This window comes from Pelodiscus sinensis, chromosome 4 (assembly GCF_049634645.1).
Source record: "Pelodiscus sinensis isolate JC-2024 chromosome 4, ASM4963464v1, whole genome shotgun sequence".
Lineage (NCBI taxonomy): Eukaryota > Metazoa > Chordata > Testudines > Trionychidae > Pelodiscus > Pelodiscus sinensis.
This window is the reverse complement of record NC_134714.1, coordinates 113,480,072-113,688,958: the sequence shown is the minus strand read 5'-3', so window position 1 is coordinate 113,688,958 and position 208,887 is coordinate 113,480,072. Positions and strand designations below refer to the sequence as shown.

Genomic DNA, 208,887 nt, shown 5'->3' with positions numbered 1-208,887 from the left:
TAAGTGGCCTTCACAAGCACATCTATACCAGAATGCGAGACATGTAGCACACTTGCAGCTGGTCCAGATCAGTGGACTCGGGCTTGGGTCATGGGGCTAATATTTGGTATGTAGACATTTTACAATTTTACAGCTCTGCAAATTAAGCGTTGCAAGCCAGCCACAGGTGTTTAAAAGCTATGTGGACATACCTATGAGGCCCAGAAAGGCTACTTTGCATTATGATCATTTTATTGATGGGGAAGCAGAGAGAAGCTAAGTGACTTACTCAGAGCTATGCATCAAGTTAGTTTCAGCACTGGCTGTATGGCTTGTGGGCAAATACTGGGCCCTGGGCTAGTTCTAATCCCCGAGTATTAACTCCTGATGGGCCCCCACTGCTATATTTACCTGCATGGCCACAGGTACTGGTGAAGCCCACTCCCGTTGTCCGTGGATTGCTGTTCCCAGATAATGAGAGTTGCAGGAAATGTGTCCCTGTCCACACTGCTTCCCACCACTCCCATTGGCCAGGAACAGCGATCCCCAGCCAACGGGAGCTGCAATCACCTGTACCTGTGGCTGTGCCGGTAAACATAGCAGCGGTAACTGCTGCCATATTATTGCCTACCCCTGGCATGTAGTATCCCAAAGAAAGCTCCTATGTCGATGGACTGCCATGCAAAGCCCCAGTATAGATAGAATACCAGTATCCTGACTTCAGTCTTTTGTTCTCTCACCAGACTATGTTGCTCAGGTCCTGCTTTTCTTTGTCTCATCTCTCTCAGGCTGCAAACAAAATGTTCATTGTCACCACTTTCTGGGAATCATTCCGGCCCGCTGTGTTGCCAGCCCACTTCCTATGTGATCAGCTTCCTCTGCTTCTCCTTTAACGTCAGCACTTCTTTGAGTCCATACACCCGAGAATTCCCATAGCAGCATGTGTCTTATTACAAAGATTTCTCCTTTGAGAAACTGTAATGCTTCCCTGAGTCAAAGTTTTATTATTACGTCTGACTTGCGTTCCTCCGGTCCCAGTGGCAGCTGCAAGTCTTCTGTTTTCTTCTTATAAGGCAAAGGCTTTTTGCAGCAGTACTTCTCTCTGGGGATCCAAAGGGAAGAATCCTGTATGGCCCCTCCTGCACTAATCCTTCTCCTTTGCACCTTTAAATGGTGTGCCTCTGAAATGTGTGCATACAAAAATCAGCTGTAAAGAATGAGAAAAGGCTCTGGCACATGGGTCCACTGAGCAAAGGAAAGTTAGCTTAGTGGGGTTCTTATGTTGGTCAGACCAGAAGGAGAAGAAAAGGGAATCTGTTACAGGAGTTAAAACAGAGGACTGAGAGTCAGGTGAGTGGGGTTCTATTCTAGATTATTCATAATACAGGCAGTCCCCGAGGAGCGGCCGCGCTACTGGACCAACCCAGCAGCACCCGAGCTGCTCTGCCCCAGGCGTCCCCAAGTCAGCCGCTGCTGAAACTGACCAGCGGCTGACTACAGGAAGCCCAAGGCAGAGCAGCTGACTTGGGGATGCCTGGGGTTCTTAAGTTGAATCTGTATGTAAGTCGGAACTGGTGTCCAGATTCAGCCGCTGTTGAAACTGATCAGTTTCAGCAGCGGCTGAATCTGGATGCCAGTTCCGACTTACATACAGATTCAACTTAAGAACAAACTTACAGTCCCTATCTTGTACGTAACCCGGAGACTGCCTGTATTCCAGATTTTCAAAGAGAGGTAATTAAATATGTCTTCAGGCATTTAAATGAGTAGCCTGATTTTTTAGGTATTGAGTGCCTATTACTCCCATTGGTTTAGTCTTTGCAGATTGGGGAAAATAATCCTTGCCCCGCTCATGGGTATGGTGAGGCGTAATTAATTAGATCTTTCAGTGAGCTTTGCTTTGTATTCGACATACAAAGGATTGCTGCTGGAGTGACTTAGTGGGGCCTGCAACTGTCATGAAAATAATTCAAGCAAAAAGCAGAGCATTGCAGGCACAGCTAAAATGCATGTAGAAAGGTCCCAAAGGGCTGGAGCATTTTACAGTTTAAAGTTTCATCGTGCCTTTCAAAATGGCCTGAAACTTAAAAAAAGACACATCTGCAATATTTTTTCAGACAAGTATCATCTGGGTGATTGGTTGGTTAGTTTGCTTCAGGGTGTGACTACAGATCAGGGGATGGATCCTCATTCCCCTGTCTTTGGATATTTCGCACTCAGACAGCCATAAACCTGTCCTAACAGGACAGCTGGGAATTCGCCTTGAGTCCCAGGAGTGGCAAAACTGGCTCTCCCCTCCCTGGCTGGTGATAGACTACTCTGAATTATGCCAAACTCCCCAGTGAGCACCAGAATTGGTAGAATGGAAAAGCAAAAAGTCAGGTTAGAAGCCTAAGTGGGAAAGACTTGGTATTTCAATAGGCTTGTGACACAAACTTGACATTTTTCTATAGAAAAATGAAAATATGGCTTGAAAATCTCTTCTGTCTATCTTGGTTGCTTGTTTTTGCTTTGGAATTTTGAAGGGGGAGAAAGTGAAAAGTCATGTCTTGAGGGATTTATTAGTAGCAAGCAACAAATACTACCACAGACATTTGAAACCAGGACCAATGGACTTTACGTGCTATTCCATTTTGATAAAGGCATCTGTGTTAGTGGGAGTACCAGGTTCCACAGGAGTGAGAGAAAATATACAGAGCTGATATTCTGTAATAATTGAATCCCATTTTTATACAGCAAACACTACCGTGGGTGTTAAATTATGCCCGGCATATGGCTCTTCTGTGGCCTGTGGGAAAATACACATTGTTTCGGTTTCTGTATATTTCTTTATGGCAGGTTTTTACCTTCTTGTTCTGCTAAGATATTAGAAATCATCATATGGTTGTATATTCCCAGGAGAAATTCCCATTTGAAAGGTTTTGCATGAAAGTAATTTCTCTCTGATGACCCTTGGAAACCAACTAGCAATGGAGATTTCTTTGTATTCAGTTCGTCATTTTGTTAGGCTCCTATTCTTCAAACATAACTGTAGGTTATTTCCCGGAGCCAACCTAGGCTAGACTCAGCTCTCATTGATGGAATCCATCAATGGAATCCAGGATAACCTACCTAACAGCACTTTGAAAGGACATGAAATAAATATAAACAAGTTATGATCGCTACTTCAGCCACAGAAGAAACAAAAGGTTTAGTTTGGATCTTTTGGAATTGAGTTACATAAAATTGAAGGTTTTGGTCATGTACAGGTTAAACCTCTCTAGTCCGGCACCTTCAGGACCTGACCGGTGCCAAACCATGGAAAGTCAATATTGTCTAGCAGCATTAGCAACATTCCCACTGCTTTACTGGGCTTGTAGAAAACATTTAGGGGTAAATTAGAGCTAACCAGCAGCACAAAACAGTGAGAGCCAGGACTGTTGGCTGTAAACAAACTTTATGGGACCACGGGAAACTTGGCCACACTCGTGACAAATGGACATCTGGCTAACTTAAATCATGCCAGCCCACAGACGTTGTTAGACCATATGGTGCAGGACTGGAGAGTTTCAACCTGAATTTGTTGTTTTAGCATTACTATTATTATGTCAAAGTGAAAGAGCAAAATGATCAGATTCTTCTATATTTACTCATATTTACAATTTATGGTCGCTACTTCAGCCACAGAAGAAACAAAAGGTCTAGTATAGATCTTTTGGAATTGAAAGAGTTATATAAATTGAAGGTTTTGGTCATGTACAGGTTAAACCTCTCTAGTACGGCACCTTCGGGACTGACCGGTGAAGTACCTGGTTCTGTGAGAACTCCCATTGATTTCAGCAGGATATTCCATCAGCAGAGTATGGCTGGGCGGCAGAATCTAGAGTTTAGTGCTGAATATAAAAGGGTAGATTTTCAAAACAGCTCAGTACCCATTTTCAAAAGAGCTCGGTTCCCAGTGGGGCACTTAAGTCAAGTGACCAGATTTGTGAACAATAGAAGCCGATGTAATAAAAAAATCTGTCCATTTGACTTAGGTTGTTCAATGAAGGCTGAGCTTTTTAGAAAATCAGGACTTTGGGGTGCTTTAGTAGAAGCACTTGGGTGCTGAGCTCTTTTGAAAACCTTACCCCAAATATTTTATATTTTAAAACACACAAATTAAAACAAAGGTAAGCTGAATATAAAAATGGCACCAGAGCTTGGTCAAGACCTTGGAATCCCACCCTGCCATATCTTGAGAAAAGCTTCAAGCAGCCATATCTTTGACCTTCAGAGGGGTTATTCTTATTATATAGTCATCATTGCCCTTCAGATTTTATCATCCCATTCCTCCAAGCACGTGAAACTGCTGAAGTCAGTGTAATGGATGTAACTACATAGCCCACAAGAGGCCAGTATGTATTTAAAGTTTGAACTACTTAGATCCATATTTGTCCTGTGCTGAGGGACCCAGCTGTCTTCCTGAGATTGCAACTCTGTGCAGTACTTCACATCAGCCAAAGAATACAGAAGGATCCACTCATGGTCTGAAAATTCATTGGAAGGCTCAACCAGGATCTTGAAGCTCGAAGAGAAGGTAAACTTTACATCAAGGAAGGGGAATCTTTTTTTGGGTTGGGGGCCACTGACCCACAGAAAAATCAGTCAGGGGCCCCACACGAGTGAAAAACCTTCACTGTGGCCCCTGACTGAGAAGGAGAAAGACACTCCCCATATTCCCTTCATACACCAGAGCCTAGGAGTCCCAGCCTAGTAGATTTTGTGTGCTCCAGCCCTACAAGGGGTAGCAGGGGTGCTGGACCACCAGCACGGGCTCCACAATGCTGGGGGGGGGGGGATTCTAAGCCTTGGGAGCCAGATCCAGGCAAACCGGGGGCCACATCCATCCCACAGGCCTGAGGTTCTCCACCCCTGCTTTACATGAACAAATATTGCCTGTCATGTTGATGTACTAGATATCCTGCAAATGTCTTAGCTATGAGTAGCTGGGTGGTGAAGAGTTGTCTGACATGCTTAGCTTTATTTTAATTTTTGTTTTGTTCATTGTTTTGAGGTGGGAAAATTGGCCATTAAAAATCAGAAGCCTCAGGAAATAACACCTTGAAGCACCATTGTTCGAGGCATTTTAAAACCAGGCTTTCAAAAGCTTTCGAAAGTTTACTGAAGGGAATAATCCTACACTAGCTAGAGGTTGAACTAGACAACTTTTCATCTTGATCTTCAGTGACTGTCACAAAATTACCATTCTTGACACCAAATCTCTGTCACATATACTTTGTGTTGAGCATCCATTTCTCAAGACCCAACTTTACTTGCAGATATTTAATACGATATCATCATCATAATTATGGTGTAGTAACTACATTAGAAAGAATGGGTAAAAATCAACTCTGTGTGATGTGGGTCATCCAATTTATTTATGTTCCCCATGATTTATTTCTGTCCCTAAATGATTTGTCTACACTGTCATTTTTAGTCTTCCTTGCTCAGAAACCTAGGTACAAATTGACCCCTGATGATAGGCAGCAATATATGATAGCAAATGACATATCTCTAAAGTCTGATATCTTGGGCCCTTGAAATTGGTCCTACTAGAAAGCAAGATGGTAAAAAGCTCTGTATAAAGTAGCAAATACTAAGCAGTGTCATTTTTATTTATAGAAAAGTCGTCACTTGCTTTTTTGGGTTAAACAAAGGGACTTTGGAGGGAGAAGCAATTCTACATTTGGGAGGAGAGAAGGGAGCAGTGACACGTTAATTTGAACTAAGTCCTCATTCCACGAGGAGTAACTTAATTGCTTAGTTTGAATTAGTTCGAATTAACAAGGACTTAGTTCGAATTAACGTGTCACTGTTGCGTGTAGCCGCACGGCAATGAGCTCGGGCTAGTGAAATTTCAAAATGGCGACATGATGGGAACATTTTCAATTCTTAGGCTTAGCCTTTGGGATGATACATGTTGAAATTGTTCTTCTGTGATAGTCCCCCACAGAAACTTACTGAAAAACACCCAACTGCAGAAATGGCACTGCAAAGCCTTAAGTCTGAGTGAATCAACCAGGGTTTTTTTTTTTTTCTGAATTCCATTCTGTCTTCCCTTTCCCCCTACCCAAGTTCTCACACATACTGAGAAGTGCAGAAGTCAAGATATTTTCATCATGGCGACCAGAATCATGAAAAGGGAAACTATGGTCCAGCAACATACCTCCATTAAAGTCTCTAGCTCTAGCTCCAGCTCTAGCTCCGAGATGCAGCATACATCCCAGACCACCAGGATTGTGGGAGGCAAGTACCATTTCAGTCTCTGGAAGTGAATGCCACCTCAAAGGGTGTTGTCATGGCTTTTAGATTATAAATCTGGCTAACATAAAGAGTCACTTTGCCTTGTAATGCTTGCATTTCTGAGTGTATGGAATAGGATGGTTGATCCAAATCAGTCCATGGTCCAGGCTAGATACCACAGGCAGAAAACAGGTCTTAGGAGGTTAAAACCCAATGCAAAATTCATGACAACTACAATTATTGAAACATTTGAAAAGCAGGTTTTCTAGTTAAGGTACTTAAATAGCCTTCATTCTCATAATACGGATTTGCCTCACAATCTGTCATATTTTTTTTATCTTCACAACAACCCCTGTGAGGTAGGGAATTGATAATATCCCCATTTTATAAATTGGGAGCTAAGTTTCAGAGAAACTATGCTACTTGTCCAATTGAACCTGGTCTCAAGTCCTCCAGGCTTGTGCCCTATGCACTGAGCCATTGAAGGATCTTTCCCCACAACAAACAAATACCTTGAAAGCCACATTTCTGTTCCTCCGGACTAACATTTTTCTTCTAACAGAGGAAATTAAGTCAAGGAAATCTTCTGTCACTGTGGAGTCCTTCAGCATGGTGACACGCTCTTTTGAGATCCCATTAGGAGAAAGCATTCCTGAATTTGTGGAGAAGCCTCATCCACTGACAGCAGCTGAGGGTAAGCAGAACTCCATGCCACTGAAAAATCATCTCATAACCAGGACAGGAAAGATATTGGGTTTCAAAACAGGTGCCTTAAAGGAGCATGTCAAACCTGCATGTGTGAGTGCAGAAAGGGCATTGCGTGTGGAAAACATGTAGTTGAACGCACAAAATGGGTAACTATGCATGCAAATGGCTGGTTTCATTTGCAAATGACTGTCATGTGTACTCATCTGTTTCATGAGGCATATATCAACTATTTATTTTTAGGGCCTTGCCCTGCACATATTGAAATTGATGGCAAAACTCCCATTGACTTCAAAGGTGTAGATGATTCTTTAGTGAGATCCAAATTATGCTCACCTTCCTTAGGCAACCCTCCCATCTGGGGATGTTCTGCCTAAGTAAAGCCAGAAGAACGTGCCTCTTGTAAATAAATGTGTAAATAAATAAGTTCTCCAGTCATCCATAAAGTCTTCCAGGAAAAGTGGAGTATACAAGATTTAACTATCTAATGTGTAACAGAAAGAAAGACTTTTTGAGTCTTCGGTGCTCATCTTGCACAAAAAGGGGACGGTCCCATTTTTACCTTTTCCTAAAAGTGCAGATCACTTTTAGTGAGCCCGTATAAGCCAAAATATAACTTCCCTGGAATCAATAGAGCTACATTCATCTGAGCTTTTCCAAAAAGGAGAAGAGATTATACAGTTAAGGTGGCCCCAAGTAATGAAAGCGAGTGTAGAGAAACTGTATAATGGACAAAAGTTGTTCCTTTTTTCATTCCTCACTGTAGTGTTTCTCCTCCTTTAATTTCAGGTGACAAAGCAATATTTCGAGCTAAAGTGAAAGGGACCCCCAAGCCCACTGTAACATGGAAAAGAGAAAGTGGAATACCAATAAAAGAAGGTTCAAAAGTGTTTTTTGATAGTATCAATAAGGAGTATGTGCTGAAGGTAATGCATGTCTTTCACTATTTTTGGCTCGTACTTGATTATATTATCATTGTCTCTATAAAAAAATACCACTGTGTTCTTCAGCAATGGCCTAAGAGATTGCAGGTTGCCATAGTCCTGCTGTAGTATCTGGGGGTATTGCGTGATGTACAGGTGATGGTATTCGGCCCCGTATGGAGCCCAGGGCCTCGATATAAGCCCAGACCATTTTCTACTTGTTTGTACAGTGCCTACCACAATGGGCCCTGATTTTTCATTGTGGTTTCCAAGCTCTACTGTGGTGGAAATGATGATGCTACGCTGATGGAGAACTGAAGTCCCATTTTAGCCCTATATCGAATTGAGGGTGATTAGCAGTAAAAGGTCTGCCCTTACGCCCACCTTCCTTCATCGCTCCCATCTGCTCTGTCCTTGACCTTATCCGAGCTCATGTCCTCTTTCAGGCAGTCCTTTATGCTCCCCAGCCTGCCTGCTGCATGCCACGTTCCTTCCCTGTCCTCCTCCAGAAAGCTCCCTCATGAAAACCCATCTGTTCCATGGGCCTCACACCCAGTGCCTGATAGCTGCCCTGTTCTTTGTTGAATGCTCTCTATCTAGTAATGCATGTTTTGGGTTATATTCACCTCCATGCAGAGGGCCAGCCTGAAGGACAGATCACGGAAAGAAACTCAACTATTTATGCTGAGAATATATCCCATTTCAGACCAAGAATCTCTAAATCTAGGGCTTGATCTAGAGCCTATTGAAATCAATGTAAGGACTCCCTAACCCAGATCCTCAAAGATCATTTGACACCCCCGCCCCACTGCCTTCAGTGGGTTTTGGATCAGCCCACTAAGTGCTTCATTTCCTTAACCCCTGGAGTAGGAGTTGCAGGATCGGGCTCCAAATTTCTCCCTCAAGTGTTTCTATTTTCAACAGATGATTCCATAAACTTCTGGAAACACAGCATTTAAAATAAATACATGGTGGATTTCCTGAGTCCACTTTAATACATTTGAGCCACTAACCCTTCTGGTAGCATTTGGAGCTGGTTGATGGGCCTCTGTGGCCATGTGTTTCTTCTTCCAGCTGGAGTCCCTCGCCTCAGATGATGCTGATAACTACAAGTGCATCGCATCCAATGATCATGCTGATATCATCTACACCGTGTCCTTGATTGTGACTGAAAGTAAGTGCCTGGGGTCCAGCTTGATTAATAATGAGGTGAATTAAGAATGAGATTTGGAAGGATCAAGTTAGCTCCTTTTAGGAATCTTGGTGAATGAGGCAAATGCTTAGTTCCAAGTAATTTTTCTCTACCAGGAGGGGGGAAAAGCTGCCCTAGCATGCTAATTTTTATTTACACAAGATGTAATGACTGTAGTAGTCAAGATGTAGTGATAAAATCAGGATATTTGACCATTTTAATATTTCTATCTGTAATACTTCCTCCCCCGCCATTATCATATTGTCTGCGTGCCTCACAATCTATGGTGCATTTATCCCTGCAGTATTCTCAAGAGGTAGGGAAATGCTATTACCCTCATTTCACAGATAGAAAACTGAGATATAAAGAGACTAAGTGTCCTGCCCGAGGTCACACAAGAAGTCCGTGGTGAAGCAGGAAACTGAAATTGGATTTCCTGAGCTTGCAGCTGGTCTTCTAACCACTGGACCATCCTCACTCTTGGAGCATGAGTGAGATTCACCCCACATACAGGGTACGTCTAAACTACATGCCTCTGTCGACGGAGGCATGTAGATTAGCCAGATCGGCAGAGGGAAATGAAGCCGCGATTAAAATAATCGCGGCTTCATTTAAATTTAAATGGCTGCCCCGCTCTGCCGATCAGCTGTTTGTCGGCAGATCAGGGCAGTCTAGATGCGACGCGCCGACAAAGAAGCCTTTCTTGATCGGCACAGGTAAACCTGGTTTCACGAGGCATACCTGTGCCGATCAAGAAAGGCTTCTTTGTCGGCGCGTCGCATCCAGACTGCCCCGATCTGCCGACAAACAGCTGATCGGCAGAGCGGGGCAGCCATTTAAATTTAAATGAAGCCGCGATTATTTTAATCGCGGCTTCATTTCCCTCTGCCGATCTGGCTAATCTACATGCCTTCGTCGACGGAGGCATGTAATTTAGACACACCCACAGGGTCCCACAAGGTCTAAGAAGGCTTGGGGTGGTGCGGAGGCCTTGTGCAGGTGCTCTGAACTAGAGGGAATTTCACCTCAAGCACTGTCCTCTTGGGCCACCAGGTGCACCTTTAAACCTCCTCCTCCTTCACCACCTCACCCTGACATGTTCCTGTGTGCTGCACTGGGACCTTTTTTACTTGTCACCATCTTCCTTTGTTCCTTTTGTTTACTAATGAGGATGATAATTTCTCCACCATGTTTGGGAAGTGGAAAAGTGATGATTACTGGCCATTACCTGTGAGAAGCCAGCGTTTCCATGGCGAACATCTCACACCGTCACGTGGGAGTTGTAGGTTTGAGATGGAGTTTGTCACTCATCTTGGCTCCTCCCTTCCCCAAGGGTCAGTGTGACACAGGATTGTTGGTTAATTCCATTTTATTCTCATGTTGGCTTGTCAAGATGCACAAAGGAGAGGTAGTAGCCCCAGAGCCCTGACAATAGCACACGCTGCCGGCACTAGTAAGAGCCAAGCATTTCCCACTCAGCTGTGATTTCCACAGGGCTTTTCACCTCAGGAAAGGCTGTACGGTCATGTCGTCAGAGGACCAACCGCATTTCCCCTCCAATACACAGTTTGATTAGAGGGTCCACCTAGTTCCATATTAACAGCCCATTTCATGCCTTATACTGCAGACTTGTAGACAGCTGCTGTCAATCTGGGTATGTCTACACTACAGCACTAATTCGAATTAGTTAATTTGAACTAAGCTAATTCGAATTAGTGCATCTAGGCCTAAAAACTAATTCGAATTAGCGTTTTGCTAATTCGAAATACCATGTCCACATTGAGTAGACCCTGAACCGAAGTTAAGGATGGCCGGAACCAGTGCCGGCAGGGCATCAGGTTAGGACTTAGACTGTGGGCCTGCTGCCTCAGGCTAGCTGAGGGCTGTGCTTAAAGGGACCCAACTCCCACCCCAGACAGACAGTTCTCAGGGTTCCCCGCTTGCTTGTCTACTTTGATGAGGAATGGCAAAGCAGTCCTGTCTTGGAGTGCCCTGAGTGCCCTCACTCGGCACATCACAGCACTCGGCCATCAGCCCGGCTGCACTTGCCACAGACTGCCATCCGGGAGGGTCAATCGGGGGGCTGTCAGGATCCAGGAGGCCCTGCAGGAGAGCTTCCACCCCGAGGAGCCCACAGAGCCACCCCAGTCCTCCCCATCGGGGGCTCGTACCCCATTCCTCCCTTACCTCCTTCCACTTACCCCTCCCTAGCCCCCCTTCCTGACGTAAAAAATAAAGGACACGTGTGTTCAAAAATAGAAAATCTCTTTATTTAACAAAACTGGGGGGGGGGGATGAACCTCTGGGGAGAGTGGGAAAAGGAAGTGGGAGAGGGGAAGAGAGAGGGTGGGAGAGGGGAGGGGGAAACTTGGGAGGATGGAGCTGGAAGGGGGAAGCCAGGAGAAGAAGGAGGAGGGGAAATATAAAACTATGGTATGCCGTATCTTCAGTACTGTGTACAGATGTGGTCTCCTCACTTCAAAAAAGATATTTTGGCCTTTGAAAGGGTTCCGAAAATGGCAACTAAAATGATTAGGGCTTTGGAACAGGTCCCATATGAAGAGAGGCTAAAGAGACTGGGACTTTTCAGTTTAGAAAAGAGGAGACTGAGGGGGGATATGATAGAGGTCTATAAAATCATGAGTGGTGTGAAGGGGGTGAATAAAGAAAAGTTCTTCATTAGTTCCCATAATATAAGGACTAGAGGACACCAAATGAAATTAATGGGCAGCAGATTTAAAACTAATAAGCGAAAGTTCTTCTTCACACAGCACATAGTCAACCTGTGGAACTCCTTGCCACAGAAGGCTGTGAAGGCTAGAACTATAACAGAGTTTAAAGAGAAGTTAGATAAAGTCATGGAGATTGGGTCCATGGAGTGCTATTAGCCAGGGGGTAGGAACGGTGTCCCTGGTCTCTGTTTGTGGAAGGCTGGAAATGGATGGCACGAGACAAATGGCTTGGTCATTGTCTTCGGTCCATCCCCTCCGGGGTACCTGGTGCTGGCCACTGTCAGCAGACAGGCTACTGGGCTAGATGGACCTTTGGTCTGACCCAGTACAGCCGTTCTTATGTTCTAAGCTCAGGGCTCGGGGTTGGGGGTCTCAATGGACCAACTTGATTTTCATGCAAACCTGCTCCTGGGTTCACATGTGGCCTTTGGTGGCCAGGCTGGCAGCAATCCTGCCCTAGACGGCCGTATTCCTGTGCCTAGTGCGGAGGTCGTGGATGTTGGAGGCCTCCCCCCAAACCTCGATGAGGTCCACGATCTCCACACTAGACCAGGCAAGCGCCTGCCTCTTGCGGCCCTGGGCAGGCTCCTGGGAGCCGCCAGCCTGGTCCTGGGAAGAGGCGGAGGGCTGGGTGGCAGCAGGTGGCTGGCTCATGCCGTGCCAGGTGCAGGGTCTGCTGGCTGGGTGCTGGCAGGCTTGCAACTGGCACAAGCACTGTAGCCAGACCGTGGCCCTTTAAGGGCTCCGGGGCCGGAAGGGGGGGCAGAAAAGTTTCCCTGGTTTGGCCCAGAGTGGCCACCAGGGCAACCTGGGAAGGGCTAGCCTCCAACTAGTTCGAATTAAGTGACTACACAGCCCATAATTCGAACTACTTAATTCGAACTAGGCGTTAGTCCTCGTAGAATGAGGTTTACCTAGTTCGAATTAAGCGCTCCGCTAGTTCGATTTCAATTCAAACTAGCAGTTTGTATATATAGCTGTTATTAAAGTTAATTCGAACTAACGACTGTTAGTTCAAATTAACTTTGTAGTGTAGACATACTCTCATTGCTTTGTAGCACAGGGTTAGGATGGTGCTCAAACCTCCCTGTGTGGTTTTTCATGTCTTGGTCTGTTCATCCGCTTTTGAGACCTGCTGCAGGACTGGTCCCTTAGCCTGCAGAGAGTCAAACCTAAGTAATCTCTCAAGGTGTCGCTGTGTATTATTGTGCTTCAGCTGAATCAATACAGTTGTTTGCTTTGGCATTTTTTTTCCAGGTCAAGAAAAATTGGATTTCAAAAAAATGCTTAAAAAGAGGTGAGAAGTTCTATCTCTGGTGGATTTATGTATTATGTGAATAAGATGAACAGGTGCATACTGAGGCTAAGTCTACACTGCAGTGCTATTTTGGGATACTGGAGATATCCTGAAATAGCTATTTAATTAATTATGGTACCTATGTCATAGAACTAGAAGGGACCTTGAGAGGTTATCAAGTCAAGTCCAGTCCCCTGCCCTCATAGCAGGACCAAGTACCATCCCTGACAGATTTGCTCCAGATCCCTAAATAGTCCCCTCAAGAATTGAACTCACAGCCCTGGGCTTAGCAGGCCAATGCTCAAACCACTGAGCTATCCCTCCCCCTTTTGAGCATGCTCATTATTTCAAAATATAACAGGCTTGCTATTCCAATGTCCCTCTAAACCTCATTCCACAAGTAGTAAGAGACATTTCGGAATAGCGATTTATTTAGAAATAAGAGCTGTGTAGACAGTGCCACATTTCGAAATAAGTTATTTAGAAATTGACTGGAAATAAGCTATTCAATTTTCGTAGCTTATATTGTGTTGCTTATTTCGAGCTATGGGTGCCGTGTAGACGCACCCTGAGAGGCACTAGGCCATTCCTACATAGCAGAACCCCACTTGAGGTACAAGCAGTGTAGTGCTCATGGCTCCCAGTTTTGACACTGTCATGTTGAGACTCAGTAACTCACAGGTCAGCCCACTCTCTGCCCCTCCCTATCCTCCCGCCTTCCCCCAGGCACCAGACTAGAGGAAAAGGCAACTCCCAGTAGATTCTCTGACAGTGATGCTGGTGATTGTACCGTCCCTCCATCCAGCAGTGGGGAAAATGAATATCACGTCCTCTTTTCCCACAAAGGGTGGGGGAGCCCCATTCTTGTTTGAAATCTTGCCAATGGGAAGTCTGGGCCTACAGCTTCCGGAGGCAGGGACCCCATTACATCCAGTGCTGGAGAGATGAGTGGAGCTTTTATTGCTATAAAATATGCCCTGAATTATATGGGGGTCTGTGCGCAGGGGCCCTCCTGCTCCAAAGAAGAAAATGAAGGTGGTTGATGAGAAGGAAATGCTTGAGATCCTCTCCAAGGTGCCGAAAAAGGACTTTGAGAAGGTCTGCATGGAATACGGTTTCACTGACTTCCGTGGGCTCCTCAAGAAGCTAAAGGAGATGAAGAAAAAAGTGGAGGTTGAGGTTAGTAATGCCGTCAGCTTTCAAAACACCTTGAACATACATTTCTATTTTTGTGTCTATAATGAACAACACGCCTACGCACAAAGTACACTACATAAAGTAATGGCCTTCAGAGGCAGCATCGCTAAACACTTTCCAGAGAGTCAGCTGTAAGCAGAGGAGAAAAGGATTTCATTAGACATGGGCCTGGAAGAAAATCAAGATCCAAACAAATTAGCAGGGGAAGCGGCAGTTCAAAATCCAGAACTTAATCCATATCCAAGTTTTGTGACTGGTCCTCTGGCTTGGATTTTCAAAGGAGCCTAAAGTTATTAGGTGTCCAAGTCCCATTGAAATTCAGCGAGGGGAATGTGCCTTCAACCCCTTAGAAAATAATGAGTGTTGTAAAAAGAATTCTCTTTGTAACAAAAGCCTCCACTTGTTCAGCCAGAAGTGCCAGGCAGAGCCTGCTTTACTGTACTGGTGTTTATTCTTTATATTATAACAGCACCTAAAGATTCCATCCACAATCAGATCCCTATTGTACGAGGTGCTGTAAAACATAGTCCATGCTCTAAAGAATTATCATCCAAATAGAGAAGGGAGACAGGGGGCATATTAATATCCCATTTGCAGACAGAGAACTGACACACATATGAAAATTAAGTGATGTGCCCAAGGTCATACAGGAAGTCTGTGGCCATAGCAGAATTGAACCTAGCCTTTCTGTGTTCATACTCAGATGCCTTAATCCAAGGTCATCCTTGCTGTCTACATGCACCAAAAACGCCAAACGTCCAGAACATGGAAACAGTGTTGCTTTTTGAATGTAACAAATTCCCAAGAACTAGTGCTCAATAAAAATAATAGTAAAAATATCTATTATTAGTGGGAGCAAAGATCCAGTCTACTTGGAGCTGTAGGAGGCAATACCGATTCCTGTTTTATTTCTTGTTCTTGCAGGCAGTCAAGGTTCTGAAACCACTTGAGGATGTCTCCGCTAAAGTGGATTCCACAGCTGTATTTGAAACCATTCTGGAACTGAAGGACCCCAATACTAAGATGACATGGTATAAGGTAACCTCCTGCATTCTGTTTGGCTTGACTAAAATAGGTGGAGGGACTGAGATTCAATAGGTCAGCATTACTTAACGGAGGGCTTAGCTGTTAAAGCTGCAAGTGCACTTGTGAGTTTTTAAGAGAGTCAAGAATGTCTGACAGGCTGTTTGAGGATGTCTGACTAGGCCTACTCCTTCCTTTTGCTTTAGGTAAAGACATTGGACTGTTCCACCTTTGGCAAAGAATCCCTCTAGCACAGATTCCCCTATTTGGTTTCTTTTTAAATTTTTTTTACTAATCTCTCCAACCAGGGCTGCAGGTGGGTGGGGAGGGGGCAGTTGCTCCAGGGCCCGGCACTTTAAAAGTGCCCAGGGCTCCGGGCCACCATTACCACTACCATGGCAACAGCAGTGGCAGGAGCAGTGGGCCCTTTAAATCAACACCAGAGCTCTGTGCAGTATGGTCCGGGCGGTGCTGAGGTCTGGTTATGGAAGGCTAGTCCCTAACCTCATCCTTTTTGCCCAAGGTCCTGTGGGTGCCTGGTGCCGAGCCATCCCCTCCTTCCCAGATTGCCGAGGGCCTGGCAAAGTCTAGCCCTGCCTCCACCTGCTGAATCTCTGTTTATTTTGCCTGCAATCACGATAGGCCAACTCCTGGGCTGTGTCTACACTGGGCCACTTATTCTGGAAAAGCAGCTGCTTTTCCAGAATAAGCTGCAAGCTGTCTACACTGGCCGCTTGCTTTTCCGGAAAAGCAATGACGATCTACTGTAAAATTGTCAGTGCTTTTCCGGAAAAACTATGCTGCTCCCATTCGGGCAAAAGTCCTTTTCCGGAAAAACTATTTCGGAAAAGGGCCAGTGTAGACAGCACAGTAGTCTTTTCTGCAAAAAAGCCCCGATCGCGAAAATGACGATCGGGGCTTTTTTCCGGAAAAGTGCGTCTACATTGGCCACAGACGCTTTTCCAGAAAAAGCGCTTTTCCGGAAAAGCATCCTGCCAATGTAGACGTGCTTTTTCCGGAAATACTTGTAATGGAAAACTTTTCCGTTTTAAGCATTTCTGGAAAAGGGTGCCAGTGTAGACGTAGCCCTGGTGTTTTACACAATCGGCATAAAACCACAGCAAAGTCAGGGCCAACTAAGGACTATGCAATAATGAAGGACCTCATTTTTGGCATCCTTTTTCACATTGAATCGTACTTGGCCAGTCACTACACTGATTTCAGTGAGACGGTTCACAAAGGAAGCTACAGTGGGAATAGAGAATCTGATTATAGCCCTGAGTAAGGACTGCAGGATTTGGGCCATTACATAGCCGTGTGATCAGGACAGCTTCTTCCATAGGAAAGCTCTCAATTTATCGGATGGGATAATTATTTTGGAGATTATCCCCCTATTTAGTTACAGTGCCATTTTCTTGGTCACAATAATTACCCCTCTCAGTGCTATGTGATGTATTTTTCTAAAAGCCTGTAACAGCCTCTGAAAGGCTGACCTGCCTGGGCAAAGCATCATTCCTGGTCACCGCTTTCTATCTGCAATTGGTCAGTGGGCACCTAGAACGAGGACGGTTATTGTCGGGTTTATAGTGCAGCCCCATTGCTGGCTAAGCTTTTGGATAAGCCCTTTGCACCTGGTATGGTACATATTCTGCATGCATCTGTGTATCTTGGAAGAGCCTTTCAAAGGTGCAATGTTGTCAAAAAAGTAAATGTTCTCCTTTCCAGGGTAACGAACCCTTGCGAATTCAGTACTGTCTAGGAAAATATGAGATTAAGCAGATGGGAACAAAGCATATGCTGTACATCTTAAATGTGAATGAAAAAGATCTGGACACCTACAGTCTCGTAGTAGCTGACAAGAAACTCTCAGCACAACTGAAAGTGATAGGTAATTTTTTTAATTTTTACATGCATAGTAAGTGCGTACACTATGACAAACCTGAAGAGTCATCCTTAAAAGGACATTGTCGAGGTTGGTGAGTCAAATTGGAATCTATCTATCTATCTATCTATCTAGCTATCTATCTATCTAGCTATCTATCTATCTAGCTATCTATCTAGCTATCTGTCTATCTACAACAACCATGACTCACTGGTCTTTCTATCCTGAAACAGAAAAGCACTACTGTGCATGTCATGATCAACCTCACAATAGCCACTGTGCACATATGAACAAGGGATGTACGTCAGAAATGGCAGATTTCAGCATGAAGCCTGATTATTATGCACAATAGGGCAAATTCCCCACCGACGCTAATAGGATTGACTGGGATATGAATCAGCAGAGTGTAGGGGGAAAGGTGTAAATGATGAAAAACGCCTTGGTCGTATCCTTTTAATGGAAGTGAACTAAGCTTACACAGTGTCACCAGGAATAGAGGGGGGTGTGCATGGCTAAAGAAGATGGGAGACCTTTCTCCACTGCTAGTCCTTACAGTTGCAGGACAAGTGGGTGGTTGCAATTTCTCAGGACATAATGGACCCCTGCTTTAAATTACAGCCCAAATCATCAGGTGTAGACAAAGGTGAGGCTGTCACCTCGCTTACACACAATTCTCTTTCTATTCCCCACTTCTGCCAACTATTTCTGTTGTAGCTGGCCCATCTCCTTGGGACATGTTCTGTCACTATTACTCATGTGGGGAAGGAGGGATCTGAACGTGTAACCATGTAAACAGTTAACGGATGTGCCTAGGGTCATCAGTCACTGTTCACAGTTACATGCAGGTTCCGGTACACGTGGGAAGCTGGCTTAAAAACTGGCTCCCCATGCGCTCCGGCTCCTGGGGAGCTGACTGACACCCCATGGAATGGCTGAAATTTTCAGCGGTTCCATGGTTACTTAATTTCACACATTTTAACATCCCTATTGGGACGCATCTTATTTTGCTATTTGTTTTCAATGGGACCACATGAAGAATAAGATCCTCCTGTTCTCATTCTTTATTCATGATGGTAAAATGGCCTGGCAAATGCAAGTAGATGGATTTGGCCGGGGGTATTCTGTGCAAATTTGCCACAGGTGACAGACTCCTCCTTTTAGACCATAGAGTGATCATGGAACTGCTCTGTATCTGATCTGGCAGCATCAGCGGTGTCCGACCTGACTGCTGTGTCTCTGCTTAGCAGCTGGCGACAGATGAAAAACAGACTCCAGGAAGGTTTCTGGATCTTGGCTACATGACTGGAGGCCATTTGTTTTATTGTGACTAGAATACGGGGTGGGGGTAGGGGGAAGAATAGGAGTAAGGCAGAAGAACTGGCCAGAGAAGCAGTGTGCGCACTGGTGCGAGCGTACTGGTGTGAGCGCACTGGTGCTCAGTTTTGTGGGAAAGCTTTCATAAGAACATAAGAATAGCCGTACTGGGTCAGACCAAAGGTCCATCTAGCCCAGTATCCTGTCTGACGGCCGCTTTTGCGCAAGATTGCACCAGTGTAGACACAGCCTTAATGTTAATGGATTCAGCTGAGGATCTGGCTTTGCATAATGTAGGAAAATTCTTTACCCTTAGGAACGAATTTAAACTTGTTAGCATGACTGTGTGTCTGTCAATATCTTCACAGATGAGCCCCTGAAGTTCCTGGCAGAACTGAAGCCAGTGAAAGTGACAGAAAGGCAGACAGCAGTGTTTGAAATCCGCCTCTCCAAAAAAGTGCCCAATTTCACCTGGAAGTTCAATGGGAAGGATCTGAAGCGGGACGACAAGTTTGAAATCATCACATCTGACGATGGATTGACCCACACGTTGAAAATTAAGGATGTTCGGCCCAGCGACATTGGAGAGTTTAGTGCCCAGGCTGGGGATCTGGTGCAGAAAGCACCACTCTTCATTGAGCGTAAGTGATGTAGGGACGCTTAAGAACATAGGAATGGCCATACTGGGTCAGACCAAAGGTCCATCCAGCCCAGTACCCTGTCTGCCGACAGTGGCCAATACCAGGTGCCCCAGAGGGAGTGAATTGAACAGGTAATGATCAAGCGATCTCTCTCCTGCCATCCATCTCCACCCTCTGACAAACTGGAGCTAGGGACACCATTCCTTACCCATACTGGCTAATAGCCATTTATGGACTTAACCTCCATGAATTTATCTAGTTCTCTTTTAAACCCGGTTATAATCCTAGCCTTTACAACCTCCTCAGGCAAGGAGTTCCACAGATTGACTACGCGCTATATGAAGAAGAACTTCCTTTTATTTGTTTTAAACCTGCTGCCCATTAGTTTCATTTGGTGGCTCCTAGTTCTTGTATTATGGGAACAAGTAATAACTTTTCCTTACAGGCAGTCCCCGAGTTACGCGGATCCGACTTATGTCGGATCCGCAGTTACGAACAGGGTTTGCTCCGTGTCTCCCTGGTCTGCTGGAGACCAACAGACCAGGGAGATGGGGCGCAAAGCCTCTGAGGACGCCGGCAGCGGGACAGCCACGGCGCGTCCGGGCTGTCCGCTGCCCACATGCTCCCCAGCTTTGCTCCCCATCTCCCTGGTCTGGGGAGACGTGGAGCAAAGCCGCGGAACACACGGGCAGCGGACAGCCCGGACGCGCCGCGGCTGTCCCGCTGCCGGCGTCCTCAGAGGCTTTGCTCCCCGTCTCCCTGGTCTGCTGGTCTCCAGCAGACCAGGGAGACGGGGAGCAAAGCCGCAGAGCACGCGGGCAGCAGGACAGCCGCGGCGTGTTTGGGCTGTCCCGCTGCCCCCGTGCTCCACGGCTTTGCTCCGGACGCCTGTGGTACAGCAGCTGGGGCACTGCCGATTGGTCCCGTCGTGCCGCTCTGGGCGCTACTGGACCAACCCGGCAGCACCCCAGCTGCTCTGCCCCAGGCGTCCTGATTCAGCCACTGCTGGTCAGTTTCAGCAGCGGCTGAATCAGAATGCCTGGGGCAGAGCAGCTTGGGTGCTGCTGGGTTGGTCCAGTAGCGCCGAGGAGCGGCGCTACTGGAGCAACCCAGCAGCACCCAAGCTGCTCTGCCCCAGGCGTCCCCAAGTCAGCCGCTGCTGAAACTGACCAGCGCTGACTACAGGAAGCCCGAGGCAGAGTTGCTCTGCCCCAGGCTTCCTGGAATCAGCCGCTGATCAGTTTCAGCAGCAGCTGACTTGGGGACGCCTGGGGTTCTTAAGTTGAATCTGTATGTAAGAACTGGCGTCCAGATTCAGCCTGTTGAAACTGATCAGCGGCTGATTCCAGGAAGCCCGGGGCAGAGCAACTCTGCCTCGAGCTTCCTGTAGTCAGCCGCTGGTCAGTTTCAGCAGCGGCTGAATCTGGATGCCAGTTCCGACTTACATACAGATTCAACATAAGAACAAACCTACAGTCCCTATCTTGTACGTAACCCAGGGACTGCCTGTATTCACTTTCTCCACACCACTCATGATTTTATAGACCTCTCTCATATCCCCCCTTAGTCTCCTCTTTTACAAGCTGAAAAGTCCCAGTCTCTTTAATCTCTTCTCATATGGGACCCGTTCCAAATCTCTAATCATTTTAGTTGCCTGAGCAGCATGTATATAATCAAACCCTTCACAGATCCATTTGAATGGGGACCTAATGAGCCAGAAGTCACCGTGAACTCCATTTGTGGAAAGTAGAAGCAGACTTATCAGTCGTTTTTGTGGGCCAGTGTGATGGGGCGTCTGCCCTGCACGGGCCCTTTAAAGGTAAAACCCAGCCCTGAGAGAAGGTTTGAGAGCAAAGCCCCACAGCTGTGGCAGGAATTAGCCAGTAAGGGCCCAGCTGGGGCTATATAAACCAGGCTACAGGATGAAGGAAGTCAGTCTTGCTCTAGCTAAAGGGAGGAGAGGAGAGGAGAGGAGAGGAGAGGAGAGGAGAGAAGAGAAGAGAGAGAGAGAGAGAGAGAGAGAGAGAGAGAGAGAGAGAGAACCAAGCTGCTAAGGAAGCTTGGAGGCTTCCTGAGACAGGGCAGTGTTGGGGAGCTCTGGCCTGACATTACTCCCAGGCTCCAGGGCCTGAGAATACTAGGGCTGAAGTTAGAGCAGGGCTGGGGAAAGGCAGGCAGAGCTAGGGGAGCTCTGGCCAGGCAAGATCCCAGGCTGCAGGGCCTGAAGCAAGGCCTGAGGGTACTAAGGCTGCAGCGAGGCAGCCAGAAGAGGCAGAGGCATCAGGTCCACACCCCCTTGCCATTGGTGAGTGGCCATTTCAGACTGCAGTTGCCCCTGAAGTAAGGGGCTAGATGATGACTGGCAGTGGGTCATTGAGGCCATGTGAGCATAGGGAGGTTGGGGATTCCTAGAAGGGAAGGATCCTGGAGTGAGGGCACTCTGGCAGTACCCAGAGGTGGAGCATGTAGGTAACTATGAGTGAGAGACTGGCTGAAAGGGGGCGCTCCAGGGCTGAAGGAGCAAATTCCTGGGTGACCTTCCTGGGTGACCAGTCAGAGGTGCCAAAGTGGTGAGTGCACACCCAGCCACAAGCAGTCACTGAAGGGGACAAAGACTATCCTCTTCTATTGTGGATTTCATAGACTGTAGGGAATTTTAAAAGAAATCTCTCATTAGTGTTACCATAAGTTAGAAGGCACGCTTCCTTAGTGCATGGATATTATCAGTGTCAAACTGATCTGATTTAAAACACAGAGGGCAAATGTGCAGGGAAATTTGATGGGAAAGGGAGGAGTTTATCATTGTCAAGAGCCTAATAAGACTTAATTTACCAGTTACACAAAAACAAAGACCAGTCAAAGTGGAGCAATTAAAACAAAAAAAAAAATATGATATTCAGAATCTGCTGCTGAGATGGTCTCTCAGTGCATGCTTTGCATCAGTTTAAGGCTGCAAAGCTCTTTGGAGATCCTGTGCAAATGTAAGATTAGTGCTATCACCAGTACTGCAGAAATTGTAACCAATGCCACAAAACACTCGGGAGTCCTTTCTAATGTCTGTGTGTCCATCGCCCTACTAGTGTGGCCCTGACACTTTACCCTCCCAATATATCTGTGATTCTTGTCCATGCAAGGCTTTGAGCAGACATTTTCAATCTACTCTTCTCAGATGCATCCCAGAATGCTTTGCAGTCTTTCCCAAGGGTCTTGAAATAGAATCAGCATTATTGTTTTAGAGGTATTTGAAGAGGACCAGTTTCTTTTTGGTGACACCAGAAAGTTAAGGAATGGGAGCAGGCCTTCACCCTCACGTTTCAGTCTCAGTCTCCACCCAGAGACTATTACACTAGGCTCCCAGGGTTACTCAGACAGCAGTGCAATTTGCATCATGCTCATGAAGGAAAATATGTCCTCTGCAGAAGCTTCAGCCTCTTTGCCAGTAAAGTGCCAAGTCTGGGATCTCTCTTCCCCATAGCAGCATACTCCTACCCTTCAGAGGCAATGCTAACAGATCCTCTCTAGTCTTGATGTCTAAGATTATTCCCTGAATATGAAATTTCATACTGCTGATCTCTTAACCCTCCCTGTTTCTCAAGGAATTCCAATTAAATTTGTCAGCAACCTGAAGAATGTGCGAGTCAAGGAGAAGGGGAAAGCTTGCCTGGAGTGCGAGCTGACCTCGAAAGATGTGACGCTGAAGTGGATGAAAGATGGGAAGGTGATTGAGAGGTCTAGCAAATACAACATGACGCATGAAGGGAAGAGGGCAGAGCTGATCATTGAAGATGCGGATCTGAGTGACTCAGGAGAGTACATGGTGGTTGCTATGCAAGACAATGACCCAATAGAGTACTACAGCACTGCCAATGTAACTGTGGAAGGTAAGGGCAACTGGGTCAAGAGAATGGTTTGAGATGAGAAAAGAAACAAACTTTAATTGTGTTGCGCTGTTCTACCTTCCAGACATGCTGTGTAGTCTAGTGCAGTGTTTCTCAACCAGTGATATGAGTACCCTTAGGGGTACCCAAGAGAAGTCTGTGGGGGGGGGAAGAGAAGTACGTGAACACAACTGAAATTTGGAGAAAATTGAATTTTTGTTTTCAGTTCTATAGCACTTTATTATTTTTGTACTTTTTACACCCAAAAATTTCATCGCCCGGCTATGATTAAGTTGTTTAAACAAACGTGTTGTAATGGTAGAAAAAAATTGTGTCTCTGAAAACTGTAGGTACTGGGGGTAATTAAGGAGTACTTTATAAAAAAAAGATTGAGAAACACAGGTCTAGTGGTTACAGCAGAGGACTTGGCATCAAGTCCCTTGAGTTCTAGTCTTTACTGGGAATTGTATTTGCTGTTTGACCTGAGGCAAATCATTCAACCTCCTTATGCACCTGTTTCCCTATTTGAGATTTTCAGAGCCACTTTCTGAGTTTTAATGGCCTTTATCCTATTCGGGTGATTAATGGTGGAGGCAGATTGGCTTTGATTTATACCCAGCTTACTACCATAAAAACTTTTGTCTCTTAGAAGCCTAGCTTAAAAGAACTGGCACAGAGAATGAATGGATAAAAACAACACCCTTTTCCCCCACCCACAGAGCCAGACAGTGTGGCAGGGAAGGGGCAGTGCACCAACCTGCTAATCAGGAAGAGCAGGCTAATTGGGAAGCTCAGTATTCACCCCAGGTTTAAACAAGGCCAGTCAAGGGTCTGGGTGCACTCTGGAGGCCTTGCTTCACCTCTACTATGACCCTGAACCAGTGGGGGAGGTACATGGGGTGGCAGGAGCAAGGAACCCCCACATGACAGCAGGCCTGGGCACTCCACCATTTCCTCAGACCGCTGCTCCTCATCCCCAGGTGATCTAGGTGATGTTCCATAAGAAGTTCTCTTCCTCCCACCCCCATGAGCAGAGGACTCAAGGGGGAGGGGACTCTGCCAGTACCACCACCTGCAGAGCCAGAGTGGAGTGGCAACGAAAATCCTTCGCAATGCTGTCTTCTATAAGAAGCTATGTCTAGACTACATAGAATTTTCGAAAGAGGATATGCAAATTCCCATGGGAATTTGAGAGAGATCCTTTCTCCCATTTCTCAGGAAGCTGAGCAGACACAGGCTTTATTGACACATCCATCCCTTCCAGTTGTCCCCATCTCACTGGTGTGATAGATCAACATATTCACCAGTACTCTATCGACAAATGTCTCTGACAGTGGGCTTCTCGGTCCCTTTTACCAAACCAGAGTAGTTAGGCGTGTGTTTCCCTCTCTCTCCCCCATATGCTCCCAGAGCATGATGTCTAAGACTTTTATAGCCCTTGAAATGAATGCAACAAGTCATGCTTTTACAGCTATTTCTTCAGGCTCCCTGCAGACTCAGTCAAAGGTCATGGCACACAGGTCATGTTTTCAGTGTATCTTTGTACAGCCATGAGGGCTCAGAAGAAAATTTTTAAAATTTAAAACTTAAATTTCTGTGCCATCATGTGCCTATAGAGACTGCGCCTTAACCTGACCCTGGGTTTGTGGAATGGGCCTGGTTGAATACGGCTTTAGGAGAAGGGAGGGAAGAGGCCAATGCAGACTTATATAAGAGCGCCATCTACAGGCCACTTGTTAGAATGACATAAACCGCAGCTGCTGGGCTGAATGCATTCCATGCTCGCAGCTGGGAGAAGGTCAGGAGTATATTTTAACTTCTTCTAATTCTTCAGACAGAAAATTGGGGATGAGGGTGCGGGGAGATTTCAGGTGAACAGGTTTCTTGATGAGTTCTCAGCTGCTTTCCTCTGGCTTTTTAAAAATTTGATTTGAAAAATGTCCCTTTCAAAAGACCTCCTCCTTCTACTTTCCAGAGACTGGCAGGTAAGAAGCAATGAATTAACACACAATGGCCTTTGTGCACTGAAAAGAGATTTCTTAGAGAGACATCCTTTCTCCCATTTCTCAGAAAGCTGAGCAGACGCAGGCTCTATTGACATATCCATCCCTTCCAGTTGTCCCCATCTCACTGGTGTGTTATATCAACATATTCACCAGTACTCTGTCAACAGATGCCTCTGACAGTGGGCTTCTCGGTCCCTTTTCCCATCACAAAACTGAACTTAACAATTAGAAACAGGAGCTAGTGTTTGGTTCTAGTTAGCATCTAGTTTCTTTATCCCACCTGACCCAAACTCCCTTGTGTTATGAGGTTTATTCCTTGCTAATTCTGTGCAGAAGCGCTCGGTGAATCCAAGTTATTTTTACTCATTGTCTTTATTCACTTATTCCTTACTCTCACTGGGCTTGGTTTTTTTTCCAGAGAGATTTGCTACCGTCAAGAGCGGCATGTCTGATGTACAGGCTCCAACTGGGAACCCTGCAGAGCTCTGTGTTGTCCTCAATGATGAGAAGGTAGACGGAGTTTGGCTGAAGGATGGCAAAGAGGTAAAGAGTTTATGTTGTAATTAGAAAAAATGAAGAGCTGGAAAAACGTAGTGGGAGTTTTGCCTGAGTAAGGACTGCAAGTATTGGCCCAGTGTAGATACCTTGGAAAGGAACCTAGAATAAGGAGGGGCAAGCTAGTTCAGATCAATGAGAACTGGTCTAAGTCTTCCTCACTCAGATGGAACCTCATTCTTCTTTATGTGTTGAATCACTTTGGCATGACATCCACACTGTGTTTGTCAGCTAACTTCCTCTCCCAAGTGCCCAACAAGTCATTGGATCCTTCCCTTCCATCACCTTCTGAACAACCTTCTCAGCTCCTCCCTCTCTCTCATGGACTCACATCCTTCCCAAAGGGGTCAGCAGGTCTCCTCTTCCCCTCATCCACTGGACACCAGAATATTGACCCAGTTAGATTTCATGTGCAGAGTGGCTCCCCCACTGAGAAGCACCAATTCATTCCCCTGATCCTCCCAAGGAATACGTAAAAACGGCACTTGTTTCTGCCAAGAATCACAGAGCATTTTGCAAGCATACAAGTCAGGAATCCTGACTCTTTCTACCTTGTTGTAATCACGCCCTTCTAGTCAAGCATCTCCTATGTCTTTTGTCACCTGCCTTAATCTTCTTTTCAGATTACAGACATGACAGGGATCCAGATAGTCAAGCAGGGCGCCGTTCACAAACTGATCATTGACAAAATGGGAGAGAAGCACGAAGGGAAGTACACATTCAGAGCCAAGGGGGCCGAAAGTGAGGCCACCGTTGCCATTGCAGGTACTAACTCTTTTCCTTAACACTATTCCCGTCACTCGTGTGCACTTAGGTAGGATCAAATTTCTAACTTGCCTCCTTCCTAGGGCCAGCCCCTTTTGCAGGCTCATCCATTCGTGTGTGCAAAACCCCATTCCTTCATACAAAAAAAGGTGTTTGTTCATGTGTTAGTGGGAGAACATCAGGAACTCATTAGAAGTGGCTAGATTTAGGTGCCTATCTTTATTCATCAAAATTTGAAAACTATTGAATGATTAATAATGATTGAAATAATTTGAACTATTTTTTGAGTATTCCTCTGGTAGGAACAAAATACAAAATCTTACAGTAGAAAAATATAACTCTTGGCAGGCAGATGGCGCTAACTGAATTCTTCAAACTCCCTTCACTTTTAGCATAGCAGTTAGCTTACCACTGTCCTTTGAGAGAGGGGCTCGTACTGGTGTTTGCTACTGAAATATCAGGCCGTGTTTAGCACAAACTAGTTCCTAACACAGAGATGGGCAATAATTTTTGATGGGGGCGCCACTCCAGGATTTTGGTAAGTTATCTAGTGCAGGATCTGGGATGGAGGTTGGGTGCAGATGGGAGCTCAGGGTGAGGAGTGTGGTGCAGGAAAGAGTGTGGGGTCTGAGGGAGTTAGGTGAGGGAATGTGTTGTGATCTGGGACAGGGACTTGGAGTGCAGGCTCTGGGAGGAGGTATAAGTGCAGAGAGGATTTTGGACTGTGGAAAGAGTGTAGAAGGGGGGTGCAGGGTCTGAGGGAGCTATGAACTATGGGAGGGTCAGTGCAGAGGGTTTGGATGGTGATCTGGAGCATGGGGGTAGGGGGAAGGGAGGTGTAGGAGGTGCCAGAGGGAGGCTGTGGTCAGGAAGTGCTTACCTGTGGCTCTCTGCTCTGGACAGGGGATGGGAGGCTTCACACACTCCCCCCATCCCCCAGCAAATCTTTGTGCTCCTATTGGCTGGAAAACAGCTACTGGGAATTGAGAGATTTTGCTGGGAGCGGGGGCAGTGCACGAAACTGCCACCCCCTGAAACGGGAAGCAGAGAGCCACAAGGAGCAACCAGCCACTTAAAGTGACATGGGACTGCTCTGAAGCTGTTGGCCACTCTGTGTCTGAGGGTTCCAGCAGAATGGCCCGCAGTCCACATCTTGCCCACTTCTGTCCTAACGCATGAACATTCCAGATGGGGTAGCTGCAATATTGAAAAGAAAAAAAACACTGATCTTTATTTAACCAAAAATCCACACTGAGCAATGGTGGGGGCTGGTGGTGATTTTTTTGTTCAAAAAAGGATTTTTTTTTTTTTTTTACAAAAAATGGCCTTTTAGCAATGAAATTTTTCATGGAAAAAATTATTTATAAAAGTTCTGATTGAGTGAACAAAAATGAAAGAGATCAGCTTTTCATTGACAAATGGGATAATTTCAGCAAAAAAAAGTGGTGTTTTTTTTTAATTACAAAATCTTTTTCATAAAAGAGGGGAGAAAATACTGTTTTCCAGCCCGCTCTCATAGATGCCCTATTCTGCAACACTTACTTACAGTGGACAATATTTTACTATTCACATTTTACCTTACTCTGCAATTTGTCTTGCTGCTTTCATAGAACCATAAGGTTAGAAGGGACTTCACAGATCATCTAGTTCTGCCCCCTGCCAAGATATAGGATCTTTATGGAACCTCATTTGAGATTTCCTTTCAATCTGACATCATTCCATTAATAATTACTCATTGTTTGCAGTTGCTTAAGCAATTATGTGTCCCCTTAATGGATACATTATTTCATAGTACTCACAGGAGCCTAGGTATCAGGACACCACAAAGGTTCGACCCTGTGGTTTGCAGAGCTTAGAATCACAACAGGATTTAATCTTCAGACTGCTGGAACCCACGGTCTTCTTGAAACTGATGCTCCCTGTCTGTCTGGTGAGCTGGACAATTTTGAGAAAGCCAGACAGGTCTTTGTGCAGTAATCTGGGAAACTGGAATAGCTAAATCCAAATGACAAAATTCTGAGTGCCCCTCAGGACTTGCATAGACTCAGGGATTCTACCATGAAAGAAATGTGGGGTGAAGGAACGTAGGCCCTGAACAATGCCAGCCTTGCGGGGGAACTCATTAATTAATATATTAAAAGTACCAAAGTACCGTTGGGCCTGCAGTTATTCATGTGTCTTTTCCATTGTATTCACAAGACGCTCCGGTGATTGACCCAAATGTTCTGGAGGCTCTGACTGCACACCCAGTGACAGTAAAGGCTGGGCATACAGCAAACATCAAGATCCCATTCAAGGGAAAGCCACTGCCAAAAATCACCTGGTTGAAGGATGGTATTGAGCTGACAGAGGAAGAGAAAGTTGTGATGGAAAAAGCCAGTGACTCTGCATCGCTCACAATAAAGAAGTGTGTGAGAGACGACAGTGGAAACATTACACTGAAGCTGAAAAATGACTGTGGTTCAGCTGTTGTCAATCTGTATCTCAATGTTATTGGTAGGTCCTGAACAAATCATGTATAGCAATTCCTTGGTTCTGTAGCCAGGTAGAGTTGTGAAAGTCCATTCTGAGGCAACTGTGGGTCCAAAGCTCAGAAATCCCTGCAGTGGGGACAGCATGTGAGTCAGAGAATTAGCTGATGTAAATCGGCGTAGTTCCAACCCCAAACGAGAAGCTCGACAGCTACATAATGGCCAGGCATGTCACTCTGTTTATCTCCCTGTGTTGCAGACAAACCAAAACCACCGCAGGGTAAAGTGGAATTTCTAGAGCGGACTGGGAAATGCATTAAAATGAAATGGAAAGCGCCCAAAGACAATGGAGGAAAGGAAGTGACCCACTTCATCATTGAAAAGAAGATGGCTGGGAAAAAGTCCTGGATCAAAGTTGGGGAAACTGACAGCAAAACCACCACATTTGCCACGGATAAGGTAGAGGAGGGTAAAGCCTATCAGTTCAGAATCATTGCTGTCAATTCAGAGGGTCTGAGTGATCCACTGGAGACAGAAGAAGTCTTTGCTGGAGAACCTATTGGTAAGCACCTGAGCATCCCAGAGTTGCTATTTTAAATATGGTTTTACTTGCATCCTCCTTCTTCCCCCACCCGCTGAGATCATTATCTCTTCTTTGACTGTCTGCACTTCTGAGCTGAAAGCTCCAAGAAGGGCAGGTCCTCTGTTAACCATCCCTTGCTTGCTTTGATAGCAAGGTTTGAACCAGAGACAATGTACATTGACTACAAGTAGTAGAGTATTCTAAAACTGTTCTTGAGGGCTAGCCACTGAAGGGAGCTAAGACCCCCACACATGCCTGATGTGGGTTACATAAACATAACAGAATACCTGCTTGATTTGTGTGGCCCTAGATCAACCTCTCAGAGCTAAGAGATACCCAAAACAAAAATAAAGCAGGGGAGATTTTGCAACATTTGCTATTCAGTGTTGTTATGGTTTGTTTTTTAAATATAGAGAAGGGCATAGTTATATATGGCAGGACTGCTTTATATTTTTTTCATCTAATCCATTTTTTGACAATAATGGGGGGGACAAAACTATTTTAAAGTGCCTAATTTCAATGCAACATTTACATTTAAAAACATTAATGCCCCAAAAAGAATTTTTTTAGCCAAAACCTAAAATATTTCAATTCTGAAATGCTTGTAGAGTGTCTCATGAGATTTGTAATATAGGCACCTTGTCCTCCTATTTTCTTCTGTGGGCCAGCATGCCCAGGGCCTACACCTCCCAGGTCGCACTACACCCATCTGTTATCACTCAGGGCTTCCCCTTACCAGGAAGGAAGATGTTGGTGCATCATGGGAGATGTAGTCCAGTCAGAGCTCAGCCAACACAAGAGAATGAGAGCATGAGATGCTAGCACTACAGCTTCCAACACACACTGTGGCAGAATTTCTTAATGCAAATATTTCATTTGTTGGGTGAAATTTTTTCCTTTTTTGATTTTTCTTTGGAAAATGTTAGTAAAAGTTATTATTTTCCATGTTAAAAAAATGTACGGACTAGTTCTCTGGTAGAGCTTCCAACAATGATTACTTATATGCCACCTCTTACATTCAACATATTTTACAAAACATCTAACTAATTTATACAGCCCCATATAAGATAGTTAGGTGTTCAGATCCTTGATTTATAGATGGAAGAAATGAGGCAGAAAGGATAAATAATTTGTTCAATGCTGAACTAAAAGTCAACATGAGACCTAGGATTAAAACCCAGGAATTTCTGGGTCCCAGTCGTAGAGTGTCCGTTAGACCACTAAGCCAATAGAGATGTACAGCATTATCTTAGGAACAAACATAAGATGATAGCATTTTCAAGTTTTTATTAATGAGAACTGCCCACGCTGAATCCCAAAAATGAGCAGGGAAATAGATAACAAAGAAAAAGCTTTAGAAAGGATTTTTGGCAGTGAATGACCCTAGACATCCAGATTGTTCCTCCTGGCTTCTTGCTATCTGTTCGTACCAGAAGAAGTTTTGCAGTGGAGCAGCAAATGATTGTGATTTTCCTGTTCTGAATCTAACTCTGTGTAGAGCCTCCTGGACTGGCATCTCAACCTCAAGTTACAGACGTTACTAAGGAAACTGTCACCATCACCTGGAACCCTCCAGCTCAGGATGGCGGCTCCCCAGTAAAAGGGTACATTGTAGAAAGAAGGAAGAAAGGCAGCAATCTTTGGATCCCAGTTACCAAAGACCTAGTCCAAGGTCAGATATCTATTCTCCTATACCATGCAAGGGCAAAATAAAAGCTAGAGAAGACATGAGATGAGAAACTGACATTCTGGCCACTCAAGTTAAGGGATGATGTTTTCTAGACATAGCGTATGGTTTTTGAAGACCAGCAACAAATATTAAACTCCAAATTTTAAAACATGCTTGCCTGAAATTTGGGACCTAAATCTACATTTAGTCACCTAAACAGCTATGGCCTAATTTTCAGAGGTGCTGAGTATCCAATGCTCCCATCTGATCTAGTGCTCAGCCCCTCTGAGAAACAGACTTTTTTAATTGATACGCCCAAATATGGATCTTGGCACCTAATTACAAGCCATGCACATTTGAAAATTTTTCTCTGCCTTCCTCTGTTTCTGACTATGTAACTGAGCTTGATATTCATATGTAATGGTGATCATTTATAATATATATAAATCACAGCTTATATTTTACATGGAAACATTTATGTCAACACCATCTGAATAACATAACTTTTGGTCTTAATCATCTTTTATTATAGTGATTCTTTCTTGGATTCTTCCGTCTCATTTTGAATTTTGGATTTCCTTATTAATTAAATGGCAGTCAGTTGAAGGACAAAAGTTAATTGCTGTCAGATACGGAAGCTGTGTTAATATTCATACAAAACATTTGGTTCCAGAGGTTTTGATCAAATTGAATGGAGGATCAAGCTGATGAGTTTTTGGTGGCCAGATTCTGATAGATTTATTCAAAAATATTATCCAACATGGGAAAAGGCATCAGTTCCTGGCCCTAAATTAAGTAGAAGGAACTGGCAAATCATACATTTTTCCTATGTTATCAATTTTAAGGCCAAATCGGTTCCTATGTTATACATTTAAGGCACATTTGTCTGTGCCACAGGGATCCCCGCTAGAATACCTGTGGTTCCATTGTGCAGATGCACAGGGACCATATTCATTCATAATGTTCTCCAAAAATGTTTTTTGAGATGAAATTTCCCATGCTTAGTCTCAGGCCAAAAGTTATTTTATGTATTTATTTTATTTGATGATCGCTTGGGAATTCTATAATGCATGAAGGGACTTACCCTAAAAATTATGAACCACCTACACACTTGTGACATTTGCCTCTTTAGATACCAAGTTCAAAGTGGATGGATTGATGGAGGATACAGAATACGAGTTCCGGGTCACAGCTGTGAACCGTGCAGGACCTGGAAATCCCAGCGCGGCCTCAAATTCTGTTGTTGCAAAGGACCCTATCAGTATGTTTCACTGATTACTTTTTTCCTAGTTTTCTTAAAGAGATTTCTCTGACAAGACCCATATTCTAGGCAGACAGCATGTACAGATCAACAGGATAAGTTACTGCCGAGCTTAGGTGCTTTCTGTACTGAGGAGGCTTTTATTCACTTCCTGCTATTTGTACTCTGCCAAAGTCATAACTCACTAGTTTCATAACAGTGTAAATCATTTCTGTTTAATGGACTTTAGTGTACCACAAAACTCTGCTCCACGGGCTGATTTCCTCTGCAGAATCAGTAAAAAATGATTGAACAAGTTTTCCAAGGCTTAGTTTACAAGTCTGTTTTTTCCTCTGGTGAAAATGTGAGCTAATCATGTACCAAGTGAAGTCACGGCAAAGCTCCCAGTAAACTCAGTGGCTGTGTCTAGACTGGCATGATTTTCTGGAAATGATTTAACGGAAAAGTTTTCCGTTAAAAGCATTTTCAGAAAAGAGCGTCTAGCTTGGCACGAATGCTTTTCCGCAAAAGCACTTTTTGCGGAAAAGCGTCCGTGCCAATCTAGACGCACTTTTCCACAAAAAAGCCCCAATTGCCATTTTCGTGATCAGGGCTTTTTTGCGGAAAACAAATCTGAGCTGTCTACACTGGCCCTTTTGCACAAAAGTTTTGCGCAAAAGGACTTTTGCCCGAACGGGAGCAGCATAGTATTTCCGCAAGAAGCACTGATTTCTTACGGTAGGAAGTCAGTGCTTTTGCGGAAATTCAAGCGGCCAGTGTAGACAGCTGGCAAGTTATTCCAGAAAAGCGGCTGATTTTCCGGAAAAACTGGCCAGTCTAGACACAGCCAGTGAGATCAGAAATGGGTTGTGTAACCTGTTACAATGGGCCAGTGGAATTAGAGGGAAGATCTTTCTTCCGCCTACCCAGAGCACTAGCTTAAATAGTTCACAGGTATTTTCGTATTAGAGGGCCATACTACAAAATGTCACCGCCAAGGTATTTAACTATTCAGATTATCTCAGACAGAAAGCTGAAGAATGCTTCTTGAACATTCCCATCTAATCTTTGTAGCCCTCCCTGAACATAATTGTTTATAGTGGCATGTTTGTCTGTGGTTAGCATTCACTGTGCCCAGCGCAATCACATTTTTTTTAATTGTAGCATTTAGGCTGAGATTTCCAAAACCACCTAAAAGAATTGGAGCATCCAATTCCCATTCATTGTAATCCAAAGGCTTCAGGTGATTTTTAATATCCTATCCTTAGTTCTACTGATGCCTCGTATGTACTGGAAAGTACTGCATCACAATGGATTTGGATAGACCTAAGAAGCAGAAACTGAGGGTTAGGTTTTCAATCCTGACTCACAATATTTTAGATACCTACCTGAACACACCTGAAAGGGGCCTGAGAGGTTGATGGCCGATTCATCTTTGGAGATAGTCCAAATACCACCTAAATACTTGAGTCACATTCCACATCCTTTTCCTCAGGGCAGGTTTTATTAAACAACAGACGAGGTAAAGCAGTGTTTCTTACACTATTCCACGGCGAACAGAGTTTAAAATGGCCACCCTTAAAGGGGCAGGCGACATTTTTTTTCTCAATAACTTTCCCCCCGACCCTTGGTGTTCCTCATTAAAAAAAATATTGTTTGGTGTTCCTCGGTCTTAAAAAGTTTAAGAAACCCTAATATAAAGACTCAAAGCAATACCAAATGCGTAGTAAGAAATACTTTCTGGCTTTTCAGCTAGCTGGGAAGGGAAGGGACACATCCTTTTCCTGACGGGTAGCCCTCCATGGCTACTATAAAAAGCCCTTCCCTGACTTTAGCCTCCCGCTGCTAAGACTAGATTGTCTCTGTTCAGAGAGGGCACTGCTTGTAACTGAAGCCACACATCATGTTATAATTTGCCCCTAAAACTCCTTCTTAAAGGAAACAGGGCACAGGAATATGCCCAGACACTGCTGGAGTAACACGTTGTGACAGTGCTGACCACTTACGGAAAATCAGGCTCTTTTCAGGTGTCTCAGGCGCCCCAGAAAAAGGATTTGCCTGAAATCACCACAGGAAATGTGGGATTGGTGCAGAGACAAGGGTGAGAATCCCTGTTTTCGGCGCACTGTGCTCATCACCAGTGCTCTTTTGCTGTTTCAGAGCCCCCGGGGCTGGTGAAGGGAATCCATGTGGCTGACTCTTCCAACTCCAGCATTTCCTTGGCGTGGGAACAGCCAGAGGAAGGAGACTTGCCCTCAGGATACATACTCGAGATGCGCCCTGAGAACTCCAAGGAATGGACAAAATGCTCTAAAATCCCCATCTCCGGTACCAGCTACACGGTGGGAGGCTTGCAGGAGAGGCAGAAGTATTTCTTCCGAATTCGAGCTGTGAATGAAGCGGGTGTGGGAGAACCAGCAGAGCTAAAGAATGGAGTTCTAGCTATGCCTCCTCCAGGTAATCTCCAGGATATCCTGTCTGACGGCAGGTCATTTCTGTTATTCATTCATGGGTCAGTGCATTTGTTAATACCCTGGTTTACAAAGCTTCACAGAGTGACTATTAATTAAGGTAATGCTCTTTGCAAGTAATAAACCAGTGACGGGCAACCTAGGCTAGTGAGTGAGTGACATGAGTGGCCATCCATCTCCGTGGGCCGAAATATTGTAAACAAAATGGTCTCCTGGGATAAGGCAGTTTTGTTAACTGCGCTTGTGTACCTAGAATTTGGAAGGTGGGCCAGTTGAATCATGGCAGCACTTGGATTGGATGCAGAGGGAGCGCATGGCTCTCATAATGCTGTATACAATCAGCATTCACCTCACTTCACGTATCCCTACTTTAAGTGCATGATACTTTTAGTAGGAAAAAAACTACGCGAACAAAAGCCAGCAGAATCTGGCAACCTTGCGCAGAGACAGTGGTAAACAAAATGTCTCATAGGCCACACCTAGACTCTCAGGACCAGCGGCAGATATATGGCAGGGCGAGTGGGGCGGCTGCTCTGGACCCCACGCTTCAATAGGCCCCGCACCAGCGCCGGTGTGAATACACAACGGGCATTGGTGCACGTCAGCGCACGCGCACGAAATTGTGCTGCCTTGGACCCCACAAAACTCTCATCTGCCCCTGCTCAGGACACAGGCGGCCCACCACTGTAGTAAAGCGAGGCGTACAGATAGTTCGGATTAGAAGCCTAATCCGAACTATCTAGTCCGTGCCGCGTGTAGCCGCGCGGCACGGGGTTCGCACTAGCCGTCTTTTAAAAATGGCGGCGCCAGCTTTATGCTAATGAAGCCCGGGAAATTCAAATCCCGGGCTTCATTAGCAAGTTCAGTATGCATACATTACCCCCCTAGTTCGAACTAGGGGGTAGTGTAGACATACCCCTAGGTAGTGAGTTTGGTTTTACTCTGTTAGTTAAGGAATTCAAACAGCCAGTCTCTGGGATGTTCCTGCCTGAAGAGGTAAAAAGACTAGAAAAGCAAGATACCGGACTTGTGAGTCATGCTACATTGCAGTGATTTCCATCAGGAATAAAAACATCTGGCACTGACCAGGGGAATGTGAGAAGACAATAGCACAGAATTAGAATGTATGTTAAACGCAGCTTTTCCTTTAGGTCTTTGCTTCAGAATGGCGCTAACAATCTTCATACTAATTACTCCCTCTCCTTCCAGAGAAACACCAGGCAAACCTGAGATTTATTGTATGACCAACATAAAACAAAGTGTGGTGGGAAATAGGAACAGGCAGTGCTGTAACAAAGAACATGTGTAGTTTGATGGGAAACAGAGCCGCTGTCCGTGTGGCTGGAGTAAGGGATGGATGGTTACGGTACTTTTGAGTCGATTGCAGTGGAGATTTCAAGCAACATAATTGTTTTGGCCTAGTCAGTTGTCCCACATTAATAATTGTAAAATGATAATACTTGCCCTCTCTTGCAACTTCGTTTAAAAGAACCTAATTGGCTCTTCTGGTTGAGACTGTGTGCGCCAAGGAATTCCTCACCATGCCACTAGAAGCTGTGAGGACAGGAGGTGGGGATGTTACAAGCACATGATGATGGACCCCTTATTCTTCAGGACAAACCCCGTGCTGTAACAAGGCTAGATTGTGCTATCCTTGCATTTCACACAGTTGTCCCATTAACCTCAGTAGGAGCATCTGTGACAAGGTTGCCCCATCTAGCTGTAACAATCATACCCTAACTTTTGTTCACCCAAGCTTTGGCTTCAATGTAATTACCTCCTTGATGGTTTGAAGAGGAGGTCAGCTATCATTAAAATGAATTACTTACTCCTATTTCTTAATTTCTTTGATAGCAAAGGCACAACCTTCCTTTAAAATTGCATGTTGAAGGTGTAGCCGCTAAAGAGGAGTGGCTACTAATTGGCAGCAGCCAATTGTATTAGGTTTCCTTTCCTGTACCTATGTATGCATGTTTCCTTCCAGTACTAAAGAGCCCATCACTTCAGTATCTATACATATTTTCACCATTAAAAGAACAGACTCTCAATACCTTTCCTGTCTTGTGCTGCAATTTGTAACTTAATTTCTTAGCTGTCTTCTGCAGAAGCTAATTTTAAGGACGGCTTTTCTTTCTCCCGTCATGTTGTTTTCACTGTGCAATGCTTAAAACAGCAGGCTGACAGAGAGAAAACGTCTTTATTCAGAGGCCTCTACGATTGTAATTACTCTCTCCTCCTCTCTCTCTCTCTCTCTCCTTCCCTCCCCTTGTTGTGGTGTTTTGTGTTTTAGCTCCTCCTAAGTTTGATCTAAGTGCCAAGCTGAAGAGTCATATGGTGGTTCGTGCTGGGACAGCCCTCTGCATTCACGCTGCTTTTACTGTGAGTGTCCTCCCCTGCGCTACCTTAGGGAAAATCTGCACTGAGAGGTTTTTTTTCTAGTCTAAATGTTCTCATACACATAATCCATCTTCCTCCTTTCACAGATGTGGGGGGGGGGGGGGGGACCTGGTCCCACACGCCATAAATGGTGGGAACATCCACTGAAATTTCCTGGAGCTTCCTCACATTTCCCTTATAGATGCAGTGGAGGAATCAGGAAATAAGTACCCAGTCTGTCTCCACACTGTGCAGGTGGGCAGGAGGCAAATGGTTAAATCCTTAGCTCCATCTATCAGTGTACTGACCCAGCATGGGAGTGTGTGATGCAACCTGCTGCTGGTGAAGACCAGTGACTGATTACTCGCTCCTGTGAGAATGAGGAAGCCTGGAAGGCATGAATTTCTGAGGCACAGTTCATTCCCCTGGACTTCTAAAGTAGCACACATGCCTTGGGGATAGATATAAAAGGATAATCTGGCCCTTTAAGGGCCAAATACTTCTGGTGGCCTTCCTCGCAAGCACAGCCACTCTGACTTCAGTGGGACCATTTGCCCCAGTAAGACAAGTCGGATTTGGCCCAATGGCCGTGCAGCACTTTGGATCTGTGAAGCACTGTGTAAATGCTGAGTGGGTTTAGGGCTGCATTTTAGAAGCCTTCCTCACACTGGTGAAGATGGAGGGGCAACTCCCAGAGTAAGTGCCCATCAGCATGAGGAAGAGTTGCACAATCTAGCCTTCAGGAATGGGGTGTTAATATTGACCCACCAAAATAAGCTCTAACACTTCCTGGGAGAGGCCCAGCATTAAAATGTGTGTGATTTCAGGGTAATGTAACGCTATCAGATTGAGATGCCAAACTCACCGGAGCTTTAAGAACCCTGTAATCTGTTCTGCTCAATTCCTGGCTAGAGAGCAAAGCTTTCCAAGCAGCATAATAAAGAAATGTTGTTAATAAGAGTGCACATGATTGTCACATGGGGCCAGAAAGGGTAGGGGGTTCTTTTTTTCAGTAATTGCACGAGATACCACTTGTGCTGATACACAGACAAGCCTTTCCCATTTGTTCCGATGGTTTCTTCACTGCAATGGTCTCCAGGCCTTTTATTGTAGTGTGTTACAGCCCTCCAGTGTTCTCTGTTAGGAGCTGAGAGGCACAGCAGGCTCTGTAGTAGCGGGAAATTCATGTGAGCTGCGTGTTTGTTAAGGAAATGATACTGTTTGTGGCTTTCAAGCATCTCTTAGGCTTTGAACACTCTCGATCACAACTGAGGGCAGTTAAATCAGTGGGAGCTGAGGGTGCTTGTACCTCAGAGGAGATACTTAGCACCTCACTGAATTGGGCCCTAAAACCAGAGTAACTTCACCGATGACACAGGCGCCACCCCCACACAAGTCAGTGGGAGAGTCGATTCCACAGGGACTAAGGGCTCAATCCTGTCCCTGCAGCTCTTGTGTCCGTTGTCTCTGGCACAAGTTTCAGTGGGAGTGAAGGGATGGAAGAGCAGGCCCGAAGGAAGGGCTGCAGGCTCATCTCTTCTATCCCAGCTTGAATTCGCTGCACTAGAAGAGCTGGAGTTTCCCCTGGGGGGACTCTCTTAGCGCTCTGTCTGGAGCCGAGGTGTTATCTCTATTGCACCAGCCCTCTTTCCTCTGCTGTGGAAAGGAGTTTGGAGAAGATTAAGCAGGGATAACCTCGAGGCTAAAGTTTATGTTGGAATCTCTCCGGCTGAGTCAGCAGAGACACTGCAGCTAGTGTAACTCGGGGGGAAGTCCAATTGTTTTAGCCTGTTGGAGAATCTTGACAACATCATCCTATTGAAACAAAACCGAGGGTCAGACCCTGAGTGGAGTAAACCACCATAGTTTCATTGGCTTGGGTAGAGATATGTCCATTTATATCCGCTGAGCATCTCACCTGATACTGGTAGAGGAGTGGTCACCAACCAATAGATCAGGATCTATTGGTAGATCTTGGAGCTTTTGACGGTGAACCTGAGAGGTTTGGCCGGGAGGCTGTCAAGTGCTGGCACTTCATCTGCCCCTCTCAGCACTACTGTGCTGCTCCTGCCCTCTGCCATAGAGCTGTCCCCCTCTCCCCCACCTGTGGGAGCCTCCTGCTTGCTGTGCAGGCCATGGGAAGAAGAGGAAGGGAGGGTACTGATTTCAGAGTGCCCCTCCCTCTACCCCATCTCCACACAGCAGAGTGGGGCAGGGATGGAGAGTTCACTGGCTGCTTTTGGGAGTGGTGCAGGGCTAGGGCAGAGGTGAGCCTGCCTTAACCCCCTGCACCACCACCCAGAAGCCACCTACGGTAAGTGGTGCCCAGCTGAAGCCTGCATTCTGAACTCTGGGCTCAGTCCTGAACCCCTCTTACACTCCAAATTCCTGTCTCCAGCCTGATAAAAGTAAGTGAGGATGGGGGAGGGAGGAAGGAGTGAGCAGGGGCGGGGCCTCGGAGGAGGGGCAGGGCAAGGGTATTTGGGTTTGAGGTAGATTCTGGATTGCAATTAAATTCAAAAAGTGATCTCCTGCTTAAAAAGGTTGGAGAAGACTATGGTAGTAGAGTATATTTTTCCCTAGTATTTCTACTGCCAAAATTCCCCATAAGTGCTCTCCTTGGAGTAGTTTTGTTAATATCCAGTTGACTGTATCCAAGATGCTGTTATGCTAGGTTCAGAGCTATGTGTATATACTAAAAGGTTAATTTTTACACATGTGTCTCGGTCAGGGTTCCCCTCCACCAACCGTGACCTGGCTAAAAGACGGAATTCCTACAAAAGGGAGAGAGATCATCACCAAAGGCAAGAACCACTCCCAGTTCCTCATCCACAGCACCAAGCGTTTTGATTCTGGTGTGTATGGGATCCTCCTTAAGAACGACTATGGTGAAGCCAAGTATGACATCCACGTACATGTTTCAGGTACAGTATAGCAAAAGTTCTAGATCCAGGCTACAACTGGGTTTAGACAGGGGCTGTTCTGCCATGGATTCCAGGTTCTGAGGTCTGGAAAAGGTCCAAGGACATGAAATTTAGGGGTGTATGTACAGTAGCAGAATTAACCAGACATACAACAATATACATGAGCAATTCACAAGGCAGGACCTTGGTTAAAAAGTGTTTGCTTTGAAGAAAAAAAATAGAGGGGTGCAAATGAGAGGAACAACTGCTAAAGGTGCATGCTCTTTGTTAGATTTCCCACGGCCACCCAAGAATCTGCAGCTGGTTGAGGAAGTGCCGAACACCGTGACTCTGAAATGGGATCACACCCCAGACATAATGGATGACGGGCATGCTCATTACATCATCATGAAACGTGATGCTAGTACTGCCACCTGGTTCACTGCAGCTGAGAAAGTCTATAGTAACAAGTACACCGTCACAGGCCTGTTCCCCGGGCGGAAATACTTCTTCCGAGTGATTGCCCGCAATGACATTGGCGACAGTGACCCTCTGGATTCCAAGGAGCCCTGGTACATCTCTAAAGACAAAGGTAAACTTGAGAATAGATGCATGTCCAGGTGGGAAAAGGGGTGTGCTTGTAGATAAGACACTAAACTGGACCCTGGAGATCTGGCTTCAATCCGCAGCTTTGCCACAGACTTCCTGTGTGACCTCAGGCAAGTCCCTTAATTGCTCTGTACTTCAGTTCCCCATCTGTAAAATGGAGACAACAATATTTCCTTTCTCCCACCCTTTATCTCATCTGTGAGCATGCAATTACATTAGGACCTCAAGGTATTACCTAGAATCATATATCTAATAGTGATAATCTCTCTGTATGTGTAAACAGAAGGTAGTTGTTCTTAACGTAAGAGAGTTCTCATTTTTTTTACTACTAAGTTGCCCTCCAATTCATCACTGGTTGATTCAGACAGTTCCCAAAATGAATAGAAAAAAAATCTGTGAGGGATAGCAGAATTTGTGTAAGGCTGTAGAGTGCAAAAACTCCTAAACCGTGAGATATCCACAAAATGTGGTGATTATTTAAAATCTAACTTTTCTTGCTCCCTTCCCCACATCCATTTGGTTCCCTCCACTCTTAATCAGGACTAATGGACAACGAGATAATGTTCTTATTAGAGAGGGTCCCCAAACAACCCGCCACTACCGGCCTAATTTGAATCTCATTATACTGCTGTAAATATGAACTAACAGCGCAGTCAGACAAATGTTAATCAGGGGTACATAAAAGAACCATTTGGATTTCTATGCCAGGAGCATGTGATAACTAGCATTTTTTATGCAGGGTAGCGGGACTTAGTTGCAGCAGTGAATTACTGTCTACCTCCCCCTGAAAATCACAGTCAGCTTTCAAGTTGCACATTTTTGAGAGAAAAGTAGAACTGAGAGCAGACTTTTGCCCTTTCATATTCCATTTTAGGATCAAGGAATTTTACCCACTTCCTCCAGATGGGAAAAGTAGATATATATTTTAAAAAACCAAAGGATTTTAAAAATGCTTTTTGGTAATGCCTGAAAAATATAGCGCATTCCTGGAGTGCACACTGCAGTTTGTAATACAGTCTCCTTGACTCTCTGCAGCATTCCGCATACTGCCAGTCCCTCAGTGCAAACTCTGTAGAGAGAGAATGTTTCCCCCCCCCGCCCCCCAAAAATGTTTACGTACTTCAGTTGTCAATCATTGGTAATAATTGTATAATGATTTGCATTTCTAACGGATCATGTCACCCAAAGATCCCACACCTTTTTTCTAAGTAATGACAATAACTAGAGAAATAAGGCATCACAACATCTACATAAAGCAGAAAAAATCTGACTGCTTTTTACAGACGGCGTACAAAGAATCATAGAAACATAGAACACTAGGACGGGAAGGGACCTCGAGAGGTCATCAAGTCCAGTCCCCTGCCCTCATGGCAGGACCCAGTACTGTCTAGACCATCCCTGATAGACATTTTTCTAACCTTCTCTTAAATATCTCCAACTGGAGATTCCACAATCTCCCTAGGCAATTTATTCCAGTGTTTAACCACCCTGACAGTTAGGAACTTTTTCCTAATGTCCAACCTAAACCTCCCTTGCTGCAGTTTAAGCCTTCTATCCTCAGAGGCCAGGAAGAACAATTTTTCTCCCTCCTCCTTGTGATGCCCTTTTAGATACCTGAAAACTGCTATCATGTCCCCACTCAATCTTCTCTTTTCCAAACTAAACAAGCCCAATTCTTTCAGTCTTTCTGCATAGGTCATGTTCTCTAGACCTTTAATCACTCTTGTTGCTCTTCTCTGGATCTTCTCCAGTTTCTCCACATCTTTCTTGAAATGTGGCACCTAGAACCAGACACAATACTCCAACTGAGGCCTAATCAGAGCAGAGTAGAGCGGAAGAATGACTTCTCATGACTTGCTCACAACACACCTGTTAATGCATCCTAGAATCATGTTTGCTTTTTTTGCAACAGCATCACACTATTGACTCATATTTAGCTTATGGTCCACTATAACCCTCGATCCCATTCTGCCGTACTCCTTTCTAGACAGTCGCTTCCCATTCTGTATGTATGAAACAGATTGTTCCTTCCTAAGTGGAGCACTTTGCATTTGTCCTCATTAAACTTCATCCTGTTTACCTGAGACCATTTCTCCAATTTGTCCAGATCATTTTGAATTATGACTCTATCCTCCAGAGCAGTTGGAACCCTCCTCCCCTTGGTATCATCTGCAAACTTAATAAGCGTACTCTCTATGCCGATATCTAAATCGTTGATGAAGATATTGAACAGAACTGGTCCCAAAACAGACCCCTGTGGTACTCCACTTGTTATACCTTTCCAGAAGGACTATAACCATTAATAACTACTCTCTGGGAACAGTTATCCAGCCAGTTATGCACCCACCTGATAGTAGCCCCATCTAATTTGTATTTACCTAGTTTATTGATAAGAATATCATGCGAGACTGTATCAATGCCTTACTAAAGTCTAGGTATACCACATCCACCACTTCTCCCTTATCCACAAGACTCGTTATCCTATTAAAGAAAGCTATCAGATTGGTTTGACATGATTTGTTCTTTACAAATCCATGCTGGCTGTTCCCTATCATCTTATTATCTTCCAGGTGTAGAAATTAAGTTATTTCCCTGCAGTTGCATGGAAAATATGAGAAGTTAGTGCTTAAAGTTGGAAATAGAACCCAGAGGTCCCAACTCCCAGCCACCTGCTCTCTCCACTAGACGTGCTGCTTCCTCATTTGTATTTGTAGAACATAAGAACGGCCATACTGGGTCAGTCCAAAGGTTCACCTAACCTATTATCCTGTCTTCTGACAGTGGACAATGAAAGGTGCCCAAGAGGGAATGAACAGAACAGATAATCATCAAGTAACTATCCCCTGTCATCCATTTCCATCTTCTAGCAAACAGAGGCTAGGGACATACCCTTGCCCATCCTGGCTAATAGCCGTTGATGGACCTATCCTCCATGAATGTATCTAGTTCTTTATTTGAACCATGTTATAGTCTTGGCCTTCATACAATCCTCTGGCAAGGAGTTCCACGGGTAAGTGAAAAGGGCTGGTGGAGTGGTAGGAATAATCATATTGACACATGCTACTCATTCCTGCTACTCTTCATCAAGTGTTCCCTAGCTAGGAAAAAAAACTTGGGGGTTGAGTTTTACACCAGTGTAACTGAGTTGATTGGAGTCACTACCTGTGATTCTACCAGTGTGGGAAGAGAACCCAGAGCCCAGTGGGATATGTCTATCTTCACTGCTGTTTTATACATTTGGAAGCAGGTGGTGGTGAGCCCTTTGTTTTTCTGTAGAGCGTTGCAGTGTCAAGCTGAAGGAGTATCAAGAGAAAGACTGGCGCCAGGCCCCCCACTTCATCGCTCCGCTGAAAAACCACGCGGTGCACCGGGGCCAGGACTGCACCATGAGTTGTGCATTCCTGGGCAACCCCCGCCCGGTGGTGACATTGTACAAGGGCAATGTGAACATCACGGCCAATTCTAAGTTCTGGTACAACTCTACAAGTGGTGTCTGCACGCTGATGATCCCTACCTGCACCTCCAAGGACAGCGGAGACTACACCGTGGCCATTGAGAATGAGCTAGGCCAGAAGAAATGCAGCTGCGTGTTGACGGTGTATGGTGAGTTGAGTTCTCAACCTCCCTTTTTCCTTGGCCATGACCCTCCTCCACCCATGAGGCTACTGATTTGAAATGTTGGATTACCACACACTCCTGTTCTCTCTCCACGAAGCCATGCTTACTGTGCTGGGCGGGACAATTTCACCTGGCCCCAATGAATTACACCCTCTGCACACACCCCACTTGGGAGCAGAAGCCATCTTCCTCTGGGGGACTTTCCTGCCCGGGCAGAACAGCTTTATATTATGTGGGGAGCTTCACCATCAGCATTTCTTGAGGAGCGCACTGCATGAGCACTGGCCGCACCATCCGTTTTTGAGCTTTGCTGTTCCTTGGCAATCCTCGCTTCAGCTTTCCCTCTGTGTTGATTTCATTGCCTGGGCTGAGTCGGACCCATTATGAACCCCAGCAGAGCAGGTGCAATTACCTAGAGATTTCTATGCAGCGTTCATGAAAGACCTGATCATGCTGCCCATTTCCATACAAAGACATTAAAACCATATTTACAGTAGGGGGACAACAGTGGCATAGCTATGGCACTGTAGATATCCTGGCCTAATGCTGCAGTGTTGATGCATCCTACACTAACAAAAGTGTTGTTTTCCATCGATGTACAAACACCATGACCCTGGGCAATGGTAGTTAGGTCAATGGAAGCATTCTTCTGCCAACCTAACTGTGTCTACACTGGGCTCATACAGGTACAGCTGCATTGCTCAGGGTGTAGGTTTTTCATCTCCCTGGGCAATGTAGCTCTGTCAAGCTACATTTTAAGTGTAGACCATGCCTTAATCACATGTTCGGGTGCACATGTCCTTCCTGCACCCATGTTCCTCTAGCCTAAGGCAGGGGCCGGCTGCTCAGGACAAAGTTTAGCACATGCAGTCTGGAGAGTTGCCCGGGAATGTCTCTGCTGGAGCCAAGAGCACAATCCAGCCCAAGATCTTTTATTTTCTGGATTGCAATTTACATGACTGGAAGGTCACTAGGACAGAGAAGAGGCCTGATTCCGCTATGCTTTGCACCCTGTGAGAGCATTCTCACTGTGCAGAGTATGTGTTAGACCAGGGCTACTCAATTTGGAAGCCCTGGGGGCCACAATGATACTCACAGCACATGCCAAGGGCTGCAACTTAAGTGTGATTGCACATACATGCAAATATATATGCAAATAGCTTATTTCACATGGGTTGGCATGAATACAAAGATTAAGGCAAGACTACACAACATGCAGGCCCCATTTAAGTCAGTTCTGCTGATATTAATAAAATGCAACACTTACCCGATTTCCACCCATCTGACAGCACTTTTAATGAGCAATGACAGTCCAGGAATTTAACTATTAAAACACATATCAACAGAAGACCATTATATAGACTCCTTTTTTGTTCTGGCTCCCACCCGCGGGCCGCAAACAAACAGGCTGCGGGCCGCATGCAGCCCACGGGCCATGTGTTGAGTAGCCCTATGTTAGACACTTCTGATGAAGAATGATAGTGTTTCACACCTACTTTCTACTTGCTTTGCCTTCCCAAGGTGCAAGGCACTGGAGAACTGGGCCAAATCTGTTGAAAGAACACATTTTCTTATCTAGGTCTCCTTCTACCTTAAGTTAAAACAGGTGCAGCTGCCATGGAAGTCAATAAAAATTGTGTTCTGCCAACTGAGGGCAGAATCAGCCCCTTTTAGGTACTGCAGCAGAGTGGTAGGAAATCCCATATTTTTGCTTGGTGAATAAAATCCTATTCTTTCAAGAATTCACACAGTGGATGAAGGGCAAAATATGGCCATTTCTGGGAGCATCACAGATTTGCACTGCATGCACGGCAATAGGGATGTAATAGTGCAGTCGATTAACTGATAATGCTACTGACTCCACACATTTCCCCACATACACACCGCTCTGCCACTAAATTTTTTAGATGGCTGGCCAGTAGTCTGTCTCAGTCCCAGGTCACACCGGGTTCCAGGAGCTACCCCCTCTCCCCCCACTGCGGTTCTGCAGTGAACGTCATTTAGGAGCTGGGCAGGCAGGCAGCCCTATTTCAGTCCTGGCTCATGCCAGGTTACCAGTAGCTACTCTTGCTGCGGCTCTGCAAGGAAAGTATTATTGCAGAGCTACAGCGGGGGAGGCGGGGTAGCTCCCGGGACCCAGAGCGAACTGGGACTGAACCAGGCTGCCTGACCGCTTGCTCCTAAATTACTTTTCCTGCAGAGGCACAGCGGGGTAGCTCCTGGGACCCAGCGTGAGCCGGGACTGAGTGCTTGCAGTGCTAACCCTTATCGATTACTCGTGTCGTCAACAACATTTTTGTCAACTTCACAATTAACAAATTACATGCTTCTTAATATCCCTACTTGGCAAACCTCCCACTTGCAGGAATTTGCTTTGTGCATCCTGCCATTTTTATAAGGTTCTGCCTTAATTTTCTGTTGTAGAGAAAAATGATTCCTTTTAGCACAATCCCCTGCCACCTCCTTGGTTATTGCTGTTTCCCTTGCGTGTGAGAATACTCTTCCCCTCAACAGGGCTTTTATCTTGGGTTGCAGCAGGATAGTTTGGTTGTGAAGAGGAAAGTTCCCAACTGACTTGTATTTATCCTCTGAGACCATCATGTGATGATGTTGTAGCACTATGCCCCAACACCATAGCCTGGAGATGCTGCACCATTGTGTCATGGCCCCCAAATCAAAGGACTCTCTATTTGCTCTGTGGGGTGATCTCACAGGACATATCAGATCCATGAAAATCAGCTGAGTCCCATTAATTTCAGCAGAGGAGGTAACTCCCCCGGAAGGGTACTCCACAGTGAGCTTAACACTTCTTTACTTCTCCCATGAATATTTATAGACGATTGCAGGGCTGTCCAAATGGGAAATATTGAAGATATTCGCCATCCCATGACCTTTGTCTCAGTGGTAGTTTGGCAACAAATGCCTTTATTTTAATATGGGAGGGAAGTGCATTTCTCTTGAGCACTGTTCTCCAAGCATAAGCCCTGATGCCTCATGGCATGTCATCACTCTCTTCAATGAGAGCTGAGGGACACATTAGAAACTGATACCACTCGAGTAAGGAGAGGCTATATTGGGATGGATCTTTCAGTGTTATTTTTGTAGGCGACCACTGCTTCAGCCCAGCTGGCTGACAAGTGCAAACGATATCACTCTGCGGTTTCTGTTCTTTCGCCTCTATGACTGATGAAGTATCTCAACTTGGAACAGCGGTGAAGAGTGATAGTCGCTCTCCATTTGCTAATCCAAATTAGAGTCTTTGTTTCAGTTGGATTTTTCATGTGTTTGTGGGTGCGCGTGTACACAATATACACACATGGAGCTCAGACCTCACAGCGAAAAGACTAGACACGCTTGCTCCGCTTAGGTGAAAAGGAGAAGCTGATTGCCGCTCGTGATTGGCTTTAGTAGTATTTTGGAGCCTGATATAATTCGGTGTAGAAGCCACCATCACTGTTAACATTAGCCACTCACTGAGGAGACAAAACAGAAAAGCGAATGTGCTGTGAGGGCCAAACTATCCCCCTCACCCACTACAGGTCAATGAGGAAGCACATTGGTGGGGAAACGTGAGTGTACCTAACACTGCTGTTTCCCGTGATGTATTTTTTTCTGCAAATATATTGGAGACCTGAGAACTGTCAGTTTAATCAAACACATAGCCTGCTACATAACTCTGTTCTCTCCTGTTGCGGGGGAGATCCAGGAGGCCTTCCACCTCATCCTCCTTCCTCTCATGAATGTTTTCTCCTGAGGTCAGGTGTTAAAGGGTTATTGAAACTCCTTAATAAGTTGGAAGGAAAGATCAGAAAGCACAGTCCAACCATAGGGTCAGTTTCTCCCTCTTGATGGTCCCTATGCAGGGTTAGGTGGAGTTTTCAGTGGAAATGGGAGAGGTCACAGTGTGTGCTCTGGCAGTAAGATTCCTTTTTGGGAGCATGTGGAAGGGGCTGGTAGCCAGAATTGCAGTTGTGTGTGTGTGTCCAGGATTATCAGTTTGCAGGTAGGGGTGTGTGTGTGTGTGTGTGTGTGTGTCCGTCCGTCCGTCCGTCCAGAATTATCAGTTTGTGTGTGTATTGTGCAGGTGTTCATGTAACTCAGGAGTGCACCTAACCTGAGAGTGTAAGAGAGCAGAGGGGCTGCCTTCCACTTGGCAGTTCGGTGTGGCTTGGGAGCTTGTCCTACTTTTCAGAGTTTACTCCAGCCCAAAGAGCTCACCACAGTTTCAACAGCTTAGTTTGAGTGATGAGTCGAGCTCAGACAAGATCTTGCGCTGGTAGGTTTCACTTGTGGAGTTCAGTTGCCTTTACCTGTGTGCTCCTAACAGTCCAGATCATTGTAGGATAAGGCTGGCACCCAAGAAGACTGGAAAATTTTCAAGTGCATGTGTGAACACACATCTTAAATAATGTATGTAGTAGACCCTCGGTGTATGATGCCTGTGCTGACGAGTGATGGGTCTGGCTCCCCACAACTACTAAGCTAACATCCTTAAGACATAAACGGTTTCTCTTTAATTGCTAAGTGTTAGAAAACCAGCAGAGTTTGAATTTACAGCTTAAGCCATTCCTGTGTTATGTTAATGCAAAATCTATTGGAGTCTATGGGCAAATCTTTCTAGTTTTCACAACACAGAAATGGCTGGACTCATTTTGTTCAAACTTTGTGGGGTGGGGAGATAGCTTTGGGTTGAGACAATGCTTAGAAAAGACTAATATGGGCAACGAGAAAAGAGAGGTTTGCATGCAAATTGGAACTCACCTTGCAGCCCACAAAACTCACAATAAAGTATTATTTTGCATTTATGTAGTGGGGTGTTTTTAACCAGGGAATCTATCCACGCTTTCCAAAAGCCCCATAGTAAGTAATACATGCTTAATGAGTTGTAGATGGTTATAATGATGTCCCCTCTCTCCTTTTATCTCTCTTTTCTTAAAGACAAAGATGATAAAAGCCTCCTGGACTCAGTGACTGAAAGTCTTCAAAAGTCAAAGCACATCATGTAATCAGCGGCCCCAGATCCAAATTCATCCAATCCAGCATGTGGAATAATTCACACATTTCTGTGTAGTTTGACTTAGATATGTGTGGCTCAAAACTGTAACTTCTATAACGACTAATGAAACCAAATGCTAAAAGGTGGGGCCTTTGGTGTAGAAGGGCAGTTCTGATGTTTAGATACTTTCTTCTGCATAGGCAGCTTCCAAATGCTAATGTGTGTGAATGGTAATATTTCCAGTAGTGGATGAAAATGTATCTTTAAAATTAAAAGGAGCCAAAAACTGCCTTTCACTTTCTGTTCTGTCTCATCTTTCTCTGTCTGATTCTGCACCATGAGAGTCAGTGAGAGTTCTGTTTTAACATCAGTGGGAGGAGAACTGAGTTATGTCCATATTCGTTATTGTTACTATTACTGCAGTATGTAAAGACCCCTTGTGCTAGATAGACACTGGACAGCCATAAAGTAGGAGAGAGCCCCCTTCCCTAAGTGAACTCTAGTAGCCAAAACAAAGAAAGGAAGAAATATTGTCCCCATGTTACAGATGGGGAACTTAAGGCCCAGGGAGGCTGTGATTCACCCAAGGTCACAGAGTCTGCAGTAGAATTAGAAATAGCACCCAGATCTTCTGAGGCCCAATCCAGAGGTTTAACCATAAAAAGAAAGGTTATTTATCTTGCATAGTGGCTGGTGTTCTTGAAGACATTTTGTCCCTCTGGGTGTAGCACATGAGGATATCACATACCCATGCACTCCTAAGTAGAGATCTATGTTTTATCTTTCTAAGGAGGGCTATAGAAAGGGGTTGAGCCCTAAGAACATAAGAACGGCCATACTGGGTCAGACCAAAGTTCCATCTAGCCAGTATCCTGTCATTTGAAAGTGGCCATTGCCGGGTGCTCCAGAGGGAATGAACAGAAGAGGTAATCCTTGAGCATGTGAAATAATGATCCACCCCCTATCACTCATTCCCAGCTTCTGACAAAGACAGGCTAGGGACACCGTTCTTACCTATCTTGACTAATAGTTATTATTGGACCTATCCTCCATGAATGTACGAAGCTCTGTTTTGAACCCTGGTAAAGTCCTGGTCTTCACAACTTCCTGTGGCACGTTTCACAGGTTGACTGTGTGTTGTGTGAAGAAATTCTTCCTTTTGTTTGTTTTAAATCTGCTAGCTACTCATTTCATTTAGTGACCCCTAGTCACTTGGAAGGCAGGGTAACAGACTCCTAGTTCTCATGTGATGGGACTAAGTAAAAAATGTTTCTTTATTTACGTTCTCCATACCAGCCATGATTTTATAGACGTCTATCCTATCAGTTGAATGTACAATAACTTTAGGAGGGAGGTGTATTCCAGAGGCCTCATAGCATGCAAAAATATACCTGAAACCTATCTATAGGTTTCATCTAGGTGGAAATAAAGTTGCCCCTCATCCTCTCCATGGAGGAATTAAAGTGCCTTGTGGAATTCCTGAAGGGTTTAGTCCTGTATAGGTAGAAAGTCAGAGATCTTCTTATATCTAGAGTATTGAGGATGGTGTCTTCTCTCAAAGAGTGAGGTTTGGGGTAAAAGACCAGTAGAAGGATGTCCTGAATGATGTGGACCTCTGATGAAACTTTAGGGAAGACACGAAGGTGGGACACAGGATAAGGCTTTGAAATTTGCGTGGATTGGCAGAAGGGGCATTGCTGACTCATCTGGGGATGTCTCCTCAAGTATTCTCAATACCTGTTCTTCCGGTGGGTCTACTTGAGGCGCATGAGGTGGGCCCTGAGGTGTTGGTGGCCCAGAATTTTAATGGGCACCCTTATGTGAGGGCAGTCTGTAGATCTGGCACCCCCTAGGAAACCCAAGAGAGCCAGAAAGCCCACTGGGAAGTAAAAGGAGTAGGGCTCCCAGGGTGTTCTTGCCATGGCTGATGGGCCACCCATTAGCTGATTCCTGGGTTCTTGTCTTCAGGGAACACATTGAGGGATGTAGAGAAGAATGGTAGGTGATGGAGCCTTGAATGGATACCTCTGAATAAGAAGTGTCCTCTACCATGTTCAGCAGTGGAGCTAAAGGAGTCAGTACCCGGGGCTCAGATTGGTAATAGGGGCCAATCCAGCAATCATGCTGGTACTGATGGAGCCTTTTTGAGGCTGCAGGAGGGCTAGTGGATGTTGGCACCAGTTGGTACACAGGTGCCGGTGGGAAAATACTACTCCCTGTACCCCTCAGTAGAGAAAAATCCAGTTCCTCCAGGACATGATGGTCCTCATGAAAGAGGAACCTGGAAGGCACCATGAGACTGGGGATTGCACCTTTGGGTGAAAGACCTCCAGTGGTATTGGAGATGGTACTGGTAATGAACTCTCTCACTCTGGAAAGACCTGGGTGAAGATAAATGGTATCCAGTGAGATGATTTCTTCTAACAATCCATGCTCTTTAAGGATTCCTTCAATTTTGAGTATTGTGTCCAGTTCTGGGCACCACATTTCAAGAAAGATGTGGAGAAATTGGAGAAGGTCCAGAGAAGAGCAACAAGAATGATTAAACATCTAGGCTGTGTCTACATTGGCACCCTTTTCCGGAAAAGAGATGCTAATGAGACAAGTCGGAATTGCAAATGGCACGGGGGATTTAAATATCCCCTGCGGCATTTGCATGAACATGGCTGCCGCTTTTTTCCGGCTCAGGGCTTTGCCGGAGAAAAGCGCCAGTCTAGACGGGATCTTTCGAAAAATAAAGCCTTTTCCGGAAGATCCCTTATTCCTGATTTTAAGAGTCAACCTCCCCATGCTGAACTGGTTCCTGATGGAGCGGTAGCTGTCCGGCATGGCGAGCTTCCACAGTGCAATGGTGACCCACTTCTGGAGTGGGATGGCAGGTCGCATGTGAGTGTCCTGTCATAGATGGTTGATGAAGGCAGGGCTGGGGGAGGCAAGCCCCTAACCCCACCTCCAGCCCTGCCCCTTCTGCTAGGCCCCGCCCTTTCCCCATCCCTGTGAGGCAGGGTGGTGTGCAATGCATGTGCTCCCCCCTTCCAACCACAGGCAGGAGAGCGGGTGCGTGCTTGCTGCAGCCTCTCCAGCCCCGATGGAAGGTGCCCAGCGTGACCCAGCCAAGCCCAGCCCACCCTCTTGAGCACCGGGGGAGAGAGGAGGCTGGGCTACGTGGGGTGGTGCAGCATGCCCTGCCTCCTCCCTCCCTCGATGCTCCAAGAAGGTGGCCTGCTGCATGCGGAAGTTCGGGAGCCACCGGGCCATGACAATCTGGTCCCACCAGTCAGAACTGGTATCCAGTCGCCAGAATTGGTGGCGTACAGTGTGCAGGGGCGGGCTGGAGGAACTGCTGCATGAGCAGCACCTGGGGAGAGGAAAGGAGGTGCCCTGCAGGGAGCTGCAGGTCCAGATTCTTCTGTGCCAGGAGAGCTCTGGCTCCATGGCAGACGTGCTGTGGTGTCTGCAAGGGCAACCAGAGCAGGCAGTGGAACAGCTTTGCTGTCCCTCAGGGAGGCAGGCAAAAGAGAGGCGCCCGACACGACTGTACAGGGGGGTCCCTTTATGCACACACATCAGATAGCCTCAGGCAGCTTGCTGTGTAGACGCTCACTACGTGATTTTGGAAATAATGCTGCTGTGTAGATCTAGCATATGAAATTGTTTGTTTATTACTATCTAACCTTTTTGTTAGGTAGCATTAAACAAACAATATTTATTGAGGCACAACACAAAGGTTTAAAGATTAACGCAGCCGTGAAGCTGACACACGATAGAAAATGGTGGAAAGGCTTCATTTCGCTCCATTATCACTCTTGAGCTGATAAATGGGACTCAATGAAAGATTATTATCTGAAGGCCTGTTTCTGTAACTAGCATAATCCATGTATAACTCTATTTGTGGGAAGAGCCCCACAGATTTCAATGAAACGATTCATGTGTAGGCTTCTGTGTGCGTGTGATCAAGCCCTAAAAATTAATAAACATGATGGGTTCAGTCACTGGCATGTTAATCTCATTATATGCAGCTACCTGCTGCTTCTGGTGGTATGGTTAAAGCCAGATTAAGAATTATATTACCTATACACTGCCTGAATTGATTTTGTGCCTATTCTTCCAGTTTAGCATTAATCTTTCCAGGAAACTGTTGCGAGATAATCACACTGCTGACTAGTCATGTGCTCCAACTTTCACTGCAGATGTAGAGTATTTTACATTCCATATGTCACCTGGAGTGTGCTAGTGAGGGAGAGGGGAACTTGGCTAAAATGGGACATACTATCCCAGCAAGGCAGGAAATATTTAAAACAAATAGTTTGCAAATGAAAAGTCCTGGTGCCTTCTCCTGATGCTAAAGGGTCTGACAGCTACTTTAGAAATAATGCAGCAATATTCCTGCGTGACAGTGGAGGGAAGATGTTGGGGGTACTAATAGGATTTCTTTTGCTTATAAAGAGATTTGAAGAAGAGCTTTGTGTTATTTTTCACAAACTGGCGGGACTTTTCACTTGGGTTATGTTGGGAGACTGTAGGGCCTTTATCCTGCAGCGTTCTATATGTGCTTAACTTTTAAAGCATCTGTGTAGTCCTCTGGAATTAAATGGGATCTGCATGCTTTAAGTCTACAAAAGATCACTGCAAATTGGGGCTGCATTGTACCAAAAAAAAAAAAAAAAAGTTGTCCCAGGGGTGATTAAAATAGGATGGTTGATATTAATGAAGCCAAGCTGGCTATTTTACTGCATCAAATGTGGCAAAGCTACGGGACCAAATCCTCAGCTGGACCTCCTCAGCTGGAGCTCAGTGGCGCAGCTCTGTTGGACAAAACTTCAACAATTTACACTAGCTGAAAATCTGGTCGACCAACAGATGTTACACTGGAGTTAAACTGAAGTAGCACAGTGTTGCTGTGGAACCTGTATTTCAAGATGAAACTTTCATGGGAAGAGAAAACAAGAAGAAAGTAGTTTAATCTATGCAGTAAAAATATCAAGTAAATTAATATTTTAATTATTACTACACATACAAGAAATTAGAGGAAAAATATATTACAGATACAGAATAATAGTTAAAATTAACATAAAAATGGATCAAAGATTGTATCAAGTGGCTGTACTGCATGTGGTGACCTTTAAATTGATGGCAAAATAGATTAAGTGCTAGTAACTTTAAAACATGGCTAAGTGCTGCGATTGAATGGAGGAGAGGAGCTCCTTGATTTATATATTAAATCTTTAAATATGCTTTGCCTTTAATGCACCAGAACTAAGGAAGCTCTGTTCATTGAGATTAACAGGGCAGGAGGACTTGTAGCCTGACACTGAAGTCCTTACCCAGACAAAACTACCACTTATCCCAAGGGGATTTTGTCCTGCAGGGAGAGATTCTGCCAAGCTTACTCACAGCAAATAGCATCATATTCCATGAACAGCCTTATCTGGGAAATGAGCCTATTCTTTCATCGGCCCCAAGTAAGGACTGCAGGTTGTGGCCCTGGATTTCTAATTTGTCCTGATTCAACAAAGAAATCAATATGGGAGGGTTTTTGTTTTTTAAATTAGATTGCCAGAATAGTGATTTCTTTATTGGTGCTAAATTTTCTGATGTTCTATTTTACTGCCAGTAGGAATATAACACAGGCCCTAATCCTGCTCCCAGCGATGTATCATTGGAGCAAAAGCAGGCCCTAAATCCCCTCTTTTACCGCTAGAGGCAAGACTTCTGAAGTAGCAAATTAACACTAGCCACAGTACATCAAACCTGTACTCCCTCCACCTTTTCTTTCAATGAGCTTGTTTCTACAACAATTTAGTGTCACCACAGAAATAATACAAGCCACTAAAAATGTTGGCATTTCAGCCAACTGGCCACTTCTTGTGTATTTTAGTCTATCGATAGGTATACAGACATATTTTTTACATTAAAAGGAAAAAAATGCATTGTCAACGAAACATCCTCCAAACTAAGAAAAGGAGCATCTATCCAACATTTAAAGAAACAATAAAAATTTGCATTGTATTTGCCTCTGAGTTCATAATAATGTATTTTTTACTGCTTGAGAATTATGGTCCATTTCACAGGTATATGCCCATTTGTAAAGTGTAAGTTCTTCATCTTTCCTTTGTGTTTGTACAGCACTTAGCACATTGTGGGTGCTATTGGAAAAATAATTTACCATTTGGGGACCAGATTTGAAATCAATAGAATTATGCCAATTTAACCATTGGAGAGAGCCGATAATATTTTAGAGTCATAATTCTGTTCAGAAGTTTGTTCGGAATCCAGTGTCTGTTCACACAAACACATTCTTATCTGGGAAATCATACACATCCTACACATAGTGGGACAGGAATTAATTTCAAAATGAACATCCCCTCTCCACTGGCTTTAAAGTCACTAATATTTGTGAGCAAAGAAAATTAAATAACCCTTTTGTAACTTGTGCCTTAAAAATCTAGTAAATCTGCATGAGAAAAAGTGACCAGAACCACAGCATTTTCAACTTCAATGAGTTCAGCAATAATCAAGCTAGAATTAGAACAGTGGTTCTCAAATATCTGTACTGGCAACCCATTTCCACAGCAAGCCTCTGACTGTGACAACTCACTTATCAATTAAAATAACTTTCTTATATTTAACACTATTATAAATGGTGGCAGTGAAGCAGACTTTGGGGTGGAGGCTGACAGCTTGTGATCCTCCCCCATGTAATAACCTCACAACCCCCTAAAGGTTAACCCCCAGTTTGAGAACCCCTGAATTAGAACGTTTTGTTTTGGCTGGATCAGGCTTATTCTAGATAGCTTATTGAGAGAGGAGCCTGAGTTGCAAAATTTGGATGCGGTGTTTTTGCATCTGACTTGTAGAAAAACTAAGAACCATTTTCAACTTTGGGGTCTGAGTTCAGACTTGTAAAAACCCCTTCCATTTAAGTTTGGATGTGTCTGGAGCCAGGGTTTTCGGTTAGGCTTATCCCTAATAGATTGTGCAAATGATTATTTTGCATTTGCTGCCCCTATGAGGCAGAAATCTAACTGAAAGGTTAAAAGGCATTTGTCATTTTTTTCAAGTGAATTTCTAAAGGTTTCTAAGTATTTTTATTCTGAATAATATAGTATAATAATACTTAGCACTTATCTAGCGCTGTACACCTTAGTGTGTGCAAATATGCGCTAATCCTCACACCACCTCTGCAAGGTAGGTAAGCATTTCACAAATGGGGGGAGGGGGCAAAAAAAAAAGACAGACACACAACGGGCATGTGTACACTAGGAAATTATTTCAAAATAATAACTCCCGAAATAACAATTTTGAAATAGCATGTCCACACTATGGGAAAGCCTCGAAATTAGTCAGAGGCAGGCTCCCATAATAGAATCATAGGACTGGAAGGGACCTCGAGAGGTCATCGAGTCCAGCCCCCTGCCCTCAAGGCAGGACCAAGCTCCGTCTACACCATCCCTGACAGATGTCTATCTAACCTGTTCTTAAATATCTCCAGAGAGGGAGATTCCACCACCTCCCTTGGCAATTTATTCCAATATTTGACCACCCTGACAGTTAGGAATTTTTTCCTGATATCCAATCTAAACCTCCCTTGCTGCACTTTAAGCCCATTACTCCTTGTCCTGTCCTCAGAAACCAAGAGGAACAAATTTTCTCCTTCCTCCTTGTGACACCCTTTTAGATATTTGAAAACTGCTATCATGTCCCCCCTTAATCTTCTTTTTTCCAAACTAAACAAGCCCAGTTCATGAAGCCTGGCTTCATAGGTCATATTCTCTAGACCTTTAATCATTCTTGTCACTCTTCTCTGTACCCTTTCCAATTCTTGTCGCTCTTCTCTGTACCCTTAATGTGGACATGCTACCTAGAGGCCCAAGTAGCACTGGGGAGTAATTACTTTGAATGACCCCAGGGAGTAGTTATTTCGAAATAGCAGCAATGAAAAGTCCACACACCCACTATTTCAAAAATAGCTATTTTGAAATAAGCTTTATTCCTCATGGAAAGCAGGAGTTATTATTTTGAAATAACCAGCCCCTTATTTCGAAATCATGGGCTTGGTAGTGTGGGCACTCTGCTTGTTATTTCAAAATAAGGGGAGTTATTTTGAAATAACTCCCTAGTGTAGACCAGGGCAGGATTAGATTCTCAGCTGCTGTAAACTAGCAAATCTCTACTGACTTTAATTCATACCAGCTTACTTACTAGGGCCACAAAACGAGTTGGTGTCAAAGCCAAGCTCAGAACTTAGAAGTTGTAGACATCTTGTCCTGGGCTCAGACCAGACTACTAAATGCTGCTGCCTCACCACATAAAAGAGCAGCTTTCTCTGCCAAACCCAAGCAATTTGCAATGCCCATGCACCCAAAATAGAGAAGAAGACATCTGCCACGGGACTTTATATCTGCTGTTTTGCCTACCTTCCCCTCTAAGGCCAATAAAGAACCAAGTTAGAAAGGGGCAGGGAGTGAAAGCCTTCAAGTCCTTCTAACTATATTTTAAATCCTAAGGGCTCATTTGACCCACTTCTCATCTCTCACTGGTGGAAATCCAGAGTGGTTCTGCTGAAGTGCCCTCAACACACCAGTTTATCATCAGTGTAATGCCACTGACTTCAGTGGAATTCGTATGGTCGAGCCTAGCTAATGGAGTTACAAGAGTGTAAAATGGTCAGAGGTGAAAATCAGGCCAACTGGCTTCAAGGGGGGGGGGGGGGGGGTATGGTAAAATATAGGCAGGTCAAGTATACTCAGCACATTCTTAGTCCCCCTGAATAAGGACCTAATGGATCTGCTGGCACCTAATGGTTAATACAGTATTGGATGACGTGGTTTGTAGTGAAACCTCAGTTAACAATACATAAGATTTCCAGAAGGGATTTTGAGTGTAATGTAGTCAACTTTTTTTTTTCAAGGACCAAATTTCTTAGCCAAGGTCCAGAATGTCAAGGTACAAATGCCAGAGTAAAAAAAAGATTTAGGGACTGTTCAAAAGTTTCTGGCACTGGATTTTGCCAGTAGGCCACTTAGCAACTACCCCGGTGCCCAGTGTGTAACTACAGATTGACTCTTTCTAGTCAAGCACTCGCTTCTCCAGCAACATCCATGGTTTGGCATGAATTTCATTATCACGGGTGTGGCCAAGTTTCCCATGACCCCATAATGTTTCTTTGCAGCCACCAGTCCTGGCTCTCCGTGTTCTGTGCTGTTATTTAGCTCTGATTTACCTCTAAGAGCCTAAGAAGCAGTGGAAGTGTTGATAATGCTGCTACACAACATTGACCTTCTGTGGTCCAGCAAATTCTCAGGTTTGGCGCTGGTCAGGTCCTAAGGGTGCCAGACTAGAGAGGTTCAACCTGTTCTGGGTATCTCTTGTACTTAGGAGTTAATATTGACTCCCAATGTGCTGTAAACTGCTTTTACTCCCCTTCCTGCAACATTCTCATGCCCAAAAACAGATGATGCTCCTTAAAGATTTTGCTTCTAATGGGAAAGTCTATGTATGGGTTTGGAGAGGAAGGCAGGGAAGTAGAACGATATCTTCACATTTAAAAGGCAAGAGAGAGAATGGGAAAGGAAGGAACTGGAAAAGAATCAGGTGGCTATTTATGTGCTCTCCCAATGCCTTTCAAATCCCAGATTGTTTTCATTGGTGGTACATCCACCCCCCATCAGCAACTGTTCATTGTTTCACAGGCTTAATCAGAAGAATTAGAGCTGGCTGTGTCAAATCTGTGTCCATAACACAGCCATAGACAATCCAGGCTAGTGAGTGGACCACATGAGAGGTCCTCTTCTCCGTGGGGGCCACCAGATTGTTATAACCAAGATGGTCTCCCGGCAGACGGTAGTTTTGCTAACTGTTTTGTGTACCTAGAATTTGTGTAGTGTGCCGGTCAAACGCTAGCAGAACTTTGACTGGATGCAGAGGGAGTGCACGGCTCTTTCAGGCAACATTGTGTGCAATCCGCATGCACCTCAGTCCCCATGCATATCACTTTAGTAATACAGGTAGGAAAACAAAATGTCTTGCGGGCTACAAATAGAAACCTGATGAGCCGCAGGTTGCCTACCTCCGCCATAGCAGCTGGCTTCGTCCCTGAGAGACTTTTGCTTGCTTGGAAAAGGGTTGTGTTCACGTGCTGTGGTTTAAAGAGATGTGGAGAGGAACACAGAAGGGAGAGCAAGGTGATGCTCTGTAACAGCCTGGGCCTGGGACACCCCAGGCATCCTTCAACTCCCTCAGAGTCCTCCAGCGCACAACAGGAGCAGTACCTTTTCGGTGTCTTGTCTCAGATGACCGTAACTCCTGACTGTCAAAGTGACTATTAAACCCCTACTGAACCCTTTGCTATCATCATCCGCATCACAGCCCTAAGAAAAGAAAATTACAAAAAAATAATTAAGATTTCTTCAGGAAACTGAAGAATACGCCTTTGTAGGGGTGAAGAAGCGGATACCCTACTAACTTAAAGGGGGAGATTATAATATTAAATGCCGGTTTCCATTAACTCCTTTACTTACCCTCTCAGTCTTTCTTACAAGAGGGAGAAAAAATCCTTGGAGAGGATAAGTGAGGAATCCATATGCCAAATTGACAGTCTGCGGGATATTTAAATAAGGCTTAAATTAGCCAATCACTCCTCTGCTGCTAGCACTGGCCCCAGCAGGCAGCTGCAGCACCGAACAGGCACATTTTCTCTAGCTGGCTGCATGACAGGAGAAGCTTTGCAAACAAGAGGCCTGTGTAACAGCAGGTGCATCTGCGAAGCCACACGGGGGGCCAAGCTGGGGGCCATGAGATGAGCAAAACTGATGACTGGAGATGGCCCATGCCTCCGAGAGCTGGTGACTCTGGCAGAGCAATCCCTTGAGTGGAGGATTACTGGCAAGAGCATTAGAGAGGATATTACCAGAGCTTGTGCTATCTACGATGCTTTCCCCTCTCCCCCCCGCCGAATGCAGCTAACCTTGCTGATATATGTTTGTGATGCAGCAGGTGCTTCTGGAGGGTCCCTATTGTTAACCCAGCCTTTTGTGATGGTACTTACATTTTCTAAAATATGTAGAGTCCTTGGAAAGAAGGTCCTCAGTCCTCAAAGGTATTTTGGTTCCCAATTCCCATTGAACTCAATGGAAGTTAGGAGCCCAAATGGTACTACTGAGGGCTGAAATGTCTGGTCAGCATACTGAATCCCATTATGTAGGGCTACAGAGGGGACTGAAAATGACATCAATAAAGAAAGCACGGTGCAATCTCACACTGCTACTAATACTGCTAGTTGCTCAAGTAGGGTATGTCTACATTGGTGGATTCTTGCACAAGAACGGCCGTCCTTGCGCAAGAATCTGCAGAGCGTCCACACTGCTCATCCGCTCTTGCGCAAGAAGATTTACAGTACGGAGCGGTAAGAGAGGGCTTCTTGCAAAAGAGCTACACCCTTTTCTAACAGGTGTAAGCTCTCTTGCGCACGAGGGCAGTGTGGACGCACAGCAGGTGTTTCTTGTGCAAGAAAGCCCGATGGCTAAAACAGCCATCAGTGCTTTCTTGTGCAAGAGAGTGTCCACACTGCCATGGATGCCCTTGTGCAAAAGCACAGCTCGCACATGGCAATATGGACGTGTTCTTGCACAAGAACCCTTGCGCAAGATATTCTTGTGTAAGAAGCCGCCAATGTAGACACAGCCATAGACCAGCGCTGGGCAAAATATGGCCCGGGGGGTGGATCTTGCCCACCAAGCCACCGGCTCCAGCCCACAGACCCCCTGCCCGGACCCTCAGGCGCACACACAGCTGTGCAGTCTGTGCGGCTCTCTCCTCTGCAGGGAAGGGGAGGCTTCCTGTGATCACCCAGCCCAATCCTTAGCTCCTATAGGCTGGAAACAGCTGGCCAATAGGAATTGATCCCAGCCAATCTCTCAGCTCCTATTGGAGCCAATAGGAGCTGAGAGATTGCCCTGGGGGCAGTACAAGCCTCTTCCCCTTCTTGGAGCTGAGAGCCACATGGAGGGAAGAAGCCTGCAGTTTCAAGTGACCTGGGGCTGCTGCAGGGATGGAGTCCAGCCTGCCAGCTTAGGTAAGCACCTCCCAGCCTGAGCCTACCTCTGGCACCCCTGCCCCCCAATTCCCTCCCCTAGGTCACCAGACAAACTCTCTTCCCCAGGTCACAACTCCCTCCGAGACTTTGCACCTCTTCTTAGAGCCCCTCCCCTAGGCCAGAATCCTCTCCTGCACCCACACCCCTTCCCTGACCCTGCACTCCAATCCCCAGACCCAGGTCACCACCCCCTCCTCCACCCAAACTCCCTCTAAGACCTCACACCCTCTCCTGCACCCAGTCTCTTACCCCATGTGCCCTTCTGCACCCAATCTCCATCCCAGACCCTGCATTCCCCTCCACAGAAAATTGCAGCCCTAGACCACTTTCCAAAATCTTGGAGTGGCCTCCCGATCAAATATTATTGCCCATGCCTGATGTAAACTAATGCCTTCCTCCTGTGGATTCAGGGCTACTCTGTGAGCTAGATTGTAACAAGGGGCAAGTTTCCTTATATCAGGGGAAACCTCAGGCCCGGGGGCTGGAATCCCAGATGCAAAAACTGAAACTCTCTGCCTAGGGCCTGTGCTGAGGTATACAGACTCCCTACACTAAGTCCTGAAATAGGCCAGGTGGGGCCAATCAGAAAATTAGGCTGCAAACAGGAGATTTAGACTGGAGGAAGCTAATTAGAAAGAAGCTCACCTCTGAAGGGATGACCAGAGCGTCTATGAAACCAGGAGGCTGGCGGGAGGGTAAGAAGGCAGCAGGGAGGAAGCTGCTGTCCCACTTCCCAATGCAGAGAAGGCTCACAGTAGGGAGGAGTCCGGGATACAAAGCCAAGCCTTAACAGTTCACTACAGAGCCCTGGCGTGGAACCCTGAGTAGAAGATGGGCCTGGGTTCCTCTCCAACCACTGCAGAGTGCTGTTGCAAAGGGCAGTGAACACAAAGACAACTGGAGAGGAGATGTCAGGGCAGTGAGGGGTAGGACTGCCTGATGCTGCCTGTGGAAGGCTCAGTGACCTGCCTGGAAGGCTGAATCACAAAAAGAAAGCAGCTGCTCCTGGAAATGGAAAGAGGCTGTCGCCAGAGAGGTGGTGAGCAACCGCAGAAAGCGCTGCTGGTCTGGTAGAACCACCAGGAGAAGGTGACATCCCCATGGTGAGTAGAACACCCTGTGACAGGACCCACTCGTCAACTCTTTGCTCACATTTAAGAACAGCTATTCACCTGCGTGGTCCCCTTCAAAGCAGAGGGAGGGCTCACATGAGTACTTGCCTGAGAAGTGGAAGGAAAAGCCACTCAATAAATATTAACAGGATACCATCCGATTTGAGAGAGGAGAGAAAAGCCCCATAGGTGCATTCTAAATGCATATCCACAAGAAATGCCTTAGTCCATTTGTCATGCTTCAAAGCAAAATAAGGAGCAGCAACAGTTCAGCACTTGTGAGCAACCCACAGTACATTTAAAAACAGTGTGAAGGTAATATTGGAAAGTAAAATTATATTAGTGAAATTAAAAATACCTCACTAGAATCCTTTAGACTGTAAGATATACTCTTGCTTTGGGAAAGGGAAGGACAAGCTGGCCAAACATTTTGGATTGATAGGGAATAAGTTCTCCCCATCTCTAATGGCTCTGATTTTATTATAGGCTGCAGGACGTTCAGAGAGATAAGGGCGAGCTGGTTTGCATGTACAGAATTGTTCTTTTCAGATAGTTTTGCCCCAAAGTGGCTTTGCAAAGGCAATAGGCATAAGCTTGGTTCGTTGCCACTGACTGACAAAAAACAGACACTTGTTCTACGTAGATGGCTTAGCATTTTCCCTTACCTGCAAACAGACGAAATCGGTACCCGGTGCAAGAGGTGTATTAAACATTATTGGAGTATTCTCCCTTATTTGCAGCTGAAAATGCTGAGCAATAAATGCTTAAAGTGTCAGATTCCAGTCTCCCACTTCCCAGAATGCGGACAGAATGTGAACCCAGAAAAATAAACTTCATTCCACTAAGGAATCATCTCTCCAAAGCAGTGGTGTAAAACACAGCATATCCTGGCTCAGGTTGCCTATGGTGGCTACAGATGACATACTACTGTACATGTATGTATAGAGTCAAGTATGTAGACATACGCCAATATAGAGAAGCTTACTGGCCTTACTGAATAAATAGGTTTCCCTGAAAATATGCCATGCTCACAGTAATAACAATTGCCTATTAACACTAATGAGTCATCTATGAACTTGGGTCTGGAGTAATTTCACAGTGGTCACAGAATGCCATATCCCAGTGTGCATTGCTATAGATGCTTTGTGTTTTAATACTTTGCTTTTGGTTTGGCATCCCTTGGGGTTGGCCCCAGCATTGTCACTGATTCAAGAGCTCTCAGCACCTACAGATAAAACACAGGAGGCTCATTAATTCAGCAGAGAAGCTACCGGTGACAAGGGGGTGAGGTCTGATGTTGAAAGACAGACCCATTGTTCCATCATCTGTCTTAGCACACCGCCACGTGAGTACCTTAGGCCAAGATAGCAAATGCTGAAAGTTGCATGCGAAAGCTGCTCATTAGCTTTAACTTACAGGCATATTTCTTTTCCTCATAAGCCATCCTGTGTAGAGAATGCCTTTCATTTTCCATTTTCTCGACTGTTTCAGAAGGTTATTACATTCTATTGTTGCTGCTGCAAGTGTGTCGCCTACTATTGTACCTACTTGGCAGCATTCACATGGGACATTTAAATAGGAAGTTGCATGAATTTTGGAATTCACAAAAAAAAGCCCTGGTTAGAAGAACCAGATACAGTACAAGTTTTTCATGCCACCAAATTCTTACTAATGTCCCTTAGCCCTCACCTGCATGACCTATCCTCTTGGCATGCTACTCATTGTCTTTCTTTGAGCAGAGGCTGTTGACTGCTTCGCCCTGTGTAGTGGCTTTGTAATGTCCGTAAATGGGGTCTAGTGTAATCACCACCTAAACTCACTGTCCCCTCCCTGTCAGCCTTAGCTGGGATGTGGACAGGGGTGTCCAGGGTAGAAGGCAAGCCTCTGAGCCTATTTAGTCTCTTTAAATTAGCCTTCTCCTTCCATAACATTCAGAGCCAGCTTCAGGATTAAAAAATACAATGTGGCATTAGAGAGGACTCCTGAAGCTTCCAAGAGGAAAAGGTCAAAGCTACTGTAGGTTCAGTCTAAATTTTCCAATGTGGTCTCCACACTGACGTAAACTACATTCAAGGAGAGTCAGATTTAAAAACAAAAACAAAGAATGCTTCAACGAAGCAAAATCTCTATCACCAATGCACCTTGAGAGACGGAGAATCCCCCTCAGCGACTAATGCTGCTACAGCACCCCAGTTATAATCCGCGCAGTTCACAAGGCTGCTGGCATTCCATCTAATTCCTCTTTCTGAAGTCGTCTTCATCCCTGCTCTCCACGGCAGAGAGTGCAATGAGCATCTGGGCTGCATAGTAAGTGGCCATGATAATGGCGCGTGAGTAGGGCACTGGAAAGCAGAACTTGTTAACTGCAATGGTCAGATCGGACACCATGAAAAGCACTGCGCCGATACAGGCCGAAAGCTTGGTCCAAGTCCAGAGGTCGTTGCACAGCTGTACGCCAGCAATGGCGCGCCACCCCATGAAGCCGATCAAAGCAATGTAGACAGCTACCAGGTAGGTGAATGGGCCTGAGAGGTAGGCGTACAGAAAGGTGTAGCAGAAGCTGGAGACAAGGGTCATCACCAAGCCGGCTTTCAGGTCCAAAGGCTTCATCCCAAATGCTGAGGAATACAGGATGTGTGTGATAGCAAACATCAGCAGACCTAGAAAGAGGCAGTGACATAGCAAGAATGAGCTTTAGTAGGAATAACTAACCCACATTAACCCACCGCAGTCAGGGACTTGTGGGCGGAGATTTATGAATACATCAGATTAAACGGTCACAGGGAAGGTGCTGTCTTAACTCTACTCCCTGTGATAAAATCCCTGTGTGAATTGAGTGGGAACAGAATTAGGCCAACGTTCAGTGCTCTTAAAATCCTATCCCTTTTTATGCAAAAAAGAAACTTTTAATATATGACCCAGGTGGCCATTCTGTAGATGTCATGTCTCAAAGTAACCAGAATCACACTAAAGATAATTCTGCTCTGCCTTTATTAGACGACCAACTCTGCAGATCAGTTAGGAAGAAATGAAACTCCAGTCTTTCAGATCTAACCCCTTTTGAATTTCAGGGTGGAGGAGAACAGATCTGAGACGACAAATATGCACAACTCTGTAGAGTTTTATTTCTAAGTGGTGCCAAAACTAGAAGGAAACTTTTCCCAGCCCAGCTGGAGTCCCAATGTTGTGAGAACAATTAGCAAAGACTTCAACACCTCTAAACTCCAGCCTTGTTTAGCCAGACTTAAACTCCAACCTGGGAATAAGATGGACCTGGGAATTTAAACATGAGCTCCACTTACTGCTAGCGGAATTATAACTGGAAGGAAGCAGATGGCATATTTCAGGGATTAAACCAGTATAACCTGCCAACGTTTTTTATGGCTGCTTGCAGAAACCAAATGAAGCCAGAATGGAATTGATATGAGAAAATAAAACAAGTTTCCCTTTGAAAAAAAACACCCTGGAAAAATCCCAGATATTGGTGTAGGAATGAATTGCCCATATGTTAATCACTCTGCACTAGTCCATCTGATGAGAAATGTCACCATGTGTTGCAGCAGGTGCTAATTACTAGTTGGTCTTGCCAGTCACACATGATGGGCTCCAAAATAATTTCAGCTCCCTTCTCTCACCCTCAGCCCACAGACCTACATACACTGAAAGTCTGTTCCATTCTGTTTTGTACAGATTTGTTAACTTCGCTAGAAGTTTTCATGCATAAATGAAACCAGTGACAATATGGAAATCGGAGTGCCCCAGCAGGCCAAAAGTGGCAAGGAGTCCTGTGGCACTTTATAGACTAACCAAAGTGTTGGAGCATAAGCTTTCGTGGGCAAAGACCCACTTTGTCAGATGCATGTCAGCAGGCCAGTGGCTGCAAATTATATTGTGATGGCCTGATACAAGGGGAATAGGAGCTCCTTAGCAATTAAATCCACCCACGAGAGGTATGTACTGCGTGTCTGCTTTAGCACACTGTAAGAACAACTCGAACAGGTGGAGCTGCTGCCTCTGCACTAGGGAGTGTCATCTTGTACTCTGCCCAGCCAATGATGTATAGCTCAGATAGCTGGTGCATCCCCAGAATGAAATTGGTAGACAGAGAGGAGCAGGAGAGCTCACAGCTAAATAGATGGGAGAAGGATGAAATGTGGGGAATGGAGGAGGAGAAAAGAACAGATGAGGGCATCAAGACTAATTCAAGGAACAAGAGGATGGCATTAGTGAGCTAAACATATTACGGGCATAGGGAAATTTAGCAAAGATCTAGTTCTCGCTTTTTATACTACAACCATCTCATGCACACTTTTAAAGGGATGTGAGGATACTTTAGAACAGGTGCCCGGAGTTGTTTCTTCTCCAAGAGGCTCAATGGCTTTATGTGGATAAGCCAGCAATAGAGAATCAAAGAATAATGTGTCAGGTTATTATATAGTCTGAGAGGTAGCCATGTTAGTCTGTAACTTTAAAAACAAGTAGTACTGTGGCACCTTGGAGACTAACAAAAAATATACACAGGAGGCCCCCAACTTGTAATGCGATCTGTTCCTGGGGAAGCGTTGCAAGTCAGGGTGTCATAATTCGAACCATCATTTACGACAGGTGCCATGCGCCTGTTGTAAATGCGGGCCAAGGACATAAGTCGGGGTTTTCGGCCCTTTCCGCACTTACAAAATGGTTGTAAGTGTGGGAGTCAGAAGTCGGGCGGTCACAGTCGGGGGCCTCCTGTATATAGTATCATGAGCTTTCATGGCAAAACTCAATTCATGGGCAAAACCCAATTCTTCAGATGAATGCGTCTGCTGGGAAGGTCTGGGGTTCAGGATTCTGTATGTCCATGGGATAGAGGCAGCAAATGCAGAAGAATAGAGATGAGAGAGACAACTGGGGTGGGGGAGCAAGAGTAAGGATAGAAAAGAAATACCCCGGTAAAAGAAAAGACAGATAGTGGATCACGTGGATTTGTAGCATGACTTCATTAACTCTGTCCTAGCCTTGTTAAGGAAAATGGTAGAAGAGAGGAGAAACAGACAAGAAAGAGACGGGTTTGTAATAAATTGTGAGATTGGTCACAGACGGAAGGTGGGCCGCTTCCAGACTAGCTCAATCAAGCATTTGGAAATGGCTCCACCTCACCTAACCAAAGACAGGAGAAGGGGAGGAGAACAAACATTCAACAGCCTTCCAGTGTTTATGGATTTTCCATTAAAAGGTGCTTGGATTACAAGTTGTGCTCAGACCAAGCACTGGGAGGTGCAAGAGTGTAATCTGAGGGAAATCCAAATTTCCAACTAATTCAGCCTTTTTCCTCTTCATCTTTTCTTACTGGACCAGCTGCAATGGAAGCAGCTGACTTTGGTTACCTTTGGGTCTCTTCCTCAGTGGAGAGAGTTGGCCATTTGCAACCCCCCACACCACCTCAAGCGAATGAGATTCTTGTATTACACCTTCCTTCCCTTCATCTGAAATGTGAGTCTCTAGCAACCAGTGCAAAGGGATAGTATCAACAGACTGGAAATGTCATACAGTTTTAAATGTCTCATCAAATGAGATGTATTTTCAATTACAAAATATCTGCTAGATGCAATAGGATGCTAGTCAGAAAACAGCCAACTATTAATTGGCTGTAATAATAAAAACAAAGTAACAAGACCCAGCATGGCAAGAATAGCTCATCATCCTATAAGTCACAAACGTCCTTTACCAAACTCCTCTAACCAACAGCTGTTCAAGGGAGACCAGCTCCAAAATGGTTTTCAGACTGACAGCCATATTAACAGAGCTAGAAATGAAATGTTTACTAAAAGTTGCATTTTTTTTCTGTGGATATTTTCACAAAGAATGCCGTCAACATTTTGAATTTAAAGGGCTTTTTTCAACAAGCACCAACCTATTAATTTTTACACGATGGCTGTGTCTACTTTGGCATCCCTTTCCGGAAAAGGGATGCTAATGAGACACTTCGGAATTGCAAATCCGCGGGAGATTTAAATTTCCCCCGCGGCATTTGCATTTACATGGCTGCAGCTTTTTTCCGGCTCGGGGTTTTTGCCGGAGAAAAGCGCCAGTCTAGAAGCGATTTTCCAGAAAATAAGCCCTTTTCCGGAAGATCCCTTATTCCTACTTGAAATCCCTTATTCCTACTTTCAAGTAGGAATAAGGGATCTTCCGGAAAAGGGCTTATTTTCCAGAAAATCGCGTCTAGACTGGCGCTTTTCTCCGGCAAAAACCCCGAGCCGGAAAAAGGCGGCAGCCATATAAATGCAAATGCTGCGGGGGAAATTTAAATCTCCCGCGGATTTGCAATTCCGAAGTGTCTCATTAGCATCCCTTTTCCGGAAAGGGATGCCGATGTAGACACAGCCAAGGAGAAATTACATTTTTTTTTCCCTCAGCATTGCTCAAAGATTAACTAATGTGGTGCATGACATTTTGTCTGAAAATGGCTGGCACTCAAATCTTCCAATATTAAAGTCTCCTGAGACAGCTCAATCGGCAAATGTTTGACATCAGCTTGTGAGGAAAAAGCACTATGTGAAGGCTGAGCTTTTTTTCCAAAGGTATCCAGGAGTGTTCGACACCTATTGAAATTTAATGGAGATGTGTCCAAATCCCCCAGCCCAACTGTTCTCAACCGGGGAATCAACTGCCCTTCCGATATTTGTTAAACGGGTGGGAGAGGGTCCCAGATCTAGTGCAGATATTTAGGAAGCTGGTTTTAAGGTGATCCCTGTATTATAGTCGTGCAGCAGTGCCATAATCATTAAGTAAACAACAATTTCTGTTTAATGGCCAACCTTTCTAAGTCCTCTTCAAAATCTGGTGTGCCACAGGAAGGGTTAGGGTAAGGTTAGTGACTCAACTCTGGAATCACTTGAGACAGGTTGCAAAGATACAAGTCCTGAAAAAAGCAGCCTCTTTTCAAAGGGGGTGTGTGTGTGTGAGAGAGAGAGAGATCAAGCCATTATTGAGATGCAGGTAAAAAGGTCTCGAGCTGGCCAGTTTCACCCAAAGTAGTGTGTGGCACCCACTACATCTTTGGAGGGCTGCATGGAGAACCATGTTTAAGAAAATGTACCTCTTTTTAGTGTGCATGTGCAAATGTAAAAATACACTTAAACCTCCATACTTGAGTGAGAGGCTTCTGGCTGGCTGCTAGGCTTGCCAGATGCTTTCACCAAAAATCCTGAACATAGCAGGAAAAAACTTAGTTGAGCCTGGATTCCAATTTAAAGCCCTAACTTTAATTAGCTGGTATTTCTCCTACAATGAGGTTTACCAGCTAATTTGATTTAGGGGCTTTAAATCGGAATCCCGTTTCACTGCTGCGTGTAGATGTGGGCAGTTACTTTGGGCTGGTCAGTTTCTAAAATGGCGACCGGTTGGGAACATGCAAATCAAGCGCAGGATATTTAAATCCCGGGCTTGATTTGCAATTTCAGTTGCCCTCATTAGCCTCCCTAGATCAATCTAGGGGGCTAGTGTAGACTTACCCACAGAGAGAGAGAGAGAGAGACTCCCCACATTCCCCTCACACACCAGAGCCTGGACTGCCAATGCAGGTTCCCCAATGCTGAGGGAGGAACTCCAAGTCTTGGGGGCCAATCCAGACAAGCCAGGAGCTGCATTCAGCCCCCAGGCCTTATGTTTCAAGTATAGATCCTTGGGAGACCCTGCTATTTACCTCTTTGCTGTGAAAACTGACCATTTATTCCTGCCCCTTGTTTCCTGTTAACCAGTTACTGAGCTTCCTTTTATCCCAAGAAAGCTTAATTTGATGAATAGCCTTGGGTCAGAGGGACCTGGTCAAAGCGTGCTAGAAGACCTGTGTTTTCAAGAGAGGTTGTGACTCTCAAGTCAGCACATCTCCATTTAGATCAAGGCCCAGCAGTTTCTAACATCCTCTTTTACCCCAGGGGCACAGAAGGATCATGGATCTCACATCACAGTCACCATCCAGCAGCTCACTTTAATGATTGGAAAAGGAGATTAGTGAAACTCTAGTAAGGGCCCTGCCACAAAAATCCTGATTGGGGGAGATATTTATGTCCAGCCCCACTTGTTGGCTCAGATGTGCTACTTAAGCCAGAAGGAGGCATAGAAAGTGGTCTGAGGTGCCTAGAGGAATTCCTGTTTGGCTGCTACTACACACGCTGCCTATGTCCCTGACTCCTGGTTCCTACCTTCCAGCCTGTTCTTGGTTCCTATTCTCCTTATTCCAGATGACCATCTGTTCCTGGTTCCTGCGCGGCTCCTGTACCCTACCCCTGACTCTAACTCCAGCTTCTCCTCCTGGTTCTGGTTCCACGCTAGTGACTCTAACCAGGGCCCATGCCTCGTTTCAATGCTCCCCTGGTAAAATTTCCCTTTCACTTGTTCTCTGCTTCACAGTTGGGCCTCAGGAGTGCACAGCCCAGGAGCTATCTTTGTATCAGATGACTGCACAGAGCCCGGCCGGCTGCTAACGGCTGACGATGGGAGGTATTTCCTTCTCTTCCAGCTGAGCATTCTGCCTATGCCACATTCCCAAGCCCTGCCAATCCAGGGATTGTGGACAGAAACTAAGAATCATTCCTGGGCCAGCCCCATGACATAGCGACCAGACAACCCCAAGGCTCCTGAAATGTGACTACAGAGGCGGTCATGGGTCATTTCCATCCCTGGTATGCCCCCTCTAACTTCACTGCACTGGATAATTTCTTCCCATTGCCATGAAAATGGGTTAAACATTAAATAAAACTGCGAGAATATATAAACCCTGTGAATAAGCAATTCAGCACCAAATCACGCACTAATGGGTAGCTATTGAATCCTTGCAGAACTGGTGCATCACTTACCATGAACAAAGTAGCCTTGCTCCTGCCAGATGAGGAAGGCATCCCCCACTGCGGAGAATATTAACCCTGCTAAGATCCTACTGGCGCTCCGATGTGCGACTAAGAAATTGATTCCATGAGCCAGCAGAAAAACCCATAAGCAGAAGATGGGCAGACACTTGATGAGGGCACTGAACCAGGAAGGGCTGGAAGTTGGCAGCCAGAGGACAAAATAGACACAAGTGGCTTTAAAAAAGGGCACCAGCTTGGGGCCTTCACTCTTCACCTAAAAGAAACAAATTGGTTTTTTTAAAAAAAAAATCAATAGACTCAGAAGAGGCTACAGTATAACAAAGCACATTGTAGAAGGGGCTCGTTGACTTTGAAAGGCTGTTTCCTTTCTAATTCAGCGATTCCCTCCGACTGGCAGCTTTGATGCAGCAGACAAAAGCTGTTTGAACTTTCACACACTTTTCACTCCCATTCTCCTGTGCCAAAAATAAAGTTCAGGATTTGTTTGGTTTTGAGTGGAAGCGGTGGGAGAGGAAGGAGTTTGCTTTTCTTTGCAAGATAATGTGGAATACGCTACTATTGCCTCTTCAAAACACTGAGGGCCTGAGCCAAAGCATGCTGAAATCCCCGTAAAAATCTTCTCATTTACTTACATAAGAACGGCCGTACTGGGTCAGACCAAAGGACCATCTAGCCCAGTAGCCTGTCTGCCGACAGTTGCCAGTGCTAGGTGCCCCAGAGGGGTTGGACCGAAGACAATGATCAAGCGATTTGTCTCGTGCCATCCCTCTCCAGCCTTTGACAAACAGAGGCCAGGGACACCATTCCTACCACCTGCCTAATAGCCTTTTATGGACCTAACCTCCATGAATTTATCTAGCTTCTCTTTAAACTCTGTTATAGTTCTAGCCTTCACAGCCTCCTCTGGCAAGGAGTTCCACAGGTTGACTATGTGCTGTGTGAAGAAGAACTTTTGCTTATTAGTTTTAAACCTGCTACCCATTAATTTCATTTGGTGTCCTCTAATACTTCAATTGGTTTTGGATCAGGCCCCCTTGAGCATCCCCTTCCCAAGTCTTGTGGCCTGGGAGACACAGCAACACTTATATCAGGGGTGAGGAACCTAAGGCCTGGCAGGCCCTAGCCTACTCCTGCACCCTAACATCCTCCCATACCCCAAAACCCCCAGCCAGCTCCTGCACTCCCTCCCACCCAGAACCCCCCAAACACCAGCATGCTCCTGTACCCCACCTCCTATCCGAACTGTGGAACCCCACTTTGCTCCTACACCCCCATCCGGCCCAGATACTCACCTCCAACCCCTTCCTGGCAGACCTTTGCCACACATTGAACCCCTAACTTTTGGTCCCACCCCTGGGAGAGCTCACAAAATTTACAAGCCTAGGCGCCACAGGTTCTAGTGCACAAAGGGAATAGGGAGGAGTAAGTTTCTGCTTCTCAGTCAGGGGCCTGACCAATTTTTTTGTGGGTCAGCGGCCCCTGACCCAAAAAAGGTGCCCCACCCCTGCCTTATAGCCTGGCCTCAAATAAATGCACCCTCTCCCCACACAGCAATTCTCTTTGAACAAATGACGATGGGCTGTTATTAGCATTGCAACAGCAGGTAGGGCCCATGAGAAGGTTAGGGTCCCTTTACGTAACCCCACGTGCAGCAGGTAAGCTATACGTGGTAAAAACAATTCCTATGGGACAGAGCTGCAGAATCCAGATCTGAGCTACCCCAATGTCATGAGTGTCTGAATTTGGGGTTCTGCCATAGAGAGAGCCCCAAGGGACAACGTTCTCAGTCCAGGTCCAAACTTATCCCGATTCTGAGAATGGGATCCCGTTTGGGGCCACCTCGAAACAGTACGAGGAGAAGCATGTTTTGTTATGCTGCCACAACTTATTATTCTTCTGTACTTCAGGCCAGGTAGGGAAAACCACAAGGAATTAATATGGGGTTTTTTTCTAACCATGTTGTACTCAAGAGCAAAAAGGATCTTAGATGCTATACACAGATGGGCATAGGGAAGTTACCTTGGACAGCTGTCTGGCATGAGTCCTGTAATAAGTTAACTGCTGCTGGAGTCTTGCAGGAGGACCAGCTCCTGCTGCAGAATCCATAGTAGCTGAACTTCCAGCAGAGCTATTGATGGAAGAGGTCACTGAGAGAGTTAAAACAAATGGAGCAAAGTATCCCGGGGTGTACCAACAACCAGCAGCTGGTATGTGATGTTTCTTGGAAAATCTCCAAATCATGTTTGATCTCAGTGCCTCTAATGGAATTATGATGTTGCTAAGACTAGATGGTGGTTCACACAGAAAACACACACATCATGCATTCTCAAGGGGCTGGAGTGATTGTGTGTCTCCAAGTAATGTTAATAATGAGGCTTTATTCAGCCTGGTGAGCATGTACCCTAACTGTCTCAGGCTACGTCTAGACTGCATCCCTCTGCCGACAGAGGAATGCAAATCAAGCACTTTGGAAGTGCAAATGAGCCCGGGATTTAAATATCTCAGGCTTCATTTGCAAACTCATATTCCAACACTGTGCCGATCAGGCTCAGTGTCGAAAGTGAAAGTAAAGTGTAGCCGCGGTTCTGCCAACAGCGGAGGCTTTTTGAGGATCATTTTTTGAGGAATACAGGATCTGTCAAAAAATACAGGATCTGATCAGCAGAGGGATGCAGTCTAGACACAGCCTCAGAGAACACTGACCATCATGTCCACAGCAGATGGATTTACAGCTCTCAATATTCCAATTTTTCTGGAAGCCCTACATGAAATATTTCTATTTACTGTCACTACAGCCCCTGCTGGATACATGTAATTCCCTAGTACTGATGGTTTATTTTGGGTGTGCACATCCTAAACTCAAAACTCCGGTCATCTGAAGATGGGAGCTGTGCCCACGAAAGCTCATGATACCATCTACATGTTTTGTTAGTCTATAAAGTGCTACCAGATTATTTGTTGTTTTTTAAGTTTATCCTGTACAGACTAACTCGGCTACCCCCGAAGCGGTTTGAGGATCGTTTGTCCAGAATATAGACCATCACTGATGCAACAGAACAGAATGTTCAGGTGAATGTGGGAGAAGAACAGTTTGGTTCCACCATGAACTTCAGCAAACCTGAAACTGCTCTGTCCCATGATGGTCTCTGGGTGGCAATGTTAGTGTTGAAAACCCAGTCAGAGAACCCCTGCTTCCGAAGTATGGAAGTAAGCACTCATTAGACCCCTTGCTGCTGGAAGGAGGATTGTAAGGTCTGATGCAAAACCCACTGAGGACAATGGCAGTCCTTCCATTGATTCAATGTGCTTTGGTTCTGGATCCTAGAAGACTGGTTCTTCTAGCATGTGGTTATCTCATCTTCCTATTGCAATGCCAAGCCACTGATGTGCAAGCTCCCCAAAATTCAGCGAGTTCAGGGAACAGAGTTGGAATATAGAAGTGGATACATGGTAAAATATGAAGTTGTAGGACCAGAGGAAATGAGCAACCCTTGAGTATGTCACTATAGATAGGGCTTTCAAAACAGTTGTGGCATTGAATGAAAAGTTCCTCCACACAGCAGCAGCTTCTTAGCAGCATTATTTATATTGCCTATACAAATTTTAAATGTTCTGAGAAGCAACCAGGCTGGATAACTCATTCTCACACAGCACATTAGCACGCAAGAGAGGGGGAGCTGGTAGTGACTCCTATATTTGGGCTGCCTAGCTCTTCCCAGTATAAAAGATTCTTGTGCAGTGTTTTAGAGAAGCTCTTACACCTTCATTGCTTGACACAAGCTTTTGAACTAAGGAAGAGAGATGTGCCTTTTCTTTATCCCATGATATTCATTCTATTTAGATCTAAACTGGAAAAGTCACTATTTTCCTTCTCTCACTTTTGTTTCTCAGGACACCTTTGTCATCAAAATACTAAGGCTAGATCTGTGCTATCACCAGAACAGAAGACATTGTGCTGGGATATATGGCACCTAGGAGGTACCAAACATATAGGCTACGTCCAGATTGCATCCCTTTTTCATAAAAGGGATGCAAATTAGACGTATCGCAATTGCTAATGAAGCGATTATTTAAATCTCCCCCGCTTCATTAGCATAAAAATGGCTGCCGCTTTTTTCCGGCACGGAGCTTTGCCGGAAAAAAGCACCAGTCTAGACGCAGATCTTTTGGGAAAAAAAAGCCTTTTCCGAAAGATCCTCATCTTAAAATGAGGGATAAGGGATCTTTCGGAAAAGGCTTTATTTTCCGAAAGATCCGCGTCTAGACTGGTGCTTTTTTCCGGCAAAGCTCCGTGCCGAAAAAAAGCGGCAGCCATTTTTATGCTAATGAAGCAGGGGAGATTTAAATCCCCGCTTCATTAGCAATTGCGATACGTCTAATTTGCATCCCTTTTTCATAAAAAGGATGCAATCTAGACGTAGCCATACACTGTAATTACACAATCATTTTCCCCGGGCCCGGGCCTTTAGTGCACAGGATAGATGCACAAAAGGGAACAATTAAGTTTGTAGTACAATCACAAAACTGGTATTTCCTAACTTTTGGGTGCTTGATTTTGCAAACTAAATAATCATTTAAAGAGTTTTTATTGTAATAGCTATATAAACCTGATCTTAACACTAGTTTTGGAATTTTTCAAATACTTTGGGGCAGATTCTGATCTCAGTTACTCTGGTGTGTATCTGGAATTAGTAATCATAATGCCTCCTACATGAGGATAACCTGCTAGCCATGGAGAGGCAGTTTGATGTCAGTGTTAATAGTTCATCCTTTGCATCTTCTAGAGCAGCATTATTCCAAATGGGTTCTGCATAGGGTGCCACTTTTAAGGTTCCAATAAAAAGGATAACTGAGATTATCCTGAGCCCACAAAATTGGACAACTGAGCACTCTTGCAGAGTCCCAGATCAGCTATCTTTAAAAAAAAGCGATAAATCCTTGGAAAAACTGGATGGGGGGGGGGGTTAACCCTAATTATGTAACAAATTATGAAGTGACCCTTTAAGGGCTTCTGCTGACTCACCACAACCCTGGTCCTGGTTCAGCCCCAAACAAGTGCAGTCTGGGAGAGAAGTTTGCAGGTACTAAGGGGGATACATAGTGATCAGGTGACTGTAAGGTGAGACAGCAAGGCATGCTGGGAAGGGACTGGCAAGGCATATAAGCAGCAGCCTTGCTGCAGACCAGAAGGCTAAGGATTAAGTAAGGAGGTGGTAGTCCCCCCCCCCCCGTCCCCCCCCCCCCCCCCGCTTCCTTATCAGCGCGGAGATGGGCTAAACATGGATAAGATATTGAAGGACCTTTGGGAAAAATGAAGCAAGTGCCTGGTGATAAAGGCATATAGAGGAACTGAGATATAAACTGAGACCTAGAATCCCATTTTGGACATGTGACTGAGATGATCAGTCTCCCTTCACTCATTGGCAACAGAGATCAATCTAGAGAAGACTGTTTTGCCAATGAAGGGGTCCAGTTCCTATTGGTATGAATCAACCCTATGTCCAGGCTCTGACCTGGGACTGACCAAGAATATGTCAGGTGTTTGGATTTATGTTCCTTTGAAAAGAAGAGATCTAATTGTTTGGCTGGAGGGAACCACATCAAATCATCCAGCTACCCAAGAGTGGAGGAAACTGAACCACCTGTGTTGTTTGTGTCCTGACATTGCTAAGGTAAGAACCTGCTACTGCTAACCATATACAGTACATTAATTAGATGTCTGTCTTAAGTTGAAATGAGCTTCTATTGTTTTCATCATTCTTACAAGCTCTGTTTTTCCAGGATTTATAAACTCAACTGCCAACTTCACTCTGCGCTGAAACTTGATCTATAAAACGCCTAAAAAATTGCAGAGGAATTGCATTTGGGTGTGCTGAGTTGCAGAACTATATCTGCTCTGGACATTTCCTGAGATCACATGACTTCCAAATAACTTTGATTTTAGAAGGATATGAAGGTCCCTCTCAATAGAGTAAGAACTCTGCTTTCCAAAAGCCTGCTTGTAAAAAATGAGTATCCCAAATATTCCAGTTAATATTTTAGTACAACATTCTGTACAAGCCAGTAAAAGAAGCACTTTTCCCACTCACCTTTTTGAGTGGCCTGGTTTAAATCAAATATCAATATACAGTAAAACTCCATTAGTCTGGCATCCAATGCTCCGGGACTCCTGATGGTCCGGCACCATCAGGAACCCGGAAGTGCTGGGGCAGCTGGACAGGCTTCCCCCATTCAGCTGCTGCTGAAACTGACCAGCAGCTGAATCGGGGAAGCCGGGAGCAGAGCAGCTGGGGTGCTGCCGGGTTGGTCTGATAGCGCTGCTCCTCGGGGCTGCGGGACCAACCCGGCAGCACCCCAGCTGCTCTTGGGGATGCCTGGGGCAGAGCAGCTGGAGTGCTGCCGGGTTGGTCCCGCAGCGCCAAAGGACAGCGATGCGGGACCAATCCGGCAGGACCCCAGCTGCTCTGCCCCAGCTGCTCTGCCCCAGGGGTCCCCGATTCAGCCGCTGCTGAAACAGATCAGCGGCTGATTCCAGGAAGCCCAGGGCAGAGCTGCTCTGCCCCAGGCTTCCTGGAATCAGCCGCTGATCTGTTTCAGCAGCGGCTGATTCGGGGCTGAATCCGGACACCTGGGGCAGAGCAGCTGGGGTGCTGCCGGGTTGGTCCCGCAGCCCCGAGGGGCAGCGCTACGGGACCAACCCGGCAGCACCCCCGCTGCTCTATTGCAGGCATCCCCGATTCAGCTGCTGCTGACACTGACCAGCAGCGGCTGAATCAGGGACTCCTGGGGCAGAGCCTGACTATCGTAATGGGGGGCTATGAGGGGTCTGGGGTTGCACCCCACTTCAGACCCCTCATAGTCCCCCCTTCTGATAGTCCAGCATATCTGATAATCCGGCACCCCCTGGGTCCTAAAGGTGCCGGATTATCGGAAGTTTACTGTACATTCTGTTGTTTTTACAAAGCTAACCTGTTTTTTCTGGCCCCTGGTCTCCCACAAGACAAATTCCAAACTGCGCTGCCCTCGTGGATTAATAGTTTTCATTTCTAGTCATATGTCTGTCATCTAAATGTTTAAATGGTTGGTAGCTTTATCATGGTGGATGATGTTGTCAGTCCAAGTCGATGTTGTCAGTCCAAGTCATGGCTTGTGCTTCTCATTCTGTGGTCTCCATAAGTTACTGTGACCGATGGAATGAATGTGGACCACTTGGTCTCAAGTTGGAATCCTGGGGGAAGGGAGTTGGCTTTGATTTGTAACGGCATGAAGAGGGGGGTCACAGCTGCATGTACAAGTGTCAGGCATTTATCACAGATAGAAAGGAGAAGATTATATTCTTAGGTTTTCTTGTAAAATCCACGTCTGAGAGCCATTGTTATACTCAATGGGCCAATCTTTCCTTCCTATTGTACCCCCTTTCAGGAGTCCGATTTGTCTTGCGAACCCCCAAGTTTCACCTTTGTACTTGCTTAGCAAACCAGACAAACATAGAAAAGTGTTCCAGCACATTATTACTGAAAAAAATGTTTACTTTTTCATTGTTACCATAGAATTATAAAATACATCAATGGGAATATAAATATAGTACTTATATTTCAGGATATAGAGTTCCATAAACAAGGCATTGTATGAAATTTTAGTTTGTATGGACGTTGCTAGTGTTTTTATGTAGCCTGTTGTAAAGCTAAGCAAATATCTAGGACAGTACAGGCAGTCCCCGGGTTACGTACAAGATAGGGACTGTAGGTTTGTTCTTAAGTTGAATCTGTATGTAAGTCGGAACTGGCGTCCAGATTCAGCCGCTGCTGAAACTGACCGCCAGTTCTGACTTACATACAGATTCAACTTAAGAACCCCAAGTCAGCTGCTGCTGAAACTGATCAGCAGCTGATTCCAGGAAGCCCGGGACAGAGCAACTGTACCTCGGGCTTCCTGTAGTCAGCCCTGGTCAGTTTCAGCAGCGGCTGACTTGGGGACGTCTGGGGCAGAGCAACTGGGGTGCTGCTGGGTTGCTCCAGTAGCACCGCTCCTCGGCGCTACTGGACCAACCCAGCAGCACCCCAGCTGCTCTGCCCCAGGAGTCCTGATTCAGCCACTGCTGAAACTGACCAGCAGCGGCTGAATCAGGACGCCTGGGGCAGAGCAGTTGGGGTGCTGCCGGGTTGGTCCAGTAGTAACCAGAGCGGCGCTGCGGGACCAACCGGCAGCGCCCCAGCTACTCTGCCCCAGGGTCCACAACAAAAGCCTGGTCTGCTGGGGGGGGCACACTAGCTGCGCCCCCCCCCCCCAGCAGACCAGGGACACAGGGAGCAAAGCGGCAGCGAGGGGGTGCCTCGCCTCTGAGGCTTTGCTCTGGCCGGACCGCTTTGCTCCTGGTGCCCCTGGTTTGCTGGAGACGGTCCCCAGCAGACCAGAGGCATCGCGAGCAAACCCGCAGCAGCGGCGGGTTCCCGCGCTTCTGAGACTTTGCTCTGGCAAAGCCTCAGAAGAGCGGGAACCCGCCACTGCTGCGGGTTTGCTCCCGATGCCCCTGGTCTGCTGGAGACGGTCCCCAGCAGACCAGGGGCACCAGGAGCAGCTTTTCTCGTCCCGGAGCTCCAGGTGGCTGACCGCTGCCTGTGAGCTCCGGGGCGAGAAAGCCCCGTTCGTAAGTGCGGATCCGACATAAGTCGGATCCGACATAAGTCGGATCCGACATAAGTCGGATCCGACATAAGTCGGATCCGACATAAGTGCGGATCCGACATAAGTCGGATCCGACATAAGTCGGATCCGACATAAGTCGGATCCGACATAAGTCGGATCCGACATAAGTCGGATCCGACATAAGTCGGATCCGACATAAGTCGGATCCGACATAAGTCGGATCCGACATAAGTCGGATCCGACATAAGTCGGATCCGACATAAGTCGGATCCGACATAAGTCGGATCCGACATAAGTCGGATCCGACATAAGTCGGGGACTGCCTGTATTTCTCAACCAGTGGTACAAGTACCCTTAGGGGTACTCGAGAGAAGTCTGGGGAATACATCAATACAACTGAAATTTGGAGAAAACTGAATTTAAGTTTTAGAGCGCTTTATTATTTTTATGCTTTTTACACCCAAAAATTTCATCGCCCGCCCAACTACAATTAAGTTGCTTAAACAAATGTGTTACAATGGTAGAAAAAATGTATGTGTCTGAAAACTGTAGGTACTGGGGGTACTTATAATATTTTTTTTAAAGGGGAGTACTTATATTTTTAAAGGGGTACTTTATAAAAAAAGGTTGAGAAATACTGATCTAGCTGACCTGATGTACCCCCAGAAGACCTCTGCTTACCCCCAGGGGTAAGTGTACCCCTGGCTGAGAACCACTGGCATACAGAACCTGCACACATCAATAGCCAACACTGGCTGCTTCAAAGAAGGGATCTATTCTAGACCAAGGAAGGTGGAAGGAGACTCTTTTCTGATTTCAGTAGTCAATTGTCTTTTCCCTGAAGCAGATTGATTAACCCAGTCTGCAACTGCTAATTATGTGTGGGTCTAAGTGTGCAAGGCCAAACACAAGAATAGGTCACATGTGCAGAAGCAGAGATCCATGCTCTGCAAGAAGCACCTTTCCTAGTTGCATGCCAAAGGTCTACCAGCTGACTGCTTACTCTGCCTCTGAAGAGCTTGGAAACTCAGTCCTTCCAGCTTCTCATTGACTGTCCCCTTCCTCACACAGCTACTCACCCGCTCATTTCTCTGTGGTGTAACAAACCTGTTGGATATGGGTATGAAGCATAAAAGATAAAACAAGGGAATTTAGGGTCATCTGGGGGATTAGATCCAGGGTTTTGGCTCAGTCAATTGAAGGATTCAGCTGCTAAATTTTGGGTCTGAGTATCTAAAATTCCACTCTTCTCTTCCAGAAAATGCCTCACGCTTTGCATTGATTGCTGTGTACCCCTGTAAATAAACATGGAGGTGCAGGAGGTATTTACACCCATATTATCCAAGGTTATTTAAATTGTAGAACAACAGACTGACACTGGGGGCAGAGGCCTTGCTTGCTCCCAAGTAGCAGGTTATTAGAGCATAGACCTTTCAAGATGTAGCAAGAAAGCCTAGAGACCAATCAGGCTCCTAAAGGGAATACAGGAAATTCTATAGGATAAATGCACCCCTGCATTGTGCTTGTTCTGCACTACTCTGGCTAAGAGCTCTGTGCTGCTGCTGTTGCAGAAGCCTCTCCTTGTCTAGCAGAGGGTGGCATTGAAAGATGGGCAGGTGCCAGGTTGGAGGAAGGCCAGAGGATGGAGAGGAGGTATCAGCCCTGCACTTTTGTGCCACTGCAAGAATGCAGAATTGCCATGCAGCCATTGCAACAGTGGCGCTAATAACCCATCCCCAGGCAGCCCCCAGTGAAGTGATGAGGTGCAAGTCACCTCCCCCCGTCCCTGCTCTTGCGAATGAACCTGCGCAAGAAGAACAGCTCCTGCCTTGTCAGGAGAGAAGGGCAAGTTCCACACCTGCGCTCAGAGGACCAGCTTGTCCCCCAAGTTGCCCTTTAACACAAGAACAAAACCTTGACCAAAAGCTCTCGCTGATTCAGGCCGATTCCTTTTGCTGCTGAACAGGCCAATTCATTCTTTCGTCGTACAAAGCCTCGCATGAAGTGCTGTGTTGGCGCTGTGTCTGAGCCGTTATGCCTTTGAAATGCTATTGGAAAACACTTGCTATGTAATCACATGTCCTGCCAGGGGAACAATGTGTAAGCCTGCACAATTCAGAACTAGCTTCGGGACAGACAAACAGACTCCTGCCCCTTGGTAGCATTCAGGGCAATGAATACAACCTCACACCACAGAGAGACAAGTAGCTGCGGCAAGAGCTAACCTCACTGTTCCACCCACGCTGTTCCTGCAAGGGGAGCTTGTGAAGTAACTAAGAAAACCCGGAGGGGAGCATGGCTACATGAGTTATACCTGGGGATGGATGATGAGATGATCCCCTCCATTACATCTGGTTGCTTCAATGCCAGAACTGGGGAGGGGGGGAAAGGGGAGAATGCCCCTCCCCCTGCTTTTTAATGTGGGTGTAGTTTTGGGAGGCAGGCGTTGTCCCTTCCCCCCTGCACTGCAAGACACAGGCAGACATGAAGCGGTGCCAATGGGAGCTGTGTTTCACAAGGGGGAGCTAATAATGGTGCCACAGGTGCCAGAGAGTGGCTGGTAGGAACGGCAGCAGGAAGGATGGGCTGTGTAGCTGGTTCCCAGCAAGGTACATGCAGCTGCTGGAGGCAGGAGATTGGCTGGACCAAGTACCTAAGAGAAGGTGCAGGGGGCCAGAGCCATGAGTGGAGTGCAGGGTTAGGGAAGAAGGGGCCACAGGAGGGGAATACAGGGGTTAGGGTAACAGGGATGCAGGAACGCACTTTGGCCTTGGCAGAGATGGTGTGTGCAGGGAGTGGGTCCAAATGCAGGATTACATGCCCTTCCTCCCCCAATTTCTCAGGCTGCCTCTAGCCAGGATGCCCAGCAGCGAAGAGGGAGCGTTTCCCCTGGCATCTGTGCAGCATGGGAGGCCAGAAACAGCAGGATGCCTGGCTGCTGGCTGACCTGCCTCCTACTTCCCCATGTGGCTGTCACTGCTTCCCGGCTGCTGGACTCCCCATGCTGCTGCCTGTTTTACAGACTTCCTGCTGAGGCGAGTCGGGGGTGAAGGCAGCAGCAACGTATGGAACAGTTACATGCCCCTCCCCCACCAGAACCTTTCATTCTTGCCCCCACACAAGCCACCACTGTGTTTTCTGCCCCACCCAACAGCCCCCTTGGCAATGGACCTGTAGAGAACTCCGGTGAAGTGGCTTGTGATGTCTAGCTGTGCTTGGTGCATGGGTCAGCGGTCACAAGTTTTGTTTATAGTGAGGAGAAAGAAACTGGTGATGTTTTGCAGGAAAGCACCACAAGGCTCCTTTTAGTACAGGTTGAACCTCTCTACTCTGGGCTTCCCTAGTCCAGCAACACCCTGGTCCAGCATCGTTGGCAACCTCATGGGTACACCAGAACTGGAGCACTCACAGGGAAAAACTGGTGGACCAGGAATGTTGCTGGACTAGGGAAGAAAGAGCGTTGGCCCAGTGGCCAGCAGTGGGCGGCCCAGCTTTGACCTCCGCTGGTCTAGAAAATTCACTGGTTCCAGACTGGTTAGCTCCTTAGGGTGCCAGATCAGGGAGGTTCAATCTCTGTATGCTTAAGTTAAGACCAGATGTTCATGTCAATCTTGCTATGGGTCACGATGCCTCTGTCCTGCAAATTACACTTGTGGCAGGAAGCAGTGGTACTAAACACTTATCACCACTGTGGCCAATGCAGGCTTTGTGGGATTGCCCAGAAGCCTACAAATTGAAGATAACTAACAGATTTCTTTGTATAGTGACCAGGGATAGGGTATCTGTAGTAAAAGAAGTTGGTAATAAATGAATGATAGATTCTATTGCTGCTCACACTTTATCCAGGAGAGTGACAGAGATGCAGCCATGTTAGTCTGGTGTAGCTGAAACAAAAGACAGAACTATGTAGCACTTTAAAGATTAACAAGATGGGTCTGGCCCACGAAAGCTCATCACCTAATAAACCATCTTGTTAGTCTTTAAAGTGCTACATAGTTCTGTCTTTTGTTTTATCCAGGAGGTGCCCCACAAAAGCACACACGAGTGCTCAAGTGTTAGCACCATCATGGTAAAATAGCTGTGTTAATATTGATTGTTGGGTGTCTAATTTTTTAGTGGGAAAATTAAATCAAAAAGGGGAGGAACTGGAACTCATTAGTAGAATTCTGCATAGCTACAAAATTTGTATCCACCTTTGCAAAAATGAGTGGCAGCAATCTGCATCCATAGGCATGGATGTGGATATCTACAGATATAATGCCCAACTGTGGATTTGTAGAGCTCTACTCACTAGATGTGTTAGGAAAGTGAAAGATGTTACTAGTCTGCATTGATGGAAAATGGGGAAAAAGGGAAATATTTGATTTCTGTAATAGGGTTAACTCAGCCTATAATTTTTATCCCTACTGTTTCCCAACTGGAAAAATAGGACATGTTTTATATAACATATCTATCTTATTTGTGGGTGTAATCAGGTAGTTGCAAGTTTGAGTTAAAACATTCATCTACAATTATTTGTGCCTGTAAAACTATAGTTACAATTATTTCCAGATGCAAAATTGTAGGTGTGGAATCAAAATCAAAAGCATTAAAAAAACTAGAGGCAGTTGCTCCCATTGAGTATAAATTGTGAATATCATGAGATAAGATGAAGAGAGCACATTTTTCTGGAACTTATCCCATGATGATTTAACAGCCTAGTTCAATTTTTTTCCCTATGTCAAAAGTAACTAGCCTATTGTCCACCCTTAGGTGGACGAAAAGGAAAGTCTTCACCTAACTCCACTTAGTAAGAAACAATCAGTTGCACATATGAGAAATGACAGTCTATGAAAGAGTACTGTGGAAAGGGATCTAGGGATTATAGAGGCAACAGAGTGACACTGTTACCATATATATATATATATATATTCTGGTATGTATTAACAGGAGTGTTGTAAATAAGACATGAAAAGTAATTCTTCTACTCTGTGTGCTGATTCGGCCTCAGTTGGAGTATTATTTCCAGTTTTGGGTGCCACATTTCAGGAAATACGTGGAAATTTGGAGAAAGTCCAGAGAAGAGCAACAAAAATTATTAAAGGTCTAGAAAACTTAACCTATGAAGGTAGATTGAAAGAATTTGGTTTGTTTAGTCTGCAAAAGAGACTGAGGGGACATGATAACAGTTTTCAAGTACCTAAAAGGTGGTTGCAATGAGGAGGGAGAAAAATTATTCTCCTTGATCTCTGAGGATAGGACAAGGAGTAATGGGCTTAAATTGCAGCAAGGAAGGTTTAAGTTGCACATTAGGAGAAAATTGCTAACCATCAGGATGGTTAAGCACTAGAATAACTTGCCAAGGAGATTGTGGAATCCCCATCATTAAAGCTTTTTAAGAGCAGGTTAGACAAACGTCTGTCAGGGATGATCTAGATCCGGGTGGGCAATAATTTTTTATGGGGAGGCCACGCCAAGATTTTGGAAAGTGGTCATAGGCCGTACTCTTCCATGATATTAATGGAGGAGGTGCAGGGTCTGGAATGGAGGTTGGGTGCAGAAGGGAGACTGGAGTCTAGGAGGGAGTTGGGATGAAGCAGGCAGCTATGACCTAGAGCAGGGGGACTGGAGTGCAGGGGTTTGGGATGTGACCTAGGGCAGGAGGGGATTGTGATCTGGAGCAGGAGATTGAGAAACCAGACCTGGGAAGGGGTATGGAAGTAAGAGGGGGACAGAGGTTTTAGGTATGGTGAGTGGGGGGGCAGAGAGTTGGGGCAGGAAAGGGCTGGGGTGCCGGAAGCAGGCTGTGGCCAAGAGACAGACTTGACAGCTGCCAAACTAGCCTGCCTGCCTGCAGAGCTTAAAATGTTTCCCTACCTACCTGCCTGGACATGTGCTTCGTGAATAACTGAGCCCATGAGAGGGTGTGTGATTCTTCTTAGCTGCTTATTATTCTAACAAGTAGGTCCCATTGGCTGGTTTCGGCCAGAAACTGGCCGATGGGGATGTGCTGGGGGTGGGGTGGCTCCTAAAACTTCCCCCCTCCTCCCCGCCCTCCAGTTTTAAAATAGAAATGGAGCCTTGCCAGCCGCATTTCTGCACAGCGCGCAAGGCTACGGGGCAAGCTGGAGAGCCTGCCTGGGGCTCCCCACTACCTCCACGGGCTGTATGTAGTTGCTTGGTGGGCCGGATGTGGCCCGTGGGCCGTATTTTGCCCAGGCCTGATTTAGATGGTGATTGGTCCTGTCTTGAGTGATGGGGACTGGACTTGACCTCTCGGCGTTCCTTTCTGTTCTGTGATTCTACTAGCCAACATGACTGGGGCAAAGCAAGCCTAATTTTGTGGCTAATGATTTCTAAAGCCAGAGTTTCATAAAACCTGAGTTTCTGCACCAAATGCCATGTTTATCCTACTTATTGAACTGACATACCCCTGTAAACAGGGCTCTCAAAACCTGCTTTAACCAGCAGTAGAAATTATTGGAACAGAGACATGGAAAGGGGGGGAGGCTGTACATAACTCCTGATCCTTAGCAATCCTTTGGGCATCAGCAGTTTTCAAGGTAGTAGTCACTGTGCATGGAACAATGTACTGTTTCCAGTAGCCAACAGTATTTAAATGTGTTGCTGTTTCAGATACCTCTGGAGGAGAAAGGAAGTTCTTGAAAAAACTAGACCTTTCAGAATTATTAATCAGTTATTCAAAACAAAGCCCCAGAAAAATGCTACTTTAGGAGCCCCTGAAACAGTGTGAAATGCCGTTGGAGAGAAATTGTTGCTCTCATTCTCTTATGCCTTCCTTTATGCATGGGAGGTGTTGTTTACAAACATAATCTACAATGCCAGTGCATTAGCCTCTGTCAGATCTCTGCTTAAATCTTACCTCTGCTGTGATACCTTAAAAAAAATGGTTTTGAAATTATGAAATAGCTGATATGCTGGAATTGCTGCTTACTGCACTAACCGTAACTGACTTGTTACCCTGTGTTTTTCATAGGATTGCCAGAGAGTTTCACAAAAAATACCAAACATAGCAGGAAAAAATTTGGTTGAGCAATAAAAAAAAAAAAAAGAAGCAACACACACACTACACACCCACACAGAAGAGTCACAGTCCCCACACTCCCCCCGCTCCCACCAGACACAGCAGGGGAAGAATGTCCCAAGCAGCCTTCCATCTATGAAAAACAGAAAATACCGGACATTTTACATGTTTGGTATTTTCTGAGGTTTTTTTTACCGGACAGAAGCCACAAATACTGGATTGTCCAGGCCAATACCAGACACCTGGCAACCCTAGATTTTCATGCTCATGTTTGAGTCCACACAGCCATCTGCTTGCCTCCACACAGGCCCACTGAAAGTGTGTGTGGGGGGAACGGGACATAGAGGGTGGTTGCCCCAGGGTGCAGCAATTCAAAGGGGCCCTGGGCTCCAAGCCCTGGCTTTAAATCACCTCTGGAGTGCCATGTGCTCAGTGCAGCTTTGAGGACTGAAGGGGGAGGTGCACAGAGGGCTGCCTGCCCCCGGCCCAGCCCCTTCTGCCTGAGGCCTTGCCCCGTCTGGGAGAGTGGACAGCCCACGCCCGCACCTTGCCTAGGGGCCTGCGAAAGCTGTTGGCTCCCCTGCAGTCACATCTCATCACACTCTGACGGTGAGCTCTTCTGAGCAGGGCCTGTTGCTCTGCTACGTGTGCGTGGTGCTTAGCACAATGGGGCCTCAATTCTTGACTGAGACGTCAAAGGGATAATTAAATATAAATGATTAATTCCAGTACAGTCTGAAGCAGCCTTCTGCTAGGCTGCAGGCTTATAATAATCACAGAGAAGCTAGGGTTGCCAGGTGTCCTGTTTTCTACTGGACAGTCTGGTATTTGCACCCTCTGTCCGGTAGAAAAATTCAGAAAATATCGGACATGTGCAATGTCCGGTATTTTCTGAATTTCCGGCTGGGTGCCGGACGGAAGCCTGGCAGGGTCAGGAGAGCAACTAGGAAGCAGGGCCGCGATTGGCGCTGGGAGCCCTGTGGTCGTGTGCAAAAGCCGAGTGGGGCGGGGCGGGGGCAGTGGCTGGATTCCCAGCCACTCCCCCCACCTGGCTTCTGCACACAACCAGAGGCTCCCAGCACCAGTCACGGCCCTGTCTCCCTGCTGGGAGCCTCTGATTGCGTGCAGAAGCTGGGCAGGAGGAGTGGCTCCCAGCCCCGCCCCCGCCCGGCTTCTACTAGTAACTAGAGGGAGTGCCTGCCGGGGGAATAGCCTGTTGGACTCTGGCTGCGGCCAGTGGCTGCACCCCTCCCCCGCTAGCTCTGCTTCCCACCCCCCCCCCTTCCTCCCAGCCAACCTCCTCTACCAGCCCTGCCTCCCGGCCCCCCTTCCTTCCGGCCAGCTCCACGGTCCCCTCTCTCCCCCCACCACCATCCCTGCCTCCCTCCCCACCCACCCACAGTCAAGTGTGTCCGGTATTTTGGGGAGGTCTAACTAGTAACCCTAGAAGACACTGTGTATTGCCCCAAAAGAATTTCATTCTCAAAGGAAAAAAAAATAGACCAGTCAAGATAAAAACTTCTCCCACTACAGAAAAAAATCTTCGTGGTTGACTGTGGTTATGGTTTTCAGATCACAAGCGTATGTTCCCATGAAACTCATCATTATTTATATCATATTCTTCTGTGAAAAGCACACAGATTGCACATTATCCAGGAAAAAATGCAGCGTTAGGTTTCATGTCACTCCAAATGTTGCTTTGCAGGAAACTGGCAGGCTCAAGAAATTAGTAATGGGACACAGAGCTTCACTGCTTGCTTTCTAGCTGTCACCCTGCATGTTGCATGTGGATTGAGCAGGAGAGCAAGGAGGGCTGTAAGTCACTTTGCACTGATCAAACCCTGCGGCTGGGGAGGGTTCTGCCTGATCCACAGTGTAACTAGAGCAGCCCCAAAGCTGCTTTAACTTATATTCTGCTTCCTCTGAGCACTGGAAAGCAGAGCTTATCCAAAGTGCAGTGCAGTCTGGCTACACACTCTTATGCCAGGCCTGGGAGCAGGGCTATCGCAGAGGGCTTACTTTACCTCTTCAGGCACTGAGGAGGATCTCTGTGCTGGGGTATTCTCAAGGAGGCATTTCTACCCTCTTACGGGCTCCATTACATTACCAAAATGGTGTAAAAGGGACTTACCAGAAGAAAGACCAAGTGCTCTATTTCAAGGATACTGGCTCAAAATGGTGACTAATTAGGTTTCTGCGTAGTTGGTGACTAATTAGGTCATGAAACAGTCTTCTGCATCTTTTATATGACAGGAGTTCATGGTCTCCACAGTCCTAGTAGAGCAGGTGCATATATTAAAATAAACCACTTCAGGAGGCACTTCACTGACATCTTTGTTAGCAGTATCAATAGGAAGGCAAAGAATTCCATTACAATGGAGACTAAACTACAGCCTCACCAGTGGAACATCACCAGATGCCGTGGGGAGAGCTGGACTGCTGTCCATATTGTACCTGTTCTACAGGGAGCATTCCCGCACCAGAAAAAGAAATCAGTTAGATTTTGCCTTCTCCATCCCAGCTTGCACTGTATAAGCAATATACATGACCTTAAAAAACTTCTGTTAGCTAATAGAGAATTCCCACTCTGTGCAGGGAAACTCCCCTGTGTGAGCTGCTCTACCCTGCTGACAAGCCAGAATGGAGTGTGTGTGTCCCAGTGGTCCAGAGGAAACAGCAGCGAGGAGCTCTACACTGACCTATGCGTCACGGGTGTAAGTTAGAATGGCTCCCTTGCCTGCATAGGTTTTAATGGGGCCAACGGGAAAGCGAAGAGGCCGTTCTGTGTGGCATGGGGCCATCCCTAACTGAGAAGTCCATTCCATGTCCATTCTGTGAGGAAAGATCTGAGCCAGTGTTAATCACATATGCCATGGATGTCCCATAGACAGATTAAAGAAGGATGGCATGTATGCAAATGGCACATTACAGCCCTGTTCCCTTGGCAAAGACAGGAGTTTTTATCTCTGTGAAACTTTCTTCTGCAGCCCCAGAGTCCATCTGGAGAAAAACTCCTAGTGCTAGATTAACACAATAAACTCTCTCTCACACTCTGTGCCTGACAACTTTGGACTTTGCAAGTTAAAGGAGATGTGTGATATAAGGCAAGGGTGATAATAGATTTCCAGTGGTGATGAAAGCCATTATATAGCTGACAGCTGTATAAGAAGGAGACTTACTGGAAAGGTGCTAATATGGGTGCTTTCTGGATCTGCAGAATCTGACAGTAGCAAGTGCTGATTCATTGTTGTAGGAAAAATATACTAGGAGTGAAGCACAGATTGCATAGTTCCCAATTTAGAGCAGAATTAGTATACTTAGTACAGACATAGATGTTTTAGCTGCATATCACGTTCTTCACACAGAAAGCCTGTGGTAATGAAGAAAACCAGAGCAACATGCTGAAGCAGTAGAGATGCAGCGTATCCCAGTGAGTTCTAATATGAGGAACAAATGGCAGCTGTTTTAGTCCTGAGATTAAAGCTTGGCATTGGGAATAAGGATTTTATTTCCAGACTCTGCCACTGGCTTCCTGTGACCTGGACAAGTCCCTCTGAAACACTAGTCTCTGCTTGGGTTTGACCTCACAGCAGCAAGCCAGTGGGAATTTTGCCATTGACTTTGAGGGACATAGCATCAGGCTTCCTATATGGCCCCTTCTCCCCTCCCACGCCCTAATGTAGCCAAATGAGGCAGGTGCAAACACTGTCGATAATCTAGAGCAACAAGTGTTTTGAACATGCACAATCCAGGTAGAAATTCTAATGATTGTGTGCAAAGGAATTAAACTGCTTTAAAGGGTGGGGGAGATGGAGACAGGCGTGTGCACTCAGAATATGATGGTGCAGGTATATGCATCTTCAAAACCCTAATCGATCATTAGCATTTTACAAACAGTGAATTATTCCACACAATCTGTTCTCATAGTCATGCACACTTTACAGGTGAGGAGGAAAGAGACAGAAGAGGCACAATTTACCCCAGAGCACCCAAAGGATCAATGTAACAGCCAGAATTACAAAGTCCCTGCTTTGTACTTAGATCACATCTGTCACTTATTACAAAATCACAAAGAACAAAATAGTTACTGATCCTGACAAATTGTGCCAGTCCCACAACAAAGTCACTATAGCTCTACAGAACTCACTGGATTACATCAGGTGAGGATCTGCCCCTCTGTCTCTTTAATCCACACTGAAAGAGATGCAGCTATATCTTTTGATTTGAAAGCTACCAATAAACTTTGGCAATAGGTCACCTGAGCTTCCTGTCACCAGCATAAATGCCTCTCATCACGTTTGGAAATCCCAGTGTCTGATGCCATATTAATCTGCTTTCTGGTGATTTCAAGTCGGTCTACATGAAAAGCTGGGCTCTGGACAATATGGGCAGCGACTTCCTACTTCCAAACACTACAAAAAGCTCAAGACATGGCTTCACCAATTCTGATTTAAGAGTGGCTGGCCCAGTTTCCCTTCACACTTTGAGCCTTCAGATTTTGAAGTAATTTATGAAATTACTGTTAATGAAAGAGGACATCACAACCCACCAAAGGAAAGGGTCTGGCTAGTAATGAACTGTCTTGGCATTGACATTTTCTTCCTGCTTTAAACCCAGCCTGCAAGGATATTTAAACCCTGATTCAGTCTAATCTCGCAACTGGGCAAATCTCAGTGACTATTGTCATCAATAGGGCTGATCCAGAGGTGATCTAAATCCCCACTGATTCCACTGACATTAGTGCAGTTATGCCAATTTATACCAGCTGATGACTTGGCCACAGGGCATTAAAACTAGTGTAAACAGAGAATCTGATTCCATCTGTCCAAAGAGAAACTGGCATTTATCAGAATCAAGCTTGTATTCCACTACGTGAATCACTTACCTAGTAAAGCCCTCTCATTCTGAACATGCCTGAAATCTTCAAGGGGCTAAATGAGGCTGCTGTGCTGTACATGAAAAGAAATCTACCAACCTGCCACTTTTAAGCTGCTATTCCAAGTAATGATCAATTCCCTCCTCCTCACCACCATCTCAGAAACAGCTTGGTCATGGCTACTTGGATACTTACTGAAGAAGGATGCTTGTACAGTAGTAGATGTAGAAATGATGGATGTGGATAGACAGTCAGATTCATTATCTAGAAGGCAGTCGTTAATGAAATGCTAATGACAGTTAAGCAATAGATGGGGACAATCAGGCCTTTTAGGGTGCGTCTACTTTGTACTCTTATCTCGAAATAAGCTACACAGTCTGAGCTATGCAAATTGCATAGCTTCTTTTGAGTTAATTGAAATAGAGCACTATTTTGAAACGTCCCTTAATCCTTGTGGAACAAGGTTTACAGGGACGTCAGAATAGTGATACTGTTATATTTTGAAATAACAGGCTTGCTCTAAAGACGCGGAATAGCTATTTCGGGATACTTCTGGTATCCCAAAATAGCTCCACAGTGTAGACATAGCCTTACTGTAATAAATGACCAAGAGATTTTTAATGGGCCATAACAGATAGAGCTGGGTGACATGTTTTAGTCAAAGCTTTCAACTTTAGAAAAATGCAGATCTGAGGTCAACACATACAAAGTAGCAACATGTTTTGGTTTCAGGTAATTGTTGGGATCAAAAAACAGCATTTGGAAATCTTGAAATGGTTTGCTTCAACTGTCACCACGTTTCAAACATTCACAAAATAGAGGTGGTGTTAGAGTTGCTTCTCGTATACCAAATAACTTGCTGGTAAGCCACTTTACTTTAGGACGCAGGAGATACAGCTTCAGATCACCACTCCGGAGCAGGGGTTGAACCAAATAGTTTCCTCTTCCCAGGTGAGAGCCATACCCACCCAACTATAAGGGTGGGGAGCGTTCAATACATCCCGTTGAAGATGCTCAACTGTGAATAACTTGCCATGTCATTGGGCTAGAGAAAAGTAAGGGATGCTATACCTGAAGGTTAGCTGGGTCATAGTTCCAATGCCAATGACCATTTAACTATTTATATAAAGTAGAACAGCTTCAACAGGAGATCTTGAGGCGTACCCCAGGATAGCCTATATGCTAGTGGATAGGGCACTCAGGTGGCAGCAGGGTGATAGGAGTTTAAGTCCTAGGTCTGGAGCAGGGATATGAACCTGGCTCTGCCAGGTAAGTATGCTAACCACCAGATTATTGGGTGGCAGGGCAGCACCTGCTTTGTGATTGGCACCTGTTTTAAAAAAAAAACCATTAGGCTACTTTTAAAACTTCTATAGACGAGGTCTCATTCTCTTTGGGATTTTCCATAAAGGAATAATCTGCTGTCTTATGTTCAGTTGTCCCCAAATGTTAAGTGACTAAACACTTTGTAAATAAGAGCCTAGAAGAGTTGTTCAGGGAACTTCAGAGGTCACTGGCCACGTGTGTTTAAGGGATGGCTATCGAAAGTGCTACCTCTAACCAAACAGATATAACTGCCAGGAGGGAAGCATGGGATCATTCCACTTGGCAAGCTGGGTTAGAACACAGATATGGGAAGGTTTCGTGTTCTCATTAACTAAGTGGTTTTTTCCCATAGAATGTGGCTGGCTCTCAGCACTATGCAATTCTCTGCAAATATTATGGTGATTTAAGACGTTGTGACCCTTCGGGTATTATTTTGGAAATAGACATTTTAACATTTTAAGGGGGGGGGGGGGGGGAAAGAGAGCTCAGTGGTTTGAATATTGGCCTGCTAAACCCAGGGTTGTGAGTTCAATCCTTGAAGGGGCCATGTAGGGATCTGGGGCAAATCTGTGAGGGATGGTACTTGGTCCTGCCATGATGGCAGGGGACTGGACTCAATGACCTCTCAAGGTCCCTTCCAGTTCTATGAGAGAGGTATATCTTCATATATTAACTTCAAATGAATATGAAAAACCATCCCACGGGAGTTTTGCCTAATTACTTTGGGATTGGAGCCATTTAAAAAAAAATAATCTACAGAGCACATTTAGATCTATTGCTCAAGTTTATCTTTATATTCACATACCTAATGTAGCAATTTAATTCCACTGCATTGTGATCAGCAGTGATTTCTTAAAACTTAAACACAGTGGAAACGGGAACAACAGTTTTAATTAAGGTAGAGATGCATCGTCAATTATAACCTTCTAATTTCAGTTCATAACTAAGGTAGTTATTTGTCATGAGGGATGTAATACTGATAAGCTAACTGCCAACTCTGGCCAAGGCTATTTGAATAATTTAAGTATTGGCAAACTCATAGCTGGAAACCAAACCAGCTCTCCTGTATGTTTGTGCAATATAGGTATTAGTCTTGTAAGAAAATATTTAATGTTTAGTATCAGTTGATGCCTTTATTAATCTCACCTATAATATCTGTATTTCATGCTATAAGCCAGAAATATGTACATTTTCCTTCATAACTTTGAAAATGTTCTGTCTGGATTGGTGAACCTGGCCATGGGGATGATCTCTGCATCTATTTAGGAGGTCTATGAAGATTAAACAGACCATCATAACACAAAGAATTGGTGAATGGCCCTATCATATTGTTGAGTGCATAGGGGCTCGCGTTATGGACTGGAAGCCAAATGTAAAAGATAAAACAGGGACAGAGGAAAATGTTTAATCTCTTTGCTCTTTGTACTCGTACAGGGCAAAAGACCTAAGGCAGAGATCCCCCATGGTTACCCCTAGATCTGCCCTGAAAGTCAGTTTTAACTTATTGATTACTACACCTGTCCATAAATGGTACCTCACTGTACGCATGTGTGCTTGCTTTAACCTGTAAATAACTCATTTTTTTCCTAGTTAAACTACCTAAAGGTTTATTATTATGGGATTGGCTACCAGCATTGTCTTTTGTGAAATTGAAGATACAAATTCATGTGGGGTAAGTGGCAGATCTGAATATTTATCATGAGTCCAGCTTGTCTGGGTGGCAGGATAGACTGAAGAAGCTAAGGGGACTGTCTGTGACTCCAGGATAAGACTGTTAAAGTGATCCAGAAGTTCACATTTGTTTCTGGGTTATTGAAATCTAATTATAGAACATACCACCAGTTTGGGGTGCCTGTTCTACTTTTGGACAGTCTGCCCTGAAGTTGGCACTCATAGTCATGGTCCACTCTTGACAGCGTGAGGAGGTAGGGGGAAGTTATGACTGGCACAGCAAAAAATGTGCAAGCGATACCTTTAGTCTTTTTAACAGTCATGACATACAAGGTTGTTGACTCGGTAAAAACTGGCATAGCTCCAGTCTGGCCCATGCAGCTTTGCTCAATAGCAGGTCAGCTAAGGTAACAGCGGCTCTTTAGGTATATCCATAATCATCAGCTGTGCCACTAAAGTTATGAAAGTGACACATGCCGTAATTAGCTCTCTGTCAAGAAAAACCTTCCAGTGTTTGTTTAAACTTGACTTGGTTTTAGTTCTGAGTCTTAAGACAATTCTGAAAAAATAATGCAACTATGTAAACTTACTGCATGAGGAAATCTGGTTTGTATTGTATATTGAATGAACGAATGGAAAAATTTACCAATACATCTGGAGAAATCGCTTTAGTACAGAAACATTATGAATATAAGATTCTGCGTACCATCACACCTAGTTTTTTGTTCCAGGTGTTAATAGTTAATTTTTCTTACTCTGGATTAATACATGTCTTGTAAAAAAAAATAATGGCAATATAGGACACCCTTATAAAACAGGCAGACAGGTTGAAACTCTGATATTGTCTTTCCTGCTAACACACTAATGTGTGTTCAGAGATGGTTAAAATTGTGTAACCAAACAATTGCAGTTGCAATATTCTACAGCAGTAGTTTTCAACCTTTCTTCATTTGAAGACCACTAGAAAAATGGAGGTACAGTTATCTTTGGAAATCTTAAGCATCATCTGCAGACCCTACGTTAAATACCATTGTTCTATGGCAATGGCAACCTTTAAAAGTCCTCTTAGAGTCTCTGAACTCCCATAGGTCTGTGACCCACAGGTGGAAAAACACTTTTCTACAGTGTGTATTCTCTAAGCAGCAAGACTAACAATGGATGTACACGTAATCACAAACAAGGAAAATACAATTGCCCCTGATCACCGCTGACATTGGCTTGGAAGGATCTGATGACACTCAGGACAGACTGGAAGCTGAATAACGAGCCTTTAACTCTTTTTCTTCTATCTAGATATTTATAGAGCTAACATATTATCTCCATCCCATGCTTTGTAGTTCCCTCCTTTGTCATGTTTGTTTGTGTTTGTAAATGACAGCTGTAATGAGATGTAGCCTTCAGCATGGTAATCTCATTACCATTAAAGACTTACAGTGACTCCAAGATTCTTTCCATTTTCCTCTTGTGAGGAAGGGGATCGGATGACGTAGCCTAGAAAGATGACGGTCTTTACATGAAAGCAAACCAATCCTAGTTGCTTTGTAGAGAAGGGCCTGGAGTTTTGGTTAAAACAACCTGCAAACATTATGCATCAGGACACAGGCTGATCACAAGCCAAGGTCACAAAAGAATGTGTCTTTCCTCTCCATTTATTGTACTGCACAAAGCTACGTGCATTACTGGACTCGAGAGTTGGCTCTTCTAAAGCATTGGGTACTGACTACCAGGAGGCCTAAGCAGCAGTGTCTCAGGGTGTCCAGAGTAGCCCATGTTCGCGGCAGGTCGGGGGGGGGGCCTTAGGCAGGGACTGTTCCAGCTGCGGTGGAGCAGCCCCTGTCTCCTCTGGCCTGGAACGCATCCCCCTTAATTAACCGATTAAGCTTCATGTTTAACCAGTTAGTCAATTAAACAGGATTTCTCATCCCTAGTTCACATCCGCAGGAACGCTTGCCCTGAAGTGGTTTGGGTTGCAACTAGCAGTATGGAATGATTTGTGGAGGCCCACTTAAAACCAACAAAAACACCATATTTCCCCAGATGGAGAAATATTTGAAAAGGATTCCTTTATGCATGCCCAATGGGCAGTCTGTCTAAATGAGGGTTCCAGGAAATATGCAGCTCTACATACTCCGTAATTCTCAGTAACTACCTTGTGTTCAACTCTTTCAATTTTTCCAGACATTGAAATCAAATTGCATATCTTAGTTCAATTCTATTTCAAAATAGCTTATTTTGAAATTTGGCGCGTCTACACAGCGCCAGATTTCAAAATAACACACTATTTCAAGACATCCCTTAACCATCATGCAATGAGGTTTACTGGGATGCCGAAATAGCGTGCCCACTATTTCAAAAAAAATGTTGAAATAACGGGCAGCTTGTTAAGATGTAGGATAGCTATTTTGTGATACCTCCCAGTATTTCCAGTATCCTGAAACAGCCATGCAGTGTAGCCAGACCCACAGAGACCACAGAACACCTCATGAGCAAGCAAGCAGATTTTGGCTCATGGTGCCCCATGGGAATTTAAAAGCTACTCTGTTAAGCTAACTTTGTGATCATGAAGGGCTTCTGAGGACATAAAGAGCTTTGTTTGAATGATACCAGCATCCTACTTCAATGGGAATTGACTTTAGGAGCCAAAGATACTTTTCACCTTTCAAAATTAGGTCCCAGAAAGACAGGTGTTGCAAAACTACCTGATTTCTCTATGTGCAGAGACCATAAACTAAAGAATGCAGTACAACTAACCATATACATTGGCCTTGTCTGTCCAAGGGGAAAATTAGGACTACAAATTCACCACCAACCCACCGCTATAGATGCTGCCATTGGAGAATTAAAAGTACTGATTGTCTGTGTTGTTCAAAAACAGTCAATGTTGCTGTACAGCCCTGTGGAGAAGTAAAAGAGAAATGGAGGAGAAATCACAAATGGTAGGTGGTGGTCATGTTGATTAACTTGTCAGTGGAAGACTTCCAATACCACCGTGATAGAAGCAATATAAGAACCTGAATAAAATATAGCAGAAGCCCTGGGAGGCTGGTTGAGCTATGAGGGGAGGGGTTAGACACCAGTCCATCTCAAGGTATGAGTAATATTGCCAAGCCATGTTTTCCACCACTATTGCTAGCACAGGTGTAGTGTAGAGTATGGTTTGAACTGGGTCCCCAAAACCGAGCTATAATCCAACTACCCCGTAAGTAGCCTTTTACGTGGCTCCAAATACAGTTGGAACCTGTTCTTGAACCCTGACACAGCATACATGGACCCATCATGTTATGCTGTCACTGTGCCTGAAAAATGGTTTCCAGCCCATTCAGCCTTGTCAACACCAGGGAAGAGTCAGAGCTGTGATACTGCACCAGTGGGAGGGATGGTGCAACGCCTATACAAGCAAGGGATAAACTGCCTAGAATTTCTGTGGTGTCTACCACTGCTGCTGCTTGTTCCGCGGCTCCCGGGGAGAACTACAGCAAGGATTTTCAAAGATGCCTAAGGGAATGAGGCACCTAAATCCTATTAGAATACCAACATCTTTAAAACAGTTTGGAAATCTCAAGCTACAAGCCCCAGGTTTGTCTAGAAGGCTACATCTACACTAACCATACTGTCAGCGGCTGAGTGAGGTCAGGACTGGATGATACCCTGGCTGCTGAGACAGCAGGGGGTCTGAGGCTGCCAGAAGGGAGAAGCAGACAATGCTTCTTTTCCGTAATGGGTCCCTCTAAGTGGGGCAGAACAAAATCCCTTTCAATAGAGTTTCCAAAAGCATTCTTTTCATTAAAATTGATGCCAGTGGCTACTGAGAATAGAATTAATAATTCAAGAATTACTAAACAAATCGTCTCCATGTAATGCATTACAGTAGTTTTTCTTTTCTTTCTGCTAATAGAGGAGGCCCTCTGGCCATCCTAGCCTACACCAAAGAAACAGCTCTGCAGTCTGCAGTTTGTTGCTTGCTTTCCCTTCAGTTTTACAGCCTCGCTCTTTAGGCGTGCTGCTACTTTTCTTTGCTGCCTGGTTCCCTTTCAAAAATGAGGGCAGAATTCATTAACGCCTTCCACTACTGTAGTAATCTGCAGGGGAGCAATTGGCATGCTGCCTGTCCTCCCCAATTCACAGTCCCAGTATCCACAAGCCAAGTGCTCCATATCTGTAGTATGTGCCCAATCCCCACCTGCCTGTCAGCTGAGAGTCCCCCGGGGATGGGGGGTCAAAATCTTGGCTTTTCCTCCATTAACCATCTCTTTGCTGCTGTACCACAAGCAAGCAAAGCCCAGGAGATTGAGACACTTAAGAAACTATAAGGGCTGTCTGCTAAGACTGGAAGGCGGCATGGCATATGCCAAGGATACAAAGGAATTGCTTTGAGATATTGGGGTGGAGAACAATATTCCCTCTAATTTTTCCATCCATGTGTGGAATAAATTGTGCACCGAGGCATGTGTGGATGTGCACCACCAATAGAAACACTTGCTGCTGGCTGTGGGGCTCTGCCAATCACTTGGGTGGCACCTGAATCTTTCCTGGGCAGCCACCCAAGTGCTCAGCTTACAAGGAACAGTAGGGGAGCATCTCAGAGTAAGTACTGAAACTTCCATCAATGGGGTCAGTTACCATAGAATGGTCCAAATACCGAAGAAGACATTGGGAATATCTGGCAGAGGAATGAACCATTTCTGGTCCAGATTCTCAGTTGGGGTGTGTCTACACTGCAGGGCTTAACTCGAAATAAGCAATGCAAATTGAGCTATGTCAATTGCATAGCTTATTTCAAAATACAGCCGGTTCCTGACTTATGAACGAGTTATGTTCCAAGAAGTTGGTCATAACTTGGTGTGTTCGTAAGTCGGACACCATTCATTTCAATGGGACTGCACTGTTCGTAAGCGCGGATCACTGTTCGTAAGTCGGGGCTGCGCTTAATGGGAGGCTGGTCGTAAGTGCAGTTGGTCGTACGTCGATGCATTCGTAAGTCGGGGACCAGCTGTAGCTTATTTTGAAATAGGGAGCGTCTACACAGCACTTATTTCAAAATAGAGCACTCTTCCTCCGACTTCCCTTACTCCTCGTACAATGAGGGTTATAAGAGTCAGAAGTCCTCCAGCCTGACAGTATTTTGACACTATTTCGAAATAACTGCCTGCTGTGTAGACACGGACTACGTTATTTCGGAATAGTATTGCAGTGTAAACGTAACCTTGCTGTAATACTGTGTAGCTTCACTGATGTCAAAGAAGCTACACGGATGGTAATGTAGCCGTAACATGATCCTATGGCCTGTTTTATGCAGGAAGTCAGTAGATGATCACAGTGGTTCCTTCTAGCTCTGGAATTTATGAATCTATGCCACATATACTTTGCAGCATACACTCTTCCTTTTGTTAACTAAAAATATGACTTACATAGGAGGTATGTATAGTAAGTATGGTGGAAAATCTCCTATTTATAGTGCCAACCTCCATACGTTATTTCTTTAGCAATACGTTGTGGTGGCAGTGGAAGTTAACTCCCAATATTCCAAACTTCTTTGCATTCAAGGATTCCTTCCTCTTCAACAAATTGCTTCATTCCATCTAGGAGTATTTGAGGGAAAGGGAAATAAAAAAATGGAAGAAAACAAAAGTCCTGAGTAGCCAAAGACAATTGCTCCATTTGGAATGTACGCATGTAAATAATCTTAGAAAACCTGAGAAAAATCATGTCATCAGTTACTGTTGTCATATTTTTTCCCCACCCAAGCCAATATTGTAGGCAGGCAATAGATGATTTGCATTACAACAAAAGGCAACTCAATGTGCTAATCTGATCTTGTATTTGGTAATAATACCATTGTGGTATATACCCAAGATATCCCACAGTTACTTTTCAGACTGCTAGGGCACGTCTATACTTACAAGAAGATTGACGCTCCGGTCTAGGTAGATCTGTAAATTGAACGCTGAGGGCAGCCCCTGCTGTCATGCAGTACTCTCTCTTCTGAGAGGAAGAACGGAACGCAATCAGAGTGTTCGCTCCCGTTGGCCTCCTGCTGTGTAGGCGCCGCCACAGGTGAGCCCAAGATAAACCAACTCCAACTACACATTTTGTGTAGCTAGAGTTGTGTACCTTAAGCCGACCTTCCTGGTCTAGTGTAGACCAGGCCCTAGTGAATTATCCTAGCATGATGAATTATACAAATGTGGGGGAAGGAGAAAAAGATGAAAAGTGGCTGTTAATGGTAAACTGTAAAGCAAAATATTGGTATTTATTTGCTGCTCCATTATGAAATATAAAGACTTAGTATTTTCTTCTGGCAGCTTTTACAAGATTGGTTGAGAACCAGAAGACCGATTGCCTAAAAGTCAGTTTCCTATCCCCCTTCTACTGTAGAATGGAGCAGCTGGTGCTCTGGTTACAGCTTCAGGTGTTCTCTCTCTTCCAGGCCTCCAAATATATAAGCAAAGTCCTCTGGCAAACAAGAATGCACACTTGGTATTTTTCAAGAGGGAAACAAGCAAAAACCAACTTTTAAAAGAGCGTGACTGTCATTGTGCAAGCATAACTGAAGGGCACTTGTCTATTTTCTGCTCCACCATTCACTTTTGAGATGTAATTTCAAACAGTGAAACCTTTTGTGGTTCAGTTAGTCATTATGTGGACAGTTCGTTCCCCGTCTCTCAATACAGAGCCATGAGAGGTTGTGTCACCACTTGCCCTTTGTGCCTTAAGTGCTCCCCTGATTCACAGCCTGATCCCCAACAGACAAGCATGTAGTTCCCTGAGGCTATGACTAGACTGCAGCTTTTTTTTGGCAATAGGAACACAACTTGCGCTCTGCAATTTGCATACCTTTTTCCAGTAGTTTTGTTGAAAGAGGCTTTTCCAAAATTTGGCCTGTCTACACAGGGCCAAATTTTGGAAAAACCTTCTCTTTTGAAAAAACCCTTCTTCTTATGAAACGAGGAAGACGGCTTGTGAAAAAGCGCGTCTGCTCTTCCGCAAAAAATGTTGGAAGAGCAGATGCATTCCCTGGACATGGCGGAGTTTTTCTGGGATACCTGGAAAAACTCCATAGTCTAGACATAGTTTCATTGAGTGCTGTGCCCCTCGGGCTCTGCCTTCAGGCCCCAACCACCTGCCTACAACACTACAGATGCCCCACCAAGGTCTCCACTAGCCACGGTTACTACTTGCAGTTTGTGACCCCAACATACCCCCAGTTCTGAAATTCCCCAGAACCATCTGCCCTGAAGCCTCCAGACCTCTCCTAGAACAATCAGGGAAGCTATAAGGTTCATCACTTCTTTAAAGCAATAAGAGTACAACTTATCATTAACACCCCTTGAAGTTAACATCCCTTTCCATTCAAACACAGCACTGGATTGGATTCCAGTAAAAGTATAACAGGGATAAGTGATCCCAAGTAGAAAGGACTGATGGAATGAATTACAAACAAAAGTAAAAATATGCTTTCTAATGACCTAACTGAACAAGTTACAGACATTGCTCAAGGTAGTTTTCTCACTAATTATTTTTTGTCCAACATTATGACTGGCATTCCCTAGACCCGCTAGCCAGGAATCAACATACGAAGCACAAGGTATTTGGTTCCTTCATCTGCTCAGGTGTAAAATAAAGATGGAATCTTTCTCCGTCCCTTATAGTTCCTCCAAAGAAATTGTCTTTGTCCTCAAAGTCAGGATGACAGTTCTGGGGATTCAGTCTCCAGTGTCCCTCAGAGGCTCAGAAGCCACGTTAGTTCTCTGGCTCTCAAATTCAATCTGTAGATAATTTAAGATGGTTTAGCTTGATGGTTTTGTTTACTGCTAATATATAAATTGAAGTAAACCCACATTCCTTTAGGACAAACCCATTTATTACCTTTACCTGGCCTCTGTAAACTTCAAAGGCTGCCCCTTGAGAGTGTAAAAAGAAATGAACATTTGCGTGATATTTCAAAGTTATTTTAATGCAGGCTCTAAAGACCTGATGAGCTCTGTTGCACTGACTGCATAGGACAATCACTAGAATGTGAGACAGCAAACTGTTGTGCAGGCCTGGCACAGCCAAGAGTAAAGAGCCTTTGCACCTACTGCTTTTGAAGTGTGTTGATCAAAGACCTTCTAGCTGTGACGTGTAGAACATGGGGATCACTTCAAAGAGAGCCATTGGCCAAAGTACTTTGAAAGTGGGAAGATGGCAAATCAATATCAATTGCTGATGCCTAATACCACTGGGCTAACTAAGTGCTATAGTGAAGGGATTGTTTAACTTGCTATCAGATATTCCTAATGCAGATACAGATTTGTCAGTTAAACTCACTCAGATAAACTCTTTGTGGGCTGGAAATAGGACACCATATGTATACAGAGAGAGGTCCTTTCATCCTGGGATCATAAAGTGCTTTTCCACATTAATGTAATAACACCTCAACTGGCTCATCTGCAGGGATTGAATCTGGAGTTCTGTATCCTAATCCCACAGCCACTCTTACTTCAGCTAAACAGCAGCTCTGTTAGTTCATGCCCAAAGACATGTGGTCTTGCACACTCTGTTAGTATTGATTACATTAATTAAGCTTCATAACTACCTTGTAATACGGGCGAGTGATATTATTCCTGTTCCACATAGACAAAGCCCTTCAGTTTTTAGTTTTTACTCATTTTTACAGAGAAAAATGATCAGGTTTTGAACGTTATTTGTTTTTTGCCCATTTTTCACATGTCTTGGGAACCACTCGATTATATGAAAATACTGATGGTTAGGAAAATCCATTCCATTTCATAAGGTAGATGTATTTCTGGTAGTATATTAGTAAAAGGATAAAAGCTATTTAAAGTAAGGCAAGGTAGAGGAAGACTCTCTCGCCCTCTCTCAAAGACTTACCGGGTGTTGCTTGGGTCCTTTGGGGCAGGGAGCTGGCAGTGGGGAGGGAGGGGGAAGGAGTCAGGGCAGGGCCTTGGGGATGTGGGGTAGGGAGGCAGGACAGAAGGCTTGGAGGTATGCAAGAGTGAGTGGGGTCCCATCTGAAGGGGCTTTCCCTCCCTCCCTTCCCCCGAGTACTGCAGCTAACAGCTGGGGAGAGGAGTTTGGAGCAGGCAGACTATTTACACAGTTTGGCAGCAGGCAAAATGGCAAGTCCCAGCCCCAACTTGCAACTCTCTTGGTGGTGTGGCTGCCCCCAGTGGTCACGTGGCAACATAGCTCTCCCATGTGCTTGCTTGCCCCAGTGGTCACTCTGCAGTATCACATCCATCTGAATAGCAGCCCCCTGCCTTTCCATGGTTCTAGAAAACAGTCCCGTTCCCAGGGCTGGCCTGAGCCCTTTTGGCACCCTGGGCCCGGGCATGCGGCGCCGCCCCCGGGTGCAGGGTGCATGCGCAGGCCCGCCCGTGGGGCACGGGCCCGCCCACCCCAGGGTACGCGGGCCTGCCCCCAGGGCCCATGGCGTGTGCGCTGCCCAGCCCGGCCAGCGCTGCTAGCGCACGCGCCGAGCCATGCATGGCCCCACAGCCATAGGGGCAAGGGCGCTGCTTTCTGGCGCTGGGGAGCCGGGCGCGCAGCTCCTGATGGCAGCTGTAAGGGATGCCGCGCGCCCCTTACAGCTGCCATCAGGTGCCCCCCCCCCCCCGCCGTGGGTTGGCGCCCAGGGCAGCTGCCCGGCTCGCCCATGCCTCCGTCTGGCCCTGCCTGTTCTCAGCATTTCCCATTTTCCTAGCACAACCAAACCCTGACCTTGCTTTATGTTAGAGTAAGAAGAAGCTGCATTCCAAATTTGGTGGCCCTAGCCCTTACTGTTTAGGAGGAGTTTTTGAACAAACTGACTCTCAGACAGTAGAGTGACTCACAGATGTGCTCCTCTAAAATATACATAGATATAGATATTGTATGATGCTGGGTGCATCGATGAATGTGTGCATTAAGTCCACAGATGCCTTGTGATAAGAGGAAGAGGGGAATAGAGTCTCAAAGACAGAAATTCTGATCCGATTAAAGGATGAAAGCCTCAATAACAATTGTTAAAAAGCAAAGGCCCTGGTGCTGCTTCTGGCTTGAAGGAAGAAGAGAGGAGTTGTCTGCATTGCACCTAGCTGGCTAACATCATCTGGAGCAACTGCTGCTGGGAAAGAGGAATCAGAGGTGAACTTGGGGCAATACAGCCTTCGCTTGTTTCTGAGGAGGAAGAAGCAGTAGAACTCTGATAATCTGAACAACACAGAGTCTGCAGGTGAACGCCACAAATGGACAAAAGTGAATGCAAAACTACACAGGCAAATTCTAAGCAAAATGGTCTCTTTCTAAAAAGATTTGCCAAAAAGAGCATCCTGGGAAACAGGGATGCCCAAAGAGACTCCGAAAATGAAAACAAAAACAAAACTAGGAGTAGGGACATAACTAAGGGGCCCAAAAAGTAAAATAGGAACAAACCACCTGGAGCAAGGTCAGGAGGAGGGGAGGAAGAGAAGCTGAACACTAAATCAATTGAAACTCAGTTCTACTTAGGGTTTACACATCATTGGAAAGGAACTAGAGACTTTCAGCCAAAAGATCTGTTTTGCCTTTCTGCACCTATCATATCAAACCTGTCTGATGGACTGTGCAAGATTTGAGTACACTGAAGGCAGCAAGGAAAGCTACCTGTATCAGCTGCAACCTATTTTTTCTTCAGTCCTGAAACCTTAAGAATCATGTTCAGCAGGACAGACTTTTCACTCCCAGAAATTACTCGGGAAGCAGAAGGAACAGATACATCAATTCTGTCTCTGGCAAAATTTCAAGCAGTATTTCAGATCCAGATATATTTTGGGGACACTGACTCTGCCAAAAGTAAAAGAGAAAAATACAACCAGGCATCTTTATACCGGCTTCCGCTAGTAAAGAACAAGATGGACAATACCCTCTTATAACTGTAGACCTTGAAATTTTCAGATTTTTATTTATTTTATTTTTTTACACACCATGTAAATAATTGTTCATTTTTTCATATTTTGACACAAGATGAAGTTGCAACCTGCTCTTTGCTTCCCTCCCAAAAAAGGCTAAAAATATATATGTTTAGACTATATCAGTATATAGAATTTACAATACAACCATGATCCCATCCCCTATGAACAATATACTTTAATATTAATAAACACTGACATTTAATGATGAATTCATTTTTGAAGGCCTTTCACCTGTGCTATGTTTTTAAAACTATCCTACAGGAACCAAAATGCAGTAGGACAGAATATTCCATTATGAAAAGGGGATGTGATTCCATCCCCAATCAATGTTGGAATGATACTTGCATAACTGGAAATTTATCTGGCACATTAAGTAACTTTTTTTTTTTTAACTATGAGGGTTTAAACATTGCATGAAAGACAGTCCAGGGCATATTTAAAACGTTGGTGGGCATTTTTGGCCAATACCAAGCGTTTTCTGAATATTTTACCTACTTCAATAGTCCACACAGAGCTGTGTTTGTAGTTTGGGAACAGTATAAACATACAGCCTGCCACAACCATGACATCAGCAGCGCAAAATCATCTGGATAATTAGCCAGCCCAGGCACAGAGTTTAATCCCTTTTTCCACCACCACGATTGCAGCTGCTAGTCCGGACTATATGGCGAGAGGAAGAAAACAATGCACCCGGCTAGTGTCCCAGGCTGATTTTAATACCCTCCTCCCACGTTCACTTTTTTTTTAAACTCCCCAGAGGATCTCTCGCTGCTGGTGAGTGGACAAGGCTGCAGCCCCCCTCCGCTGCACACCCGGGCGCTGCTAGAGAGCTAGTTCCTACACAGCGCACGTCCCACCCACACTGGCATCCAGCACAGCTACTGCACCGAGGCTGACAGGTGTACAATGCGCACAGGGACACTGGCAGACCCGCAGCCGGCCAGCCACATAAATCACACCCATCCCACGAACCTGCCGGCTGCTCCTTAGAGAGCTCGTGGGATGCCTCTGTTCAGGCTGCGGGGAGGCAGGGGGGACCGAACAGGGCTCTCCTTCCCCATCAGACATCATCCAACCGGCGAGAGCCGAGATATGAAATCAACAAAGTCACGCTTCCCAGTCACGTGCCCACTGTTTTCATCCTATGGACTTTTTCTCTGGTTACCCCCCCCCCCACACACACACACACACACACACACAAAACACAACACATACAGACACCCTTTAAAGGTGAGCCCATGCCGGGATTAATTCAACACCTCCCCCTCCCACACACACACACACACACACACACACACACACACATCACAGCAGAGGAAGGCACAGGCTGGAGAAGATGGTAGCCTTGAGCCTAAGCACAAGCTATCAGACTCTAGCCCCATCGATTACTAGCTCCTTTCCTCTCCCCAGGGCCAGCCAGCTGCTGAGAGAATCCGATTTAACAACCCAAGGCAGCAGCCCAATGCATTACCCTGGTCCCTGGCGGGGCAGCGATCCTGCACACCACCCAGCATGGGGCCAGTCCCCCCTCCACACACCCCATAGCTAGGTTCCCCTTCTCAGAGACAAAAGTTGGGTTTTTAATTGTTACTATAGCCCTTCCTCATCTTGATCCATGCAAAGCCCCGTGTGCACTCACCACTGTGACCGGTGACACCATGTCTGCTAGGCAGGCTTCAAGCAGAAGTGCAGTCCGTGACCCGGGCTGTGCCGCTGGATCCCACTGCCTGGCGCTTTCCCTTTAAATAGGATCAGAAAATGTATCTGTTTTTCTCAATGCCGATTGTTTTCTGGGTTCTTTTTTAGAACGCAATGACATCACAAAGGCCGGCGCCAATGGGCTGAAGGGAGAGGAGCTGGGGGGTGGGACTCTAGCCAGCTCTGCCTCAGTCGCCCCTCCCTCTGTCTTCCTTTCTAGGCTCACGATCTGCAGCTGAATAGACCCAGCTCATTAGAGGAGAGGAATGGGCTGGCAGCTTCTCGCCCCCCCTTCCTTCCAGCCGCTCTCAGGAGCACAACCTTGTCTTCCTAATGTCCACACTAGGCACCTACTCGCACACATCGGTATACAAAGACACATGTGCATAAACATCTAAACTGGTAAACAGATGTGAGTAAAAATCAAATCCTGCTGATTTTCGCAACCCAGCTCCCAAATAAAGAAAATAGCCAGTTACTACTTATGCACCAGAAACATCTAGAATCCAGCACATCTTAGAACCATAGTGCTGCAAAACATTTATCCTAGATATGCATTCTAATGGACCCTGCTGTTTTTTTGGATTCAGACTCCCAAATTGCACATTTTAAAGGACTCACCCACCTACTACTGCCTTGCCAAAGGCTTCTGGAATATGGTACATCTAGTAGCTACAGGGCAACAAAAAAGTGGATCCAGATCCTGCCAGTTTTTGCACCCTGCTCTCCAAAATGCCTATAGTTTATCTATCTATCTATCCTCACACCTGTATGCATCTATTATATATAATTATCCTCACACCTGTATGCATCTATTATATATAATAGTTATGTGTCAAATCACCAACTGAATAACATGGTTAACTGGTGGGCTGGAGCAGCTGCACACCCACCTCGGGCAGGGAACTGCTCCTGTCCTGCAAGGCCCACTGTGGTCAGGGGGCACCCAAGCCTGGCCAAAGCAGCCTCCAGTCACAGCCAGCAGAGGTGCTCTAGCCCAGCTAGAGCAGTCCCTATCTACAGCAGGTCCGGCCTGGCTGGTACAGCCCCTACTCACGGCAGGGGGGCTGCTCCAGTCCAGCCACGTCCCCTGCCTGCTTCCATTTAATCAGTTAACCAGGTCTTTACATCCCTACTAGACAAACTATAGCTCAGAAGGGGAATGATACATACCCTGAAGAGGCTACACTCTAAAGTAGACACATATTAAAGAATAGGTTATTTTAAGTGAATTTTGAAGAACAAAGGGCAACTGCGAAATATTTTTAGGGCAAGACGGAGTGAGGACAATGGAGGATATCAGAAGCCAGATGAAGGTTGAAAGCTGCAAAATAAGGATTGGTACATAAACAAGATTATGATAAACAGGAGTATTAACTCTATAAGCATCAATTAAATAATTACTCCTCCTGTTTTTACTTTGTACATAATACATACTAGTATGCTCAGGATGCTGTCATCAGTGTTTCTGAGATAATGACCAGATTAGTGACTCCTTTGCTATCTTCAGTTGCATTCCTTCAGATAAATACTGGTAAACAGCCATTAAGTCAGAGGCTGTTCTCCATGCTCAAGGGTAGAATCACAGCCAGTGCATTTTCCATGTGTCATAAGTGTTTTTCTCTCTTATATAAACAGGTTTCCTTCTGACTCGTTTAAAATAAACCGGGAAACATACATCTTTTACTAGGTTATATGATGGGTGTCCACCCCACATTGGCATAAGGGGTTCAAAGAGCCCAAGAGAAGCTGCACTGGGGAGAGGCTAAGGAACAACCATTCCAGGCCCAGCGGGCCCATATAAGAAGGGCTGCAGGAGCAGAGCGAGGGGAGTCACTGCCTGGAGCTCAAAGAGGGAAGTGGGGATTCCAGGCAGGTATTTAGAAGGTAGTACCATGGGCAGACCAACTGCTGGCAGGGTCTTGGGGGAGTGTCAGGAAGGCCCTGTCTGTCTGTTAGGACTGACATGCTGAGGCCCTGAGGTAAGAGTGAAGAAGGAACTGGGAGAAAGTGGCCGAGGGAAATGTTCTGAGAAGTTGACGGAGATGCAGCAGGTGGCTGCCCTCTATAGAATGCTTGGGCTGGGACCCTCTCTGGTCCCTGTCACTTGCCACTGGGAAAATGGCTGGACTGTTGCATTGTGTACTAAATGCTGGAAAGGGGAGCACAGAGGGCATGTCTACACAGCAGCATTATTCCAGAATAACAGACATTATTCCAAAATAACTATGCAAGTGTCTACACAGCAAGCCCGCTATTTCAAAATAACAGGAGTCTTATTCCAGATTCTGTAACTCTCATTCTATGAGGAATGATGCCTATTCTGAAATAGCTATTTTGGAATAGGGCGAGTGCAGACAGAGCAGCTGGAGTTATTTTGACATCAAGGGCCTCCAGGAAAACCCACAGATGTCACCGCTCTGTCCACACTCATCAGACCTCAATAGCTTCCCTTCCCCTGCATTCCTTGAAGCTGTAGGAAGAAGGGAAAGAGCTAGTGGCACGAAGCAGGCCCTATTTGCATCGTGCCACATAGCAGGATAATAGGATCCTGCACAGGACCCAGACCCAGCATTCCCTCCTGCCATGGCCAAGCCCACCGCTCCAGCCGAGCCCCCCACAGCTGCCAGCACTGCCTCAAGCAGCTCCAGGATCCTGCTTGGGGCCAAAAGAGGCATGTGCCTTCCTGGTCTGGTGTGGAAATCCTGGACTTCATTGAGGGGAGTGAAGGAAATTTCCAGGATTTCCACACCAGATGCAGGAATGTGGACATCTATGGCTGGATGGCCAATAGCCTGGCCACCAAGGGCCACAGGCGCACCCAGGAACAGGTGCGCATGAAAGTAAACGAACTCAGGCAGGCCTATGCCAAGGCCAGAGAGTGCCGCTCCTGCACCAAGGCAGCACCGCAGGGCTGCCCATATTATGCACAGCTCCACCGCATCCTTCGGGCAGGTCAGTCCCCCCCCCCCCCCCCCCCGTTGTGGACTCTGGACTGGAGGCGCCCGTTATCATCCTCCTGGGGGACAGAGCCAGTGAGGAGGAGGAGCCGGACGAGGCCAGCACCAGCTCCACGCCTGCTAGCCAGGATGTTGTGCTCTCCCTGCAGCTGGTACCCCCCTCCCAGGATGTCCCCCGGGCATCATCCAAAGCCAGGGAAGGCCCCTTGGGTGAGTGCCATTATTTTCCCTAGACATGCATGAGTGCAGGCGGTGGTGGCGAGGGACAGCTGCATGCTCCTCGCTTGGCCTCCTTGGCCTGGGGATCACGCAGCAGCCTGAGCATGTGGGTGCATGTGGAGTGCCAGTCCAGGGCACACAGCCCCAGGAGGCAGCTACAGCAAACCCAGGTACTCTGGCTCATAGGGTGTCTGGAGAGGCCTGCCTCACTCCTGACACTGGGGTGGGACACCGTCCCAGCACAAGCCACCGCTAGAAGGAGGCTGGGGACATGGACACACACACACACTCTGAGGAGAGCCACATGTGGCACACGGGCATGCCTGTGCTCTCAGGGCAGCATCCGCTCCCAGGGACAGCGCAGCAAGGTGGAGGAGCATCCGCCACTCACACACACCTTCCCCCAACACCCTGCCCCCCTCTCCTCCAGCGGGCAGGGATACGAGTCCTCACCCTGTGGGATGCCACCACTGCCAGACCCGGCATGTTCACGGCACAGAGGGAAGCTCCGCTGCCCCATAGCCCCCCTCTCACTCTCAGGCTCCTGCTCTAGCTGGCATCTTCCCATGCCTGCTTGTCCCCAGGACATGGGGATAATGAGACTCGCCCCTTGGACATCTGTGCCCCTGCAGGAAAGGACCCACTGTCTAGGCCTCAGGTGGCCTTGGTTGAAGCACATCGCCTTCGTCTGACCTGAGAACTTTAGGTCTTGGCTCAGAGATGAGGGCTAGGCTTCATGCACAATGTCTCCAGGGACAATTGCCATCCTCTTTGTTCTCCACAGCTGGACCAGCTGCAAGAGGGGAGAGGTTGACACCTCCCATGCCATCCTCCCTGTCAGGCAATTAAAAAAATTTAATCACGATTAATCGTGCAATTAAAATTAATTGCGTGATTAATTGTGCTGTTAAACAATAATAAGAATACTATCTGTTTAAATATTTTTGATGTTTTCTACATCTTGAAATATATTGATTTCAATTACAACACAGAATACAAAGTGTATAGTGCTCACTTTATATTTATTTTTAATTACAAAACATTTACATTGTAAAAAAAAAACTTCAGTTCACCTCACTGAGGGTATGTCTACACTTCAAAGTTAATTCGAACTAACAGACGTTAGTTCGAATTAACTGTGAAAGGCGCTACACAGGCAAACCGCTAGTTCGAACTTAATTCGAACTAGCGGAGCGCTTAATTCGAACTAGGTAAACCTCATTCTACGAGGACTAACGCCTAGTTCGAATTAAGTAGTTCGAATTAAGGGCTGTGTAGCCATTTAATTTGAACTAGTGGGAGGCTAACTCTCCCCAGCTTTCCCTGGTGGCCACTCTGGGCACCACCAGGGAAACTCGTCTGCCCCCCTCCCGGCCCCGGAGCCCTTAAAGGGGCACGGTCTGGCTACGGTGCCCATGCCAGGTGCAAGCCTGCCAGCACCCAGCCAGCAGACCCTGTACCTGGCACGGTATGAACCAGCCACCCGCTGCCACCCAGCCCTCCGCCTCTTCCCGGGACCAGGCTGGCAGCTCCCGGGAGCCTGCCCGGGTCCGCAAGAGGCGGGCGCCCACCTGGTCTAGTGCGGGGAAAGTGGACCTCATCCATGACCTCCGCACTAGGCACAGGAAAGTGGCCGTCTAGGGCAGGAGAGCTGCCAACCTGGCCACCAAGGAGCAGGTTTGCATGAAAATCAGGGTGGTCCAGTGAGACCCCCGACCCTGAGCCCTGAGCTTAGAATGGCCATACTGGGTCAGACCAAAGGTCCATCTAGCCCAGTAGCCTGTCTGCCGACAGCGGCCAACCCTAGGGACCCTGGAGGGGATGGACCGAAGACAATGACCAAGCCATTTGTCTCATGCCATCCATCTCCAGCCTTCCACAAACAGAGGCCAGGGACACCATTTCTACCCCCTGGCTAATACCACTCCATGGACCCAACCTCCATGAATTTATCTAACTTCTCTTTAAACTCTGTTAGGGTATGTCTACACTACAGCGCTAGTTCGAACTAACTTAGTTCAAATTAGTTAATTCGAACTAAACCAATTCGAACTAGCGCATCTAGAACTAAAAACTAGTTCGAATTAGCATTTTGCTAATTTGAACTAGCGCATCCACACTGATTGGACGCAGGGGGGCATTTAAGGGCAGCTGAAACCGGTTCTGGCAGGGCATCAGGTCAGTAGTTGCTTTGTGTGGCTGCTGTCTGAGGCTATCTGAGGCTCGAGCTTAAAGGGACCCCCCCGGACAGGCGGTTCTCAGCTTTTCCTGCTTGCTTGCCAACCTCGCCGAGGGACAGCAAAGCGTTGGTCTCTGTGCCCGTCTGTGTCGGTGCTTCCCTTCGGGGACGCCGCCGCAGGTGGCAACATGGAGCCACAGCTCGCCCTGCACCTTCTGGTGCACTTTCTGGACTTGCTGCTGCAAGCCTGCCACCAATGACTCGAGGCTGCCTGGCACCACCTGGTGCACATCAGCCCCCTGCCTCTCCATCTGGCCGCCCTGGAGCCCGTGGAGGAGCCGCGGCGGTGCCCCGGCACCGGCGTGCCCTGCCGCGTCTGGCGTCTGGACACCAGCACCGACTGGTGGGACCGCATCGTCCTGGAGCGCTGGGAGGACCGACAGTGGACCCAGAACTTCAGGATGAGGAGGGACACCTTCCTGGAGCTCTGCGAGTGGCTCGCTCCTGCTCTGCGCAGAAGGGACACTCGCATGAGGCCCGCCATCCCCCTCCAGAAGCGGGTGGCCATCGCCCTCTGGAAGCTCTCCACGCTGGACAGCTACCGATCCGTCGGGAACCAGTACGGCGTGGGGAGATCCACCGTCGGAGCGGTGCTCATGCAGGTATGGCACTCGTCGGCCACCGAGCCGGGGAGGAGGGGGGCTGCGAGGAGGGGATGGGCCACCCCAGGGACAAAGGGGGGGGTGGGAGGAGGCGAAAGCGCCCCGCACCGGAGGGGTCGGTCTGTCCCGGCCGTACTACACGCCGCCAGGGGGGTTGCTACCGGGAGTGGGGCGCGGGGCACTGCCAGGGCACGAACGCTCCCAGACACCTGGGCGCCCCACTGATTGGCGCTTTGCTGTGTCTCTCTCCGCAGGTGGTCAAGGCCATCAACCGGGTGCTGCTCCGCAGGGTGGTCCACCTCGCCGACCCGGACGCCGTCATCCGGGGGTTCGGCGCCCTCGGCTTCCCCAACTGCGGTGGGGTCATCGACGGGACGCACATCCCCATCCGTGCCCCGGAACACCAGGCGTCCCGTTACGTCAACCACAAGGGGTACTTCTCCGTGATCCTGCAGGCCGTGTGTGACCACCGGGGCCAGTTCATGGACATTAATGTGGGCTGGTCTGGCAAAGCACACGACGCCCGGGTGTACCGCAACTCCTCCGTGTGCCAGCGGCTGCAGGCCGGGACCTTCTTCCCCGACCACCACATCAGGGTCGGGGACGTGGACATGCCCGTGTGCCTGGTGGGGGATGCCGCCTACCCACTGCAGCCGTGGCTGATGAAGCCCTACACGGGGCACCTCAATCCCTCCCGCCAGGCCTTCAATGCCAGGCTGACCAGGGCCCGCATCATGGTGGAGAGGGCCTTTGGGCGACTGAAAGCCCGCTTTCGATGCCTCCTCACCCATCTGGACCTGGCCAAGCACAACATCCCTCCCGTGGTGGCAGCATGTTGTGTGCTCCACAATTTGTGTGAGCGAAAGGGGGAGGCTTTCCTTCCAGCCTGGATGGCTGAGGCTGACCGCATGGCTGGACAATACGGTCAGCCCCGCACCGCCGCCATCCAGGAAGCCCAGCGGGGGGCCGTCCAGATCCGGGAAGCCCTGCGGGAGAGCTTCCTGGTTGAGGAGGAGGACTGACCTCTCCCTTGCATGCCCCACTGGAGCCTTCTTCCACCCTACCCCTCTTCCCTTTTCCCCTCCCTACCTACTGTAAAATAAAGACACCTGTTTTTCAAACAAAAACATATGTTTATTTCACATCACTGGGGTGGGGGAAGGGAGGAATGAGGGTGGGAGAGGGGAGGGGAAAACCTGGGACGAGGGAGCTGGAAGGGGAGGGAAGGAAGGAAGGGAAAGGAAAGCTCAGGGGTGGGAGTCCGGCTGCCTCTCCCGTCTCGCCACACTGCGGGTCCCGGGGCGTCGGTGGGAAATGGTTGTGGGGGGGGGCAGGAGGGACGGGGGGTGTGGAGGAAGCAGGAGTGGGAGCAGGAGGGGGAGCAGCAAGAGGAGGAAATGGGAAGCGGTCGAGCAGGCTCTGGAGGTGGCCTCGCAGGGCACGGCCCTGCTCCTCCAGGGCCTCCAGACTCCTCTGGCGCAGCCTCAGGTCCTCCTGGACCCAGTGGTCCTGGGTGCGGAGCTGGTGATCCAGGAACCGGAGGTGCTGCCTCTGGTGGTACTCCTCATTCCTGGCTCTCCTGCTTGCCCGGGCACAGGCAGCTGCTGCAGGCGGGGTGGTGCACCCTGCAGTCCAAGGTGCTGAGGCTGTGGTGCAACAAGACCAGTGGTCAATTACCCCAGGGGCCCAGGTGTGTGAAACCCAGCTCCCCTCTGCAAGGCCAGGGCCCCTGCAGGATCCCCAGCTGCTGCTCCTTGGTGGGCAAGGCCCAGGCGCACGGTCCCGGGGCTCCCTCTCGCCCCAGCCCCCCGTACACATAAGGAGAACACGATGGTACTCACAGGTGGATGCCTCCCCGGCCTCGGACGACACAGGCGAGCGGCTCTGTGGGGTGCCTCGGGGGTCCCGGGTCCCGGGCAGGCTGGTGGCAGGCTCCTGGCTCTCGGTGTCCTCCTCCTCCTCCTCCGTCTCCTGGAGCGGGCCCTCTGCTCCGGGCTCTATCACGTCCCGGGGGGCAGGGATGGCATGAGCCCCCAGGAGGCGGTCCAGGGTATGGAAGTGGGGGCAGGCCTCCGGGTCGGCCCCTGGCTGGCAGGCCCGGGAGTAGGACTGCTGCAGGTCTTTGATTTTGCAGCGCACCTGCTCCCGGCTGCGCTGGTGGCCCCTGGCGGTCAGGCTGGCAGCCATGCGTCCGTAGACGGCCGCGTTCCTGTGGCTAGTGCAGAGATCGTGGACATTGGAGGCTTCCCCCCAAACCTCGATGAGGTCCACGATCTCCACACTTGACCAAGCGGGCGCCCGCCTTTTGCGCCCCCTGGGTAGGCTCCTGGGAGCCGCCATGCTGGTCCTGGGGAGCACTGGATCGCTGGGTGTCCTCGGGAGGCTGGCTCATGTTGTGGCAGGTGCAGGGTGTACTGGCACGGTTGCTGGCAGCCTTGCAACTGGCACAAACCGTGTAGCCAGCCCGTGGCCCTTTAAGGGCTCCGGGGCCAGGAGGGGGGCAATAGAGTTTCCCTGGTGTTGGCCAGAGTGGCCACCAGGGAAACCTGGGAAGGATTAGCCTCCCACTAGTTCGAATTAAGGGTCTACACAGCCCTTAATTCGAACTAGCTAGTTCGAACTAGGCTTAATCCTCGTAAAATGAGGTTTACCTAGTTCGAACTAAGCACTCCGTTAGTTCGAATTAAGTTCGAACTAACGGAGCGCTAGTGTAGTGCCTAGGAAAGTTAGTTTGAACTAACGTAGTGTAGACTTTGTAGTGTAGACATACCCTTATAGTTCTAGCTTTCACAGCCTTCTGCAGCAAGGAGTTCCACAGGTTGACTATTTGCTTTGTGAAGAAGAACTTTCTGTTATTAGTTTGAAGCCTGCTACCCATTCATTTCATTTGGTGTCCTCTAGTCCTTCTTTATGGGAACTAATGAAGAACTTTTCTTTATGCACCCTCTCCACCCCACTCATGCTTTTATAGACCTCTATCATATCCCCCCTCAGTCTCCTCTTTTCAAAGCCGAGAAGTCCCAGTTTCTTTAGCCTCTCTTCATATGGGACCTGTTCCAAACCCCTGATCATTTTAGTAGGCCTCCCCTCTCCCACCCTCTCTCTTCCCCTCTCCCACCTCCTTTTCCCAGTCTCCCCCAGTTTTGTTCAATAAAGAGAGTTTCTATTTTTGAACACACGTGTCCTTTATTTTGTACATCAGGAAAGGGGGGCTAGGGAGGGATAAGTGGAAGGAGGTGAGGGAGGAATGGGGTACGAGCCCCCAATGGGGAGGACTGGCGTGGCTCTGCGGGCTCCTCGGGGTGGAAGTCTCCTGCAGCCCCCCGACTGACCCCCCCGGATGGCAGCCTGCGGCAAGTGCAGCGGGGCTGATGGCCGAGTGCTGTGATGTGCCGAGTGTGGGCACTCAGGGCACTCCAAGCCAGGACTGCTTTGCAAGCGGGGAACCCCTGAGAACTGTCTGTCCGGGGTGGGGGTCGGGTCCCTTTAAGCACAGCCCTTGGCTAGCCTGAGATAGCAGCTCCACGCTCTAAGTCCTAATCTGATGCCCTGCCGGCACTGCTTCCGGCCATCCTTAACCTTGTTTCAGGGTCCACTCAATGTGGACCTGCTAGTTCGAATTAGCAAAATGCTAATTCGAACTAGTTTTTAGGTCTAGATGCACTAATTCGAATTAGCTTAGTTCGAATTAACTAATTCAAATTGTTAGTTCGAATTAGTGCTGTAGTGTAGACATACCCTGAAGTATTATAGGTGGGGAGACTGGGATCAGCTGTGTGGTGCTGCCCCTTTGAAACGCCACAGCATAATTTGTACACATTTTAATAGTTTCTTGTGAAGATTTTATCTTCGTCTGGATTGTTGAATATTAACTGTGGCTAAAGACTGATCCGCTCCATTCATGCAGATACTCAATGGAGTTCTTTGTAATAGTATAAACCGTAATATGGGGTTATTTTAGTAACTAGCTCAAAAAAGCTTATTACAAGTGATGGGGAACACTGAGGAAATGCCTTGGCTACCCAGTTTCAAGGAGGAGCTCTGAAAATTAATCTCATTTAGCGTAAGTACTATATGATCTGGTTTAATTTCATGATTCGGCATACTTTATGATTATTTCCTGAAAAATGAATTATTCATATTATTATTATTTCTTAATTTATTATGGGTTGATATCTAGAAGTCCCAATCATCTTATAATCTAAATATAAGATGAAACTATACTGTATCCCAACATTATTAATAAGGCTTCAGTTTCATGACATCTTATACATTATTCCCAACACTTTAATGTCTATTTCTAAGGTATCAAAATAAGTAATAATGTAAAATGAGTATTCCTGCTTAGTTGGGTACAACATTGGAAATCAGGATTTCAAACATAAGACTAATTATCCCTCATTATCATATTGAAAACACAGAACAGATCCTCACCCAAGCACCCTCCATTTGGGAAAGCATTGGAGCCACTTTGTCTGGCATGTAAAGGAAAAGAAAGAAATACAGGATGCAATGACCTGATGAGATGATGATAAACTTGGTCTTGGAATGTGCGAGTAGCTTTTTTGTTGTTGTTGTTGCAGTAACTGGAGTCCTCCCTCTGGGGTTACTTTTCTGGCTGATGTGGGAGAGATTGTGATGAGCCACACGAAAACAAACATTTTGTTTAGAAAAAACTTTAAAAACAACAAATAGACTAGTAGCACCCTTAAAGACTAACAAAACATGTAGACTCAGCTACCCCTCTGAAGATTGTGTTTAGAGTACAGCTTTAGGGTTTTTTTAATTGCAATGTGTTGCAGTTTTGATTTTTTTTCTTTAAAACCACATGAACTTACAGCGAGCATGAACAGAGTTCAATAATAGTCATGTGATCATAGGCTCACTGGGTCAGGGTTTGCAAAAGGGAACTTTTGGGATCGTTGTAAGTATACGAGTATGGAAATGGCTTTGGTGAATAATGTCTGTGGTTTAGAAAAAAAACGCCTCTTAAATAAGAATTTGGGTTTTGAAACTGATGATGAAGCATTTTCCCTTCCACATATTTTCCCCATTGATGGATTCCTGTGGGGGGAGGGCAATGCCTGTCCGTGAATCCAGGTAGCACCGACCTGAGATCTGTAGGCTAAATAGTCACAGGGGAGGTTCCCAGCTGCATGCACTCAGGGCCTGATGCAAAGCACTATGAAGTCAATTAAAGTACTTCAGTGGAGAAGGCCATTGATGGTGCATGTCAGATGGTGGTATGTAATTCGTTTTGCCACAGCACTCCGAGCTGCACTCAGGGACCAGGATCCCTTGTACTGTACTAGGTGCTGCACAAACCTAGAACAAAAGGCTGATACCCGCCCCAAAGAGATTATGTAACCATTTACGTCACAATGGCTTTCTTAGTCAAATGAAGGGCTAGAAATATTTATGTAACTGAAATTGTACATTCTGATGAATAAAAATCTAGCAATCTAAATTCTTCTTATCCAGTGATGTCTACTGCCCATAAGTACAGGTTAAAGCTGTGGTAGCAGGCCTCTGATTTCCAGGTGCCTCTGAGAACATGGAAGTCCCACACAACTTTCCTAGTGTACAGCCCAAGATCAATTAAAACAAGTTATGTTTCCTGGTAATATAGTCACGGTATGTACATTTTGTTTCAGACTCTCAAATCTATAAGTACTAAAGTGCCTGGGAACAAAGCCATTGAGGAGAACAAAAACAGGTGTGTGATCAACTAAGTACTGAAAATGCTTTAAAGCAGGGGTGGGCAAATACCACCCTGCAGGCTGGATCCGATCTGCCAGAGTTAGCCTCTCATGGGCTGCCACCGCTATATTTACCTGCGCCTCGACAGCAGATACGGGTGATTGCAGCTCTCACTGGCCATGGATCGCTGTTCCTGGCCAATGGGAGTTGCAGAAAACAGTGCCTTGGTCCATGCTGTTTCCCACAGCTCCCATTGACCAAAAATGGTGATTTATGGCCAACGGGAGCTACAATTGCCAGTACCTTCGGAGGCGCAGGTAAATATAGCAGCTGTTGTCCATCAACGGCTAACGCTGGCAAACTGCCACTGTTTTATTGCCACCCTTGCTTTAAAGAATCATATTTGTCAAGCATTCCTTCATGTGCTCCTTCCTGATGTCTCTCTTCACTTATTTAGAGCACTTTGTTACAAAAATCCAGGCTGTCCTCGGGCCTGAGAGATTTATTCAAGGTAACATTATAGAAAATGCTTATTTTCCATTGTATCAGTCTCATTCTGAGGCCAAATGACACTCTCTTCAGTTTCTGTACCAACCAATATGCTTGTGTTTTGTTTTTACTAGCCATAGAGATCTCTTTTAGAGGACAACAATAGACTATTCCTTCTTGTACCAAGTTCTCTTTTTCCAATGCCCAGAGAAATCTGGAAACTACCTCACCTCACTTCAGCAGAACTCCCATGATGTCTACTCTTGATCCCATTCACATTGTCTGTGATTGTGTGAAGTAACTATACATTTGGACTCTGACCAGGGGTGGGCAAAGGGGCCTTCATGGTCCAGATCTGGCCTGCCAAGCGGGTGGATCCACTCCTCTGCCCCCAGCCACCCTGCCACTCCTCTGCCCCCAGCCAATCGAGACAGGGGGCCAGGAGAGCGTGTGAAGTCTCCGCCACCCTGCCCGGGGCACGCGGCAGCTAGAGAGAAACGCTGGCTGTTTTAAAACAGCCGGCATTTCTCTCTAGCTGCTGTGCACCCCTGGCAGGGCAGAGGCAGGGGACAAGAGACTTCATGCGCTTCCCCACCACCAGGCCAATCAGGCGCTGTGGGGGTGGGGAAGAATGAGAAGTCTCCTGGCCCCAGTTCTTCCGCTCAAGGCCCCTTCCCTTCCAGGGCAGCCCAGGGACACTTGAGAAATGTATGAAGTGGCCCCCTTTTAAAAATTATTGTCCACCCTGACCCTGATCCTTCTATGACCACGGTAATTGCAAGATCAGGACCTTAGTTACCCTCCTTATTTATTATATGTTCAGTAACTTATCACTTCAGCGTTACTCCATGATAATATAGGTTCATATTTAGAATCATTGCTGTTTCTTCATAAGAAGGGCCATATTGGGTCAGACCAAAGGTCCATCTAGCCCAGTATCCTGTCTTTTGACAGCAATCAGGTACCCCAGAGGGAATGAATAGAACAGGAAACCATCAAGTGATCCATTCCCTGTCATAGAATCATAGAACACTAGGACTGGAAGGGACCCCGAGAGGTAATCGAGTCCAGTCCCCTGCCCTCATGGCAGGACCCAGTACTGTCTAGGCCATCCCTGATAGACATTTATCTAACCTACTCTTAAATATCTCCACACATGGAGATTCCACAACCTCCCTAGGCAATTTATTCCAGTGTTTAACCACCCTGACAGTTAGGAACTTTTTCCTAATGTCTAACCTAATCCTGTCACCCATTCCCAGCTTCTGGTAAACAGAGACTAGGAACACCATTCCGACCCATCCTAGCTAATGAATTTATAGCAGAATATAAAAACTAGATAGTCTTGGCTTTCACAACATCCTCTGGCAAAGAGTTCCACAGGTTGACTGTGTATAGTATGAAGAAATGCTTCCTTTTATTTGTTTTAAACCTGCTGACTATTAATTTCATTTGGTGACCCCCTAGCTCTTGTGTTATGAGAAGCCGTATGTAGCATTTCCTTATCTACTTTCATAACTTGGGGCAGAAAGCTGGTGTATATTCCTCTTCACTTTGAGGAAAGGGATGCATTTTATGAGCTTACACTGTACAGGTCTCTGTGCAGTACAAAATGATATAATTTTGGGTACCCTTCAAAGGCGAGGTGACTGCTCAAATGGGAGGGTGACTTCAGTAACTCAGCTCTTTATCTGAGTCTTCACAGAACTGATCTGTGACATTGCCTGAATGTCTCCTGGAAGCGGCTTGAGAGCCTGCCACAACAGTACTTTGTAAAAGGAGCCCAGGCTGGGGGCTCAGTGGTACCCCACTTTCAAGTGGTACCCCAAGAGGAACCCATCACAAGAGGATTGATAGGCAAACCACAAGTGAGCTAGCTTTGCTTTTTGCTAAAGGCCTACAACTCCTGCAGAAGGGCATAGTACTAAAGGGACAATTTGCTGATGGGCTTAAAATCAAAGACCAGGACTTCTTTTATGATCTTTTCAACTAGGCATCCAAAAATTACAGCATCCAAAATTATCAGCTACTTTTGAAAATTTTGATGTTGGAGGGCAGGTCACTGTGAGGTCAAACCAAACTGCTAATGAGTTCACAGAATCTATTCTACCAAAAAAAAATCCAATCAATATATTGGATTTCCCATAGAAAAACTACACCAGTAGCAACAAGCAATACACAGAATTTATACCAGTTTGAGTTCCATTGATTTTTTGAGTCTTTTATTGCACACACATTCTCACTACCCGCTTACTAATGGAATATTAACAATTCCTTGGGGTCATTCTAGGGACATGGGGGTAGTAGTATTGGGAGCGATCTTTAAACCCCCATTCACTTGTTTCTATAGGTTCCAATATAACAGTTGAGAACCCTGCACAGAAGGAAATAATCAGATTCTGGAACCAGAATCTTTCCTTGCAGTAACATCATTTGCAGTGGTGCAGAAGTTTTCCTCTCAGGCTTGGATTTCCAGGACCCTTTCCTATACACACAACTAAGTCTGATGCAATGCAACTAGCTTAGGCTTGTGCTAAACCTCACTTTTCAATTAGTATTATCTTGCATTTTTATGCAGAATTGCTCTGGCAGAAATGTTGGTATTTCAGCTGTTCAAAAAAAATCTGTCAAGCTATTTCTTGATGGTATTTTTTTTAAATGTCCATTTTCATCAATTTGGGTTAGATTGACCTTTTTTGGTTTTTGTCCCAAATTTTTCAGTTTCAATTTTTCACAGACAGAGAAAAAACACATTTCCAGCCTGCCTTAATTAGCATGGAAAGTTTCCTTAAGTTGTTAGTTTAACAATGATAGCTAACATTGGTTGAACTGTTCATTTTAAATACATTATGTGATGAATTTAGCCCTTTTTTTCCCCACAATCAATTTGCAAATTGATCCTGTATTTTTACAAATATATTTATTTACAAGTGTTCAGAGAATGGCCCATGCATCTTCTCTGTCAGGCAGACTAACCATCAACTATTCCATCAACCTTATATATGTTGTATGGATATTTGTTGGAGATTGTTTGTTGCTTTATGGGAAAGATAGCTTCCCTATCTTTCCCATACAGATAGGGAAGGGGGTGATTAAAGCACATTCTTAGGCTTGTAACAAATTTGAAGAAGGAGGAAGTTTCCAATACTTCTTTGATCCACCTGGGTCAAGAGATGCCTTCAAAGAATTGAAAACTGTATGATGTGACTACCATGGTGTAAGGAGAGATGTTAGGTGCAGGTTCACACACCCTCCAAGAACTGACATAAGACAATAGACCCAAGTGATAGGCATTGCAAGAAGTCCTGAAGTACTGTATATTGAAATGTGTCAGGATCCTCATGTGAAGAATGACACAAGGCAAACTAGCTTTGCATGTATGCTCTTTGTTTTCAAAATGTGTTTTCTCCGTAATGACTTGGTCTGGATTAACAATACATTGGTGACCAGCCAGCCTTTATGAAGCAGTTAACCCTGTCATTGTGGGTGTGTCTACACAGCACCCTAAATTCAAAATAAGATATGCAATTTGCGCTAAGCAAATTGTGTATCTTATTTCTAAACTATTTTGAAATAGCTTATTTTGAAATTTGGCGGGTCTACACAGTGCCAGATTTCAAAATAACACACTATTTCAAGCCATCCCTTATCCCTCGTGCAATGAGGTTTACTGGGATGGTGAAATAGTGCGCCCATTATTTTGAAAAATATTTTGAAATAGCCGTGCAGTGTAGACGTACCCTGTGAGAGCAGGACAACAGGTGCAGAACTAAAACCAGACTTGCTGGGGTGATCAGTGACTTGCAGGAGAAACTACAGCCTAAATCCCTGCTCTAGAAGGAGAGTAGCAGAACTCTGTTCCCAGAGAGGTTTCAGACCTCTACATGGTACCTAAGGGTATGTCTACACTACCACCCTAGTTCGAACTTGGGTGGTAATGTAGGCAACCGGAGTTGCAAATGAAGCTCGGGATTTGAATTTCCCAGGCTTTATTTGCATAAAGCCGGGCGCCGCCATTTTTAAATGTCCGCTAGTGCGGACTCCGTGCCGCGCGGCTACACGCGGCACGGACTAGGTAGTTCGGACTAGGTTTCCTATTCCAAACTACCGTTACGCCTCGTATTTCGAAATAGGGGTAGTGTGGGCACTTCACTGCTGCTCTTTCGAAATAACTACTCCCCAGAGTCATTCAAAGTAATTACTCTCCAGTGCTTCCTGGGGCCCATGTGCACATTAAGAGAGTCTGCTTCGGACTAATTTTGAGGCTTCCTTGTAGGGTAGACATGCTATTTCGAAATAATTATTTCGGGAGTTATTATTTCAAAATAGTTACAATTTCCTAGTGTAGATATGCCCTTGTGCTGCATCCACGCTACGGGATTCTGATGTTGTAGCTATACTGGTGAAAAGCTCCATGTGTGTGTCTCTCCCCCTCCTCCCCCACCTCAAAATCTCTTCCTGAGTGTTCTGCTGCCGCCTCAGACCTAATTCTCTGGCCCACATCTTTTGGCTGTGAAGAAAGCGACTCAGGAGTGGGTGGCAACTGCTTTAGGCCTCTAAGCATCTTTACGCTCCTTAATCCTGGGTGAACTGTGCACCAGACAACCCCCCACTATAAATCAGAGTAACCCAAAGCTGCTGTAATTTATATTATCTGCCAATGGCCCCAGTGGCATTTTGACAGCCAAGGTTTGCCAGGGTGCAGACATACACCATGTATGTTTCTTTCCCCAGTTGCATCCCCTGCACTGGCAGCCCACAGGGGATTGGCCTGTAAGCTGTTCCACTGGCTCTGTCACTAGATGATCCCTTTATGCTAGATTTTCTTCCCATATTAGATTATGAAGGGGACTTCAAAGTGCCCAGCACTCAGTGTAGGTGTGGCTGTGTCCTAAAACTGACTTTCTCTTTTTCTTCCCAAGTCCTGCTCCTATCCTGCTCTGTCACTACTGAAACATCAACTTTCAACTTCCCCCAAGCTCTCAGTCTTGGTTCTTTCCTTTTCTCTTTGGTTTCTGGCTCTTGCCATACTTGTTATCACTTTCTTTACAACAGGGGTGGGGAACCTCAGAACTTCAGGCCCAGGGGACAAATGCTGCCCCCAGCTTGCCTGGATTCGCTCCCAAGGCTCATGGCCCTTCCCCCAGAATTAGGTAGCCCGTGCTGGCATTCCAGCTGCCTCGCTGCCCCACTGAGGGGCTAGAGCACACAAAAATCTACTAGGATGGGCCCACATGGACTCTGGTGTATGAAGGGAATGTGGGGAGTGTCTTTCTCTTCAGTTGGAGGCCACATCAATGAGGGTTTGGGGTTTTTTTCTTCTCACTTGTTTGTGGCCCCCCACCTGATTTCTTTGTGGGTCAGCGGCCCCCAACCCAAAAAAAGTTCCCCACCCCTGCTCTACAACATCTCCAGTACATGCTCCTTCCTCACAATTCCACTTGTCTATGCTCTAGTTATCGCCCACATTTATTGCTGTAACCTCCTCCTTTCCGGCATCACCATCTCTTACCTCTCCACATTTCAGCCCATTCAGTACAGCTCCAGCAAAATACTTTCTTTTCCTGGTTCTTCAATCATCTTCTGGAATTCCCTCTCCTTTCCTGTGTAAATTCAAACTTCTGTTCAGTTTCAAAGTACTTCTAAGGCACATCTACAGTACGTGGAAGATCAACACTTCCCATTAAATCGAACTCAAAGGGTGCCCCCATTGGCACTGGTATTCCTGCTCCTCATGAGGGGTAAGGGAAGCTGACAGGAGCATTAGCTCCTGTTGGCCTCTCGCTGTGTGGACAGCATGAAAATGCAATTTAAGATACATCAACTCCAGCTATACAATTTCCGTAGCTGGAGTTGCGTATCTTACTTCAACCTTCCGCTGTAGTGTACACCAGGCCTTAATTCCACACCTCAGACCAGTGAACAATATAGTTCCAATAACGGACGATTTCTAAAGGTTCTGTTGCACAGTGTCTTGTTAAGCTATGTAACCTATCTAGGATAAATGGTAGACAAATTAATTTATGTCCTTTTCTACAGCTTAGTCCATCCCTCTTCAAATCCCTTCCAGCTCTGTTTCTGTGATTCTACATTCCTTGCCCCTCTTGCTCAAACCTGACTGCTGATTAGCCCTGGATAGAAAATGAATATGTCTCTCTCCCCTCTCCCTGCAAAATTTTAATGGAGATGTCAACTTTTGATCAACCCCCACCTCCAAAAGTGGGTGTCGGGTTTTTGACCAAAACGTCAAAATTCTGTGCAGAAAGCCCAAAACCAAATTTGCTTTAAAAACAAAGCAAAATCCCTTCCAGTTTTCATGGATTTTTTTTTAACAACCCTATTTTAGATTGCTCTTCTTTTAATTTACTTACTGCTTCATATTACTTTCCATGTCATACTGTGCCCCTGGAATTTCTTTCTAATCAACGTATCTTTCTACCCTCACCTCCACTAAGAAGCTCCTGAACAATCCACGAGTTCCATGCTGCTGTGAGCAAACAATGCTGTGTTTATTTACATGGTGCTTGTTCATTTTGATACTGTAGTGTACTAAATGGTACCCATTTGTCCTTCTAATCTGTAAATCCCTTAGACATAGGGTTGCCAGATGGTTTCAAAAAGAAAAATACTAGACACACTTGACATTACATCACAATCTACATTACATCTTATTTAGAAAATACCGGACATTTATATTTTCTCATTTATATTTTCTCAATTTGTTTCCTGAACAGAAAGCTCAAATACTGGACTGTCTGGTTCAAAACCGGACACCTGGCAACTCTACTTAGACAGGCCCCTTAGACCTTCTTTGTCTGACCCTCCATTTTGTAAAGTACTGGGTACACCTAATGGCACTATGGGCCTGAGAAACTCCCACTGACTTCAGTGGACACTGTAAGAAGAATTATTAGCAAAAATAAAGAGTAAAATGAAAGATAAATGCAAATAATTATTAATAGCTGGTAAAGGAGAGAGGAGAATAAAAGGGCAATAATGGGGAATTAAATTATTCCTGAAGGACAGTCAAAACAGCTAGGACTTTAGAAACAGTTCACAAAAGGATGTGTGTGTGTTTGTGTATCCAATAAGCCTACTTCTTCTCTACCTTTTTTTATACTGCATTTTTAAGTACGTTAATTAAAAGCTCCCAGCAACATGGAACCTAGCATATTCCTGTAGTTTCTTTAGAGTTGGCATGATGGATTGCTGTGAGTAGTGTTTTGCTTGGCAGGGGGGCCAACAGAATTGTCAGGCCCCTGGACAAGGCGGTGGGGGCGGCTTCGTATTCCTGGAAGGAGTGAGACCTAGGGCGAAAGGGGCAGGGTTGTGGTCTAGCCTCCCCCTGCCATCCCTGCAGCTCCCCCTGGAGCATGCTGCCTGGCACTCCAGTGGGTATTTGAAAGGCCTGGGCTGCAGCAGCCTCCAGGAATTCTGGGTCCTTTTCAATTGCCAGGCCCAGAGTCAATTGCCCCCTTTGCCCACACCCTGTTGACAGGCCTGTTACGTGGCATGTCACTGAACTGCAGGCTGGTGGATAATGAAGAAATTAGGGATTTGTGAACCAGTTCAGGAAAGTGAACATGTTCCTTCACCTTCAAATCTTCACCCCTTTGGAACTGAATTGAAACCAAACCTTTCCTTGCCTCTGAAACTTGAGGTGCCCGAAGTCTCATGGGAGCTTGTTCTTGTGGGATTTCCAGCCTCATTGTATAGACTCAAGAAGTTCAGGTGAGCATCAGACCTTTTGGAGACCTGACCAAACTAATTCACTTTTTGAGGTGCTCCCAACTAGTAAGGCCTACACAGCTTTGGAATGGATGAAGACAGAAGGCAACATGTCCTGGGGGAAAAGGCACTGGATCAGGTGTCAGAGATGTAGATTTTACTCCCAGCATTGCTGCTTACTTGCTGTGTAACCCTGGGTAAACCACTTCTTTTAGCTGTGCCTGGACTAAGAAAAACGAGCCATGTTGGCAAGCAGATTTTTTTAACACACCTTCCCTCCCCTCCACTCCCACCCAAATGAACTTGAACATAGCGAGCTGAAACATGATCCAGAAAGCAACTCTGCTTTTGGAATTAGCTGTCGTGTGTTCTTGTGGCTTAGTGCACTCTGGCCCCGCACTATTCGTGTTCAGCTTGTTTGAAAATGGCTTTCCCTCCACCATTTCCTAGTGCTAGCATTGCCCATGTGCCCCACAGTTCTGAACTTGCATATGCTACTGAATGGATAACACTGGAGCTGGGCTCTATTGGACATTTACAATGGAGTCACAGCTCCCTGTCGCTATGGAAACTGATTGGTGAAAGGCATGAATAAAAAATAAAAATTAAGAATTGAAACCTGAAACTTCTGCTTTGTTTTCTTTTCTCTCTGTACTGTTCCTATGGGAACAGCTGAGAGCCGCATTTGGAGAGTCCTAGACTTTACAGTAAATCTAACTCCATGTTCCCCTTTATCAGTTACCCACAAAGGAACAATCAGCAATATTCTTAGCAGATTGAGGTAAAAGTAACAAAAGCCATAAGTCAGCAGGAAAAGCCTCCGAGTGTACAAAAATAAAGCATAAGGGGAATTGAAAGCAATGTAATAAATATTGCAGTCTGTCCTTGCATAAATTCCCTGGCCTGCTAAGGGCTTGCAGAGGAGAATTGTGGCTGTTTACTGGATGCTTCTGGAACAGGTTGACCAGACAGATGAGAAGTTTTTTAATGATGTTCTTAATACAAAGATGTAGGTGAGTGCAATAGAACAAGCACAGAATGCTGTGGGTTTAAGTGGCTAGAATGGTTTTTTGATTTCATAAAACGGGATATTCTAGATTTTCCCCAAGCATGTGCTATGGGTGCTTGACAGCTGGCCCATTTAAGACTCTGATTCAAATCCAACAAAGATTAGAATAACCAAAAGGGTCTTTTCTTCCTGACTTTTAGGCAATAAAAGATCCTTATGAAAAATGACTTTGTCTCTATTTCTTTGACTCTCCAGCTCAAGGCTAGCTCTGTTCTTACACAAATGAATAGATTGTGCTTGGCCACAGAGGGCAAAAAGCCTGCATCTTCTCTCAGTCCCACTCCTCCCTTCACTTTCTCACCCCTCCCCACCAAAAATGGGACTGGCTGATGGGAATGTTTTTCCCTGGCCAAGCCTGCAACTGATCTGACATGAGGGTGACAACTTTACTGGTTTTGAGGACAAAAGCCACTGGATCTTGTAGCCTGAGATAGCTCCATGCTAGAGAAAGATCCTACGGGGAGAAGGGAGCTTAAGGTCTCCAACAGGGCTGGAAGCCCAGCAGGCAGGAGAGAGGCCATCATGCCTGCAACAGGAAATGAAGAGACTCCATGCAAGAGCCTTTGGGTAGCTCTAGCATCTAGAAAAGTGATGTTCCTGGGGTGCATGATGCTGCCTTGAAGCAGCACTCACTGGGTGAGATTTTATGACTTATCTCATGCAGGATGAGGATCACAATGTTCCCTTATGACTTAAACCTTAGAGCAAAGCAGAAGGAAAAACTGGCTCGACAGGTGGAGACCAATAACTGCAGCAGAAATGGAGGCTCAGAGATCACCTGCAAAACCAGTGGAAATGAGGCAGGTTCAAGGGGGAAGCTCTGCATAGAAACACTCATGGGGTGTTAATCCCATCCCCTGCTCCCCTTTTAAATGGTGCTAAGATCTATAGGGAGCAGGCTAGTTTTGTGGAGGAGGAAGAAGAGGATCAGGAGTCAGCCTGCTCAGCTGATTTTGGCGCTTAGCTTTAGACAGAGAAGTTTAGAATTTCGGAACAAAGCATTTGTCATCTGAGAAGCTAAAACAGTTTTATCAACATTAAACAGAGCCTTATTATTGACATTGTAATAGAGGCTACAGGCCCAACCACATAGGGCCAGTGATGTGAGGTTAGATTCCTAAATACATTTAGAGACTACACCCCAATAAAAGACTGTCCTTCCAGTAAAAACAAAAAGACCCTTATGCATCTGATGAAGTGGTTTTTACTCACAAAAGCTTATGCCCAAATAAATCTGTTAGTATTTAAGGTGCCACAGGACTCCCCCTTGTTTTTGCAGATACAGATAACACAGCTACCCCTTTGCAACTTATCCTTCCAGTGAAGATCTCACAGTCTAAACAGATGAGAGGCAAAGGAAAAGTTAACTGCTATTTTAAAGCCGGGGAGCCAAGGCAAAGAGATTAAATAATTTACCCTCATCTAGGACAACAGTGGCAGAGCTAGGAATGTGACCCCAGGCTCCCTGAATCCCATAAGACTCTCTAAATAAATCTCTAATAACCCTTATTTAAAAACTCCAGATTTTATCACACTGTGGGATGGGGTGAGGCCTAGAACAAAAGGGATGGGAAGAGATGTGAAATAGATCTGATATGGTCCAGTGACCAACTTACTACTATTGCCTCCCCCACAGTATAAATTGTCAAAAACAGGGATTGTAACCTTGGAGCTGATAACATTCTCTGCATGGTACAGACAGAACCAAACATTTCAGGGGCTGAATCAATAAAGAATTTGTCTTCATGCTTCCTGAGTTCTGAAATTATTGTTTCAAAACTACTAATTATGCCTGTTGGCTGGCCTTAGCTTCCTACACTGCTGTCCATTCTGGTTAGCATTAAATGGTTTCACATTTAGAGGCATAAATATCCATCTAGCTTTTCAGAGATCCAAAGGAGACCAATGCCAAAATACTATTAGGGGAAAAAAGAAAATCAGATCTCTGATGCTGCCGCTCCCTGCTACTGAACTGATATGGGAGAAAAGTGTGATTAAAATGAATACCCCTGCTATAAACAAAGAAAGCATTGAAACCTTTTGTGTTGGACATAATATTTTACCTGAAGTTTGATAAACTATCATGAGAAAGTTACAATTCTTAATCTGTTTAATAATTTAAATTAAACCATTCTCCCTAGCTGCAGCTGGTTCAGAAAATATGGTCACTCTACCCAGCCTGCCCCTGCTCTTCCCAGCACAAAGATACATGAATAAGTTAAATCTTGGCATGCCACTTCTGAAAGGTTGCGGACCCATGCTGTACACCTTCCCTTGCTTGTCTTCCCCTTCCACACACACACACAGCCAGGTTCAAACAACAGAGCTTAATAGGCATCAAGAGCCTCTTTTCTTATATTAATTGTGTTGGAATTTTAGGTTTTTTTACCCTGTTTGCTAAGATTGAAATCACTAGGAGTCGAAATCATTTGAGACTGATGGGCAGAAGTCACAGCCGAGAGGTGGATGGTGACTGATAGCTGGCAAGGTGGGAGTGGAGAGATGCAATGAGAGGCCAGCAAGGTGGTGCTGGTGTGATGTAACAAGGGGCCAACAGGGTGGCAGCAAAACATCATGACACACAGCCCACAGAGTGCTAGCAGAGAGGTGTGACAAGCAGCCAGCAGGATGATGGCAGAGAGCAGTGATCATGTGGGTGATGAGTGACCAGCAGACTGAATAGGATGCTTTTTTACCTCTCCTCCATTCAGGAGCGAGGTGAACTCTGAAGGATTGGGCATGTGAAGGGGCCATTTAGATTGCTGGACGTAAGAACATGAGAGGGAAAGGACATTGGCCAACCCTACTTGAGGTGGGACTTTTACTTGTGGTCTATGTTTATGAGTCCTGCTTGTGGGTCTTCCCAAATTAATGCCAAGTTACTTACCTGCCTGTTATTAAAAGTGTATTTTCTGCACTCAGACTCTGTGCTTGTTAGTGGGGAAGCATTGCCTCTCAGGGCGCTCTGGGGTGGTGTGTGAATTTGCCAGATTACTGGGTGGAGGCTCGAGCCAGTTCTGTGTTGGATGGCTGGAAAGGAACCCCTAGATATAGAACCTGGTCCTGGCTGCTGCTGGCTACATCTGAAAAAAGGGTTACACCTCCAACAACCTAATTTATTCACCAACACAAAAGTAACCGAAACTGGAAAAGTGATCAATGTATATGTCTGGTGGATTTAAAAAGCTGAAATTATTTATATGATTCAAAATCCACAGAGGGACTCAATCTCACAGACACTCCCATGTTTTATGCACATTATATCATCTAGTCTGTCGGCCTATATGGCAATAGAATTTCATCCACTAACACCTGTATGGACTCTAGTAACTTGTTTGACTTACATATATCTTCCAGAAAAGTATCCAGTCTTGACTTAATAACTTCAAGAAATGGAGACTGCAACAATTCACTTAGGAATTTGTTCCAGAGGCTAATCACCCTCCCTGTGGTTGTTCTGCCAGGACATGCCACCTCAGATATAGTCTCAATTAACTGTCATCAGTGAGCTGGTCAGAAATTGAGCAACATTAGCTATGCCTAACCTAGGACGTTGATAGAACTATTTCCACTTTCCTTCAGTGTATGCCCTGAGCATTTTTAACACAACCTCAGAGCCACCCAGCAGAGCTGTGGAAAGGAGTGACATTGAATCACAATTCCCCTCTTAAAGCAGGGGAACCACTGCCCATTATTCACAATAACTGTAATTCGCTCTTATTGCGTAGAGATGCAGATCACAAGGGCCTGAGCAACTTAAGGGTTAATGATGCTTGGAGACCAGTCTGCCCAGAAAGATCTAATGAACTACTTATCATCCTCTAGGCTTACTATTATAGATATTTACAGTTTAGAAACTATGGCTGAAATTCTATGCTGTGCCTCTCAGAGGGTACGTCTACACTACAGCGCTAGTTCGAACTAACTTAGTTCGAATTAGTTAATTCGAACTAAGCTAGTTCGAACTAACGCATCTAGAACTAAAAACTAGTTCGAACTAGCGTTTTGCTAGTTCGAACTAGTAAGTCCACATTGAGTGGACTCTGAACAGGGCTTAAGGATGGCCGGAAGCAGTGCCGGCAGGGCATAAAAGGAGGACTTAGAGCATGGAGATGCTGTCTCAGGCTAGCCGAGGGCTGCGCTTAAAGGGTCCCGACCCCCACCCCGGACACACAGTTCTAAGGGGTGCCCCGCTTCCAAAGAAGTTCTGGCTTGGAGTGCCCTGAGTGCCCACACTGGGCACATCACACCACTCGGCCATCAGCCCGGCTGCACTTGCCGCAGGCTGCCATCTGGGGAGAGGGGGCAATTGGGGGGCTGCAGGAGAGCTTCCACCCCCAGAAGCCTGCAGAGCCAGCCCAGTCCTCCCCATCGGGGGCTCGTACCCCATTCCTCCCTCACCTCCTTCCACTTACCCTTCCCTAGCCCCCCTTCTTATTGATGTACAAAATAAAGATAACGTTTCTTCCAACATTGACTCTGTCTTTATTGAACAAAACTGGGGGAGACTGGGAAAAGGAGGTGGGAGAGGGGAAGAGAAAGGCTGGGAGAGGGGAGGGCAACTAACATGATCAGGGGTTGGGAACAGGTCCCAGATGAAGAGAGGCTACAGAGACTGGGACTGTTCAGCTTAGAAAAGAGGAGACGGAGGGGGGACAGGATAGAGGTCTCTAAAAGCAGGGGTTGGGTGGAGAGGGTGCATTCAGAAAAGTTCTTCCTGAGTTCCCATAAAGAAGGACTAGAGGACACCAAAGGAAAGGAATGGGTAGCAGGCTTGAAACTAGTAAGAGAAAGTTGTTCTTCTTGACAAAGCAAATAGTTAACCTGTGGAACTCCTTGCTGCAGGAGGCTGTGAAGGCTACAACTAGAACAGAGTTTAAAGGGAAGTGAGATCAAGTGATGGAGGTTGGGTCCATGGAGTCCTATTAGCCAGAGGGTAGGAGTGGTGTCCCTGCCCAAAGTTTGTGGAAGGCTGGAGAGGGATGGCACGAGACAAATGGCTTGGTCACTGTCTTCGGTCCATCCCCTCCAGGGTCCCTAGGGTTGGCCGCTGTTGGCAGACAGGCTACTGGGCTAGATGGACCTTTGGTCTGACCCAGTACGGCCATTGTAAGCTCAGGGCTCAGTGTCGGGGGTCTCAGTGGACCCCCTTGATTTTCATGCACACCTGGTCCTGGGTGGCCAGGCTGGCAGCTCTCCTGCCCTAGACGGCCACTTTCCTGTGCCTAGTGCGGAGATCGTGGACGAGGTCCACGATGTCCGCACTAGCCCAGGAAGGTGCCCGCCTCTTGCAGTCCAGGGCAAGCTCCCGGGAGCCGCCAGCCTGGTCCCGGGAAGAGGGGGTGGGCTGGGGGGCATCGGGTGGGTGGCTCTGTGCCGTGCCAGGTGCAGGGTCTGCTAGCTGGGTGCTGGCAGGCTTGCACCTGGCACGGGCACCGTAGCCAGCCCGTGCCCCTTTAAGGGGTCCGGGGCCGGGAGGGGGGCATAGAGTTTCCCTGGTGTTGGCCAGAGTGGCCACCAGGGAAACCTGGGGAGGGCTAGCCTCCCACTAGTTCGAACTAAAGGGCTACACAGCCCTTAGTTCGAACTAGCTAGTTCGAACTAGGCGTTAGTCCTCGTAAAATGAGGTTTTCCTAGTTCGAACTAAGCGCTCCGCTAGTTCGATTCAAATTCGAACTAGCGGAGCGCTAGTGTAGCACCTATTAAAGTTAGTTCGAACTAACGTCCGTTAGTTCGAACTAACTTTGTAGTGTAGACATACCCAGAGCTCCAAAACAGAACGGTCTCTTTAAGCCATCTTTATGCTCCTCTGGGATGCTGTGCTACTGGGCTTGCTCCATCACTTGGCATAAATTAAACCATGGTAGTGGTTCTCTGTCCACCTCCTGGCCCACCCTCCTCCCACCACCACCAGTAAGCCCCCAGCTATAGGTATCCCTATGCAGTGCCTAAACTACAGAGTTTCTTCCAGGTTGGATGCAAGTTTTCTCAGGATCATAATCCCGTGTGTGTGTGTGTGTGTGTGTGTGTGTGTGTGTGTGTTAGAAGATTTACCTGGCCTTGTGGGTTTAGGAGGTGTGAGGAGCTCATGGCAGGGGAGAGTGCAGGATTCAGAGCAGACGGGGGGGAAGGCTCATGCCAGGGGACCAGGAGATCAGGATGGGGGCTACCAGGGCCGCCGATGGTGGTAAAAGAAGTGTTGCTCCAATGGCGGCTCCTCCCAGGGCGGTGGGACTACACTGCCTTGGTGACTCCTGGGGGAGCAGGGGAGGGCTGTCCAGCAGCTCCTCACAGAGGGAGGAGCAGGGTTGCTAGCTGGGAGGGCTCCCCGCCACCCCACCCCCCCAACTGGCACTTCAGTCAAGGGCTTGGGATGAGGGGTTTGGGACAGAAAGGCCACTTACCTGGGCCAGTGGCTGACAATATAGAGAGTCCTGGCCCCAACTGGCTACTCTTTTTCTGCATACTATTGTCCCCTGTGCTTGCTGCCCCCTGTGTCATTGCAGAGCACAACTATCCCTCCTATCAGACCCCTCCCTTTCCATGTTATGAAAAACGATCCAATTCCAGGCACATCCCATTTTCCTGGCACAACCAAACCCTAACCTTGCTTTAAGCTAGTAGAAGAGGAAGCTGCATACCAAATTTGGTGGTCCTAGCTCTTACCGTTCAGGAGGAGTTCTTGAACATACAGACTCACAGATGGACGGACGGACTCATGAATAGACTGATGGACAAACTCTCTAAAGTACATGTATAGATAAGGCCTTTAGCCAAACAAAATGTAAGACAGGGCTGCACAATGAGCCAGGTAAGAAACAGTGTGACATCAGTGTGACAATTTGGGAAATTTGTCTATGTAAAATTCATAAATTCTGGATTAGCGTAATTAAGCACAGGAACAATCTTCCAAGAAACTTGATGGTTTCTCCATCACTGGCAATTTTTAAATCAAGATTACATGTTTTCTAACAGATTTTTTTTACAGCAAACAGGAATTATTTGGGGGAAATTCTATCACTTCTATTTTACAGGAGGTCATACCAGCTGATCCTAGTAGACCCTTAAATATACATCATATATAAGGGAAATACAGACTCCTCCAAATTAAGTGGATTGTGAACTAAATATATTTATTTTCTTCTTACATGTACTTGGAGTCCATCCCACAAAATGAGCCTCCCTGCTCCAAATATGCAACCCCCAACTAGATATGGGTGATGCTATACTGGGGTATGTCTACACTGCATTCCTCTTGTGAGAGAGGAATGCAATTGTAGATAAACAAAATTGCAAATGAAGCGAGGATTTGAATTTCCCGTGCTTCATTTGCATAATTGTGGCTGGCCGCTTTTTCGAAATACCCTATTTCGAGATAAAAAACGCTGTTTAGACGCGGTTATTTTGAGAAAAAACCCTTTTTTGAAATAACCTTTAAACCTGGTTATTGCGAGAAAAAACCCTTCTTTTGAAATAACCCTTAAACCTAGACAGCGTTTTTTATCACGAAATAGAGTATTTCGAAAAAGCAGCCAGCTGCGATTATGCAAATGAAACACAGGACATTAAAATCCACACTTCATTTGCAATTTTGTTTGTCTGCATTTGCATTCCTCTCTCAAAAGAGGAATGCAGTGTAGACATACCCCTGCACTCTGGCAGCACAGTGGAATTCTGGACTAATGTACCAGCAAGGCGATCCTCCATATTTCTTTACTGTAACCTCTACATGTATATGAGCAATTGCATTGGCTTTCTCCACATTTTTCTTCCAGAAGGTGACATACAGGAATTGAAGAAAGTGAGGATCTGCATATCCGAAGCACAGACTTTAGAACAGGTTCAAACTTTCTAAACCAGGACTCTCTGGTCCGGCAATGTCTGTGGTCTAGCAGTGGAACCACAGTTAGCAGTGGCAAGAGGCCGGGGTCAGCCATGGTGGGGTTGGGAACCATGATCATAGCACTGTGGGCTGCCATGGCAGTGCTGGTGGGGCTGGGATCCTGGCATCACAGTGGGTTACTGGTGGGGCAGCGGGACTAGTGGCGGGGGTGCAAGGCCAGCTTTAGGAAGTGCGGGCCCCAATTCGAACAGTTTCGATGGGGCCCCAGCAGCCAGGATTTTTTGTTGAGCAAAAAAAACCCACCACCACACACAAAAAAAGAGTCACAGCCCCTTTAAATACCCAGCTACAGGGCAGAGTCATGTACCGACTTCCTGCCAAACCCCTGATCTCAACTCACCCCTCCTGCGGCGCAGGGAAGCTGCTGCACTCCTCCTCCGGGGCTGATGCCCCCTCCTGCAGTGCACCTGTCACGCCAGCACACTTCCGGCTTTAGGGCACGGGGCCCTCTTAGGCGCAGGGCCCGATTCAGGGCAATCGGTTGAATCGGCCTAAAGCTGGCCCTGGGGGGATAGCTGTCAGAGAGGCTGGTGGCTAGGCCAGGAAAACACAGTATGGGGGGCCAGAAATGACCTCCCTGATCCTACAAAATACCCAGTTTGGGACCAGTCAGGTCCTGAGGGTGCTAGACCAGGGAGGTTCAACCTGTACTGATTTTAAGTGTTCTTCTGCGTAAGCATCTACATTTTTGCATCACACTTTTACATGTTTCCTGTTTAGCACAAAGGAACCCTGCTTGTCATTAGAGATCACCTACATTTTGAGGCAGGGCGAGCAACAGAGACAATGTATAATGGGCAATAAAACAGCTGAATTTAGATTTCTTTCTATATATATAAGAAATGTCCCCACAGACATACACTCCCTCTCCCTTTTGGGCTCTGCTGTTGCTTCTGCAGCCAGGTTGACCGCTGCTAGGCTCCCTGGCAGCTGCGAACAGGTAGGGTGATGTGGGACTCTCTCTCTCTCTCATGCCCTGCCACACCCAGACTATCAGCTGAAGTCCCCACCGCCTGTCCAGGAGTTCTGGGGAATGCAGGCGGAGCACCATCTTGTTCAGGAAAAGTGGAAGGGGAGTTGGCGAGCATAGTGAGCAGGGGGCGCAGTAAACTAGTAAAGAGGAGAACTACAAATGTCTGAGAAGTCTAACTAACAGCTTTACATTTGCAAGAGACCATGGTAGGAGAAGTTTCCATTAAGGTCAATGTATTCCCTCTGATGCTTTTTTAAACATAGTTCTTGAGACTAAGGTATCACTTCAACCTGAGTTGGCATTTGCTTGCTTTTACTATATTTGGTGAAAGTTGGCTGCTTTTCTTGTGCCATATGTGAACTGTAAAGAAAAAGTTGTTTCAGCTAAAACTTCTTCCTCAACACCTTTCTCAGTGGTGCATCTCATAGCTCTGAAAGGTGAAATGCCAAAAGGATTATAAAACACGGAACTTAGCGGAACACGTGTACACAATCTCTTCCAAAGAGTCCCCTTATCAGGGAAATACTAAAGGGCTTTGTTCTTTGTTTTCCATAGCAGATCCAGAAATTATCACTGTATAAACAGCCCAAAGTGAAGCTGACATGCAAATCCAAGAGGCAACCCTTTTTCTAAACTATCCTTTTATACAATCTATTATTAATCTTATTTATACTGATAGCTGTAATTTTACATGATGTATAAGAGGAAGGATGGTCTTGTGGTCAAGATACTGGACTTGGACTCAGGCCATATAGGATTAATTCCCAGCTTTGTTGCTTACTCTCTCTTACTGTATGTGTGCTCAATGGGACCTTGACCTCCCTTGACACCACTAGGCACTAATGTAATAGAAATAATAGCAATATTTACTTTTCCGATATTGTGCCCTAAGAGGCGTGCGTTTAAATAGGCGTCTTTGGTTTTGATGAATGTGACCTTATGAAATGAAATGAACATATTATAAAATGGATTTTTCCTGATTCCAGCTCCTTGACCTTTGCTGAGTACGGTATGTACAGCAGAGATGGGCCACCTCGCCTAGTGAGTGGGCTGCAAGAGTGTACCTCCTTCTTCTCAGTGGGCCGCAAGATTGTTGTAACTAAGATGGTCGCCTGAGACAGGGTAGTTTTGCTCACTGTACTTGCGTACCTGGAATTTGCAGGGTGTGCTGACTGGACCATAGCAGCGCTTTGATTAGATGCAGCAGAGTGTATTGCTCCCACAGTCAATCAGAACGAACCTCACTTCACAGGCCCTGGCTTTACATTCTTGTCACTTTAGTAATGCCAGTAGGAAAAGAACCATGTGGATGGAAACCAGTGGATTTGGGCAACCTTGTGAGTGGGCAGCGGTAAACAAAATGTCTCATGGGCCACACATAAATGGGCTGCATGCAGCTTGTGGACCTCTGGTTGCCCACTGCCGATTTACAGAGATGGGGCCTGATACAGAGCTCATCAATGTTAATGGGAATCTTTTCATAGACTTCAGAGGGCGTTAGGTCAGGCCCACAATGCAGTAAACTACAGTCCGTGTTAGAGACAAAATAATAATAAGTTATATTGGAATCAGTATGTCAGTCGGGGATGCGGGAAAAACACACACATCTGACTGATGTAGGTATGCTGGCAAAATCCCCAGTGCAGACAGTTATGTCAACAGAAGAGTGCTTTCACCAACATCGCTAACATTGTTCAGGAGGCTGCTGTTCCCACATGCACAGAAAACCCCCATATATTGATGAAGGCTGCATCTATGCCCCGGGATTATACCCGTTGCTGTTGGTACCCACGCTAGTTGGAGTAAAGCCTTAATGCAATCACATCTTCCAGATGCAGCGTAGACATACCCCAAGTAGCACAGCCAGCATGTGTGGGAGTTGGTCTTTCCTTTAGGAAGATTTCTGGCAGAATATAGGTTTTCCCACAACTTTAACAATCCCCAGTAATATGCTGTTTTGCTGTTTAAAAGCACTGGCAAAACAGTTTTTACTGAGGGTTTTTTTAATGGAAGAATGTGTGATTATAAAGGGTAGCCTTTCACTGCAACTGTGTCTTAACATGAAGCCTCCTCAGGGCACCCAGGCATAGCACAATACTGCTGCAATTAGCAGAGTGTTTAAGATTATTTATCTGCACTCAACTAAATCTATGAGAAAATTTACTCAATTACTACAATTATGCAATTGTCCTTTGCAACTGCAATAGTAGAAGTTTTATGGGAGACATTAGGGGAAAAGTCACTAAAAGCACAGGCAGTCAAGCAGTTTGGGCATGAGAAACAAGACATCAAACAACAAACACACAAAAAGAAACCCCTCTGGATTTATAGACATCACAGGACAAAACTGAAAAGAAAGCCTGTATAAAATGAGACATCACATCACTTCACACACTAAAGAGAAATCTGGAGACTTGTGTCCAATATTTTATAGAAGGGCAAAGAAGACAAGGGGGAGGGGTGATTCTCCTCACTTTCAGTGCTGTAAATCAGTGTATTGTAACCATTTGTTTCAAGCAGGCTGTAGCTAAAGTAAAACTATGTCTGCACAGCAGAGTTATTTCGGAATAACTGGTATTATTCTGAAATAACATAGTCCATGTCTACACAGCAAGCAGTTATTTTGACAAAATGTTGAAATAATGATGAGCTGAGGGATTTCTTACTCCGACTCCTGTAACCCTCATTGTATGAGGAGTAAGGGAAGTTGGAGGAAGAGTGCTCTAACTTGGATTTCCTGCTGTGTGGATAGCGCCAAAAGCCGAAATAAGCTATTTCGATTTAAGCTACGCAATTGAAGTAGCTCAAGTTGCATAGCTCATTTTGGCTTTAGCCCTGCTGTGTAGATGGGCCCAAACTGGCTTAAGTGAAAGCGGACTCAGGCCCAGAGGAATGGATACAGAACCTCAACTGAGGCTATGTCTAGACTATGGGGTTTTATTGGGAAAAGGTACTCAAATTGCACACCTTTTTCCGATAGTTTTTTCAGAAGAGGCTTTTCTGAAATTTGGCCCATCTATACTGGGCCAAATTTTGGAAACACCTCCTCTTTCGGAAGAGCCCTTCTTCCTCATGGAAGGAAGAAGACAGGATTTCAGAAAGAGCATCTCTGCTCTTCCACACATAAAAGCACAAGAGCAGATGCATTCCCTGGACGCGGCAGAGGTTTAGACATAGCCTCAGTGACAGATATAACATTTTTGTGACTCTGACCTAAACAAAGCACTAAAAGATACTGACAATTTTTCACGGGCACAAAAGCAGCAATTCTGAGACATTTACTGTCTCACCAAAAAACCCTTCGTTTGAGGACGTCTGTGTTTAATGAATTATATAAAAAAAGAGTAATGGAGTCATTTATGTTTACTCATTCTATAAATGTTGATAAACGATTACATTTCAGCCACTCTGAGAATCCTGATTAAAATGTTTTTCACCTTCATTTCAGTGGCTGTAAATTCAGGGATGACTCAGAATTGAAATATGCTGTAACCACAGCTGCTGAAAATAGAACACTATAATATAATATATACCCCAGTCTCTAATCACTGCAAACTATTCTCCAACCCATCTCTTTGAATATTGTGGGGGGTGTAAGCTTGTTGTGGCTATATAGTACATTATTGTGTACAGAGCAATGATGTGAAGGGGGCCAGACACAGCAATATATTTAAGAGTAATCCTACGCAGTAGTGCATGTGCACTGCCCTGCTCCTTGGAATAGGAAGGAGAAAATTGGTCCCATATGAAAACTGGGATTCCAGCCTTTTAGATGCTGTACATTGATTTAGGCTACAAATAGTTCTTAAGATAGCAGCTTCTAAAATCAGGTCAGAAAAGGAAGAGGGAAAGAGTATGATGCTAAGCAGAATGATATGATTTTATTCCTTGCAAACCCTCCGGTCTATAAATAAATGCTGCAAGGCAATAAAAAGATGTCAGTTTAAGTTTCCCAATAGCATTTAGCATCATTTTTAGCCCTAATAAAATGTTAAGAGGCCTGCTATTAAATTACCACAAAATTCCAGCCACTAAAATGGTCACTGCTTCTCAGCTCTGCAATGCTTTGTCTGATTCCAGGACTTCCAAGCTCTATGCCCCAAGCCAGGGGAAATGCATTGTTTCGCTGCCTCTGGAACAATCAGGAAGTAGAGTGTGACTATCCTAGCAGGTGTGCTGAAGAGGCAGATCTCAGACTTCATTCATTCCCTATGCACCAAGCATCCTGAGTGAGAGGTAAGCTGAAGATGTGACAGCTGAAGGGTGCACACTTATGGTAGTGACTTGAGGAAAAATGGGAAAGGATGTAGACAGCCACAGGGGGTAGCAATAAAGAAAGAGGGGAGTCTGGGCAGGGCTAAGAAGGTGAGAACAGGAGTTACACTGTAGCTATGTGAATCACAGAAGCAGTGGGGAAGTCAGTATTGCTTTATAGAGGGAAGGAGAGAAAAACCACGTGTCACATAAGGTGTGTCTACACAGCAGAGTTATTTTGGAATAATGGCTGTTATTCCAAAATAACCATGTGAGAGTCTACACAGTAATTCCGTTATTTCAAAATAATTTTGAAATAACAGATGGCTTATTCCGACTCCTGTAAACCTCATTCTATGAAAAATAATGCCTATTCTGAAATAGCTATTTGGAAATAAGGCGTGTGTAGAGGCTCCACTTCTCCTATTTCAAAATAGCCCCTCACCAGGGCCAATCTAAGTTATTCCTCCTGGGGCTCTAAATTGAGATAGCATGTCTATATTAGGGAAGTCTGCCTCGGACTAATTTTGAGGCTTCCCTGCAGTGTAGACGTGATATTCCAAAATAAGCTATTTCAGAATAACTCTCCCAGAATAGCTTATTCTGAAATAACTGCAGTGTTAAATTAAATTAAAACCCCATCTCTTTGCTTTAAAAGTGATAGTTTCAATGGTGAAATATACTGGCCCTTCCTGGTTCCCTAAAGTTATCCCATAATGCATTATTTTATGACATTACAGCTACCAGAAATTTCATAGGCTACAAAGAGACTTTTGCTATTCATGATCTCACATAATGATGAATTTTATTATAAGGAATATATTATGTTCACCAAACCAGGAAATGTCACAGTGTACCAAGTTAGGGGAGGGAATATAAAGGTATTTTTTTAATAGTCACTTAATATTTTTTATGTGCTGAATTAAATCTCACACAGAAAGTAGGGTAGTTCAACTGAGATCTCTGGGACTAACTGGGTCTTCTGTTTAGATTTGCAACTCACTCTGAAACCCACATGGTCCAAGTAACTTTTATTTCAAAAGACAAGAGTTTATTTGCCTCAGCAGGAAAAGCAACCACCGCAGCAGCAGGAGTCAGCTAGTTTCCCCCCTCTCTCATTTAACAGTCACCACCCTCCTTGTCATCAGGATGGAAACAGACTTCTTAGCTGATGCAAGCACAGTTAAAAGATGCAATGTCAGCTAGCCAGTGCAGCAGCACATGACCACTTTGGGACAAATGCCAGTCACAGGAGGAGAGAATGGTTCCATGATTTGAATGTGGACAGTGTCACTCCTATTATTTTTCAGTACTAGCCGCAGCAGCTATTTACATTCTCAGACAGCTACAGAGTCTGGATTTCTAGATATACAACCTTTGACTTCTATTGGCTTTGGATCTGTTTATGTATTTCAGCATGAATTTTAGGGCCAGAATGACTGTCCTGGGCACAGAACTCCTTTGTTTGTCTGTGCAATGCCAGATTCTGGCTCCTGCTCTGAGTTCTGCATGAAGTCCCGCAAAGGGGCTCAAAAGCAGGCCTCAGTGGGCAGCTTAGGATTCCCCAAGTGTGGATGACTCTTTCATAGAGCTCCTCTAACTGGTTCTATGCCCCACTCTCTCCTGCCCCTGACAAAGGGGAAGTGTTGGGGCCACGTGGAAAAGAGTGTGACCAGACAGGGCTGCACTCTGGTGATCCCCACCAAGCCCATTACCAGCTGGCAGAGTTTAAAGGACTCCTGAGGCTGTTTATAATTTGTACTGAGGGCAATGCCAGGGAGCAAAGGAGCACAGATCCTCCTCAGTTCAGTGTCCCTGATACAGGGGGTTGTTCTGCAGAATTGAGCTAAGCTCAGAACCTACCTCTTCTTCATGTCCTACAGGCATAGCCTACTGAGGCTCCCCATGGCAGCTTTCCATCGCTGTCTGCGTTCACTGTCCCTAACTACTGCTGTCTATTTCTTCCTCCTCTAATGTTTCAGTGACCATAAGCTATAACTGCTGTGCCTTGAGAGAGATTTGTATGAGTAACACAGGTAGGCTTAAATTGCACGGTGAGGTTATACTCTGGACTAGGTTAATGAACACCTGATTTTTCTGGTAAGATGCCTGAAAAAGAGCATCCTGGCCAGTAAATCATGTTCAACTAGAGAAAAACAAATATATCTTTCCTGTTGCTCCCGGTCTCTCCACATCTAGTTGCTTAGCATCGCTCCTAGTTCATGTGACTCGTGGCAGACTCAGAAGGGTTGCCAACAGACAGGCCGAAAAAATATTCAACAGAGCTCAGAAAAAATCCAGCTGAAAAATAGCAGGCATTGATAGGATGACACAGATGTGTCACTGTGATCGCAGATCAAACTCCTTGGAGCAATCAGCTACACTCATTCTATGCCTTTGGCTCAGGAACTGGCCTTTGGCTTTGTCCACCAAGTCTTGGAAATGACCAAACTGTTTGAAAACAAACCTTCTCAAAGAACCTCAGCTAGCTAGACTGTACAAACAGATCTGCTACTAGTGACTCCGTGATTAAGACTGTTAAGACCATAAGAAGGGCCATACTGGGTCAGACCAACGGTCTAGACAGCCCAGTCTCCTGTCTGCCAACAGTGGCCAATACCAGATACCCCAGAGGGAGGGAACATAGCAGGTAATCCTCATGTGATCCCTCCCTGTCACCCACCTCCAGAGAAACAGGCTAGGGACACCATTCCTACCCATCCTGGCTAATAGCCATTGATAGGGTTGCCAGGTGTCCGGTTTTGAACTGAACAGACCAGTATTTGTGCTTTCTGTCTGGGAAACAAATTGAGAAAATACCAGACATATAAATGTCCGGTATTTTCTAATTAAGTAAGTTTTATTGTTATCATGAGTATCAGTACGTTGTTGCGTACTGCCTGGCTGGTAGACATGCTCATACTGCGTGAGCGTATCTACCAGTCAGGCAGTATGCAACTATACAGTAGAGAGGAAGGGAGCGGGGCTGGGGTGGGATGGAATCCCCAGGGCTGGACTCGCCCGTGCTCCCCGCCGGGACTGTGTGTGGGATGGGCAGAACCCGAGGATTTGCATGTGCCAAGGCCAGCCCTGCTCAGAGGCATAGCGAAGGGGACGGGGGGGGGGGCAATTGCCCCCAGGCGCTATGCTAGGGCGCACTGGGCTAGGGTGAGAGCGAGCGCATACTGCGCAGGCTCACCCTGCATGGGCAGCGACTTATATGGGCGTCCCCCCTGGCTCCAGACCATCCCTGCCTGCACAGCGTTCAGTCGGCTCCCCCATGCCTGCACACGCTGCTGGCTGCTGCTGCTGCTGCCATGTGCAGCGTTTGCAGGTGAGTGGGGAGGACGCCCAGGCATGACGTCACATCACGGCCCGGGACTTTAAAACTGCTAGGCGCTGCATTGTTCTGTGCAGCCTAGCTCCGGGTTCGGAGTTCGGGGACTTCTGGGGCCCAAGTGCAGACTCTGGCCCCACAAAGTAGAAGCAGAAGATAAGGGAGGGGCAAAAACTAGGGGGAAGGGGTGGGAGAGGAAGGGGATTGTGCGGAGTGGGAGGGGGAAGAAAGGGGAAGGTACCAAGATACAGGATGGAGGAGAGACAAATGCCAGGGGGCCAAGTGCAGACGATGAAAAGGGCAGGAGGGGAGGTGTCAGTGGGAGGGGGGACAAGGTGATGCTAGGAGAGGAGAGGAGAGGAGAGGAGAGGAGAGGAGAGGAGAGGAGAGGAGAGGAGAGGGTAAGGGCATTGGGGGCTAGAGGGGGAAGGGGGAGATGCTGGGAGAAGGCTTGAAAGAACGGGTGGGCATGAGAAAGGTGGGGATGGAGCAAGGCATGTGTGAGGGCACAGGGGCGTGAGGGGAACGGGGGCAGAGATTGGTGAGGGGATGGGCATCAGGGAAAAAGAGGGCAAAGAGGGCAGGGGCAGTGAGGGAAGAGGGAGGCACCAAAAGGGTGCAGGGCTAAGGGAAGGTGCAGGTGCCAGGGGATTCTGGGGGTGAAGCAGAAGAGCAGACACCTGCAGGGGAGGGACCAGCACCAGAGGAGAGAGGCAAGGCAGGTATGTAGAGGGAGGTGTTAGAAGAGGGGCAGCTCACATGATCAGAGTGGGGCTACTGGAGGAGTGGGCACAGGGGGGAGAGAAGGGCTGGTTGGGGGGCAGGTCGCAGGAAGGCTGAGGACAGTGAGAAGGGCAGAAGTCAGGACAGCAGAGGGTGAGGAGTTGGGGGGCAGCAGGCACCAGGGGAGATGATGGAGCAAGGAGAGGAGACGTGGCAGCAGAGGGAAAAGGTAAAGGTTTATAAAATATTTATTAATAACTTGGTATGTTGCCCACGGCCAGTTTGTTTGCACCCCGCAGTGCAGTTTGGGCTTATGTGAGGATCAGCTCATGGCCAGCCAAAACAAAAAAGTAGTCAGTGTAATGATCTTCTGTTGATATGTGTTTTAGTAGTTAAATTCTTGGACTGTCATTGCTCATGAAAAGTGCTATTACATGGGTAGAAATTGGGTAAATATTGCATTTTATTAATATCAGCAGAACTGACTTAAATGGGGCCTGTGTGTTGTGTAGTCTTGCCTTAATCTTTGTATTCATGCCTGTCAGTGTGAGAGAAACTATTTGTATATATTTGCTTGCATATGCAACCACACTTAAGTTGAGGCCCTCAGCATGTTCTGTAAGTATCAGTGTGGCCCCTGGGGCTTCCAAAGTTGAGTTGCCCTAGCTCATCCCTGACAGGTGTCTGTCTAACCTCGTCTTAAATATCTCCAAGGATGGAGATTCCGCAATCTCACTAGGCATTTGTTTAACCACCCTGACAGGCAGGAAGTTTTTCCTAATGTCCAACCTAAACCTCCCTTGCTGCAATTTAAGCCCATTGCTTCTCATTCTAATCTCAGAGGTCAAGCAGAACAATTTTTCTTCCTCCTTCTTATGATACTCTTTTAGATTCTTGAAAGCTGCTCTCATATCCCTTTTCGGTCTTCTCTTTTCCAAGATAAACAAGGCCAATTTCTTCAGCCTTGCCTCATACTTCATGTTCTCTAGACCTTTCATCATTTGTGTTGATCTTCTCTGACTTTCTCCAGTTTCTCCACGTTTCCTGAAATGTGACGCCCAGAACTGGACATGATACTACAGCTGGGGCCTAATGTAGATGGCTCATTCCCTTCCTAGGGGACGTGAGACTGGGCGGGTTAATTTCCAATCCTCCTGTTTATTCTTTTCCTAAGCCAAGAGGGCACAGTAGTTCTTATGGGGGCTCTGCAGGAAGGCAGCCCGCACTGCTCCCTGCCTGAAACCTTGTGCAGGTGTTAAACAGCTGTCCAGCCCACCCTAGAGGTGACTGCATTTCAGCGTGCCTGAAGCAACACAGCACCAGCAATGGACAGGAGAATGGCTCCCGGGCGTGACTTGCTCATGACTGCTTCAGTCCCATTGATGGGCCTCAGCCTCTTTCCTTCTACTCCTCCGCTTTGCAATAGGGCTGTAGACTCCAGGGGAGAGGAGTGGAGGCAGGCAGAGGTGTCTCCCTGCAGCAGATATAGACACGTCTCTGTATTAATCATTCTCTCATTGAAGTTTTTAGCTTTGTATTGAGTCCTTTTACATGGAAACTTTGTATTACGTCTTGGTAGAATAGTCCCTCGGACAAGTGAGGCAGAGACCGTCCCTATGGGGTGAATGAGGTGGGAATGTATAAGGCAGAAGGTGAGCTCGGGAGTTGCAAAGATTGGAGAGGGGATGGAAGCCAGATCCAAGGTCCATGAGCCCTGGGAAGTGGGCCCATTGAAAGGAGACTGGACCTGTGGATGCCTTGGGGGTCAGCAGCAAGGGCCGGGTTTGGGAAGGCCCTTTTTTGGAGGTGAATGTGGCAGCATTGAGACACCACCCAGAAGCAGGTGCCACAGACACTAACTGCAGATTCATGGGACTGCTCTCACAGATCTTGCACATGCATAAGATTATAGATCTGCAGGATGGGGGGCAGTGGCATAGTGAGGGGGCCGGAGGGGTCAGTTGCCCCTGGGCACCATGCTAGGGAGGTGCCAATTTAATCCCATTCTGCTCCCCCCATCATCCCTCAGCTCACATGCTCCTACTCCGCCTGCAACCAGCAGCTGGAGCCTCCTCCCTGCCTCTCTGCTCCAAGCCCAACCCTCCTCCATCTCCACTGGCGGGTTAGTGCATGCAGGAGCCCAGCCCCAAACTGTAAGGAGTTGGGGAAGATGCGGTACAAGTTCCCCTCAGCTGTGCACCAGGTTCGGGGCCGTGCCACATGGGGGGGGGCGCAAATTTTTCCTTTGCCCCCAGGTGCATAACACCCTTGCTATGCCTCTGGCCCTGCTTCCTGCCAGCTGGTTTCCCCCCCAGCCAGCCCAGCTCCCTCTGACCCCCTCCTGACCAGCCCTACTTCCTGCCAGCCGGTTCCTTCCCCCAATTTCCCCCAGCCAGCCCCGCTCTCCCCGATTCCCTCCCAGCCAGCCCCACTCCCTCCCTATCCCCTCCCAGCCAGCCCTGCTTCCCTCCAGTCATTCCCCCCACCATCTCTCCTGGCCAGCCCTGCTCCCCCCACTCCCTTCCCAGCTGCCCCCTCCTCCGCCCCCTCATCTGAGATCAAGTGTGTCTGGTATTTCCCAAAGCATGTCTATGTCCTGCAAACCCTTGATTACTTTCCAAACAAAAATGAATCTGCATCCAAACAGTAAATTTATTGTAGGACATTTGTCAAAGCAGTGGGCCAAATTCTGCTCTTAATTATACAGATACTACTCTGGAGTTAACAGAATTACTATAGAGTTAAGCCAGGATTACTGGCATCACAATTTGATGCCTTTGTGTAGAAATCTGAAGCAGCTAAAACTCAACCCTCTGAGAATCTTTTGTCTTGACTCTTTATGGGTTTTATTTTTTCATCCCTAAAAGGGAAACATGATATCACTTGGGCTCTTCAGACTTTCACATATTACAAATAATTCAAGAATCAGAGTCCTTTGTAATCTAAACTTAAAGAGGAAACTGTTACAACCATTATTTGTCCTTTCTGTTTTGTTCAATGTCCCCAGAAGCTGCTAGAAAATATGTTATAAATGTAATGGATGCCCAAATCCTTTAAGGGCCAGAGGCCTGGAATGGGTCTGTCAATTAATGCAGCCTGCCATCCCTGGGATGGGGTGTGATTTGATTAGTAATTAGTAGACTTTAATTAGTAAAACCAGCTGAAGATGAAGGAATTGATTCCCCCCTATAAAGAGCAGCAGGCAGCAAGTGGCAGAGCGAATTGGCCAGAATGAAACTAGTGTAGGAGATTTTAGTAAAGCATGGAACAGCTGCTAAAGGTAAATAGCTTTTAAACCCCCCCCCCCCTCCGCCCCCCAAGTCTTTACAGAAAAGGTTCCAGCCACAGAAGGCCTGGGAGACTTCCAGTGGGGAAGTCCTGGCTTGCTGGAGATTTGATAACTTGATTGGGGGGGAAATCATTGTGATTTTAATAAATCTAGTCCCAAGGAGAAGTGTTCTTGAACCTAAGAATCTGGTGTCGTTAGCTTGAGTGGAAGAATGCTGAAAAGTGGGGAAATCGAGCTCCCTTTGCCCAGAGAGTTCCTCAGCAGTCCAAGAGAGAGGCATCTCGGGAATGCCCCAATCCAATAGCATTTAGAAACTCCCTAGCACAAAAAAGTATTGGATGCTCCTCTCCTGGGGACCTTTTAGCTGCACTTCTCAAGGGCTACGTCTAGACTGGCATGATTTTCCACAAATGCTTTTAACGGAAAAGTTTTCCGTTAAAAGCATTTGTGGAAAAGAGCGTCTAGATTGGCATGGACGCTTTTCCGCAAAAGCACTTTTTGCAGAAAAGCATCCGTGCCAATCTAGACGCGGTTTTGCTCAAGAAAGCCCCGATTGCCATTTTCACCATTGGGGCTTTTTTGCGCAAAACAGTTTTCAGCTGTCTACACAGGCCCTTTTGCACAAAAGCATTTCTGGAAAAGGGCTTTTGCCCGAACAGGAACGTCAAAGCATTTGCACAAGAAGCACTGATTTCGGACAGTAGAACGTCAGTGCTTTTGTGCAAAATCAAGTGGCCAGTGTAGACAGCTGACAAGTTTTTCCACAAAAGCGCTTGCTTTTGCGGAAAAACTTGCCAGTCTAGATGCAGCCAAGGTGTGGATGGTCTGTGCTGCTCCTTGCTGTGTATGCATTAGGAAGGGCACAGGAAAGGAACGAAGATTCTAGAGACCTTAAGTTTCCCTCTTGCGCATTTGCTAAGAGGCCCAAGAAATTATAGACAAATGAGACTTTAACTCAATTTCTCTTTCCTGAGGTGGATTTCATATTTGTTTCTATTTCTATTCAGAATCAACAAATCATGCTGGCTCACAACTGCCAATAAAATAACTAGAAATTGGAGTTGTTCCCAGAGTGTTTCTATTGTTACAGATGCCCCATTAGAAGATTTTTTCTTCCCACACAAATCATGAGATTATCTAGCAAAAGTGAAAGACAGAGAAGCTAATGGACTCAGAATCAATTGTGCTGTTCTTGCCTCTTCGGGCTAATCAAAAAAGTGTAAAGTAGCAGAATCTGGCCCTAATTACCAGCTAAGAATTCCCCTGGCAAGAGGTTATGTCTACACTGCAGGGTTTTTCTGGGATATCAAAGGTATCCTGGAAAAACTCCACTGTGTCCAAGGAACACGTCTGCTCTTTTGCAGAAGAGCAGATGTGCTCTTTCGGAAGCCCTGTCTTCCTCCTTCTACGAGGAAGAAGGGTTCTTCCAAAAGAGGAGGCTTTTCTGAAATTTAGCCCAATATAGATGGGCCAAATTTTGGAAGATCGTCTTCCAAAAAAACTATCGAAAAAAGGTACACAAATTGTGGAGCACAATTTGCGTACCTTTTTCCAATAGGTCAGTGTAGTCTAGACATAGACTAAGTGGCATAGCTAGATCCTAGGTCAAATGCCATTCTGTGCCCTGCTTAGGGGCAGGCAGGAGTGAGTTGCAGTTGGGAAGAGTTCACTTGTGCTACACTAATTCACAACTGGTGTAAAGGCCCTGGAACTTTAGCTAGTTGGGGTAAATTACAGCAGCCCATTAGCTGTAAATGATGTAAATGATGCCAATCATCTCAGGCTGGTGCACGAGAAGCAGGGGGGTATAACTTGCTCCTTGACAGCTCTTCTTTTCTGTGCCAATTGAAACCCAATGTAGGACAGCATCTGGAGCCAGCCACCACAGGAGATTTTTCCAGCATACAGCTGCATTGTCAGGAAACCAGCACAGTGATCTATCTGAGATTGTGCTAGGCATTATGCATACAGAGAATAAAAAAGTCATGCTTTGGAGAGCTTGCAAACTAAATAGACAAGGCAGACAAAAGAAGAGAGAGGCACTGGGGGTGGAGGAGGTGAAGTGACTTGCCAGAGGACACATAGAGGGCGTTAGTGGTGCAGAGCGGACAAAATCCCAGGTCTCCTTACAGAGTCCAATGTTCTTGTCTTAAGAAACAAGAGGGTTCAGTTGTTTCACTCCTACTAATTTCATATAGTGACTCTTAGACTAATACCATTTACCTAATCAGTCTTAAAATGTTAACCCTGACAAAGTGAGGCATTGAAGCCAGTAGACAATACAGGTGCTCAGGAGATTGAAATCATTGAGTTTTTCTGCCTAAAAACTGGTGGCACAGTATGGCCCTGATCTTGACACATTTCCTTTGTTGGGGGTTTTGCCTGACTAAGGATCCTGGGATTGACCCTTAATTTTAGAATGGGTTCCAAAGTAGGAAAGAGGTAGAACAAACCAACATAGTGAACAAAGATGTCAAACATCAAATTAGTGCATGATTTTTTTTCTTGGCGGGGGGGGTGATTAATTGGGAGGGAATAAGCAAAACAGAAAGACGAAGGGATAGGGAACCTTAAACCAAGTGAGGTTGGCAGGGATGGAAGGCATAGAATAGGACAGGCAGGTGAGGAATGAGGCTCTGAGAAAAGAGATTGTGAGATGGGGATGGGAAAGGATTGGAGTGAGCAGCCAATTAGCACAGGGATGAAAACACCCAGTCAAAGTTGTAGAAACTATTATTAGTATCCATAGGTCCCTGTGTAAGATGCTTCTGCAACTGCTCTCCTAGCTTTAGAACACAGATTTGTCTTTTGTAAATAACACAAGTGGCAAGGACAATTTTTATTAAAGTATATGAAAGACAGGTATTTTGGGATATAATGGCCAACACATATGTGCTAGAACTAGAGGTGCAGGGGGGCTGTCATACCCCCTGGATTGAAGTGGTGGTTTCCATTATGTACAGGGTTCACAGTTTGATTCAATGGCTCTTAGCAACCCCACACCACCATCACCCTCCCATTCAAATTGTTCCAGCACCCCTGGGTCCATAGCTAGCATTGATTGTGCTTCAGTCTGGCTGGCTCCTCCCTGCAGTGAATTTTGTTTAAATAGTGTCTGCTGAATCCTGTTTAAATAGTCACATCTCACATGTTTGGCACTGTCAGGGGATGAGTGTTTCAGAGTTCAAATAATGTACAAAGCTCAATCAACTCTCACTGAATATCACCACCTCATTACAGCCTCAGACACCGAATCGACTCATCCTGTCATTGTTTTGCCCTAAAGGCTGCATTTCAAAAGCTGAAAGGTATGGATTGCAAAAGCTGACCAGGGCTCAGTTCACTCCCACTATATATTTACACTGGAGTGAGCTTGCTTGAAAAGCTCACTTGCAAGGGTCGGAATACCTCCAACTTTCAGATCAACTTCTTCCTCGTGACAAAATAAGTTCTTCAAAATAGCATTTAGGTTGTGACTAAAACTCACAAAAACAAGGAAATCTGATTTAAGGCTCAAGTTCCAGTCTGACACAACTATAAAGGCTATAGTGTTGAGTGAGATTTTCATCTGTTGTGAACTGGCATAGATCCAATGAAATCAATGGAGCTATGCTGATTTATGGCAACTGAAGATCAGGGTGAAGATGTCTTGGTATTTTACTGTAATCTATGACCTCTTTTGAACTATTAATTTTATGCAAATGGCATTAGCTTTATCAAAGCTAAGATGAGACAGAATGGACAGTTTCTCCTGTAAACATCTTGGCTACGTCTACACTGGCATGATTTTCCGGAAATACTTTTAACGGAAAAGGTTTTCCGTTAAAAGTATTTCTGGAAAAGCGCGTCTAGATTGGTCCCAGAGTTATCGTTATAACGATGCGCTTTTGCGGAAAAGCGCATCTAGATTGGCGGCGCGCTTTTTCGCAAAAGAAGAAGCCCGGAACCATTTTGAAGAGGGCAAAAGTCCACCAGACCTTTCTGGGGGTGGGGCCGGAGCTCCGTTCAGACACGTGCTTCAAGGGGTCTCGCCGGACAGCCGTTTGTCTCCCGCTCCATGCGTTGGGACCTCTGGCAGGGACTGACAGCCATAGCAGGTTTGGTGGTTGCCCTCTGACTTTTGGGGACACCACCCTTTTGCCCCCAACTGCTTTTTCCTGCGTTTTCTTTCTTCTGTCCTGCCCTGTCTGCCATGGACCCATGGGTGGCCATGTGCCTGCTCTGGCCCCTGTCAGCCATGTCCGACTGCCTGCAGCTCATGCTGCAGGCCGGTGCCCTGGTGTTCCAGGATGAGGAGGCAGAGATCACCTTTGACTCCCTCACCAGGGAGGCCCTGTGGCATCAGCACCCCAGGGTGGTGAGGCCAGTCTGGAGATTTGACACCAGTACTGACTGGTGGGACCGGCTGGTCCTTGGACAACGGGACGACCAGCAATGGCTCCGGAATTTCCGCATGCGAAAGCGGACATTCCTGCAGCTGTGCACCTGGCTCACCCCCGCGCTACAGAGAGTCACCACCCAGCTGCAGGCACCCATCCCCGTCAACAAGAAGGTCGCCATCGCGCTGTGGAAGCTGGCCACACCGGACAGCTACCGCTCGGTGGCACAGCAATTCGGGGTGGGAAGATCAACCATTGGTGTGATCGTCATGGAGGTAAGTCCCAGGAGGAGTGGGGTGGGGGGAGGGTGCTGCACTCCATGCCCAGGAGCAGCCAAGACTCCAGGCTGGGTCACCCAGGGGTTTGGGCCGTCCCTCCCTTGCACAGGCCTGCTGGTGGGGGGAGGGCTGAGGGGTTAGGGGGGCCCTGGTGTGTGTGTGTGTGTGTGTGTGTGTGTGTGCATGCGTGAGGACTGAGGGAATCGGGGGGGGGGTCCAAGGGAGCGTACACTCACCCCTGCCGTATGTGATGTGTTCCCTTGTGTTTCTCTGCACCCTTCTGCAGGTCGTCCACACCATCAACAATGTTCTGCTCCCAAGAGTCATCCGCCTGCACGACGTGGATGCTACCATGGCCGGCTTCGCTGCCCTCGGGTTCCCCAACTGCGGCGGAGCCCTGGACGCAACCCACATCCCCGTCCGGGCCCCGGAGCATCAAGCAACCCATTTCATGAACAGGAAGGGGTACTGCTCCATTGTTCTCCAGGCCCTCGTGGACCACCGGGGCCGCTTCCTGGACATCTAAGGGGGCTGGTCCGGCTGGGCACATGACGCCCGCATCCTCCGCAACTCCGGACTGTTTCGCAGGCTGGAGGTGGACACCTACTTCCCCCGGCGGGACTTGACTGTCGGGGATGTGCCTATGCCCATCTGCGTCATCGGAGACACGGCCTACCCCCTGCTGCCCTCGCTAATGCGGCCCTACATGGGGCGGCTGGACCAGAACCAGGCCCGGTTCAACGACTGCCTCAACCGGGCCCGAAATCTGGTGGAGCTCGCCTTCGGACGTTTGAAAGCCCGCTTCCGTTGTTTGCTCACTCGTCTTGAGATGGGTGAGCGGAATGCAATGGAGGTAGTGGCCGCGTGCTGCGTGCTCCACAACATTGTGGAGCGCAGTGGGGAGGCCTTCCTCGCTGCATGGATGGCAGCCGAGGCACAGACGTTCGACCAGCCCCACACAGCTGCCATCCGCCAGGCGCGCCAAGATGGGGTGTGCATCAGAGAGGCCCTGACGGACATGTTCGCACAAGCCCCATAGTAGGGTCACCTGGGTCTCCCCATACGACTCCCTCCCATCCCCTACCCTTCCCCACCCCCTCCCCTTACCTCCCCCCAATTGTAAAGCATCGGTTCCAAGCACATCGGCAGTCATCGTGAGTGTTCGTCGGGTGCATCGGATGTAGTTAGGGTTTTCTTTTTAGTTTAGGCTAGGGTTTAGGCCACCATCACCTGTCCGAGCTGTCCCAAAGAACAGAGAAGAGGATTCATGGTTCATGCGGAAGGCTCGAGTCAGCGTACCCGATTCCAGTCGTCTTCGAGGGATCTCCTGGCTGTTCCTCTCCCGAGGCCCGGAAGGACCAAAGGATTGAGGTTGCCAGCAACACTACCAATCATCCTCCCTGCGTCTAGACTATGTTACATAATCTTTAGTGTGCGTCTTTTAATCGTTCTTGCTTGTTTGTTATCTATGTTAATATAGCTTGTGGTTTAAATTTTACTTAAAAGTCTCAGTATTTATTTATGTGCCACAAACCAATGACCACTTAAAGGGGCCACCGGTGAATGAATACAGAATTTGGTGTCCGCATTTTGTAACCCTTTTAAATTTAGGTGGCTAATTGGCATCTGAAATCATTTCTTACAGTTACCTCGAGTAACACAATAACCAACACAATAATCAACAGAAAAATTGACTTTTTATTTACAAGGGGGAGGGGGAGGAGACCTTCAACTGGGACGGGGAGGGGAAGGAGCTACTGGTACGGGTGGCCCCTGCGAGCGCTCCTGCGGGGGCGGACCTGCACATGCGGGGCAGGCCGCATTGGGGCAGGCTGCACAGGGAGGGGGGCAGGAGCTGGGGGCATTGGAGCAGGGACAGGAGGGGGCATAGGAGCAGGGGCCATTGGAGCAGGGACAGGAGGGGGCATGGGCAGTGCTACGGGAGGGATGGCGGGGGCATGGGGTACGGCCATGTCATGCCATAGTGGATGGCGTGCACGATGTTTGATATGAAGATGGCCATGGAGTTGGCCAACCTAGTGCATTGTGCCTGGAAGGCGCCCCAGGCCTCCTGCCGCCACTGCAGGTCCCCCTGGACGCGCTCCCTAATGGAGCCCTGGATTGCCTCCACCGCTAGGACGTGGCAGCAAAGCAGCTGGTCCCGGTGGCGGAGCCTGCGCCTCCGTGGTTGGCCAGCTGGGGGTGCCGCTGCTGCCAGACTGGAGGGTCCCCAGCTTGTGCTCGGTCCCGCTGCAGGGAAGAGAAGAAAGGATGGGTCAGTTAGGCAGGCCATCCACTGTCCCCACACCTCATGCCCTCCACCCCTGAGCCCAAGTGACCCCACAGTTGTGTGGCTTGGGCCCACTCGGTTCCCTCCCTGCCCCCCGTGTTGTATGTTTGCAAGAAGGACCGCCCCTGGAGTAGGGTCCTCCTCCAGTATTGTAACTACCGGTCTGTGTCCTGGCCCCGTGGAGGGTGGGAGGGTGCTTGTGTTGCGTTCACCTGTGGAACTCCCTTCCGGTGGAGACTGTGAAAGCTTTGGGCTAATCACTGGTGTTTGACAGGGAGCGAGATGCATCCCCACACAGTGCCTGGGAGCACATCTGGCAGAGGTGGTCTGGGCTCTCAGATCCCATCATGTGGGATATCTCCTGGACGGAACCAGAAGAGTGACTGGGGGGGGGGTTCCCATCCTTGCAGCAAAACTCAGGGCGGGCCTTCTCCCTCCCACAACCCCGGTAGCCCACGGACATGTGTGGCCACAGTGGAGACTTCCCTCGGGGAGCCAGCCAAGGTACCAGGAGCAGGCGAGGGGCTCGGTGGGGGCCACGGTCACAGGACTGTGACGCTGCAGTTTACCCAAGAGCAGCTGGCTGAGCCTCACAGCCAGGCATGGGACAGTGTGCCATTCTCCATGCTGCATCCTTGGCAGAGGTGCGGGCTCTGAGCTGAGTCCCTGGGGCCCTGGCCGGTTCCAGCCGGCATCCACCCTTATGTTTGGGATAAAATACTTGACTATTAGGCTATGTCTACACTCGTGACATAGCCACCATTTTTTTCAGAAGAGGCTCTTGCGCAAGAAGGAGCATCTACACTGCCCCTTCTTGCGCAAGAAAAACCCTCTTGCACAATGCCGCTACACCTATTACTTTTCAGGAAGAACAGCTTTGTGCAAGAGGGTTTTTATTGCACCCCTTCTTGCGCAAGAGCCTCTTCTGAAAAAAATGGTGGTTCATTACGTATGCAAATGAGGCTCAGCGATATTCCACACTTAGCCTCATTTGCATATTACTTGCACAAGAAGCTGCGAGTGTAGACATAGCCTTACAGTATAATGCCATCACTTATAATAAAACAATTTTGCTGAAGGAAATTCAGAAAAAAACCCAGTATTGCAGACTAAAATGCTGAAAGTCTTGTATTTTTCAAAGTAACAATGGGACTGCAACATGAAGTGATACAAATTACAAGTTTCCTAAGAGACTGAGGATAAAATCAAATAGAGGCTAATGCCAGGTGTCCCTGAGGGAATGAACAGAACAGGTAATCCTCACGTGATCCTTCCCCTATCATCCATTTCCAGCCCCTGGCAAATAGAGGCTAGGGACACCATGCCTACCCATCCTAGCAAATAGCTGTTGGTGGACCTAACCACCATGAATTTATCTAGCTCTTTTTTTAACTTAACTGAAACCACATTTATCCAAACGAATGCCTTCTTCTGTATTTCAGACACAACCCCACTAGGTGCCAAGCACCCTCAACTTCCATTGGCATGAAGTCTCAGCATTTTGCAAGATCAGAATCTTCTTGCACTTAAACAAGATTTCTTTCTGCGGGCTTTAAATATTACGCTCTCTTGTTTTTATTATGTTGCCTTCACTGAAAACAGTTTATTACTGCAAGGGTTCCCGTGGTGAAAACTACATTTGAGATTACCCTCCTATAAATAGTCTCAATGTGGGGCTGCCTTCGGAAGATGAAGGTAGGGTAGAATGCAGCAGCCTGTTTATTAGGCAGTGCGTCACACAGAGGGCATATTACACAGGTGTGCCAGGATCTGCACTGGCTTTCCATTAGTTTCCTGGTGGAGTTTAAAGCATTATAATGCACTAGTTGGTTCAGAACTTGGTTACCTGAGAGAGCTTCTCTATTTCAAGGGGATATGGCCACAGCTGCAACCAAAGGAGATTCTCTTGAACCAATGGCCTTACGTATAAATGAAAGAAGTCTGTGGCAAGGTGATTTTTATTAGCAGTCCTGATACTCTGGACTCTGAAACTGACTCCATGTCCTGCACCTACACAACCCAGGTCTGCTGATCTTTAGAAGAGTATGCTGTAGGTGTACCTATTGTCTGAGTGGGGCAGATTGAGAATGAAGGTGGTCATATAATGGGGAGGGGGTGGCTTTATTTGAGTTGCTTTATTGTTCTGGCATTTGTAGGAGAAGTTCTAAGTACTTCCACCACTGTCACCTACTGGACATGCCAGAAGCGCATTCTAGCACTTCTTTTTGTAGGAGTGGAACACTGCTTTACAATAATAATCATCATAATAGACATCTTACTGTATTTTGATTTAATTTATTTTAAAGATTTGTAAAAGTAGCTGGGAGCCTGATCTGTAGAAGAGCTGAGCACAAAGCAATGAAAGTGCTCTGAAAACCAGGCTCTTAGCACCTTTTAGAAGCAAATCCCAAACACTTAGCTAAATAAATGTGTTCGGAAAGACTATGCCCTGGCTCAGGGAGATATGTAAAAACATCCTGTCCATCTGATTTGCTTCAGCTGCCACAGTCATCTGCAAATATATGCAGCGAAGTCACACTTCTCAGCTGGATAAAGAAGGTATGATTGTGAAAAGATTTTAATTTCAAATGACATTTTACAAACCCTTGGTATGCCTTTTGTGCTATTCGCTTTCATTGCAACGCCTGCGTGTGAAAAAGACTTGTACGCTGAGGCCCTCTGGGGATCAAAGCTCAGTAACGCAACACTAAGACTTTTAGGGGAGAAAAAACATCATGTACAAACGTATCTGACAAACAGCCAATGAGAACAACAGGCTAGCATCAAATAAGGTTCACAGATGCTTGTTTTGACATGCAATTGTGCAATATCGCTGAGCATACGGTTTTCTACTATTGCTGCCATAATAAGGACACTGGTACTGTCTGCTTTTTCACTAGTACTCTGGCAGGAGTCAGCTAAATGAACTGAAACCAAGGTATGTCTACACTACAAAATTAGCTCAATTTTATGTAAGTCGACACCTAGGCTGTGTCCAGACTCCATGCCTCCGTCGACGGAGGCATGTAGATTAGCCAGATCGGAAGAGGGAAATGAAGCCGCGATTAAAATAATCGCGGCTTCATTTAAATTTAAATGGCTGCCCCGATCTGCCGATCAGCTGTTTGTCGGCAGATCGGGAGAGTCTGGACGCGATGCCCCGACAAAGAAGCCTTTCTTCATCGACACAGGTAAGCCTCGTGAAACCAGGTTTACCTGTGTCGATGAAGAAAGGCTTCTTTGTCGGGGCATCGCGTCCAGACTCTCCCGATCTGCCGACAAACAGCTGATCGGCAGATCGGGGCAGCCATTTAAATTTAAATGAAGCCGCGATTATTTTAATCGCGGCTTCATTTCCCTCTTCCGATCTGGCTAATCTACATGCCTCCGTCGACGGAGGCATGGAGTCTGGACACAGCCTGAGGCTTCAATTTTAGTAAGCTTATTCTGCCTGTCCTCACTTATGCACATTTTGTTGGCCGAGTGCATCCTCACTAGCTGGGCTTGCATTGACTCATGGAGCAATGCATTGTGGGTAGCTATCCCATAGTGCATGGAGCCAATTGTACTGTTGCGTTGGGCTTGCACTAAGAGGGTACTCCCGGGAAAGGGTCCCCAGCAGGCAGAGGACGCCTACTTATCAAATTGCTTGTGGCTTAGGGGCACAGGGCATTTATAACTTCCCTCATTTCCCCTAGGTAACCATATACAGCATCACTCTCCTGAGAGTAACAGGGGCGGCAAGGGAGCAGATACTGCAAGGGTCTGGGTACAGGCCTGGTCCTTATGCTGCAGTGCTATGTGCTGCAGTAATGCCTGAAGAGTTAATACTGGAATGGCCTGAAAAGTTCCCTACTGTGGTGGACAAAATAAGGCAGACCTTCCCAATAACCTGCAAAAGGACCGTGGAGCACCCGAGAGATCACCATGGAGGATTCCCAAGTCATCCCCAAATACATAAACAGGTTTTTTCTGCAACGTGGGCTGCCACTAACTATGATGATGCTATCCCCGTTTTTAATTCAGATTAAACATTAAAAATAATAGCACGTAACCCCCACAGTGTGCTTGTAAATGTGTATTCACCAGAGCTGCCTTCTCTGGCATCATGCTCTGCCAACAGTTGCTCCTGTGAAGGGATGGACTCCAGAGATTACAAAAGTTCTTGGCTGTTGGGGAGAATGGATCCTCTGCTTGCCTACTGCATGTTTTCCTCCTTTTCCTCATTAATAGTCAGGGCTGATGTATCCATTAGGCACAGTGCTTAGGGCCCACGATACTTTTAGGGGCCCACGAAAATGTTTTAATTTCTTTTAAAATCAGAAGAAAAAAATGAACTTTTAGGGTCGAAGAAAATGTTTTAATTTTTTTCTCACATCAGAAAAAAATGAAACTTTTAGGGCCCACAAAAATCTATTAAATTTTGCCTAAAACAGAAAAAAAATAAAATGTTGAAGTATTTAAAGTTATATCAAAAATAATTTTTAATATTGATATTATGGTGAGAGGGGCCCACAAAGGCATAAGTACCTTGTGCCCACAAAACTTTTAGGGCCCACAAAAATGTTTTATTTTTTCTTAAATAAGAAAAAATTAAAATGTAGTAGTAATAATTTATTTTCATGCCGTTCGGCCTTGAAAGTATGACTACATACATAGAATACTAAGACATAAAATACAAACCAAAACAAATATACATACAATTCAAATCAAAAGGTCAGTCACATATTAATTGCCACCGAGATAATTTAACAAATTATTGATCCCCATTATTATGATCCCCAACATGGGGGATCATTACCATTATTGGAACAATTATGCAAATGAGAATCACCACGAAAAGCTAATCCTCTTTCAGCCAAAAATGTTACAACTACAACTACGGTACTCTCTTTAATACTTCTATCCAGTAGGCACACAATCTCTCATTTTCCTTCTGCAACTCTGCATCAATACTTGTATATATTCAATGTTGTAACATCGATAAGGCACTAAGATGGTCTTTGGATATTTCGTGAGAAGAAATTCTTACAGTTGCATTTTTCCAATCATCAAAACCGGTTTGAAATTGATTGGATATTATATCTGAATGTGTGCTAAATAGTTTGCATAAGTAGCAATATACTTTACTACTAGAAGGAGAATAAATCAACCAGTCTCTTGTTATTGCCTCTCCATTGTTCATTTGCCTGATAAAATATTCTCTTCGCACATATCTCATCTTATCACCAAATAGTTTACTTTTAGTAAAAAATTGGATTCTAAATTTTGCGAAGGAATATTTTTTGTATAATATTTTTTTAGATCAGGTGTTACAACCCATTCAGCTGAATCACTACTGTATAACAATCCTGTATTTGCAAAATTAATAAATTATTTATATAAAGTAATCCCTAACCTAAATAGATGATAATTTACTGATGAAATTACTTATAATACATACCTTTTAAGTAATCAAAACGGAGAACACTTTGATATATGCACTATTATTTTGTACTATAGTGAGAAGCTTAGTGACTGTGAACTGTATGGCCAATATGGCCTCGGCCATAGGCGCCAACTGAATGATGGCGGATAGGAGGCCCGCTTAGCCTCAGCTCAGTTTACTTCTCGCAATAAGCGAGATACATACCTTGACTGCGTTGGTATAAAGACGAATATAATCCAGCCTGGATTATATTCGTCTTTATACCAACGCAGTCGTAAAATATAATTTTTATTTGTATTTTTTTTATGGAGGAAGGGGCCCAGGAAGGCAAAAGTGCCTAGGGCCCACAAAAGTCATAATGCGGCCCTGTTAACAGTGTCCTGCTCATTGTTGCCCGTGGCTGCCCAGGGCTTCTGGGAGGTATCCACAGAGAGTTTTGTGGTAGTGGTGGCATCACTGCCTAGAAACGAATGCAGCTCCTCATAGAAGTGGCATGTCTTTGGCTCAAAACCAGAGCGACTTTTTGTCTCCCTTGTCTTCTGGTATGCTAGCTTAAGATCCTTTATTTTCACAGTGCCCTGCTGTGGATCCCTGGTGTAGCCCTTGTCTCCCATGCCCTGTGAGATTTTGGCATGGATCTTAGTGTTTCTTCTGTGGGTTCAGAGCTCTGCCTGCACACTCTTCTCCTCACCCAGCAATCAGATCCAGTGTCGCCTGTGCGATGTGTGGCTGCTGACTGAAGCACTATGCCTCTCGCACAGGTGGAGTTCAGAAGCCCTTTGGGTCGGCGGGAGGCACTCAGTAGTGTGGACACATACGTTATTAACTCGACCTAGCATGGCATACGTCAATCTAACGGTGTAGTGTAGACCAGGTCCAAGATCAAAAAGCTTGGCAATGTAAATGCCTGAGCCAAAACCCACTGGAGTTAATTGAAAGGACTGGACTTGGGATCAAGTCCTTAGTTTCTCTCTCCTTGCTTTGCCTAGGTTTTAATATTTACTCTCACTTATTTTACTTTTATTTACTACAACCTCGGAAGAAGCAAGAACATCTTGCATGCATGACACATAGACAAGCAACCAGAATCAATAATGCAGCTTTGAACCTTCTGATGATGCAGGCATTTCTGAGTGTGTGTGCACTTTTTTGTAAATGTGGGCTGTAAACACCCCCTCCAGGATGCCCCAAGTAAGAGTGCTGTAGCCGGCTGGGGGAAGGTAGGGGTGGCGCGCTGCCGGAGTCTCCCTCCCCCATGCTCCAGCCAGCTGGGGGAAAGCTGGGGCTGATTCCCCCCACCAGGAGCAATGCCCAGCTCTTTCCCCACTCTGGGGAAGGGAGGACTCAGCCCCAGCCTTCCTGAGCATGGGGGAGGGAGGCTCAGGCAGCAAACTCTTTGTGCCTTTTCCCATCTGGCTGGAGCATGCTTACTTGGGAGACCATGAGCAGGGGGGTGTTTGCACCCTTCACACACACATCCCTGCGTATGGGCCTGTGATGGGTACCTATTATACCTATCTCATAGAGCTGGAAGGGACCTTAAAAGGTCATCTAGTCCAGTCCACTGCCTCCACAGCAGGACCAAGTACCATCCCCTGACAGATTTGCCCCAGATCCCTAAATAGCCCCCTCAAGGAGTGAGTTCACAATCCTGTAATTAGCAGGCTAATGCTCAAACCACTGAGCTATCGGTGCATAATCACATCACAGTGTTCGTTTCTGTTGCAGAAAATAGTTGTGATTATGATGTCATTGTCAACTTAAGGGATTTCTATTTATATGGGTTTACAGCTCCATCAATAGCATCATTTTGTTCAAATTCAACTAATAGGATTCAGATACTATTCAAATTGCTCATCACTGAATTCTGAGCTCAAATCAGAGCATAGATTTGGGGGGTTGATTCTGCCAGCAGCTAGTAAAAATCTTGTACCAGTATCAATTCATTGGTCCCAAAGGAATCATTTACTGAACTGAGAGACTAGTGTCTCAGACCAGAAATTACTTTGAGTAACATTACTGAACAGCTTGCAATTTGAGCAACTAAGTCAATGGTAGGTTTGGGTTCAACAAGGGCAGCTCCCCTAGATATGGCTTTATAGCCTCTCCAGCATACATTGTTCCTCTGCTGCCATCCCTATTTTTGGGCACGTTACCCTTTATTCAATATCTTAGTGTTGTGTGTCCCATCCCCCCATTTTCTGTAGCATTTTAAGCAATAGATACTATTGAGAATAGGTACATATTTCAAGCATAAATACATTTTCAATTTAGTTACATTTTGTCTTTCCTTTTAATTTGTAAATGGTTTCTCATCTCACAGTTTCACTAGTTTGTGACTTTTGACACCATAATTCTCATTTCTTAGCACACTTTTGAGCCAACCTGCGTCGTCTCTCCATCACCTGCCAATTGCCACCCTGATAACACTTTTTCTGTTTATATTTTAATATGTCATTTTAAATACAGATTTAGTTGAGTTTTAGTGCCCAAGAAATCAAGGGCTACTGCCAAACATAATAGATAGGTACTGTACAAACTCTCTGCCCACTTACCTGAATCCTGATTTGCAATACCCATGTTATTCAAGCCTGGGGCTTCTCTTGAGCATAGATCTCTAGCTGTGCTAATATTGAAGGTAATATGGAAGGTGATTTATGATCCTGAGAACTTACTATTGGACATTAGGATGATTTCAGTTTAACAAAGATTTTGCTGGAATAAATGTTCAGTTTATTCCACACAGTATGCTGGATGAAATGGGGACAGAATAAAAAAAATATATAATAATGTTCCACACAGACGTATCTCTTTGAAACTAAAGCTATGTCTAGACTACATCCCTCTTTCAAAAGAGGGATGTAAATTAGACGTATCAAAATTGCAAATGAATCCAGGATTTGAATTCCCCGCACTTCATTTGCATAATTGCATCACGGTATTCTTTCGAAAAACACTATTTTGAAAGTGAAACCGTGGTCTAGATGCAGTTCTTTCAAAAAGAAAAAAATGATCTTTAAGTTTTTTAAAACTTCCTTTACCTTTGCCAAAACTAGAACTGGCTGACAAATTATGGTAATATTTCTTGGAGACACTTTTTATTCAAAACTTGTACTGAGAGGCAAAATTTTTAAAATGATTAACCAGCTCTATAAACTGGTGGAAAGAAATGTGATATTTTCTTTGAAAAAATTCAAGTTGCTCTTGCCAAAATGAACCAATCTAACTGAAATTTCTCATTTTCAATAAGTTTTTTTTAGATTTATTGTGAAAAGTTTGAGGGTAACTAGACAATGGATTAATCAGAAAGTTTGAAAAAAAAGCATAAGAAAAATCTCCTACCTTTTTAATGTCAGGAAATCAGGCTTAGAAACTCTGGAACTGGTGTACTGTGTTGTCTTGCATGAGTTGGATCACCATTTTGGCAAAGTTTGATGAGTTTATTTTGGAATTACAGGAAGTCCCCGGGTTACATCAATCCGACTTACGTCGGATCCCTAGTTACGAACGGGGGGGAAGGGGAGGGCGCAGATAGTGCGGGGTGCCTCCCCCACTGTCGCCGCCTCTGGCGGCGCGGGGGGCGCTTCCCCCCAGCAGACCAGGGAGACGCGGAGCTAGTGCCCTTCCCCAGCAGACCAGGGAGACGCGGAGCTAGTGCCCTTCCCCAGCAGACCAGGGAGATGCGGAGCGGCTTTTCTTGCCGCGGAGGACGCAGGTGGCGGGACCGCTGAAACGCACCGCGGTCCCGCTGCCCGCGTCCTCTGCGGCAAGAAAAGCCGCTCCACGTCTCCCTGGTCTGCTGGGGGGAAGCGCCCCCCGCGCCGCCGGAGGCGGTGACAGTGGGGGAGGTACCCCGCCCCGCCAGCTTTGGGTCCATTGGCCCCGCGGAGGCCCCTGGGCAGCTCCAACACCCCCCGCTGTCAGCTGGAAGGAGGGTCTTGAGAATAAAGCTTGAGAAAAAAGGACTGAGGGAAGTGAGGTGTGGGAGAATAAAACTGAGCTCTGGAGAAATGTTTGGCTAGAGTTTCCCCTACAATATGTACCAGTTCCGACTTACATACAAATTCAACTTAAGAACAAACCTACAGTCCCTATCTTGTACGTAACCCGTGGACTGCCTGTATTCTTCACATTGTAGTTTAATATATGAGAAGTTCATGGGATTAGACAAAAAGTAGGAAGAGAATCACTTATATGATGTATTGGAGCTGTCTGAACATACAGGCTTGAGTTATCCACAACAGCAAATTTCTTGTCCCTTATGTTAAACAACTATAAAAAAAATAAAAATTAATGGAGATTGCCTATCACCTAGAACATCATCAAGTCCAGTCCCCTGCCTTCACAGCAGGACCAAATACTATCCCTGACAAATTTTTTGCCCCAAATAGCATCTACAAGGATTGAACGCATAACCTTGGGTTTAGTAGGCTAATACTCAAACCACTGAGCTATCCCTCCCTCTGACAGAGAAGAGAATGGTTGATGCCAGACTAAGAGATTATATATAAATGTGCTCAGATTTCTGAAATAACTTATTTTATGGAAATTATAGCCATCCCTCAGGCACTGCCTGGGAATGTTTATATGATCAGTGGCCCATGAAATGCCTACACCACACAGCCTAATGACACACATACAAAACTTTATCATTTTAACTCCCACTACTGTAGAAAGAATGAGGATGGGGAAATTATGATGCAAAGAAAAAGGGGCAACTGGGTAGTGAGAGCCACAAAAATGCAGGGCTCTTAAGCACTCATACTGCTTGTATCCAAGACTGGCCTTTGTTATCCTGTCAGATCTAGGAAAAGATCAGTTTCCTGCTTGGGTGACCAGATGCCCCGATTGTATTGGGACAGTCCTGATATTCAGTACTTTGTCTTCTATAAGTAGCTGTTATCCACCACCTCCTGTCCCAATTTTTCACACTTGCAATCTGTTTACCTTGTTTCCTGCACTCATTCCCAGGATTCCAGTCAGCAGAATAAAGAGAGTGTATGGCAGCAAATGCAAAAAAAGATTAAATAAACACAGAAGCCCATGACTAATAGCCCCATTCCCCTAGGCCTGTTGTTGCTATAGGAATCTGAGTCATAACCAGCGGGGCTGGCTGGGGAAGATTGGGGAGGGGGCAGCGGGGCTGGCCGGGGGAGATCAGGAGGAGGGGAGGAAAAATGGTTGGCAGAAAGCAGGGCTGGCCGGGGACAGTGGGGCTGGCTGGGGGAGATCGGGGGAGAGGGGCACCAGCTGGCAGGAAGCGGGGCTGGCCAGGAGGGGGTTGGGGGGAGCGGGGCTGGCCGGGAGCAGGGTAGGAGAGAATCGGTTGGCAGGGAGTGGGACTGACCTGGGAGCACGCAGATCCTGGGGCGCTGCCCGTCCCGCTCATGGTCCTGGCAAAGTACAAGCGAGTCCAGGCCCAGGGATTCCCTCTTGCCCTGGCCCTCCCACCCCCCGCATAGTTGCGTACTGCCTGGCTGGTAGACACACTCATGCAGCACAACTCCGTACTGATACTCCTAATAATAATAAAACTTACCTAATTAGTAAATACTGGACATTTTATACATCCAATATTTTCTCAATTTGTTTCCTAGACAGAACCCTCAAATACCAGACTGTCTGGTTCAGAACCGAACACCTGGCAACCCTAATTACACAAGTGTTATCCCTCAAACTTTTCCTCTTGCAAGGTGTAAGTTAAGTCCTGATTTTAGGTCCATGGAAATGAGGGTGGCACTTCACAGACAGGTTGGCCTAGAGGTACATTCCTATAGGGTCTCAAAGCAAAAAGAACAGTAAACAGTACCCAGCAATGACAATTGTGTATAGTTTATCAATGCATCCTTTTGAGCTCAGGTTGGCATCTGTGAGGGACGGATGCCATAACTTATGCTGACATGCTAGCCCTCTCCCTGAACTCTGCTTGGCATTCAGGGAGTATGTACTTGTTATCTCTTCTTGAACCACGGAGTAGACTCCGAGGCCCCTCTCTGTGAGTTATGTGCCCGCAACTCATGATAAGTCCCCCAATTACTGCTCCCCACCTGTGGTTGTGCTTTCTTAGCTTGTTTATGGCTGATTAGACGAACATGTCTGTTTCTTGCTTATCTCAACCTTTCTTTAGCCAAGTATGATCCATTGTTAGGTCCTAGGCCTCAGACCAGGCCTGTCCAGTTTGGGCATATGTGGAAGATTCTTAACAAAGTCTGTGGTCAGACTCTTACATACATATTGTTAGGATTTTGGCCCTTCAGTGCCTTACAGTCTTCACATGAGCTCATAAGTTTTACAGAACTGTAGATATGGGATTTTGCCCTATTTATGAATTTTGCAGTTAGAGTTGGGCTACAGATTTGCTTTTGTATAGCATGCTAAGTAATGTTTTTGTTAGGATACCAAGCGATTTAAGAGTCTGATTTATGTGTATACAGGGAGAGATGGAGAGGTTTGGAAGTATATGGCACATAGAGCATCATCATGCTTCTTCCTGAAGTGCATTTGCCCTTTTTAAGTTTTGAGATGCAGTATTGCCCACTCCTTGCATTCAAAAACCATGAGTCAGGCCCACTTAAAATAATGAAATGAGCTTAAAATGAAGAGATTTTTTAAAAATAACAAAAATTGGGTACTTTTCATTTACAGTTTTGCTTTTGAATCTTTAGAGATTATGTTTTCTCTGCAACCTAAGGAGCTAAAAATTACTTTTTAAAAAATGCAAACAGAATCTGTTATAATCACAATTCCAGAAAGTGATGCTTTAAGAAAAATCCCAAATGTTACATAACTCATCATAAAACTGCAAGTTAGCAAGCAAGATGGGTGAAGCCAGGTGGAGACGGGAGTCGTCTGCCACATGTTTTAGAACGTGTACCTGGAATTTAAAACATTAATTTGTTTAGGAAAATTTGGGCCTTGTTGTGTAACTCTTAATTCCACCACCCTCACAGACTGCATCATGAAGGGGATAGACTGAGATTGATTCTCTCCTCCCTGCATTTTTTTAGAAAGGGTGGGGAGCAGGTACTAAGGATGTTAAATATCGAGTAATTGACTAGTTAAGTAGTCAATGGAATTTCCATCGACTACTCGACAAGTCAATAGGCACTTCCGTATTCCTCCTTTGAAATGTACAAGAGCACCCACTCTTTCAAAGGAGGAATGCGGAACTCCGTGTGCAGACCGGGGCCAGCGGGAAGTCCTGCTGACTCTGGGCTGCGCGTGGGTGCCATCTTTGAAATGTATGAGTCCCCAGCGGGGGCTTTTGTGCATTTCAAAGTGGAAGCGCCCTCCTGGAGTCTAGGGTCCCCTGCTGACCCTGGGCTCTATGCTGCACTGCCGCTTTGAAATGCCACAGCTGACTACACAGCTGATCCTGGGCTCTGTGAGGTATTTCTGCGCAACACGGGATCAGATGGGGACTCCCCAGCTAACCCCAGGCTCCGCACGGCATTTCACCATAACCCAGAATCAGCTGGAGACTCCAAAACTGACCCTGGGTTCTATGCCCTGCACTAGAACCCGGACTCCCCAAATGACCCCGGACGCCACGCATTTCAAAGCAGCAGCGCTGCTCAGAGCCCAGGTACGGACTCCATGCAGTGCTGCTGCTTTGAAGTACCCCCTTTTCCAGTCCCCTAGAGCTCTGATCCCACCCAGGAGGCTGACTAGAGCCCCAATCACTTCCCCTCTCTGCCCATTGGGGGTGGAGCCAGAGCTCTGATCCCACCCTGGAGGCTGGCTAGAACAGGGGTGGCCAAACTGTGGCTCTTGAGCCGCATGTGGCTCTTTGCTCCAAAAAATTATTCTGAGATATGAGTCTTCCCTTATTGTTTTTGAACCTCTCGTATTTGCAGTCTGGGACAGACCTGAATTTTTAGAACTATAAAAAAGCCATAATCTTCATAAGTAAAAAAAATGAGGAAACCATACCAGAGATCAACAAGCTGGAGTGAAAAAGACACTTCAAATTATGCTAATTTACTTCTCAGTTCAGTTTAATTTTAAAAAACTCACAAGACAAAATAGTAATAGAGATGTAGCTGTGTTAGTCTAGTCTAGCTGAAACAAAAAACAGGACTATGTAGCACTTTAAAGACTAACAAGATGGTTTATTAGGTGATGAGCTTTTGTGAGCCAGACCCACTTCCTCAGATCAAATTGTGGAAAAAATAGGCATGACCATATATACCAAAGGGATACAGTGAAAAAAAGTGAACACATATAAGAAGGACAAATCAAATTTCAGAACAGAGGGGGGATGAGGGGGGGAAGGTAAATGTCTGTGAGCTAATGATATTAGAAGTGATAATTGGGGAAGCTATCTTTGTAATGGGTAAGATAATTAGTGTCTTTGTTAAGATCCCGGCGTAAAGTGTCAAATTTAAGGATGAATGACAGTTCAGAGGTTTCTCTTTCAAGTTTGGTGTTAAAATGTCTTTGAAGCAGTATGCAGGTAATCAAGTCGTTCAGACAATGCCCTTTCTGGTTGAAATGGCAAGATACTGTTTTTTCTTTGTGATACTGTCTGATATCCGTTTTGTGTGCATTGATTCTTTGGCGAAGTGTCTGAGATGTTTGTCCAATGTACATAGCAGATGGACACTGTCGCCACATGATGACATAAATTATATTTCTGGATGAGCAGGAATATGTGTTCTTGATCTTATAACTGAATTGGTTAGGTCCAATAATGGTGTCAGCAGAGTAAATATGTGGACAAAGCTGGCAATGGTGTTTGTTGCAAGGAAAAGTTCCAGGGTTGGTATTCATGTGGTATTTCCTGTGGTTGTTGGTAAGAATCATCCTGAGGTTAGGTGATTGTCTGTAGGAGACAATGGGTCTGTCTCGCAGAGCCTCCCGGAGTGTAGTATCTTATTCTAGTATAGGTTGTAGTTTATTGATAATGTGTTGGACGAGTTTAAGTTGGGGGTTATAGGTGATGACAAGTGGTGTTCTATATTTTTGGGTCTGTCTTGAAGTAGATGGTTTCTGGGTATTTGTCTGGCTCTTACAATTTGTTTTTTTATTTCTCCAGGTGTGTAATTGAGGTTTATAAATGCTTGGTAGAGATCCTGAAGTTTCTGGTCTCTGTCAGTGGGATTAGAGCAGATGCGGTTGTATCAAAGGGCTTGGCTATAGACGATGGATCATATGGTGTGTTCTGGATGGGAGCTGGAGGCATGAAGGTAACTGTATGAGTCAATGGGTTTTCTGTAGAGAGTGGTGTCTAATTTACCATTGGTGATTTGTACTGTGGTATCCAGGAAATGGATCTCTCGTGTAGAATGGTCCAGGCTGAGACTGATGGTGGGGTGTAGGTTGTTAAAATCTCTGTGGAACATCTCCAGTGTTTCTTGGCCATGGGTCCAGATCATAAAGATGTCATTGATGTAGCATAAGTAGAGAAAGCGTAAAAGGGGACGGGATCTGAGGAAACGTTGTTCTAAGTCAACCATAAAGATGTTAGCTTACTGTGGGGCCAGTAGTGATACATTTAAAATACGTGATGGGGATGCTTTTTTTTAGTTGAGAATATCACTGTATTTTAAACTTTTTTTTAAATTTGATGTTTGCTCCTTGTCAAGTTCTCGGAATATCTATGGACTGGCCATGAATTTTTTAACTGACTAGAGACTTTTTTTATTGGTTTATTGAGGCTTTTTTATTGGTTTGTGTCCAAAAAGTCCCGTAATGTTATTTTTATCACTACATTTTGTGTACTATACCTATCCATCTATAGATATATAAAAATAAATATATAATACATGGCTCTTTACACTCTATCCACAGCTATTTTGGCTCTTGTCTCTACTGGTTGGCCACCCCTTGGTTAGAACCTTGATCTCTTCCCCTCCCTGGACCGTGCGGGGGCGGAGCTTAAAACCCTAATTCCATCCCCTGCCGCTAGGAAGAGGTGGAGTCAGTAGAACTCAGGTCACGTGTTCTTGTTGACACGTATCCCAGGAACTGGGAGGGGGGAAATGTGACGTTGGCCGGGAAGTGACGTTCGAAGAGGGTGACGGGTACGAGGTCATATAAGACGTTGGCTCAGCGCTGTCGTCTGTTAGTAGAAGGGGGGGCCGGAAGTAGTCAGGGCGGAGCAGCAGCTGGAGCGAAGCTGCCCCCGCTGGAGGGCTGGGGCCCGTCGCCTCCCGGAGCCAGCCCCGGCAGACATGGATTTCCGGGAGATCCTCATGGTGGCGTCTGAGCAGCAGGGGCTGAGCTCGGTGTCGGTGAGAGCCAGGGGGAAGGCCGGGGGGCGGCTGGGGGCACCTGAGCTGGCTGGGGGGGAGAGGCCGGGGGACACCGGTGAGAGTCGAGGGGCCGAGTTGAGGGCTGGGGGTCCAGCGTTGGGCTGGCTCCGGCCTTTGCTTTCATCGCCCGCCGAGAGCTCGTTCCCTGGTGCAGCGCGGCGGGGGCCTTTCTAGCGGAGCTGCCAGTGCGGGTCCTCGACCAGCTGCCCGACACCAGACGCTCTTTCAGGCAAGAGTTGCGCAGGGAGCTACAATTCCTGCGGCTAATCCGTTCCGCTGGCGCTTAAAATACAGCTGACGCGGATGTTTCCAGGGGGCCACAAAGAAGCCGAGAGTCCTGGAGCAGCACACTTGTTAACCAGCCCCCTAGGTCTTTTCTAGCTTGGATTGCCAGGAAACGAAAGATGCAGCTGTGGCAGGTTGAAGACGGCAGTGTGCCCGGATTAATTTCTTCTTCTGTATAAACCTCCCGAAACTAATGTCAGCCTTTGTTCAGGTTTACAACAAGTGGAATAAAATTGGCCTTATCTAGATTTGTGTATAAAATGAGCTTATGAATTGATATATGTGAAATCTGACAGCAGACGTGCTTCTTCTCTGGTGATAGTTACTCTCAAGTGGTTTGGATTCCTTGCTCCAGTCCCTGCTATACTTGACTGGCAGGGGCTGAAATTACTTCTAACACAGTGTATCTATTTTGAGAAGTCAAGGAACTTTTCTCATTTTTCAGCAGTGATTGCTCCAGTCACCTAAGGAAATTTACTGTTGCTAAATAGTGGTCTTCTGTAGGTACTTCAAGATTCTGTTTTCCTGCTAACATTTGATATCTTAATTTACCTCGATGGAGTTGGGAGGCATTTGGTAGAGGAAAAACAGAAACTTTAATTTTTCCTCCTGAGAAGTAATTCATTTGCTTCTAGATTGTACCTTTATTCTAACACTTGATCTATTTGTGTCTTGTCGTAGTTAGATGTCTTACACTTTAACATTACCTTGTCTACTCAGCTTTCTCCTGCAGTTTTAATGGAATACTGGATTTGCTTCCTCTCCTAAATAGTTGCATGTTGTTAGTATGCATTGTTGAAACAACTTTCTAGTTCCATGTCAGAGGTTCTATATTCTTCAAAGGCCCAGTCCTGCTCCTGTTGCTTTTCATAGGTGTTTAGCCATAGCCATTGTCTTCAAATGCAGCTGGATCAGCAAGATTTACTTGCATGAGTCACTTAATTGTAGAGTGGGAGACAATGCATTTCAGGTGTACAGGAGTTGAAGCTTCCTTGGCTCCCTGCACTTACATAAGTGAAACTACTGAACCTTCTTGAAGACAAGGTTAGCTGTGCAGTGAGGAGAGGCTGAGAAAGGGTTGCTGTTCTCAGTGAAAGCGGTGAGGAGTGCTGTGGCACCTTATAGACTAACCGAAGTGTTGGAGCATAAGCTTTTGTGGGCAAAGACCCACTTCGTCAGATGCATGATGCAGGACTCCTCGCTGCTTTTGCAGATTCAGACTAACACGGCTACCCCTTTAATACTTGTTCTCAGTGAAGTGGGCAAGGGGGTACAAACTCTGTTGAGTGGTCGTCTTGCTGCAGCTGCTAAGATTCATAGGAGAGGCTATTTCTTGTGAGCTTCTGAAGATGTAAGGCACCTCTAGATGCTGCCGACTATAAATGTAAGGACGATGTGTTTCAGTGGGATCTAGCAAAATAATTCTGGCTTATGGACTTAATATATGTGATTGTCAGGTTCTTTGCAAACCAGCAGGTCAGTTAAGAATATTTGTTTTTAAAAGTTTTTTCTAAAAATTAATTTTTTTCTTTTAGAAAGTCTTGAAGTTGTATAATTAAAGATTCACACTATGAAAAGTCAATAAAGAAAGGGTGCATATGCTACATAATTCTCCCCATCTATAAATTCTCTGCAATATCATATTTAATTATATGAGTACATATACTCTATGCAACTTAATGTTTTTCCTAAAGCCTTAGATACACAGCAATGTAAGATGTCATGTGTGTATGTCTGAATTTATGAAACCCATTTGTAAGAAAGGTATACAATAAATCATATTTATGTATGCATCATACTTCACGTTAAATGTACCATACAGACTAATTAGCAAAACATCCTGGTATATACAGGCAACAAATTCATAGCTAGTTTAGCTTCTTTCTTAACTGAGTGATTTATTCCTTGAACTTTATTCAAGGAAAGCTTATGTACTACAGATGATTTTATAGTACATAAATGCTATTGAAGACTTATAAGTCTAGGCTAGTAAAGAACAAAATGTTCCACTTTCATGTCAATGAAAAAATACAAGATGCTGTCATACTGATCTGAATTGTAGAAAAGTTGTATATCTGTATTTTTTGGAACTAGTATGTGATCTTTGCTAGACTGTATCATGAGCTTTCATGGGTAAAACCCACTTTCTTAGATGAGATGAACTAGACTAGTAACTCTAGCTCATCTCATCTAACACAGTGGGTTTTGCTCACAAAAGCTCATACTAATATATATATATATATATATATATATATATATATATATATATATATATATATATATAACTTTAAAAACAATGAGTAGTTGTGTGGCACCTTAGAGACTCTCTCTCTATATATATATTTAGTTAGTTAGTCTCTAAGGTGCCTTACTAACACAGCTACTCCTCTGAGACTTTGTTAGACAGTATTGTGACCATAATAAGCATGGACCACAGGAAAAGCGTGCAACTTCAGGCTTTTCCTGACTTTTGCTGTTTTAACCTTAATATTCTACCAACATAGTATTTTGGGTAGAGTAAAATCATTTTTGAAACCGCAAAACCAAAACCGGTTGCCTAACATTGTCACTGAGAGAGTTAGGGATGTGAATGACTAGTCCACTATCCGATAAGCAAATGCTTATCGGATGGTTGACAGACTAGTTCACGAATTGCTTCCCACCACCACCCTTGTGGCTTCTATTAGAAAGAGGCAGCAAGGGAGGGGAAGAAGGGGTGCTTCAAAGTGGCAGTGCTGCATTAAGCCTGGGGCCAGACCCTGTGTTTCACGCGGTGCTGCTGCTTTGAAACACCGCATGCAGCCTGGGCTATGGCTGCACATGGCGGAACTGCACATGGCGTTTCAATGGGGCAGCGCCGCGAGGTCCCTGGGATCAGCTGGGGGCTCCCCCGCTGACTCTGGGTTTCGTGCAGCACTGCTGCTTCAAAACACCACATGGAGCCTGACACTGGGCTCCTTGCAGCGTTTCAAAGCGGCAATGCTGCTTGGAGCCCAGGATCAGCAGGGGAGTCCCCAGCTGACTCCAGGCTCTACACAGCGCAACCACTTTCAAACACCACAGGGAGCCCAGTGTCAGGCGTCATGTGGTGTTTCAAAGCAGCAGTGCTGCACGAAACCCAGAGTCAGCAGGGGAGCTCTCACCTGGCCCTGGGCTCCACATGGCACTGCCACTTTGAAAGAAGATGGGCAGCGTGGAGCCCCCCTGCTCTGTTGGCCCCATGATCTCCGCAGCATTTTCACCTTTGAAGTGTAGCAGCAGCCTTAAGGTTGTTGCAGCACTTAAAAGGTGGAGGCGTTCTATTGACTAATTGAATAGTCGATACAAATTGCTAACTATTCGATTATTCAATCGAAATTTACTATCCCTAGACAGAGTGCAGAAAGGTTGGTGTTTGAGAGAGTCAGTTTAAGGGCACTGGAGAGCTTGCTTTGCTGTCTTTTCATCTTCCATTCATTGGCTTCCAGACTTTAGACTCCTTCTGTGTTTTTCTCCACTAGTCTTCTTCCTGTATTGGAATAAGATCAAATTGAGTGTTTAAATAGTGAATGCTTTCCGAATGGAATCTAGAGTCTCTGAATGCCAGATTTGTGTACTTCATGCAACAATTCAGAGAGGAACAGTTTTAATTGGGGCTAGCATAGAGACAACGGGTCAGGCACCCGTGGGGGTTGGCTGTGCAGCGGGAGGGGTTGCCGGGCTGGGGCAGGTGACTGCAGGGGTTGGCCGTGCTGCAGGAGGGAGTTGGCTGCACTGTGCTGCGGGAGGGGGGTTTGGCCCCGGGGCAGGTGCCCGCGGGGATTAGCCGCGCTGCAGGAGGAGATGGAAGGGGGGGATGGGCCGTGCCGTGCCGTGGAAGGGGGGTTTGGCCCCGGGGCAGGCGCCTGCGGGGGTTTAGCCCCGCCGCGAGAGGGAGGGGTTGGCCCCGGCGCAGGCATGCGCGGGGTTTCCCTGCGCCGCGTGGGGGTCGGGCCCGGAGGAGGCATGTGCTGGCTTCCCTCGGGGGAGGGGAAGGGAGAATCCTGGGGAGAATCCTGGGAGGAGGCAGATGCAGGGGACTGATGGAGGCAGATGCAGCCCACGCCCCGTTCCCCAGACCCCTGTCCCCAGCTACAGAATTCTGTCCCCATTCCCATCCCCACTCCCCGAACTCTGTCCCCTTACCCCGTCCCCAGCTACAGAGCTCTGTCCCCATTCCCATCCCCACTCCCTGAACTCTGTCCCCGCTGACACCCTGTCCCCTGCTGCAGAACCCTGTCCTCTGCCCTCCCAGCACCCTGTTCCCTCTCCCCTACCCCCAGCTGCAGAACTCTGTCCCCACAAAGTGTATAATTATAAATGCTTCATTTTAGATTTAAATAGCATGAGTAAAAAACAGACCATTTATTTCATAACTATAAACACGTGATTTTAATTTTATATATCACATAATTTAAAAATAAACTGTTTATCAGAGTGTGTAAGTAAGGCCTGGGGATATCAAGTAATGGACAGGAGGAGAATAGAGGGGGCGGGGCTTCAAGGAAGGGGTGGGGCTTCAAGGAAGGGGCGGGGTGGTAGATCTTCGCCTGTTCTGAGATTTAAAAAGTGATCTTCGGTGTAAAAAGTTTGGAGACCACTGATTTAAAGGTTGTCTACATGAAAGTTGTTGTTATAAAAAGAAAAATACTTTTTTTCAGAGAAATAAAGCAGTTTGAACAATTTCTGGTAGGGCTGTCATTTGACCTGCGATTAACGCAGGACCGGATTAATGCATTAAAAAAATTAAAGCATTAATTGCAGGTGTTAATGCTTCACTGCCTCTTTGAAGTGCTGCTCTGGCACTTAAAAGGGGCAGCGCAAGGCGGAGCCCAGTGTCAGCTGGAGTCCCCAGCTGATCCCTAGTGCCTAATGTGCTTCCCCTTCGAAGTGTTGCTCCGGTTCCTTAAAGGGGCAGCGCTGGATGGAGCCCAGCGAACCCTGGGCTCTGCCTTGTACTTCCCCTTGGAAATGCTGCCATGGTGCTTCCAAGAGGCAGCACTGCATGGAGCCCAGGGTCAGCTGGGAACTCCAGTATTTCAAAGGGAGTTGCACATGATTAATCTTGATTACAATTTTTAATCGCTTGACAGCTCTAATTTTTAATTAAAAGCAACTTAGTGTAACAAATTACAAATCCCGTTTTCCAACAAATGATGCAGCATGGCTGGTAACTACAGTAATTACTCATTTAACACGTGCCTGCTTAAAATGTTTTTGCTATAGCATGATTTTTTGGGGGAACATTTTTTGAATAAAATGACCGTCCCTGAAATAACACAATTTCCCCAGCCGGCCTCTTGCCAGCAGCTGCACGGGGCTTCCCCTGCCTCCCTGCAAAATGGCAGAGGGTTCGCCACTTGCTGTGCCGTTCCCCGGCGACCCCCCCCCCCTCACCAGACGCAGTGCGGGTCCCGGCAGACCCATCGCAGGGGCATACTGTACTCCCTACCCAATCCCAGTCCTCTCTCCTTCCCTTCCCCAGAGCCAAACACCTTCTCTCCCTGCTGTAACCCAGTCCCCTTTCTCTCCCAACTTATGTCCCAGTCCGGGCTGCTAACAAGTGCAGGCTGGAGCTGTGAGCACACATGCAGCTCTCAGCAGCCCCGCCGAGAGAGCGGCTGACTGGAGTACTTCCAGGTTCCAGCTGATGCCCTATTGGGAGTTTTACTGCACTGTACAGTACATCGTCTAATGTTGACGACTCAGCACCAACAGAAAATTGACTTAGACACCACCGCTTGAAATGTAACCCCCACCTTTTCCATTATTTTCAATGAGAAAATTGACCCCACATAACACGTTTTCACTTAACATGATCATTTTCTGAAACGTGTCTACCATGTGAAATGAGGAATTACTGTACGTGGTCATCAGACGCTTCAGTGGCACAATAAGATTGCCAAAGACAGTCATAGACTGAACATCCAGCCAGACCGTCATAAGGACTTAGCTAGAGATCAATTAGAATGGTACTTTACCTGCAAGGAAGCACTGTCCCTTTGGAATTTATATGGATGATGTTGGTGAATTATAGTATTGCATCATGTTCTAGTAAAATTGTAAACCTGTTAGTCTCCCCCATAGAAACCCAAGTTCAGAAATAATAAAAAATATTGTAAGTAGGGGTTAAATTCACAGTAGACCCATTACAAGGCTAGAAGGGAAATGTTGGCTTTTTAAAAGAAAAGACCTTTTAAAGTTATCAGTAAACACAACCATGAGTATATAAATCTGGCTAATTAGCTCATTAGGCAGATGTTGCCAAAAGCTTTTATAGCTTCAGGAAAGTGATTTGCCCCTTGCGGTGCAGCTGTAAGCACATTTTCCTGTCTCTTGTAGATATTATGTGGTACAATGGATTCAGTATTATATATTCAGTATTCAGCTCCAGTACAGGTTAATAGTATGACCTTGGTCAGGTCACTGAGGCCCAGATTTTCAAAGGTACTTAGGTGCTTAACTTCCATTGATGCCAATGTAAGTTAGAAACTTAAATATCTTTGAAGATTTGGGCATTAGTACTAGGGATGCTAAAATGGTTAACTGGTTAAATGAAAGCACTTAACCAGTTAATCATTTTAACGTTGGTAGTGCCGCAGCTGAGGTGCTACTGTGTGGCCCACTGGCCCTGCTGTAGCTGCTCTGACCCAGTAGGCTGGCTGCTGCCAGAGTTAACTGGCAGGGGCTAGTTAGCTGATAAGCATACCAATAAGCCACATGCTTAACATCCCTAATATATCATATGAGTCAATGATTGCAGGGCTAAACCCTTGCATTGACTTAAGTGGATGCAGGATTAAATCCTTATCTCCATCTTCTGATGTGTGATATATGAAGACTTCTCTACTTCACAGGGCTGTTTTGTCTTAGTGGAGATCAAGTACTTTGAGGTATTTTGATGGAAAATACTATAAAAGTGCTAAATATTGTATACACAAAGTAAAATTACAAACATTTTAACAAACACTCTGAGAGACATTACCACCAATACTGTCACTTTATCAGGATCTGTGCTTTGGCTTTTGTGAGCTCTCATCAGTAATTGAAATGCCTTTCTCCTAGAACAGGGGAGAGTCAGATTCGGCCCACCACGCCTTTTAATCCACCTTTCCACCTGCGGCAGAGCACAGCGCTGCTCAAAATGGCTGGCTACTCCCTGTAGCTCTCTGCACTGCTGGGAGTGGGATGGTGGGGGGAGGAGGCTTCGCATGCTGTTCCTGCCCCCAACAAAATCTCTCAGCTCCCATTGACTGGAAACGGGGGGGTAGTGCAGCACAATTTCTTAGCTTTCATTCACTGGTTTCCAGTCAATAGGAGCTGAGAGATTTTGCTGGGGGTTGGGACAATGCACAACGCCCTCTTCCCCCCCACCTCTCTCCAGCGCAGAAAGCTACATGGAACAGAGTAGTCTGGGGCTGCTGACAGGCAGGGAAGCCTGCCAGAGTGCTGCTGGCCTGGAGCTGCTTAGATAAGCACCTCTTGGCCAGAGTCTGCCCCTGGCACCCCACCACCTCCCACACCCCAACTCCTTCACAGGCACTGCACTCACTTCTATGCCCCTCCCCCATGCCAGAATCCTCTCTTGCATCCATACCCCCTTCCAGACCCTGTTCTCCATTCTCCTGCCCCAGGTCACAGCCTCCTCTTTCACTCAAAATCCCTCTACTGTACCTCTACTGTAGGGGTTTGGTTGATTGTGGACAGAATTCAGGGAGGATGAGATAAAAATGAGCATTCTCTGAGCCTTAGAGGAGGAGTGGAGTATTATCTCACAATAGAGCTTGTTGTGTGAATAACTCAGTACTTTAATGCACACAATGTACAATTGAGGAAAGGTGCCTCCAACATGCTGGGGATGAGCCCTGAAAATGTATCTTGTATTTTGTGAGAGAGTATGGTTGATGTGGTACATTTCAGCAATATGTAGCCATTGAGCTGCTATAAATTGCTATCCTGAGAGATAATCAGTGTTTACAGTTTGAGAAGCACACTGTTCCAGAATAGCTTGACCTGCTCTTTTCTAAAGGCTGTGTCTCTATTCCTTTCACAAACTTTCTGATAACTATGTGAAATTTGATTGGTGTAGCTTTTGCTTACTTGATAAAAAGTAGAATGTTCATGCTTATTTTGTCTATCGTTCCAGGAAACTGATGTTGGAGTAGCGCACAGTGCATACTAACTAATCATTGTATGGATAGTTCTCGAACGGCTTTGTGCTTCAGACCAACTGCTCATTTTCTAAATAGAGCTAAACTTATAAACCTATTCTCGTTATTCATTTCACAATGCTTACAAACAGTGTTTGAACAAAATTTTTGTAATAGAAGTAGTGATTCGTAACTTCAAGATCAGATAGAAATTATATTTATAAATCACTATTTTAAAAATGAATCTTTCCCAGTCAAGGAAGTTTTCTAAATGTCATTTCTAGTTGATCTTGAAGATACAGATACCAATTTTTTCATGGTTTTTCGTGTTATGAATCACTAGTTCTATTCCAGAAGTAACAACACCTCAGAACACCGTTTGTGGGTGATTGTAATGTTGCTTATTCACTGGAAAGCTGTGTATTTTGCTGCATTATAATACAGCGCTAAAAATCCTTTTCTAATACAGTAAACTTCTGATAATCCAGCACCTTTAGGACCTGGGGGTGCCGGATTATCAGATATGCCGGACTATCGGAAGGGGGGGCTATGAGGGGTCTGGGGTGGAGTTGGGGGGAATGCGCCCTCGGAGCTGCGGTACCAACCCGGCAGCACCCCAGCTGCTCTGCCCCCGGCTTTCCCAAGTTAGCCGCTGGTCAGTTTCAGCAGCATTTGAATCGGGGAAGCCCGGGGAAGAGCAGCTCCAATTGTCCGGCTCCCTGGAGCACTTCCGGGTTCTAGATGGTGCCAGACCATCAGGAGTGCTGGACCATTGGATGCTAGACCACTGGAGTTTTACTGTATTTAATTTCTTTATAAGCCTTTTTGATGTGATGGATCATTCTGCATTTGGCCCAGCTGTATGTGAAGCCTTTTTTGCCAACTGGGCCTGTTGTACAAAGCTCTATTTTGTACATTCATTATTTTTAAATCATATGAAGAAATTGAATAATTTTCAAAAATAAAATTACTTGCTGAAAGACCCGCCCTGGGAATGAAATCATTCTCAGAACAAAAATATAACAGGTGGTAGCAGTGCAGGTTTCTGTAAATTGCTCATCAGTGTGCGTCAGCCTTGTTCTGGAAGGATTTCCTCTTAAGAATGAGTGGGTAGTTCAGTCTTTGTACTTTCAGGCTTTTGTCTAATACCTGAAACCGTCAACAAAAGGATCATCTTGATATGTCAGTGTCTGTCTGATAAGAGCTGGACTGGCGGTGCCAATTCATTTCCCATAGATCTCTGATACTGTTATGTGGCAGTATTTTCACCCACTACAAAACCTTTGTTGGATTTGAATCAAAAGACCAGATATGAAAAACTTCAGATCCTCTGAACTGGTTAGTTACTAGGACATTTTATTTTGCACCCAGTAACAAAATTGGGCTACTAGCAAAACTGTGGCTGGTACCTTTCAAATGAAGGGCCCAATCCTAGAAATATTTACTCTCTCTAGTTGTCCTGACAAATATGATGAGTTCCACTAATTTCAATTGCAAGTGCAAAGATTTGTTTGTGTGAGTTAAGAACTACTCAAAGGAATTAGGGATGTAAAATCCCATTTAATTGGTTAACTGGTCAAACACAATGTGTAACCAGTTAACCAATTAAAGGAGGGATGGCCAATGAGCTCCCCTCTCCCCCATGGGTTAATTGGAACCAGCAAGCATCACATATTAAGGGTAATTCTTACCTGTTAACCTTTCACATCCCTAAAAGTCCCCAGATTGTGAAGATATGACATTTTATGCATAGGCATATCTGTCATAGATACGTTGAGGTTGTAGCAAGCTCTTGATGCTGAATGTCAAGTTTTGCTACTTAAATGAGATTGTGTGGTTTTTTTTAGTTTTGTTTTTGCAGTTTCAGGAATTACTAAAAGGCAACTTTTAAACAACCGCAATAAGAGCCTCGCAGCTGGTGTTCTAATAACCAATTTTGACTACTTTTTTTTATACTAATGCATAGAAATGACCTGCTAAACCTTGAATCTTAGTACATACATATTTGTTTTAACATACATTCATATTTTTATATGAAACACTGCAAACATTTGTGATGGTATGCTGCAGTCTTAATCAGAAATCAAATGCTGAAAAATTCCAGTTGGGTATAGACAAGCATATGTAAAATCACACTGCAAACCAGTTTTTGTGCTTCCTAGGTATTTGAGTATAGATTTTTTTTTTTTTTTTACAGATGTTATCCAGGGAAATGTGTTTTGTTTTGTTTTTTAATTAGGAGTCATGGTGGGGATATTTGTTGAATGAGACTAGCCACCTAAGTGATGGTGTATTTCAGCATGTTGCCAGCTGTAATTTCAGCCTTACTTCCCCAGGCAATTCTGTCAAATGGGGAAAATCTCAAAATTTTACAGGAGGATGCTGTATCACTGAGCAATTCAGTTAGCTAATGTCTTTCATTTATTAGCAGAAAGGAAGATGTAGACTTTCTAAAATTGTTTCTTTTCTTTGGGTTTTCCCAGCTGCTTTTGGATTTAACTAAGGTTCCCTATTTCAGTTATCTTCTCCATCGATCCTCTTTTTCTTTCTAAACCTTTTTAGTTTGAAGAGTGTCTTTTATATGTGTCAAGTATCAGAGGGGTAGCCATGTTAGTCTGGATTTGCAAAAGCGGCGTGGAATCATGTGGCACCTTATAGACTAACAGAAGTGTTGAAGCATAAGCTTTTGTGGGCAAAGACCCACTTCATCAGATGCATTTTATATGTGGAATTCCCTATATTTTTCCTTTTTCTTCTTCCACTCTTTAAAAGTTCTGCCTGACAGTTACCACTTAAATCAAAATGCTTAACAGCTTTTACACTGGAACTGAAATAATGACATCAGTTTCACACCTTTTATGTCAATGCAAGTTAGGGATGTTAAAAGTAGTTAATTAGGTAACTGTAGCCACTGATAGAAATGTAGCTGTGTTAGTCTGGTGTAGCTGAAACAAAATACAGGACTATGTAGCACTTTAAAGACTAACAAGATGGTTTATTAGACTAATAAACCATCTTGTTAAAGTGCTACATAGTCCTGTATTTTGTAGCCACTGAAAAATCTTAGCGGTTACACACTGCGGGCTCTGCAATATAAAGCTTATATTGCAGAGTTAGCACTTCAGTTGGCTCCCCAGGAGCAGAGCCGGCTGCGCTGTGGGCTCCCACTGCAGCCCCACTCCTGAAGAGCTGGCTACAGGCAGGCCCCGACTTACGCGGATCCAACTTATGTCGGATCCGCAGATACGAACAGGGCTGCCCCAGAGTACACGGACTGCGGGACCTCGCGGTCCTGCTGCCTGTGTACTCTGGGGCTTTCTCTGCGTCTCCCTGGTCTGCAGACCAGGAAGACGCAGAGCAAAGCTGCGGAGGGGCTCGGGCAGCCCAGGGGCGCCTGGGCTGCCCGAGCCCCCCGCCCTGCCCCCCCTCCCCCCGCGGCTTTGCAAAGCTTCGGGGGGGGGGGCTCGGGCAGCGAGGCAGCCCAGGCGCGCCTGGACTGCTCTGCTGCCGGCTTCCCCGCGGCTTTGCAAAGCTGCGGGGGGGCTCGGGCAGCGAGGCAGCCCAGGCGCGCCTGGACTGCTCTGCTGCCGGCTTCCCCGCGGCTTTGCAAAGCTGCGGGGAGGTTCGGGTAGCGGCTTTGCAAAGCTGGACGCCAGTTCCGACTTACATACAGATTCAACTTAAGAACAAACCTACAGTCCCTATCTTGTACGTAACCCGGGGACTGCCTGTACTGCCTCTGATACAGAGCCTGCAGTGCAGGGTGGCAGCCAGCACCTGGGTCCTGGTTCCATTCGTAGGGAGCTGGCTGCGAGTATCCTATTTGGATGTAATGTAAATTGATTTTTTTACAAAATTAAATTACATGCAAATTATTCTTAATGTGTTAAGTTCCAAACACAGATTTGTATCATATAAAATAGAGTCAGTGGAGTTGTATTGATTCCCATTTGTATGCAGTCACACAAGGAAGGCTGGAAGAAGTCTGTAGACTCTTTTGGTCTGGGAAGGAGAGTCATCCAAGAATGAAATGTATTGTCTCATTTTCCAGACAGAAGCTCGTATGATGTGCATGGTACTCCTCTCCCCCTCTGGGCTGGGGAGTGCAGAGCTGCTTATGGGTCCATTCTGCTGGCTGTTTCTACTAGACCACTAGTGTAGCTATTGCTAACATTTTCAGTCTCCCTTCCTTTTCTCGTTTTTCCCCCTCTTCATCTCTCTAGTTTTCTTCTCTCCTCTGTTTTGATCCATTTCCTCTTTGTTGCTTCCTTGTCCTTTTTATGCCCAGAATAGTTCATTTGTAATGGCTTTTGTACATAAGGCCTGTTCCTGAGCAGTGCTGACCAGCCTAATTTATTGTTGAAGTCTTTTGTGTAATGAATATTGCCTTTCATTGTTAATATATTTCAAGGCTTTGTTTACACTGAGGGTGTTAGATAGCGTGTAATTGAATAGTCATTTAACCACATCAGATGTTAGCGGTTACATGACTATTTGACAGTCCCCAGGGGTGGGGCTGGCAACCAGTGTGCTCCGGCCCCAGTCCCTCTATCAGAAGCAGCAGCACAGGCTCTCTCCACACATATCTGCAGGCAGTCTCTCCGCATGTATCCATCCCACTTGTCCCCCCCCATAGAGGCAGCAGTGGGGGCAGGCAAGAGCCAATGCTTAGGGTGGAAGCGGGGTCAGGGAAGCAGCCTCTGTCTGTGGCAGGCGCAGGCTCAGAACCCCTGCAGGCAGAGGCAGTGGGGGGGGGGGGGAGGTCGCACAGGCAGCTCCATGGAGCTGGTGTTTGGGAGGAGATGGCTGTTAAGCCAGCTCCCCTTCCCTCCCTGAACTCTGGCTCCTGCCTGTCCCCCTCTACTGCTCTGTAGGAAGCAGTGGAGGGAGGGCAGGCGGGAACAGATGTGTTGAGAGACTCCTTGCGTGTATCTGTTCTTGCCTGTCCCCCTCGCCTCCACGCTGTTGCCTCTATCAGAGACAGCAGCATGGATGGAGGAGGGCAGGCAGATGCAGTGCTTGTGGGAAGCCATCTTAAAAGTCAGCTTCCCATGGACACCAGCTCTGCCTCCCCGGCTCCACCCGCTACCTCTGATACAGAGGCAGCAAGTGGGAGAGGGGGATGTGTGCAGGCCACAGGATTAACTGATAAGCCCAGGTTTGTTGGTTAATCGTGTAGTCATCTACACATTGACATTCCTGGTCTACACTAGCACATTCCTAGTCTACACTAGTGGAAAAAACACTCCTTTGACTTATGAGTTTTGCTGATAAAAGTACTGGTGTGAACAGCGCTATGTTGGCAAGAGAGCGTTTCCTGTCCATTTAGCTTACACTATTTATTGTGGGTGGTTTAATTATGCTGGCAGAAGAGCTCTTACCTGCTGGCATGGAGAGGCTACATAGGAGACATTACAGTGCTTTAAGGTCTATAGTGTAAACATAGCCTAAATTTCTCATTGATTGTGATTTCCAATTTAGTAAAAATTACTATAAATATTAAAGCCTTTGTTTTTTTCTGATCAGTTTGCTTTCTCTTTGCAGAAAAGATACAGTTTGGCAGTAGGCCCTCCCAAAAAAGATCCAAGAGTCAAGGGTGTCCAATCTAAAGCAGTACAAGCTTTTCTGAGACGGAAAGAAGAAGAAATTAGGCAAAAAGGTACCTGTTAAAGTTGTTCAGAGTATTCCTATTGGAGATTGACTCTGTTACATTTTTACGCTACTCCTTATGCGCCTTTGAGTTATTATTATTATAGATCCCCACTCTTGGAATGTCCTTACATAACTGCCGCAGAATCAGAACCCTTGTAAAGCAGTGATCCTAAAGACTGAACACATTCTTCTTTGTGAATCTAAATGTTTGCTCAACAGCATTTCTGCAATTACTGTCAAAGCAGCCAGAAATGAACTAATAAGCATGGAGCAGGAGAGGACACAGGAAAATAGTCTGAACTTTTGTATAACTTTTAATGTTGGAAAAAGCTTATTTAGCCATGTCTGATGGTGACAGAAAGCTGGGCTTCCTGTCTTTACATCATAACATCATGCCTTTAAAAATTAGATATGTTAACCATATTTGGATTAATCTTAAATCTTTCTTGACTATACATTCTATTCAGACCATTGGTGTTTTAAAGCTGGGTATATGTTCCCTCTAGTTCATGGGTGGGCAAAAGGGTCTCTGCAGGCTGGATCCGGCCCACCAAGCAGGTTGATCAGTCCGCTGAGACCCTGCTGCTCCCCTGTCCCCAGGTCAATTAGGGCCTGGGGGCAGGGGAGCAAACAAAGCTTCCTTCTGTCCTGTGATCAGCACACAGTGCTTTGAAGTGCCGCACACTGCTTGCAGGGCAGGAGGAGAGGTCACGTGCTCCCCTGCCCCCAAATCGTGATTGGCCTGGGGGGCAGGAGGAGCATGCAAAGTTTCCTCCGCCCTCCCCCTGGCCCTGCGAGGAGTGCATGGCACTTTGAAGTGCTGCACGCTCCTTTCAGGGCAGGAGGAGGCTTCGCGTGCTTCTCCTGCCCCCAGGCCTATCAGGGCTTAGGGGCGGGGGAGCTGCGTGAAGCTTCCTTCGCCCTGTCCTGGTCCTATAAGGAGTGCATGGCACTTCAAAGTGCCAAGCACTGCTCGCAGTGGGGGAGAAGGCCTCGTGCTTCTCCAGGCCAATCAGGGCCTGGGGGTGGGGGAGTGTGTGTAGCCTCGTCTCGCCCCGCCAGGAGCATGGGTGCTTAGTGGGAAGGGGGGGGGCAAAGGGGCTTCACCACCCCCAGACCAACTATGGTCTGGGGGTGAGGAAGCCCAGAAGCATTCTGGACCTGCCCCTTCTGGATTAGGCCCCTCCCCTTCTGGCCCTACCCCGGGTCACTTCAAAAATTATGGCCCACCTCTGCTCTAGTTGTATGCAAACTGAACTGTAGCTATGTTCTTCATAATATTTACTTAACTCTCCTGGAATTCATTATCTCTAAAATTTTAGATTAGAAAAACCTTAGACTGAAAAATCTTTTCCTCATATTCTTTTACAGAACTAGCGGCAAAAAGGAAGAAGGAGGAACTTCTAGCTAAGCGTGTTGAACTGAAACATGACCGCAAAGCAAGAGCTATGGCCTCACGGACAAAGGACAACTTTTATGGCTATAATGGTATTCCTATTGAGGAGAAGCCTAAAAAAAGGCAGACTTCTGAAAATGTCAGTCGATGCACAGATGCAGAATATGGGACAGAAGATGATGCAGAGCAATTTGAATATAGTCAGACTGAATCTGAGCATGAACCAGAGGAATATGAAGAGAAACCTTCCAAAGCTCCTGTGAAACCAAAGGCACCTCCCAAAAGTGCTCCTAACCCTATGAACTTTATGGATCTTCTGAGACTGGCTGAAAAAAAACAGTACGAACCAGTAGAAATAAAAGTAGTGAAAAAGACTGAAGAAAGGCCAAGAACAGCAGAAGAATTGAGAGAGAGAGAATTTTTGGAGAGGAAAAACAAAAAGGAGGAAACCCAGAAAGAGAAAAAAAAACTTGACAAAGAGATTAAGAATGTAACTGCATCAAGTTCATCCAAAAAAATTATTTCTCATAAAGAGTTTATAAATGCAAAACTTAGCAAAAATTCAGTGGATAAACATTCCTCTTCAAAAGGCAGCTTCTCCTCTGTGTGTGGTGCTGATAAGAAATCCAGTGGGCCAGTGTGTAGCGACAAACATGCAAAGTCATCATCTTCCTCCAAATCCAATCAAGTGGAAAAAGCAAAAGTTACACAATATGGATCTTTAAAAAGCTCATCTAGTGGCATCCATAGTAAATCTTCAGTCAATGGAGTAGGAAAATTTGGGTCAAACTCTCATACATTAAGCTCAAAAACACCTTCTGATGGGGCTCAGAGAGTACAGTCTGCTAAAGAACTTAGTCTGAAAAAATCTAGTTCTAGCCACCCAAAACTGAGTAGTGCAGCACCCCCCCACCATGAAATTGCTAAAAACTCCAGCTCAGGGAGGCCAGGGAGCATTACAGGAACGGGTGGGCCCGGGCGGCCGGGGAGCAGTATGGGACCTGGGCGGCCTGGGAGTAGTACGGGGACCAGTGGGCCTGGGAGTGGTGCGGGGACAGCTGGGCCCGGGCGGCCTGGGAGTGGTGCGGGGACAGCTGGGCCCGGGCGTCCAGGGAGCGGTGCGGGAACAGGCGGGCCCGGGCGGCCGGGGAGTGGTGCGGGAACAGGCGGGCCCGGGCGGCCGGGGAGTGGTGCGGGGACAGGCGGCCCTGGGCGGCCGGGGAGTGGTGTGGGGACAGGCGGCCCTGGGCGGCCGGGGAGTGGTGTGGGGACAGGCGGACACGGGCGGCCGGGGAGTGGTGCCGGGACGAGTGGTGGGCACGGGCGGCTGGGGAGCAGTGCAGGGACAGGCGGGCCTGGGCGGCCGGGGAGTGGTGCAGTCTCGGGCGGGCCCGGGCGGCCGGGGAGCGGTGCGGTGACGGGCGTGACGGGGAGGCTGGGGAGCAGTGCGGGGACGAGCGGGATGGGGAGGCCAGGGAGCAGTGCAGGGACGGGTGGGCCCGGGAGGCCGGGAAGCGGTGTGGGGACGGGCGGGCCCGGGAGGCCTGGGAGCGGTGCGGGGTCGGGTGGGCCCGGGAGGCCTGGGAGCGGTGCGGGGTCGGGTGGGCCCGGGAGGCCAGGGGCCAGTGTGGTGCCTGGGCGGCCAGGAAGTGGTGTCGGGATAGGACCTGCAAAGTCAGTCAGTTCAGGTGTGGGACCTGGGCGACCAGGTAGCAGCTCAGTTTCAACTCCAAAACCTAAGTGCACTGTTGTATCAGAAACAATCTCATCTAAAAATCTAGTCTCGAGACCAAGTATTGCACAGATGAATGGAACGAGACCTACTTCAGGGCATAGACCAGTGTTTCATCCACAAGGTATGCTGTTTTCAGCAACTCATGTTTTATGTAATAAGTTTCATGCAGTACTCGTGCCACACTTCTGGGGTTGAAATTGGTCAGAATTGCAAGCAAATTGTAGATAGATTTTTCTAAGTGTGTCTGATAACCAATGTTGCATTCGGAAGAGTGTCACTAAATAGCAGAACGACTTTTTCTCTCGCCTTGCCACTCATTGCAGTATTTTTTTCCTCTTCATCTGACATTTATATCCAAGAAAGTAAGATCCTTAGATAGGTGTGGTCTTTTCTAGGGAAAGAAAAAGTACATAATACAGTGAACTTCCAATAATCCGGCACCTTTAGGACCCATGGGGTCCCTGATTATAAAATATGCCGGAGTACCAGAAGGGGAGCTATGAGGGGTCTGGGATAGGGGGTGGGAGGTCGGCAGGGAACTGCACAGCGTGGGAGAGGGCGGCGCTGTGGGACCAATCCGGCAGCACCCCAGCTGCTCTGTCCCCGGCTTCCCCAAGTCCGCTGCTGCTGAAACTGACCAGCGGCTGACTTGGGAAAGCCGGGGGCAGAGCAGCTCCAATTGTCCGGCTGGCCAGAGCACTTCCGGGTTCCAGTTGGTGCCAGACTTATCAGGAGTGCCGGACCACTGGATGCCGGACAATTGGAGTTTTACTGTAAATAGGAAGGAGGGGAGTCCAGCCAGCCAAAACATTAACTCTTTCAGGTAACTTTTAAACATAAGCTGCTTTTTAATGGTGGCTGGGTGAATGGCTAAAGGTAGAGAAATGAAGGATTCCTGAAGTCATGTCATTTAAAATTGTGCTTGCTTAATTATTTAATAGTGTCTTCTTTTCAAGGATCTCAAAGCACTTAGAAGACACTAGATCCCACAACAAACCTGGGATGTTTAAGTGTTGTCTGGATATACTCCATCTTATTAATATTGGGAAGTGAAGCTAAAAAATCTTTGTAGTTGTAAATTGGATTGCATTTTTGCATATCAGTGTATTCAGAATTCCATGCTTGAGTAATATTCCAGCATAAATTACCTTTCATTCTGGAAGTTCCTCTGGGATGCAGTTGAGTGTTATGATGGGAAACTTGGCTTGTTTATGTAGCTTAGAAGAAATATTTCATCTTGCTGAGACTCTTGGAATGTCCAAAAAAGTTGTATTTTTATTAACTTTATCTTGAGGCTCAGAGCTGCAAACTGTACCACAAATCATAGATACTTCTGCATGGAGTTCTTGATAAATAAATGATTTCACTAATGAAGAGGGGAGAGGAATAATGGGGAAAAAGATTAATAGAAAAATAATTAAAATAATCATTTTGATTAAAATTTAGTGCCCTGTGGATTACAGAAGTCATAAATATTTTACTCTTTCCGTTTAGGTCTTCCAAGGCCTTCTCTTCCACCTATAAGTTATAAAAGGCAAATAGACGATGACGACGATGAATATGATTCTGAAATGGATGATTTCATTGATGATGAAGGGCAACCCCAGGAAGAAATATCAAAACATATTCGAGAAATATTTGGCTATGATCGGAATAAGTAAGAAAAATTAAGAATATTTTCCCATTCTAAATTAATTTTGTTTGACCACCTCTTTTTTTCTGATATTGTAAAAGCTCAAAGTGTTGCATTCGGTGAATGGGAATTCTTTATTAAAACTTGTTTTAATGGATAATAACTAATCATAGAACTAAAAATTAATGGTAGCTTACTTTCAAATGATCATGACTTGATCACATTTATAATGTGCAAGCAAACAAAGTCCAAACAAGTAAGCGTGCGTGTATACATAAAGCTTACTTGTTTGTTTTGTAAAGTTGGTTCTGTTAAAGCATATTTTTATATATGTATACAGGCAGTCCCCGGGTTACGTACTAGACAGGGACTGTAGGTTTGTTCTTAAGTTGAATCTGTATGTAAGTCGGAACTGGCGCCCAGATTCAGCCGCTGCTGAAACTGACCGCCAGTTCTGACTTGGGGTTCTTAAGTTGAATCTGTATGTAAGTCAGAACTGGCGGTCAGTTTCAGCAGCGGCTGAATCTGGACGCCAGTTCCGACTTACATACAGATTCAACTTAAGAACCCCAAGTCAGCTGCTGCTGAAACTGATCAGCCGCTGATTCCAGGAAGCCCGGGGCAGAGCAACTGTGCCTCGGGCTTCCTGTAGTCAGCGCTGGTCAGTTTCAGCAACGGCTGACTTGGGGATGCCTGGGGCAGAGCAGCACCCCATCTGCTCTGCCCCAGGCATCCTGATTCAGCCACTGCTGAAACTGACCAGCAGCGGCTGAATCAGGACGCCTGGGGCAGAGCAGTTGGGGTGCTGCCGGGTTGGTCCAGTAGTGCCCAGAGCGGCGCTGCGGGACCAACCGGCAGCGCCCCAGCTGCTCTGCCCCAGGGTCCACAACAAAAGCCTGGTCTGCTGGGGGGGGAGGGGGGTCTGCGCCCCCCCCCCCCCCCCCAGCAGACCAGGGACACGGGGAGCAAAGGCGCAGTGGCGGGGTGCCTCGCCTCTGAGGCTTTGCTCTGGCGTGGGACCCGCCACCGCTGCGGCTTTGCTCCCGGTGCCCCTGGTCTGCTGGGGACCATCTCCAGCAGACCAGGGGCACCACGAGCAAACCTGCCGGGGCTGCGGCTTTGCTCCCGATGCCCCTGGTCTGCTGGAGACGGTCCCCAGCAGACCAGGGGCACCGGGAGCAGCTTTTCTCGCCCCGGAGGTCGAGGTGGCTGACCGCTGCCTTCGAGCTCCGGGGCGAGAGAGCCCCGTTCGTAAGTGCGGATCCGCGTAAGTCGGGGACTGCCTCTAATATGCTTTAATATACTTTAATAGAGCCAACTGTACAAAGCTGAAAACAATTGAGCCAAATCAGCAGGAGAGAGAATTTAATCAGAAAAAAATGTGAATGATAATTGAGGATAGTTTAAAAACATCTTACTAAATGCCCCAAAAGCTACAATCCAACAACTGAGATGAAGGGCCACGTTGGTTAAAAAAAAAAAAAGTCTGAATAAGAGGGAAAGTGAATACAACTATAAAAAAAATTCTCTCTATATATTAAAAAAACTTTTCCTGCAGTATGACAGAATAAGGTCATCACGTAACTCTGCATCCTGCCTTGTTTTACCTTCTCTCTTTCCCTCCCCTTTCTCCAGTGCTTAGCTGTTGCGTAGGGCTGAGGAGGCCGCAGAGCTCTGGGGAAGGGGGAGACTGAAGCTGCAAACCACGTGGCTTTTCCCCCTCTGGTGTTCTGGGAGGGTTCATGAGCTGTGCAGCCTCTCCTCTTATCCCTTCCACTCTCTCCTATGCTGGGGGGGGCAAAGCTGAAAGCCATGTAGCCTCTCCTCTTCCCCCTCCTTCCCCCCGGTGCTCCAGGGGGGCATCCCCCTCTCCAAGGTCTCCCCCTCTCTGGTGATCCAGGGCGGTGGAAGTTGCACCCCTTCCCTGCACCCCAGTCCCCTCACATACCACTTAGGTTGGGGGGAGGGCTGGGCCAGCATCACACTGACCGGCCCCCTTCCCTGGCTGCCGAGGGGAGGAAAGAGCCAGGGCCTGTGAGTGAGGGGAGAAGGCAGTGGGGCAAGAGTACAGGCAGCCTCGGGGCTGGGGCAGGGAGGAAGAGCTGGGGCTGGTGGGTGGGGTGGCAAGGCACCAGAGCAGGGCAAGAGTCGGGGTGTCCTTGGGTAAGTGGGGGGGAGAGCCTCAGCCCAACCCCCCGGCAGCCAGCGAGAGAGAGCTGGGTCAGCCTCAGCCTGGCCCAACTCCCAGCAAATGGAGGGATGAAGCTGGGCGAGCCTCAGCCCAGCTGAACCCTGGTGGCCAGGATGTGGGGAGAGCCGGGACTAGCCTGGCCTTGGGAGGAGCACGGGGGGAAGCAGCAGGCACGGGGAGAGACCTGGGGCAAGCCGGGGCTGCCACATCTCAGCCTGGTCCTCCCTGGTGGTGGGAGCAGGTGCTGGGGCTGTCTACCCCCAGAGAGTGGGGTGGGCAAGCGTAGCAAGCAGGGGGGTACTGTCCCCTAGTGATATCTAACAAATGGAAGAAAGGAAACATTAACAGTGATGAAAATAAGTTGAAAGTTAGGAATACAGTAAAACTCCAATTGTCTGTCATCCAGTGGTCTGGCACTCCTGATAGTCCAGCACCAACTGGAACCCGGAAGTGCTCTGGCCAGCCAGACAACTGGAGCTGCTCCACGCCGCTTCCCCAAGTCTGCTGCTGCTGCTGCTGAAACTGACCAGCTACAGACCTGGAGAAGCAGAGCAGAGCAGCTGGGGTGCTGCCAGGTTGGTCCTGCAGTGCCACTCAGGTGAGGGGCGGTGCTGAGGGACCAACCTGGCAGCACCCCAGCTCCTCTGCCCTACGGCTTCCCCAAGTCCGCCGCTGCTGAAACTGTGACTAGCGGCAGACTTAGGGAAGAGAGGGCAGAACAGCTAGGGTGCTGCCCGGTTGGTCCCGCAGTGCCGCCCCTCACCAGCACCCGGTTCGCCCCATGCTGCACCGTTCCCCGCCAGACCTCTCCTTCCCCCCCAGACCCGTCACAGCCCCCCTGCCAGAGTACCTCCTGATACTCTGGCATATCTGATAATCTGGCACCCCCTGAGTCCCAAAGGTGCCGGATTATCGGAAGTTTGCTGTAGCAGAAAGTTGTTAATGGAAGCAAAGGGACAAGGAAATAGCTATAGCTGTCACAGTGCTGCCTTTTCGGCCACCCTTGGAGGGCGGGGATAGGGCCTCGAGTCTCTCTAAAAAGTCACATTGACACAGGGCCCACCTGCCCGAGTCTCTCCACAACATAAGGCAGGGCCTGTTGGCCCACTGGCCGAGGTCTTTGTGCAAAGTTAGTGACTGTCTCTTTAACGCAGGGCCCACTGGCCCAAGTCTCTAGACAGAGCCACCAGTTGGCCCTTTAAGGTAGGGCTCACTGTCACAAGTCCCCATGCACTGTCACTGATCGGCCCTTTACGACGCGGCTGCAGGGGCTGCGACAGCAGGTCACTGATGGGTTGAGGCTGCCCCCTTGGTAGGGGGTCCCCAGGCCGCCCTATTCCACTGGGTCCTGGCCCAGGGCCCTGTGAGTGGCAGGATGGCCTGCTACTCCCTAGATGGGAATCCCACCAAAATGTGCTGAGGTTCCTGGGGCGCGAGAGGCTGCTCCTGGGCCACTTCCTAAATGGTCTAACAGGGTCTCTTCCTACATACTCGCGGGGTCCTCCACATTCCCAGGGGCGACTTCTCTGTGGACGACCGCGGAGACATCCCAACTGGCCCCAACATCTTCGTTGGCTTCTCCTGGAGTTGCTGGTTGATGCTGGTCAGGAGATCCCTTCCTGTGTCCTTCCCCTCCGGCTGCCAACGCAGACTGAGCCTCTCCCCAGGCTTTTATAGCTGAGCTGCAGCCTGGGCATGCTTGTTAGGGCTGCGGGGGCAGGGCCTCTGTAGTCAGGTATCCGTGGCTGAACCCTGCGAGTTCAGTATGGGGCTACTTCGCCCCATCACAAGCCAATAGAATTAAGGACAGTAAGAAGGATTTTTTTTTAAATGTTGGAAATGAAAAGAATCCTGATAGGTTTTTATTTAAATCGGGTATAACCAAAACATTATCAATAATCTAATAATCTCTGAAAGAGAGAATGCAGGCAGAATCCCAGCAGCAGAGTGGGGGTTATCCTGTTTATTGCACCCAATGTAGCATTTATGATTACCTGCCCTGTGGACAGGTGGCGTATGTGTGCATTCGATGCGAGGAGCTCCTGGCCCTTTGGGTGCATTTGGGCTTTGGAGACCAGGGTGGAGCTAAAGGAGGAGCTAAAGGAGGCTGAGAGGTACGTAGATGAGGCTTTTCGGGACACTGTAGAACTGTCCCACCTCCAGTCAGCCCCTGTGCTGTTAAGGAGGATGAAGGTCTCAGGGAAGGAGAACATTCAATTAGAGTAGAGGGAAACCATCCCATAGTTGCGATCCTTGTTCCAGATGATGTGGTATCCTCTCGCACTGAGGATATCTCGCCGGGGGAGTGAACTCCAGTTATTAGGAAAAGGCAGCTGTTAATACTGGGGAATTCAATCATTAGAAATATAGACATCTGAGTTTGTGATGACCAGGAGAATCATATGATGACTTGCCTGCCTAGTGCAAAGGTTGTGGATCTCTTGAGACACCTAGATAGACTTATGTGTAGTGCTGGGGAGGAGCCGGTGGTCGTGGTACCTGTAGGTACCAATGACACAGGGAAGAAAGAGTAGGAGAGAGGTCCTGGAGGCCAAATTTAGGCTGCTAGGAAAGAGATTGAAATCCAGGACCTCTATGGTGGCATTCTCTGAAATGCTTCCAGTCCCACGCACAGGGCCAGGTAGGCAGGCAGAGCTTCAGAGTCTCAATATGTGTTTGAGATGATGGTGTAGAGAGGAGGTGTTTAGGTTTATTAGGAAATGGAGAATCTTTTGGGAAAGGGGGAGTTTATACAGGAAGGATGGGCTCCACCTAAACCAAAATGGAACTAGACTGCTCGCGCTTTACTCTACGACCTTTTAAAAGTTGTTTTTAAACTAAGGGCTGGGGGAAAGCCGACGGGTGTGGAGAAGCACATGGATTGGACGAAGACATCTCTGAAGAGAGGGTCTATTAATAGAGAGAGAAGGTCTTTTCATGAATATTTAAGAGGGAAGGTCCTTGCATGGATTGATAACTGGTTAAAAGACAGGAAACAAAGGATAGGAATAAATGGTAAGTTCTCAGAATGGAGAGAGGTAACTAGTGGAGTCTCCCAAGGTTCTGTCCTGGGACCAGTCCTATTCAACTTATTTATAAATGATCTGGAGAAAAGGGTAAACAGTGACGTGGCAAAATTTGCAGATGATACTAAACTGCTCAAGATAATTAAGATCAAAACAGATTGTGAAGAGCTTCGAAAGATCTCACCAAACTAAAGTGATTGGGCAACAAAATGGCAAATGAAATGTAATGTTGATAAATGTAAAGTAATGCACTTTGGAAAAATAATTCCAACTATACATACAAAATAATGGGAACTAATTTAGCTATAACTACTCAAGAGAGAGATCTTGGAGTCATTGTGGATAGTTCTCTGAAAACATCCACGCAGTGTGCAGCAGCAGTCAAAAAAAAACAAACAATGTTAGAATGAATTAAAAAGGGGATTGAGAATAGGACAGAGAATATCTTATAGCTTCTATATAAATCCATGATATGCCCACATCTTGAATACTGCATACAGATATGGTTGCCTCGTCTCAAAAAAGATATATTGGCATTGGAAAAGGTTCAGAAAAGAGCAACAGAAATTATTAGGGATTTGGAATGGGTCCCATATGGAGAGAGATTAAAAAGACTGTGACTTTTCAGTTTAGAAAAAGAGGATACTAAGGGGGGGATATGATAGAGGTCTATAAAATCATGACTGATGTGGAAAGAAAAGTTATTTACTTATTCCCATAAGAGCTAGGGGTTACCAAATGAAATTAATAGGTAGCAGGTTTAAAACAAACAAAAGGAAGTTTTTCTTCACTTGGTGCACAGTCAACCTCTCAAATGCCTTGCCAGAGGATGTTGTGAAAACCAGGACTTTAACAGGTTTCAAAAAAGAACTACAGGTTGTGTATCCCTTAACTAGGACTCTCTGGTCCAGCAACATTCATGGTCCGGTAGAACCATGGATATTCCTGGATCACAGAACCCAGGTATAGGGAGGTTGCGCTCCAGGGCAGGGAGTGGCGGGGGTGTGCGGAGACTCATCCAGGAGCCAGGGCGCAGAGGAGTGGGAAATGTAGCAGGGAGCTCTAATGTTAAATATTTATTCTGTATTCAACATTATACAGTAAACTTCTGTTAATCCGGCACCTTTACGACCCAGGGGGTGCCGGATTATCAGATATGCTGGAGTACCGGAAGGCGGGCTATGAGAGGTCTAGGGAGCGGGGCGTGTCGGCGGGGAACTGCGCAGTGTGGGAGAGGGCACCGCTGCGGGACCAACCCGGCAGCACCCCAGCTGCTCTGCCCCCGGCTTTCCCAAGTCAGCAGCTGCTGAAACTGACCAACGGCTGACTTAGGAAAGCCAGGGGGCAGAGCAGCTGGGGTGCTGCTGGGTTTGTCCCGCAGCGCCACTCAGGTGAGGGTTGGTGCTGCGGGACAAACCCGGCAGCACCCCAGCTACTCTGCCCCCGGCTTCCCCAAGTTAGCTGCTGCTGAAACTGACCAGCGGCTGACTTGGGGAAGCCAGGGGCAGAGCAGCTCCAATTGTCCGGCTGGCCGGAGCACTTCCGGGTTCCAGTTGGTCCCGGACTATCAGGAGTGCTGGACCACTGGATGCTGGACAATTGGAGTTTTACTGTAGGATCTTCTTGCCTAGCTCTTCAGTTTGTGTTAACTGCTTTGTCAGATCTCTTGATATATTTGTTGCATAGAACAATAAACATGCACACATTGGCACAGAATTGAAACCTATAATTTGCCTCACTTCATAGACTGCTTCCTTTCGTAATCTATATTTTTAAACTTAATGTTATTTCAAAAACTTCGTTTGTCTTGATAAAATCATATTTTCTTTGATACATTGGGGCAACTTTAATAGAGTTGCCATGAACACATAACCCACCATATGAATTATTATTTTGAATACTATCAGATGAACATTTTTTACTTGAAGATTTGTGAAGCAAACGTATTATCCTCTTCTGCTTGTAATTGTTCCTCCATAGCTGTTCTGCCAGTCAGTATGGCTGTCATTAAAATATCATGATTGTTCAACCACAAGAGGTGACCACCTCACACTGTTGAATTGTGTGAAGGAGGAAACAGTTGCCTACTTTTTCTACTTGACTTTCATTTGTCATTTTTGGTGGATGGGCAAGAAGATGGGTAACTAAACGATCATAGTTCAAGGTGAGGAAATGAGTAAAACTATTCTAATAGACTAAAAAAAGCCTGGCATACTGTCAAGAACTTTTCTTTTATATCTTTTAACTTTTTCTTTTAATCCAAAGATTAAATCATATGGATACATGTGTTTTCTAATGAAGAATACTAGGCATTTTGTGTGTTCTTAGGGACACTTGGACCTGTGAGAGCAGGTGTGATATAGTTTGCACTGCAACAGATATGAAACATCACAAGTGTCAGGTGTGCTGCATAGGACAGGACGTGCTTTCTGTAATTCACTCCTGAATGTTGGTTAACATACTTGGTTAAGTTAAAGTATGTTTATTATTTGTTGGATTAAAACTTGATTTTAATTTTTTGGAGAAATGTGATAGGGTATAGTTTTATTTTAAAAAATCATGCCTGTTCATAATTCAGTTGATTTGTATTAGTATAGATTAACTCTAATATTTTTTCATTCTATTGGATTAAATATAAGTGTTTCCTTTCAGGTATAAAGATGACAGTGATTATGCCTTACGTTACATGGAAAGCAGCTGGAAAGAACAGCAGAAAGAAGAGGCCAGGAGGTATGTATTAGATTTAAGTTTTGGTAGCAAGAGGTTTCTTCTGTTTGCTGCTAGAATCTTTAAGACATACAGTTGAATTAAAATGCACATTTGGCAAATTAAATTTGGCCCTGAATATAAACTTTGTGAATACACAAAACTTAAGGGCAAAAATCTTCCATGAGCGTCTTATAGTCAAAATTTTTTAACAACCCTTGTAGTTTATCACTTAAAGATTGTAGAATTTTGCTCATTCTTGAGCTGGAAAAAGGAATGGACTAGTAGGTGCATATATAAACATTGTCCTGACGCAAAAATGCAAAATATAGTAGTGTAAAATAATGAAAAAGAAAGCAGATTTTTGAATTTCAGTTATGTAAAGCTGGGGCTTCTCTTCAGTGAAAATGATACAGGCCAAGAGTCTGGTAGTTTTGAAAGTGAATGTGGTGCATTTATAAAACATACTCATTGTTTTACGCCAATTGCTGAGTACTGGAACTCATATAGGCAGAGTTACATAAGTTTCCTTTTTCCATTATTAGGCCTTTACATTGTCCTTCAAAAGGTGTGTAAGATATTACATACTTGCAGCTTCTTACCAAGGATGGCCAGTAGGTCTTCATTGCGTCCCCATGTATACCAATTCCTCTCACAAAGTTAGCCTGCAATTTGGAGTTGGAGGAACTAAGCCCCAACATTTGGGGCTGCCGGAGGTGGGGCCATGCATGCGCCGTGTGCCCAGTGCGGGGGCCGTGCATGCGCCGGCAGCCCAGGGCACAAGAATGGCTCAGGCTGTCCCTGGTCACTAAGCAGGCACACATAAATGCCCCAGAGGGCGCCATGGCACCCGCAGGCACCATGTTGGGGACCACTGGAGTAAGGGCATGTCTAAACTACATCCCTCTTTCGAAAGAGGGATGTAAATTAGACAGATTGAAAGTGCAAATGAAGCAGAGATTTAAATATCCCGCGCTTCATTTGCATAATCATGTCACAGCATTCTTTCGAAAAGAGGTATTTTGAAAGTGAAACTGCCATCTACATGTGGTTCTTTCAGGGAAAAAAAAACCCTTTTTCGAAAGATCCTGTACTCCTCGGATCTTTCGAATAAGGGTTTTTTTTTTCAAAAGAACCATGTCTAGATGGAGGTTTCACTTTCGAAATGCCCTTTTTCAAAAGAATGCTATGATGCTATTATACAAATGAAGCGCAGGATATTTAAATCTCCGCTTCATTTTCATTTTCGATCTGCCTGATTTACATTCCTCTTTCGAAAGAGGGATGTAGTTTAGACATAGCCTCAGTGTCCAGTCTTTTACTGAATGCTACACAACAGCTTTTCTTCACCAAGCTATTTGATTGGTACCCTGTAACAAGGGTTGATCACCTGGTTCCCTGTTTTACTGGAAAAAATATTTCTAAAGGTAGTAGATGCTCCCCTTAAAAGTCTAAGGAACGAATGGTATTAATTGCAAAGCACTTCTGGAAAATCTTCTCGTTGCCTCAAAATGCTTCCAACCAAATATCCTAGGCATATTGTGCAGTTTTGAAGTGAAGAGAGATCTTTCTGACACATCAAACTTAAAATTCTGGATACTATGTGTGACAGACAGAGCCAGGTCTGGACACAGCTGAGGGTGTCCGCTCAAGACGAATTGCTCAAATTTGGGACTCCTTGCAGCCCCCCGACTGGTGAACTTTCCAAACAGGCCACAAACCAGTTCCACAGAGCGCTTCAGCTGCCTGCCTGAAGCCTCACGAGCAAAACCCCTTCGACACCCCAGCAATATCCGTGCCCCAGATGCCCTGGGCCTCATACACAGGTGGGGGGGGTCTTATAACCCAATCCCACCTACCCTGAACAAGTTCTGTCCCGGTTCCAAGAAACCATCCACAGATCCCAGGCCAATTTACACTCTGGATCTTACCCACAAATCACGCTGAGCCAGTCCTTTAGAATCTACAATCTAAAGGTTTATTACTACAAGAAAGAAAAGCATGAGAGTAAGGTTGTTAAAGAATCATACATTACATGCATCGAGTTTCCCAGTTCTCGATGCAGGCTCTAGCAGAGATGTTATAGCTGCTGGCTTAAAAGTCCTTGTTGCACATCCTGTAGCAGGATGGGTCCACAGTTCTTCCCGGCTCGTGATTCCCTGCGAGGCCGCATCTGGGGTCAGAAGCAGATCTGAAGACAACATGGAGTCGACCACATGGCCTACTTATACCCCCTCCTGGCTTCTTCCAAGCCAGGAGGGAGTCACATGGCCAGTGGCCAGGTGTGTCTTTGGCCTTCAGAGGCCCATTGTAGCTGGAGCTTCACTCATTAGCATGTCCACAGGCAAACATTCCTAGCCCATTACTCAAGCACATTCAGAAAGATTTCCAGTCTCCATACAGAGTACAGATTCCTAACTCCACACACAGACATTATACAGATATATAAAGAGCAGATAAAGAATCAGAAGAAAGTAAGCTTTTGTTTGACCCCTCACATGGCCCCTTTGTACCACTTTTGGGGTGAACACCCCCCCATGGGTGTAGCAGTGACCCGGCTGCTCCCCTCACAATTCAATAACGTGACACCATGCAGCTTTCATTTAAAAATAAATGCAATATCTTAAGCCAAACTACAAATATTTGAATACATGGTGTATGTATTACTTTAACTTAAACTCTGAATTTGTGTGTCTTAGTTTTTCTATGTGAAAAGGAGAGCAGGACTTGTACATGTTAATGTCTCCTGGGTAGCATTGTGTAAAGGATGTGATATCTTCTCTTATTTGACAGTTTGAGACTTGGTGTTCAAGAGGACCTAGAAGAGATGAGACGTGAAGAGGAGGAATTGAAGCGTAAGAGACAGGCAAAGAAGCTGAGGACACATTAACTGATTTACAGTGGTTTTGTTCTCTTTGACCTGGTCACCCTTTTGCCTCCATATATCAGCTGTTATAGTACGTTAGTTTTTATTTGCTTATTGGAGAGCAAGAGAATATGTAAGGGAGGAAAGGGCATTGAAAAACAAGGCTTTAGTTTAACCCTAAAAATATTTATTTTTAATACTTGCCAGGGTTAATTTTTTACAAAAAGAAACTAATGCAGATTTTTGGAATAAAAGCTATTAATGAATGTTTCCATTAACTAAATTAGTTGTTAAAAATGCCAGCAGAAGTATTGACTAACTATGCACTGGTTTGCAAGATATATATGGGCCCATACAACAGTAAATCAGATTTGCATTCTTCATTGACATGTGAAAAATATGACTTCCATTTGTGTTCCTTGGTTATTCTTGAGAGATAAAGATACTGCTTTGTGTGTCTAAAATCTCCTGAGTTAGGATCCCTCAAAATATGGAAATATCTTCTATTCAAAACAAATTGGTTGTAACTTTCAGCCATTGCCACTGATGTTTAAAGCAATAAAATAATGTTTTTCTGATTTGAGAGCCCTTGTGTCTTAACAAAAATAGTAATTAAATAATCAGAAGAACCTTTGATTTCTAAAAAATGCATGTCATTCATTATACCTTGCATTTAGCAGTGTGACCAAAAGATTGCATTGGAGTTTTTATGTCTGGAATGTCAATGCCAACCTATTTCAGTAAAACATAGATAATAAAAAATTTTCCTGAAAAATAGGAATTTCCAGTGTTTGTCTATAACTTGTACTTTTTGGCTTGTGAATTTTAAAATCGGTGTTACAATTTCAGCTGTTTTTACATATTGAATGTACAGTACACTTATGTTTTCTCTTGCATTAAAAATCAGGGTTTTAAAATATGAAGCAGCTATTTATGCAAGCAGTTCCAAAGTCTGGAAGAGTACATGGTTGTTAAGTTGTGTGAAATACAGAATTTTCAGATATTTTCTGATCAAGCCAAGATGCACTTGCAATTCCTCTGTGATATCAAATAACTTGGCAATTGTCATTCTGAATTAACTAGTGAATGCTTCTGATTTAATTTTAGCAAACCAAAAATTTAAATGTAATGTGTATCAAGAGAGTTCCCTCTATTTTGATGCCAATATTGCACCTTTATTTAAAACTATGCACTACAAAGATAAGTTTCCTCTCAGTAAATAAGCATATAAATAATAGGCACAGGGTTCATCTAAATCTGCAGAGATTGCACTCTAGGTTCACAGTCCTAACTTAATGATGCATTACTTTGTATCCCCCAGGCTACTATGATATATAATCTCAGCAAAGTTGAAGTATCACTACTATACTCTGCTTCAAGCCTTAGCTCACCATTTGTAGTACTTCTGCCATTAGATACTTAAACTATTGCTAACTTCTAATGCCAGGAGCATTTGGCATAGTGCTAAGAGGTTATTGGGGTAAGTGGAAGAGACTGGCTAAGGAATACGTAAGGGTTGGGGGAAGAGAAATTGCATGCAAAACGAGAAGACGCACAAGGAAGAAGGGAACTTATTCCATCAGAGAGTATTTCGTCTCATTGCTGCCTCCAGAAATACCATTTCTAGCATCAAAATGGAAGCACCAGGTTAGCAGGTGACTTGACTCGTAAGGAAAAAAGAGGTACTGTCCCTATTATAAACTGGTTTTGGCAGTGGTGTAGCAGTCCACCTTTTCAACTCATTGCTAAAATGAATGAACCCTTTGGATAGTCGTTACAGGTTTATGTAGTTTTAGTTAACAGAGATATCCAAATGAAGGTAACTACCAGTGTACCTCTGTATTTTTAAAAATGGTATATTGCATAACTTAAAAACAGGTCCATCTTTATTGTACCTGCTCAATATATTTGAGATAATGCAAGATACTGTAACCTCATTGGTTGATTATTTATGTGTTATTGTATGTTTGCCTCTTCTTAATGGGACCAGTTGAAATTGTTTGCTGTCGTTCTACCATTATCCACTCAGACGATGACTGAATGTTGGGACCTTGACGAAGTTGCTGTTTTTTTAATTTTTAAACTGAACTGAACCTCTAGATCTTGGTCATCCCAGATAACTATATTAGTCACAAACAATAATCTGAATTGTTGAAAAATCTTTGGGAAAAAATACACTATTTGATCCACTGAAATTTTGAAGTGTATATTAGAAAATGACACCACCAAAATATTCAATTTAGAGCTAAATCTGCATTTTTGGATAAAAAAATAGGTGAAATAAAATCCTGATTATCCTTTTTTAACTCATTTGATTGGCAGTGATGTTGTAATTAATCACTATTACAAGATTTGTTGAACTCTCTAATCTTGAAAGCACTTGGTTGTTGTTTGTCTTGTAGAAGATGACTGGAATATAGTCTCTGTTGTCAGTCTTTCTCAAGCACAGTACATCTTGTGTTCTATTTGTTCCCTCACAAAAATAATCATGGTTTAAAATTTGTTCTTAATATTTCATATAAAAACGTAATTAATCTTTGTAATCTTAGCATCCAAGAAATATTTTCTCCTAGCTGGTAAGGGCTACTAATGTTTTTGCAAATTTTGTACAATTAGATTTTAATTAACATGTCTTTGTACATTTACTGCATTCTTTGTAAATCAGTTGGAAAAATACTAAAACATTATTTTTTAAAAAAATCCTAGCTTAAAATTCAAAAATCTGTTTATTCTACCAGATACTTAATTTTATTTTGTTAATGTAATCAATGCCTGATAACTCTTCAAAAGACTTTGGAGTAAAAAACAAAAAATACTCAACCACCTATTCCTGCTTATGAGGATTACATTTAAGCTAGTGACTTTATTCATAATTAAATGTTTGTTTGGGTTTTCAGATATTTGTTTGAAGATGTGCCTTTTTTTTACTAAATTGTGTCTAAAATCTATTCATGAATGAAGGAGTCTATAAAAATAAAGGTTAGTCTGTTTCTGATATCACAGATGACATATACTTTAAACTTGGTTGTCTGAAATAAGTTTTCATAAAACCTTTCCAGGTTAGACTTCAACTGCACAAGTACAGTAGCTATTTCTTTACTTATATTACTAAAAGTCATTTAAGGGCACTTTGTATTAGACTTTTTTGAAAATGTTTTGTATTTACAGTTCAGCTGTACTTACACTTCACAGCAGTGACCTCGGGAGGTCAGGGTAACACATCACAGGAAGCCTTAGTGTGCAACTCTGTACTGTGCTTTAAAGTAGAAATATTTCAATGTATGTGAAATAATTTCTTCACTGGAGTCTGGAATTATTTTTGTGTAATCCCTAAATTTGTGCAGGAAAGGTTGTTTTTTAATAATTGAAACTCAATCTAGTATCTCAAACATACTTCTATAAATATAAGAGATAAATATAGGAGACCAAAACACAGAAAGAAAATATATGGAGAGAGACTGGTGTTTAAATTGTGATGAATGTACTTGACTTTTATTTATTCTGGTGAGTGTGATGCAATATTGAATTGTCAGTGCGTAATTGAGTGCTTACTGTGTTAGCCTATGATTTTCTTTGAGGGTTTCATTTGTGCACAATGTTTTTTACACAATGTGACAAATAGCGTAAAAACTTACATAGCTTAACTGTTTTCTGGGTGCTGTCAAGAAAATGTATATACTTTTTGCACATGCACAGTGCAGATAAAAGTTTTGCATATGTATAAATTACAGACATTAAACATTTTATTTATATTTTTCATTGGTTTGCATTAATTTATAGAATATTTATGCTATTTTTCTCTCCCAGACTCCTTACAAGATACTAGGTGAGCCCCAGTTGTCCTAAAGGGAGAGAAACTGCTTGTGTAGCCAACCTGAATATATGAAAATCTAGCAATGTAACTCAGCCATTCAGGAAGGGATGTAGTGTTTATTATCTTGATATATGGCAATGTATTCTTGTGACTTTCTATAGTTTCAAATGAGTATCTCTTAGGATAATCAAAATATAGATTGAAAACTGCAGCCTTCCTTTCATCTGTTCCATTTATTATAAGAGAAAGGGATTTTGTACACTCTTATTTGGTTTGTTTCAGTACCCTTCACAATTGTATAAGTACCACTCTACTCTCAATTCAGACGATTTTAATAGAGGGGCACAGATTGGACATTTTCTATTTTAAAAATACCTCCTGAAATGGTAGGCAGTAACCCAACACCAGCCTTGCAAATAAATTTAAAATTCCATATGATGGCTTGTTTAAAAAGCAAACATTGACACTGCACAGTGACAAACCATCCCTCCATTCAGTGCTGACTCCATCCTTATGCCCAACCTATTTGAGACTTTTTGCCTAGTTTTGCTGGCAAGTTGGGGCCTCCAGGGAGAGTTGGTGGAATAGTGTGCCATGCAGAGTTTCAGCTCTGATCATAGAATTATAGAACACTAGAACTGGAAGGGATCTCAAGAGGTCATCGAGTCCAGTCCCCTGCCCTCATAGCAGGACCCAGTATCGTCTACACCATCCCTGATAGATGTCTGTCTAACCTGCTCTTAAATATTTCCAGAGATGGAGATTCTACAACTTCCCTGGGCATCTTATTCCAGTGTTTCACCACCCTGAGAGGAAGTTTTTTCTAATGTCCAACCTAAACCTCCCTTGCTGCAGCTTAAGCCAATTGCTTCTTGTCCTATCCTCAGAGGCCAATGAAAACAATTTTTCTCCTTCCTCCTTGTGATACCCTTTAAATATCTGAAAACCGCTATCGTGTCTCAGTCTTCTCCTTTCCAAACTAAACAAGCCCAATTCTTTAAGTCTTCCCTCATAGCTCATGTTCTTTAGACCTTTAATCATTCTTGTTCTTCTCTGGACCTTGTCCAGTTTCTCCACATCTTTCTTGAAATGTGGTGCCAAGAACTGGACACAATACTCCAACTGAGGCCTAATCAGCGCAGAGTAGAGCAGAAGAATGACTTCTCGAGTCTTGTTCTCAACACTCTTGTTAATGCATCCCAGAATCACGTTGGCTTTTTTTTTTTTTTTTTTTTTTTTTGCATCAGTGTCACACTGTTGACTCATATTTAGCTAGTGGTCCACTATGACCCCTAGATCCCTTTCAGCAGTACTCCTTCCTAGACAGTTGCTTCCCATTCTATATGTGTATGATGATGCAGCTTTTATGTTCTTGTTGACCAACTTCAGAAATATAAAGACTTGGAGCCTGTTTCTCCAATACCTCATCCCTCATGGTTGTTTATACCCATGAAAATCGGATGTCAGTACAATTCTGATTTGGTAGCAATTTGCATTCCATGCATGAGGGTAAATGAATACCTGGGGTGCAAGGTAGTAGAAATAGGGTCATCTGCTTCCCTTTTTTGAGAGGACCAAATGAGTTGGTGATTTTGGGGGTACACTTGGAAGCAGAAACTAACTCCAGATGTCATATTTTGCCAGTTGAATATCAAATAGTGTCCTAATAATACATTGTTTTGCTTTTAAACTGTGTTTTTCCAAGTTTTGTTTCCTTTACTGCAGTTCTATTTATTTGAAATTATTGTATGATTTCTTGATCACTAGATTCTTGGATACACTGAGCATATTACATTTTAATTTTGTCTTCGTGCAGGTTGTAATCAGTTTCCTAGAGTAACTTAGACTATTGCTGATTTAATGTTAGGCCAACCCTGCCTGAGAGTTGCTTTTTATGGCTACAGCCAGCGGCTTTACCCAGAAGAGATCTGGTTCTCAAGTTGCCTTTGGAAACTTCATTCACAGCTCTGTGCGCTGGTGTCAACTGAGCTGTTTCCATTCCCTCAACAGGCTTTTCCTCACCATTTCCTGCAGATTGGGAAGTTTTTCAGGTCAGCGTGTGCATTTCCAATGCTGTTTGTGCCCAACTCCTCATTTTCCTCTCAATGAAAGATAGGCCACCGATGCTTGTTTTCCCTTTCTGGATAGATTTATCGTTTGGATTCAGTTTGCTGAAAACTTCCCGTTCCTTACTGTGGTTCTGGTGACTGGATCGGCAGGCTTCATTCCATGTGCCATGAAACTGGTAGCCAAAATTTCATTCCTTGTTTCTAAAATGACACTGCAGTTCATTTCAAAATGTTGACACCATCTGTTAATGTTTTGCATGTTTGCATGTTCGTGCCAGAGTGATATTGTAGAGAATAAAAGCATTGATTTTTTTTTTCTGTTCAGCACAAGGGCCCATGTCTGAATTTATTTGCACTCATCCAGCTAGAGTTTCAAGCCTAACGCCTCAGATTTTATTGGACTTCTGCCCATTTTGTATACATCAGACAAAGGATCTTGTACTCCAGTGGTTTAGAGTCTTGTGTACACTGGAATTGCTTGAATCATGCTGAAACTTTCAGTTTGGTTCAGCTACCAGTTACAAATCCAGTGTAAGATGTTACTCTTCTCTGCCATTTGTGCCATATTCAGCTTTGTTAGCATTTCTAGCATAGCCTCAACTGCAATTCTCTTTTCTGAACAAGATCAGATTTCATCCAAACTACCAGGGTGTGCTGCATCTTAGCAAAAAATGACTCCTTCTGTTCAGCTAGTCCTTGAACAGATTCAACTAATGTGAAGATGACCTATAATGTTAAAATGAAAAATGTCCTTGTAATGATAGGCATTGGAAGTTGGTGGATGCTGAACCCTACCGTGTGACTGGAATGTAATGGGTTCCCAAGATAAGTGTATGGAGGGGATGGTATTATGGGACTACCTACAATGGGACATGTGGCCCATTGGCAATTTCCAGTAACAAAAATCCCCAACTGCTGGAGTTGGGGAACACTAGATGGGGTATGGCTGTGAATTAGACAGCTCTTTCCCATGTATCAGCCTGGTGGGTCTTGCCCACATGCTCAGAGTCTTACTGTGAATGCCCCATATATGGAGTAAGGAATTAATTTTCCCCCAGGTCAGATTGGCAGAGACTTTGGAGTTTTTTTCATCTTCCTCTGCAACATAGGGCACAGGGCATTTGCAAGTTTAAACTGGTGTAAATGTTAAATGTTCTGTAACTAGAAGTCTTTAAGCAGTGATTTGAGGGCTTCAGTAACTCAGCCAGAGGTTAGGAGTTTATTACAGGAGTGGGTGAGGCTTGAGTTAGATGATCATGGTGGTTCCTTCTGACCTTAAAGTCTATGGCTGTGTCTACACTGGCATCCCTTTCCGGAAAAGGGATGCTAATGTAGCACTTTGGAATAGGCAAATCTGCGGGGGATTTAAATATCCCCCGCGGCATTTGCATTAACATGGCTGCCGCTTTTTTCCGGCTTGGGGATAAGCCGGAGAAAAGCGCCAGTCTAGACGTGATTCTCCGGAAAATAAACCCTTTTCCGGAGGATCTTTTATTCCTACTTGAAAGTAGGAATAAGAAATCCTCTGGAAAAGGGTTTATTTTCCGGAGAATCACATCTAGACTGGCGCTTTTCTCTGGCTTATCCCCAAGCCAGAAAAAAGCGGCAGCCATGTTAATGCAAATGTCGCGGGGGATATTTAAATCCCCCGTGGATTTGCCTATTCCAAAGTCTACATTAGCATCCCTTTTACGGAAAGGGATGCCAGTGT

General features: G+C 45.8%; 4 protein-coding genes and 3 long non-coding RNA genes across 23 annotated transcripts; 4 read left to right on the top strand and 3 right to left on the bottom strand.

Moving 5' to 3' along the window:
* Positions 1-615: 615 nt before the first annotated feature.
* IGSF22 (immunoglobulin superfamily member 22) lies at positions 616-49,585 on the top strand. 2 transcript variants are annotated; one of them, XM_014578748.3, is made up of 24 exons: positions 616-1,329; positions 4,407-4,537; positions 6,076-6,246; positions 6,806-6,937; positions 7,738-7,874; positions 8,946-9,045; positions 13,053-13,092; positions 14,097-14,271; positions 15,214-15,327; positions 17,038-17,200; positions 18,877-19,149; positions 22,746-23,030; positions 25,452-25,576; positions 26,212-26,353; positions 28,553-28,849; positions 29,084-29,386; positions 30,906-31,079; positions 32,209-32,337; positions 34,477-34,773; positions 37,078-37,166; positions 39,895-40,087; positions 40,359-40,658; positions 43,952-44,278; positions 49,232-49,585. In XM_014578748.3, the coding sequence occupies exons 3-24, from the start codon at positions 6,120-6,122 to the stop codon at positions 49,297-49,299; spliced, it is 3,990 nt and encodes a 1,329-aa protein (XP_014434234.2). In that variant the 5' UTR covers positions 616-1,329; positions 4,407-4,537; positions 6,076-6,119; the 3' UTR covers positions 49,300-49,585. The 2 variants fall into 2 exon arrangements, with proteins under 2 accessions (XP_014434234.2, XP_006133509.2); XM_006133447.4 differs by having other exon boundaries at positions 4,384-4,537.
* Positions 14,112-131,032, bottom strand: TMEM86A (transmembrane protein 86A). 14 transcript variants are annotated; one of them, XR_003091248.2, is made up of 8 exons: positions 130,915-131,032; positions 125,241-125,331; positions 117,974-118,157; positions 107,461-107,560; positions 71,336-71,600; positions 64,185-65,155; positions 59,561-59,659; positions 53,988-54,214 (listed from the first exon to the last, which is right to left on the bottom strand). XR_003091248.2 is itself a non-coding variant. In XM_075928122.1 (7 exons), the coding sequence occupies exons 5-7, from the start codon at positions 107,479-107,481 to the stop codon at positions 64,728-64,730; spliced, it is 714 nt and encodes a 237-aa protein (XP_075784237.1). In that variant the 5' UTR covers positions 107,482-107,560; positions 111,392-111,532; positions 118,057-118,157; positions 125,241-125,331; positions 130,915-131,032; the 3' UTR covers positions 54,270-64,727. The 14 variants fall into 14 exon arrangements, 5 of the variants coding, with proteins under 5 accessions (XP_075784237.1, XP_075784238.1, XP_006133507.3 ...); XR_003091249.2 differs by having other exon boundaries at positions 64,637-65,155; XR_012903657.1 differs by lacking the exon at positions 53,988-54,214 and adding an exon at positions 14,112-14,238 and having other exon boundaries at positions 59,359-65,155.
* On the top strand, positions 61,258-71,453 carry LOC142829234 (uncharacterized). Its single transcript, XR_012903664.1, has 3 exons — positions 61,258-61,362; positions 70,890-70,979; positions 71,318-71,453. It is a non-coding gene; the product is annotated as an uncharacterized LOC142829234 (long non-coding RNA).
* On the bottom strand, positions 102,269-107,443 carry LOC142829235 (uncharacterized). 2 transcript variants are annotated; one of them, XR_012903665.1, is made up of 2 exons: positions 106,794-107,443; positions 102,269-102,656 (listed from the first exon to the last, which is right to left on the bottom strand). It is a non-coding gene; the product is annotated as an uncharacterized LOC142829235 (long non-coding RNA). The 2 variants fall into 2 exon arrangements; XR_012903666.1 differs by lacking the exon at positions 106,794-107,443 and adding an exon at positions 105,514-106,780.
* LOC142829031 (uncharacterized) lies at positions 114,674-116,003 on the bottom strand. Its single transcript, XM_075926097.1, has 2 exons — positions 115,381-116,003; positions 114,674-115,185 (listed from the first exon to the last, which is right to left on the bottom strand). Exons 1-2 carry the CDS (start codon positions 115,877-115,879, stop codon positions 114,674-114,676), a joined length of 1,011 nt encoding a protein of 336 aa, XP_075782212.1. The 5' UTR covers positions 115,880-116,003.
* LOC112547503 (uncharacterized) lies at positions 130,904-157,508 on the top strand. 2 transcript variants are annotated; one of them, XR_012903663.1, is made up of 4 exons: positions 130,904-131,337; positions 136,301-136,365; positions 141,482-141,637; positions 157,394-157,508. It is a non-coding gene; the product is annotated as an uncharacterized LOC112547503 (long non-coding RNA). The 2 variants fall into 2 exon arrangements; XR_003091266.2 differs by lacking the exon at positions 136,301-136,365 and having other exon boundaries at positions 131,105-131,337.
* A 13,882-nt stretch (positions 157,509-171,390) lies between these two features.
* SPTY2D1 (SPT2 chromatin protein domain containing 1) lies at positions 171,391-205,045 on the top strand. The gene is made up of 6 exons (XM_075928114.1): positions 171,391-171,614; positions 185,633-185,747; positions 187,112-188,992; positions 190,366-190,528; positions 198,374-198,451; positions 201,221-205,045. Exons 1-6 carry the CDS (start codon positions 171,555-171,557, stop codon positions 201,315-201,317), a joined length of 2,394 nt encoding a protein of 797 aa, XP_075784229.1. The 5' UTR covers positions 171,391-171,554; the 3' UTR covers positions 201,318-205,045.
* Positions 205,046-208,887: the final 3,842 nt, after the last annotated feature.

Excerpts from the sequence above, each read along its gene's own strand:
- IGSF22 (XM_014578748.3), top strand. The coding sequence starts at position 6,120 with ATGGCGACCAGAATCATGAAAAGGGAAACTATGGTCCAGCAACATACC. Across the intron at positions 28,850-29,083 it reads TCTGTATCTCAATGTTATTG|ACAAACCAAAACCACCGCAG; the intron begins GTAGGTCCTGAA and ends CCTGTGTTGCAG. Across the intron at positions 29,387-30,905 it reads CTTTGCTGGAGAACCTATTG|AGCCTCCTGGACTGGCATCT; the intron begins GTAAGCACCTGA and ends AACTCTGTGTAG.
- TMEM86A (XM_006133445.4), bottom strand. Across the intron at positions 107,561-117,973 it reads CCCAAATGGAGGGTGCTTGG|GGAAAGCGCCAGGCAGTGGG; the intron begins GTGAGGATCTGT and ends TCCTATTTAAAG. Across the intron at positions 65,156-71,335 it reads GCAAGGCTACTTTGTTCATG|GTCTGCTGATGTTTGCTATC; the intron begins GTAAGTGATGCA and ends GCCTCTTTCTAG.
- LOC142829031 (XM_075926097.1), bottom strand. The coding sequence starts at position 115,879 with ATGGCGGCTCCCAGGAGCCTACCCAGGGGGCGCAAAAGGCGGGCGCCC. Across the intron at positions 115,186-115,380 it reads GGCCGGGGAGGCATCCACCT|CCTCAGCACCTTGGACTGCA; the intron begins GTGAGTACCATC and ends GTTGCACCACAG.
- SPTY2D1 (XM_075928114.1), top strand. The coding sequence starts at position 171,555 with ATGGATTTCCGGGAGATCCTCATGGTGGCGTCTGAGCAGCAGGGGCTG. Across the intron at positions 171,615-185,632 it reads AGGGGCTGAGCTCGGTGTCG|AAAAGATACAGTTTGGCAGT; the intron begins GTGAGAGCCAGG and ends TTCTCTTTGCAG. Across the intron at positions 190,529-198,373 it reads TTTGGCTATGATCGGAATAA|GTATAAAGATGACAGTGATT; the intron begins GTAAGAAAAATT and ends GTTTCCTTTCAG.